The sequence below is a fragment of the Cydia splendana genome, chromosome Z, assembly GCF_910591565.1.
Source record: "Cydia splendana chromosome Z, ilCydSple1.2, whole genome shotgun sequence".
Taxonomy (NCBI): Eukaryota; Metazoa; Arthropoda; class Insecta; order Lepidoptera; family Tortricidae; genus Cydia; species Cydia splendana.
In genome coordinates, this window is record NC_085987.1 from 14143897 (window position 1) to 14432254 (window position 288358).

At 37.5% G+C, this 288358-nt stretch overlaps 8 protein-coding genes and 2 long non-coding RNA genes across 12 annotated transcripts; 5 read left to right on the forward strand and 5 right to left on the reverse strand.

Annotated features, from left to right (window-relative positions):
• The first annotated feature begins 10224 nt into the window (after positions 1-10224).
• LOC134805252 (dynein regulatory complex protein 9-like) lies at positions 10225-34704 on the forward strand. The gene is made up of 8 exons (XM_063778566.1): positions 10225-10345; positions 22924-22994; positions 29068-29152; positions 30211-30357; positions 31112-31217; positions 32733-32903; positions 33909-34040; positions 34486-34704. The coding sequence occupies exons 1-8, from the start codon at positions 10329-10331 to the stop codon at positions 34687-34689; spliced, it is 933 nt and encodes a 310-aa protein (XP_063634636.1). The 5' UTR covers positions 10225-10328; the 3' UTR covers positions 34690-34704.
• Positions 34705-38126: 3422 nt separating this feature from the next.
• LOC134804423 (uncharacterized) lies at positions 38127-96016 on the forward strand. Its single transcript, XM_063777464.1, has 10 exons — positions 38127-38313; positions 58200-58414; positions 75168-75349; positions 76658-76753; positions 76984-77092; positions 79339-79472; positions 82730-82912; positions 90828-90968; positions 91536-91681; positions 95816-96016. The coding sequence occupies exons 2-10, from the start codon at positions 58212-58214 to the stop codon at positions 95999-96001; spliced, it is 1380 nt and encodes a 459-aa protein (XP_063633534.1). The 5' UTR covers positions 38127-38313; positions 58200-58211; the 3' UTR covers positions 96002-96016.
• Positions 39019-42958, forward strand: LOC134805007 (uncharacterized). The gene is made up of 3 exons (XR_010146233.1): positions 39019-39472; positions 39556-39723; positions 41787-42958. It is a non-coding gene; the product is annotated as an uncharacterized LOC134805007 (long non-coding RNA).
• On the reverse strand, positions 45082-47138 carry LOC134804027 (uncharacterized). The gene is made up of 3 exons (XR_010146064.1): positions 46604-47138; positions 45572-45788; positions 45082-45196 (listed from the first exon to the last, which is right to left on the reverse strand). It is a non-coding gene; the product is annotated as an uncharacterized LOC134804027 (long non-coding RNA).
• Positions 96017-105926: 9910 nt separating the features above from the next.
• LOC134804416 (ATP-binding cassette sub-family C member 4-like) lies at positions 105927-164498 on the reverse strand. Of its 2 annotated transcripts, XM_063777451.1 has the most exons (27): positions 164094-164498; positions 163839-163925; positions 160375-160460; positions 158926-159082; positions 135415-135625; positions 132940-133162; positions 129909-130065; positions 128075-128277; positions 127357-127614; positions 126596-126755; positions 125907-126049; positions 125369-125521; positions 124303-124496; positions 123676-123870; positions 122572-122780; positions 121418-121560; positions 120603-120829; positions 116300-116450; positions 115632-115758; positions 113553-113656; positions 113041-113164; positions 112535-112774; positions 112039-112225; positions 109628-109800; positions 107888-107987; positions 107220-107360; positions 105927-107082 (listed from the first exon to the last, which is right to left on the reverse strand). In XM_063777451.1, the coding sequence occupies exons 2-27, from the start codon at positions 163913-163915 to the stop codon at positions 107035-107037; spliced, it is 4191 nt and encodes a 1396-aa protein (XP_063633521.1). In that variant the 5' UTR covers positions 163916-163925; positions 164094-164498; the 3' UTR covers positions 105927-107034. The 2 variants fall into 2 exon arrangements, with proteins under 2 accessions (XP_063633521.1, XP_063633522.1); XM_063777452.1 differs by lacking the exons at positions 158926-159082; positions 160375-160460; positions 163839-163925; positions 164094-164498 and adding an exon at positions 137844-137918.
• An 11033-nt stretch (positions 164499-175531) lies between these two features.
• LOC134804428 (beta-1,3-galactosyltransferase 6) lies at positions 175532-178759 on the forward strand. The gene is made up of 3 exons (XM_063777468.1): positions 175532-176313; positions 177085-177275; positions 177427-178759. The coding sequence occupies exons 1-3, from the start codon at positions 175669-175671 to the stop codon at positions 177755-177757; spliced, it is 1167 nt and encodes a 388-aa protein (XP_063633538.1). The 5' UTR covers positions 175532-175668; the 3' UTR covers positions 177758-178759.
• A 119-nt stretch (positions 178760-178878) lies between these two features.
• LOC134804424 (UDP-glucuronic acid decarboxylase 1) lies at positions 178879-183540 on the reverse strand. The gene is made up of 9 exons (XM_063777465.1): positions 183317-183540; positions 182846-183165; positions 182240-182419; positions 182032-182137; positions 181834-181947; positions 181412-181599; positions 180341-180473; positions 179613-179749; positions 178879-179131 (listed from the first exon to the last, which is right to left on the reverse strand). The coding sequence occupies exons 1-9, from the start codon at positions 183375-183377 to the stop codon at positions 179015-179017; spliced, it is 1356 nt and encodes a 451-aa protein (XP_063633535.1). The 5' UTR covers positions 183378-183540; the 3' UTR covers positions 178879-179014.
• A 961-nt stretch (positions 183541-184501) lies between these two features.
• On the reverse strand, positions 184502-201386 carry LOC134804430 (uncharacterized). Of its 2 annotated transcripts, none has more exons than XM_063777471.1 (2): positions 201319-201386; positions 184502-187401 (listed from the first exon to the last, which is right to left on the reverse strand). In XM_063777471.1, the coding sequence occupies exon 2, from the start codon at positions 187389-187391 to the stop codon at positions 186264-186266; it is 1128 nt and encodes a 375-aa protein (XP_063633541.1). In that variant the 5' UTR covers positions 187392-187401; positions 201319-201386; the 3' UTR covers positions 184502-186263. The 2 variants fall into 2 exon arrangements, with proteins under 2 accessions (XP_063633541.1, XP_063633542.1); XM_063777472.1 differs by lacking the exon at positions 201319-201386 and adding an exon at positions 188997-189136.
• Positions 201387-203259: 1873 nt separating this feature from the next.
• Positions 203260-208249, forward strand: LOC134804439 (uncharacterized). Its single transcript, XM_063777478.1, has 2 exons — positions 203260-204468; positions 206283-208249. Exon 1 carries the CDS (start codon positions 203561-203563, stop codon positions 204461-204463), a length of 903 nt encoding a protein of 300 aa, XP_063633548.1. The 5' UTR covers positions 203260-203560; the 3' UTR covers positions 204464-204468; positions 206283-208249.
• Positions 208250-244527: 36278 nt separating this feature from the next.
• LOC134804427 (zinc finger protein ZIC 4) lies at positions 244528-273852 on the reverse strand. The gene is made up of 3 exons (XM_063777467.1): positions 272844-273852; positions 260157-260990; positions 244528-246369 (listed from the first exon to the last, which is right to left on the reverse strand). The coding sequence occupies exons 2-3, from the start codon at positions 260857-260859 to the stop codon at positions 245735-245737; spliced, it is 1338 nt and encodes a 445-aa protein (XP_063633537.1). The 5' UTR covers positions 260860-260990; positions 272844-273852; the 3' UTR covers positions 244528-245734.
• Positions 273853-288358: the final 14506 nt, after the last annotated feature.

The window sequence follows — 288358 nt, forward strand, 5'->3', positions numbered from 1 at the left end:
TGTCGCCACCTAGCGGCCATATCTGTCCAGATCGTAACAGACGCGCTTTGTTAGAGAGTGAGTTTTCTGTACCTAGTACTATTATTTATTCTGTGGAAACAGCCAATTTTTTTCGCAATTTCGGGTTTGGTCCCATAGTAAAAGTTGCTCAGTATACCTAATCCCAAAACCTCCCTGGCAACAGGAATGCAGTTATTTTTTAGCCACTCTGTAGAATATTATAGTGCCATTTCATTCTTCAAGGTATTAAACTAACTTATATATGTATGTAAAATTAGAAACAATAAATAATATTACACCCATGTTTAGTTTTATTGAATCACACCTGCCGGGCTAGCACATGGTTGGCGCGACAGTATCTCGCGGAGAGATAGACTACCCGTCCCTCTTTTAATAACATAGTTATTAGAAAAAAGGGGTAGTCTATCTCGCCGCGAGATACTGTCGCGCCAATCATGTGCTAGGCCTACTGGCATGACACATTTCCATACCGAAGTTAAACTTTGATCTATAAAATTATCGAAGATTGTCGTGTCGTATGTGATAATATAATATACATATAACAATTAAATGTCAGTAAATTAGTAACTACGCGCTAATACCTAATCTATAAAGCTAAAGTTAAATATTATATGGCTTAACTACCTTAACTGATGACAGTGATGACTGATGACCATGAGTGATGATTTGCGGTCCATTCAAAAATCCAAGACCTGTTATGCTAACGGGTCGGATAGGGAGCTATTCAATCTTTTACGAGTAATAAATTGTATATAACTAGATTTATAAACATATTTATTAATTTTATTATGCCTGTGTTGTAGAGATCCAACGGTGCGGACTAGCCCCTTATTCATACAATTTTACCAGCTTCAATTAGTTATTTTATGTTCTCACAAATACATATAAATCAAAATGACAGATTATTAAGACAAACGTTTAATATCTAATTGAGATTAACAATGACTATTAAATAAAATAAATATTATAAACAACCTAAATTCAATAATACTCGATAGATATATCAAATAATATTGTACGTACTAAATAGATATTTGTTTTCAATTGGCTGTGCGTCAGCAAAGACCGGATTACGTTTTTCAGCATATTTTACCTACTAGGTAGTCAGTATCGAAATTTGTACTCACTAATGCTCTAGTTTCCTAGGATAGCGATGCCGTCATATAGCGGCCGTCTCCATACAAATACTACGACATCCATATTTAGCCATATTATTTTGTATGGAGACGGCCGCTATATGACGGCACCGCTATCCTAGGAAAACCTATCTTAAAGGCGTCTACCCACCTTGCAACAAAACCTGATACATTTTAATCGTCCAATTCGTTGAACCTACCTACTTAGCCGGCAATGTATATGAAAAACACATGTAATTTGTTGCAAGGTTTGTAGAGGCTTTAAAGGTATGTACGTACTGTACATAAACAATAAACCAAAGAGTTAACTTTACATGGAAGTTAATAATCAACATCTACATACATGGTGTAGCACGCAAAACCGCATACTTTATTATTGCTATTGCCAACATGAAAGAAAAGTTACTAAAGTCATATTTGTAAAGTGCCTAAATAGTAGGGTGACTGCTATAGTTACTGGCCACTACATAGTAATGGGCCGCTCCTAAGAAATCAGAAAGAAACAAGCCAATAGAAGTATTACTGTTAAAAGTGGCCAATTACTATGTAGTGGCTATAGCAGTCACCCTAGTAAGTAGGTGTATACGTCGTCAACGCAATTTCGCTTTTAAAAGTAGACATTGAAAAGTAATGAATAAGTATATTTTCACATAAACCTCCAACTCTCCTAGCTGCCTGGCAAGAAACATGGCAATGTAATTGTAGCTTATTGAAATTTCCACAATGAAATTTCAATTAAACGGTAGGGAAACGTAGCTCTTCATAATACTGAACTGGTTGAAACGACGGCCTCTTTTGTACGAACTGATTACTTCTTGCTAATGAGGAGCTACTCACGTGTCGTCAATATTTACAATTTTGATCCGAATACGAAATAACTTTTTGAGTAGGTACATAGATTCATAATTATTTCTAAAATAAACCATTATTTATCTGCAGCGAAGAACATAACAAGATAAATACTTATTCTTAGTGAGCATAAATACGCCTCAGTTCAGTTTGGATACATATTTATAATTTTTATAAACAATAGGTGGCCACTTTGCAATTCATACTTAATTAGCCATATCAATTTCTGATCTACTTTATACTCATATATATAGGTATATAAGTAAGGTTTACTCGGGTAATTCTGAATGTCGAAAACTGTCGGATAATTCCGAAAGAGACTTTTATTATGATGGAATTAAGGGTGATTTTCATCTGAATTTCGGAATTATCCGACATTCGGTAATACCCGAATACACCTTAAATATTAATATCGCTGATTGGGTAGGTACCTTACTACTATTTATAGATAGCTTGCTATTACTGCAATGATATCAATGCTGTAGGTGTAGTCAGTGATAAGTCGTCGTGTGTAGGTATATTATAATTAATATCTTCGAATATGATTTATCTCTGGCTTGCGCCAAAATAATTATCTTTTGTTTCAACAGCTGCACTGACTCACTGTTCTCACTAAAGTACATAATATTAGAATCTAATATATAAACGAGCAACTCTTGATTATTTATATATATATTTCGGAGATCTCGGAAACAGCTCTAACGATTTCGATGAAATTTGCTATATGGGGGTTTTCGGGGGCGATAAATCGATCTAGCTAGGTATCTCTGGGAGAACGCGCATTTTTGAGTCTTTATATGTTTTCCGAGCAAAGCTAAGTTCTTACGCGACAACATAAACATTATTCATCATTTTCATCAAGCCAAAATATAAGTGTGGAGTATTTAAATACTTTGTTTATTTCAGCATTAGCAAAAGGGTGAACAACCTTGAGGTGTCTTTTTATTAAAAATGCTTTAAATAATTGTAACTATTACTTCAGAAAACCAAATGAACGTAAATGACCTTAATGTTTTATAATTAATTGTTATATAATTGCTGAGACGATTTTTTTCAAAAGTGTTATAATAAGTCACGTCACGATCGCTTACCTTCTTTCTAATACTGAAATAAACCAAGTATACAGTTTCATCAACCCTTATTCATATTTTTCTTAATTATATAGGACTTTCTGAGCAACGTTTACCTACTATGGGATCAACTGAAAAATTTTTTTTGATAGATCCAAAGCCTTTTAAGTGGCGCCACCGAAAACGCGAAAAGTAGTCAAGTGGCGGGGCCCCGGTGGGTGGTCAGCGCAGATTAAGAACATTTTACAAAATCGTCGATTTAAGCTTTTCTATGTTTGAAAGTACAGTGAGACCTGGATAAGTGAAACTTTAAGGGACGAGCAGATTTGTCTCACTTAAAGAGGTATTCCACTTACCCAGGCTCTCAGTTAGCCAGGCACAAATAAATTTCTGTCTCATTTACAGAGGGTCCCATTAATAGAGGTGAAAATACAGGATATTTCAGTTATAGAGGTGGTTAATAAAGTATTTTGTAATTATCTTTAAAAATAAATAAGGTAAAATAATCCTTGTCCCTAAATTTTTTTAGTCCTTTAATTATTTCTTTAAATTTATTTCGAATGATTCTATTTTCAAATGATAGATTTTTTCAATTAAATTTGATACGGACTTCGTGCCTCTTAGAAAATTATTAAATGATAATGTGTTTATTCGTGTTACTTATCAAAATTTCAGCTTTCGTTTCGATAGTTTTAACTTATAAAATTCTAAAAAAACAATTAGGAAAATGTATACTTATAAAATATAGTCTCAGTAAAAGAGGTAAAATACACTCTCCGTCTCAATTATAGAGGTAAATCTGACTATAAAATCACAACAACTAATCCCAGTTATAGAGGTTCGTTTTATCTCACTAACAGAGGTAATTCAGTGTTAAAGTGTCGGGACCGCACCAATAGTCCCAGCTATAGAGGTGTCTCACTTATCCAGGTCCCACTTAACCAGGTTTCACTGTATATTAAATCACATATTGTTAGAATCGGCGTTTTATAGGCTATTTGAATATAGCAATTAAATTATTCTAATGCTTATACATTTGGCCAGACGTAATCAAACTCCGGAAAATGACAGTTTTCCAGCTTCCTTGTTAAAAATGACTACCACCATAAAACGAATTGATTATTGGAGGTAATTGCTATTTAATTATCAAAGGAAGACTTTTATCTTTAAGATTAAATCAATAAAAGGGACCTAAGATACAATGTCTCTTACAAAACAACCTCTTAAAAAACGAGACTGACCTCGGACTAGGCGGTTGCTCCCGAATCAATGGTCCTCACCAACAAATTTTATACCAAGTTTTTTTGTGTTTCTTATGGTATGCTATCCTTCTCTAACTCGCTACCTAATTTTGGGCGCTAGAAGAGCGTAACTAGACTTAAATGCCTTCAATTTCACCTCTAAATATGTCAACACCTCACTAACCACTCACTGTTGGATGACAGTTTACTGGTTTTCGCATCGACCATTCACGGATTGACCGCCACTTGAAGGGATAGACAAATATGTCAATCTGAATGAAGCAGATAAATTCTATTTCGGGATTTCGGGGTTAGTCCTATAAAAGTTGCTCAGTATGATCCCGAAAATACTCATCCCGAAAATTTGGCTAAAGGTATGGGCTAAAACACCGTTACTTAATAATCAAACCAAATAAAATGTCTAGTAGTACGTATTTTTTATTTAGACAATTTTGTTTTATTCAATTTGCTCATTCTTAAAAAACAAAAAGATAAAAATGAATAAGATGGACGTGTTACAGTCATAGACAGCTGAATAGGAAACGCTGATTGGTGTCACCCTGTAATATACCACCCTATACAAGTAGCCTTATTATGAACTTTTTATTTTGTAAGCAGGAATAGTATTAAATTTTCAGTGTGTGAATAGCTTACTGCATGTGGCAGCTATAATTTGACGACGCATTTACGCTGTAGTATTAATGACGTAGGCACTAAGATCACTGCAGCTGCCATTTACGCGAAGCTACACCAAAAATTAACAGTTGCAACTAAATATTTTTCAAGCAAATCTACATTTAGCAGGTGACGATAAACCAGGAGGCTCCTTTTAACAACATCATTTTAAATTACCTAACTAGAAAGATAACAACTTAAAGAAAAAATCTCTAAACTGACTAGTGTAGGTACTCGTACTATGTGGTTAATCGCAATTAAAATATTGTCATGTCACAGAGGGCGATCGGCAGTGGTGAACGGCGCTCGCGACCAAAGCGCAAGATGCCGTCACTGTCAATCAACAACCCGATGGAAGTGTTGCGGCAGCGGCTCATGCTGGAGGTGGCCCGCAAGCAGATGCGCGAAGCCAGCCAGCGGCAGGCCGTGGCCAACCGACTCTTCCTGCAGAATGTCGGCAAACGCGGTACGTCCCACTTGCTACATTAATGATGGTATGCCTAATCAGGCCCATCAAGCAGACAGCGAATGTCCACTTCAGACAGTCAGTAGTAGGGAATGCTCTCGGTACTGGATTTGCATGACGAGAAAGAGTTTGTTGTATCGAGAAAGAGTTTGTGGTAGAAAGTAGCCAGTACCGGTAGGAAGGATTCTGCCCAATTCATGTTTGAAAGTTTTAGATCTGTAAATTTTTTGGGAACAAATGTCTATTGTTTTTATACTTATCATAGATATTTTTGTCATAAAGTTAACTGTTGAAGCATTATGTCAAAAAGAACAAATTTTGGCCCCTTCATTTTAAGATGGCGGCTAACGCTCTGACCCCTCGAGGTCAATACTAAAAATTTTCATGACTAGCCTATACTTAAGCAATACAAATTAAAACATTTTCTACATCACCTTTTGTAGAGCAAGCCTCTTTTTGTCTCCACTAATTGGATTATATGTTAGTTTGAATTAGACCAAGAAAAGTCCGCAACGATTTTGATAGTACACGCAATGTAAGTGATAATATGTGTGTAGATAAAATAGTGTATGTAAATGTACAGAAATACGCATGAAACACTCGTGTGATCCTTTTATGAAACTCACTTCCTTTGTTTTATAAACCCGCGCTCGTATTTTAATGCCTTTAATTATGTAGCAGTCACATAAACTACTATTGGATGTTAATTACAAGAAAATTATTAACTTTTTAATGGATAAATTGTGAACAGGATTTTGGGCGAACTCTGGTCCGGCTCCCTTCGACAACTAGAGCAACCGGCGCCCACGCTCCATCCTCGCCGCCGCCGGGAGCCCTCCGTCTACGATACAAGCTCTATGATAAGTACCCACGTTACCTACTCTTCGCCGGCACATGTATTTCATTTATAGATTTATTTTATTAATGTACCTACTATATATGTACCGCGAAGTGGCTGTTGCAGCTACCGATGTATATTTAGCCGAGATGCTATTTTAGCTTTCGGTTCAGCTTGTGTTCGTTTGACAAGGTAGTGTCACACACTGCGACCGCCCGGGCCCGTGCCATCCAGCTCGGCACGCGCGCCTGTGATCGCTCCTTACTCATTTTCTACGGATAAACACAATACCTACCTGAAACCATACTCATATTATTTTACATTCAGTTTGCTTTAATTTATGCATTTCATAGTTGATCGAGATTCCTATGAATAAAATTAAACGTATGTCCATACTTAATTAGAGGAAATAATTACGTACGTAGGTATATTAGATACCAGACCTGTTAGTTTAGTTCCATTTGTTATGATTATTATAATATAATATTATAAATAATAATGTCACGACTGTACAGTCCAGCTGCTATTTTGTGAATAATAATTTATTTACATTAATATTAAGTTCATTAAAATATATTATATATTGTTAGCTAATGAAAAGTAGTATATTGTAACACTTCTTATAGTGTCTATTACGTTCAGTAAAACGTTAAATTATTGATGTGTGTCTTACTTCTTCTTTTGCGAGTTCACCCGCGGCAGTGAACGCTTAGCGCCTATTAGTTAATTCGCCAAATGTACAAGGCTCTACACGCCTTATATGAAACCTTTTGTGAATGATGTATTTATGTAGTAGACGCCTTTGACGTCGTGTCGGCAGGAAATCGATATTGCGGCACTGGAGGCGACTATAATTGAATCCATGCTCGACGTGGAGCGGAGCAGCAGCAGCATAGCGAGCCAAACGGCCGCGCGGTGTCCGGTTCTCCGCACCGCCGCCGCGGTGTCCGGTTCTCCGCACCGCCGCCGCGGTGCCCGGTTCTCCGCACCGCGCGCGCGCTTCAGTCCGATTTCTCGTTAAATTGAAATGCTATAAATAAAGAACCCAATCAACTTTCCTACTGCCGCGACCTCCCTTTTGATGACATTAATTAGACTTTATTTTTGCGAAATCAAGAGTTTCTTACACTTCGGACTTTCGGTACAAAGATGCCTGATAACTGGATGCTGGAGTAATTTGTTAGAAAGTTGTATGTTAATTTTTAGTTGTTGAAAAGACTCAAGATCTCAAGTGCCGCAATAATGTGACCTTTAGTAACATATTATTATGAATATTCAAGGCATGTAGAATAGATAGCACGGTTGAATTCAAGCTTGTTTAGCATAGGTACTCTATTAAGTAGCTGATGGCCCTGTGGCTAAGCCAACCATTATTAGGTTTTCTCTTCTACATATTTAAAGTTATAATGTAACCGTAGCCCAAAGAATAAAGCATAAATGTGTCCATAGAGCAAGTAATAATTTATTTATTTATTATTGATATTACACTGTTTCTTTAGTCTTGTTTTTAATTCCACCTGCTTATCATGCCTTACACAAGTTACACAACTGCGCAGCGTCGGATTACTTACTTGAAGTAGAGAGTGAAGCTTGGTAAAAGTAAATAGACTCTACCACCACCTCGAAAAATCGAAAATCATTATCTGCTTCTCCGTCCCTCAAATATGCAAGAGCGATAGACATAACCTAAAACGGTTTTCAATTTTTCATTGTTGGTGGTGGGTCTCAGGTACTCGTATGGATGCATGACGTAATCAAGGAGGATCAGAGGCGGCCCCAGCGTCTACGATGCTGGCAGCGGCGGTGCGCGGCGGCGGCGCGATGAGGGCGTCTGCGACGTATAATTACGAGTGATTTAATTTAAAGAGGCGCCTCGAGAGCCACGTGATTTCATTATCCCCTACACGTTTCCATCGCCAGGCGAGATCGGGGCGCTTGCCTCAGGCGCACCCACCCTCGATTACGACATAATTAATTCCTACTTATAATTATGCAAACCTGGTCCACTATACATCGCTAAATCTTAAATAAAAATAAAAATTACTAACCTTGTAAAAGTTTCATGCTAATAATATAGGTAAGTAAATTATTTATAGGTTAGGTTACGTTACAATCAAAACCATTTTTAAGAAGAAAAATTGCATTGATGTAAATATTAGCTTTTATGGGTACAATACAATTAACACAAGTGGCAAGTTAACCCCCTCCCTTCGTTTTCGTTTCCCCCTATTTATTCTGCCCGTGAAAGTTTTATGATTTCTGCTACGACCGAATTAAAGCTACGAAACCGTACTAATAAAGTTGAACAGGATGAGCGGTTTTCCGCAAACGGGGGATTACTTAGTCTTAGCACAATCACGGGAAAGGCTTTACGTATTTGTTGCAATTGGAGTTCAACCACTCATTGTTGACTTGAAACAATTATGAAAAATATTACGTTTAACAATTCGAAACATTATACAAGATACGACGTATTTCTACTTTACTGTACTTAAGCGTTTAAATATTACGCTGGTATTTTTTGTATTTGTCTACTTTATCTTAAATTTCCACGGTCAAGGTACTTTTTATCGTAACAATAACTGTATGCAGATTTGCAGACGCTATTAACTAGATTGACGTAGACCATGACTTCCACCGCACTTCTTGCCGTCTACCGACGGCAAATTAAGACGATAGCGGACGACCGCTTCTCCATACAAACGTACCCCCATTTTCCTCATATCTCCCTGGATATTGACATTATGGAAAATATATTTATACAATTTATTAACCTTAGTCAGGCTCCTTCGTTCGAATTTTATTATAAGGGCTAGGAGCGAAAACAAAGTCCTTACAAATTTTTGAAAGCTCCGTCCTAACTCTTATAAAAAATCGTTAAAATTAAAAGATGGGGCATAGCTGTGGTTAATATACATCAAATTGCGTAAACATATTTTCTACAATGTTAATATTCAGATAGAAAAATGGGGACTACGTTTGTATGGAGAAACGCTCATGTGACGTCATTCCCTTTGCTCTTAAAGCATAACTCTAAGCTTAAGGTTTAACTGACGTATTTTAGGTCACTCGCCATGTCGTGTTTCGGAGAGCCTAGGTCTCCATTTTAAAGCACTAACAGTTTACGATGCACGCCGTGTTGCGCGCAGGGGGGCGATTTTTGAATTTCGATTGCTCGATTTCGACACTCGAAAATCGGTGGAAAACGGTGAAATGTTAATTTTTGAAATACGAGCGATAGAAATTTGGAATCAATTGGTATTGACCACTCGTTATCAATTCTATTAGTAGAATTTAAATGCCTAGTAGTGGAGATATTATTGAACGAAATACACGAAATCGAGCACTCGAAATTCAAAAATCGCCCCGCTGGGCGCGCGATTAGTTAACCGGTTGGGAGAGGTCTTCCACTGTCGTTGTAGGCGGGCGTGGTAGTGGGTTTGGGTCACCCAGCACTTGTAGCGACTAACAGTATCACTATGTCAACTACACTGTCATAAGACTCAATAGCATTCTGCTAAAGGATAACAGGCTTCCATGATGGCGGCACAGCCGATTGAAATTAGGGCGCCGCCCAATCTCGTCTCGACGCCATAGCGACACGCGGCCACCGTGAACGCTACTCGTGCTTGAAAGTAGAGACCTAGGCTCTCCGAAACATGTCGCGTGTGTGACTGAAAATTCGTGACTTAAACCGTAATTAGCTTAGTGTTAGTATAAGTTACGACTACAATATAAATCCGATTTAAATATACCTGACATTACACACATACATACATTTAAGTGTCTTTTTTATTTTTATAGTGACAGTAAAACATGGTGACGTCGCAGTGGATCCCCGATATAATATAATTTATGTAATATATGTAAATCCTACCTATTAGTATTTTTACCAAAGCTAACCATTTAAGCATTATCGAACCAACTATACCTCGTTGCTAACGGATAGTGCAGAGGGCAACCAGAAGGGATTTAGTTTAGCCGTGTTGCAACCGAAGATTTGGGATAAGTGATTCGAAAAATATTACTAAAATGGATAAAAGCGAGCGGTAAGTAATTCGAAATATTTGAATGTAAGATAATTTTATAGTTTTAATAGCACTGAGTGAGCGAGTTAACCAATGTTAATACTTAATCGGAAAAAATATACACTCTACGTACATTGTGGCTGAATCCCCAGTATCTAATGAAAAGACAAAATAAAACGAATAACTGTTGCGGACTGAAAAACTGATATCTTGGAAAAGTAACATGCAGCGAACTTATAGCAAGTGTTTCTGACTGACGAAATTGGCTTAAAATGATGTAAAACGACACTGCAAAGCAAAAGGTCGCTTTTAACTTTAACTGATAGTAAGCCAGAAGTCGGGTCGCACTCAGTTTGCTGTATACGCTGTATGAAAGCTTAAAGGTCGAAGGTCGAAGAAAAATTCGACAGCTAAGCTAACAATAGCGATAACGTTTTTTTTTTGGTTGATTAATTTCCTTATCTTACAAAGCATTCATTTATATTATGAGCTTTAATATACCGTTTACAAGACCTACGATAATAAAATAAGTGTTTATTATTTTAACATAAGTAATAAAATTAAGAAAATATCTAATAAATATAATAAATGGGAAAAGCGGTGTATAATTCTTAACTCTACAAGAGTTGCATTTGTTAAATAAAAATATATTACGTACATATACGAAATATCTGGAGTACCTACTAAATGACTCACATGCTCTTGATAATATCGATCCTATATGCATGGACTTAGCCATTTCATAAGCAGCGAAGCAAAAAGTATTTATCGCCCGATACCTGACAGGTGTCCGGAATGATCTCCAAAACTTCTGTGTTGGTCCCGATATTTGATATGATGGGACATCTAAAGAGAATATTAGGTACCAGCAGAAAACATTTTCTTTACCTAGACATCTTTTTCCGGATGGGTAAAAATACAAAGCACAAGAAAAATTCACAGGTTTCGTGCCTCACACGAACTATCGAGCACATTGGAAATTAATCTACGGAATTCGAAAAAATATTGTCGCTGAGCGACGAGAAAGTCTGGATAAGGAAAAAGTTACAAAATAAAACTACAATGTGGAATGATAATTATTTTATTCTTAGATTAACACAAGTATCCTGGACATAACGAATGTGAACAAACAAATTTCAAAATTTCCACACGCGTATCGAAGTTTGAATAATTGTCGCCGTGGCGCATAAGTATAGGCACATATTTCATTTTTCGATTAATAAGCAGGATATATTAATGTTCAAAGTACAAGAAAATTATTACACGGCAAATCCGTAGTCAACTCGAGAAGTGGTAGCCACATCGCCGTTATCGTCACTCGAGTCTTTGATCGGCAGCGGCCCATTTGCTGCAAGATATGAAATTTTCTTGACAGCAGTTTGACGCAACGAGAGATGACCATAACAGCGTTTGTCTATGTTGCACCAAACCTGAGTTCCAATAGGTACTACCTGGGTTCAGCATCAGCTATCTTGGGTAATGCTCTACCATGTGATCATCATGACGAATCGGATGTCCAAAACAGCGCGTGCCTATGTTGCACCAAACCTGAGTTCCGCTAGGTACAACCAGGGTTCAGCATCAGCTCTATCTTGGGTACTACTCTCCTAAGTGCTCATCAAGACGAGTCGGATGACCAAAACAGCGTGTGCCTATGTTGCAACAAACCTGAGTTCCTTTAGGTACAGCCAGGGTTCAGCATCAGCTCTATCTTGGGTACTACTTTCCTAAGTGCTCATCGAGACGAGCTCGATGACCAAAACAGCCAAAACTGCCAGGGTTCAGCATCAGCTATCTGCTAGCAGCCGCCAGCAACATGCTGAGGTGAGACCATTTCGTAGCACTTTCTCTTTTTTATGTTTCTCTGTATAAGTTTTTATTTTGTATTTGTGCTCACGAATAAAATTATTTCTATTTCTACCTCTACCTCTACCTCTACCCCTACCTCTACCTCCACCTCCACCTCCACCTCTAAATCTGCAGTGATTTTGATAGCCCACGCAGTGCAAGTGTTATTCTGCTGTCATAATCCCGATAATTCACAACAAACACCGATAACGAACTCTGCGAAACATGAAGTCATAAATGTCATGTGAAAAATGTCGTTCCGACTTTTTGACTATTTTAAGGTTTTAGGCTCAAATTGTAGCTGACTAAATTGTCCAGAGCCGTTTTTCTCAAATTTTTGATATCATTCTTCGTTTCCAAATTATCGAGCACCAAAATCAAAAATTCGGAAAAAATTGAATTTTATTTTCAGTATTTCGACCGTAACTTTTTTCGTTTTTGACTTTCTCGAATAATTATTTTTGCACCTTACAGCTCTCGTGATTATGCGTCTTTTGAGCCTTTTTTAAAATATCATATCTTCACAACTTTCCGAGATATAAGGGGATCGCACTTTTTCGTGAAATCGGACCCTATACTGGAGCGAACGAAAAGACATTTCCAATGTCAAAAAAGATTGAACCTATTGCATTTCATGATCATTAGGCAAACTCTAGATATTAAATATTAATAGTTATTTGTTTTACAAGAGGGCAAAATTGTTGTTAACCTCTCGTGCTAATATTGATACACGAGCAAGCGAAAGATTCCAAAATTGAACCACAAGCGTAGCGGGTTGTTCGAAAAATGGAATCTTGGGCGTTGCGAGGGTTTCAAGGCACGAGGGTTGAACAAATTTTGACACCGAGTGAAAACAAAATGTTTCACCACACCAACACAAGGAAAATACTAACTGTAAAATATCAAACAAAATCAAAGTAAATCGATTAAAAATCAAAGTTATTAAATATTTATTATTCAAAACCATCATTTAAAAGTCAATTTTACCAGCAAAGATAAGAAAACAACCCAAAATCATTTTATTTGATTACTTTGCCTCACAGGTGAATAAAATGCATTTTTTTTTATCAGTTTTCGGACCATCAAGGGAGCCTTTATCAGCTGGTGTGGTGAAATAGTACATTACGATACAAGTGTGAATTACCTTTTCGCACGTGTATTGTACAACGTTTACAGTACATATGGCCTTTTAAATTGTCGATATAGGCACGTATTGTCCTTAATCCCGCCCTAGGGCAGCATATGTACTGTAAATTATATTGCTTGCGCCTGCCCTGCATTGTAAATATAACCTCGTACCGTACTGCATGCCCAGCTGCCAAGCGAAAGATCCTGGTACCATTAGCTTGTGTCGCTATAATATAATATACATTATTTGATAACTTGTCTAACTGTCTAACTGTGTAATCCTCGAAATTTCAATAATTTATGGTTTATTCTTAGTCAAATATATGATTTATATTAGAGATGCCCCGAATAGTGAATTTGGCCGAATACCGAATACCGAATATTCGGCCCCTCTCTCGGCCGAATACCGAATATTCGGCATGACATGCGAACATTTTGAGTCATAATTATTATGAAAACTGTTGGTCATCAAAGCACAACGTTTGCTATGATATATTTTTATGTTGAACAGAATTAATGAATGTATATAGAGTCAATCAAATCAGACCCATGATAAAAATAATATATTATATAATCAACAAATGCTCAAAAATGTGCCTTCGTATTTAACTACTTTCCAAGAATACATTTTAAACATTAGGTACATATACCTAGTTTTTGGTTATTTTTTTGTGTAATTTTTCTTTTTAGGTAGGTGCATCAGATATTCGGTGTTCGGCCGAATAGTAGGCAACATTCGGCCGAATACCGAATATTCGGCAAAGTGGCCGAATAGGCCAAATACCGAATAGTTGCCGAATATTCGTGGCATCTCTAATTTATATGACAGGAGGATTCGCCATACTGTCCGTCTGTCTGTCTGAGTGTCAGCGACTTTGCGCCGTGATCGCTAGTGCTAGAAAGCTGCAATATTTAAAATGACATTTAAATTTAAATTCAATTAAGCTAAAAAGTGGTAAAAAAATTATAATTGGTAGGTATATATGCCCTACAAATTAGGTGCATGGTTTTTTTTCCTTTAACCTTTTTTAAATGTTTCGAATTTCACGTAGGTTGTTGGTGATATTCATGTTCGTTCATATGCATTATTTGTGTTGGTGGTTTGAGTAGGAGAAGGTAAAGAGGAAAGGATCCGCCACATAAAGGGATTATGAGTATACTCACAAAACATAGCTAAGCTAATACTTGTTTAGGCTATCGGTAAATTTTATGGATACAATGTTTGTTATAAAATTGTTTGGCATATACCATTTAAAAAACGAGGAAGAGGGTGTTTGCTATTATAATTCTTTATGATTGGTGATTTTATTTATTTTTGTAACTATTTTTTTTCTTTTTTGGTGTTCTATAAAACGTATAAATTATATGTAAGTACCTACCTACATAATTCTAACTTCTATTTATTATGTGCAATAACATATTTTTTATATTTTTTATTAATAATATATTTGTCACTTACATACTCGTATTACAATTTAAAAATAACCATTAAAATATAATTTCAACCGTCCTACTTTATTTGACGCATACCTATATGATAAATACAAGTATGTATAATATTTGACAAGGATCCTGGAATTCTAATTGGTTTTACGGTTACCGGTTGGTTAGCGAAGAAATTCAAAGGTGTGTGTGAAGTCCCCAATCCGCATTGGGCTAGCGTGGGGACTATAGCCCAAGCCCTCTCGCGCATGAGAGGAGACCTGTGCCCAGCAGTGGGACGTATATAGGCTGAATTATTATTATTATTTACGGTTACCGTCATAGAGCCATTGCCCTAGGGCTCCGCAGAGCACACTTTGAGAATGGCTGTTATAGAGAACTGTTGGCTCTATTTTATTAAATATAACATTAAGCATATGTTGAATATAACATTAAGCCTTCCAAATAAAAAATAATTGATCAAAACTCTCTTTTCCCCTCGGGTTGGCCACGTGTAAGTTATCATTAATCAATATTATATTTCGCCAACTTTCACTTCGATAGCATAACCAGTCTGATTTGGCTGAATCCTTTGGGAATCATATGAAACTAGTGAGAAAGTAGTGGTCGCACTGGTAGTACCTGCCTACTAAAAGTAAAAACATACCTACTTAGGTATTTACTGTCACGTGTACCTATAGGTAGTTATAGAAACTCAGGAATCAAAACAAAACAGTTTTTCCTGCTCACTTAATGTTTTTTTTTAAAGAATGTTATTGAGTATAAAAGGGTCAAAAACATTCTGTGTTCGCGTCTTTCCTGTAGACATACACAAGAGTTAAGGGCTATAAAGGTTAATTTTCTTATTTAACCCTTATCCACGTGACAAGGTCCTCCTTTTATTTAGAGAACTGTGATAAAATCATTACTTACATGCCCACAAGCTGTTAACTATTGCCCACAGAAGAGAAAAATGTACAGTTCGCGCGAACACACTAGTTTTCTCTCCTGTGGGCAATAGTTAACAGCTTGTGGGCATGTAAGTAATGATTTTATCATAGTTCTCTAAATAAAAGGAGGACCTTGTCACGTGGATAAGGGTTAAATAAGAAAATTAACCTTTATAGCCCTTAACTCTTGTGTATGTCTACAGGAAAGACGCGAACACAGAATGTTTTTGACCCAAAACTATGAAATATAAGTAGCCAATTTTACGACAATATTTTTATGTTAACTTCATGAAAATATTTGTAACTTTCATTTTACTATTATATCCTTCGAGCAACACCGGCTTCCGACACACGAAGACCTTTTTTTTTATTAAAGCATGAAACTTGGCACAGTTGTTCCTTATATTAAAATAAGCCGATTTAGATCGGTAGCCCGCAGGAGCCCCCCCTCTGGGGCCCGAGAGGAGGGGTCAAAGTACCGCTCCGCCCGGCTTCATTCTAAAAATTCTAACAGGCTCCGTTTGGCTAATAGGTCATATTTGGTGTCAATTTCGGATAAATCAATAACGTAGAATTCATTTCTGGTATTAACAAATTTGCAATTTGTAGAAGAAAAAAAAAATCTAATTTTTGAAGTGTAATTTTTTTTTTATTTATTGTCAAAATTAAACTGCCTGGTTTTTCTACATACAAAAAATATGACGATAAAGCCTTTTTAATGCAGATTTTAAAAACATAACTTTTACTTACGTTTATTATTATAAAAAAAACTTATATCGTCTCGCGCCGGTGAATATCTTTTTACCGACATCGGTATCGATATAGACAACATCCGAAGTACACACTCTGATGACCGGTTAAATGTATTGTTTATTGTTGTAGATCCTATTATAAAGATAGAAAAGCGTACAATTTTTTTAATGTGTCGTTCAGTGAAAATAGGGACCTTGGAAAAATTATGACAGAGCCTCGCGTTTGTATAGAAGCATACTCGTATTTAGTTAGTGCCAACCACTCCATGGACTCCATGGTCCCTGTTCTCAATTAATAAGAAGTAAACTGTAAGTATTATTTAATCTACTTATTTATTTTACACTATACAACACTTTAATTTTGCGTCGTGTGTATTGTGTATTAATACAGTTCCTTCCCCCGACACAGGAATTGGGTACATTTCATCATTCACGTATATATGTCAGTTTCAACCATATTCTGGCCACAGCAGGGTTGTCAGAACAGTTTGGAAACAGTCGTCTGCTCCTTGCTTCCATTCCCAAGAAGATCGACGGACTGGGCAATTTTAAAGAGGAACTAAAGTCTGACCTCAAACATATACCTAATCCTATCCTGATAAGGATGCTTCTGTTTCACTAGTTGATTCATGTAAAGATATATTTCGGGCATTTTTTAATTATTTAGCAACGGCTTTATCTGTAAGGTATTCACTTTACTTTACAAGGCTATTTCATAATATAAAGTTATAATAAACTTTTGGCGAATGTTATTTATTTACTGCAGTTATGCATCGCTGCCATACATGACCCAAATTTTTTTTATTAAGCTATGAGCTTCATCACATATGATCTTTGAGTAATTCTAAGCATTTCTAGCCTGGGAGGCAATAAGAAGCGTGCGTCTAGTCGGGGAGGGCGGGGAACAAAGATGGCCGCCACCCGTCATCTTTAAAAAAAATCTTTTCTGGTCGTGGTGGCTACTAGGGCAAGTTTGGTATCATTTTCGCATAAACCGAAGACCTAGAATTCATTGCTGTTATTTGTTTTTTTTTTTCAGTTCATAGTAATGTTACAAGAAAAACGTGTAAAAACGCGAAAATTTTGGTTGGAGATTTTTGCTTTGAGAGCTAATAACTTTTGTATAGTGGCCAAAAATATCATACAAAAAATACTATAATAAAGCGCAATTCATGCAGATTTTAAAAATATACTCGTTTAATATTACTGGAAAGAGATGGTGAAAAAATTATTAAATGACCGCAGCGCGGGTAGTTGATCGGCGAACTAGGCGGCGTTTATCTTACAAAATGGTCGATTACGAATTACGAGGTACGAGTATCTGCTTATGCTTACATTGTTAAATTTTTTGATATTTAATTACACAAACTGGTCTACCGCGATATAATTTCATTGTTTTTATCTTAAATTCCGTCGTTTCAGTCGTTTGTATAATTAAATATGTGTATATTTTATGATGCCAGAATAAAATACTTTGTATATATTTTTATAAAACAATTTAATGTCCGCAGTTTCCGGTACACGGACAAAACTCTGTGGACTTTAATTTTCATTTAATGCAGTTGCAACGATTTTTGCAACCTGTCGTGCACCTGCAATGAGTGAGTTCCATGCGCACACTTGCGACACCGGGTAAATCTGACCAAACAGGTGTCCATTCACTGTCTTCCATTCTCCAGCCCTAAGAAGAAGGACTCGGAAGCTTTTGGAGAGACACTAATGTTTGTTCCCAGACATTGACTCCTTGATATATTGCCCGAAGTGTGTGTTGGTGAAGAGCGGCTTTCGTTGGAGGGATATTTTCTAGCTGTGTGTGATGTCTGTCCCTCTTCCTAGATTGATATTTTCTGCATTCGTTGACTGTTGCACAAGGGCTTGAGCAGAAAAATAAAATCTTGGAGTCATTCTTATGTGATTTGCTACAAAATAGACTGTAACTATGTTATTTTAAAATAGGTACCTACGCTGAATTGTATCAAACTAGTTTATACTTACCGGTCGTACATTGTTATAATAAATTTCTGAATAAAAGTGTCCGCTTCTGCCAATTTTCCGTCCAACAATGCCTTAAATCCGCAAGTTGCTTCAGGGGAGGCATTACATGCATCAAAGGCACTCTTTTTTACCTCTCCCATTAAAAGAAGACACCGTGTCGCATCCTGTTAAGGCATGGAAAATTAGCAGTACTTCAGCTCTTTCTGGTCCGGTAATATGTAGGAATACATTACTTAGTATACATTTACTGCGGAAATTTACACGTTTACATTACTAAGGGCATGGCAAACAGGTACCGAGTGTATTGGCAATAGAGTGGCATGGAATATAAGACTGGTTTTGAGTAGATTCAGTTTTGAGTAAATTCAGTCGGGACAGAAGAATGATTGAGCCATGCCACTAACCACGAAGAGGCCGATACTAGAATGGTAAATCATGTTGCTGACGCTGTGGACCGAGGACGACGAGGACAACACAAGTTATGATTCGTACTGTAGATACAGATGTGATGGTCGTAGCAGTCTAGTGTATTCAAAAGCTGCCGGAATTAGATGAGATGTAGATCCACATGGGTACAGGCAAAAACCATACTTGTATTCCATGCCACTCTCTTGCCCATGCACTCGGTACCTGTTTGCCATGCCCTTAGTAAAGAAAACGTGTAAATTTCCGCAGTAAATGCATACTAACCAATGTATTCCTACATTTTACAGGACCAGAAAGAGCCGAAGTACTGCCAATTTTCCATGCCTTGACAGGATGCGACACTGTGTCAATGGGAGAGGTAAAAAGAGTGCATTTGATGCCTGGAATGCCTACCCTGATGCAACTTGCGGATTCAAGGCATTGTTGAACGCAAAATTAGGAGAAGCGGACACTTTTATTCAGAAATTTATTCTAACAATGTACGACCGGTAAGTATAAACTAGTTTGATACGAATTCAGTGTATCTATTTTAATATAAAATAGTTACAATCTATTTTGTAGCGAATGACGTAAGAATGACTCCATGATTTTATTTTTCAGCTCAATCCCTTGTACAACAGTCAACGAATGCAGACTATATATATTTACGAAGAGGGATAGACAGCTAAAAATATCCCTCCAACGGAAGCCGCTCTTCGCCAGCACACGCTTCGGGCAATATTTAAAGGAGTCCATGTCTGGGGACAAGCCTTAGTGCCTCTCCAAAAGCTTCAGAGTCCTTCTTCTTGAGGCTGGAGAATGGAAGACAGTGAATGAACTCCTGTTTGGTCAGATTTACCCGATGTCGCAAGTGTGTGCCTGGAGCTCACTCGTTGTAGGTGAAAGACAGGTTGCAAAACACGATGCAACTGCATTAAAAGAAAATTAAAGTACACAAAATTATGTATGTGTACCGGATACTGCGGTCATTAAATTGTTTTATAAAAATATATAGAAAGTATTGTATTTGAAACCATAAAATTTAACAAAGTAAACATAAGCAGATATTCATACTCGACCATTTTGTAAGATAAACGCCGCCTTGCGCAAGTCCAGCTACCCGCGCTGCGGTCATTTAATATATTTATTCACCATCTTTTTGCATTATGATATGATTAGACGTGTACAGTTTTAGAATCTGCATAAATTGCGCTTTATTATAGTATTTTTTGTATGATATTTTTGGTCACTATAAAAAAGTTCATAGCTCTCAAAGCAAAAATCTCCAACCAAAATTTTCACCTTTTGACGTTTTTCTTGTAAAATTACTATGAAACTGAAAAAAATCTAATACAGGCAATGAATTCAACGTCTTCGGTTTATACGAAAATGATACCAAACTTACCCTAGTGGCCACCAGAACCTGAATAGATTTTTTTTAAAGATAACGGGTGGCGGCCATCTTTGTACCCCGCCCTCCCCGACTAGACACACATTTGTTATTGCCTTCGAGGCTTGAAATGCTTAGAATTACTCAAGGAACATATATGGTGAAGCTCATGACTTAATAAAAAATTTTTGGGTGAACTTCATAACTGCTTCCACTATCCACCCTGTAGGAGCTTGAATCCTTGTATCGGCCAGGCTAAAAAGGGTCCATGCATAGATCTCACTTTTATACACCTTATATTAAATGGGGAACCCGGGTTCAAATCCTAGCAGGCATTTATTTGTGTGTTTATCGTGAATACTTGTTCCTGAATTACCTATGGATGTTTTGAGTGTATGTATCAAATATATATGATATATATCATCTAGTACCCACATCACAAGCCTTATTGAGCTTACAGTATTACAAGGTCGATCGAGATAATGCTTGGAATACAAGTACGACTCCTGGTTTTTCAGGGCCCGATAGAAATAAATTAGAGTTTAATTTACCATGACGGTAAGCTTCACTTATAACCACTGATCTTTTAGTGGAACTCATTTTTTTACCACTAGGTAGGTAAATCATTTTGAGACACTATATTGACAAAACTTCGAAGAGTTAAAAGTCCTTATTTATGCCAACGCGAAATTGTGTAGAGAAACATGTCACAAGTGAGATTACTCGTGAGATTTCGAATACTCCAAGAACCATGAAGAGTCCGATTCATTTAATATGATGGCCCTAGTTGCAGATGCTGTAAAACAGTCTTTGCAAGGTATTTATACGCACAGTAGACACAGACGTTGTAGTCATAGCTAAACTAGATTCATGCGTACGAATATTTCCCCAACTACAGGAATTGTGGGCTCACGTTGACAGTGGAAAACACAATTATATCACATGACTCTCCATTGCATCCACAATAGGCCAGGGAATTCTATTTTAAGCCAATAAAATTATCTATTCTGTAAGCTAACTAAACTATCTTTTATTTACCCTAAAAGAGCGGAAGTCTTACCCCTGTTTCGAGCATTCAATGGAAAGGATAGAAAAAGTGAGTTCGAAGCATGGAACCTGTTCAGAGTTCAGCCAAGCCACTACAAGCTCTTACAAGATGGAGTAATAGCAGTGGCTAAAAGCATTCCCCTAAAATACTAAAATGTGTTATTATAATGATCGCTAATAAGTGCAATATTGAAGAAGGCAAGTTACACCGGGATATTGAAATGAAGAGTTGTACTCGTATAAGAGATTGAGATGTCTATGAGATTAAGTCGTTGCTAAGTTTTTTATTATTCTTCTAACAAAAGGGAGCCGTATAAATGCCTTATTACGCGCAGTGTACCGAGGGGTTGATGTTTGGGATCAGACGTTAGTTCGTCGTCAAACTTGCTCAGTCCGTCTTCTTGGAAATAGAAGCAAGAAGCAGACGCCGGGTTCCACACTGGTCTGACAACCCTGCTTTGGCCAGAATATGGTTAAAACTGACCAGAAGCAAATGCAAACCGGAATAAAAAACGTCTGGGGAAGGAACTGTAATAATACACAAGACGCAAAATTAAACTGTGGTATAATGTAATAAGTATGTAGATTAAATAATACTTACAGTTTAGTTCTTATTCATTGAGAATAGGGACCTTGGAGTCCATCGGAGTGGTTGGAACTAACTATGCTTCTATACAAACGTGAGGCTCTGGGATAATTTTTTCCAAGGTCCCTTTTTTCACTGAACGACACATTTTTTTTCTAATCTAATATTATGTACGCTTTTCTATCTTTGTTATATGATCTACAAAAATAAACAACACATTTAGTCGGTCTCCAGAGTGTGTACTTCGGATGTTGTCTATGTATATCGATGCCGATGTCGGTAAAAAGATATTCACCGGTGCGAGACGATATATGTTTTTTTTAAGCAATTTTCTTTTCATAAAGGTAAGTATAAGTTATGTTTTTAAATCTGCATTAAATAGGCTTTATCGTCATATTTTTTGTATGTAGAAAAAACAGGCAGTTTAATTTTGACAATAAATAAAAAACAAAAATTATACTTGAAAAATTTGTTTTTTTGTCTTTTTTTTTAATAATTCCTACATTTTGCATTTTTTTATACCAGAAATAAATTTTACGTTATTAATTTATCCAAAATTGACACCAAATATGACCTATTAGCTAAACGGGGCCTGTTAGAATTTTTAGAATGAAGCCGTGCGGAGCGGTACTTTGACCCCGCCTCTCGGGCCGCAGAGGGGGGGCTCCTGCGGGCTACCGATCTAAATCGGCTTGTTTTCATATAAGGCACAACTGTGCCAAGTTTCATGCTTTAATCAAGAAAAAAAAGGTTCTTGCACTTAACACCCTCACTATAAGACCCAAGGTCCTACCTATAGTACTTATTCAGTTCGATGAAATTTAAATCGTATTCAATTGGAACAGAGTCGCATTTGTTTAGTTTCGTTCGATTTTCAAACAAAACCAAAATCAACTCTATTCCTTGCACTAAAGGTTCAAATTTCAGTGTCAAATTCTGGATTTTTTATTTGTATGGCTGGGCCTTAGGAGGATATAAATGTCGCTATATTATTCTTAACATTCATTCATACGGTAATACCTACTTAAAAACAATACACGTTATACTTAAGTACATTTAAATGGTATTTTGTCCAGGATTAGTAATATGGACGCACTGCTGTTTGCTCTGGCGCTGGAAGTGACTCTGTTGCAGCTTCGGATACAAGGTTAGTAGTGCCTTTGTCACGTGCAGAGTAGCAAGTTCGGCCTGGCCAGCCACATTAGGGCTCACGCCTGACAACGTCCATGTTTATTTGGGGTCGCCGTTATCACTGATATTATTGTCGGATAGGTACAATAGGATAAAGGCTATCGTGGCGTAGGCGCCTCGGCTATGACGAGAGCCAGGAGATGGCTAAAGGTTTTTTTTATACTACATCGATGGGAAACAAACTAGCATATGGCCCGCCTGATGGTAAGCAGTCACCGTAGACTCTGGACGCTTGCAACTCTAGATGTCTCACATGCGCGTTGCCGACCCTAAAACTCCGCACCCTCGTTGAGCTCTGGTAAAATAAACCATATTTATGGTATGGTACGCGCTGCTTGTGGTTTAATGTTGGCATCTTAATTTCGCTTACTCGGGTATCAATAAGTATTAGTATGATTGGTTAGCTTGTAAACGTTGTACTCAGAAGGTCTACTTAATCACATAATTACTCGTATGTATGCCTTTATTAATATAACAAATGATTATTAAAAGGACCGTAAATACGGGAGGACCTGCAAAAGTTTTTAACAATTAACACCACTTAATTTATGTCACCAATTAGCTAATGAAACGAGATCAAAGTTGCAAACATGCATTACAAAATGAAAAACTATGACATGACACAAGTTACGTTTCCAGTTTATTATGGCATAGTAGTAAAATGTTGAGCACAGTCGTAGTAAAAATACGTAGCTACAGCGTACTTAGGTACCTACCAGGTATCTAGCTGTAAGAAGTGGGTTGAATGAATGAATGAATGAAATGAATGAATGAATGAATGAATGAATGAATGAAAACATTTATTTTCAGGCAACTATTGGCCCATAGATAAATACCTTAAAACTAGCATACATATTATTACAAAATATATCTTAAAACTAAAAACACAATTATGGCTGCGATGCAGTTCGCAACCCCGCAGTGTCAGGGAGCCGGCCGCGGAACCGCCGGAACTTGACACCCTTCGGCCAAAACTCCTCCTTGGTGAAGGTCGCTAGATGTTCAGTCGGAACGCTCAGCACAAAAGAATTAAAATTCACACTGTGTCGAGATTCCAACTTCACGACCCTCAGGATGAATCCGGACTTGGCTCGTACATACTTCACGATCTCCTCGACCTTCGTAAGGTAGTGTAATCGGGACACATACAGCAGCGTCGTCGGTGTTGCAGGACGCAGCAAATGGTTAGGTCCAGTCGGTGCGGTACCGCACTGATTCGGACGAGCTGACTTCTTTCTCCTCTCCACCTTTTTGAAGCCATCTCTGTCGCATCCCGACTCTTTTAGAGTCAGCTGTGACCGATCCTTGTGAACAGGTTCACGAAGGCTCTGCACCCTTTTCTTCGGCCGCTGCTTAGACTTGGACACATCAGGCGGCTTAGCGGCAGTGGCAGCGTAGGAACGTTGTGGGGTCAACGTACTCTTGCGTGACGTGCGCGTCTCCGGTGACGTAGACGGGCGGGCGGCGGGGCGCGGGTCGGCGGTCGCCTGCTCAGCAATCGCCGACGCATCCAAATTCGCGGACTCGAAACCGCCGATGGACGCATTCCGCGCAACGTGACACACGGCTATGCTAGAGTTATCTGACCTACATTCCGAACTAGCACTTCGTATTAACGCTAATTCAGAACGTAGTTCACTGATGGTATTATTCGATACCTCCAACTTAGCCTGCATTTCAGCCAGACTGTCCTTCAGGAAAATGATATCCTTTAGCAGCCTGGAAACGTCAACATGGTCCAACGAGACGACAGGTAGCCGATGTAGGTCCTTCGCCACGAAAGAGGGCATGTTTGATGAATCGGTCCCCTTGAACACCGAGATGATGTCCCGTAGACTCTTCACGCCTCCATCTCTTCGTCGTGATGGCATTTCGTCGGCTTTGCCGAGCGTCTGGTAGAGCAGCGCCTTGCCACTACATATGTCCTCCTCCTGGAAGCTGGACTTGCAGATCTGCACGATGCTGGTCTCATCCAAAGTCACGGTGGCATTTTGAATAAATGCCAACAACTCGTTGACTACGACTTGTGATGAAGTCATAGCGGGTAAGCAGGCAGCGGCTATTGCCGCGCGGTTCGCGAATTTTAAAATTCGTGCAGTGCACTACAGCACGACCGCTTCCGGCCGCGCATTGCAACGCACTGAGGGTTGAGCCATGGTATAATAATATACTCCGCCTGGTACTCCATTCCCGTCTTTTCTAGGTCACCTAACTGACACGGGCCTACGTCATCATGCGACAGCGCTATATGATAATATGCGATAGCGCTATATATAGCGGCCATGTTGTTGTGACGTAGGCCCGTGTCACTCTGGGAATGGAAGACCATGTTTTATTAGACTATGGGTTGAGCAAGTCATAACAAATAACTAAAAGCCGATAGGTAACTACTAGTGGAATAGCTCTCTTTTTGTTTCAATTGGTACTTATCATTAACATTAGTTACGTATATCGAGCGACTGATACAGATCACATACCTAATGTTTGGCACAGTTATAATTAAACAGGAAAACATCGTGAGGAAACCGGACCAATCTCAATAAGGCCGGAGTAAACTAGTGCCGGTGCCAATTATTGGTTTTTGGTTACCACGCGGACTCTATACTCCCTAAACGAGCCGTGGTAATTAAATGCTGGTGGGTACAACGCTAGGAAAATGATAGTGATAAATAATAAACATAGGTAATGTAATAGTAATAAACTAGTGTATATTTCACTATGTATAGATGTATTCAGCCATCCTGCCCCGAACCAGTTTCTGACAGCCCAGAGTAGTCTGATTACGTCGAGATGGAAAACAGATATCTCAATTTGACGAGTTAATTACACTAACCCTCCCCTCCCCGCCATCCTTGCTGGCTTCATCGTGTTTTTTCAATTCAATTTCAGGATAACTTCAGGCCAGGCCTAATACGACATTTCATTTCACACGCCATAGGTACCTACCTATCTACTTGAGTACTTCTAGCTAAGCAATTAATTGCATAGTCAAACAAGCGTTTTCAATGCCTTTGTCGAGATATTTGTTCTAGGCATTTTGACGAATACGAGTAATTTAATGTTTTTGCAAGCTTTGGAATGCATTTTGAATGGAATGCAATGAGATAAATTACAAATAGGGTGATAAAGTGGGACTCCTAGGTAAAATATTAAAGTTTTCTTCGACGACAATCTACGTACCTACTACCAAAGAGAATAGATAGTATAGAGGGGTTCTGTCATAGTAAATTTTGTAGTCACAGTAAATTTACTGCCATCTATCGACACACGACAAACTAAATGAAAACGTATAAAATTATCAAAAAATGTATATATGGATAAATGATTTTATTATTTTTATAATATTTTGACCCATGATCATTCACTGATATCTATGTGTTAAAATTGTTAAATATGAAACGGTGTCGTCACGCCATCTAGCCGAGCATAGGCCAAAGGTGTGTGCGCCATCTATCCGAGAATGACTTTTTCTTGATTTCCGAGGCACGTTTTTTCCTTAGACTGTATTCATCTTATACGAAGTTACATATGTCTTGGTCAAACATCACGCTAATATTTATTCCATAGGAGAAAGACAGTAGACAAACAAATAAATAACTTATGAACTATATACATCTATAAATAATACTAAATTAAAACTAAAACCCTAAATATCTATAGTGTGTCTAATATGTCTTTGCTACTACTAAGAACGTTTTCACATTGTCTGATCCGATATCGGATGTCGGAAGACCTTTGAAGAAAACAGCTGCCAGAAAATGCCCTATGGCACCAATAAGTCCTCTTATTTTTGCATTAACGCTTCTTTTGGGCAACAAGCAATAATTAAATTAAAACAATAAATAAAAAGGCACTTACTTCTTTAGTTAGGATTAGTTTTATATTCATGTTATAAAACTTTATTATACCTATGTATAATAAATTAATGAATGTCTTCGTAGCCTTTGTAGTCGTAACCTATATCCATGTCTGAACGGACAATATGAAGTGAAAACGCTCTATGGCCAATTCACTGACGGCATGATGCAACGAGGAACGACGGTTCCAATTTCAATGCCCCCTAGGTATGCTTCTGCATTCTTATGTGTTTTTAGGTACAGTTAGCGTCGTTTAGTAGGTAGGTATGCTACCTACTATATGACGCTGACTGTACTAGGAACAGATATAGTGCATTAATTCTTTTCCGTCGTATTTTCTCGGAAACGTTCGTATTTGTCTTGCAACTTCCGTCAACCTTAGCACTTTTTGTACCAAGACTGATATAGCAAGAGACGTTCGTACGTTTCCGTGGAAATACGATGGAAAATAATTATGCACTACATCTGTACTATAATGCAACTGTACATGTACATGGATATAGACCCGTGATACCTGCTAATGCTAAGAATTGGTTTGCACCATGCTTGCTTTTTTACTTTAATTTTTATTTTAAATAATCCATGCAAGTGCGTGTCGGACCAAGCATAATAAAGGTAACAAATCTTGAGCTTTTAACGGATAGATGAACCCACGGATATTACGAAACCCTAAACAGAATAATAATGAGATGGCAACAAACTTGTTGTTCCTGCGCGGAATTCAAATAGAGAGTGGTTTAAAAAATAAAGTAGTATGTCTGGGCTTAGGCTGTCCACGTGACAAATTTTCCAAAATTAGTTTAGTAAGTAATTAATTTTAAGATGAAAAGAGGTCTAGTTTTTTTATTGATGTTGAAATGAATCTAATTTTGCTTACTTAATATTAATTATTTATTAAGAATGTAAGTTATGTGAGTTATGTCTTACAGAATCTACGCCGAGAAGTTTAAATTATTCAGAGAGTCTTCTTTCCAAAATATATATTCAACTGATCGCCTGATATGATATCTGCAGACTTTTACCTAAGGTGCAGTGGGGCAATTTAGACTGCGGGATGATAAAATTTAAACTAATCGAAATATCTTCCATGTTTTACATTATTAACTAGAGTGCCATATATGTCCAGATAGCGAAAAACATACATGTGTTGTGTGTGACAGTACTTAATAATGTAAAACATGGAAGATATTTCGATTAGTTTAAATTACCCCGCCGCAGTCTAAATTGTCCATTGTCCCCCTGCATCTTAATAGGTATTAAGTACTACAGTTGTACAGACGAGGAAATAATCTTATTATAAAAAAGTGTCTTTTAGCGGGCGGTACTGAGGGCCTACCGCGAACCACGTTCGACGTGTTGCCTCTCTGTCGCACTTGTAAATTCGTACGTAAGTGTGACAGGGAGGCAACACGTCGAATGTGGTTTGCGGTATAGGCCCTCTGGCTTGTACTAATTTCGTGAATAGGTACCTGTACATTTTGAGACCACAAGTAAATTAGCCTCTCATACATACAAGAAAGGTTGCAAAGTCCGGAATCCTCTATTTTGGCTAGTTCGACCCGCACCCTTCCAGTTTTTCGATACACCCATTTATTTCTGATTCTGAATATTAATGTATAGAAATGGTTGTGCCAGAGTATTAATATAATTTACAGTAGGTAGGTACATATGGTGCTACTTTACCGCACTAGTGCGGTAATTAGCACAATAGGTGCCTATTTCGAAATATTAAATATATATTGTAAAACGTTGTACAATAGGTACACGTGCGAAAAGGTAATTCACAACTCGTGGCGATTTAAAACACTCCCTTCGGTCGTGTTTCAATTTATCGCCACTCGTTGCTAATTTCCTACATTTCACACTTATATAATATTATATTATATTTTATTCTATAAGATGGTTATTCTATCACACAAAAACAGCTGAACCGATTTAATTTCTAATCTCATTGTTAAATTTGCTAAGAACATTTCAGTTACAATTTTTAACCGTTACGCTAATCTGGATCAACAGCGACATCTACGTAAAATGTCCGGACCACTCGGACCAGAGGGCGTACCGCGAACCACATTCGACGTGTTGCCTCTCTGTCGCACTTGTAAATTCGTACGTAAGTGTAACGGGGAGGCCCCCAGAATCTCTTAGCGCCATCTGACGGTCTGTTTCCAGAGGGCAGCTCCGAGCTTCGCAGTCGGTACTGGAGCTACAGCGGCGAGCGTGAGAAGGCGCAACACAACAAGCTCGTTATAGATCGGTCAGTCACCCGCATGTGCTGGTAGATGGCTCTGAATACATAACAGTCTTACTTACAATGTTTTTCAAGGTATTTAACCGACGGAGGAGGTTCTCAATTCGTCGGTATCTTTGTGTTTTGTATGTTCCCCGATTTCTTGTATCCAGCCTATTTCCAAAATAATATTTTACATTTTTTAAGTAGTTGATTCCATTACATTGCCTTGCCGTTATTGTCAGGTCAAAATCTAAAGATGGGATTCTCGAAAATTTGAGGGATACAGGGCATAACTATAATGATTTGCGCTTTTCATAGGTAATAATAGGTATCTCTTGCCTTTTCCCTCGGAAAGCAAATTACCGACCATACCTACTTAAATGTTTATAATGGAATATTGTCTTGGGTGACGGTTCTTTTGTTGTTAAAAGTTACTTATTGAATGCATTCACAAATGGATTATGTATCACATTGGAGGTTAGGCTAGTTAACTATAATCTGGCGGTTTCTTAATGGAGGCTGCACTAATTCCTCATTTAATGATAGTCGGCTGAAACACCTACAGAAAATTATAAATAACTAATGGGGATTTAAAAAATACCTCGATTTGTAACGATGTAACGGAGGGGCCGTTACAATAACAGTAGGTAGGTAAACCCGAATTTACGACAACAAACCTACTTTCAAATCATGACTAATAAATATATATTTATCCATTATTATTTATACGTTTGTAGTAGGTACCGAATAGTTATTTGAGAATTGAGATGCAAGTGTGGAAATTAATTAAGTAATTAAAAACGAGTAAATATTTACAACGCCACAAGTTACAAATTTAATTACCTCTAATTCTAGTAAATATGTAGTGCTTAATTGTTTTCCATCGTATTTACTCCGAAAATTTCGTATTTTTCATGCTATTCAGTCAACCTCAGTACGTTTTGCACCGAGACTGACTGAAATAGCAAGACACGTTCGTACGTTTCCGTGAAAATGCGATGGAAAATAGTGATTGCACTACATCTGTAGGTAGCAGTCAACATTTAATCTTGGATTAATCGCTTTCTTCTCTCTGAATAAAGTGAGGTGATGAGGGAAATGGTAACGGAGGGTCTGGTGGAGCTGGTGGAGGCCGGGCGGTGCCGGGCGCTGCGGCGCGCCGTGCAGGCGCTCTGCCGGCGGGGTGACGCGGCCGCCGCCGCGAGCCTGGCGAACGACGGGCTGCGACAGTAAGCCCTGGCATTACATTTAGTGAGGGGTGAAAGACACGGTAATGGAGGGCCTGGTGGAGCTGGTGGAGGCCGGGCGCTGCGGCGCGCCGGACAGGCGCTGCGCCTGCCGGGTGACGCGGCCGCCACCCGCGAGGCTGCCGCACGACAGGCTGCGACAGTAAGCCTTGGAGTACATATGTGACGTTCCACGGGTAAAGGTACCTTGTGGCGGTCGGTGCTCGCCGTGGAACGTCACATATAGTGAGGGCTGAGAGACTTCGTAATAAAAATGACATAATCTGGTAGAGTAAAATATGTAATGAATTAAAAAAAGTGGGTATTTATTTTTCATTTCATTAAGTTTAAATGATTGGTAACAAAGTTCTAACATTCCGTGAAACAGAAAACCGGCCTCCTAAAAAGTGTAAAAAGGATAGGCACATACAAGTACAAAATGTATTTATTTTCCAAATTGATATAAAACATCAGTAATTAACACTAAACTTGCAAAATATGTACAACAGTTAAGTATGTACATACCTATATATGTAGAGCGAATAGTAGCCCTCTCACTAAATATGTAGAGCATGTGTAGAGAGACACGAAGCGATTCGATGGCGAAGCGCAAGCGATGGTCACCTTGGCTAGGCCGCCATCGTGCTGAGTGCGACGCATTGACGTCAAAATCATATAGTTAAGCCGAACGTTTCCGTTTCATGGGCGCAGGTCTTTAATGAACAGCTCAGTGTAACGCATTCATATTTCTTCCCAGAAAAAGAGAAACCATTACCGGGGAACTGAAATCGATGGGAAACCAATTTGTGCAAGAACTTCGTAGCGCGGCTCGCAAAGTTGCATTACTCCGAGACAAATTGAAAGTAAGATTACATTTATAACAAGAAAATCTGGGGCCTTATTCGACATGCCACTTTTGACGTCGCATGTTGAACTTCCGTTGAATCGAATCATTACTTGTCAAAATTTGACATTAGCAATCCACAGTTAGGTGACAACCAAACCAAACCATTATAAACCTTAAAGTAATAATAAAACAAAGTTGTATTTTGTTAAATTATTGGTTGTGAACAAATGAACTATCCGCACTTGATGAACTTCAACTGTTGAATTGAAGTTGACGCGAAATCCGACAGTTGTACAGTATGTCGAATAGGGGCCCTGTTAAAAATAAGCGTACACTGCCAGTCTACGTCGAGAATCTTCTCGACTTCTTTCAAGGATCTCCTTGATATACATATTTAAGTAGACAAGTCATATCGTCGCCTTATTAGTTATTAGGTACCCGACTACGGCAACGCAAAAGGAGGGTTATGATTTTGACCGGTATGTATTTTTATTATATGTATTACAATGAACCCACGTTTATTTTTATCATATAATATCTTCTTATATCACTACACCTTATGAAACTTCTGGCCGAAGGGTGTGGTGTTTCGGCGGTTCCGGGGCAACCTGCCGAACCCTACGCCGCGTCAGTTGGGCTACCGCGAAAATCGAAGTTCGCAAATTGCGGGCATTTTTCTCTGTCACTCTTATTAAGCCTTCATTGGATTAAAAGAGAAAGATCCCCGCAATTTGCGAATTTCGGTTTTCGCGGTAGCCGCTCAGACGACGCTACGGAGCCACGCTGTTACGTCGTCGCCCAAATCTAATGTTTAGTTAATTTCATTTTTATGTGTATTGTTTTTCTTTCATTTTGTAGTTTCACAGTGCCTTGGTTTTATACTGTAATGCTGTGTTACTTATTTGATCAATAAATAAATAAATAAGTACGTTGTGTTTGAATATTTTTAATTATATAAATATTTTTAAAGTGTTTGAATTTTCCGACCAAAGCTCGGTCTCCCAGATATTATGTATTATATATGTATATGTGGGAATTTATTTATGTTTATGTGAGAATGGTATGTATTTAGTAGATATGTAATCTTATGTATGATGTGTATTGTATGCATTGCACGAAATTATTATAATTTTTTAATTCATTTTGTTTCTCCAATGCACCGCCTACAATCTTTTCTGCTTTGCCCTAAGGTTGACTGGTAGAAGAAAATGGGGCCTACGATTGTATGGAGAACCGGTTTTTATCTTTCCTCTTGAGACGCAAAATTGTACATATTAAGTTGACCGCCGTCGTTGTTCCCAATACCTTCACTAAATTGCTTTAGTAAATCTGTCTAATCAATGTTTGTAGTCTTGCCTTGGCACTCTTTTCAGTGGAATATGTCACCGCCATACTTGACATACTTGGGAGTCTACTTAGCGTGTACTTTAAGTTACAACTTAATTACTGAAAAGACAATGCAAACTAGTATTTGTACATAAATGACCCCATTCCGAAAATTTTAACATATAGTTTTTTTTCATGACTTCAGGATGATCTTCTCAACGCGAGCACACGACTGCGCTACGCCGATAAATGGCTGAGCGCGCGCGCCGAGGCGGCGGAGACGCGGTGGCAGCGACCGCTCGCGCCGGCGCCGAGCCCCAGCCACGAGGAGCGCGTGCACTCCGAGCTGGTCAAGGCGTATCTTTTGCAAATAAAGGTTGGATTTGGATTGGAACACACTTACCTCACCTCCTCGCCGTCAACCAGCCGTCGTATTATGGATGGCTTTATCCATCTTTATCCACGTGATAAAATAACTATCACTTTTTAACACCGTGGGATAGAAAGTAACAGACACCGTTTTATCACGCTGTCACGTGATAAAACGGTATCCGTCACTTTCTATCGCGCTCTGTTAAAAAGTGACGGATATTTAGTCGCGTGGATAAAGCCATCCATAATAGGCTTGCTGGTGTCAATATATTATACGCTAACACGGAACGGCTCAACACCTCGGAGATGTAGAACGCCTCTGGGTGACAACACGCTTACGGTTTGGCAAAAGCGTGTTTGCGTCTCGCTAACGACAGCCAGATATACAGAGTTGTCTACGCTGCCCACCACCACATATAGGGCTGCCAGATGGTCGGGATTTGGCGGGATTCTCCCGATTTTTAGCATGTGTTCCCGATTCCCGACAAAGTGAAAACTGTCCCGAAAAACAGCTTCACATTATAAAACAATAATTTTAAGTTCCGAACTGTCACTTTTTGCCGCCATGATTTTTTTTTATTTGATCATGTTCTCAAATAATTTATACTATTTTTATATAAAAACCTCTATGGGCTAATGGGCAGAGCAGCTGACGTAGTGCCAATAATGTAAAATATTGTTTGTTTTTAATACAATTACTTAAATTTGAATGTTTTTTTTTCCGACTTAAGTCCCAAAATCCCGAAAAATAGATACTATTTCCCGATAATACTGCCTTTCGATCAGGCAACCCTAAGTCCACATAGCGTGTGCCGAGACCGATTGCCGATAAATGTGCGTTACAGAATAGTTACTTACAAAAAATATTGACACATCGAGTTAAGGCGCCATCTATTAAAATAAAAAGTGAAGATCTAATTGCTACAGTTTTCCCTAGTCTAAAAACTTTCAGTTTGCCCCTCGTATAGAGTCCATAGCTAAATAATTAACTCTTCTATTTCTATTACAGGAACTTGAAGAGGTGTCTGATTATTGGCGAATCCGATATTCTGATGATTTAGCCATAATAAATGAAAAGATAGCAAACATACGAGATGTGTACATGGAGGCTATTAAGTGCAGGGAACAACTACAAAATTTAGTAAGTAAATTGTTATTTCTTATCGATAACGGCGATTTCAAATACCTCTTTAAATAAAGTGGCATACAGGCATACCATCTCAAATGATGGTGAGCGGTTCCCATAGCTTATGGAAACTTTGTAATATCGGAAGTAGGTAATAGTCACAATTGCACTAGTCAAGTACGTGTAGTGTAGCCTGTGTTCAGTGTGTTCCATTAATAGTATTTCTACATATGGTTCTGTATTTCAAATTTTCAATCTATCGTCTGTTTTACTTTTAAATCAAATATCAAAGATTAATCTTTAGAAAATGTGGTTTGGCACCGACAACCTACCCGCTTAACAAACGTAATAGGTACCTTTTTAAAGTTGCTGTGTCTTTTCAAAAGGGCTTACTTTTGTATGGTTTTCATAGACATATAAACACGTGTCTTACTTACCAGTCTTTGGTACCTGCTTGCAGTACGACCTTCACGAGGGCGAGATGCGCGGCTGGCTGACGTTCAAGCGCGAGCGCGCGGCCCGGCTTGCGCGCGAGGTGCGCCTGCGGCGTGCCGCCACTCGCGCGCAGGCGTGGTGGCGCGGCGTCATGGTGCGCCGAGCGCTCGGACCTTTCAAACATTTGAAGAACGCCAAGAAACAGACACCGAAGACCAAGAAGAAGTAACAATGTAATCACATTGTAATGTTTCTATTGTCATACCTACTCATATATATTTCAGTAACGTAGAGGCTTATTCGAACTTTAGATTTAGATATAAGGCCCATTCGAACGTATATCTTGACATCAAAATGATATCTAAATTATTAGCTCGAATTTGTCATAGGCTACATGTATTAGCGTGAGTGAGACGCAGCCAAGGGCGAATGAGAACAATATGACATCTTTTTCATGTCAAAATGTAAGGTTGAATTGATCTCATGCACATATTAAATAGAAATTGATTTTGAAATCAATGTACGTTTTAATGGCTGGAAATTCGACAGCCCACTGCATAACTTTACCAAAAATAGTCTTTAAGATATTTAGCTTAAATAGGTATCGCGTACTTAAATTATATTCACTTGTTCATTCATTTACTATTGTACATGTACAAGGTACGTACAAGGAGTACCTACTTTAAATAAGTAGGTACCTAGTTGAGTGCCATGTTTACCTCAACTCTCCTGCTGACACCTAGGTATATCTCATTTTTATTGTAGAGTTTGTAAAATCTTGATAAATTGTTTAGACTTGATAAATATTGTATTAAAATTTAAATGATTTACCTAAATCACATCGACTAATAAAATGCAAACTACGAGTAAATAAGAGGCATTGTCTCCTATCTATTAAAAACAACTTTGCCCCCTTATAAAACAAATAACTATTCTACAATTTTGACTAGGCATGGATTCATATTAAGGGTCTTTTTAGGCTTCAGAATCTTCAGATATAGCTAAGTACATCTCTTCTTCTTCCTCGCATTGTCTCGGTATTTTTGCCACGGCTCATGGGAGCCTGGGGTCCGCTTGGCAACTAATCCCAAGAATTGGCGTAGGCATTAGTCTTTACGAAAGCGACTGCCATCTAACCTTCCAACCCAGAGGGTAAACTAGGCCTTATTGGGATTAGTCCGGTTACATTACGATGTTTTCCTTCGCCGAAAAGCGACTGGTAAATATCAAATGATATTTCGTTCGAACCCGCGACCTCCAGATTGAAAGTCACACGCTCTTACCGCTAGGCCACCAGCGCAGCGCTCAAGCTCTGAAGCTCCAGCGCTTAAGATTTATGTGGAATATGTACTATAGCTAAGTACATATTCAACATAAATCTTTAGATAAAATTATAAAAACCTCTTAATTTTTCAATATTTTTTAGGGTTCCGTACCTCAAAAGGAAAAAACGGAATCCTTATAGGATTACTCGTGCGTCTGTCTGTCTGTCCGTTTGTCCACAGCCCATTTTCTCCAAAAGTACTGGACCAATTAAGTTGAAATTTGGTACACATATGTAAGTTCGTGACCCTAAGACGGACATCTTACGTGAACTAATGAATTTTAAACATGGAGGCCACTTATAAGTAGGTACCTAAATAAGAAAATTAAAAAACAATGTTTTTTAAACTATATCGTGTTACATATTGAAAGAGCTCATTTTGAGAATCTCAAATATATTATTTTTGTAATTTTAAAATAAATATTTTAGAAGTTATTTAAGAAAATAGCCAAAAAATTACCATTCCCCCTTTATCTCCGAAACTACTAGGTCTAAAATTTTGAAAAAATTATACAAAATAGTTCTTTACCTATAGATGACAGGAAAAACAATTGGAAATATACAGTCAAGCGTGAGTCGGACTAATTACTTAGTATTTGATCCGACCCCTACAGGTTTTTTAAAGGCATTATACTCGCGTTTCACATAATTATAAAAAATACATTGTAAAAATTTGATAATGTATGGAAACCTTGGAACGCGAGTCCGATCGCACTTGGCCCGTTTTTATTCAATAACGTCGAAAATTTAATTGATACCTATGAATCCGCTCTGCAACTGGAAAAGCTAGTTTGTTAGGTACTAGTAAATCTGTAGTCAAGTCAAGAGACTAGCTTTTTCAATTGCTTGTTTTTAGCGAATCGTGAATTCTGGCAAATATTAGTATTTTTCATTTAATTATCTAACCTTTTTCTTTAATAGTGTATTCTTTCCTAGGAATATTTTTGTTAAATATTCAATACAACATCAAAATTAAAAATTGTTAAGGAGCGTCTGTTTTCCATGACACGTGACAGCCATGTCACATTCTGTCACTTCCCCGAGTCAAATTGGGCCTCAGACCAGTTATTTACAACGTATTATCTTTGCCATTTAACCACAATAAGTAGGGTCCTTAGCATCAAAAATAACCGATCAGACTACGTCAAAAGTAACTACCATAAGCCAATAGCTTAAAAAAAGATGCAAGTCTCTGTATGTAGTAAAATTAGACTGTGTAAGATACTTTAGAACGCAAACTGAAGAGAGGAGACACCACTATATCTAATCTATCTAACTAATCTAATACCTTTAAACGAGCAATTCTTGTATATTTATTTATATATAATTATATATTTCGGGGATCTCGGAAACTGCTCTAACGATTTCGATAAAATTTGCTATATGGGGGTTTTCGGGGGCAATAAATCGATCTAGCTAAGCTTAGCTCTGGGAAAACGGGCATTTTTGAGTTTTTATGTTTTCCGAGCAAAGCTCCGTCTCCCAGATATTGGAAAATAATTCCAGGATGGCAGATACTTTTGGAGGGTTGTTTTATGCGCTACTATTGATGCTGAATGTACAAGCCTGACTTACCGAATTTGCCGCGAATGCAGAAGATCGACCCGAGCATTCCCAGCATTCCCAGCCCTGGGCACTAAATTAAAGGCATGTGCCACCTTTTCTTTTGTTTATGTATGACATCTAGATTTCAGTTTACTGAACTTCGTTTATATCTACAATTTGATAGCTCCTAGCAGTTAGGAGTAAAAGGTAATAAAATAAATCCTGCTTTTGTACGATAATGACAGTTAGGTCGGAGAAATACGAGCAATCGAACTGTCACTTTAGTTTAAGGGATATACTCGTAGGTATTTTTACATGTTCATGTGATCAACTGACGGTCTTTCCACCGCTATACAACCGACTGACGGTTTTTTTATTAATAATAACATCTAAACTCATTAACATGTTCAATAAATATTTAATTTAGTAACCATTTTGATAAATTTATACAAAAGGTTAATGGTATATAAAAAATCATACAAAAATAACTTAAATACATCTAAACTGTCTTCTGACAATGTATCAAATGGGAGGCTGTGACAAAATTTATTTTTGTACATGTTTCGGTGGCTGCCATTCCTCAACCCACCAACGGAGCGGCAGCTGACGTCCATGAAGGATCATCATACATAGCCGTTAACCAATATAGGTCCTACGAGTTATCGCCCGGGAGGCGATTGGTCATGGAAATCTGTTCGTGGCTCGCGGTCTATGACGTCAAACAGCGAGTAATGGCTTAAGTTTGAGTCACAGTCGCAGAGTCGAGCGTCAAGTGCGAGTGTCGAGTCACTAGTCAGTCCAGTTCCGCTCTCGGTGCTAATATGACGCGCCGGTTGCACGGACGCCGGTCAAGTTGCACATCAAATTAGACTGTTGGTTCTGTGTATTCACAAGATATTGTTATCTGCATTGACTGTGTACAAACATTTTGGACTAAACCCGTGTTCGTCTTTAGAAATCAACATTCTTAGAAGTCAGAGAGAGGTAAGTTGAAAACTTTAACTGGCACGGTTATTTGCAGACTGACTGCTGATTCTTAACTAGATAATATAATAAATATTAGTTCTGACTCCTCTAATATTACCTACCCAATTTAGTGTTTTTGCTTTTTTATCTAGCAAAATGTATCTTTTAACAAATTTTACCTTGGTATGGATTAGTTTTTAGAGCACCGTACAAAACTTTGTTCACGGTGCTCTTATGGGATCACTTCGGTCTTGTTTATTATTATTGTCAACTACCTAATTCACAACGAGTTTAATAAATAAAATAAAATATGCTTACCTTATTAAAGCCGGTTGGATTTGGAAAGGTAGGGACTCAACTTTTAGCTAGTTAGTTAACTACTTACTTAACATTAATTTTCAAATGCAACTTATGTTATTTCAAAATTCTTAAAAAACATTTTGAGAATTTGAATTAACTGTACCTACGCGTATATAGATTAAACTTGTTCTAACTTGTCTCACCTAATGGCATTTTTTGCCGATGACAACAATCAGTCGGGCCTAGGGTTGCCAGATCGAAAGGCGCTATTATCGGGAAACAATATCAATTTTTCGGGATTTTGGGGCTTAAGTCGGGAAAAGAAAATACATTCAAATTAAAGTAATTGTATTAAAAACAACGATGTTTTACATTATTGGCACTACATCAGCGGGCTTAGCAAGGTTATATCATATTGCGCGTGGAATCTACTGTCGTCTTTTAACGATAGTCGTATTTTTATCGTTTTGCTGAACATGGTTACGGGCTACGATAAGAATACCACGTCGATATCGTATAAAGTTATCCACTATCATTCGTAAGTGACCACGATTGTCTATGCCTAGAGTTTATGAAAAATCCATTTAATGCCTGGCTTTATTAAAATGTCGGACGTGTGTCGGACGATGTTTGAAAACGAATAGTTAGTTTTATTACTACACTTCCAAATTGAAAAATGTTTAAATGAGTGACAGCTTTATACAAATTGACTTACATTATAACATGCACGGATAATCGTGTTTTCTCAACTGACAATTCACTTGACATTGACAAGCATCGCGTACGCGCATGATTCAGTGAATTTAGTGAAAATACAAACCAAGTCGAAGAAAAATACTGATTTGCTGTGTAAACTAAAGGAAATGCCACCCAAAATGTAAGTTTCTCTAATTTATTTATAGAAAAATTTCGTTTCGTTTGATCATTAACTGGTTTTGTCATGAATATGTTTAATTTCAGTCGATGCTTCGGCGCACAAGAAAATGCTAGCCAAATATATAACTCAGCATCCCCTGTTCGCCTACACCTACAGGGAGATTCATGAGCCTCTCGGAACCCAGAGATACAAAATGCAATGGTGCAGCATGTGCACACAAGTTCTAAGATCTAGAAGAAAGGATTGAAGATGTAAGTACACCTTTCTTAAACTAAAATCATGAAAAGTTTCTGGTGCCTTTTAATATTATTGACACTTAATATCTATTTCTTCTCATTCTATCTATTATGTTCTACTAAGTGACAAAAGTTTGTTAAAAACCTGTTCTATCACTACTATAATTGCAGGAAGTTGATTTGGCAACAATGATGGGTTAAGAGTTACACTACAACACTACCTATGCATACATTTATTCACACTGCATAAAAAGTGCATACTTAAGGGTTCTAACAAATATTAAAATCTTTGAAACCCGTAGACCTCACTTTAAAAACTTATATATTTTTTTACTCTGTTTGTATATTCTAGAAGCTGGTTTTGTAGCAAGAATAAAAGTTTATTGAAAAAGAAAAAGACACACTTTATGCCATAAATCTAAGACATAAAGATAAAATATTATTAATAAGTATTTAGTTTTTATGCCCGTTCCGGATGTGAACTCACGCTCACTTAAACTGTAAGTCCTTCCTCTTCATAACCGTTTTATGTATGATTGTTTTGCCGTTCAGGCAACCTATCTATGGAATGCACTCCCTCTACCTGTAAGACAAGCCCCAAGAAAATTTGTTTTTTATCTGCTAAATGTCTCGTCTAGTGTCTATCATCCCATATACATATTAGTACATTTATTTTTATAACATATATGTATGTTTATGTTAGTATGTTAGTATGTATGTGTTTTGCACCAACCTTTAGTGTTTATATGTGACGTCCCACGGGTAAAGGTACCTTATGGCGGTTGGCGCTTACGCTATTAACTATTAACGCCGCTCCAATATTATTGCGGCGCTATGCGACGTAAGCGCCAGCTGCCATAAGGTACCTTTTGCCGTGGAACGTCACATATTTGTTTCTATGGTTGACTAGTAGGTGATAGATAATGCCTTTTGGCATTAAGTTCGCCATTTTTACGTAATTCTGTATTTTTGTGCAATAAAGTTTATAAATTAAATAAATAAAGTAGCCATACCCACAAGTAACTTACAAATTCCCTGCAAGAGTTAGGCCGGCGCCCCACTGCTGCGCACGCTATGTACACGACCCACGTTCCTATACAAAATTTCGTGGGCTTGCCCACGGTTTGTATTAAAACGTGGGCCGTGGATGTAGCGTGCGCAGCAGTGGGGCGCCGGCCTTATTCAATACAAATAAATTGTATTAGTACCTATTCTACTAAGATTATAAAATAATATAATACCTACTCGTACAATATTCTTACTTATAACATGTAGGTAATATAGGAATACTAGGAACAGTTATGTTAGCACTAAAGCTGGCCATATACATTTGACAGCTAAGTTTGACCCACTTCCCGATTTCCGATTGAGCTGAAATTTTGCATACATAACAATATGTAAATCGGATGACAATTGCAATATTATGATGACATGGAGCTGATCTGATGATGGAGACATGAGGTGGCCATGGGAACACTGTGATAAAACAACGCAAACTAATTGTGCTTGGTGTTGTTAGAATGGACTCATGGAGTATTAGTTGCCTGTTGAAAGAAAAGTACAGTCAGCGATAAAAGCTTGTACCAAAAATTATATTTTTGCCAAAAACTTATTTATATCGTTAGGGCTTGGGAGTAGAAGCTGGTTTCTTTACTGCTGGCAGCTGGAATATTTTTTTTGTGTTTGGTAAAGTGGTCTATTGTACCTATACCTGACTATGGGAATGATTTTAGCAGCCTATGTATGTGTGTGGGTATGTTTGTGTCGTATATTACCCTAGCATAGAATATCTGAGATACATTTTGATAAATAAGGTGTTCGTTGGTTTGTTTTATGACGCAAGTGGTACAGAACTACACTTGATACATAATACAACTTTAATAACGGATAAATAATTACTAGAACAAAATTCAATTTATTTTCAATCGATAATTTGGACAACTGTAACAAAAAAATCCCCCTGGCTTAAAAACGAGAGCTTTCTAAAAGTGACATTAATTTCACATAATTTGCCAATGAACCGCTGTAAGTACTAGCCTGCGCCTGACCTCATCTAATATAATTTGTTTCTGTTTCAGTCATAACATATTGGAGGCTTGAAAGTGCACATACCCATAGATTGGACGTTAAGCTCAACGAGACCATGCGATGCATCTCAGGCACTATCCGATCTACAACCGCCACTGGCTGCCGGCATTGAGTCACATTGCCCCTCCTCACATCCGACGACTCAAGGCGTTGAAGAGGGAGGCTGAGAATATCACGAATAACCCCACAATGCCTGTCCACGAGGAATTCTGCCGCCCGACTGCCCGCCGACCCTGTGCTACAGCTGGGAGCCTGAGCAGCTTTAATATTTCGGATAGGTGGATAGCGGAATGGTCAGCTTCGGCAGCTCGGAGTTGCTGTATATCTGACCCAACTAAAAAACCAAAAGGGTTTGACCTTCCTCGGAAAATCTGGTGCCGCCTGAGAACCGGACATGGCCGCTGCAATTCAGCCACACAAATGGAGATAGACGGCTTTCCCACTTTGCGAATGCAGAATGCAGACCACTTAGCATATCTTCCAACGCTGCCCACTCCACTCCTCCTCCACTCCTGGGCCTGTTGAGGACCTGAAGACCGTGACACCTGACTTGGTTGCTTGGCTTGGCAACCTCAAGGCTACACTCTGAATGCCCTCATCAGTTTATGATATGAAATGAAATCACTTTATTGGAGCATTCCACGAGCTGTCCCGTACAAACGCATTTTAATTCCTGTGTTGCGACTTTTTTTTTCGCCATTTAAAGCAAGCGATTAATTTTCCGTGCATGTTTGACCATTTGTCATAGAAAAGGAAACTCTTATACCTGCAAATCTCCAGAAAATCTGCATTTCTACGGGACAAACGGTAGACAATTGCATGGAATGCTCCATTGCCAAAACATGATAAGTTGATGGTAGAAAAAATATTAGGAATACAAACCATATACCTACATATAAATTCTATGTTAAGTATGTACTAAGTTATTCTAGGTTAAGTACTAACTTATTGTCTACTCTATACATAGGTAATTACATTTAGCAAGACATGTTGGCCGTGGGTACCAAGCTCAGCATGTGCTAGACTAGCGTCCAGCGCTGGTTTTCAGTTTGGCCCCTTTTTGTTGGAGGTCTGAGAGGAATGTTGATCTTTTCTGCGCCGTTAAGCATTCTATTTATATTGGAAACGAAACTTATAGATGAGCAGTTATGAAATAGCAATAATACAATAATATGGATATTAAATAAAAGCTAGTGAGAAGACCATTCCAAAAATATATATATGTGTCATACCTATCCACAAATAAAACAACAAACAACCTTTTCAGTTCATTAGTATTATCATTAAGCGTTTTACAACGTAAGTTAGGCCGTCGAATCAGACAGAATGGTAAGGGCCCCCGCTCAGTGGCGAAACTGGGGGGGGGGTGGGGGGGGTTGGAGGGGGCACGTGCCCCGGGCGCCGTCCAAGGGGGGGCGCCAAAATGAGCTAAAGACTACCTCTCCGCCTTGCCAAAGGCAGCAGGGAAACTTTTGTCAGTCGTATTTACCACCACTGTGAAGTGTGAAATGCGGATGGTAATCTGGCCCACAGCGCAAAAGAGAAAGACGATCTTTTAGGAACTCTTTTTGCATCGAACTCGACCTTGAAAGACGACGGTAGCGCCCTACCGCCCACCATCCCGTAGTGTGAATACTCTATGCCAGAAACTTCTATCAAGCAGAGGGATATTCGGCGGGAGTTGCTATGCTTTCGTTTTATAAGGCGAGCGGGCCAAGTGCTTCAGAGTTGTGTCCAGTGTTAGCGCGTCTTACGTTAGGGGTCTCCTGTCGAAGTTACCATCTTATGGACTGTCCAATAGACTACCTATTATGCAAGTGGATCGCTAGCCCTTTGTCCGGCAGGCGCATATGAGCCGTAGTTGACGGAACCTGCTTCAATAGCTGCTGCTGCATATCTGTGACATGTTGTCTATCGACGACATTCATCGATATGTGGACTACTGAGGCTTCCTATACAGGATGGCTAAAAAATAACTACATTCCCGTTGCCAGGGAGGTTTTGGGATTATACTGAGTAACTTTTGCTACGGGACCAACCTCGAAATCGCGAAAAAAATAGTTTACCCTCCCATAGAAATTGGACCAGCCAAAATGTATGAAACAGCCAAATTTTTTTTCGCGACTTAGGGGTTGGTCCCATTTCGTTTCGGAGTGGGGGGGGGGGGAGGCGCAAATTTGGTGCCTGCCCCGGGCGCCATATGACGTTCCTGGTACAAAAGCTGTTCATACTTCATAGTAATCCAGCGATAAAGCTGCTGGCATGATGGGCACTTTCACACCGGGTACGGCAGCCAATGATTTGTTTGTACACCTACATTTAATGTATAAATAAACTTTGTTTAATTAATTGGCAATAGTTGTTTTATTTACCCATTTATAATATTCTCTCTAGCACAGAGCCGAAATTGTTAACTTATCTATAGAGTTTAGTAAACAAAAAAGACTTGACAACACCACAAGTGACGAGAATTGTCATTCTTGTATCTACCTAAATGGAATTTAACATAGTTTTTAATATTCAACATTAGTTATTGGCGTATTAAGTCTGACCGCAGTTATAGTCACTAAAGTAGACTTATTAGCATAATAGAGCATTTAGGAATATTCTTATTTGACCTTTTCACCGCCAGACTCACTAGACGCGTCGTTAAGACGCGTCTTTTCATACAAACGTAGTCCACATTTTTCTCTCTGGATAATAACATTAAATATTTTGATACAATTTGTTGTATATCATATCAACATCAACTACAGCCATGCCCCTACGTTTGTTCTTTTTTTTTAATTTTTAATTATTATAAGAGTTAGAAGCATTTAAAAATTTGTATGTAATCTGTCTTCCGCTCCTAATTTTTACAATAATCAAAAATTCGAACGTAGGGGCATAGCTATATGGTTAATATACATTAAATTATGTAAAAATATTTTCCATAATGTCAATATCCAGAGAGGAAAATGAGGACTACGTTTGTATGGAGAAGCGGAAGCGGCCATCTCCCTTTCCTCTTAAGTAAGAACGTGCCTAAAATGTTTTTATTACCTATGCTTTCATTGTACTATACTGCATATGAGTCGGATTTTACATTTAGAAGCTATAATATCACAAATTTTGTACGCATAAGGCTAAAATGAAAAATAAGAATAAGTGACACCTACATTGAAGCATGCCCGGGAATGGTGTTCTGTGTGAAGATTATCCGTCTTGAATGTTTACTAGTCTCTACTTGTATAGAAATATAGGTAAATTAGGTAGGTATTTGTGTGATAGTAAAACATAGTAATAGGCGAAATATGTATTTATTAAGCTTATTAAGAGCCGGTTTTGTGCATGCTTGCATGCTTAGGAAGTTTTTTAGGAGCGTCTTCTCTAATTTTTCCCTTGATCCACGAGAAGTTTTCTGGAAGAAAAAGAAGGAAATAAGTAAAAGTAGGTTCATGTGGCAGCGATGGAGTAAGTATTTTCACATGAGTGCAGTCTAGTTCACTCAAGATATATACTAAACAATCGCCAGGAATAATATCCATTAAACAAGGCAGCACATTAGAACTAGGTGCCTTAGTTAAACCTAATAAGTATTGCATTCCCAGATTATATATCCCAGAGATAACTACTTATCATACATAACTATCAAACAATGGGTAGGTACATATCTCAATGCATAATACAGCCGCACTCATACTTATTCAAAAAAGGAAAAGTTACTAAGACAGTCCTTGTAGAAAGTCACAGTTTTTTATGTCTAATACTTAATTCAGTGCTCAAAAGAACTTACCTTCTGTTTACAGCATCTACAAACTGCTCGAGGTTCAGGCTTACAGTAGTGTGGCCAATCCAGTCAGTAGTGCTCCAATGGACAAGCCATGATCTTGACTAGTCCCACGTTGGTAGTTAATTGCCATCAGCTAGCAGGTGTAACTGTTACACACCAGCAGCTGCTGCTGCTGCTGGTGGTGTAGGTGTGCTGCTGGTGTGGTGTATACTGTTAGAACCTAAAACAAATAAGTACCTAATTACAGTACCGGCCAATAATATATCACCTCCATGCTTTTACGGTATAACTTTTTTTTATATTTGTGAGTGACTTCCACAGCTTTAGGTAGTTTAGTAGTATTCCTTGTCCAGTGATGAGAAAAATTGGTCTATGTAATGATTTTTTCATAGAGGTTTTTTGTTTTAATGTATGGTCAACTTCATTATTTTTAAAGAGCTTTTTTAGTAATATGCTGAGTCTCTTATTGTAGTTCACAGTATTTCAGTATTCATAATATCTTATACCTTTAAACGAGCAATTCTTGTATATTTATTTATTTATATGTATATATATTTCGGGGATATCGGAAACGGCTCCAACGATTTCGATGAAATTTGCTATATGGGGGTTTTCGGGGGCGAAAAATCAATCTAGCTAGGTCTCATCTCTGGAAAAACATGCATATTTATATAAAATGACTAGTAAAATATGAAATCTACAAACTAACCTACTACAAGTTCATACAAAAACACACAAAGGTGATATGTTATTGACCGGTACTGTAAATCTAATTTTGTCAAGTAGATTTTCCCCCTGGAGGTTAGGATATGAATGTTGAAGTAAATAGTAGCTTAAGTAACCTCTGTTAGTAGGTTAGTAGCATAAGTAAGACAGTACATATAATAATGAGGCCGGTACCTAGTATTGAAGAGTTTAGTAGCATTGTCATTAAGACGTCTGTTTTACATAGAATCAATGATTTCAAATATAATAGGGTCTATGCATAGAATACATATTAACTTTATAAGAAACACTGCAATTTTATAGCTTTACCTTTGAGATGTTTTGGTAGGTAACCCATCACCGTTTTGAAGCTCGGCGTTAAATTCGGCACATAAGTAAATGCACTGCACACTCCTTACGCACTCTGTAAATATGCCGAAACTCTTCGTCCGTCATATTAAATGGGCTGCAAGTGTTTCTTAAAGCTGTTTACGATATTTTTCTTCAACAGCAGCCGCGAGTAGGAATAATAAAATTTGACTTCCCTGCGAAGAAAATATTGACAATATTATATACAGCGGAACATTGTAACTAATAACTCTCAATATAATCATAGAAAAACTGATATTTACCTGTAATTTATACCTTAAAATATGATTATTCACTACTTTTGCTTTCACGACAAGGCTTATCGTCATCTAAGAAGCACGTAGTTAAAATTAACTAAGTTGAACTGTCAAAATGGGACAATCTGTCAAATTATCCACATCTTATCCAACGACCATGTTATGCAAATTGTCTTCTATCATCTACCGCTGTCAAATGTGGATAACTCCATATATCGTCTGCAACCATAGTATGGATGATAAAACCGACGATAACGGCCGTTTTATCCACACCTATTGCGTGATAACTACCTTGTCGTACAACCTTGCTAAGCCCGCAGCTCGTTCGCTCGACGACAGTTCGGAACATGAAATTATTGTTTTATAACGGCATATTAACGGCCTCCTAGCCTAGTCGGTAGTGACACTGCCTACGAAGCAGAGGTCCCGGGTTCGAATCCTGGTAAGGGCATTTATTTGTGTGTTTATCACAAGTATTTGTTCCTGAGTTATGGATGTTTTCTATGTATATAAGTATTTATATATAATTATGTATTATATATATCGTCGTCTAGTACCCACAACACAAGCCTTATTGAGCTTACCGTGGGACTAGATTGATCTGTGTAAAATTGTCCTATAATATTTATTTATTATTTATTTATAACGTGAAGCTGTTTTTCGGGACAGTTTTCACTTTGTCGGGAATCGGGAACACATGCTAAAAATCGGGAGAATCCCGCCAAATCCCGACCATCTGGCAACCCTATCGGGCCACAGGGCGCCCCTTCTCTCATTGTAATTTAGTGCTTGTTATTTCTTGCGAGGACCTACACAGCCTACACAGGGAAGTGTAGGAATGTGAAGTGGAAAGTTGGCTCGACGCAACGTGCCAATGTAAAAAGAATAAAATGTAGCTATGTAGGATACCTACCTACATTTTTTTGCCAATATTTATATGAGAAAAATATAAGTAGAATCATGAATGAAGGTTACTTTAATTCATAACATTATAATTTATAACGCGTCGCAATCATGTTGACCAGTCTCATCACTAGACTGTACCTACCACGCTTCATGCGGACCAAAATGTGTAACGATTAGGGATGCACCGACTAGTCGGGAAAGCCGACTATCCGGCCTCATTTGTAGTCGGCGACTAGTCGGCAAAAATGGCCGATTAGTCGGCACCTTATAAGTGACAGAAAAACAGGACAAAAAGAAATAAACAACAAATATTTACCTAAGCTTTTCACCTATTTTACCCAAATTCCTATTTAGGGTGCTTACGGAAATTTTGTTCGAATTATTGACAGTGTGGTCGCTTTCTTATGTCCGATTGTCCGGTTGTCGTATGAAATATAGACTTATGTTTATTTTTATTATTTAGTTTTACCACCTTTTTTGCCTTTAAGTAGGTAGATGAATAGCGCGACGATATGAGTAAAACGATTGTTTTTAAGTGCATCTGAACCGAACTTAGACGAAACTAATGATCTGGCCGACTATTAGTCGGCCGATTAATCGGCCATCCGAGCGCCGATTAGTCGGCTAGTCGGCCAAATCAATAGTCGGTACATCACTAGTAACGATCTCTTATTCTGTCTTTTTCGTAGTACCTACCTAAATTATGGGTCACTTTTGGCTCATAGGTATTAGACTCGAAAGTGTCCTAGTCATTATTTTTCCGCCGACCGAATTAATTAACTATCTGTCTAATTCAAGCACTCTGATTTAACTAGAGTTGTGTGCGCTGGTAAATCGTATTTTTCTTGACTTAGCGAGGGCACTCCCGTGCCCCTGGATATAGGTATTCTGGTACAGTCGAGTTAATAGGTACAGGTACGTAATAAGTATACATGATGTCTTCACCTAATCGATTGCAATAAGATGAAAAATGAATACATATTTACGAACTCAACTGTAATGAAAACATTAACCTACTTACAGTAGGTAGGCACTTACTGTAATTCTGTCTTGCAATCGCCATCAGATATAGGTATGATAGGTATCGAAGCGGCCGAGGTGTTCTAAGCACGCACTCTGATGCCTTGACAATAAATAGAGGCAATGTGTAGATATTTGTCAGCACCATAGTCTAATAAAACATGGTCTTCTCTTCCCAGAGTGACACAAGCCTACGTCACAATAACATTGCGACTGTATATAGCGCTATCGCATATTATCATATAGCGCTGTCGCATGATGACGTATAGTTCATTTTTTTTAGCATTAGAAAGAACTTGAAAGAAGGTAAGCGATTTTGACATGTCTTTTAATTGAAAAACGCTTTTTAAAAATCAATAACTAGTACTTATGAAAGCAGAAGAACATAAATGATTGTATTAGATGCATAATTGTTACATATTTGCCGTAACTTATTTTTAAAACGTGTTTTTCAATTAAAAGACACATCAAGATTGTTTACCTTATTTCTAATGCTAAAAAAAACGAACTATAGGCTTGGGTCAGTCACGTGACCACGAAAAGACGGGAAGAGAGTACCAGGCGGAGTATATTATTATACCATGTCAGCACCCTGGCCGCTTACACATCTTATCTGATGGCGACTGTACCACACGCATGACAAATGTAACAGTTATTGAAAAACGCATTCTATTTTTAAACTAGGTACCTTCTGTATACCTACTCAAGCAAATAGTTGTGGGTTGTAAAAAATTAAGATAACTTTATTGTTTCTAATATTTCATCTTTTTCGACAAGGGGTGATAAATGATAATCCATCCATTGTATGAAGGCCGGATTATCACGACTTGCAAACGAAAACTGCCACTGACTTCCAAAATGAAGTCTAGTGCGACGTGTTAAAATTAACATTAACTACAACTAAAAAGAACTATTATAAATGCGTGTCCTAACTGACTCATCAACGAAACTACAAAAGCTAGAAAGTTGAAATTTGGCACACCAAGTTACATTTATAATGTGTAGTGTGTACAGTCAACTGTAAAGATATGGGTGCACAAATCATCACAAAAATATGTCCCATAGCTCTTATGTCAGCGAATTAAGAACTATGGGACATATTTTTGAATAAGTTGGCTACACCCATATTTTTACAGTTGACTGTACAAGGATAAGAAGCGGTTTTGAGAAATTCAACCCCTAAGAGGGTTAAAAAGGGGATGAAAGTTTGTACGGAGTTCAATTTTTATTTTAAGCTAGAATTTTGAAACATTGTAGAATAAGAATAAAGAATAAGAATAAATTTATTATCAAAAGAACACATAACAGAGTATGGCAGGGGTCTCCGCACTAGGCTACGCCTGTATCGCGGGGAACCAGTTACAGTTTAAATAAGAGATCTTAGTTACACAATCAAGTCCAGTAATATCTTAGGTATGTTTTTGATATAATATAACAGACTTAAAATGAGAACTTATAACATACTTATAAGTAAGAAAAAGATATACATTTCTATGGCAAAACATGAAAAATAAACCTAAATTATTTTAACTAAAATATCTTCTGTCTCGGCATAGTTAAGTGATTGTAAAAAAATAAATAGGAGTTTCTTTGCTTCGACGATGGTGCAGTCTTTAAGGTTGCAGTGTTTAATCATGGCGTTGTACGTTATTGTAAAAACGTAGGTATTTTATTAAAAAATACTTTTAAACTTCTTAGAAAAGGATAATGTAAGATTACAAAAAAAGTTAATTCAACGTTATAGATATTTCAAAAACGGGGGTTAAAAACTTTTATATGTGGTAAAAGTTTCTAAACTGAAGTCTTTTAAACTAGGAACTTGAAGCTTGGTAAAGGTAGGTATCTTAAAATAGCTAGACTGAAACTGATTTCAACGTTTTTGGAAATTCTAAATTAAATCCTAAATTGATGAAAAAAGGGTTGAAAGATTGCATCGCAAACAAACATTTTGTAAATTATGAACTATACAGGGTGTCCCATAAGTGACACGTCACAGTGACACTGGAGGTAGACCAAGCCAAGAGGACCCAAACCAACTTAACATGACCCCAGTAAAAGTGGCACGGTTTTCGAGTTATTGCCAAATTAAGGTTTTTCATGAATTTTGACCGTTTTTAACATTGTTAGTGCCAGTGTGCACTCGGAAAGGTCTCGAAGTTAGTTTTTTTTATGTGTACGGCATCATGAATAGCTAATTAAGATAACAGAATAGGTATTTTATCGATAAACAATGTAAAATGCAAAAAAGTACTGGTTTAATCTTGAATTAAATTCACAGCGAAACATTAATTTCGATTTTGACCACCTATATTTTATTGCAGGAAGGTACATGTGTTATACCATTTTTGAATCTGCATAACATGCAGACGTCATTTGCTTATTACTTTTCTAGTATTTTTTTTTCACGACAGGTGGTCAAAGTCGAAATTAATGTTTCGCTGTGAATTTAATTCAAGATTAAATCAGTAATTTTTTGCATTTTACATTGTTTATCGATAAAATACCTATTCTGTCTATCTTAATTAACTATTCATGATGCCGTACACATAAAAAAAACTGACTTCGAGACCTTTCCGAGTGCACACTGGCCCTAACAATGTTAAAAACGGTCAAAATTCATGAAAAACCTTAATTTGGCAATAACTCGAAAACCGTGCCACTTTTACTGGGGTCATGTTAAGTTGGTTTGGTTCCTCTTGGCCTGGTCTACCTCCAGTGTCACTGTGACGTGTCACTTATGGGACACCCTGTATAGGTATCTATTGCTGCATAATGTTCTATGCTCATGTAGAATATACATATAACCAACAACAGTACAAAGCTTTCAGTATTGGATGCAATAAGGCCACTTATTTTAAATATTGCAGTTCTGCAGCATTTCTTTTTCGTACTTTATTCCCGCTGCGCCCGACGTCAGCGGCAGGGGAGTTGGGTCAGTGCCCGCGCGGGATGTCGCTTTTTTCGGGCTGTTATGGTACCTTTGTAGGTACTAACAGCAACACTACGAACTCGTAATTGAATCTCGTTGAGCCTTTGTTTATGCAACCAGTAAAGTAGTAAAAGCGAATAGAACAACACGCCAAAATCTGCCACCCGCTAATTGCTATTTTGCGTTTTGCTATCAAATCACTGTCTCGCCCCCAGCGCCGAACTTTGTTAGGGTCAAACTCCCTGGTAAAACATACCAAGCTTGAGCAATTTACTCAATAAAATATACTTAGTAACAGGTTTGACTCTCTGACTAAAATTGGAAATTTGTTGACTTAACTAGTAAGAGATAAAACTGCTTGAGATTCATTATTTGCGATAATAAACTGCAATAAAATAATAAAACTACCGTTTATGAAATAATAAATCTAACATTTATTTTTTTATTACACCGAAAATTTTAAGAAAAGTTCATTTAGAATCATTTAATAAGAGCCCGTCAATGTATCGCACAAGAAGGGCGTCACTTCGAGCAACTACTGTAAACAAAAAATGTACTTCCTTAAAAAATAAATGTTATTTTTATTATTTCATAAACGGTAAATTTATTATTTTATCACTGTTTATTATCGCAAATAATGAATCTGAAGCAGTTTTATCTCTTACGACACCGACGTTCTTTGAGGGGTGAGTCGTCGTACTAAATGTATGGGAGGGTTTGAAGTTAATGTTTGGGATATTTCTGCTTTTATTTAAAAAAGTTATTAATGTAATTTTACTCATTGGGTACCTACTAACGCACTTTCGATATCAATTTGAAGTTTTCTGATATCTGCATGTTATATTTACGGAATTATCGCCTGGCTACACATAACGATTACACCCTGTATATATAGATATCCTAGCGACCCGCCCCGGCTTCGAACGGGTTACACAAAACCTAAACACCCTATTTATAGGTGAAACCGCATGAAAATCCGTTCAGTAGTTTTCCACGAACATGACATATACATACAGACAGACTACGAGTATCTACGGTTTGCGGTTAATTTTTTCTGCCGCAAACGAATGAATTAACATACCTATAGATATATTTGATCTGTTTCTGTGATGCCATTAGAGAACAGTACGTCTACCATCAGTTTTTACATTGACATACATATACGCTCACGTCTACGTAACTTACTTTCTATGCATCTCGCTCGTACTCGCATATTAGTGCAAGCGAGATGTACAGAAAGTAAATTACGTAGACGTGAGCGTTATGTCAATGTCAAAACTGATGGTAGAGGCTCAGGACTACTCTACTATTGATGTGTCTGTACCATAGGTACTTACCTTAACCTAGGGTTTAAAATAATAGGTTGAAGGTTCTGTGACCCCATGTTTAAAAAGAATTTACACATCCAGCTAGCTGGTCTGTTACCGTGGACGCGGGTTATTTATACATATAGTCAAATACGAAATGTGAACATGGCAGTGTCCAGATTCCTTGGGTTCTTGTATGTTTGCCTGTTTGGCTTCCGCTGGGCAGAATCGATAATCGTTGGCACCAGGGATGTTGCGAACATCCGCATCCGCATCCGCAACCGCGGAACTTCCGCATTATTTTCAACATCCGCATCTGCATCCGCATCCGCATAAAATCGATGCGGAGCTTATGCGGATGCGGATGTCGAACAAGTCGGTACAGGAACATCTTAGCGCCGGCTTAAGTGGTAATTTCGTCATTACCTATAACGAAATCGTCTAGATCCAGAAAAGTCGGCCAATTTACTGTTTATTAAATATAACGCACCTATATTCTTGCTCAAATACTAAAAGTTTCGTTTTTTTTTAATAAAAAAATACTAAAAGTGTAATATTTGACGTTTTCTAAGTACCTAATCTTGACATCCGCATCCGCATCCGCATCCGCGGATGTGAGCCATTAAATATCCGCATCCGCATCCGCGGATGTCAAAAAATCTACATCCGCAACATCCCTGGTTGGCACGTTGGCAAATAGCGAATGTCCCATCGCCTAGGGCCTGTAGATATAACTTTAACATATACCTAGGCATTGAACCCGCGTTGGGTATACAGGATCGGGGCAATAACAAATATCCACATGACTTTTACTGTATTATCTCTGTGTTATGTACTTGTTTTGTGCAATAAAGTGTTTACTACTACTATTACTAAATACTACTTTTCGTTCCCGTTATCATTCCGATACATTTTTACTTTTCTGTTGGCATTAGGGTTGCCAACCGTACTATATTATATAGTATTGTACTATATTTTGGCTCTCTGTACTATATACTTTGGAAAAATATATAGTACGCTAAAATACTATATTTCCGATTAAACGTATATTACACTCATGTTTAGTATTTTATCTAAAAGTACTATATTTTTTTTAAATGTACTATATTTTTGATGCCATATTCTGGAAAATACTATATTCCACCAAAAAAAAGTTGGCAACCCTAGTTGGCATTAAGAGGGCAGGGGAGCTGATTTGAGAATTTTAGGTGATTTCCTTCGTGCTAACGAGGGCGACTAGTAAAATTAGTGTGATAAGGACAGGACAACTGCAACTTAGGCGAAAATCCCGCGTAAAAATCTTATAAATCGTGGTTGTGTACAATTCGTACTCGACTGTTTCGTATCGTAACGATTTTTTAATGTATGTAAGTAAATGTTTATTAAATCAAATTAAATTATATGTATCGAACTGTTTTGTTTTATTGGGCTAAATTATACTTACCAGTTTATTCTTTTCGTTGGGGCCTAGTCAACTAGGCCGTTTTTCCTATGTTTGATTGAAGTGCTCTAGCTCTAAAAAAACAAAAATATTAAAGCAATCCGAAACAGACATTGATAATATTAATTTGTGTTGAAAAAATCATAGCTCTAGGGTCAAAAACCTCGGAGGAGAGTCGAGTACCTAAGTTTCTAGGGAGAAATTACCGCTCCCCTATCCTCTGTCACCTTGGCTACGCCAACAGAGCTGGCTACCCTAAGAAAAAAATAAGCTCACTGTCTAAAGATATTTTAGACAGTGAGCCGTAATTAAGGGCCAGCTTCAAAACTAACGACTATCGTGGCGGCCTTAAACCTAAAGGGGTCCACTGATTAACAGTCCGCCGGACGATAACGGCCTGTCAGTTGTTCGGAACTGTCAAAATTTTGTTCTAACTGACAGGCCGATACCGTCCGGCGGACTGTTAATCAGTGGGCCCCTTAAGACACACGGTCCAGCTTGAAGTCTTTCAAGAGTAGGATGGAAATGCAGCTAAAAGCTAAAGTGAGGAAGTAATATAGATATTAAAGTAATAGATAGGTACTATATTCCATTAATATTGATATACATATATGACCACATAACTCTAGTGCTACGAGGCGCACTTGCGGTTGATGCAATTGCAGCTTCGCTTCCGAGAAGGCAATCAGCGCTCGCAGGGCAACTGCAATATGTGGTCAGATACCTACTGTGTGCCGTCTGTCGGTCGGTCATTGCAAAAATTGCGCAGGCTGTCGCGGAACACGATCAGTTCTTGTTTTAGAACCCGTTTAGGTCATGCTTGTTTATGTCGTCGAACCTACTCTTATGTATCTACCTAAATAACCCACCTACCTTACCGTGGGGCGATTTTTGAATTTCTATCGCTCGATTTCGTCACTCGAAAATCGGTGGAACCCGACGAAATGCTAATTTTTTAAATACGAGCGATAGAAATTTGGAATCGAGTGATATTGACCACTCGTTTTCAATTCTATTAGTAGAATTTGAATGCCTAGTAGTGGAGATATTATTGAACGAAATACACGAAATCGAGCGGTCGAAATTCAAAAATCGGCCCCCTGTTTTAAAATGTAGTTCACAAATAAAAAATACAAAAACACTGCAGCTATGCAATCACGACATTTTGTCGTGAGGGTAGTAGGACGTAAATTGTATTTGGTCAAGAATTCAAGATATAAATTACATACATATTACCAAACTTAGCGTTATTTTCGTTGCTTGCAACACACCTATTGCTGTTTATTGTTTCATACTGTATGGCATTCAGTCGCGTACCTACCTATATTATCCACCGATATATTTATTGTAAATTTAAATTTGAAATGTAAAGATAATGTTTTTGATATATTTTACTAAATCGTAATTCTTGTGAATGTTATTTAATAGATTTTAGGACATAGTATTAGCCTACGAAGGTTATTTATTTGCATAAAAACGGAACCGAAACGTACACATAGGTAATACCTATTAAATAACCTGGAGGCGATTTTTGAATTTCGATCGCTTGATTTCGTCACTCGAAAATCGGTGGAAAACGGCGAAATGCTAATTTTTGAAAAACGAATGACATAAATTTGGAATCGATTGGTACTGACCACTCGTTTTCAATTATATCAGTAGAATTTATTATTGAACTTGTATTGAACGAAATACACGAAATCGAGCGGTCGAAATTCAAAAATCGGCCCCCTGTAGGTACTGAAATGACTAAAGGGAATCGTTTAGAGTCTTTAGTATAAATACCGATGGATAGATGAAATTCAAAGACAAGTCAGTAGAAACATTTCAGTGCATATATACAGTACCTTCAGAAATGCTCTGGAAATGATCCAAAACCCAAGCTTCTCTGGCTTGATTAAAAACCTCGTCGAATAATATTTTTAGTAATATTAATTCCATGAATTAATTTATTCTATTTGATCTAAATACGCTTATGCCGTATTTAAATGGAACAACTCATTTCTAGGAGTGTATTGGTCAATAACTCTCATATTTCAGTTCTTAATTAAATGTCAAGTTAAATTAATAATTGTAATTTGTAGTGCCCTTACAGGGTTTCATAGCTATCCAATATACACATTTAACACCTAATGTTACCTTACCTATGAAAGCAATAAATGATTACTGATTAATGATTACTGATACCAATGCATAGTTTCGGTTTTCCCTACCTGTTCCCACAAGTGACACTGATTGTTGCACGAGGTTAGGTTTAGGACTTAGGACTCGCAACATCCTGGGGCCTTACCAAATTAAGGACCAAGTTTAGGTCCTAAACAGAATCGCAATAAGAACATCATGGAAAGGCCCCTGTTATCGTAACATTCGTAACAAGCAAAATCACAGAGCCACTGCTAAGAATTGTTCATACTCGTACGAGTATGACACCTGGGTGCGTACTGTATGAATAACTAAATATTACCTATTCATTCATGGCTAAGTACGTTACAGAGTTCATGTGGGTTAAACCGCAACTAGTCATTGTTCGGTCAGCAAGTATAGAAATAAATATGTGTCCCGATATATTATGTGGCCACTTTGACCGTCACTATCTATCTATATGATGCTGACTATATAATGCCTATACATGTAATGTATGTATATTCAACCTACATATAACCCGTGTAGAAGACTTTTTTCTTATAAGAGTCGCATCATTTGATCAATCGGTAACGTCCACTTCTGGACAAAGGCCTCCGTCGAGGATTTTAACAACGGTCGGTTGTGTGCATCCCTCATCCAACGGTTACTTGCTATACCTACTGTAATTAGACCAGATTGTCTTGTATTATTTGTGCCTTTCCCAATGCCTTTCCGCATTGCTGTTCCCGATAGGAACTTATATGGGCTCTGAAGTGTTATATTTGGAATACAAGTATTTTAATAAAACAAATGTATGTAGGTACCTATTTGCTGTTTCGTGTACTCGTAAATTCAAGTGTCAAGGTACTGGTAGATTATCGCCTCGGACTCGCTTAACGGTGTGTTTTTATTGCGCTGATGTCATTATTTTAACAGTAATCTGGTAATCCTTATCAATCAAAAAAATATCTCATTCGCGCGAAGTGATGTGGTTGTAGAGCGTACCTTGGACGGAGAGGTGTGACATAGTATTTTGTGAAATTCCATGGGAACGGGAATCACGCAGGAAAATCTGAGTAATAAGCCTTATTAACTTCCTTTGTTACTTAAGTACATAGGTACCTCATACTTTTTAACCTCAGTGTGTGTGTGTGTGTGTGTGTGTGTGTGTTTGTGCCTCCCGGGTGAACCGATTTGGATGCGGTAGGTTTTCTAGCAATGGTTCTTATCTTAGACATTTTATTTAGGTAAGGTGCAGGGGGGCAATTTAGACTGCGGGCTAATTTAATCTAATCGAAATATCTTCCATGTTTTACATTATTAACTAGAATCACACACAACAAATATTTTTCGCTATCTGGACATATATGGCACTCTAGTTAATAATGTACGAAGATATTTCGATTACTTTAAATTATCCCGCAGTGTAATGTGGCCCCCTTCATTATATTATTTGATCATTGTTTATTTTTGCAATAAACTTTAAAAGGAAGTGGATGCACCTTCGACTTTTAGGTCAATTGATTTCAAACACAGATACCTATGTACTAATAATCGCTCCTGTTTCGTGCAGGTGTCCGGTGGCATGCTGCTGCTGGTGGTGGTGGCGGCGGTGGTGGCGGGTTGCGCGCGCGCCGCCGCCGCCGCGGACCTCTGCTCGCTGCACCTCATCCCCTCCAACACCACCTACATGCAGTTCACCAAGGAACCGGTCCCGCTCGAGTACGGCTTCCAGGGCCAGTTTAAAAGCATCCACTGCTGCGTTAAAGGATACCGAAGCATTGAATGGTGAGCACTTGCTTGTAATTTTTTATTATTTATTATATTTATTTCCTTTGATTTCACGGGCCTTTAAATCCCGGTCTTTTGATAGGCTTGCGTGGGGATATACATCCAACACGTAGAGGCCCTTTGGAGAGCTTTAATGTCATGTGGAACGCCTGCTGGAACCCGTTCACAGGCGCAACAATAGACACCCATGAACCGGTCGCAGCAGGCATTGGGACTATTGTACATTATTATTATTATTTTACATATATTAGCTAGTATATCCTCGTATATATTGCATGTATGGATGGCAACAACGTTGTGGGCATAATTAATAAATAATTATTTCGATAATAACATCAATTTCGCCCATGGACTGTTAAGTGAGCGTTTTCCAAAAAAAGTGTACATTTCATTCATGTCTTCAAAATATTGACTACTTGGGCTCATTTTACTCAGACTCATTTGTACATTCACGCCTCATACATGAAAAAATGTGGCCAAAAATTTTGTATGAAAATTTTTTTTTCCAGTGCACACGTTCATACAAATAAAAAAAATTCATACAAGAATGTGACGATCTGGAATGGAAATCTTTGGACACATTTTTTCATGTATGAGGCGTGAATGTACAAATGATTCTGAGTAAAATGAGCCCAAGAAGTCAATATTTTGAAGACATGAATGAAATGTACACTTTTTTTGGAAAACGCGCAAGTAGGTACCTTCTGGGTATCGATAGTATCCATTTATACAATGCAAACTCGATTTTGTAAACAAAGTAAACGCAAACTATTTGGGTCATATAGGTACCTACATTGTATACTATGGTTAACTCATTCACGTCTTTCCTGTAGACATCGCAAAGTTAAGAGAAACAAAAGCAACATTTTAGTAAGTACCCAGGTCGTTAAGACTGATTCTCAAGAAAGTGGCATCGACTGGTGAAAGATAATGAAATTTATTTTTTTATTTTTTTTACTTTTAAGAATGAAAAATATGTTTTACTACTTCAAGTACCCCAAATTTTCAAAAGGGAACGGAAAATGAAGAAGTTATTTTCAAGACTTACAATAACCTATACATTGAACACAGGTTAAAGTTAAGCAGGTTACAGTGAAAAATACATTCATTTTTATTTTTTCCCTTGAACTGATAATAATACGAATGTCTCACTTTCAGCATAGATGAATATACCCTCATACAATATAAAAATGATATTATTACATTAGGCCCCATACCAAATACTTAAAATAATCGAGACAAGTTAAAGTTAACATTCCGTTATAAAATCCCAGATGTCTGCCTTTAACCACTTGTCTCTACGAAATTACGACACTTGGGTCATGATGGTACCCTACGGTGGTTAGCTTGATACTTATCTAATATTTTGCCATAGTTATGATCTAAATCAATTTTTCTGTGTATGAGTCAGATGCAATACCGCGCATGTACAGGTTGGTACAGGTTAACAGTGAAAATATCCTCGGACAAACTTCGTGCGTGAATATTGTTGTAAAAAAATATATATAAGGCCTGTGCAAAGTACATTTTAAAAGGTATTGTTTATGTTATTATATAGCATGATACTTACTTTATTTACATAAATTGATGCTTATAAAATCTAAAGAACCAAAACTGGAAGAACGATGCTTTTGGACAAGACGGGTTACAGTGAAAAGTGCTACTTTTTATTTTTTATAAATATAAGTATTAAATTTAAATAAAAATAATGACTTGGCCTCGATAAACATTGTTTTAGTTTATCTAGATACATTTTTGTTTCATATGAAAAAGAGCAAATAAAGATACATTCAATTCAAAAACTCGATGACAGGTTAAGATGCCACTATTTTGAGAATGACTTTTGATGTTTTGTCCACAGACGGGGCATTTTTCTAAAATGATTTTGACCCATTTATATTTTAACGAAATGAATACATCTAACGCAAAATCGTCGTTTCCCAACATAAAGGCAAAATATAGGATGACTCACGCTAGACCGGGCCATGCGCAGGCGGAGGCGTAGGGGAGGTAGGGGACCATTGGACAGTCGGGAGGCTCGGGCACCCCCTTGGAAATCGTCCAAATTTAGAAGGGGGTGCCCGAGCCTCCCGACTGCCCAATGGTCCCCTAATTCCCCTACTCCGACATGTCATTTTCTATGACGGGTGATCGGTGATCACGTGGTGCTTTCCACAGCACAAAACGAAGCGCCGGAAGCTTCGGCCCGGCCCCGGCCCGGTCTAGCGTGGATAATCCTTAAAGGTACAGCCCAATACTAAATATGTACTCTCCCAAACGAGAATAGAAGAAACAAATTTTTGTTCTGCGTGTGAAAGTAATAGTTAAGTACCTACCTAATTGTGTATGACCCGATGTAAGTTGGATACCTACTAAAAAGTCGCGAACTTTGATTAGGTTAACCTCAATTTAAGCATTGTAAGTGGTATGTATTGTTACAAACCAATCTCTACTGGTAGAGATTAGTGATGTTGTATTAGAGTAATTAACTAGAGTATTTATACTATTTATTTGATAACAGTCTTTTTATTAGGGTTCTGTACGCAAAGGGTAAAAACAAGACCCCTATTAAATACTAAGACTCCACTGTCCGTCTGTCTGTCACCAGGCTGTATCTCATGGACCGTGATAGCTAGTTAGTTGAAATTTTCCCAAATGATGTATTTCTGTTGCCGCTATAACAACAAATACTAAAGAGTATGGAACCCTCGATGGGCGAGTCTGACTCGCACTTGTCCGGTTTTTTTTTATAAATGGCCATGTACATATAGCCTTACCAGCGTGTTTTATTTTCATTATCTGCAACGTTAGACTTGCGGAGAGCCATTCCGATGATTAGATATGACGTATTCGGCAGATGTATGGCGCGGTAATAAGTGCGAGCAGTTCTCGGAAGGAGCCCGCTGCGAGCGCCGCCGCGCCCGTCATATCCACATACTTGTATACCTACTTGTAGGTAGCTACCGATAATAATCCGCAGATGTATTTATTATGCACATTCCCGTACGTAGTGTCCGGGCTGACCCACGTTTTGTTTTCTACATACGTAGAATATAGTAATAAATATATATTTTCTACATCTACAGGCTGATTCATGAGACGTGAGCAGAACTAATCCTGCGCACTCAGTAACTGATAATTGATCGATCACCGGCGTATTTAGGTGAAACAACCACATTTTTTCCTATTTTTTAACTTTTTGGTGAGGGCAAATTTAATTCTCTACAATCATGGTCACCCTACAAGACCTAATTAATAAACAGTGATCGTACATTTTCCAGCGTTTTTGGTGCACGAAGTGTTGTTAACGGAATTGGTATAAATAATTTCAACCCTAATGATTAATTAGCGTTTATTACGTTGATATTAACCTTAATTTACCATTTCAATTGAAATTATCTATACCAATTCCGTTAACACCACGCGAATCGATTTGGTGCAGCGGAGTGGTGTTAACGGAATTGGTATAAATAATTTCAACCCTAATGATTAATTAGCGTTAATTACGTTAATATTAACCTTAATTTACCATTTCAGTTGAAATTATCTATACCAATTCCGTTAACGCCACTCTGCTGCACCAAAAATGCTGGAAAATGTACGATCACTGTTAATAAACACGCGGCGCGCTCATTCTTTCTTCCGTGTTAATAAACATAAAACCTCTGTAACCGTAATGGCAGCGTTTTGATTACGAAGAAAATAAACTGTCAAACTTGAGTGAGATACGAGTTTTCAAAAGTAACCAGACCGTGATGACAGTGATGACAGTATTCTTATTCTAGGGTGACCATGCATGTCGTAAATAAATTAATAACTTTTTTTTTCAACTCGACTAGAAAATTAACGTTTACCTCACTAATACTGATACGAAGCAGTTGCTTATAATTTACGAAATGCGCAGTGTTAGTCCTGCTCACGTCTCCTGAATCACCCTGTATAAATATAGTAGCTAGCTTCTGCCCGCGACTTCGTCTGTGTAGAGTAGAGTGATTCATTTAATTTCATTTATTTCAGCATATATAAGCATTAGTGTTATACCATAGCGCTTACATACGTGACTAGTATCAAATCAAATCATCAAATAACATTAAACATCGTAAAATTTATAAACACACCAAATTAATTCAATAGAAATTCCATAATAATGTCTACTATAAAATCTAGCATAATAATAAATTGTGATGATGATGATGGATGTGTCCTAATAGTTATAGGTACAGATAACAAAAAAATCTGTATAAATTCCAGGGAGTTTTGCTATTCTTATAAATGTACATACCTACATGTATTTATATATGTACAGTAAGCACGTTGGCTACCCCCCATACTACTACATCCACAGTATTGCTCCCACCCCCAATAGAAATTTAAGTGAGCTTTTGGTACCACCGGTGATGCTCATGGCAGGCAACGTGTTAAGTACTGCAAACGCTGTTGAACTTTACAATAAAATAAAACAAATAATAGACACAACATTTAACATTATATATAATACTGGTGACCCGCCCTGGCTTCGCACGGGTTACACAAAACCTTAACAAATTATACACTTAAACCTTCCTCAAGCATCACTCTATTGATAGGTGAAAACCGCACGAAAATCTAGTAGTTTTTGAGTTTATCGCGCACATACATACACACAAACAGACAGACGCGGCGGGGGACTTTGTTTTACAAGGTGTAGTGATTTCTTTACATCCAGCAGTTTCGTAGGATACCACCTCTCTACCTACTCTAGACAAGTAGACACAAGGGCGCATGTGATATCAGTAGCAGCCCGCCGCCGCCTCCACGTCAACAGATTATCACTACACCTTATAAAATCAAGTCCCCCGCCGCGTCTGTCTGTTTGTGTGTGTTGTATGTTCGCGATAAAGTCAAAAACGACCGAACGGATTTTCATGCGGTTTTCACCTATCGATAGAGTGATTCTTGAGCAAGGTTTAAGGGTATAATTTGTTAACCCGTGCGAAGCCGGGGCGGATAGCTAGTATATGTATATTATTGAGTACCGTAAAATCACCAGGCTTTTTGGATGTCATAGTTGAATTTTCATAGTAGAGACCGAGTTCAGGGAATATAACCAATTAACTGGAACGCCAATCAAACAAGGCAGCTCAATACGATAGGCGAGGCAGTTTTTTATCCTGCCGTAAAATGTACAAAATGCATACCTACTTATTAATATAGATATTCGGTGCACAATACACACCGAACATGACGCGCCCAATGCTAGGCCTGAGGGCGGAAATAGCAAATGCTCGTTCCATGACAGCATATGGTGGTAAAATATTTTATGCGAGCCTCGTCGCTAACCGAGCGATTGCAGTCGTTCATCAGCGTACGTGGTATAATATATATTTTACCTATAGTTATACAGGACATAGCCATCAATATTTAACAGGCCAGAATGCGTCCGTAAAGCAAAACAGTCGCTAACTACTCGATAACATTCGCCAATCGATTAAACGCCATCAGATGTATCGAGCGGCCAAGAGGCTCAAAAATATTTTCACATGCATTCTTCCGCCTTGACAATAGTGATGGTTACACATTTGTGAGCATCTGGGTTACTATTTATATAAGTACCTAAGTATTATGCTGTAGTAAGTGACTTAACTACGAGTACCTTAACTTCAAACGTTTACGCATGTCATAATAGTTAATAGTAGTAACTTATACTCGCGTTCGTTGCGTTACGTTATCGAATGAAATTTATACTAAAGGTTAAGGTTATAGCACGATGTAGTCGGTGGGCCGAGCGGTTGACAAAAGATGGTCGTGGCGCGGTACCGGTACCTGGCCGCGCCGGTATCTGCCAAGGTATCGCACGTCGCCGCGAACCTGTATTATGCCGGTTCCAGGAAGGCGCTTTGTTCGTCGCCGCTGCCCTTCCCTTCCTCCATGTTCCATTCGCCCCGACTCGCTACAATGAACCGGCTGCTGTGAGAACAATGAGAGTTATTACACGACGATGATGAACAGCCGTGTCAGTTTATACATATTGTGATTTACAAGCACACATATACATACATGTAGTAGCATTTAAATAAGTATGCCTGACCTGAAATCATGCATGGAAATCTGACTGTAACTCCTGATTTTTCTAGAACGTGTTTCGTATATTACACTCGTATTAATTTACTAATATTAAAATGACAGTCGTGTATATTGTGTATATGGCGACACCGTTTGATATTTAACTATTTTAATATATATCAGTGAAAGAACATGATTCAAAGTCATATGGCGTTCCAAAAATATACATGTAGGCTCAGCATGTAGGTACGAGTAATACGAGTATAGGTACGTATATATATATATTTTAATTTTTTTTCATTTTAAGGTTTAATCCTGTGTCGAAACATGGCAGTAAATTTACTGTGACTAGTAAATTTACTATGACAATAACCTTTATATACTCTATTCTCTTTGACAGAGCTTTGACACTATCGATACGTGCGCCGCACTGCCCGCACTGCACTTAGGTCGCGGTGCGGTACTGCCGTGTCACGCCAAACTCCGTTAACTCGAATTACATGAGTTACGGATAACCAGTCTAAATCGTATTAACCCTTAAATGCATGATTTTTCTTTTTGGCCGAAATTAATATATGTATCACATAATTGTTTGCCGATTCTAGTAAAAAAAATTATAACTTCGATTTTCACTGCGATATCAGTGTTAGAAGTTGAATTGGCTAAATCATATTTATGTAAATATGTAATTTTCAGTAAAAGATTTATGATTTTTTTACTACCATTAGAAAGGTACACTATTTGTGATATACCTATGATAAAGTTTTTAAATATAAAATAATTACAAACCCCGAAAACACCGTTCAAAATCATATACTTACTAAAAATTATCAACTTCTGGATTTTTCCAAGCTTTCCGACTTTTCGTCTTAAAACGAATGTAATTTCTATAAATTAAAAATATTGCGTCAATTTAACCCTTAAATCATCACCCTACTACTTGACGTTTGGTATAAAGGTGCGTTCAAGAACGTAAGCCTTTTTTTTTAATCTGTGAGCTGTCTAATGCTTTGTAGACATTTGGCAACAATATGCATTTAAGGGTTAAACACCATTAAATATATATCTTCTAAAAGAAAATTTTGAAAATCTTCATTATTTACTGAGAAAAGCATATGACTAACTCATGTAACTTCATTTTTTTGCCGATGGCGTCAGGCACAACTCAGTTAACTTGAGTTACATGACTGACACAACCAAAATATCACTATCGTTTCTTAAGTTACCGGAGTTAGGCATGACCGGCCGAGCGCTTGGTTTATACGACAACAATATTGGTAAAGTAATACGTGTTACGTCTGATCACGCGTCGGTCATGTAACTTGACTTACATGACTTCGTGTGCCCACTATAGTATGGAAGAGTTGATCATGCGGAACCATTTAATTCGAGTAAAATGAAAACTATTCAACGATAACAGCATTTGAATCTTTAAAACTTTAAACGTAATTATCAGAACGTGTCCGAGGCAGAACGGGCGCGCGCAGATGGAACAAGATAGGATATCAGGGGCCCTATTTGTCTCTGAAAGTGATAGTAGGAGCGAATACGAGAGTCGAAGTGAAGTCCTATATACTTGACACGAGAAATTAAGCCTCCCATTAAGACAAACCAGGTGTTTTAGCTTTAATTGCATGCTTTTATATGTATGATTTCATATCCTTAGATAAAAATTTAATACCTTTGCGTCGCTGAATACCTAACCCATAATATGTGGTCGTGGTTGAAACGTGAGAAACGTGGATTGGATGATGCGATCTCGATTATAACTAATTTGTATGGAATTCGGCGGCGGACCCAGAATGCGTTCAGGCGTTGTGTTGTGCCCGAGGGATTTCTCGAAATCCGGACAGAAAAAAGACTTTCAACTCATTCTTCAGCATAAAATACAAAATAAGCTATGTTATTTGGGATTCCTTAAATTTCCTTGCCTATAAGACTTATATATCTATCAGGTCTATAGTACCTCATACGCTTCAATAGTGTCAGTCCATTAGATAGGCTACTTATTATTTTATATCTCTTGTCCTTTTCTTTGTTGTCTCGTACACAACAACAAAGGCAGTTATAAGAGTACTGTTTACCTATTTCAAGACTCCTAACCTCCTTTTTTTATGGACCTTTGTTGTAGACTGTGTTCAGGCTTAAGCAATGCTCTTAAACCGTCCATCTTTGCCGTGGGGGTTAAATTAAAAGATAGCATGGACACAAAATAAAATAACGACAGAAAGCAGCCTTAGGATATTAATTAGTGACGGGTTTACTATCTAACTACCTACTAACGGTCCCTACGGACGTAATCCCTTTTTACTCTTGATACACGTTTTATGGGTGGCTACACTTCACAAATGAAAATAATTACATATATATTTTTATATACACACACATAATAAGACGCTAATAGAGAAAACATAAACACTATGCGATTTCGAAGGTACCTACATAGTTTAAAGTGTTTTTATTGCAAATTATTAGATACTCGCGATAGATATATGCATATAAAATCATATACACCTTTTTATTTTCATTTAGTATCCATCATATTCCGTCGCCGATAAGTAAGTAGGTACGTAGCTTGTTTTAATATCGGTACCTATATACCTATATAAAAATCGAATAAAAATTTTACAAAAAAAAAGAAAACCGACTTCAAAAAGGATAAAATAAAATATTATCCGTTTTTAAGTATATGCGTTACCAACTGATATGTTTGAAGTCGGTGCCACTCATTTTCAATTATATTCGTAGAATGCTTAATAAATAACTTAATAAGTGGAGGTATATTGAAGGGAGCCACACAAAATCAAGCGATCGAAATTTAATAAGAAATCGGCCCCCTGACCTAAAAATAGTGGTACCTATTATTTTGAACATATGAATCTATAACTCTATAACAAATAAGTAGGTAAAGCAATTAAAAAATATGTCGAATGCCGTCATCGTCCTACCTGAACAGGAACATCTATAAAGGAGCTCATTATTAATCGGTGTTGGGACATGGCGTTTTTTATTAAGTCCTCAGATTGACGTTTTGTATATTTTATGGCCACCTTGTTATTTGTTAAATGCCGTTGTCAAAGTCATGAACGGATTGATGATACCAAATTCTAGTAAAAAAAAAGAAAACTGACATCCCCCATTACCATTTGTTAATGTTGTAGATGACATTAAATAGTATTTTTCCATTTTAAATATTTGCGTATGATAACTACTACTGCTGTTTATAGTTTCCTAACGTAAAATTGGACATGATCAGTCATTTAAAAATTTAAAAATAATAGGTACCTTTTTTAAGAATAGAAATCAAAAAGTATAAAATATTATCTTTTTATATGCGCTGGAAACTGATATGTCTAAAGTCGGTGCCAAGCTAAATCTTAAAAGCGTCAACACACGCTTATATTTGTGGTCTATAATATGTATAGGTATGTAAATTGCTGTCTTAATCCCAAAACCGAATCAATCTAGTAATTTTTCAACTAGATGTAGATGTAGATGTGCATTTACAAAAGCTAATACTAAGAACTAAAGAGGTAATATTTACTTACCTACATCTTCTGAGGATTCTCTGAATTCCAGTAGCGTTGAGCAACGGTACCTATTAACTTCGAGTGATTCAGTTAGTACGGCGAAGACCACCGAGCCAGGCTATATCAGACTTTAGCGAATGCAACTCGATCCTTACCCAGACTCCAAAAGTATCATCAACTATATTAAACCACTTGGGCGTTTGGTAACTAATTAGAGTAATTAGATACTTTATTAGGTATGATCCACGGCCTCATTGACAACGGAACACGATAAACCATCGCCTCATTATATCTGGCCCAACACGTATCTAAGTTACCTATTCAGCTATACAGACAGCCATTCGAATTGTCATTACAATACAATACTATTTATTGCACACCTCGCACAGATTACAATACACATATGTATGGAGGAAGTTTGTAAAAAGGACTATAAAACGTTTATTAATTAGCTAAGAAAGAAATAAAAACTGTTTATGTATTTTTGCCCAAATTTGAGCACAAACCGCTGAACTGAATGAGATGATATTTGGTATGGAGATAGATTGAGGTCCGGGTCCACGTAGATGAATTCGTGGACAGAAGCAATAAAAAATTTGATTAGATAAAAGAAAACGATTTCGCAATAAGTACATAGGTATAACAATATTTTTAAATTATTACGATACTTTGCTAACGCTACGGCCCGTTTATGAAGTCGTATGAATAAGAATAATAAAACGTTTATTTAACCTTACAGTAGCTACTAGTAAGTACGTAACAATCATCGAGTCATCGACCACCGAGATCAATGTGCAGAGCATATCAAAACGACATGTCCATTGTGGTTGAAACTTATCACAAAGCGCATCACCATGCCGTGCCGTCGCATTACATAGTGGGGACGGAATCGATTTTGAGAACCGGCGAGTTGCAGTGTCTGGGCACGTCGTAATGGTCCTCATCGTGAATATGAACACGGACCTGTGTCCGTGTCCGCGTGCGCTCGCCCACGACTTTAAACCAATATTTAATCATCTTTCCGAGACCTCCGCGACAGTGAAGCATTCTCGCCGTGTAGGTACCGCACGTTCACAAACTATTCCACAATTTTTTAACTAATTTACTACGTAGCATAACGTGAAACTACTTATAAATAAATATTGGAACCTAAAATAATGTTTAACACAGAAGGAACTAAATATTGACTAATCCAATAACCAAATTTAAAAAAAAACCGGGCAAGTGCGAGTCGGACACAACGGCAAAAAAAAAACGGTCACCCATCCAAGTACTGACCCCGCCCGACGTTGCTTAACTTCGGTCAAAAATCACGTTTGTTGTATGGGAGCCCCACTTAAATCTTTATTTTATTGTGTTTTTAGTATTTGTTGTTATAGCGGCAACAGAAATACATCATCTGTGAAAATTTCAACTGCCTACCTCTCACGGTTCATGAGATACAGCCTGGTGACAGACGGACGGACGGACGGACGGACGGACGGACGGACGGACAGCGGCGTCTTAGTAATAGGGTCCCGTTTTTACCCTTTGGGTACGGAACCCTAAAAATGGACAATTCAAGGTACCCTTCATTCTAGTACCTATATTACAGTTTAGAACTACATACTAGGCTAATGACCAAGAAAATACTCCACTTGCGATTAACGTGGCATGTAAATCTGTTGAAACGTAAGACATAAACGGTACAATTATATACTTACTTCAGTTATTTAATAATGACAATGCCGTTGTTTGCAATTTACATGAGCTTTTTGTCGGTGCCGTCATTGTTCATTATAATAAGTGGTCGTCTCTGGCGGGCGGTGCACGGGAGTTATCCTAATTCAAGGCTACATGCAACCGTTTCCTTTGCTTCGGGTAACTACTACAACACTACACGCTTCGACGAAACAATAAAAGTATGATCTCCGAATACCTGTAATTTTTATGAACGCCGATGGCACACTTAAACTGGATTACGCGAATCGAGTGCTGAGTGCTGAATAAGCGATTGGATCAACTAAGACAGGTAAGTTGACATGCAATTTTCTTGCCTAATCGCCGTATAGAAAATCTAGCTCATGACATGTATTCTGAACAATAATGATTGAGTAGGTACTATCACTCGTTTTTCATATTTCATGAACGCTAAATGATGCTGGTACAGCGTACAGTACATTGTACAGAAATTCCCATGGGCACCTAGAAGGTATCGCACTGAAATGTCTCGTCATGTACGCTTTTAATATGATGAATGATATTTTTGGTCTCTACATATTTTAACTCGATTCGAGGATTCGTTATTCCGATAGCCCAGCCATACTCTAAGTGTGTTCCGCGGAACCCTAGGGTTCCGCGAAACCCCTGCAGGGGTTCCGCATGAATTATTTAGAACACTATGCTTTAGTCGCCTCGAAAAATTTTACTATGCCGCCACCGTCATTGTAGGGTTCCATCAAGTATTTCGCTTTCCAAAAGGGTTCCGTCAAAAAAAAAGATTGAGAACCGCTGCGATAGCCGATATCAATAGCAATTTTTAGAGTGTTTTTCTCACTTTTTTGCATACAACAAAAAATAAGCGATGCGATAGTTTTCAAGACCATGAGCCGTACTGATTTATAACCCTGAAAAGCAATCAATAAATCATCATTCAAATATATTAATAACTGTAACAACGTCCATCAACTTTATACAGAATCAAAGTATGTAAAATAGTGGAACACAGAAATGTAAGTAATAAGTAATACCTATATTAAAATGTTTAAAAATATATAATTCGCTGGGTATAACTAACATGGTAAATCGTATGATTACACTACTAACGCAGCAATTAGTAGCTCTGGGAAGCTTAATTGCAGTTGCTGTCGATATATGGATCGATTAGCGGGAAGATATCCATGTCTCAGATCTGACCGCGGACCGGCTCCGCGCAGTGTGCGTAGCGGACACGCACACGCGCTCCGACTTCACTATAATACACGAGACCCAAAACATCCTAGTTGTACCTACACAGCGTGTATTTAGTTAGAAATTAACTCTACATACAACGGATTGATTCCCAGAAATTAGCGCGGAATTTCTATTGATATTGACAGTTCAGCAAAAATGTGGAGTCTGCTCTCATACTCGTAAATACATAAACAACAGGCTAGCGCAACTACAACAACGCTCTTTGGTCAGCTCTATTCAGCAAAAATATCTTGGAAACATAGAACGTTTCTAGCGGTTATTTAGTGGTTACTATATTGTTTTTGCTAGATACCGAATTTTAAGCACATACTCGTACACGACAGACAGCAGTTGCGGTTTGCTGCCTCGCTCAGCGTCCCTCGCTCACATTTAGTATGCATCGCATGATATGATAAGGCATATATACCTACATATAATACTTACATTCTTCTGCACTTGCAATTTCACGTAGTGCCAACAATTGGCGGCGATCGAACAACGAATGTCAATTGAGTAGGTATTGTTATTCACACTGTCAGTAGTCTGGTAGCACCTAGCAACAGCAGTTAGAGGGCATTTTTAATAAATATGACGTTTTCAACCACAATGTACCATATTGTCGGTTGTTGGTCGTTGATTTCAAATTAAGCCTATTTGGCAATAGCGCCTTATTGACAACCGACAATAAGTACCCTTTTGGTTGAAAATGGCACAAATATTGAGATTATCGTTATAAATTTGAACGGGAAAGTACATTTCACGATAATGAACACGCGGCAATGGATATTCATATTATACACAATAAACGTGACCAGTCACGTGCCCACCCGCAGGACCTGCAGCCCCCGTACATTGACCTTTTACGTAAATAGTTTTTTAGATCATATTTCCGCGCATACTTTTCAGAATAGCTGTAAGTATATGTATCGGCAGGAATGGGATAAATTTAAATATAAATTACTTATAGTTTAGTGCAGCGGTCGGCAACCAGCGGCCCGCGAGCCTCCCTGGCTATTTTGTAGGTATGTAATATTGTCAAATGACAATGTCTGATAAAGTCATAAATATTACCAAAGTGCGGTCCGCGTCCACTTCGTTAACTGCTATATGGCCCTTGGTTGCTAAAAGGTTCCCGACCGCTGGTTTAGTGCATCAATATAGGACTATAGGTAGGTACCGTAAAACTTTGCTATACTTAATAGCAAAGATTACCACTCTAAGGAAAATTTGAATAGGTATTTCTTAAACTAATTACTTATTCTTTTTTTTTTTAATATTCTGATGAATTGATATTGAGAAGAACGTCTTATGTACATAACATATTTTTATCGGTAAAGCAACGTTATGAAATGTTGTTTTATTATGTTATGGACCAAGTGATAAATGGGGCATTTTTCATAATGCCCCATTATGAAAAATGCCCCATGGCTTCGCGCGCTGTTTGGTCACGGTTAGCCTAACACGTTCTTGCTCGCTTCGCTCGTCGTCGCATCTTTTTTTCCACTCAAGCAGAATACCGTGAAAGTTTTAATAACATATTTTTTTAGTAATTAGTAAAACTACCCCTAGTTTACTCCAAGCGACTTTGCGAAAACTATGTTTAACTAAAAGATCCCAGTTAAAACTAGTTTTTACTAAGACCTGGCAGAAAACCAGTAGTAAATACCGAAAAAGCGTTTTCTCTGAGGCGATACGGAAAACTAGTTTTAAATAGGGAAAACGCTTTTCACTTAAAACGGTCTATACTTATATGTATTTACTTATACGCTTGAGTTATCTAGTACGAATGATCACTGACCGCGGACGGACAGACATACATGGCAAAACTACAAGAGCTCCTAGTTGATAACGGAACCCTAAAAATGAGAATACAATTTAGCCACGTCGAATGTGCTCCTAAATATCACTTTCAATTCCCTCAACATGTCAACACGTATTACGCACATTATTAGCTTGTACCTATTCAATAGCTTGACGCGGTAATCGGCTTAGACCACAACCAAATTCACACCTAGGCCAGATTGCTGTTGGGCTGCGCTGGATACTATTAGCTTGTATTCTATTATGCAATAGGGCCCTGGTATTTACTAAGAAATTTATACTCGGTGTCGCTTTCAGTAATCTGTACGAGATTAAATGCTCATCATGCAAAGCTCAATGATTGATTTTAAGTGAAATTGTATATTGTGAGATAAATAAATCATATCATCATATCATTGATTATGATTTCTCCGAAGCCATTAATTTTCGCTGAAATAATGTGGATCAAATCGGTAGCTTTTAACTCTTTTAAGGTCCTCGGCATAGGCCTTCGTTTGATCCGTACTGAAAGCGACATAATTACAAACATATTATAATTATTAACATATTCGTACCTAATACGTGGATAGTCGTGGACTTTTAGCAATAGACCATCTATAGACTACCTTTTACCCTTAACTTGCCTCACCCTTTCAAATCAGTTGAGAAAAATGTGGATTGGAAAACCGTTATCAAGTAGGTACATATTTAGAATCAGGTTTTACAGATGTCGGCTGGCGCTGCGAACTGGGCGATGACGGGTTCCCAAGCCGCATCGCGGGATTCTTTGCCCATAATAGCGAGGCGCACCTGGGTGTTCCGGGACGCGCCGCGCGGGCCTGCGCTGTGTACCTACACCTCTCTTTGAACACAATGTGCACTCATGTTTGCTTTTCTATTTTCACTTATAATTTGTGTTATTTATCGAAACAGAACTTGGGAAAACGTTAAATTATGTTTTTCTATCTTTCAATATTCTTAAGTCCGCGCGTCTGAGGTAACTCTGCACCGACTTTGACGTGACAAAGTGTGGAAATGTTACTGATGAACGATAACATTGATAAGTAATTAAAGAGATAATCGTTATTAGAATCAAGTTATGCTACCTACCACTATTAGATTAGCTCACTAATAGTATCAATCTTATACCTTTTATGCATCAAAGTTATATACCGTAAAATGGTCCTACTCTTAAACTAATAAATCTATGGGTCCTACTTTGCTCCAACATTTGCTCCACTTTAAGGAATTTTTTATAATATTATTATATATATTTTTATATATATTAATAAGAAGAACATCTTATGTACTTAACCTATTTTATGGGTAAATCAACTATGAACCGTTGTTTTAATAGTTATATCTGAAGCTATGAATAAGTACCTAAGGAGCATAAGATACCCATTGTTTGGAGTATTTTTGCTCCTAAGTCCTACCTATGAAACTGACTTATTTTGCGTTGAGTATAAAAATAAATTGTTAAATACATATCATCAACCAGATACTCCGTATTCCCTCTGTGCTTTTGCGCTTTGTAGTGTCATTTAAAAAAAATACTCTTCAGCCAGTCGCCTAGCCAGACCAGACTAACGTTTAGCAAGAATAGCGGCAGTGCAGTCCGGTGGGCCCTCGTTATGTGGGTCAAAGACCGATTCGCGTCATTTCGGGGATCCAAGCAGGCGGCGGCGGCAGTATAACTGGTCACAGGATGACTTCATAGCTCTCTTTGTTGTTTAATTAACGGGCTACATATAAAGTTACTCAATTATTAAATATGCTAGTAAAACGCAAGTTCTGGATGTAGCTCAAGCTTCAGATGTCCGTCTTTTTCTAATTACACCGGGTGGGTCGTTGACAGATTTTAATAGCATGTTAGGTACATTATGCAATAAGCGAGGTATTGTAAAAGTTGTTAACAAGAGTCAATAGAAGTCAAAATGTTTTTATGAGCTCGTGTTTACATTAGGTACATACAAAGTTTTTTATCACACTTGCGAAGAAAAATTACAGATATTGTTCGGCATTGACTTAAACAGTGGCGTAGCTAGGCGTGGGCGAAGTGGGCTATCGCCCACGGCCTCGCGCCCCGGTCATGCCTTTAAGTCAACAATAAACAAAATGCTGAATTCGGCATGGCGCCACGGTTGAAAATTGTGTAATAATCTTTCTTTCTCCACACACCAGCTTGTAAAGGTACTCTTTACTTGCGTCGTCAAATCCCGAAGCTCCGTCCCACATGTCTAATCAAACCTCAGCTTTGACAAGCGGTTTTAGGAAATGTTTGACTTTTGTGTTATTGCAGTATGTAATTGAGACAATCAATCGAGGTTGGATTGGGGTATGAAAACCTGTCAGTTGATGTAATTCGTTGATATGAAGAAATAATTTTAACGATTATGAAATTATATTACCTATTTAATAATATGTATTTTTATGTTGTCGTTTAGGTTCAAAGACGGCATACCGTACCCATGGCCGGCGGGGTTGTCCAACCTCATCTTGTACCCCGAGGCGGGCAACCAGACGCTGTACGTGCGGCGCGCGTCGCGCTCCGACTCCGGCGAGTACGTCTGCCGCGTGTCCAACCAGACCCACACGCAGGACCATCTCATCACCCTGCAGATCTTCAGTAAGTACGGCATACGGTACTTGTGAGGTTCAGGTCCGACCGCATCCTGTTTCCACTTTAAAACAAACGCAAACTAAACTCCGCGTGTAGTAATATGAAGTATAAATTTTATTCGTCTGCTAAGATAAGAAAATGTACATAAATAACTATTCGTCTCGCTTTTTAACACATTGTATACTACATATTTGGTAATGCTCGTAAATCGATGGTTACCTATAAAGGTATTTGGTTTTATTTTTCATGCTATCCTTATCACTGTAGCGACCCGTAAGTACCTGTTTATAAGTATTGTTGGCGCAACATAACATAAGTACTCGTACGAAGACCGGTTGACGACACATGACGTCACACACATACGTCACGGCTCCCCGTTCCGCTTACCTACATTATTAGACTGCACCTTACAGCCGAAGCTGCTACACATATTTTATATAGATATTCAAAAACCTAAACGTTACTTGTACCTAGCTATTAAGTTAATAAATAAAGAAGAAGTACTATCCTGGAGTTTCTTCATTACCACAAGAGCTTAAATTGAGGAGTACATCGTAACTATTGAAAAGAGAAAGAGGACAAAAAAGTAGGTTCCATTTAGGGACGTTCATATACCTACTTACAAAATAAGTTATTGGTTTTAAAAATAAGCGTACCTACCTACATTTTATGAAATTGATATATAACTACCTATGAAACTAGAGTTAGACCAAGAAAAGTCTGCAGTGATTTTGATAGCCCACGCAGTGCAAGTGTTATTTTAACGTCAAACTTCTATGAAATTATGACGTATAAATAACACTTGCACTGCGTGGGCTATCAAAATCGCTGCAGACTTTTCTTTGTCTAACTTTATTAACAAGAATCCAATCCACTGACTTCGTAAATGACAGGAATTTCTTATGACTCAGATCTCTGCGGTTTATAATTGCTTATGTACATGTCACCTCATTAAACATTATGTCGTTGTTTGGTGTTCAATTTAATTATACGAACGTTTATTGAAGTGAGTGTTCGTCTATGAATACCTATCAATATTCATCCACGATGAACATCCTGCATGCATACATATTGAAAACATTGAAATTTGGCGTTGCTTTGACGTGGACCCGATGTTTTCCGTTATAAATAAATATATTCTACTTAGGGCATACTGAAAATTCCTGGAACTGGCCACTTAGAAAATCGTCTCATTTATCAGAATCCAGAAACTTTCAGTATGGCCCACGTATAATATTTTTACACAAATTGTTATTAAAGCCCGAGTAATCCGTTGCGTATTTAAGATATCTAATGTTTTGTTTTCATCCATAGGTAAAGTTACCAATGCTCCAAGAACAATGTATGTGAGCCAAGATCAGTCGGTTGAAGAGGGCGCACCTCTTCGCCTGTTCTGTGAGGCTTTGATTGGTAAGTATCACCCCGTTTTCAGCACTTGGTTGGCTACCAAAACTGAAGGTATTAATCGCCCATCGGGTGTCTAAATACTTCTACTGACTTTAAATAATGCAAATGCCATTTCAGCAAAAACATCGGTGAAATCCCACGAAAATGATGTGTACGGACCATTAGGTCCCTAATACTTATTTATAGAAATACATTAAATACATATATGTACTTACAAAAAATTTAAATCGCAGAAAGGACTCATCTGGCCGATGCAGTCAGCGATTTGAAATGGAAAAGAGTTTGGCCGAATGGGACCGAAGGGGACTTGCTGCCCACTCAAAAAGAAATAAACACATCTCGGTAAGTATGATTACGAATTGCGTCATAGCCTCAGACAATTATTAAAAACTAAGCTTAGCGAATTTACACTTAGTCTGTTGTTACTTTTCTAGAATGAAATGCAACAAAACACAATCAAATGCTCATAAACGAGATAGGTACTTACAGTAAGTACATGTAGTTATTAAATAAAGGAAATGACAGCATTTATTAGTAGAAACATCCCAATTAGTTGCTGCTGATGCGATGCTGTGAGGTGCATTCATATTGAAGCTATTCTGGTATTGCGAAACACTACAATTATTAGTACTAGCGGTTGACCAAAATCAGCTGCAAATGGTGATAAAGGTATGAAAATCGGCACGATTAATCTTTAGGCCATTTGAATCAATTTGACCCGTAGCACCAAAACAAAACAACAAACGGAAAGGAGTTATGACGTCATCTTTTTTTTGTATGGAAAATAAAAAAAAATGTTCAGAAACCTATCGTGTGTGATATTAAATGAAAGGGCATTTTGAACCGGTTTTAAAAATATATCACATTATTATATTTCCGTCACTTGCATTCAATTAAAATAAAAATAATTTTCAAAACATACCAAGTTTGGGCTCCTCCAGATACGAAACCGTTGAATTATTTTTTGTAAAATATACCTCAAGTAATACCCAATATCCTCATATCTAACCCCAAGAAATTAATTTCGAAAATATTTGTTTTAGTGTTTTTTTTTTAATTTTTTATTATTACAAATTGTGATCTATCAATCTATCAATGAAACGGCCTCCTAGCCTAGTCGATAGTGACCCTGCCTATGAAGCAGGAGGTCCCAGGTTCGAATCCTGGTAAGGGCATATATGTTGTGGGTACTAGACGACGATATATATAATATACACACATATATACAAGCCCTGGTAAGGGCATTTATTTGTGTGATGATGATGATGAACACACAAATAAGGCCGTTTCATTGATAGATTGATAGATCACAATTTGTAATAATAAAAAATTAAACGAAAATACTAAAACTAAATATTTTCGAAATTAATTTCATGGGGTTAGATATGAGGTATTACTTGAGGTATATTTTACAAAAAATAATTCAACGGTTTCGTATCTGGAGGAGCCCAAACTTGGTATATTAAGAAAATTATTTTTATTTTAATTGAATGCAAGTGACGGAAATATGATAATGTGATATATTTTTAGAACCGGCTCAAAATGCCTTTTCATTTAATACCACACACGACAGGTTTCTGAACAATTTTTTTAATTTTCCATACAAAAAAAAGATGACGTCATAACTCCTTTCCGTTTGTTGTTTTTTTTTGGTGCTATGGGTCAAATTGATTCAAATGGCCTAACGATTAATCGTGCCGATTTTCATACCTTTAACACCATTTGCAGCTGATTCCCGAATTTCAGGCTGTACCGGTATCACTAAATTTGTATCGAGTATCGAGTCAATTTGCATCGTTAAATCATTTGTCGGTCCCGGCAGCGTGCAGCGTTTCAATAGTGTATTTCACAATAAAATGATGGAGGCGATATTTGAATTCTGATCGCTCGATTTCTTCACACGAAAATCAGTGGAAAACGGCGAAATGCTAATTTTAGAAATACGAGCGATAGAAATTGGGAATCTAGTGGTATTGACCACTCGTTTTCAATTCTATTTAATAGAATTTAAATGCTTAGTAGTGGAGATATTATTGAACGAAATACTCGAAATCGAGCGGTCGAATTTCAAAAATCGGCCCCCAGTAAGCTTATACTTAGGTACTCATTTTAATAAACAGCACAAGCGAAGCGAGAAATACCGGATTTTGTATCCGACGAATAATGTAGTTTTGATTGGTTTAATTTAAGCCAATTTTTTATTTGTTGTCGAATTTTTTTATTCCTTAGATTTTGATAATATTTGGTAGATAGATAGTGATAGTGTTTTCTATTCTGTACAACATTAGTCCTATATCACCGTATGTCCTACAGAAAAATATCTGAGTTACGAAAACGTATGGTATTGTCGTAACTCAGTGGATAATAACATAAGATAATAAATTTTTTTAAGGGAACGCATTGGAATTTCGTATTTATTCCGCTCGGAATGAGGAGCTAGCTCTTCAAGCATATAAGGATATTAGGGGTTAAGCTATTCACAAAAGACATTAAAATTAATAGATATTTTTATTTTTAAAATACTATATCTGGTTCCTCGTGCAGGTATATTTTAATCATATTGTACAAATAAAGTATGTTTGTGTCAGGGAGGACGTGCCGAACATCTACGGATCGTACTTGCTGGTGGACCGCCTCTCGCCGGCCGACTACGGCAAATTCGTGTGCGTCGCGCACAGCAACAACGTGCCGGTGCGCTCATTCGTCGTCGTCAGCCCTCCCCGTAAGCACGCCTGCTCATCTTGACGCTTTTCCACTTGAGAAAAAATAACGTAGGTTTAGTAACTATTACTTACGCGTCATCACAAGGCCACACGCTTAAGGGCCGTTTTTAACCGCCTTCATTAATCGCGGTGAACGCTACATATATTTTCGAATTTTGTAAGTTTAGTACAATAGACAAAGTGGTAGAATACAAACATTTGAATTTCACGGAAAGTAGAATCGATTGACATGTTCCAAAAAAATCATGCATGTTCCCAACTGACATAAGCTGCCGTGTTCTTCTTTCTGTCATTACAAACTGAGATGGGATGGAAGGAATGGTTGTGTTTCCGTCTTCCAAAATCTAGATAAGATAATATTTTCTAGGGGGCAACTAAGTTAAACGTACCTACTGGTGCCCGACGCGGTCCCTCCGGAATCTTAAGTCATTATCAATAGAGGTGACAGCAAGGTGTCATCTATTGGGCATTAGCATGTCGAGCACTAGCACGTTTACCTTATTTAGTAGAAGTGTACGTAGGTATTATTATAATGGCTTACAGCGTGGAAAAATTTGCCTATGTGTCCTAGGTACCTACTACTAGGTAATTATTAAAACAAGACACCTAGGCAGGTACTGTCTTAAGAATAACTAGTTAGATATATTATGAAAATAGATATACTGGAAGCGGAGTGGGTAGGTCATAGTGAAAGTGGCACTCTAGATCTATAATATTCATTTACCCCATAGCTCAGTTCTTAGTCCATCGCTTTCACCCAATAACCTAGTTCATTTTAGATTCCATCAACTCTCAATAGTCCTTACACCCTGGCGGGTGCTGCCTCTGCGTGCGTCCCATGACACGGGCAAGGGCAGCCTCCGCTCGGTGTACCCCTTACATTTCATTAAAGTGTCAAAAGGGCCTCTACGTGTTGGCTACGGCTCCGCGCACGCCTCCCAAAGGTCCGGAACACCATTGTTCCGTGATGGGAAAGACATAATATTCATTTTATTATTAAGTTACAGCAATTCAGCGAATTAATCATTTGTAATGCATTGCGAATTTATGTTCTTGTTACTTTTCAACATTTTGCCGTGCGAATATTTAAGCTAAGTAGGTATACGAGTAGGCTGTTATTACTCTGAAGCATAATATCCTGATATTGCGTTTTTAATAATTATGTACTTACGTCAAAAGGGTCAAAGTGAAACCAAATACGCAATGAAATCGTATTCCGCTTTATTAATGTAAAAAATAAAACGAATCACGATTTCATTGCGTGTTTTTATATTAATAATTAAATACTTATAATCAACTTACAAGGCACAGATGAACTGCATAGTTATTTGCCATCGTATTTTCACCGTGTTTTGCTATGTCAGTCAGTTTCGGTACCAAAAGTACTGAGGTTGACTGAAGCTGAAGTAGCGTGACAAATACGAACATTTCCGAGAAATTGTTATGAAAAACAATTATGCACTACATCTGCAAGCGCTTCAATTTTAGAACGCCTGTAACGTATCGTGAGTTATAATACTTATAATAAATGATTGATTCCGACAAGGTTTACGACACGTGCCACACACGATAGGGGATGGCGTTCAAAGGGTCAACATTAAAGTGACTCACGCTAGACCGGGCCGGGGCCGGGCCGGAGCTTCCGGCGCTTCGTTTTCTATGGAAAGCACCACGTAATCACCGATCAGCCGTCATAGAAAATGTCATGTCGGACGCCTCGGCACGGCTCGATCTATAGCGTGAGTCATCCAGGTCATCCTTTACACGGAAAATAATAGTGTTGCGAGTTTAAGTGGTATAAAAATTAATAAAAAGACACCTTAGCCATATAGGGGAAAATTAAAAGCTAAAATATTACAATCAGCATTAAAAAATTCCAATTTACTAGCCAGCGTGGAAAACCAACTCGGGATGTGCGTCACTACCACTCTTTAGTTAGAGGGTAAAATCAAATACATCCAAGTAATACTATCTAATTTAATATGTTCATGTTCAGTCTGACGGGAGCGCTGGTGGCCTAGCGGTAAGAGCGTGCGACTTTCAATCCGGAGGTCGCGGGTTCAAACCCCGGCTCGTACCAATGAGTTTTTCGGAACTTAATATGTACGAAATATTATTTCCTATTTGCCAGTCGCTTTTCGGTGAAGGAAAACATCGTGAGGAAACCGAACTAATCCCAATAAGGCCTAGTTTCCCCTCTGGGTTGGAAGGTCAGATGGCAGTCGCTTTCGTAAAAACTAGTGCCTACGTCAAATCATGGGATTAGTTGTCAAGCGGACCCCCAGGCTCTAATGAGCCGTGGCAAAATGCCGGGATAACGCGAGGAAGAAGAAGATGTTCAGTCTGACGGGTGCGGTAATTTTTTTTCTAGAACACATGAAGGTATACAGGATGTAATGAAAAAAGTGGGGATCCGTTTAAGGGCATAGTCGGTAACGTGTTCTGATTAGGAAAAGTAGAAGAACAATTGTTTTAACGCGAATATTTTTTGTTCTTTGTATGGAGGGTAAGCCAACTTAAAAAAAGACGTGTCAAAAAACTTCCTCTTCTATTTTTTTCTAATCAGAACACGATACCTACCGAACTGAATATGGCTTAACTTAAACGGATCCCCACTATTTTTGTTACAGCCATTTACGTTAAAATTAATATCAAATTACCTACTGGCTACCGTCCCTTATAGCAAGATCATTACAAAACCAGGGGGCCGATTTTTGAAATTCGACCGCTCGATTTCGTGTATTTCGGTCAATAATATCTCCACTACTAGGCATTTAAATTCTACTAATAGAATTGATAACGAGTGGTTAATACCACTAGATTCCAAATTTCTATCGCTCGTATTTCAAAAATTAGTATATCGCTATTTTCCACCGATTTCCGAGTGTCGAAATCGAGCGATCGAATTTCAATAATCGTCCCCCAGTCCAGCGCACATTGAACCACGTATGATGATGATGATGATGGAGGTTTACGGTGTACCTTCACAGTCTTCGTATCATGCAAAAAATCATAAAAAATAAACTCAGTAAGTCAGTAATGTCTCAACCGTTTTCGTGAAAACGAGTGACTGAAAAACATGAAATTAGACAAGAAAGAATGTCTAAGTAGCACAGTTCTAGTTCAATATGTTTGATCGCGCGTTCGTACGAGTAGGTACAATTCGCGCGTACTTGCGATAATTGCGTAGTCGCGTTGTATTAGGACGACCCCATACAGATGTGCCTAGGTATACTTACAACGAGTATTGTTGCAGTGCCGCCGGACGAGCCGTGGCACGTAGACTCAGTACCGTGGCGCGCGCTGGCGCTGGGCGGCGGCGCGCTGGCGTGCGTGGCGCTGGCCGCGGCCGTGCTGCACCGCCGTTGCACGCCGCGCCTGCGGCTGCTGGCACGCCGCGCACGCGCTCTAGCCACCACGCCGGCTCAGAGAGCGCGAGGTAATTCTTATACCAATTCTTTTCATACGATTGTATATCTATTCCATGAAAAACGTATAGTCTAACGCAGGTAACGTATAGAAGTCAATTTGACAGAAATTGACCCGTATATGTACGACACTAACGCTAAGGGTCAAAATTCAAAATTCAAAATGTTTATTGCAAATCACATTACACATTATTAGGTGGAGCTTATAAGTAGGTGGGTTTACATGTGGCACCCTGCAAGGGCACAGCAATACTTAAGACTAACATGCATATAGATTAACATTATTAATCGTGTTTATCGTTAAAAAAATCATTCACATTGTAATAACATTTGTCGACTAAGAATTTTTTAAAGTGTTTATTAAATATCTGCTGTTTATGAATATTTTTTAGGGAGTTCGGTAGGTGGTTGTATATTTTAATTAGCATGTAGTGAGGGCTGGATGCGACTATTTTTAGTGTTGAGAGGGGTAATTGAAGTTTATTTAAGTTTCGATTGTTTCTTTTGATTATTGGTGCTGTCGGAGTAAACAACTCTGTATGTTTCCTAACAAATTTACTTGACTCGAGGATGTACATTGACGGTAGAGTAAGTATTTGGAGCTTCTTAAAGAGAGGTCAATTCATAACTGTTAAAATTGTTAACATACAGCGACTGACCAACATTCATATGTCAACGGAACACCTGCTTTTTAAAGGATTTTTCTAACCGGAAAACTAGGATTTTACCTCTCGCACCCTTAACAAACACGTAAACATGTGTCAGATCGGCATGGCGCTGGTGTTGACTTACAAAAAGGCTGATGAGTACTTCATGTAGGTACTTGTTCAATTATGTAAAGCTTTCCAAATAGTATTGAACCAGCTCTTTCTAATTTACTATCGCAGAAAAATAAACGTAAATCCATTATCTTTACATGACTCTCACTTCCTTGATGTCTTGGGTTCAGTTCCGGGTGAGACCACAGAAGTACACCTAAAGCGGAAGCAAGTAAAGCTAGGTACTATGGGTATGGGTACTTTTTTGCCAATCTAAATTGAACAATATCATTTACTGAAATCCCAAAAGAAAGCATCATACCCATGTATCACACAAGTTACCATAATACATATTTACTTGTTGACACGTTGACGACCTATCATGACGACGTCTTTGGCTGCGGTCTGCTTGACCACTCTCCCGTCCGCAGCGGGCGACTGATTGTAGGTAAATAATAGAGCTGATTATCAAATAAAAATGGGCTACGGGCTACGCAATAATCTTAGTGCAATCGAATACTGTTTGGATTCGTATGATACGTGGCAGTCGCCCGCTGCGGACGGCGTGTGGCAAAGCACCCGCGGCGGGCAGCCTGTCAGTCGCCTGTCGTGACGTCACGACACCCTATCCGTTGTAAGGGGTGTTTTAATTTAAGTAGACCGTAGCCTTAGACATACTTTTTTGGTCGTAGTGCTTTGTCCGCTTTAGGTATAAGTTCGTTGGCAGGTATATAAAACTAAATTCTATTGTTGATGTGTGTTTGTTTGATGGAGCTGTTGCATAAGTAGGTACTAACACTGTTGTGTTGGTTTCAAAATAATAGTACATTGTGTATTAAGGGCGGGAAATAAGAAATTACGAACGAGTGTCAATTTTAAGCCCGACGCGAAGCGAGGGCTTAAAATGTTCACGAGTTCGGAATTTCTTTACCGCCCGTGGCACACACAATGTTTTTCATCACACTTGTAAGGAAAAAAAGGAGAATTAATAAAAACAAACTTCTGTATAAAACACTTTTCCGCCCTAGGGCGAAAATTTCAATTTCCCGCCCGCAAGCCCTACGTGTAAATAAGTGTTTTTCATCACACTTGCTCGGAAAAGATTTTTTCCGCCCTAGGGCGAAAAATTCAATTTCCCGCCCGCAAGCCCTACGTGTAAATACATCTTTTCCGAGCAAGTGTGATGAAAAATATATTTATATAGTGCAAAATTAATATACCTAGTCTAGTTATTCATTTATTTTAGTAATACCACTGGATATATCTTGTTTGTAAATAATGATTGTTCACCATTATAGTCTAGATAGATAACGTTATTTAAGTACCCTCATATTTTAATGCCATAAATCTGTTTTGAAATTCAAAATGGTTATGCAGTAATGTATTATATTTTTTTGAATCCGCACCCCCCAATACAAACAAAAGAAAATGAATGCCATAAAGATATTTTCACCACACCAGCTCGGAAAGGCTTACTTTGCACTTCAAAAACGGATAGCAAAGTTGCACTTTGCTATCAGTAATTCACATGTGAGGCAAAGTAATCAAATGCAAACTTTGAGTTGTTTTCTTATGTTTGCTGGTAGAATTGACTTTTAAATGATGATTTTAGATGATAAATATTTAATAACATTCATTTGAATTTGATTTGGTTTGATTTTGTTTGATATTTTACATTTAATATTTGCTTCGGGTTGGTGTGGTGAAAATTTTGTGTTTCACTCGGGGGCAAATTTTGTTTAACCCTCGTGCTTTGAAACCCTCGCAACGCTCAAGATTCCATTTTTCGAACCACTCGCTACGCTCGTGGTTCAATTTTGGAATCTTTCGCTTGCTCGGGTGTCAATATTAGCACGAGCGGTTAAACATCAACTTTGCCCCCTTGTAAAACAAATAACTATTACATTATTCAACGAAAACTTTTACTTTATGTGATTTGCAATATGAGTGTAATTAAATAAACTAAGTTATTTTTTGTCGTCGCTAGTAGTAATGCACGCTTTTCTAAGATCAAGTACCTATACCTACGCCATAGCAAAGAGAATAGATAGTATTATAGAGGGGTTCTGTCATAGTAAATTTGGTAGTCACAGAAATTTACTGCCATCTATCGACACACGACTAAAACTCAAAACGAAAACGTATAAAATTATCAAAAAATGTATATATATGTATATGGATAAATGATTTTATTATTTTTATATAATGTGTTAAAATTGTTAAATATGAAACGGTGTCGTCACGCCATCTAGCCGAGCATAGGCCAAAGGTGTGTGCGCCATCTATCCGAGAATGACTTTTTCTTGATTTCCGAGGCACGTTTTTTCCTTAGACTTTATTTTTCCACTGTTCTTGCAGCCTACAATTATATCCAAACAGTCGTAGAATACTTGAGAAATAAAAAACATGCAGTGGGACTACTGTTAGATATGTCGAAGGCATATGACAAGAGTTTCACATACAATCTTACTAAATACATAAGTTAAATGCAATCGGCATACGCGGTAGGGCACATAAATGGATGAAATCTTATCTTACAACAAGACAGCAATATGTCGAAACAGAACATATAAATAACAAATCTGGAAAACTAGAACGTGTAAAATCCAATATACTAAATGTGGACAACTCAATACCTCAGGGAAGTGTGCTAGGATGCGTGTTGTTTCTGATCTACATAAACGACCTTCCAAAACTCACAACTCACAAGATAATAATAATTGCCGATGACATATCTCTATTATTTCAATGTCCAGACAATAACTGCAACTCTTATATAGAACAAAGATTTAATTCAGTAACGCATTGGCTCCAGGACCACAACCTACTAACTAACAACGACAAATCCAAAATAATTCAATTCCGACCTAGACAGAAACAACCCCTAAACCTACATTCTGTGTCAACAAATCTAAACATCGAAGAGGTTACTGATTGCAGTCTATTGGGCATCACATTGGATAGTCATTTAAATTGGAAAGGTCAGATAGAAAAATTAAAAAACAAACTGTCGCGGTTTACCTATGCCTTGAGCATATTAAAAAGCAGTACCAGCTTCGAATGCGCGTTAGCAGTGTACCATTCACAGGCAGTTGCATGGCTGCGTTATGGTATCCTATTATAGGGCCATAGCACCGATATTCAGATATAAAATAATGATAAATTACATTGCTGTCGTTTCCGGATGACGTGATTGACATGAGCGACCCCGACCACGTCAATGCTGCAGCATTCATGCTGCAGCAGTTGCAAACCGAATGTAACAAACTTATACCTTAGGGTGGTATTCCATCTGACCAATATCTTGGTCCAATGTGAATTGCATCTCACTCTCTCTTTAAGCAAAATGTGAGACGCAAATACACAGTGGACCAATAAATTGAACAGGTTGTATATCAGTACCACCCTAACAGAGCGCGAAGTTCAGTAAATTATAAATCTTTTTTTTTTCTTAATTGTTTATTCCTCAGCAATTTAAAATGAACAGCCTTATATTATATTTATAGTGCAAAATCTTTAATGCGAGCCGGAGGAGAACAGATGATAATTAAAAGCTCATTAACAACGTCTAAGGTGTAGGACGTTCTCGGAAGCGCTCCGGCGGCCGCTGGCCGGAACATACACAGACACTTCAATAACAATTGAGCTATAAAATTAACTGCCATGTTCCCATAACGAAGGGATTCTATCTACCTGCCTTTAGAAATGTTGAGCACTAAAATAGGTTTTGTTTTAACCGACGAAGAGAGGGTGGTAAATGATTATCGATATACTCTAACTTATAGTGTAACACATAGTGTGTATATTGTGTTTTCTTGGTAGGTGCGAAGGTTAGACTAGACTAGACTAGAAGTTGCAAAGGTACATAGTAGTTAGGCTTTTTTGCGTCGGTTAATTATACCTACATAGGTAGTCAAGTAAATGTATAAAACTAGTTTTTTTTCTAAATTATGGTATATTCAGAGTAGGTACATACGTGGTAAAATTATGTAAATATATGATAAAACTGTTGAATTCTCGTAGTTAAACTGCTTCACGATAAGCCGCATACAAGGAAAAAAGGTATACAAATGAGTTTCTTAGAACTAGTCCGACGTAAACGGTAAACGGCATTTGAGATGCGCAAAACGCTTCACTGAGCTGAAAAGATTGATTCATATCTTTCGCTCGCGGTGATATATATCACTAATTTCGTTCATTTCGCTCAGTGGATCTGTAGACTATTAATACTATTATTGACTTAACGAGTGAGTGGAGAGAGATGTCAATCAATCAGATACACACAGCCATAAGCGCGACCAAGATGGCGAAACACGCACTACGATTCGCTATGTTTTTCCGACACCCTCCGAATTCTTCCGGACCGCTCCGAAACCTATTCACATCTTCTCATTCGCTCACTCGCTCGTCACGCTCGGCCGGCTCATTCGAATCATGAGTGGGAAAGAGCGAGCAAGGAACACTGAGCGACTGAGTTACTGAGCGAGTTAAATCATCAGTGAGTTGAAGAGTGAGTGAGTTCAATCAAAAGATATAGTTCATTTAAATCACTCACTCCACTCGTGAACGTCACATGTCTAAACGGCATCCCTATAAATCCTATAATATAAAGAATGCAACCTTGGCGAACCTTTCACGACTAAGTGTTTGTAGTAGGTAAATGTTTTAGTTAAATACTTTATCTATTTATTTATTTATTTTACGAATCATCCTTTGCTTTCGGGCAATGTCCTTTCCCTAAAATAAATATATAACCAACTCTATGCATGTGGTTTATGGGCATTTTCACTTAACTGTGTACCTACCATTAACGGCCGGTTAGCAATCGTAACAAAAGTGACGGTCAATGTCAAACCCCATACATTTTGTCAGGAATGTGACGGTTAAACGTTACTGCTTTAAAGTACAAGTTAAAATGAAATTGCCCTTATGATTCGGTTAAATTGTGTTCTAATGTATGGGGAAGACAAACTAATTATAGCCAGCCTTTTATGAATGTAGTATGATACCTTAGCGTATGGAGCTTTACGCACACTAGCGTCCCTTCCCGAAATATGTCCCGGTTCAGTTTTTTACATTTTTTGAGGAAAGTATACATTTTAAGAAAAAAGTGTAAATGAAAGAAATAATCCTTAATAAATTCTTAATAAAAAAGGTCATATTCATTTTTTTATATGATGCACCATATTCATGTATTAGCTTGTTAAAATTCGAAATAACATAGTTTTTACTTACGATTCGAAACTCATTTATTATACACGGTGTAACACGAGGAAACCGAATAATTTTAACAACGTATTCCTGATCATATTTAGAGACAAAAATGTCCTATAAACTTTTTTGGAATTCGGCTAGTTTCAGAGTTAATACCAATAAATAAAATAAAACAAGTTTTTATTGTTACATAGTGCAAAACGCCTTTTTGATGGCGATGTTACTACTATGGGACGTAGTCTAAATATCCTTATTGATAGATGTCAAAAAGTGACGAGTAACACTTTGCAAAAACTAAGTTTTACGAAAAAAAAAGTAAAAATCCATTTTAACTGACAAGTTTACCAATAACATTTACTTTTTATGTACAAATATATTCAAAAAAAAAAAAAAAAAAAACAAGAAATTTTTTTTGGCGAAATTGACTTAAACTCATATTACATTTTTTCCTTCTTTTGACCTCAGAAATAAAATCTTTCGCATTTCTTGAGAACACCTTGTATAATAAGTTAATAAGTGCTATAAAATGAATATAACCTTTTTTATTAAGAATTTAATAAGGGATTATTTCTTTCATTGACACTTTTTTCCTAAAATGATGTCAAAAAAAGGAACAGATGTAATATGAGTTTAGGTCAATTTCGCCAAAAAAAATATTTTGTTTGGTGTTTTTTTTTTTTGAATGTATTTGTACATAAAAAGTAAATGCTATTGGTAAACTTGTCACTTAAAATAGATTTTTACTTTTTTTTTTCGTAAAACTTAGTTTTTGCAAAGTGTTACTTGTCACTTTTTGACATCTATCAATAAGGATATTTAGACTAAATCCCATAGTAGCAACATCGCCATCAAAAAGGCGTTTTGCACTATGTAACAATAATAACTTGTTTTTTTTATTTATTGGTATTAACTCTTCATGCAAAAAGGAGGGGTTGCGTCAGGGGGGGGGGGGGGGGTGGGAAGGGACGCTAGTGTGCGTAAAGCACCATACCCTAAGGTATCATACTACATTCATAAAAGGCTGGCTATAATTAGTTTTTCAAAAAACACAATTTGACCGAATCATTATGCATGGGTAAAGTTAAAGTTAAATTAAATGTTAAAATACTCAAGCAAAACGTACTACTTTGTAGGTTGGTTAAAGGTATCTACTTACTATTGAAATTGTGCTATTTTTAAACCTTTTTTTTTTTTATTATGCTATAGTCATGTAAAAAAGGTTTTATAAATCGAACTTGTTGAAAACTGTTACTCCCTGTTCACATACTCTTTTGAGTGGCAAGGCAAATTATAATAGCGTACGCGATTATATGAAATGTAGAATAAATATTATAAACTGCGAAAATTTCGAATCGAATAAGGTCCTCGACATTGAAAATTAACACGGTGGAAGGTACTTTTTGCTTGAAATTGACATATTTGGTGTTATCAAAGTAATTTTAAACGTTGTGTGTTGTCATTTATAAATATCGTTGTGTGTCGATATGCCAATGTGTTTGTTTGTGTACCATACATACTATTAGTGATAAATGTTATAATCTGATATAATATTATTATAGAGAAATAAATACAGTATACCGGGGTGACGGTATGTACACTTAGAGTGCTCACTCCATTACATGTCTATCCTTACTTAAGTAAAGTTGTACTTACTAGTTTATGGGAGGTATGGTAAAACTTACAGTATTTCCTCGGAAACGTTCGTATTTGTCATGCTACTTCAGTCAACGTCAGTACTTTTTTCGTAAGTTTCCGTGAAAATACGAAGGAAAATAATTATGCACTAGGTACATCAGTACCTTAATTAGGTACATATTTAGTATTAAACTCATTTAAAACTTAATACGCATTTTAACCTTTCTATGGAGTGAGCTGCCGCCACTGAACTGCCTATCTATGTAGGTATAAGATGCAAGTTATTTTACGTTTATATAAAAATTAAAAATGTGTACAGTGCTGGGCAAGGAGTTCGACGTGCTGGTGTGCTGGACGCCCGTGGACCGGGAGCTGGTGCGCGGCGCGCTGCTGCCAACGCTCCAGCACAAGTATAAGTACCGCGTGCATGGCGTGCAAGTGCCCACCGAGCCTGATAATTGTAAGTTTCGCTCACCGTACAACGGACCAGCAATATCATCATCTTCCTCGCGTTGTCCCGGCATTTTGCCACGGCTCATGGGAGCTTGGGGTCCGCTTGGCAACTAATCCCAAAAATTGGCGTAGGCACTAGTTTTTACGAAAGGGACTGCCATCTGACCTTCCAACCCAGAGGGTAAGCTAGGCCTTATTGAGATTAATTATTGAGGTTTCCTCACGATGTTTTCCTTCACGGACCAGCAATATACCTAATATATACTTATTGACTTTCACAACTTATGTAGATCAGTACCTAGGTAGCAAATACTGATGAGATTTCTATTTACATAAATTAGATCAAGTTTAGACAGTTTTAATCATTATTAGTTCGTCCAAATTACGTTAAAACCAGTTTGTTGGACGCAACTCGAAAGCAGGACGTCTCATGCGTTATTTATTTGAAACTATACATCAAGTACATACCCACTTTTATTCACCATTCTCAAAATATTCGGCCGGCCGATCGTATAATCCGCCCGATCATAAGACAACCTGGTTGGTTTCTAGTAAAATAGCATGTTGAATTAAGGGTACCATGAGCTAGAGGGCGGGTGCGCGCGCTGCCGGGCGCTGGTCGCCGTGCTGTCGCCCGCGCAGTACTCGCCCGCGCAGCTGCTCACGTCGCTGCGCCAGCTGCGTGCGCTGCCCACGCCCCCTGTCGTCGTGCTGCTCCAGGTATGCTCAGTGGAGTGGAGGCCCGGTTACCACTTTGAAACGGATCCGTTTTACATATTTTATTGCCCTAATTATCCTTGTGTCATAACGAGAAACTAAAATGTAGGTATGTAAATAACGAAAAAATAGTTTTTCACGATTCTGTCCTGATTTTGGCGCAGCCGCACTGGCCGCGCGCTTTTTATATCGGGCGTTTTTAGTTTTACTCGCGGTACGCGTGCCACATTATATATTTTGCATTTTGGAAGGTTTCTGTGGAACAATAAATAAGATACTGGCAGGTTTATTAGAAACATTTTATACTCACGGGAAGTAAAATCGATTGACTTCTTCCAAAAAAATTATGCATATCGCTCCTTGAGAAACATAACGTCATTATCCAAAAAATGGGGTTTTTGAGTTAGTAACGCCATCTAGCTCATATAATCGTAACGCACGCAATACGAAGACACCTATCGCCCTAGCTCTATTAGAACCACCAGAGGGCGCTAATGTCGTTATGGCGAATAGAGGGAATAGGCGCCTGCCTCATGGGAACAATGTCATTAAAGGGAAGTAAGTTGTAATTTTTTGGTTAGTGACGGTTATCTATGATATTCAATGGTAAGTACGTCAATTTTCATAAGAAATAGTGTATCTATACGTACTATGTCACTTTGAACTTATAATATGGTATCAAAATCAAAACTCAATTTAAAGCAATATTGTACTTTTCCCTTTAAGAACACTTGTACTTTTGCATTTTTTAACGTTTTGAGATAAGTAAAGTGACATTATATCTATAATGACGGTTTTGCTTAAAACTCGAAGCCATAGTGCTGACTAAAAATAAAAACGTACTGTTCTTTTACTTTAAGTGACATTGTGATTTTAAGAAGCTGACAGGAGTTTTAGCAGGTCAATCGTCATTATCTGTGTAGTGTCAATTTCCTAGCTTAGTTTACCCTAGCGACACTTGGCGTACTTAAATGAAAAATGACATTTTAAGCTTAAAGCCACTACAACGGGTACAGAACGCTTATAACGGTGTGGTTAATGAATGTCACTAGTTGTTTAATGTCACTGTGTTGTATTTGTTCAATAAGGTTCATAATGGACTTGTATTATGGATACCTACTAGATGACTATTTATAATTAGATAGATATAGCCACATTAGGAGCCCTATTGAACTAACTGTGGAAATAGGTTGGTATGTGTAACATTCCCGTTACAGTAGAAAATGTCTCAATGCAATTCAATACAACAAAGTTTAAAGCTATTTTAATAAAGTTAATACTACTCTTTTAGTAGGTAGTAAAGTTAATACTGATGATAACGAAGAATTCGTACCTTGTTCGTACCCCCATCAGAAGAGCTAGTTCTATATACATTCAATAATGTAATGTGTCGCTTGTGAGTTTTTTATTGTTTTTCCGAGTTGGTTTAATTTTGCTACTGGCTGTTTCTAAACTATGTATTTATAATGTTGTTATTTTGAATTTGAATTTCTGAATGTGTATTTGTGGTGTCTTCTTGCAAGGTGTCAAAATTACTTCGTAATTCAAAGTTAAACTGATCGTGGATACAAATAAGAGTGTGCCTCTGTTTAGGTGTTTTACCTATTTATGAATTAATTTTGCTTACGGTGGATTTAAGTCTTAAACTTTATTTCTGCTCTCACGGGTCTGTGATCGGAACTAAATTTAAACCGATTGATTGTACGTAATACCTACCTAAATAAATCCCTAATTAAACTTTTGTCTGACGAAAATATATAAGTAGTCAATTTCGTGTGTCATATTCCGCCAGGACTTCACGTCCAGATCCAGCGACTTTGAGGTTTTGTGAGAAAGAAGGAATTAGTTACGCTCAAGTTTTGACCAAAGGCAAATGGAATAGGCCGAGAACTACGGTCGTTTCTGCTGCCAAGGCCATATGTGGTCCAACTATGTCGGCATTATTCAATCTGTGCTGGATCTGACTTTAGCATTGAAATCACCAAGAACAATGGTCCATGTTTCCTGCTTTTCGTCGTTAGATTTATTTAGGGGGTAATAATCTCGTAATATTCTTCAATCTTATCATCGTAATGTGATGATGTCGATGCCTAGGTTTTGATTGGGCTTAATGTACCTGGTCTATATGACTTTGGCTTTGGGATATACTTAACGTCAACACAGCCACCTTGTAGGAGTAATTTGATAATCCGACAATGTTGTCCTTCCACTTCTTTGTGACGACAAAGCCTACTCCATATTGTCCGCAGGCTGTTCCAAAATGGTAAACGATTCACGCCTTCTCGTTATAGGCGTACCCACGGTGGGGCAAGGTGGGGCAGTTGCCCCACCCTGGTCTCTGACCATAAGCTAAGAATTTCCGTTTCAACCGCACCCTGCTACAACGTACCCAGCCTCCCCTACTTCTGCCCCACCCCTTAAAAAATGCTGCGTACGCCCATTCTTCTCGTCGAACTTCTGACAACCCCATTAATTTCTTTTACGCCGTGTTTCAGATCAGTGAGACGCTCTTCGTTAATCAAAGGGCGGCCTTTATAGGTGTTGGAGTTCTTTTTTCTTGCATGGGCCATTAAAATCTTTTTGTGGGTATCTTCCGCCCGGGGATTCTTAGCACCACTTTTACAGGGCACTTAGCGCCGTACCGAGGAGTCGTAGATGTCAAATGAGATTGGACCATAAGCCCACCATGCTGGTCCAGTGCGGGTTGTTGGATCGCCAGAGGCTCGTTTGTTATTCAACAGGGTGACTACGAGCAGGAGAGGCTGGTTTGGGATCCGTAACATGGCATTTGGGCCCCTTACACAGGGCCGTCTTAAACTATGCTGGGACCCCTGGGCACATAAGAATTTGGGGCCCTTTTGGAAAGTAAAGAAAGCTAATTAAGTAAACTAACATTTTTCTGCTATGATCTTCTATTTATTATGGGTAATTAAATATACTGTTACTGTCTGTCCTTCGGGGCCCCCTGAGGATGGGGGCCCTGGGCACGGGCCCCGTGTGCCCTTATGGTAAAGACGGTACTGCAGCCTTACATCCCATCCCTCAATTATTATCCTCCCCTTTGTTTATTTACTTTGGTAATTTTAGATCGTAAAAATTTGGCCAAACAAAACAAGCTAAGAATATTCTAGTTTTAAAGAAAAAATAGTCTAATTTGCTAATTTTTGAGATTGAAAGTCGCTTACTTTAATAAATATTAATTGACATCAATGTAAAATGGTGCTATTTGCGCTTTTTCATTGAAATAAAGGTTAAGTTATTTCAAATAACTGGATATAGTGTCACTTTTCCAGAAATTGAATCAATATTGCGAAGACGTCAAGTGACATTAAACAAAAATAAACGGAAAAGTGACATTACAATTTTCTTTTAATTCAATTATCTTAGAAATTAAACAAAACAAACACAATTTACTCTAATGGCTAACAAGCTTAGTTAAAAATCTAACAAAACATAGCAAAAAAAACTTACTTCTATCACTAGTACGGCATTTTTAGACGTTTGAAGATTTCGAAATTTTCAAATCTCTGTACCCAAAAAACACGTTTTTCGCTTAATGACACTGTGTTTCTCAAGGAGCGATATGTACATACATAGCTGATTGGCCCAGTGTCAATTCTGTATAAAACGCGGGTTCAGACCGAACGCGTTGCTAGAGCGTCATTTGCGAAATGGTCGTTAAAACAGGCCCTTATCCAAGACAAATCGATAGGAATACGGACCATTTACGGTCGCTTGTTAGGACCCAGGTATATTATTGGCCAAGTCAAGACGTAATGACTACTAACGACATACATATGTACTTTACATATTTTACACTATTGTCTTAGGACTCTTAGGTTAACCTGTAAAATTAGCTGTAACTGTGGAAAATAAATAAATAGAATACTTTAAATATGAACTCTTTTATACATTTTAGCTGAAAACTTTTCCTCTCTATATCAAAGATGACGATGATTTATACTGTCGCAATCGAAAGTAGGTATACATACATATATTGTAAAGTCGAAGACTAAGATATCAATAAAACCAATTTGCTAGTAATTTTACCAATTTAATATGTAATTTATAATTAATTCAGTTTATTATAATAAATAGGAATTAAAAATAAAATATTCTCAAACATTACATTAACAGGATCTGCCGGACCTGAAACGCGAAGCCAAAGATTCAGGAGAAACTTTGGTGAATATCTTGCGACGCACGCGGCTGATCCCCTGGCGCAGCCTGCAGGACCGCGAGTTCTGGACCCAGCTGCGGCTCGCGCTGCCCCTGCCGCCGCCCACCTCCCCGCAACACGTCAGTATTTACACGTCTCAATAACAACATTAAAAAATCCTACGACTTGTTGGCATTGCGGCTTCCCCACCAGCCTGTCACGACGCCATTGGCGAACGGAAACTAATTGACGAAGCGAATGCGAATTAAAACGACCACTGCTGTTTGATTTTTATGTTTTTATTAACATTCTACAGACTGGCCAGAATCTGACCCCGGCTGAAACTGACGACAATACGAATTCCCGATCCGGTAGTCTTACAGCTCTCGTGGTGTAAACTAACGGATTCCCAGCAAGCTTCGAGTTGGGTTGGCTTCGACCTTCGAAACTACCGCTATACTTAATTAACACAATTTAGTGACTGTAAGCTTGTAATTAAATATAAATAATCATATAAAATAGTCACAAATACATTCATGAGCAAAAACGGGTAATTACAGAATGTCCAATACAAGGTGACCCATATTTATTGCTCGTGAATGTACCTAATTGTAAAATAATTTAAAATGTCAAGCCCTTTAGTTACTTACGTATAAGATGATAACGCATCTCTGCTTTCTGAAAGTTATTTGTGTTGCGTTTGAGGTAAGTATTTAAGTAATTAAGAAGTAAGTATTTAAGTAATTAATTTATTGTTTAATTAATCAAACCGTCTTAATATTATATCCTAAAGTATAGCTGCTGATAAGCCATGCGCGGCTAGAGCCTTCCTATGTTCATTGTAGCAATTGTAGGTACCTAAGTGCAAAAATTCCATTTAATCCAGTTTATCTTTCTGTAGTGTTTGCAAACTAATAATACAGTACCTTAATACAGTTGAAATGAGCTCCACTTTCTCGGTCAGATTATAATTATAGTAAGTAGACAGTTTTCAAAGATCTCTAAGTAATCTTAATGTTAATTTAACTTTTTCGCCGCCATTGACTTGATATAAAGCAGTACCTAATACATATTTACATTTCGTGCCCCACACGCCACGACCTGATATTTGTTATACGGGTTGTCTACGACCTACGTGCAATTTTTGACATAGCGTTGATGACACTTTATGGCGGTGAAAAGATTAAACGCTTGTGTATATGATTCGTAATTCGTTAGCGATATAATATAATAGAAATGTTGTAATGTGCCAAAATATTTCGAGTTTTTACATTATTAATTACCTATCTATTCGATATATATTCGATATATGTACAACGAATAAGTATGAAATTTTACGATGTTTTCATTATTTCTAAGAACTGTGCCACGCGATTTAGAACTTAATAAAAGACTGAATTTGAGCTATCACAGGGTAATATTCAGTGGCCCGTTCACTATTTACACAATTGTAATGCAACGAAACGATCTTAGGACGTTTTCCTTTGTTTTATTTATAGTCGGTATTAACCCTCGGATTGGGGCCTGTGATAATAATAAATTTAAACTAATTTACGCTGTAACAAGTATACGTACAATACGTAGTGTATTGCTCGAAACTATTCAGTTGTGTTGAATTCCTTTGCACAGTCAGATCATTGATCTATTTTATATCTCCTAAAAAAACGAGTTCAATTGTACCTACTGTAAGACGTTATTTTTGTTTATTGTTATTTAAATTAGATAGGTTACGTGTATGTAGCTATACTAACCGAAGCGAAGTATTACGTATTGTTTTTTTTGACACATTTGTTAACAGGTGGCTGATGTCCATATTGGGTATAATGATTAATGCCTAATCATTACCTATCCACTTTATACCGGGTGTGGCCTGTAACACGAGCAAATAATTAAAACATAGATTGTACTCCTCAAACGGTGACACTTTTGTTCGACAACTTTTAAAAATTATTAAGTATTTAGACTCCCTATTTTTCATACAACATAAATATTATCTTCAATGGACGCCATCGCCACGCCATATCATTGTGATTGACGTTGATTGTCACAGTTGTCACGCCTTAAACATAACAAAATTCGCATTACATTGCGTCTTAGAATAAACTTTAAAGTGTATTAAAAATCATCACAAGTAATTTTTAAAATTCGCTGAACAAATGTTGGTCAGTATGAGAAGTACAGTCTACAGTTTAATTTTTTGCTCATATTACAGGCCACACTCGGTATAATATACTAACTATATAGGTACAATTAGGATTGCTATTTTACCTATTAATTGTAATTTCGGTAATAGATACCTAACATGTATACTTGATGTTAGATCTTTAAGGATTTTTCAGCTACTTAGGTGGCAGGCGGTTTTAGACTACGAAAGAAGCACATAGCTATAGTTCGTTTTTTTAGCATTAGAAAGAACTTCGCAGAAGTACCTAAGCTTGTGGTTCCAAATCCGGCACTTTTAGCGGTAATAATTTGAAGTAAATTATATGTATTGACCATGCTACATTAGATAATTCAATAATTATTAACAATTAAATAGCCTGATAAAAACTGCACGCTTGCTTCTGTGGAGGTATTTCTAATGCTAAAAAAAACGAACTATATTGTTTACTACGATAATTCGTAAATGGTCGTTTTGCAAAATAATACTCAAATAACTCCTTAGAGTCATTACATTCTAAACACAAATCCCAATACAATGAATTTCATGTGTATCGGTGCTTGTCCCCTTCTAACGAGCAAGAGGTGGGTAAACACGGAAAAATGAAATACCGGGTGTTAACTTTCGGAATAACTAAGTTGCAATGGTTCTACTACCATTTATTTATACCTAAGTCCCCCGTGGCCAACGCGGATTTATGTACTGGAAACGTCCAAGCACTAATTTTAATTGGATTAATAGGTAGGTATGTAAAAAACAGGAACTTCAAACTTCTATGAGATTATAACGTTTAAATAACACTTGCATCGCCTGGGCTATCAACTATCATAATCGCTGCCAACTTAGCTTGGTCTAACTCCAGCACAGCTCGAACTCGTTATAGGTACCTTAATTGTTAGGTTCGACAGGGTAAATTAAATAGTACATTATTGTCGAGGCTCGGAAGTAGCTACTTGCAGGCTGAGGATTCGTTTTAAACGGACGACCTTGGGAGTCCGTTTAATTGAATCCGAAGCCAGCAAGTAGCCTTCCAGCCGAGTCATATATAGTGCTTTTCTCAAAAATGGTGCAAGAAATATAAATATCATAGAAATATTTTACAAAAGCAACTTTCTTACGTATATATTTTCACAGAAAAAAGTAGAAACAATTGAAAAAATTAGCTTTGCCGCCTTTTTATTTTTTTAATAAAAAAATTTGAGACAGCTAAATAGTCGCGGTACTAATCATCTGTTTGGCTGTTTAATGGGCCTGTGCCTTCATTTGATATGGCCATTTCAACTTTTAAAAAGTTTGGAACTCGACAAATAATGGAATTTGTATGCAACATTGCAGTCCCAAAATCGAGACTGCAATGTTTTTAACTTTTTAATTTTTGACTGACCATAAACTACGCGCTTCGCAACCTATTTTTTAAACGGCAAAGTCGACTTTGCCGTCCATTTTTGAGAAAAAGTAATATATAATAGGAGTATTATAATCAAAATCAAATCAGGAAAGGTAAGTATTCAAAGGAAAAATCAATTCGTTCCCCGTGGTGGAGAAATAGTAGGTAATGAAATTATTATCATAATATGTCGGTACCCGGCCATAATGCTTCGGTTTATTTTTTTCCAATTTGTTTCCGCCTCATGCTCTTCAGGACTGATATAACTATACCGAATCAATGTATTAAATATCAGTATTTCACAAATAAAGATGTCAAAATATTCATGAAAATGGTGTTTTATTTTCATTGTTTCACCAAAAAAATACCAAGTTACAGACATACATTTTATTCCGACTCGTGAGCTCTAAGAACAGTCCCGCCCGGAAGAAAGCATAGAACTTGGCGTGCATGTGCCTTGCTTGTGTATGTAAGAAAAAAAATGAAGGGGAAGCAACTTGTCAAGAAGGTATTTCCCACTCTATGTCCTACGCTTGTATCCCATTTTCCAGTTTTTCTCTATTTTGTAAAAAATATTTTTTTATTCTAGTTGCGTTAGACTGCAGTGGCTCGCATGGGTACGCACGACGCGATTTGCACACCAATTTACTGGCCCACTTAGTATCGCCTGTACCTAAATTATATGAAAATGTTATGTAACTTGCCCTAGTATCTAAGAGTAGAAAGAAATTTAGCATAAATATGACCTGGGGAGCCAAGCCCCTCCACCCCTCCCCCTTTGGGGGATAGGCACATAATTTAAGATTAAGTATCTTGGCTACTTACACAAGGTTGCGTGCATTGTCGCAATATACTTGATGCTAGATCAGATCCTTGTTAAGTACCTACATTAACTTTATGGATACTAATTCAAACATAGGAACGTTTGTGTACATTGATTTCAATAATCTAATATAATATTTGTCTAGATCACTCGGCGCCGCTCGTAGTAGACGGTCGTTGCTTTTTACTATAAGACTGTAACAAAGAAATAAAATAATAAGCATGTTATCAGCAATATGGTGTTCAGTCATTACCAGATTGAGTGTAATATATACAAGATGCTAACTAAAGCATAAGTATGCACAAGTATGTGGACAAGCAGTGTAACTCATTGCCAAGTCTTACATATATGCCGACTACCTCAGCTGCTTTAACTGAATAAACGGGATCATTTATTTCGGTTACAGATCCCTGTAATAAAGTAAGTTGTAGTTTTACAGATTACCCAAACACCACACAAGTAGTGTTTCCGCAGAGTATGAAGTCACAAATAGGCGCAATTCTAAAATGCTACACCTCGAACATCGCTGCTGCATTTTAAACTACAACAGCCCTTGTTCTCCCTAACAACAACTCCATATCTGTAGTCTGTAGTTAATTATATATACAGATTGTGAGTAAACTAAATTAGCTCAGGAATACCTGTACACACAGGTACCGTACTGTACCGCGAGTTGTCTTAAGCTCTGGTTTCCTAGGATAGCCGCGCCGTCATAAAAATAATGTTCATTCAATGAAGAGCTTTACACTGTAACTTGCCTGTTCAGCGATCCTGGCTAGCGTGTCGGCCATGGCGCGCCCCGTCTGGTCGACCATGCCGCGCAGCACGCCGGTCGGGCGCCCCAGTAGCACGTGCGGATGGTCGAACTCCACCATCTGACCCGCGTCCATCACCAGTGGCGTAACTAGGGGGGGGGTTGGAGGGGGCACGTGCCCCGGGCGCCGTCCAAGGGGGGGCGCCAAAATGGGCAAAAGACTACCTCTCCGCCTTGCCAAAGGCAGCAGGGAAACTTTTGTCAGTCGTATATTTACCACCACTGTGAAGTGTGAAATGCGGATGGCCCACAGCGCAAAAGAGAAAGCCGATCTTTTAGGTACCCTTTTTGCCTCGAACTCGACCTTGAAAGACGACGGTAGCGCCCTACCGCCCACCATCCCGCAGTACGATTACTCTATGCCAGAAACTTCTATCAAGCAGAGGGATATTCGGCGGGAGTTTATCTTATACTATGCTTTCGTTTTATAAGGCGAGCGGGCCGAGTGCTTCAGAGTTGTGTCCCGTGTTAGCGCGTCTTTTCCGTTAGGGGTCTCCTGTCGAAGTTACCATCTTATGGACTGTCCAAGAGACTAATGCAAATGGATCGCTAGCCCTTTGTCCGGCAGGCGCATATGAGCCGTAGTAGACGGAACCTACTCCGATAGCTGCTGCTGCATATCTGTGACATGTTGTCTATCGACAACATTCATCGATATGCGGACGACAGTACTGGGGATTCCTATACAGGGTGGCTAAAAAATAACTACATTCCCGTTGCCAGGAAGGTTGTGGGATTATACTGAGCAACTTTTACTGCGGGACCAAGCTCGAAATCGCGAAAAAAAAAGTTTACGTTCCCATAGAAGATGGACTAGCCAAAATGTATGAAACAGCCAAATTTTTTTCGCGACTTAGGGGTTGGTCCTATCGTAAAAGTTGCTCAGTATAATCCTATAACCTCCCTGGCAACGGGAATGCAGTTATTTTTTAGCCACCCTGTATACAGGCTGGTCCAAACCTTGACGTCCAAAAAATTTTTTTAGAATCCTCTCGTCGTGGGTTATCAGAATATACCCCATGTATGTTAGCCGATTTTTCGTAGTTTTCGAGTTATGAACTTATGAATTTTTTAATTTTTGTTAAGAAATTCCGGGGTGAAGGTTTGCTTTGCTTTTATGCCTTCTAATAATTGTTCGTGGTATTTGCACTGATAACATGAAATAGCGATGGGAAAGTGACCCCATAAAACAATAGTAGAAATAAAAAAAGAGGATTTTTTATGAATTACTAATTTGGAAGCTTTCCACCTCAGTTCCTCTGACCGGCGTCTCTGACAAATTATGACTATTAAGTATCACTTTTTTGACCTTTTAAAAAACTTAGGGTCTAGCAGTTTCTAAAATAACCAAAAAGTCCTTGAAATCGCTTGTATTTTTTATTTATTTAGGTAAGGGCAACATCTAAGCTTGACATGCTTGAACGTATAACTTTGTATTTTTTTCCCAACTCAGCCAAGTGAGGATGCTATTACATTACAAAAAGAAACATTCAAAAAAGTTCAATAGTTTTTTTTAATAAATTAATTGCTTCACCCTGGAATCTCTTAACAAAAGTTAAAAAATCATGACTCGAAAACTACGAAAAGTCGGCTACATACATATTCTGATAACCCACAGCGTGAGGAATCTAAAAAAAATTTTGGACCTCAAGGTTTGGACCAACCTGTATAACACATGCCGTGCCAACATCCCTCGTTCTATGATACTAGAATGTCGTGAAAAACCTGTGTCAGGTATCGAGAGCATTCTATACAGAGTTTCGGTGTAGGATCGGGACAATTTAGTCCAATTCAATCCCACTAAGACTCAATTTTGCGCGTTTACCGCTAAGAAAACCCCATTTTCAAGGCACAGAGAGTATTGGGAGCCTCGGTGTTGACATCTCCATCAGTGACGTCCAATAATTTCGTAGCCACCTTGCTGGGGAGGCTGCGCTCGTATCCAAAAAAAACTCGGTGTGCTCAATAAAGGGAGGCGATACTTTACTCTGGGGTAGACTGCTATATGTATTAAATTTTATGTAAGTCGCAAGTTAGATCCCATATATTGAGTACTGCTGTCACCTTTGGGCAGGTGCGCCTAGATATTCTAGATGCCACCTTGGACCCTTCGAATCAGTCCAAAGGCGCGCTGTACCTATGAATAGTCTACGATCCCAAACTTACAAGCGATATTGAACCTTTAAGTCTAAGGAGACTGCCTCCTTGTCTGTGTTCTCTACCGCTCGTAGATACAATGAGCTGTTGTCTGAAGAATTGTTTGACATGCTGCCTAGTTGCCAATGATGACAGCTTGCCATCACTGCACCGCTCGCCGTAGGCAGAGTGTTAATCCTCACACCCTAGAACCTAAATGGTCGGCGCGCACTGTGCGGTTTAAGAGGAATTTGGAGGAGGCCAGTAGCGGGCGGGAGGAAATTCGTCGAAAAATGGGAGCTCATTCTTACATCTCGTGCGCTTTTGAATCCCTTACTACGCTCAAGATTCTAAATTAGATTCACTCGCTACGCTCGTGAATCTATTATAGAATCTTTCGCTTGCACGGGACTCAAAATAAGCACTCGAAGAAATATCAAACTTTGATCTCTTGTTGTACAAATAACTATTTCACCTCAGCAGCTCGAACAAGGGTACTTTGCTTCTTAAAAACAGTGAGCAAAATGCGATTTTGCTCACTGAGTAATTTTGTCTCACTAAGTGAGCAAAATCGCATTTTGCTCACTGAGTGAGACAAAATGACATTCTAGTGACCTTTATAGTCAAATGTAATTTCAACATGCGGGGTCTAATACAAGTTCGATATACTTGGGTTCTATTATCTCTGTCGCTCTAGGTATGTTCTCACTGCTTAGGGTGAAAAATTTTGTGTACTACACGAGATCAACGTTATTTACATCTCGTGCGCTTTTGAATCCCTTACTACGCTCAAGATTCTAAATTAGATTCACGAGCGTAGCGAGTTAGATTCTAATTCTATTATAGAACCTTTCGCTTGCACGGGACTCAAAATAAGCACTCGAAGAAATATCAAACTTTGATCTCTTGTTGTACAAATAACTATTCTCGAGATACTACAGTATCTATAGATCTCCAAAAAAGATGTGTATAAGTTTTAAAATGGTCGGCAACGCGCATGTAACACCCCTGGAGTGTAGACATCCATAGGATGCGGTGACCACTTACCATCAGGTGGCTCGTAAGCTTTAGTTCATTTCGTCAAATTTGGTGCTTGCCCCGGGCGCCACATCCTCTAGCTACGCCACTGTCCATCACCAAAACCTGCGCACGTCAACACTACATTACAACACACGTTAAGAAATATGTGGCTTGACGATACAGACGAAAACGTATTTTAATTACGTATAAAATGGGTAATAAGAGAAAATAAAATAAAATCACACCTGGAATCGTTACCGGTATTACTAAATATCAAAATATCGCTCTACATACGCAATATTTATATGATATTTTTAACATGTATTTAAGTAAGGACAGAACGAAGTATCAGATTAGCCAAACAATCCTAAAAATTACATTAACAAACGAGATATCAAAACTAAACACCAATTAATCCTTATAAAAAGAATCTGAATCCCTGATTTATGCCCAAGTTACTCACTCTAGCAAGATTAAAGTGCCTTTGGCATTACTGCTAAGTAAATCAAAAAGTATTTACTTTACATTACTCTATTACTGCTGTTAAGATCCTACCTTATCAGAGTCCATAACTGTATGTAATCTATGGGCAATGGTAAGTACAGTCCAATCGGCGAATTTGTTTCTTATTGTAGTTTGGATCAGCGCATCCGTCCTGAAAAAAGATATAGGTATTAATCACTAATTACGTGCCGGTACGATCTCGTAGCTACCGGGCCAAATCAGCTTTGTTTGACCTTGGGACATTCGTACCAAGCGGCATCGCCTGAGACAAAAGTGCATACTCACTGCACTCACGACAAAGTTCGAAAAAATTACACATTTTGAAAGGCTTTATCTCGGAAACAATTAGATTAACGAGAGACAATTCTGGTCTGAATTTAGTCTAGGTACCTACTTCAAAAACGTCTTGAGAAGGTATTATCAAAAACTGTTATAATCGCCCAAATCTAAAAAAAAAAACTAAACGAATTTTCGTGGTTTTCTCGATTTTGGTCAAAGTTGCGTTCGGCGCTCGAGGTCACAAACTTGAATTATTCATTGAGCAAACATCAGAAACAAGTCTACAAAAAATTAGAACTACCAGATTTGACGCAAATGAACCACGTTACAAAAGTCTACAAAGTTACTGGAACAACTTTTTTTCCCTCGAATGCCGGAACTCGGATCTGTACGAGGAAACAATGAGAAAAAAAAGTTCCGGCACACAAGAGGTCATCCCAAGTTACTCTAGACAGCAAAGTTCAAGTTTTTGTCAAAAATTTCATTTTTGGTACAAGCTTTTATCGCTGACTGTACTTTTCTTACGACAGACAACTAATACTCATCGAGACAATTCTAAAAACCCCTAACACAATTAGGTTGCGTTGTTTCATCATAGAGTTCTCCTGTCTCCATCATCAGATCAGCTCGATGGTACCATAATATTGCATTGTCATCCGATTTATACATGCATGCAAAATTTCAGCTCAATCGGAAACCGGGAAGTCAAATTCAACTTCATCATCAAATTTAACTTGCAAGATTTGATAACAGACAGACAGACAACGGGACAGGTGAAAGTAAATAAAAGCTTGTAAAATAGGATAATTTTGTATGGTGACCCTTACGAGGAAATTTCTGTGGAAAGGTAGTAAGGTGTATTGCGATTATTCCGATAGGTTTTTGGGTGAGTTAAGATTTATGTTCGTGATTGGACAAGACTCTCACAATTTAGATTTATTCAGGATAAAATGAAAGAATATGTATTGGTACATAAGAACTGTATTTAATTCACATACAATAACTATTATATAACATAATAATTATAACAGGCACAGATTTTCACATAATTTCATTATCATTTAAGAACCAGGAAAAAAAATGTTTATTTTATATTATCACTGACTTTAGCATTAGTGTAAAAATATTAAGATCAAAAATGGGCACCATTTATGGCATTTACACCAAATATTGCATATGACATACTTTGTATGTTCTATTTTGACATCGTTATCAAGTACACTTGTGAGCAATTAGGCGTGAAACGGCAACCGTATAATCCGTCGCGACACCATTACTACCAACATCACAATACAAATTTACTTATACATTAAGTACATAGAAAGTATAATAGCACCTCAACTATAAACACTACATAAAGTTCCGTAAGTTAGCTCATAATTCTAAATGTCATACACACCCTTATAAGTAATATAATAATTCCCTGCTCTCCTTCCAGACAGATCTTTCAATATTCGATTCCGTTTAATATAGTAAATTCATTCACTTGTACAGTTTTACCATGAAAATAAGTTAAATACATACGAGATAATTTGGTAGAAGAACTGATTGATTAAGTATTGAAATTGAAAACAAAATGTAACGAATGAGGTAGTAAAATAAATCGATAAATTAAATTTGCTATGTACAAAACTCGGCTTAGTATTTGTTAAAATCTCTTCGCGCTTTCAGCGCGCGTGTCTACCGCAATAGTACTTATTCATATGGTAAACCTGTTTAAACAATATATAACACAGAATTGATACCTACTTAATTATTTGGTATTAAATAGGATGAATCATGTCGATTATAAAATTAACAAATACACACTAATCAATTAAACTATTCTTAAACATAGTTCTTGAGATATATAAAAATAACTGGCTTCATACATTATGGACGTAGTTGAGAATCTGTGATAATTTAAGATTAAGTATCTTGGCTACTTACACAAGGTTGCGTGCATTGTCGCAATATACTTGATGCTAGATCAGATCCTTGTTAAGTACCTACATTAACTTTATGGATACTAATTCAAACATAGGAACGTTTGTGTACATTGATTTCAATAATCTAATATAATATTTGTCTAGATCACTCGGCGCCGCTCGTAGTAGACGGTCGTTGCTTTTTACTATAAGACTGTAACAAAGAAATAAAATAATAAGCATGTTATCAGCAATATGGTGTTCAGTCATTACCAGATTGACTGTAATATATTAGCGGTGCCGTCATAAAAAAAATGTTCATTCATTGAAGAGCTTTACACTGTAACTTGCCTGTTCAGCGATCCTGGCTAGCGTGTCGGCCATGGCGCGCCCCGTCTGGTCGACCATGCCGCGCAGCACGCCGGTCGGGCGCCCCAGTAGCACGTGCGGATGGTCGAACTCCACCATCTGACCCGCGTCCATCACCAAAACCTGCGCACGTCAACACTACATTACAACACACGTTAAGAAATATGTGGCTCGACGATACACACGAAAACGTATTTTAATTACGTATAAAATGGGTAATTAGAGTTATCACACGGAATCGTTACCGGTATTACTAAATATCAAAATATCGCTCTACATACGCAATATTTATATGATATTTTTAACATGTATTTAAGTAAGAAGTATCAGATTAGCCAAACAATCCTAAAAATTACATTAACAAACGAGATATCAAGACTAAACACCAATTAATAAAAAGAATGCGAATCCCTGATTTATGCTTAAGTTAGGGTGGTGTTCCATCTGTCCAATTTCTTTGTCCAATGTGTATTGCGTCTCACATTTTGCTTAATGTGAGAGTGAGACGCAACGACATTTGACCAAAAAATTTAACAGATTGAATAACACACTAGCAAGATTAAAGTGGCTTTGGCATTACAGCCATTACTGCTAAGTAAATCAAATATAAATTACTTTACATTATTCTATTACTGCTGTTAAGATCCTACCTTATCAGAGTCCATAACTGTATGTAATCGATGGGCAATGGTAAGTACAGTGCAATCGGCGAATTTGTTTCTTATTGTAGTTTGGATCAGCGCATCCGTCCTGAAAAAAGATATAGGTATTAATCACTAATACATTTTTATCTACTAACATGTAAAAAAACTTTGCGCATGTTTGTCACTATTAGGTTTTAACTTTAGTGGCTCCTGGGATAGACCGAAACGTCTCATAAGTTTCGAATAATGCCTAAAATCACTAACTTGTGTGACCTGAGGTGTGCTGACTAGGCAAACCTAGGAAACGTGTTTGAAAAACACTATAAGAATACGACAGAATATAATAGTAGCAAATAGTAGTAAATTCTCGGTCTCCAGCCAACGTCATACGGCTGGAGCGTCGGATTGAATACGAGAGCAACATCACAGATTAATAAATAGTTACTACGTAACAGATACTTCATTCCCAAACAAAAGCAAAAATACCTACGCTATAATAGCCTACAGAACCTTAATAATAATACCTGCTGCTCAGGACAAGAAGAAATGTACCATAATTACGCGCACAAAGAGTCGAGACTGTGTTGCCCGCCGTTCGAGTCACGTGCCAACGCGTCATCGTAAGAATGCGCTAGGGTTGTAGCTACCCTACCTATGATGATTATTGTAATAAAACCAATGTTGCGAATCAAATATGTTTTAGTTTTAATATAATGATTTATAATTTTTTCACTTCTCGGAATTCTCTGTTATTACAATTTTATAAGTAGTTGAAAATATCCTAAATCGCGTAAATAATTTTAATAAATATTCAGGAGCAAAGCAACGGACAATCAACGGTTTTTAAAAGTTGTAATACGGTGCTACCAGGCCGATTAATTATTACGTCGTCAAAGTTATTTAACCCTTGGGACGCCTAGTGCCATATCCGTACCAGTCCTGTCAACTGCCGGAGGGTCTTCAATTTTTGTACCCGTCAACTGCCTAGTCCCAGATCTGTACAAAGTGTCTCAACTGCCTTGTGCCTTATCAGTCACCAAATTTATTGTATTATATTTTTACAATTTTGAGATCTAAACACTTACAAATAGAGTTTTATATCATTTGCACAATATCACTTTTTTTTGATCGCGGCAGTTGACGGGTACAAAAATTGAAGACCCTCCGGCAGTTGAGGGGGATGGGACGGATCCGGCACTAGGCATCTGACGGGTACAAGTACGTTTGTCGGTTCGGCGTTCCAGGGGTTAATAATACTTTTTCTAACCCTTCAATATAATTATTAAACTTTCAGGTGGGACCTTTAGCCCGCCATAAAAAGATGAATTTTTATTATAGGCTTTTTCCTTTGTTTTTTTGACTTTTTCACCCATCTACTGCACAATAATTACGTGGTTTCCGCATTTCGAAGCATAAGCGCGGGAAACGCGCGGTGCAATGCGGTGCGAGCGCTGAGGCGGGCGTTCGGCGGCCCTCTGTCGGTTGTATCGTCGACGATACGCCGAGCGGTAGGCATATAGCGCGTGGCCTTGAGCGTGTGACGGAGGCCTGGCAACATGTCTGCTGATGTCATAATTATGGACACCTCGCTCGGTTTAAAATCAATATGTGGCTAGTGGTATTCCATCTGTCCAATATCTTTGTCCAATGTGTATTGCGTCTCCCATTTTGTTTTAATAAGAGAGTGAGACGCAATGACATTGGGCATTAGGCAAGAAATGAATCGCAGTGCGTTTTGAGCCTTACTGCGGGTCGACGTTGGCGGTGGCCTCGTCGAGCACTAGCAGGCGGTTGCGGCGCACGACGGCGCGCGCCAGGCACACGAGCTGCCGCTGCCCCACGGAGAAGTTGCCGCCGCCCTCCGACATGTGCGAGCTGAGCCCCGCCGCGAGCTCCATCACCGCTTCTTTCATCTCCACCTGGACAATGCAATAACACTTTAAAGGCTATCTCTAGATTGCCAATCTCGAACCAAGATTGGCAATTCAAGATCTCGCACGAAAAATCTGAATCGAGATAGTGCATTTACAGATTAGGCTATCAATTCCGATAGCTTTGTTGTAGCAATAACAAATATAAATATCTTTAATCACTGTAGCCACTTAGTTAATCCTTGATTGTCCCCCGATTTGTATGAAAAAGGCATTTAGCACTGCGTTACCATCTTTTTACATTAATCAAAATTAATCTATGAATTTTGTCCAACAAATTCATATAGGGACCGTGCGCGTTGGAGGGTATGCCATTGTACACATGTACATTGTCAAAGCAAGTGCTGCCATCTATCGTTCTCGTGCATAGAGGGTTCTGCCATCTTATGGAACATTGGAAAATCTCGCGCCAAAAATCTGACGGCTATTGTGCTGCCCCTTATAGTTCATGCACCCTCCCTATTATTTGGTTCAGGTACATTTTCAGAATACAATTTTTATATATGAATTCAATATCTATCATGTATTTTTTTATGGTACTAGATTAATTTTAATGGTCATGAATAAATATGTGACGTTCCACGGGAAAAGGTACCTTATGAGGGTTTCTAGTTTCGGAGATATGAAATGTTTTGTAAAGAGGTGAAAAAATGCTCAATTTTTTTTTATTGTGTGATCTGAAACCTTAATGCGTAACGTTTGTTTACCTGTTTTTATTTTTGTTATAAGTTAGTAATAAGCCTAGTAATGTCGTCTCAGAGTTTAGTAGTAGTAGAAAAGGTACCTTATGGAAAAAAGATTGAAAATTCCCAAAAAACTAGTCAATACGGGAAAAGAAGTTTGGTAGAGAACTGTATTAGCATTCTGCAAAACTAATTTGATAATTTCAGTTCTGGTCGGGGGGCCCAGCAAATATTATAACCGTACATCGACCGACATCACAAATCCAAGTAGCCTGCTATTATACCAAAGTTACTCTCGTCAAGTCTTTCTTAACTAGAATAATCTTCATTTGGTTTGGTCGCATGCAGTAAATCAGCCATTGGTTTGCTGAAAAATGCCAATACCCGACGCATTACCTTATGGAATATCGAGGTCATTGAACCTCAATGCCGCTATCTTCAATAGCAACCGAAATATATTATTGATAAGAAATAGACGATTTATACCATTACCAAAATATTATTAGTTTATCCTAACTGTTCCATCATCATCATCATGCCTCATCATGTAACTTAATCACAAGGTACCTTTTCATTATATACAAATTATTGGTTTTTTTTGAGATTATTATGACGAAGAACTAATTAAATTTGGGGCAGTTTAATGTAAATTAATATTTTCTATTCATAAAAGATAAACTGTAATATGATTGATATTTTGTAGTGATGTATTATTAGATTTATTTCCATAAGGTACCTTTTCGTAAATGTATGGAGCAAATACTGTTATTGTTATGTAAGTTTAAAGTGGCATAAGGGGTTAAATATAGTATTTAGTTGGGGTTTTAGGATTTATTTCATTTGAATGACAGAATTTCTTTCATATGTGCTCAGAAAAATTGATTGTGTGTCACATTAAAAGTAAAAATATTCAATTTTGTGATTTTATATGAAAAAGTCAGAAAATACATTTTCACCTCTAAATCGGTATTGTTTTTTGCTTAAACTGTCTGTCAGTGTCGTTTTCTAATAGATAAAATTTAAATCTTGAGAGCTCATTGCAATCAATCGTGAAAATGAAATAAAACTTTATTTTCAAGAGATTGGTTAGTATACACATAAATCAGTTGATATCAAAAGTTTCTATTTGCATTACAGAACAAGTCGCAATATTTTTTTAATCTCAGATATATAAGGTATTATTATTTGTAGTCAACTATGTAACTTACTTCAGGAACATAGTTTTTTAGGCGGCTAAACTTAAAACTTCTCTATCGTAAAGTTGCTCATTTCACAACATTATTTTCAAAAAATCATATCTCTGTAACTACGCAACCTAGAAGGTTGATCTTTTGTGTTATCGATAGCTTATTTATTGTAGATTACTGGGAGATGCATAACTCCATACCCGCCATAAGGTACCTTTGACCGTGGGACGTCACATATAATGAACCATATGATAAAAGTGATGAGTTTTATAATGTGCATATGTGGGTACAGGTCGTGTTGTTCACCATGAGTGCGAGTGTCAACGAAGACTACATGTGAATACTCGCTCGCGTACCTCCTCTAGAGCGCGCCACAGCACGTGGTCGGGGTACTCGTCGAAGGGGTCGAGGTTGTGGCGCATGGTGCCGGAGAACAACACCGGCTCCTGTGGGATGATGGAGATGCGGCTCCGCAGCTCGTGCAGACCCAGGGCGGACGTCTCGCGGCCGTCGATTATGATCTCGCCTTCTATCGTCGCCAGCCTGTAGCGATTTGAAAATATCATAGACTAAACAGACACTGTATTTGGAGACACGCTTCGCAAGGGTAAACCTTAACAAATTATACACCTAAACCTTTCTCATGAAAATCCGTTCAGTAGTTTTTGTGTTTATCAACAGACAGACGTGGTGGGGGACTTTGTTTTATATAGTGATTTATGAGCGCAAGGATACTACATAAGTACTAACACCATGTAACAAAAAAAGTTGAAAGGTTGTTAACCCGTTGAACGCTTTGAGATTGGTTTGTCTGCTAATGAGTTAGGCCTTGTTTTAAAGAGGGAGTGTTACCTGAAGAGAGCGTTGATGAGTGAGGACTTGCCGGCGCCGGTGCGGCCGACGATGCCGACCTTCTCGCGCGGCTGGATGGTGAGAGTGAGGTCGCGCAACACGGGCGGCTCGCCGGGCGTGTAGTACAGGAACATGTGCCGGAACTCCACGCGCCCCTCCTCGGGCCACGACGGCGGCGGCTTGCGGCTACCCTCCGACACCAGCGGCGGCTCCGACTCAATCTTTGAGTACTCGTCCACTCTACACAAATAGCAATGTTTTGCTCAAACCACTTATTCTTGTTGCCATGACGACGTCTCTGTCTCAGTATAAGATTAGAAAGCCTATCACCAAATCATTTGTTCGTCTCCTTGCCTTTTAATTTATTGCTCTTACATATTTTATTGAGGCAAATAGATGAACGAACAAACGAATTGGTTCCCGGTTATAACATATCAACACAACCAACGTATTTATTTAATTAAAGACACTTCATATATTTAAGCAGATGTTAGATGTACATTTACCTTTCTACACTGGTCATTTGATTTTCCAATTCCGTAGATTGCCTCATACCCCATTGGAACATACCAGTCAAGCTTATAGCTTGCGTTATAGCGAGACCTACGTCACCACCGCTAAACTGGCCAACTGTGTACAAAACAGAATAAGTTTTAATGAATACACATTGCTTATATGTGACGTTATCTATGAAAAGGGACCTAATTGTCGATGGCGCTTACGCCATTATGAACTATGCTCCGATATAAATACAATGCCGCGCGACGCGGTACGGCGTAAGCGCCATCGACAATAAGGTCCCTTTTCATAGATAATGCCCCATATTTTTTACGAACTTTCGCCAGGTGCTGAAATTCAGCCAGTGCCTTAAACGCATACGTTCATTCAAGCGTTCGCTTGACTTGCAAACAGTGTCTGAATAGCATAATATGATTTATAGTGTAATGTACAACCCCTGGGCGAAGTTCTTAAATGATAATGTATGCGTTAATCAGCGCAAACATTGTAAACATACTACCTGAATTAAGTACGAGGAAGCTGAGAGTAACGATGGCGATGTATACGACACACACAAGGTCCAGCCAGAATCCAAACGCACGGGATGTTGCGATGAATAAGTACCTGCAAAATAAGCAGATAGCACTCACTAAGTAGTATAAACATGCTTAAGGTGGCTCCTTGTCCGAATTTCATACAATTGTATTTACAGATTTTCTCTTAATAAGTTGACTTCCCGCACTTTAAACCTTGATATTTAGGTAATATGGATCGTTTGTTTTAGCAAAGTGGTAAATAATTACCAGTTATTCAATAATATTATTTAAAAATTCATTCACTTTAACATAGGTGACCTAACTTAAGTAGTGCCTAATTTGCTCGATAGATGGTAATAACGTAAGGATATCTAATTCAGAAAATATAGTGTTTAGCTTATTATAAACCATTTCAAGGAATCTTTGTTAATATGTTACCAGTTCAAAAAGTAAGGAATGGTGGTCGGTAATAATAATCGCAAAATTAAAATTAAGTATTTATAAATTTTTAAACATTTTCATTGGTTCTCGTACATTATAACATTTATACTTTTAACATTATCACTAACCCCGCCAGAGTAACCTCTAAACGGGATACTTGTACTCTTATTATTAATTTGAAGATAATAGTTGAAAAGCCGTAGCGCTTTTTTAGATCACACAATACGGTTGTCCAAAAGAACCGTGTCCCGATTTGGGCCATGGTGCGTCCATTAATGAATCGCATACTAACGGATAGGGGTTTACGAGTACATTCACGGAAAAATAGTTTCATTGTTAATTGAAGTGGGCATATGATTATAGGCAACCCAATACTGGTGGCTTAATTGCCGTTTATATATCTGAAGATTCTTCATGGATACTGTCAAATCTTATAAAATATGTCTCACATTTCTGTTCATGGAGGTTTTATTGGTTATGTTAGATGCCTTGCATACCCTTATTACCAAATAATATGCTGATTTGGACCGGTAGCAACGAGATCGTGCCGTGTACCAAAAAGAAGGGAAGAGGGGATATGGTCGGCTCCCCATGTCCAATCTATGCTATATATCTTCATGCTGTTAGCAACTAGTGTCTGAAAATATCAGTTGGTTCTAAGTGCCTTGTCAAAGTCTCAATCGTTGCTCAATCCGCTTCGCCCTCTAGGTGACTTTACTGTAACATTACGAATCTGCTGACATTTGACACTGACTTTAAGGTGACTTTAAGTACGTAAGCAAATAGAATAGATAGTATAGAGGGGTCCTGTCATAGTAAATTTTGTAGTCACAGTAAATTTACTGCCATCTATCGAAAAACGACTAAAACTCAAAATGAAAACGTATAAAACTATTTAAAAAATGTATATACTCGTATATGGATAAATGATTGTATTATTTTTATATCATTTTCACCCATGTTCATTCACTGATACCTATGTGTTAAAATTGTTAAATATGAAACGGTGTCGTCACCGCCATCTAGCCGAGCATAGGCCAAAGGTGTGTGCGCCATCTATCCGAGAATGACTTTTTCTTGATTTCCGAGGCATGTTTTTTCCTTAGACTTTATTCATCTTATACGGAGTTACATATGTCTTTGACGTAAGTGTGCGTGAATGCAAGACATTGCAATATTTTACAGTTTTTACAAATTTTTGATGAAATTTACAGACTGTTGAGTGTAAATATATTTAGATTTAAACGTCATATTTTTTGTTGTCGACGCATGATATCAACACGTCTTAAAAATGTTTGAGTTTTGGAAATGATAGTGATAATTCGAAAATTGTGCACAGTCACGCCATCTTTTGGTGGTTAGTCGGCAGGACAGCCCTAGACATCCACCTTAAGCTTGGAAAAGTGCAAGCATTAGGTTTCGCTGCTTTATTTTATTTAAAAAGAATGGCCGAGATGACTCAAAACCGGGAGGAATGGAAAAAAAGGGGAGAGGCCTTTACCCAGCAGTGGAACACAACAGGCTCTCAATAATAATAAAAAAAATATTGCACGTACACCCATACCCATACACGGCCCATACACGATATTACAACTGAAGCGCCGCATTGAGTAGGTACTAACCAGGCGGAACTGTGCAGGTCCTGGTGGTTGTCGAATTCGCGCACGAGCGCTTCTTGCGCGCCGAAAGCGCGTATGGTGGTGATGCCCTGGAGCGACGCGTTGAGGTGCGAGAACACCGGACTTCGAGCTGGGGAGAAATGCTACTGTAGAATGTTCGCGCGTTACCAAACTACGTACGATAGTTTTTTGCGGACTCGTTGCTTAATAATATGAGTAAAGAAATATAAGAAAAGGTTGAAAATAGCGGTCTTCAGGTTTCAAATATAAGTAGTTTGGCTATCGAAGCCGTTCTCGTTCATGTTACGACAGAAGCGTATTGAAATAATACCATGAAGTCCATGAACATCAAGAAATTTAGAGAATCGTTAACGTAATGGTATTCGTCTGCGATTACGTTAAGTTGCCGTGTTATCGGATTCACAACTACACATCACATGGCTATTCGATATTTTGGCCCGTATTTCACCATTCCAACAATGACAGTTCACTGGCAATTACAATTAAATTACTTTGCTGGTCCAACAAGTAAACATTGAAGCTAGGTACCGTCATTACTCACCGGCTTAGAAATGTACAGTAAATTGTCAAGTTAGTGAAATAGGTGCATGTACTTTGATGTTCCACATTAACACAGTATAGTAATGAGCGGCGTCTCAGAGATGACTCACTCACACCCTCGAGGCGCTTGATGCTGCGCGAGGAGGCGATGTAGACGATGCGCAGCCCGTAGAACACGAGCCCGATCACCAGCGTCGGCAGCAGCAGCCAGTAGTTCACCACGGCCACCACAACCACTATACCGATCAGGGACAGCCCAATCTACACAAATAAGAAAATAATTGAGAATGAAAAGAAACAAACGGAACGACAAAACAGGTAAACAAAAACTAACGTTATTATTTGTGTCTGCAGAATCAAATAGACATCGTAAAAATAGCGTTTTCCTAAAGTGACCCGTAAATTCACAAAATATATCGACATAACGGGCAGTCGGAGAACTAATAGCTAGATTTTTTAAATATTTATATTTAATTAGCTATCTCAATCATAAGTCATATAATTATTTATTCGCATAAGCGTAGTTTATTCGCAATACCCTGCTAACACGCAGTTAACCCATTCAGGGCCAGCGACTCAGCGTATGGGTCATGCTCAAACAGTTCCGCAGGGCCAGTGACTCACATGTGAGTCTTGAATAAATTCTGATTTAAACTTAAACGAAACGTAATTTGATGTAATAACGTAAGTATCATATAAGCTAACAACCATTTCTATACGGTATATTAGGTAAAAAAATTATAAACACGTATTTTTTAATGAAAACAGGGTCTAGAATATTCAAGTTTGGTTTACTATCAGTGCAATATAGTAAATATACTGAAATTCTAGATACATGTGCGATGCAAGCAAACAGAAAAATCCATATTTAAAAAACACAAAATATATATATATATTTCAGAAGTTATTGACATGGCTCAAGGTATGGGTCACCGTGGCCTGGCGCTACTTGTAAAAACTACTAATGTTTCCGTAGCAGGCTAAAATAAACGTTATTGGCTGGTTTTAAAGCTTATTTCATGTTGAAGCTGTTTGATATTGTACCATTTTACAACCGATTACTGTTTGGATGATGGTAAGCCACATTTTGTAGGAACCAAACCGTAGTATAATAATATTTTGTTTTGTATGAGGGGTAAGGCAACTAGGATTTTCTCCCACTGTACTATGTCATAATATTTGGTGATCGTTGTATTGTATCTTAGGCACATACCTACTAACAATGATGTTAAGGTTCATTTTTTTTCGTTTCAATATAAAACAAGGCGGTTGAAACAGTCATCACTAACTAATATGTATTGTATTACAAACAGTTTGTGACAAATATTTACAAGTTCTTTAAAACATCGTGGTTTCTACGGCAGATTAGAAAGTAAGTACTATAATACATTTTAAGTTCTCTATTATTACTAATATAATGGCGTTTACCAAAACAAAGATAAATGACCGACCAGGTGTAAGCTTATCGGACACACTTGGACAATAAACAAGGAATGCATCCGAGCGGCGGCGGCGGTATTATCGTTCATGTGGTATTTGTCACAAGAGTTCAAGAAGTGATTCATCCCATCCCCCCTATTAGAGATGTATTTTGGAGTGACATGGGAAATATTATTTAGTCACGATTTATTCGTGGGCGACTTTATACTCCTCCTGTGCTGTTTAGTGATTTCGTATTTTGTGACCATGGCTATGGATTACCGGAATTTGAACCCGCCTAACCAAACTGCAACAAGTAATTAGTTTTTTTTTGATAGGCACAGAAAAACGGTGGTTAGTAAAAATGTTGCATAATGCTGTTCAACTGGCCGGCTTCATAAGCGGCGATTTATTTACCGTGCGCGCCAGGCTCGAGACCCATAAGCTGAGTCATACGTTTTAGCTAAAAACGGTTTGTATGGTGGCCCGGCGTATTGTGTACACTCAACGGTTCGTGGCCATGAATGGGTTAAGAAAGTCGAATACTTTTAAATTTCTTAAACTGGCTTTATATTCTCTTTTAGCGATCACTGTAAAATCCATCCACTGTCCATCCACCGCTTACATAAACAGTGATCACCACCTAGTTGTCGCCAAAATCAAACTTAAAGTGGCAAGCATCCAGCAGAGCTTTAAGTCAGCAAATCGCAGGTTCAATATCGAGGAGCTCCAAAAATCCCCCACAAGGTTACGTTTTCAAAACGAACTCCGCGCGCGTGGCGAGAATATAAGTGAAACTCAGGTTGCCCTGGAAGAACATTGGAACTCCGTTAGAGACGCTTTTCGGAAAAGTTGCGAGGTTGTGCTCGGATACGAGCGAAAGCCAAAGAAGCAGTGGATCTCAGGAACCACTTGGGATATGATCCAGGCAAGGCACGAAAAGAAACAACGAATTAACTCCGCGCAGTCCGTAGAAATTAAGGAAGAGCTAGCGTACGAGTACTACTTATGCGAGTCAAAAATCAAGCGCAACCTCAAAAAAGACAAACGTACTTGGACGGAAGCGATAGCACAAAAGGCGGAGCTGGCTGCGTACTCAGGAAATATGGGGGAGTTGTATAAGTCTGCAAGGACTCTCTGCAATAAGCCTATCGCTGACAAACCACTGAAGGACGCAGCCGGAAAGTTACAGGTAACTCTGGAGCAGCAGCTTTGTACATGGCGAGAGCATTTCGCTGAGGTGTTTAGGGCCCCGACTTCTTTGGAGACTACAGTCGTACATAGCCAGATTCTGCCCGATATTGATGAAGACCCTCCGAGCATAAGCGAGATCATCAAAGCAGTTACTACGTTAAAATCTGGCAAGGCACCCGGTAACGATGGGATCACGGCGGAAGCTCTGAAAGTGGATGTAAATCTCACCGGTGAAATTCTCGAGCCACTACTGACGCGCATTTGGGAGCAAGAGCAGGTACCAACATCATGGAAGGAAGGCATTATTATAAAACTACCCAAAAAAGGAGACCTATCCCAATGCTCTAACTGGAGGGGTATAAATCTGCTACCCATTTGCTCTAAAGTGCTGTGCAAGATCTTACTCTCGAGGGTGGCAAAAGTGATTGACAGCAAGCTCAGAGAAGAACAGGCAGGATTTAGGCCGGGGCGTTCATGTGCGGACCAGATCAACCTCTTGCGAATGGTCCTAGAACAATGTCAGGAGATGCAGTGTGAGGTTTTTACCCTATTCGTGGACTTTGAAAAAGCATTCGATAGGGTAAAATGGGCAAGCATATGGAGGGTTCTGAAGCTTAACGGTGTGCCAGATAAGCTGATCAACATTATCAAAGCACTCTACCATGGATCGTCGTGTAGAGTGCTCCACAAGGGTAAACTCACTGAGAGTATAGATGTCACAGCAGGCGTCAAACAGGGTTGTTTGCTCTCCCCACTGCTATTTTTGATGGTGCTCGACGACGTGATGTGCAGGGTTACCAGCAAAGGTCGAAGAGGCTTGCCTTGGACATCTGGAAAAGACCTCGAGGATATCGACTTTGCAGATGACCTCTGTCTTATAGCAACCACGCGTGAGCAACTCCAAGACAAGGCGGAAGATCTAGCAGAGGAGGCTGAAAAGGAAGGATTGCGCACTAACTACAAGAAAACAAAGGAAATGCGCCAGAATACCACCGATTCAACTCCGCTGCTGATTAAGGGAAACCAGATCGAACAAGTGGCGAGCTTTTGCTATTTGGGCAGTATTGTCGACCAAAGTGGAGGAACGGAAGCTGACATTGAAACTCGAATAAACAAAGCCCGAGCTGCATTCAGCCAGCTTAAACCTGTGTGGAACTCCTCTATCCTAACGAGAAGAACTAAAGTGAGGATCTTCAACTCGAATGTAAAGGCCGTGCTACTGTACGGGTGCGAAACCTGGTTTGTCCGCAAAGACCTAATGACAAAACTCCAAGTGTTTGTGAACAAATGCTTAAGGCAAATCCTACGTATCTTTTGGCCTAACTGGATCACAAACGCTCACTTATGGAGAATAACCGGACAAGCACCCGTACACAAGGAGATCCAGACGCGGAAATGGCATTGGGTTGGGCATATCCTCAGGAAACCTGACACCCACCTATCCAAAGTGGCCCTGACCTGGAAGATGCCCGGCAAACGGAAACATGGTCGCCCTAAATCTACTTGGCGCCGTTCTGTGGAGCAAGAGCTGGGTGTATTGGGGATGGGGTGGGAGGAGGCTACCCAAGCTGCCCAGGACCGGAGTCAGTGGAAGAAAAAGATTCGAGCCCTACACCCCAGCAGGGGGTAACAGGATGGAAAGAAGAAGAAGAAGAAGTCCATCCACCGCAAAACATAAAACAAAGCAATAAGAGCTGTAGGCCGCCCTTACTGGAAGCGAGAACTTAAAAAGAAGACGGAAAAAATCCATGTGTATCAAATACAGCCTTACAAAAAATAATGTTGGTAAATGAAACCCACCTGAAGAACGTCTAGCAACGCAGCGGGCAGCACCTCGTCCACGGCGCCCATGTCCTTAGAGAACCGGTTGAGGATCCTGCCCGAGGGGTTGACGTGGAAGAAGCGCATGGGCGCGCGCGTGATGGCCGAGAACATCTTGTTGTGCAGCCGGGTGGACGCGCGCATCGCCATCGAGAAGAACATGAACGAGCGGAGCAGCGATATCACCACCAACGCGACCACCATACCTGAAATTAACTCCATTATATATTATCATTGTAGGCGGTTATTACACTGCCGCCGCTATTCGTTGCGCAGTGCAAATTGACGAATCCACGTGCGGCGACGATGGTACGTTGACGGTGGTGCGATTTGCTTCGTATCTTCGTCCGGAGCTGCGGTGCGCGACTAATCGCGACTTGTACAAAAATACATGTATACTTGTGCTACGGAGCTCGGTGTGTCATACGCTGCGGCTCGCACCGTATCTCCGTCCGAAAGCACGAATCGTCGTGCCATGCGCACCTTCGCACGGATTCTTCACAGGTGAATCCATGCGGATTATGCATACAAATCATGAATCTACAGTACAAAGTTAAAAAACGCAGCATCGGACGTCGCTTCGAAGTGAGAAGCAGTGTGACAACTGCCATAGTTTTTATTATGTATCTATCATGATCATTCCACGCACGCTATACTTTATATCCATCATCATCATAAATAAGAGTATCGGCTATCTGATATTGCCGATCGTTTTTTAATAAAAAAAACATCTTGACACAATTTTACGTGTATGACTATTTTAGAATATATTTCAGTGATTTTAGGAAACTTACCAGTGTAGATATAGATACAATTGTATCGACTGAGCGGCCCGTCCCCAAACAGGACATTGTCGACCAGCCCCATCCGCTCGAGGGTGGTGTTGGTTGCTGCAAGCTGTAAGCCGGGGTTCCCCTCCAGTTCCTCCATTTTAACCCTGAACACACGTCAAGTTATTATAAAACTATACGACTAAAAACATGTAGTTTTACCTATACTCTAAATCATAATTAGATTCCAAAAAAAGTAAGACAATGTTGTCACTTTTTACTAACGCGTCTTGTATTTATGTAAAAATAAGTAAATAAAAGTACTTTTTTAAATCGTAGGAGTAAAATTACCAATAAATAAATTATCTTAGCGTATTTATTTATAAAAAGGAATTTACTATTTTACAAACAAATTATTGCAGTGGCAACATTGTCTTACTTTTGTTGGAATCTAATTATGATTTAGAGTTTAGCTGAATGCTCAATACTTATCATCGTATTTTATTCAAATAAATACACCACAGTTCATTAACACATTCACTGCCCCCGAAGCACATGTGCGTCCACCGTCATACAAGTTTGTTCCTAGGCCACGCCCCCTGGCAGTGAATGCGTTAAACATACTTAAGCTTAGGACGCCCTTTGACTAGATAAGGTGTTTTGCTCAAGAGGCAGACTAAAAGAACACGCTTTACAGTGATGATGAAAATCAGGAACAAGGAAAGGATTCACAAGTTGCTGTTGTAAGTGGGCGGCAAGCGTACGGCGCCCGCACCTTCCCCGCCGCCCTTAGTCGAGGACTCATTTAAGCGGTTGGTCTATACCAATTATGTACCATTTCATTTAAACCAGTTTACAGATTTATGCAGTAGGTTTATAGAATCATATCTATTCAGTTAATATTCGACTTGCCTTAGGGTGGTATTCCACCTGTCCAATTTCTTTGTCCAATGTCAATGCGTTTCACTCTCTCATTATGGAAAATCTGAGACGCAATACACATTGGACAAAGAAATAGGATAGGATACCAATCTTATGTATATTTGGTGTAGATTAAGTTACCAGACAGGCTCTGGACAGGGACGCGTGGAGGAATATGGGAGAGGCCTATGCCAAGGGCAACCAGACAAAACGTCTGCGGAGAAAGGCTAGCAGTAAGCAGTAAGTAAGTAAGTTACCAGTAGCTGGTCCACCAATCGGAGCCGGAGCCGAACAGCTGCGCAAGCACCGCCACGAACACCATGAGCGCGACGACGAGCGCGTGCCCGCTCGCGCCCAGGTACGCGCCGTACACCTTCGCCGACACAGCGCCTGCCGACCGCATCTCTGCTTCCTCGCGCCCGCCCTCCGGCGGCGCTGTCGCTGTCAGATTATCCACGGAGCTTACCTACAACAATAACGAGTTTATTGGAGTTTATTCCTTGACAATCGATTTTCAAATATAAGCCCGGGTATGAAAATTTATGGGAGGTAAATCATGTCACACGTTACTTACACGTTACAGGCTACTTTATGTTTCGTGCGCAACTTATCTTTCGCATCCACCAGCAACGGCTGTATGGAAACACTTTATTTATTCAATGTCAACAACAAAGAGTAAACTCCAGTCGTGCGTCGGAGCTGACACACACACTTTTTTATGATATAGGAGGCAAATGAGCAGACAGACTGCCTGATGTTAACCGATTACCATTGCCCGTGGACAATTGGACACCCGCAACCCGTCAGGGGTTGAAGTGCGTTGACGACCTTTAAGATCGGAGTACGCTCTTTTCTCAAAGATTTGAAGGTCGTAAGGTCGTAACGGTCCGAAAATACCGCAGGCGACAGCTCGACGGAACGTGCGAGCATTTGTTTCAAGAATATTGAGAAAAAAATGTTTGTTTATTTACGTACCATTTAAATTTCAATTCAATGTCACTTTATTTATGTTTCCTAATTTAACTTTGTAGAATAATAAACAATTTTTAATTTTAAGTATTTAAACACCTTTTAAAATACAGTTCGTCAGCAGACACTCTGACCGCGGTAATTTTGCCGCACTTGAAGAGTAACGATGGTATTCCACCTTCCACCTATCCAATTTCTTTGTCCAATATCATTGCGTCTCACTCTCTCATTATCTCATTAAGCAAAATGTGAGATGCAAATACACATTGGACCAAGATATTGGACAGATGGAATATCATCCTAACCAATGCATTCATAACACGTAGGAGCACTTAGCGTACACGTAGTAGCGTAGCGTAGTACTTAGCGTGGTAGGACTCTGGTAAACTTACGGAGTGTATGCTCATCTGCCGCTTACGGAAGCTGCCGTGCGGCGAGTCCTCGATGTCGAGCGCGGACGCGGGCTCCGGCGCGGGCCGCTCCTCCTCCTCGCCGCGCGCCAGCAGCGTCGCGAAGTCCAGCCCCGACGCGCTCAGCGTCTCGAAGCTGCCCGCCGCGGCGATGGCGCCGTTCTTCAATATTATTATCTGGAAACATTCATGTAAATTTAATAGCAGCTAATTAAGAATAATTATCATTTTATTAATCTAGAAACATGCTATCATCACACAGCAGTATCAAAAGAGTACTAAACTAGGCTGAGCCTATATCTTTAAGACGCATCGAGTAATTTAACAACGTGCGTATAGAACCGGCGAATACGCCGCTACAACGCCATTTAGCTAGCGCATTATAGGCGAGTTGCACATCTTACAAAGTAACCCAGACTTACAATACAGTTTGCCTTAATTTCGTTAACATGTGCATTCGCGGCACTTTAGTCAGGTCTAGGTGCAACATAAGAAGTGGAATCCGCTTCCAACGTCAATATTCCTCGCTGGCAAATATAAATTAGTCATCAAAAAAACTAAATGATCAGACGTAATGGGTCTTTAGATGGTCAATTATTTCACTATTACCTGATCGACGTCTCTGAGAAACATCAGTTGGTGTGTGACAAGCACGCGCGTGGTGTGTCGCAGATAGCCAACGAGGCAGGACTCGAACAGATGTCGTCCCACGTGCGCGTCCACCGCCGACAGCGGGTCGTCCAGCAGGTAGATGTCGGCGCGCTTGTATACGGCGCGCGCTAAGGAGATACGCGCACGCTGGCCTGTAACAAGCCTAGGATTAATTTGTGGGGTTACATATTTTGGTTAAGAATTATTTTTTCACATCACCTATTCGGAAAAAGGCTTTTTCACATCATCTAATAAGAAAATGGATTTTTCTTCCCTGCTAGGAGGGATCAAAGTGGCACTTTTCTGTTCAAGGACATTTCATTGCCAGTATAAAATATTAATATAATTAACTATGAAGAAATGCTACAAGAACTTTTTTGTCAGGCTGTACATACGATGGTATGTACAGCCTGACAAAAAAGAGTAGAAATGAAAAAGTGGCAACACTTGTAGTGTCAACACTGAGTTTTTTTTATTTTCCTCATAGTTGATGTGAAAAGCAGTATATGTCACACGGTATCAAAATTATTCCGTCTTGGGCGTTAACTCTTGAATCCCTCATTACGCTCAGGATTCTCCTTTAGAATCCTTCACTACGTTCGGGATTCTATTGTAGAATCCATCGTTTCATTCAGGATTCAATGTACGCCCTTGACGGAAATATATCATTTTGATCCCTGTAACACAAACTACTATTTCTTCCCTGCTAGGAGGGATCAAAGTAACAATTTTCTGTTCTAGCACACTATTTTTACATTTTTTTGCACATTATTTTTTTAGCTTAAATAATCTATTTAAGCATCAGATTGTGTCAATAGTTGATGTGAAAAGCAGTATGTGTCACACGGTATCAAAATTATTTCGTCTTGGGCGTTAACACTTGAATCCCTCATTACGCTCAGGATTCTACTTTAAAATCCATCGCTTAATTCAGGATTCAATGTACGCCCTTGACGGAAATATGTATATCATTTTGATCCCTTGTAACACAAACTACTATGGATTAAAAAGGGTTAAGACCGACCTCCGCTGAGGCTGACGCCGCGCTCGCCCACGACGGTCTTGTCGCCGTGCGGCAGCAGCGAGAAGTCGCGGTCGAGCGCGCAGCGCCGCACCACCGTGTTGTACCGCGGCCGGTCCATCGGCTGCCCGAACAGGATGTTTTGTCTTACGCTGCCTAACAACAACAATTATTACAATAAATTAATTATGACTCTTCTCTGCATATCTTTTATTTTTCATGTTTGCAATGTCTGCGTTCATCCAGTTCCAATTACTTAAAATGACGCTCTAAACTCTTCACAGCGCAAAACTGGCCCACGTTGGCCCGTCGTGCAATCTTTAGCTGGGTTGGAATTTGATACTAATTTTATACTTGGAATCACGATTTCCTCGTATTAATCGATTAAAAAAGTGCCTCCTAATTTTCAAGGATATCATTTTTATCACAGTCATATAAGGAATTATTTGCTCGTATTAGTATCAGAACACCACACAATTCTGAGTAAAAATAATATAAAAAATGCCAACCAAAAGTTGTAGTGTAATTTAGAAATAGTTACCAGCGAACAGCCATGGCTCCTGGCCCGCGTAGGACACGGAGCCGCCGATGTGCACGGAGCCGGACACGAGCGGCAGCTCGCGCAGCAGAACGTGCAGCAAGGACGACTTGCCCGCGCCCACCGGCCCGATCACCGCGATCAGTCTGAAACAAGCCATCGATTTGATATGCTATCTTCAACTATACTATCTCACAGGTAGATCAACAACTAAATAGACGTGGCGCGCATTTGGGGATCCGTTTAAGGGCATATTCAGTATCGTGTGTTGATTAGGAATGAGTAAAAAAAAATTGACTCGAAAAATGTTTGGCCTTTGTATGAAGGGTTACTGACTTGGACGACCTGCCCCGTAGAAAAAAAATCGTATTAAGGTCAATGTGGCTGATTCCGCCATTTGCTTTGGATTCCTGAAACTAAAGCAATCGCTGCTTTGTCGACGATATTATTTATGTTGTTCGAAAAATCGCTAGTAGACGGGACTGGCCCTATGACGGAATTAGTCACATTGACCTTAATTTTTTTTTTTCTTCTACTTTTTTCCAATTAAAACACGATACCAAATATGCCCTTATACGGATCCCTACTATTTTTGGTTGCATCCCGTATAAGCATTTTTGCAGGATAGGGCGAGCTCCGCGGTTATAAAGGTCCGGTAATAAAAAAGTGCATTAATTCTCCATGCCACATACTTGCCGGGCTTGATGGTGAGGCTGAGGTCGGTGAGCGTGTTTTCGTGGTGAGCGGCGACCCACTTGGCCGTCGCGTGCTGCAGCCGCACGCCCGCGCCCTGCGAGCGCTCCAGCTCCGAATCCTCCTCCTCGCCCGACTCCAGCGGGGCCGCCGACCGCCCTGTCCGACCAAACAAACATTTTATTACTATCAAATTTGTTGCATTATTTCCCTTCGACGTTTAGCACTAAGAAGACCATTACAGCTTGTCACAAAGTCAGTTAATATCAGTACAACGTATTGAGAATTTACTGAGTCTCATAACGTTTCAAACCAAAGCACATTTTTCCAATGATCGAACAATACATTAAACACTAGTTTTATAGTATGAATTTTCTCAAATGATTTTTACGCCTGTGATCCTAATCTTTTAAACAAAAGCCTTTGTTTCTTTTATGGAGCAAACCAACCATATCGGCGTAAATTTCATTTGAGAAAAATCATACTACACCCAACTTTGTATTTGGAAGTTGAAACACATTGAAATAAACAAATCAATAGAGGTCATATTCGTCATATAAAGAAAGTGGGCGAGCTTGACCGCTGGGTACTGTTTTGATATAGTAATCAGTTTCGGCTGCTATGCAACTCAATGTTTTGATGATGCGTTATCTAGGATATTTGGATACTTGAATAGCTAAAGTTTATTTAATTAAACTGATACCCACGGTAGTCTCACTCGTATTGATATTAAATATTGATAACACATCTTTTTGCTTACCGTTGCCTTTGGCTTCATCTGGCTTTTTTGTTTCTTTGGCAGCGCTCGACTCGTCAGAGGGTTTATCTTGTGACGTATCTAACGTAGATTTAGTCGGAGTGGTTGGTGTTTCCTTTGGCTCATCCAGCACTTTGATTTTAGGTTTTGTTGAAGTTTGTATGTCACTCAGAGTAGGGACTGGTTTGCTCGTATCCTCATAGAGCATAAAATTTTGAAGTCTTTTAATTGACACAACTGCTTCTGCTACTTGAGCGATACCTACAGCATAAAAAATAATACAATTATACAATTTTGGACCGAATATTAAGTGGGTCACTAACATTATTGTATTGTCGGTTAATTAATTATTCGTATTTGTTTTTCGTAAATGACATTTCATGACTGGTATAGCTACTTTTTCTAATGCCCAAATTGTAGAAAAGTTAAGTAACATTTAGACACCTTACAAAATGCATGGTAACGTAAATAGTTCGCGTCTCGTTATACATGGTGCTCACGAGGAATGCGAAAGATTTTAACCACGCATTGCTGAGGTCAATAGAATGAAAATAAAAATGAGTTTAGATCAATTTCGCCAAAAAAAATTTTTTTCGTTTAGTTTTTTTTTTCAATTTTTTGAATGTATTTGTACATTAAAAGTAAATGTTATTGGTAAACTTGTCACTTAAAATTGAGGTTTACTTTTTTTTTTTTCGTAAAACCTAGTTGTGTTGTCTACCTTGCGGGAAGAACACGGTCATGGTCTGCCGCAGGATGTTGTAGAAGCTGCTGACGACGAACACCTGCTTGGCGGAGATGACGTTGTTCTCCAGCACGAAGGCCAGGATCGAGCAGAACAGGCAGATGCGGGTGGTGAACATCGTGAACGAGGTCAGCACGCCGCGGATGTAGGAGGTGGCGCGGATCTGTTTTATCTCCTGCCTGCGGCAAACACCAAATATTAAAATATAAAACAGTTTGCCCTGTACACTTAACATCTGTTTAATGGGAGCCGCATTTCAGCAAATGTTATCAATAAAAAAATAATGTTAATGTGGAAAATATATCCTATCCCGTACATAAATAATAAGAGAATCTGAATTCACAGCTCACAGTGCAAGTGAAAATATATCTCCCTAAGTTCCTAAGAAGTTGTTGATGAAAGACGCGCACCGACCAGAAAACCTAGATTTGATGTTAGTTTCAGTGTATAAAACAAGATCCTAGTATAAAATTGGAATGCGCCTATTCCAATTTTATACTAGGATCTTACATACGAGGATCTTGATTTTATTATTCGTCTCGCTAGTATTTTATACACTGACACTAACATCAAAATCTAGTTTTTATTCCTAAGAACGAAAAATTGTCACGAGGATTTGTTTTATCTCCTGCCCCGCTTCCAACAGCATTCATTAACGAACAACCATATAAAGCACGTTCACAGAGATTATGAAAACAGTGCAGCTAAGTTATCTTTACGAGAAAACTAAATTGAAGTCGGTTTCAACGTTTAAATTAGAAAACTTATGTGCAATCTATTTCGCTTTGCAGGTAGGTGTTAATTTATTTAATATTATTGTTTAAAAATGGACGAACTATAACCGATAAAAAAAGGTTCGTTATCTATTACAAATTACATTCTTGGAAAGTCGTAATGATAGCGAATACTTTTTAGAAAAGATTTCAAAAACATTTTTGTGAGCATTAAATGTAAAATACCACGTGCTTCCTCCCATTGTGCGATTAGTGGATAGTCCAAACAAAAACCTTTGGGTAGGTCCGGCATATAATAGAACAAAGAAATTTACCTGTCTGTGAGCTTATAATTCTACCGATAAAATAGAGATTGTATTTTTCTGAATAGTTTTGTCGTAAATTTAGAAAAATAATTATGTAGCAATATCGAATAGGGTTCTTACACTGATGTACCAGCCAAATTATATACCTTCTTGACTTGTGAGCACACCCAAATTATACATATTCGCTACAGATCATGGAAACCCAGATGGAACAATTGGTCTTATGACTTTCCTTCGTTATCATGAGTCATGAGTTAACCTGGATATGATTACGCACACAATAGGTTACTTTAGAAAAAATACAACCTGTCATCTGACATTACAATGAATCTACATAATTTATGCGAATTTTTGCTTGATACCAACATAATTGAAAGACTAAATTCACGATGTACCAACCTATTTTTACTTATTTGGGGGATTTAGTAAGATTTAAATCGTGGCTTGTTCGCAACCAAACCCCTGAAGGCGGGATTCCACCAGTGTGCGGCACTGTGCGGCACAAGCTTATTCACTACAAAAACGCTAATGCCGCAAACTGGTGGAATCCCGCCCTAAAAACACTTAATTATAGTGCGTCGCCCATCCACTTGTACGAGTATGTGATGTGCCGCTGGACAGTTTTCAAAAACACGAAATTTAAACAAAGGAAAATTTCGGGAACTTCATTATATAATTTTCGTTAATCTTTTCCAAAAATGTCAAATTTTTTGTATATATTCCCCAACTTGCAGATATGGCCTTTAGCCTTGTGTGCTGTAATGTACGTACTTCCTGGCCTTAGCGACGAGGTCCGCGAAGGGCTTCTCCCATGTGTACATCTTGATGACCTGGATGCCGGAGAGGATCTCGTTCATAAGGCGCACGCGCTCGTCCGTGCGCAGCGCCGTTTTAAGCCGAAGCACCGACGTCCTCTGGCCCAGCCATGCTACAATAAACGCGACTTATTAATCATCACATTTAAATTATTTGACACTTCCATACCAGAGATATTCATTGAACGCCACGCCTGTTATAACGCGCCGTTATAAACCTTATGAGAATTGATGAAGGTTAATATAAAACTGTACAAGTGCGCGTATGTGGCCTTCCTCGGCGGTCAAAGGGTGTCGTGATTCATGAAAATTGCAAGTTATTATCAAACGTTCGCTGGTTTATTGACGACATACACTTGGGTGAAATGTATGTATGTATGTATAAACTCTTTATTGTACAAAACACAAAACACAAATTTATTGTACAGGATAGGCAGTACAAAGGCGAACTTATCCCTTTAAGGGATTTCTTCCAGTTAACCTTAAGCGACTATCTCACCGAAATACTGTTGAATTTTGCTATGCGAAATGCACAGAAAACTGTAAGTCAACGGATGGAATATGTTACAAATGATGTCGCATTGCCACTAACACTACTTATAAGTATAACAGGCGTCTCCTTTTTGAGTGATTTTGCTTAACTCAACACATGCTTAAGATCAAACTCAGTTTCATAAAAATTAAAGATTACAGTAGCACTGAATAATATTGATGCGAATGAGTACATTTAAGATTTAAGCTTGTTTAAGATATCATGAAAAGCCAAAAAATTGTAAATAGTGATAATATAACACTAGGTATAGGATATTTTCTTACACATTTCATTAGTTTACAATTTTGCACATATTGATAATAACGAGAACTCTCATGGAACATCTTAGCGAACGTTACAAGAACTTGAGCTCTGTTTCTTTACATCTCAGACACTAATTACAGTTAAATTGGGCAATCGAACTGTATTATATTAAATAAGTAGTAAGTATTTGGATATATTTATGTACTTAGAAATGAATTAATATTTCTGTATAAGTAAAGCAGCTCAGCCTGGCGTATGTATATAAACTCGTGTGAACATGGACAAGTATGCCCAGACATAATGTCGTTGCCGAGAAATAATGCCAACGTATTATGTTAACATAATACCACTACGTTTACGAATGCAAGGCTGCAATGTCACACCATTCACCTATATAAACATGTTCTACATTTAGTTTGATGTTTCGGATGGGTTAAACGATGTTTAAATACGTTTATGACAAAAAAAATAGATATTGGATATACTTTTTAAATTTTCACTTTTTTAAGCCATTGTGATTCAGTAGTATCTCCGTTAAAAATATTGCGAATATATGTGTAATTTGCATTCATGTTGCCGATCATTATAAATCTTCTTTTATTAAAGTCATAGGAAAAATCAAAAATGTTAGGGCACTTTTTTCCTCATTGGGATCGAAAGTAGCATACCAACTAGATATTATTCTTGTTATTCTCTCCCGTCAGCCAGGCGACAATAGTAGCACAATTTGTAATAAGAACTCTTGTACTACGTTATATTATCGTTCTCGGTAGATGGCCCATTGTGGAAAGGGCGTACAACTCAATGCATGAATGCATGTTTGGTTATTTAAATGCCAAGTGATCCAGGCGACCGTAACCATGGCAACGAGTGACAAGAAAAAGTTGATTTACTCATATAGGTATGTATTTCGACCCGATCAAAATCAGTTCTAATATTATCTCTCATTTTCCCAATCCAACGCACGTTGTTAATCTGGCGAAATAACACGTTAAGTAATAAGACTAATTATATAAAAAAACGACGTATATAATCTTAGGCGGTCCTACAATCTAAATACAACAGAAGTCTCGATAACAATCTGAACTTCGATATTATTTTTAATTTTAGATAAGTAAAACAAATAGCATTAGCAATGACATCAATAAAAAATTCGCTGCAGGTGACAAATTTCTTATATTTGGCCAAGCTTCTAAGATCTAATGAATAGAAGAAAAAAATAGGTCGTTAATGAAACCATAGTAGTTTTATGTGCCTGCTACATAATATCTGATTATGTAGAGATACATTTTGTACAGTTAGATTGTTTTATTAAACACATATTATAAATCTCACTATGATGCGTTCAGGAACCGCATGTCGCGGACATCAGTGCCCTCAGTGCCCTGTTTATCAAAACCTTGTAACTTGTAATACAAGCGGGAGTCCCTTTATGACAGCTTTTGTTACAAAGGGACTTCCACTTGTATAACAAGTTACAAGCTTTTGATAAACAGAGCCTCTACCATCAGTTTTAACATTGACATAACGCTCACGTCTACGTAATTTACTTTCTGTACATCTCGCTTCCACTATTGCTCGCATATGCGAGTACGAGCGAGATGCATTGAAAGTAAGTTACTTAAACGTGAGCGTCATGTCAATGTCAAAACTGGTGGTAGCCGTACAGGGCACAGGTGGCGTTTCTGAAATATCTTGATCGCTCATTTTACACGAAAGTAGTGCTTAAGTTAATTTATAAACAACAAAAAAAAATACTAAAGAATTATAAGATAAACTTAACGTCAAATGTAAACGGTTAATAAAAACTTTTTCACGCATGTGTAGTTTTTTATTTAATTCAGAGAAAAACTAGAGTCGGCTCCAACTGCCATATCGTTCGATATTAAGTAACATTCGACATTTTACTAATTTATCTTTTAGTAAGATAAGAGAAACTAAAACATGACAAGAAATAACAGAACGCGACAATCGCCATAAGCAGATGATCCAAATATTGACTGATAAAGTAGTATGTGTCACGTGTTTCGCTGTAAGACGCTCACACGATACTATAGGCTGAGTAAACAATTAAACATACTTGTTCTATAATTTTACATTCATTCCTTTTTCTGCTATTATTAACTCAACTAGGACAGGTATGTATGTATCATTTCACAGAGTTCAAATAAAATAGTAATAAATGTATTACCTTGCAGTGGTATGAATGCCAACATGAACCCGACGCCGACGACCGCCGCCCAGCTGATCTCCTGCCACATAAGGTAGGTGATGATGACCGTGGCCAGCGGCCCTATCCACAGATAGTGCAAGAATATCACGGCCACGTCGAAGCGGTTCACGTCGTTCGAGAGCAGATTCACTACTTGGCCGACCGTCGTTTCGCCGAGAGCCGTCTTTGACAGTCTGAGCGACTGAAACAACATACACCTAGTTGTAATAAACTTCTAATATTTAAAAAGCGAACACTTCAAATGTTGTGGTATTCCTCGAGTGCAGCAAAACCGATAAGATTTAAATTTTATTATTTCATGTTACGGAGTTGATGAATAAAGTGCCATAGGATACATTTTAAACAAATTCTACCCGATACTATAGAAAAAGCTGTAGTCATGTTAGTTTTTCAAACTTGAGATTTTTGTCTTATAGTTTTCTTTTTTTATTCAACCTGCCGATGCATGATTGCTATTTTAAGTTAATTTACGAGTAAAAAAAGACGACGAGCTAGTTTTGACAAAATATGTGTGTACTTAATATAATATAAGTTTATAGCGATTAAAAATTGGGAAAAAAATGTAATGATTTTGTTATACTACTAGGCAATCTATAACTAATTGATTTTTGCTAAACAATCTAAAATATCAAAATAAACTCATTAACACAACTTAAGGGTCGGTTGCACCCAAACTGTTCGTATCGTTAAAGAGTTCGCTAAATTTTTTTTCACCTCAGCAGCTCGAACAAGGGTACTTTGCTTCTTAAAAACAGTGAGCAAAATGCGATTTTGCTCACTGAGTCATTTTGTCTCACTCAGTGAGCAAAATCGCATTTTGCTCACTGATTGAGTTCCACTCAGTGAGCAAAATGCGATTTTGCTCACTGAGTGAGACAAAATGACATTCAAGTGACCTTTATAGTCATTTCAACATGCGGGGTCTAATACAAGTTCGATATACTTGGGTTCTATTATCTCTGTCCCTCTAGGTATGTTCTCACTGCTTAGGGTGAAAAATTTTGTGTACTACACGAGATCAAAGTTATTTACATCTCGTGCGCTTTTGAATCCCTTACTACGCTCAAGATTCTAAATTAGATTCACTCGCTACGCTCGTGAATCTATTATAGAATCTTTCGCTTGCACGGGACTCAAAATAAGCACTCGAAGAAATATCAAACTTTGATCTCTTGTTGTACAAATAACTAATGTATGCAAAGTTTCATAGTAAAGCGCCGGGGCGCGCCGGCTGACGTTGATCAGTCTGTCAAATGTGGTTGGTGCAACTGGCCCTAAGTGATATTAATTTTAAAAACCGGACAAGTGCGAGTTGGACGCGCCCACCGAGGGTTCCGTACTTTTTAGTATTTGTTGTTATAGCGGCAACAGAAATACATCATCTGTGAAAATTTCAATCACGGTTCGTGAGATACAGCCTGGTGACAGACGGACGGACGGACGGACAGACGGACAGCGGAGTCTTAGTAATAGGGTCCCGTTTTACCCTTTGGGTACGAAACCCTAAAAAACCGTCAATCTAATATTTCTATTGAATGACGCATAGACAAGAATGCCTTTGCTAAATAAGTAACACATGGCTGCTGACACCGCGGCGTTAAGGAAAACCCGCGTCTAATAAGTAATAACACTAATAACTTAAGTAAATTTACAAAGGGAGCACTTAACTGATCATTAGACTTTATTTCGGTGCACAAAAGGTTTACAAACGGCCAACGTGTCGATTGATTTCAACGAGATGTTAGAGATAAATGTAAACTTGAAATTTTAAAAATAAAGGATAAATTGGAAAATTCTCCGTTTCGGACAAGACTCGAACTTGCAACCTTTTGGAACACCGGTCCAATCCGGTTCCGGTCAGTTGGTAGATGTCGCGAAAAGGAAGGAACGGATAAATTCGCACGCTTCTGGTAAGCTTCGGTGTCTCAGTTAGTTAAGAGTGATTTGTCGCTTCGCAAATCGCTTTTAGAATTCGCTCGAATCTTGCCCGAAGCGGTTAATTCCATTTTTATTTTTATTTAAAATTTGTAGTATCGCTGCAGGCGTAACTGCTTAATAAAAAATAGTTTACATAAAATTTCGAACTGGAAGCTGTGATTGTCACGTTAGGATACTTATGTGTAATTTTCACCTTCGTGAGTATTGTCGGTGATTATGCGAATAGAAGACTTGACTCGAAGGTCATTACAAACTTAACATTAAAAGTTATTTACATTTGGTAACAAACAAAACCTGTGAAAATTATATAATCCGTTTACAATGAATATCTCAGTGTTACATAGACTATTAAATTGCGTTTAAACTATACCTGACGCCACAACCATATTAAATATAAGGAATGAACTTATCGCGCGTGTATTCGCAATTTTAGCTAAATATTATGCAAGTGTGAATTAACATAAAAGAACGTTGACCTCAAACGCATCACCTTACCTTTCGATATATGAGAGAGCAACAGGCAACCCGGAACTTCATGCCCATATGCAATATGGCCATCATGTAGGAGTGCACGACGAGCACGTTGAGCGCCGAGCACAGCACCACGGCCCCGGCGTACCAGTACGCCTCGTCGAGCGACACGGGCTGGTCCGTCCTCACCGAGTAGAAGTCCACTAGCTTGCCGAGGAACACCGGCTGCGCGAGCCTGCCAAAAGCGACGGCTTCAACAAAACATTGCCGCACGTTTTACAACACACCCCCCAAAACAAAATGGCTCCATGTTTTAAGCAAAATGGGATTTTACAGTTGAGTTTATAGACTTAAAATTCCATAGACTTATTTTTTCAAATATCAGATTCTGAAGACATCTAAGTGAAAATTTTGATGGTTCAGAAATTGTAAAAGCATTACAGTACATGATCGGCAGTTTACAGAATCTGTACGGTTAACTCATCACAAAAATATCTTAACAGTATTGAGTGTACAAAAAATTTGTTGACCCAACTGTGTACCTACTAACCCTGTTACTATTTTAGGCCAATAGATCTCATAGTAATTGGTAAATTGCATTGCACTTTTTTATTACACTAAGTTAACTCATTCAATGCAAAACGCTACCCAGGGCCCGCTGGACGGTTACAGTTCGATACAGTTAGAAGCTTTCTAGAATAATAGTACATTATTGTCGAGGTCGGAAGTAGCTACTTGCAGGCTGAGGATTCGTTTTAAACGGACGACCTTGGGAGTCCGTTTAATTGAATCCGAAGCCAGCAAGTAGCCTTCCAGCCGAGTCATATATAGTGCTTTTCTCAAAAATGGTGCAAGAAATATAAATATCATAGAAATATTTTACAAAAGCAACGTTCTTACGTATATATTTTCACAGAAAAAAGTAGAAACAATTGAAAAAATTAGCTTTGCCGCCTTTTTATTTTTTTAATAAAAAAATAGAAGTGTATTTTTCTGCCGAAAATACGCCAACCTATTTGAGACAGCTAAATAGTCGCGGTACTAATCATCTGTTTGGCTGTTTAATGGGCCTGTGCCTTCATTTGATATGGCCATTTCAACTTTCAAAAGTTTGGAACTCGACAAATAATGGAATTTGTATGCAACATTGCAGTCCCAAAATCGAGAGTGCAATGTTTTTAACTTTTTAATTTTTGACTGACCATAAACTACGCGCTTCGCGACCTATTTTTTAAACGGCAAAGTCGACTTTGCCGTCCAATTTTGAGAAATAGTACATTATTGTCGAGGCTCGGAAGTAGCTACTTGCAGGCTGAGGATTCGTATTAAACGGACGACCTTGGGAGTCCGTTTAATTGAATCCGAAGCCAGCAAGTAGCCTTCCAGCCGAGTCATATATAGTGCTTTTCTCAAAAATGGTGCAAGAAATATAAATATAATAGAAATATTTTACAAAAGCAACGTTCTTACGTATATATTTTCACAGATAAAAGTAGAAACAATTGAAAAAGTTTGCTTGCCGCCTTTTCATTTTTTTTATTAAAAAATAGAAGTGTATTTTTCTGCCGAAAATACGCCAACCTATTTGAGACAGCTAAATAGTCGCGGTACCAACATTATAATTATAAGTACTAATTATCTGTTTGGCTGTTTAATGGGCCTGTGCCTTCATTTGATATGGCCATTTCAACTTTTAAAAAGTTTGGAACACGACAAATAATGGAATTTGTATGCAACATTGCAGTCCCAAAATCAAGACTGCAATGTTCTTAACTTTTTAATTTTTGACTGACCATAAACTACGCGCTTCGCGACCAATTTTTTCAACGGCAAAGTCGACTTTGCCATCCATTTTTGAGAAAAATATGTTTAATAGTTCACGGACGAGAACTTGATATTAAGAAAATAACGAAAAATCGTCGTAGCGTCAAAAAATGTGCAAAAGATTAGAGAAAAGCAGGAGAAAAGGCATAAACATCTAAATCATGTTTATAAATAGTAAAATTAAAACTTTAAAGGTACTGTAATAGTGAGGAGCGATTACAACAATGAAATGATTATCAACATTCATCAAATTAATCTACTTATATAATGTAATAGTAACGCATGCATTTTCGTGCGTAATTATCTTAGTTTCTAATACAAAATGAAATATCATACATGAAATGAAATACTAAAACCTAATAATTAGGCTCATTCATAAAGAATACACATCAAATGTTTTATCTGTAATCGAGTAACTTTACCGCTTCAGCAAACAAAATGGGTAAAACTTTCATGGTGTGACATATACTCGCCGTGATATTATGTTAATGTAAATGTGATTTAATGGTATATTTATACAAGAACTAACTTCAAATACTTTTTCAAAATCTAACATGCAAATAACCATTATACCCTACATACTAAACGTAGTTGAAATCTGTGTCTAATATATTGATCTACCGAAGTACCTAATGTGTGCTCACTTCTCGGAACGGTCTGACATAGTACGAGGACGCTCTTGCTCATAGAAGCTCAGAAGTCCGTGCAGCATCAACGGCTGCTGCACCCTACCATCAAATTAAAGGCATTGCATCATCGTGGATGGATATTATGATCATGTTTGTGTAGTGAATCGATTGTGGATCAATTAATGAAAGCATTTAGTTCTAGGAACTAAAAATGATTAGTCGAGTAACGTATATAATTCCCATCTGACCAATTATATGTACAATGTATTATAAATAATAATAATATAAATAGGTACGCAATGTATGAAATAAAATAATTAAGTTCCAATTAATTGCCTCAGGCAAGACTCGAACAAGCTACTCTGTGATTCCAGTCCACCATCACCTTCAGTATTAGTTATACACATTTTAGTAGGCGCCTACAAATGTGGTGATTTAATTATCTTAGCGATATTCAAATATTTTTTACATGAATGTATGCATGCATATCAAGAAAGGGCTGCTATTTAACTGATCACCAGATTTAGTAAAATTTAATACCAAAAAAATCTACTTTACCACCCTAAAATAATAAATGATCACCAAAATTATAACACCATTTTAATGTAAAATGATTACCAATTATATTACATTTTACTATCCTATTAAAGGAAATGACACCAAACTAATCATTATTAACCCAAAAATTGTAAATGATTACCAAATTTCAAACCCCATTTTAATGTGAAATGATAACCAAATTTTTACATCTTGCTATCCTATTAAATAAAATGACACCAAAATAATCATTGTAAACCCAAAAATAGTAAACGACCACCAAAATTAGAACTCCATTTTAATGTAAAATTATAACCAAATTTTTAAGTCTTGCTATCCTATCTAACTATTGCTATCAAAAATAGTAAATAACCACCAAAATTGTAACCACATTTTAATTAAAAATGTGCAAATATTTAATATATCGTTATCCTATTAAATCAATGAATCCACTTCGTCACCTTTTTCTAACCTAACCTAACCCACTTTTCTAGTAGAATTTCGTTTCTGTATGGGTCGCAGTTCAAACCTAACCTAACCCACTTTTCTAGTAGCATTTCTTTTCTGTAAGGGTCGCAGTTCAAACCTAACCTAACCCACTTTTCTAGTAGCATTTCTTTTCTGTAAGGGTCGCAGTTCAAACCTAACCTAACCCACTTTCCTAGTAGCATTTCTTTTCTGTAAGGGTCGCAGTTCAAACCTAACCTAACCCACTTTTCTAGTAGCATATCTTTTCTGTAAGGGTCGCAGTTCAAACCTAACCTAACCCACTTTTCTAGTAGCATTTCTTTTCTGTAAGGGTCGCAGTTCAAACCTAACCTAACCCACTTTTCTAGTAGTATTTCGTTTCTGTAAGGGTCGCAGTGCTAACCTAGCCCACTTAACTGGTAGCAGTTCAAACCTAACCTAACCTACTTTTCTAGTAGTATTTCAGTATGCTACTAGAAAAGTAGGTTAGGTTAGGTAGGTTGCGGTGCGGGGTACGGGGGGTTGAGCGGGAGGGGCTAGTAATTTTGGCATCATTTTATTTTATTTGGTGATATGTATACATTTTTTGGTAATCATAGTGGTTTAATTAGGTGAAAATATCACATTAATTTGGTCTTCAAGATTTGGTGATCATTAATGATTTTTGGTGATCATTCAATATATTTGGTATTCGAATACAATTTGAAGTGCAGTCATAATTAAAACGGTGGTACTTCTGTAATTATAGGCCTTATTTTTTTGGTGTTCAGTATTTTTTTTTGGTAAGCATGTTTTTTTTATTTAGGGTACCAAAGTATTTTTTGGTGGTCATTATATTTGTAGCCTTAAGAAAGCGAATGTACCAACTCGTATTCCTTTTTTTTGCATAATTACCAGGGTGACGCAGTGTTCGATAAATACTGCATTATAAAATAAATAAATAGTAGTTTGTGTTACAAGGGATCAAAATGATATATTTCCGTCAAGGGCGTACATTGAATCCTGAATGAAGCGATGGATTCTAAAGTAGAATCCTGAGCGTAATGAGGGATTCAAGTGTTAACGCCCAAGACGAAATAATTTTGATACCGTGTGACACATACTGCTTTTCACATCAACTATGAGGAAAATAAAAAAATCTTAGTGTTGACACAATCTGATGTTTAAACAGATTATTTAAGCTAAAAAAATTATGTGCAAAAAAATTTAAAAATAGTGTGCTAGAACAGAAAAGTGTTACTTTGATCCCTCCTAGCAGGGAAGAAAAAGCCCTTTTCCGAATAGGTGATGTGAAAAATATTTTCTTGAATGAAAAGATGTTCGCTTCTCCGAGCATCAACATTAGCGTAAATGTACTTGCTCGTTGCCTTTCAATTAATTCTGGTAAATTACAGTTACTTAAAAAATACGTCGCCGAGCATGACGCGTATTCAATCAAGTCTGTAGTTGTGTATTACACCTGAAGGTCGCTGCTTCTTGACCGATAATAAGTCACCTGAGTATGTCATAATAATAGATCACCCCTAACCGGTGATAACCAGTGACCGACTACTCAAGTAGGTTTAAATGCTTGTTATATTAGCGTATTAGATCCCCTTATCACTTAACACTGTAATGTAGACATTGATTGATCTGTTTTTAATACTCCTGGTTTTTTATCCTATATTAGAGTTCTATATATACAAAGAAAATTGCATTTATTTAGATGTATTTCACGGAAATAATTAATATACGCTCACTTTCCCGGACACGGAACGATGGTGTTATGGGCGTTAATTGAGAGGCAGACGTGGAGTGGCAGCCAACACGTACGTACGTAATAATTTTATTATAATATAATATATAATAATATAAGGGGTACCTATAACTAACCAGATATAAGGACCCGACACCCGACAAGGCAGAAGGGCAATTGAGAATTAATGGAATCTAAAATCTACTGGGATAGTGGGTAAACTACTTATTATATCATTCTTAATTACATTTTTAATACGAAGGTAGATCATCAATTAAAAAATGTTACAAGTGTAAAATCATTATTTTAATACCTACCGTCATAATATTACATAATTAGTCATAAGTACATATCTTGTCAATAAGGCTCAGATTGATTGAAAAAGTGAAAATAGCTCTAGCAGCACTTCACTCAGACAATTGTTGAGATACTTGCGCGATAGGTTTCTAGAAATTTAGTATAAGTAATAGTACTGCTTAATAATTATCTCTTTTTACGTACTAAACATATTAATTACTTCAGTCAAACGCAATCAAAATTTCAAATGTAATAACATCTCGTAACTGATTTGACCGATAGACCTATAATCCCGGAATTACCTACTGCTACTAGATATGTGTTGTGTACCCTGTAGTCTGCCCATACCTAGTTGACAATGGCCTGGTTTGCAACGGTTAGCCTAACCTTGAGCTAGTGAGATTTCCAAGAGCCTGTTCGAAATTGATTTGGCGTTTCACAGTAGTATGTAAGAGTGTTGTATACTCATATACAATACAACAATACATACTTACAATATTTAAGTATTATAATATGACAAAGAGTGCGGAATGAAAAAATATTTACTCACACAAGATCAAAGTCTGAGCTGATGCTGACACAGATAACATAAGTTATTCTCGATTCATCTGTTGAGCTGCACGTGTGATCCAGTATTAATCATGCTGCTTTATAATATCAATGATACAAGAAGTACGTAGTTTTAAACATTGTGACTGGTAAAGTTTTTGTCATATACTCAGTTATAGTAGTTACAATATGAATGATAGCTACTTCTGAAAGTCAAATGGACCAGATAAAGAGTCGCTATATCGAAGGATATTATTTAAAATAAAAAGCGTATGTAGGTACATCGTGCCTTTCTGCAGCCCGTCCTTCGGCCTGAAGGGCATGTGTGATAGGTTGTCAATTGTTATTGGTTAGATAACACCGTAAATCTATAACAAAAATACAGCTAAGAAGACGTACTACACAGTGGCAATGTCATCGCTGAGAAAAAGTACCAAATTCTTGACTAACAAAAAATAAGGTTCTCGAGTTGCAAGCGTCCGGTAATTTTATATTTAGGCAGGTCGTGGTATGCCCATTTCTCACTAAGTATGCTCAAAAAGATGACTAAGCTACATGTTCGAATTTTCAATTTTAACATTACCGAAAACTATAAGGTAAGTACCTAGATAAATTGTAAAGCATAGAAACTGTGAAGTGTATAATTGCAATTGTCATGACCGTGACACATTTGTGAGTTTTGGTACTCTCAAACAGCGATTACGTAAAACTGAAACTGTTGACCATCGTCGTCAAGAACTATAGATATATGTGGACATGAATCTTACTTTTGAAGCTAGGGCATTAAGAGTAAGAGTCGATTTGTCATACAAAATTACCCATTCGTGTAATTCGTGTATTATAAAATATATATGCACTAGAATGGGAAAAGGTTTGCTTGAAGCCGGTGGTCTAAATTTGAACCCAAGAACTCTATAATTATAGTTTCGAAGTTGCACTTATTACTCACCTTCTAGTGGTTCCCTCGTCATTTTCAGGGTACCTCAAAAGGAAAATACGGAACCTCTTTAGAATCACTGATGCGTCTGTCTGTACGTCAGTTATTTGTCTGAAACTACTGGACCAATTAAGTTGTGATTTGGTCCACATATTAAGTCTATGTTCATGAAAATAAATGAGTTTTAAACAATGGGGACACTTTTGGGAGATGACTGACTCCACAAGACAGGCATAGCCTAATGTGGCAGTCACAGGTTAAGAAAAACTTGTAGGCACACTTTTTGGCTAACATAATTTTATTTAATAAGAAAATTTTAAAAAGCTTTGCACTGCACTTTATATGGGTAACATAAAATGAAAAGGCTCATTGTGAGTACCTATCTTATTTTTTTTATAATTTTAAGATAATATAAATATGTTAGAAGTTATTGAAGAAAATAGGCAATAGTACATTATTGTTGAGGCTCGGAAGTAGCTATACTTGCAGGCTGAGGATTCGTTTTAAACGGACGACCTTGGGAGTCCGTTTAATTGAATCCGAGGCCAGCAAGTAGCCTTCCAGCCGAGTCATATATATAGTGCTTTTCTCAAAAATGGTGCAAGAAATATAAATATCATAGAAATATTTTACAAAAGCAACATTCTTACGTATATATTTTCACAGAAAAAAGCCCTTGCCGCCTTTTTAATTTTTTTTTATAAAAAATGGAAGTGTATTTTTATGCCGAAAATACGCCAACCTATTTGAGACAGCTAAATAGTCGCGGTACTAATCATCTGTTTGGCTGTTTAATGGGCCTGTGCCTTCATTTGATATGGCCATTTGAACTTAAAAGTTTGGAACTCGACAAATAATGGAATTTGTATGCAACATTGCAGTCCCAAAATCGAGACTGCAATGTTTTTAACTTTTTAATTTTTGACTGACCATAAACTACGCGCTTCGCGACCTATTTTTTAGACAGCAAAGTCGACTTTGCCGTCCATTTTTGAGAAATATAAGTTTTTGGCAACAATTTCATTTTTGGTACAAGCTTTTATCGCTGACTGTACTTTTCTTACGACAGACAACTAATATTCACAGAGACAATTCTAAAAACCCCTAACACAATTACGTTGCGTTGTTTCATCACAGAGTTCCTATGGCCACCTCCTGTCTCCATCATCAGATCAGTTCGACAGTACCATATTATTGTATTGTCGTCAGAACTACATACAGCTGCCAATTTTCATGATGCTACGATCCTTGGAAGATGGTTAAATTAGTTACCTTAGATTCCATTACATAGTTAGTTACATACAGGTCGAGAGTTCCTATGGCCACCTCCTATCTCCATCATCAGATCAGTTCGACAGTACCATATTATTGTATTGTCATCAAAACTACATACAGCTGCCAATTTTCATGACGCTACGATCCGTGGAAGATGGTTAAATTAGTTACCTTAGATTCCATTACATAGTTAGTTACATATAGAGATGGGTCGCGGGTATTTACCCAATTTACCCACCCAGGTAAATACTCGGTAAATACCCATCTACCCGGTATTTACCCGTATCTACCCAAATGGACGGGTAGATTCATTTCTTGTTGCACATGTCGATTTGTGTTAAAGTGGAGATATAAACCGAGTTAATGGCTGTAATTATTGTGTGTCATTTAAAAAGAAATGGTTTAGTTGCAGTTGCAGTTGTAACTAAGGAATTTTTAGTACAATTTTAATAAATATTAAAAAAGGCCGTCATAAGAGTATTTTTATTAGACTTGAGTAAATTATCGTACTTATACGTTGATAATACACATTCCAACTTCGGTCGGCGGGGGGTGCGGTTGGGGGGAGGGGGGAAAAAGTGAACTTTTTCATATTTCTTGGAATCTGTCATTAATATCGAAAAGTGTTGTATGTACAAACTAAAGTAGACATAATTTTCTACAAAAAAGGTTATATACATTTTTGTCCTAAAACTAACTGTGTTTGACTTATAAGCTTCACAAGTTGGGATACTGCACAATTTTTTTTTATTATCATTCATAAGTATTCTTTATTTTCATCTTTGTAATGTATATTAAAAGCATTTTAAAACATTTCCGGAAGCCAGGGAATGATTTTACACGATTTTCATAATTGGACTGATATGTTAAAATCGAACTTCACCTCATAGCAACCTTTTCGTAATTAGTTTGAACATACATTTTATGTAACATTGTAAAAAAATACTTAAATTAATCTTATTTATACTCACATACCATTAAACACATCAAATTTAGAAGAAAAACGAAAATACCCGCGTATTTACCCGCGGGTAGGTAAATATCGGGTATTTACCGGGTAAATACCCGCTCTCGGGTATTTACCCGGGTAGTTACCCATCTCTAGTTACATACAGGTCGACCTAATAAAAACTTGTTAAAAATAACCACTCCCCTCTCCCATCTCCTCTTATCTCCGAAACTACAGAGCCTAAAATTTGGGAAAAAATGCAGTAAATAGTTCTTCGACTGTATTAGTTCATTACCTTCAAGAAAACTTATAAGAAGTCTGCAGTCAAGGTTAAGTAGTAGGTACTTCAGAAAAAAAAACTGTAAAAAAATGTGCACGAACGATGCACGGAACCCTTGGGCCGCAAGTTCGACTCGCACTTGCCGGTTTTTTTGTATCCTTTTGATTTTGGACATAGATAAGTTAGGTACTTTATGGCGCTTATTAGATTGCAGAGTGAATCCACTTTAGAAAACTATATGTTGTCTCAACAAATCGAGAGTGCAGTTTCTCGGTAAAAACAAGACATGACCGTAGCATTACCTAAAACTAAGTAGGTACTCATTATGAGTAGCTATCTGGTGTGTACTAAGTAAACCTACGGCAGATTAAAGTTTCGCAATAGTTTCACCTTCGCTATATGTCCGTTCAGGGGACAATAACACTAGCGCAAACTATCAATAACATTGTTTTTCGATACTTTATTTAGGCAATATGAGCAGTTCGTCGATTAAATGAACAATTATCAATCAATGAACTTGTATTTTCGCATACATAAAAACCGCTTGTCTAGTCTAGACGTCGCCGATATCAAAATGATGTCTAGTATAAACTGGTATTCAAAATTTTAAAATTTGGTAAAGCAAAATAAGTAAGATTTTCTAATTCATGTTTTAACCCTTTTCCAGGCTGCACCAATGTAGACGTCACAAAAAGTAAGACATATTCTAAATAGTTACGTATTGGTGATAAAAGTGGTAATTTTTTTGCGAAGGCCAATTTAATTTAAACATTAATTGGATACTTAGGTAGGTATTTATGCCTTACTATGCTCGTAAAAACCGTCTATTGACAATTTACTGTAGAAAATTTTGAGTAGCGCGTACGGTACGACTCAGGTGCACCTGCAGTATGCGACCTCGGGATGTGTAACGCGCACGTAATCGAAGAATCACTCTTCCGGTTGGCCAGAGCTATAACTCCGTTTTTCCTTCTTAGGGTCGGTTGCACCAAACCGACTGTCACCGTTAAAGCGTTCGCAAATTTTTATTGTAAGTATGGGAAGTTTCATAGATCACTGCTGCGTGACGTTGACAACTGGCCCTTATATAGTCTAAGAGTATCTATTCTTCAAGTGACAGATCCCATAACCTGAACGCTTGCGCTATTATAAATCCCATACTACGGGTAATGCGCAAGGCTCTTTCACGGTGCACGTGCTCGATGACTATAATGAATAGTAACGAGCCAGAGATCAGTGATTGTGCTCCTATTCGTCTTGATAAAGCTTATTGGCAATCTGTGAGATAACTAATTACAGTCAATTGAGAAACAATAATTTATATTTGTTCGTGGGATGTGCTCTATCACATCAATATAATAATTATCGAGCAATACAAGTAAGTAGGTACCTAACTTGTCGCATGATAGGTACGCCTTAGTTGGTACAGTCGCCTTCAGATCTGATACATCTAGTGGCAGCTGTCCCCTTACTGAGTTTGGGAGTACGTCGTGTAACATTAATTTATAATGAAGGTAACCACCCACTAACATTTTAGTTGTAGGTAGACGGACCTAATAAGTTGACAGTTGATTATTCGATATTGAGGGTGGATTGAAGAATGAACGGGCATCGGACTTGAAACGAGTTCAGTCGTATGACGGTTTGGAATCCTAACGGTCGATTGTAAAATATACTGGATTTTCAATATAGTTGTGAACTGTTCAAACATCGTTTTATTTCATTCCGTGTAACACACACCAACAAGAGTGCGGCGTCGTTTCAACTTCAGAAGACGGGATAAAAACACAGGCCCACGAAAAGGTAAATTACCGTTAATTCGGTTAGATTTTTTTTCTTTTCCGCTTGGGTGACAAATGGTCATAATCAAAGGTATTTAGTGGTTTCACGACAGTAAATATTAAAATATTAGTCCATAAAGATGATTTGATAATAATTGATAGATACCTTTGTTCCTTCAAATGAAATGAATTCCGTAATTTATAACGGCTATACAAAAATATGTAACTTCACTGGGAAATTAGATTTGTTAAACTTAGAATTATGAAGAATTATTATAGAGATTTATAAAACATAGTCTATCTAGTATGTCGAGAATAGAACGTGATTACCGACAATTTTCAAATGTTGTAGTAAGATAATGATAATGATAACCATATTAAAACAAAACAAAAGTGAGTTAATTGCGATTTTACTGTATGCGGGTTTAATTATATTTCATATCTGTTGTTCATTTAGTTTTAAATTTGACTTGGTGAACTGTTATTGGAATTCAAACCTGCCAAATCATTTTGTATGGCTATAAATGGATTTGGAATAGAACAATGTCAATTTAATGCACAGCCAAATCATAAAAAAAAAGAGACCGAATTATGCGATCGTGGTGTACCAGTAAGGGTGCATGTCACTTCCTACCTTATTCCCGAAGACGTAGGCTTGCATTGCAACCGACGTATATCAAATTATTAAAAAAAAAATACTCATTCTACTGTGGAGTACCTACATAAGACTTGACACTTTATTTGCCTAATCGTGATTGAAACGCAGTAGTATTAGGCTACTTACTTATTACAAAATATTGTTAATAAAATGTTATATTCCTTGGTGCCACCAGCGTTCTGTTCTTACTGTAATAAAGATGAAGGCATTGACCATGGCAGGACCTACGAAATATTTTTAAATGGTTGATCTTTATCTATATACCTACGGTGTTAAAACTAAACACAGTCATTACTTAGTTTTAGTTACATGTTTGTAGGTCACTGCTTCAACCTTACATCTATGGCACTTTAACCTACCGAAATACATTTCTTTAGTAAGTAATGGTATACAAGTGCTTTTAGCAAGTATCCTACAATTGACCCTTCAGTTGACGAGACACATGTTTGCATTAAAATAATTGTCAAAATGTTATGTAGGTTATAATGTTGAATGATCCCATGTTAAGATAAAGTGAACATTTACATGTTTGACCCTCCAGTAATAGTCAATATTATGCATTATACTTTTATGAACCTATGAACATTGAGTCATTAAATTATAACTTATTTGTCTAAAGAAACTATTCTAGTTTTCTTAGTTCTAACAAGGCTATGATAACATATACAAGTGTGTTTATTGCAAGTTTCAGACAAAATTAAATAATGGAGGATGATGATGACAATGGGCAGCCAGCTCCAAGCAGCCCTGTGCTACAAAGACCAAGGACTACTATTTCTGCACACCGTGTGCCAAATGCCGGTCACCGAGAAGAGATAAGGTCAGAGAGAATCTTATCCACTCCTAGGCAGAGTCGTCACCGTAGCCGTACTGGTAGTGTTCGAACGGCTAGGAGTCGCAGTCGAACTCGAAACCCTAGTGTTGGCTCAATCGTCAGCAGGCACAGTCGGAGTCGTAGTCGTATGTTTAACGACGAACAAAATTACCTTCACAATCGGAGACATGATCAAACGCGAAGTCGTACTCGTAGTCGTAGTTCTCTGCGCAACGATAGGCTACGGGAGGAGCTGGAGCTCGAGAGACAGCGCTTACGTGTTTTAGAAAGTCAATTGAGGAACGAGCGTGATCGACAGGAACTTCAGGAACGCGCGCGTCATAGAGATTCGGAGCTACGCAGTTCTAGACGGAGCCCTGAAGAAGGTGAGAGGACCAGGAGGTTCACAGAGCTTGTTATTCGGCTTTGTTATTCGGAGACGAACACCGGACAGGGACATCAGCGTGGAGACCGGGAGGTCCATGGAGCTCCGAAATCGGAGACGGAGCCCTGCAAGGGACAATGAGAGTACCGGGAGGTACTTGGAGCTTCGTGATCGAAGACTGAGCCCTGGAAGGGACGACGAGGTCAGGTATGATTCAACATCTCGTTTCTTTGAAGAGTTTTTAAAGGTTATGAACAGTGATCGGAATAGGTAGTGCCATTTCACGGGAACTCGGTGCGTAAGCTTAGTATGGACATAGCTTTTAACCCCGGGATTTCATATGAAAAATTTTAAGTTTATGTTTAGTTCAGAAATGTTGTGTGATTTTTTTTTTGGTTACTATAGAATATGGCATCGACAAAATATGAAGTAGATACACTAACTTTGACATCCATGCAAACAAAGAAAATAAGCACGTCTTATCAGTTATCTTTTTGCATTTGCATGTTGTTTTTCTAAGTGCATTCTTAAATTATCTTTACCTGGTTCGACCTTGAGATAACTTTCTATTGTTTACCTCTATGAAGAGCTCGGGGCAGGGTGGGACAGTAGCAACAGATGCCAATATTTGTCATGCTATCTCTTTTTAGTTGAAAGATAATGTTTTAAACAAGGCAAGTATTTTAAGATTACTTATGTTCTTCTGTTCGTTAAGTTCGCACGTATTACTCATGGTTGGTTCAATTCGACTTTGGCTTGTTTACCGGACTTTGTGATCGATCATCTTATTGTGACGACGTTGGCTATCCCTAATTGGACTCTGATTTACTTGTGATTGGACTAAGTGGAACTTCTTATCTAGCTAAACATGCCTCGGCGAGCTAAGGAAGAAACTATTCTGAGTTGGATTGAATCCTATCCCGACTTAGAGTTTGATTCAACAAGACATTTAATACATTGTACTAAATGTGACGTTAATATTGGATGCAGAAAGAGTACAGTGAAGCGACACATCGAAGGACCTGTACACAAAGGATTACATCACCAACCAAATGAAAGTTTTTACTTTGATCTGATCGAGTTCCTCATACTTTGCAATATCCCATGGGTTCAAATCGAAAATCCAGCATTCACAACCTTCTTCCAGAAGTATTTTTGCTGCACTTGTACAAATCAGCCTCTACGTACTCTACCCAGTGAATCGACAATAAGAAAAGTATACCTGGACAAGTTTTATCAAGCCAGAATAGCAGCTATACGCAGTGAAGTGGCAAATAAAAAATTTTGGATTTCGTTAGATGAAACGACAGACTTTCTAGGCAGATACGTGGTCCATTTCTTGGTGAAACCTTTGGATGCAACCGTTTCTCATAAAACTTATTTAAGACTATTGCTAAGTTTGTTACAGACTGCTTAGAAAAAATGTGGGGAGAAGGCTATGAAAATCAACTCGATAATGTGCTTCTCTTATGTACTGACAGCGTTGCGTATATGTTGAAGGCGGGGCGAATTTTAAAAAGTGTGTTACCGAATATGAAACACGTTACATGCTTAGCTCATGCTCTGCATCGTGTGGCAGAGCAAATAAGATGTCAATATCCGGACGTAGACACCCTGATACCTAACATGAAAAAAGTATTTTTAAAGTCTCCTAGTAGAGTGCAACTGTTAAAGGAAATGTATCCAAATTTGCCTTTACCTCCTAAGCCAGTAATTACAAGGTGGGGTACTTGGCTCGCTGCAGTATCTTACTACGTGAAGTATTTCACTGAAATAAATACGGTTTTGTCAAGATTAAGAACATCAGATGCTGTTTCAATTAAAAAGGCTAAAAGAGTGCTTGAAAAACCCAACATAAAAAAAAAATTAGATTATATCCACGAAAATTTTAATATAATAGAGGTGGCCTTAACTCGTTTACAGGAACGAAATATGTCAATGGTCGATGCCTTAATCGATTTTGATCAAGTTAGGATGGTAATCAATTGGTCTAATAGTTTACCCATAGAAAACAAATTTGAAGGGGTTATGGCTCGAAACCCGGATTTAGATACTATAAGAGAATACGCAGGAGATATTTCAAAAGAAACCGCATCTGAACATATTTCCTTTTACAAATTTGCCCCGCTGACATCAGTAGAGGTTGAAAGATCGTTTTCCACATATAAATGGATATTAGACGTCAAGAGAAATAGACTGACAGTTGAGAACATTGAAAAAATAATCGTTTGCTATTACAATTTTAAAGAAAGCAAGGAATAAACGATGTAAAATAAAATCTGTAAAGTTTGACTGGAATAGATCACTTATAGGTGATAAGACGCTTATTCTTTACCTCTATTTTTGTGTATAATTTGTTGTATTGTATAATTTTAATTTGTATAGTAAAAAATAACGAATGTTTTAATAACGTTGATTTAATACATATGTGTACTAATGTTGATGTTTGACGATTTATTTTATGATTGTAATTTGTAACTGTTAAAAGTTATGTTGAATAAATAATTGACGTATTTATAATGACAATTTTTTATTATTTTGCATCTTCTTAATTTAGGTCAATAATATTCACTGTGAAAAAATACGAGTCCCGAAATCCCAAGGCTTATCCATGTTATGTTTAATGTTTAAGGTCATTCACCCGAAATGGCACTACCTATTCCGATCACTGGTTATGAAGAAACAGAATAATGAGCAAAATAACAGTTTTCCTGTCTTAAACAATGTTATTCCGGACTTTGACCCATTGAGTAGGGAGCAACCAATTACTGTTTGGCTAAGCAAAGTGGATGAATGTGCCGAAATGTATAAATGGAAATACAGACAAACTATCCACTATGCTTTGCCTAAGCTAACTGGTCATGCTAAGTTATGGTACCAAGGGTTACCATCCCTGAAACGAACTTGGCCCGAATGGAAAGTTCTTCTAGCGGAATCATTCCCTGCAACCGAGAATTATGCAGATTTATTAACAGAGATGCTAGCTAAGAGGGCTCGTTTCGGCGAATCCTTAGAATTGTACTATTTCTCGAAAATAAATTTATTAAATCGCTGCAATATTTTCGGTAGGGTAGCTATAGATTGCATTATACATGGTGTAGACGACAGAGGGGTCAGGGTAGGCGCTCAAGCGGCACATTTTGAGAAAACAGAACAAGTTTTGCAATTCTTTAAAACCATTAAAGTTCAGAATAAAGAAAACAGCACAGACCTGAAGAAAGATAGAAAAGTTTCTAATAATAATAACACGTTTAGTAAACAAAGTTACAGAACTAGCAGTAGCGACGCAACCCCTCTTAAACCACGGCAAAGTTCAGATAGTGTGGTGTGTTTTAATTGCAAAGAGAAGGGACACGCGTGTTCTAAATGCCCAAAACCCATTGTTAAATGCTCGTATTGCCATTTTATAGGTCATGCTATTAGTGACTGTCCCAAAAAGGCAACTAAACCTGAAGTAAAGGATAAAAGCGTTATGAGAGTTATCCATGTGAACAAAGATGACAAGAATCTGCATGACTCATCAAATGACAATACCAGCAGTAAATATAAGATGGTAATTGAAATTAATGGCAAACCGATAGCTAGTCTCGTAGATTTGGGTTCTGAGACTACTCTTATCCGTGGACAGCAGTTAATGGTACTGTTTTGAAGGGACTAGGTTTAATACCATACATTCCGTTGGGGCATACCCAAGCCATAATTGATGTTCAGGGCGTCACTGAAAAGGGAGTAGAGATTTATATAGTTGACGACCATCTTATTAACTGTTCATTGCTATTAGGACACTCCTATACAGAACGACCAAATGTTTGCATTATCAAAACATCATCGGAATTGAGATTTGTGAGAGTAGATGAAGACAATGACACGAAACTGTTACTTAAAGCGGAAAAAGACGTAACAATGAGTGCAGGCTCAATGAGTGCAGTTCGTGTCATTGCGGACAAACAATTCAGCGGAATTGTCTACGTTAGTGGCTCGGTTAGGGGGGGTGTTGGTAGTGAATATTATCTTTTGCCGGGTGAGTATGAAATCAATTTAGGCACTTGTTTGCTACTCGTACAGAATTTAGGTGCAAAGCCTTTAACCATTCTTAAGGGTTCACTCGTTACTCGCGCCAGATATTTGAATGCGGTGAAGCATGTGCAGAATGTGTCAGTTACAGCTGAACAGAAGGACATTTCAGATGAATCGATTAGATGTGGAGACAATCTGCCTTCCGATGTAAATCATAAGCTGAATAGATTACTGGATAAATATGAAACCTGTTTCTCAACTGGTTTACGTGATTTAGGGTTCACAACCGAAGCTGAAATGGTTATCCAGCTTAAAGACTCGGAACCTGTGGTTTATAGACCATATAGGATGTCACATTCAGAACGGCAACTTGTCCAGGGTATGGTAGATGACATGGTTGAGTGCGGGATAGTTCGGGAGTCCAAGTCACCCTATGCCAGTCCAATTGTTTTGGTACACAAGAAATCTGGTGAAAAGAGACTCTGCGTCGACTATCGCGCACTCAACAATAAAACTAAACGCGATCACTACCCCCTGCCTCGGATTGAAGATTTGCTGGACCAGTTATCTGGACAGACGGTGTTCACAACGCTCGATCTCGCGTCAGGGTACCACCAAATACCCATTGCAGAAGAATCCATAGAGAAGACTGCCTTTGTCACGCCGGATGGGCAGTACGAGTATACCCGGATGCCATTCGGCCTGGCAAACGCACCAGCAGTATTTCAGAGGGTAATCCATAAGGTCCTGGCCAAGATCAAATATGTTGTTATGTACATGGACGATATTTTGATCCCAGCGGCCTCATTTGAGGAGGGGTTGACTCGGCTGGAAGAAGTTCTTAGTGTACTGCAGCAAAGTGGTCTTACTCTTAAGAAGCAAAAATGTAACTTCTTCCAACAGAGTATTGAATTTTTGGGATTTGAAATAAGTAAAGAGGGTGTCAAGCCTGGGCTGCAAAAAGTGCAAGCCGTTTCAAAATTCTCTGTTCCGACAAACCAGCATGACGTTCGAAGGTTTCTGGGTTTGGCAAGCTTCTTTAGAAGATTCGTCAAGGATTTCGCATTAATAGCTAGGCCGTTGACGAGTCTTTTGAAGAAGGACACCCCTTGGAGATGGACTTCAATCGAGGCTAATGCATTTGAGAGCCTACAAAAACGTCTCGTCGAAAGGCCTGTACTTGCTCTGTATGATCATACTGCTGAAACGCAGCTCCATACAGACGCAAGCAAAATGGGCTTAGCTGGCATCTTGCTGCAGCGTTCAGGTTCCGACCCTTGGCGCCCCGTAGCATACTATAGTCGACAAACGACTATCGATGAATAAAAGCTACATTCCTTTGAGCTTGAAACATTGGCTGTCGTAAGCTCACTTATGAAATTTAGGGTATACCTGCTCGGGGTCAAGTTCACAATCGTCACCGACTGTAATGCCCTACGTTCAACATTCACAAAGAGGTAGGGCATGCACCCGGGAATTCCCGGTTCTCAAATTCCCGGGAATTCCCGGGAATTTTATAGTGTCAAAAGAACCGGTACTGAAGACCCGGTACCGGTACTTCCCGGTTCTCATCCTATGGCTATTTATTCCCATTTCAATAGTAGTAATGTTTTAATACTTTAGCTCGGGACATTAAATAACATTTAATAATGGTGCTATTTCATAATAGCACTCCACCAGGACCCAAATAACCCGACAAACTAACCTGGTAAAGTAGGCATTTCAATATTTCCAACCGATATTACGGATAATGGTAAATTGTAAAATTTCACCTAATTTATCTATTTCAATTTTATCTGAAACATTGCTCAGTACTTTTATGCCGGTTACATAGACGGACGTTGTTATTTATTAGCAATCTATCCGTTCTCGGGTCGAAATTTTAATTTATGTATGCCGTGCCGTCATAGTGCTGAGTGCATCGACTACGCTACGGCCGTGTGGCTCGGCCCAGGCGGAGGCAGTGTGCGGTTAATTTAGTAAAATAGGTTGGAACGCCAATTAAAATCTTTTTTTTTTTATAAAATAAGTCATTTATTAATAGTTATGCAATTATTTATATGAAAATAAGTCTATCATGAAGATTGTACGCTAACACAAACAATTTCTTAAAAATAATCATATGATGCCTTGAGAACCGGGAAGAACCGGGAATCCCGGTTCCGGCCATGCCCAGAACCGGGAAATGAAATTCTTGGTACCGGGATCGGTACTGCATGCCCTACAAAGAGGGATCTTGTTCCTCGTATCTCAAGATGGTGGATACAGTTTTTAGAGTACGATTGTGAAGTTGAATATCGAGCAGGAGAGAAAATGGCGCACGTTGATGCGCTTAGCCGCAGTCCCATCAACGACAATGAGGAACCACCACACGTACTCGACGTCCTTTCAGTGAACCTTGAAGACTGGATCACGACTGTCCAATCTAGTGATACGGAAATAAAACATATTAAAGATATTCTACAAGACCCTTCAACTACAAAAATTGTAAATATACATAAAGAATATAAATTGAAAAACGGTCGAGTGTATCGTATCATTGATGAGAACACGATGCGTTGGGTGGTTCCTAGAGGCGTCCGTTGGCAAATATTGAAAGCCAACCACGATGACGTGGGTCATTTCGGCTTCGAAAAAAACCTTGCAGCGGCTAAAATCACACTATTGGTTCCCCAAGATGCGTCGGTTTACCAAAAACTATGTGTCGGCTTGTTTAGAATGCGCCCACCACAAAATTCCGGCTGGGGCTAAAGAAGAACTTCACCCGATTCCAAAAGTCGAAGTGCCATTTCACACGGTACATGCAGATCATTTAGGACCGTTCGTACGAAGTAAGCGCAAAAATTCGTACCTACTTATGATTGTGGACGCGTTTACCAAATACGTCAATCTAACTGCTGTCCGTAGCACTAAGTCGAAGGAAAGTATAAAGGTCTTCAAAAATTACTTTAGCTATTTCAAACCCCCTACGCGATTAGTGACAGACCGAGGTACAAGTTTTACGAGTAAAAAGTTTAAAACGTTTACCCAAAAGTTAGGAATCAAACATATATTGAACGCAGTGGCCACGCCACGTGCCAATGGCCAGGTGGAGCGCTATAATCGCACCATCTTGTCTGCCCTTAGCACAATGTCTCACGGCCAAAGCCCTGATAAATGGGATGAATATGTCCAAGACGTTCAAATTGGAATTAATTCTACGGTGCATGAGGTAACGAAGAAGTCACCGAACGAGTTACTTTTTGGCATGAAAGCGACCAACGCTTCTCAGGGAATTTTAAGCGAGGTGATAGAGGAAATAGATAGAGATGTAGTAGAACCAAACCTAGAAGAAATTAGGGAACAGGCAAGAGATTCCATAGAGAAAAACCAAGAAAAGAATAAAGATAGATTTGATAGGAGTATAAAGAAGGGTACTCAGTATAAAGAAGGAGATCTAGTTAGGGTAGTTAGAGCTATAGTTGGAGGAACAGGTCAGTCGAAGAAACTTGAATCCAAGTGTCAAGGGCCCTATAGAATCAAATAAGTCTTGCCCCATGACCGCTTTGTAATTGAAGTCACACCCCTTACGAAGAAAGGTAGACGTTATGAAGGTATAGTCTCGCTTGATAAGATATTCCCGTGGATGAGTTATGATAATGGTCCTACTAGCAAATCTTCTACTGATGACAGTTCCTCGGAAGAGTAGATTGCTTACGTTAGACAGATTCAGATTTATTACCTTTAGGATGAGATGTTGAATCATACCGGTAATCGTTTGGAGCATGATTAAGGTTATCATGACTGAACATAGCTCAAAATGAGTTATGTCTGAATGTTAAAGACGGATCTTTGACATCTTAGCTTTAAGACTGATTTATATTCAGGATGTTAAATGTTGTTTCCTTTTGTTATTTATCTTAGATTAAAATCATGTAGATTTAATATAATATCGTAAATGAAAAAGTAACATGATCTGTGTTTGCTCAAATATTATGTCATGAAAAAATATATATATATGAAGATTCTAAATGAAGTATAGTTGAGTGAAATCTGTTCAATGAGTTATCTCTTAAACGAAGGGACTCGTTTTAAAATCGGATGGCCGACTGTAACATTAATTTATAATGAAGGTAACCACCCACTAACATTTTAGTTGTAGGTAGACGGACCTAATTAGTTGACAGTTGATTATTCGATATTGAGGGTGGATTGAAGAATGAACGGGCATCGGACTTGAAACGAGTTCAGTCGTATGACGGTTTGGAATCCTAACGGTCGATTGTAAAATATACTGGATTTTCAATATAGTTGTGAACTGTTCAAACATCGTTTTATTTCATTCCGTGAAATACACACCAACAAGAGTGCGGCGTCGTTTCAGTCGGTTTGAGAAATATTGTCCCCGAACTGGCCCGAACATTTATTTACTTGTTAAAGAAATAAATTGAAGTAATGTTAGTATTTAAGTAATAAAAAAATGTAAGTATTAAATTTTAAAGATCTGTATTCAGGATCTGATTGATAACGAGTTGCATGTATCGCTATAGTTTAATTAGTGTTTTAAGGTTTAATTTATAATCTTACCTAAATTGTGTAAGTCTAGTTTGAGCAACAAAAATGTTATTATTCTATAAGTGGAAACTGTTATGGCTTATGTGTTTTCTGTATTTGTTTAAACATATGTATATATTTTTTCGCTGTTTGTTTCCCAATAATAAATAAAAAATAAAAATTCGTTATAGTATATTCCTGAGAGGGAGGAACAGGCAGGAGAAAGATCTTAGCTTAGACAAAGCCATTACCTTCTCGAGTTCCAGATCGATACATCGAACATTAGTAACACGATTCCTCAAATAAGTGCAGGCAAAGGCAGGCTAAAAATAATTATTGTATCTTAGCCTCTGTCTGACACTTTGACCGAGTAAGAGTCGCCAAACATAATCGAATTTTGAATCGGATTCGCTGTCAACGAGCACCGATATCGGTGCTTTGAAATGGTGACATACAGACAAAGACAGTGCGTATAACCGTAAAATTATACAATCATCTGACATAATCTTCGGACGTGATAAAATAAGATGTTTTCTTTGAGACCTGTAGAGTAAGGTGATCAATTGTCTGGAATTAGCAATTCACTGACAGCTTGATATAATTATGCATAGTACCTATATAAAGGATTTGTTCAGTGCCACAAGTGTTCCGATTAATCTAACCGATCCTATTAATAACTGTAGGAAAAACACGAAAATATGGGAGACTTAATAAATTTTACTAGATTTTACAAGTTCGACCATAGGTACTAAAAAATATCCTTATTACATAATTCACGACACGAGACCCAGTGAATAAAAGCCTTTTGTTTTCCGTCTGTTGAATTGACGTCAAATAGCTGTCGGTTTCTACGTAACCAAACGCTCAGATCACCTGCAGGTACTGAGCACGGAGCAACTCGAGCGATTTATCGATTTCAGGATGTCTGGCTAGGGTTGTAAAATTGGAATACCCGGTTCGAATGCCGCGCCAAAAAAAAATCACTACACCTTATAAAACAAAGTGTACCGCCGCGTCTGTCTGTTTGTGTCTATGTATGTTCGTGATAAACTAAAAAAAAAAAAAAATCTTAGCCTATTTGAGCGTCCCACTGCTGGGCAAAGGCCACGACAGAAATTTCCACGACTCCCGATTTGGTGCTTCCTCCGGCCAGTTGTTCAGGAAGCTGTCCAGGTCATCTCGCCATCTCCGTTTGGGCCTACCGCGGCCACGTCCCAAACCAAACTCAAAAATTATTGAACGATATTCATGCGGTTTTCACCAATCAATAGAGTGATTCTACTGTTTCTTGAGGAAGGTTTAGGTTTTAGGAATGTAAATTAAACGATTAACGAATGTAAATTAAAATATTCAGAAAGAATAGAACGGAGGGCGGCTGGCGACTTGGTATTTCACAAGTGAATAAGTTCCTATCTGATGAACGCGAGTTTTCGCAATGGCTACATAATGCCGAATAGCGGATTCTGTGGGAAATTGTCTGTGGGGAATCTAAATGTCTTCATTGCAACCGTTACACTACATGTGGAAAAAAATCCAGCGTATCGTGTTTGTTGTTCAACATTTGTTTAAGTACCTTAAAATAATATTATTTAAACTTTAGATACAGTCGAAAGTTTTAATTTATGACCCATTTTGTACCTTGTCACAGTGACAATAGTATGTGGTCTCTCTAGCGACTTTCATATTGATTGTCACTGTGACAAGGTACGAAATGGGTCATAAATTACCCTACACCTATAACCTACAATTATACTTTCAACCCACAGTTTCAACCGTACATGTGAATTGACTGAAAACCTTATTTAAACAGGAGAGAGTAAGATGCAGGATAAAATAAATTCGTCAAACTGAAATATAAATAACTTACCGTATGCCACATTCCATGAAAAGCAGCACCAACCCGTACATCATGCACCTCACGGCGTATGCTCTCAGTATGACTCGGAGGAGGCTCGGCGTGCGCTTGGTGCCGGCGCGAGCCACCTCCTCGTCCCAAAGGCGTGCAAATTTGTCGCCAAGGGGACCTAGAAACGGTCAAATCATTAATACATGTTATGTCGGCTGTACACACTCGTCGAGAACCTCTCGCCGAGTCTCGACACCGCTCCGATCCAATCGGAGAAGCGCGAGACGAGACAAGGAAGAGCAAAACGAGAAGCGAGGCAGCTGCATCTACATACTCGTTCTCGGACTGTCTTGGGGTCTCTCGACGAGTGTGTACAGCCCGCATTACACATTTAAGTTCAATAAAATTGGACTATGAAACTGTTCAAAACACGGGCAAGCCAAAGGAGGTGAATACTATGAGATTGTCATAGGTGATGGTAATACCTATTGTTGCTGTTTTTGACCAAATTAGTGATAATTGTGACGTTCTCAATCAGAAGGTACCAGTTTGCCGCTTTCCATAAGGACTCTCCAGATATATTTGTATAAAGATACAAGCAAATTTCGTCTTTATGGTAAGCAACAAAGGGGCTATTCATAAATTACGTCATTTCAAATTAGAGGGGGGGGGGGTCTCGACATCAGATGATGGTAGCATGACGTAGGAGGAAACGGGGTCATTCGAAGCATGATTTTTGGATGATTTTAGGGGGGAGGGGGTCAAAAATCGATGACGTAATTTATGAACAGCCCCAAAGTGGTATTATGATTGAGAATGTCACATATGGCTGTAGGTATATCGTGTTTTCTACACCATTAGAACATACTCAGAGATGTGATATTCAATACCAATTTTATGTATGCTACGCATTAATACCACATAATAGTACATAAGAGTATTGATTATAGGGTCATTGTGTCAGTTCACCATCCAGTGCCTGTTTCCGTCCACTTGGCGGAGTTGGCACAAAGAATTGTGTATAATTTTAATATATACCTATATATTGAAATTATACGCAACTCTTGAATTCTTGAAATTATACACAATTCTCTGTGGCAACTACGCCAAGTGGACGAAACAGGCACTGGACGGTGAAATGACACAATGACCCTATTATATAGTTTCTATCATATTTTACTTCTCTGAACAGGCACTCATATAATTTGCCATGGACATTGAAATCCATATCCCGATTTAAAGCATGTAAAGTCTAAGCCTTAGAACCTTAATTTAACATGGAACAAACATCAAATAAGGCTGCTGAGGACAAAAATATCAGGACTGATTTCAAAGTATGATAGTAGATAGTCCAACAGTTACCCTCATTGTTGTACTTTATGTGTCTATCAAATACAATAAGCAGGAACTTTATATATCAGTCTGAAAAGATTAAAATATTCATGATAAATAATGGACATAATGTGGTACCTGATGCATGTTCTTTTAAGGGTTCATATAGTTGTTCCTCTTCCATTTCCTGTTTCAAGCCCCTCCAAAAAATAGGTAGTGTCCATCTAAAAACAGTCATTACATAATTATAATATACATACTATATAAATATAACAAATTTAATACCGTAGAACTTGCTTACAGCTTTAATTAGTTTTGTTAAATTTTTTTAAGGAATTTTTTTTATGGTTAAGAGCGCTCTTACAAGAAAAGTCGAAATAATGCAAAATTGATGATACTAGTCGACGAAATTCAGGACTTTGCGCTCATTATTAGAAACAATGAGTACTTGTTCCAGTAAAAGCGTCTTCTTATCTTTATAAATGTCGTTGTAAATATTAGAAAAAGGACTTATTAAATTAGTAATGATTTTTTTTCTGATGGTCGTTTCCGAAAAACCCCGTGAAGCACTGAATGGCGAGCTCTTATTTGGAAATGTTGAGAATTTTACTCTGCTAAACCTGGCTATTTTGTATTACTAATACCCTGTACTTTAGGCATATCAAACTATATTTTTCCTACATACCTTTGAGAAAGAGAAAATCAAAGTAAAACGAACTCGATTTTCTCTCCGAAACAAGTGTCAATTCCTACGAAAATCTACTTAATATCGAAGTCATTTTCATACTCAAGCAATCTGCAACGTTTGCTTATACTGTTGGTATACATTAGTGTTTATGAAATTCTACTATAATTTTTTGGCAATTTTTTGAAAACTACTCTATATTACCGATGACGCGCGCTGCGCCAGCTCAGTGCCGCGGCAGAGCTTGTAGAGGCAGGACGTGTGTCGGTCGGCTCCGCACATTTTCAACGGCGACGACGAGGTTTTTTATCATTGTGTGCGGCGGGCGCCGTGTAAAACGCTATACTGTGTGCGTGTAAACCGCAACGAGAGACTTTGATCCTAGCACCGTTTTTATAGTATTATAATTTATAATGGTACAGTTTAATAAACTACCGGACAGGATTAAAAATATTTGAAACGACCTGACATTCTATATGTATTTATTTGACTCAAGATAGTACTCAGGGTCTGATGATGGAGCCGGAAGGTGGGCACCGGTACCAATCAACCATGCAACTAAACCACTTCGTGTTTAGGCTCGTTTGATTCGCCTCAACAAAATCTTTGACACAAGATAGTACTCAGGGTCTGATGATGGAGCCGGCAGGTGGTCACCGGTACCAATCAACCATGCCACTAAACCACTTCGTGTTTAGGCTCGTTTTATTCGTTTCTATAAGATCTTTGACACAAGATAGTACTCAGGGTCTGATGTTGGAGCCGGAAGGTGGTCACCGGTACCAATCAACCATGCAACTAAACCACTTCGTGTTTAGGCTCGTTTGATTCGTCTCAACAAGACCTTGGACACAAGATAGTACTCAGGATCTGATGATGGAGCTGGAAGGTGGCCACGGGTACCAGTCTACCATGTAACTGAACCACTTCGTGTTTGGGCTCGTTTGATTTGTCGCAACAAGATCTTTGACACAAGTTAGTACTCAGGGTCTGATGATGGAGCTGGACTGTGGCCACGGGTACCAGTCTACCATGTAACTGAACCACTTCGTGTTTGGGCTCGTTTGATTTGTCGCAACAAGATCTTTGACACAAGGTAGTACTGAGGGTCTGATGATGGATCCGGAAGGTGGTCACCGGTACCAATCAACCATGCAACTAAACCACTTCGTGTTTGGCTTCGTTCGATTCGTCGCAACAAGATCTTTGACACAAGTTAGTACTCAGGGTCTGATGATGGAGCTGGACTGTGGCCACGGGTACCAGTCTACCATGTAACTGAACCACTTCGTGTTTGGGCTCATTTGATTCGTCGCAATAAGATGTTTGACACAAGATACTACTCAGGGTCTGATGATGGAGCTGATGATGATAGACAGGTACCCGTCGCCACCTTCGCGCTCCATCATCAGACCCTGAGTACTACCTTGTGTCAAAGATCTTGTTGAGATGAATAAAACGTGCCTAAACACGAAATGGTTTAGTTGCATGGTTGATTGGTACCGGTGACCACCTTCCGGCTCCAACATCAGACCCTGAGTACTATCTTGTGTCAAAGATCTTGTTGAAACGAATAAAACGAGCCTAAACACGAAGTGGTTTAGTTGCATGGTTGATTGGTACCGGTGACCACCTTCCAGCTCCATCATCAGACTCTGAGTATCACCTAGTGTCAAAGATCTTGTTGAGACGAATCAAACGATCCTAAACACGATGTGGTTTAGTTGCATGGTTGATTGGTAATGGTACCTTCCAGCTCCATCATCAGACCCTGAGTACTGTCTTGTGTCAAAGATCTTGTTGAGACGAATCAAACGAGCCCAAACACGAAGTTGTTTAGTTACATGATAGACTGGTACCCGTGGCCACCTTCCAGCTCCATCATCAGACCCTGTGTATCTTCAGTGTCAAAGATCTTGTTGAGACGAATCAAACGAGCCTAATCATGTTACTACATGGTTGATTGGTATCCGTGACCACCTTAATCATCATCAGATCCTCAGTACCAGTTCGTTTTTAAACCCTCGTTGATACAAACTTTACAACCTATAGGTACCAAATGCAATGACGAAACATGTAAATAAGCGAGTAGGTACCTATAATTTCTTTCGAGTAATATACCTTCATAAGTACAAGTATGGGGCTATTCATAAATTACGTCGTTTCAAATGGGAGGAGTGGGGGGGGGTCTGGACATCGGATGATGGTAACATGACGTAGGAGGAAACAGATTCATCCGAAGCTTGATTTTTGGATGATTTGAGGGGTGGGGGGGGTCAAAAATCGTCAAAAATAGATGACGTAATTTATGAACAGCCCCTATGTACATTTGCACTGCATTTAGTATTTTCGTACTTACCAAATAACAGTTTTAGAACTTTAAAAGTTAAGTACAGTTAGTGTTGTTATGGTTGATTTCAATATGCTTCGCGAAGGATCAAGAATGTTTAATCCATCATTGTAGTGCGAGTGTGGTAGAAGGGATCGGCGTACTGAGCTCGCACGGCCTGCCGCAGCGCGTAAAATACCTAAACTCGCTCAACGCCGAAATGTAATAGCGCTCTTAAGGGGCTAATACAACATTTTAGGTTTTATGTTGAATGTTTACACATTTTAATTAAAAGTGCCTATTACTTGTTACAAAGTATACAAACATTGTCTACAGTTTTATCTTTGCCAAAGAAATATTAGGATATGAGCACAAAATCACCAAATATTTGTAAAAACTTGTGATAATTAAACAATCTTTCAATTAAACAATTCTTGTATAAAGTTGTAATGGTTATGTAGCTTTATTATTTTGAAGCCAATGCACAAGCATGAAATGAAGTATCTCCTATGCACTGAAATTCACAATAAAATAGTAAATTAGTAAATATTTTGCATAACTACAATTTAATGAAATCAAAACACTTACCCAAATGTGAGAGCTGATAGTGGATTCGCATGTGCCCTGGGGTGTGCAGGACGACCCTTTTTCTTTGTTGATTCCATGTTTACTTGCCTAAATATAATACACGAAATAGGTATTACTGTGTGATGAAACATTACTTCAGAATAAACAATTATATAATGCAATCACAAACTATATAATTTAACAGCTAAAATCGTTAAGTTATTAATATTATAGTAGTAAGTATGCAATGCATGTTTGAAACTTATAAATACTTACTGAACGTTGTTCGTCAGCTGATACTAGAAACATGAGCTGTATAGCTTCAGTATTGTAGAACAGACATAGCTGCGATTAAATGCTACTATATAACTAGCATTAAATAATAAGTCACAAATTAGGAGTAATTATGAACAACAACTACCTACAGGACACCCCAAAAATAAACTGTTAAATATTGTGATATAATTATAAATGAGATATACCCGTACTCTTGGTTTATTATAAAGACAAGGTTTTTTAGGTGGGAACTGAAAATTAATCACAGGAAATAAAAGATAAACAGTAATAAAATAAAATAATACTAAGCGCAAAAGATCATCACCGACAATTTTTGACGTGACGGCTGAACGCTGAACACTGACAGAAAAATAACCACTACACACGACACAACGCCAATGAAGGAGACAGGAAAGTAGATCTAGATAAATAGACACGATACGTTGTTGTAGCCACCGGCGACCGACCAGCAAGGTAAGGACCGGCATTTGTGAATGAATGAATGAAAGAAAAGATTGAATGGGCATGGACGGATAGTGGCACAGACTATGATATTTTATATGTAGATAAGCCATACACTAACATATCAAGCGAAAAAAATGATGCCAACCAATGCTGCCAACGACACGGCAGCATTAGTTACAATTTGTTTACAACTTCATACGCAAATGCGTAAAAGAGACGGCACAATTAAAAGAATACCTAACCAAAAAAGAGACGGCTAGTGTTTGTCACTTGCGCGTGAATTTGGTAAATCAGTGATACCACCATAACACGACGGCAAACAGTGAATAAGGCGCGAAGCGTAAAACTTATTAAGACAAAAAAATATCAAAGACTAAGATGTTTGACAGAAGGTGCAAATCATTTTAATGCAGTTGTATGTAGTAATGTACTCGCTACCGAAGTAAAAAGTTTTCATATTTAGTTATGTAAATAAAAGATATTATATTATACTCTTTATTCATCATTTTTCTTATACTATAGAAACATTTTGACAAAAAGCAAACTCAATAACAACAAAATCCTTTATTTTACTAACAATTTTATGTTATTAATAATTGTTACTGTGTGAGAAAATGAAATGCCTGACAATAAATACTAATTTTGTAGTAATCTTTGTATAAACAGCAATATACCTATTTACTTAATTGACGCGACCCGGACAATAATATGGCAGTAAAAAACTTCAATATTAAAATTGAAATTTAAGTATATTTCTTTTATTTGTACGACAAGCACCAAACAACGAATGCAACTTACCATGACGCGTCTGCTATGATAATCTATGTACGCAGTTGGTGCGTCCTTGTCATTCTCGCTGATGAGAGATAAACTTATCTCGTTCTGTCAGCCGGCGAAAATGGCGGCTGTGTTTATTTAATTCAAGATTAAACCGAAGAAAAACGGGTTATTTCAGCTTTTACTTACCAATGATATGTGACGCCGTCAATTTTTTTGCGCTTCCGCGGATAATTTGAGCATTTCAACATAACGCAGGTCAGCATTTTGTTGCTTAATACACGTTATTTGTGGAAAAGTATTAACCGGTGTACACCTTCGCGCTTGCGTCAGGCAGACTGAGACAAACTCGTACACATGACACGAGGTGAGTGCTTCAATTTTGGAACGTGTATAACACATCTACATATAAAATATCATAGGATTCATAGGGCACAGATAATACTAGCCCAATAGCCATAACCATGCCATAACACACTACCGCACCGCTCCGCGACCTTGGTGCACCACACCCATAAGTGAGCGAGAAAGAGTTGCTCATTTTTGGGTGCGGCCTTAGAGGATATAACCAACGGAGACGCCATGTCTATAATTTTCGGTACAAAATAGTCTGCCGTTTTTGCGGGGGAGGGGCACATCAAATGTATACGTAACGTAATCATAGCCATGTCAGATAAACGTCACTCCATACATGTGGTTGACATGTCGTTGACCATTGGCCGCCTATTTTCGACAGCGGGGAACAAAGAGAATATAATCACTACGATTTAAGAGACGGGACTTCGATACTAGCGAATTGATTGGTCTGTGTATATGTTTGGTTATCCAATCATTACCAACATGTACGACAAAGAACTGTCAAAGAACAATAGTACCAACATAACATACTTAAATAGTGTAGTATGCTACTCGCTTGCGAATTTTATCGATATCGATAAATTGGGGAGGGTTGAAACATGGGCCCCTGTCAACAAATTTCGTACTCGAAATTAGGTTAGAATCGAGTCCACATTTAAGTCGTATGTTATATATAGTGTTCTTTGAGTGGACTAATACATGGTTGGACTTAAATGTGAACATGACTTTTATTTGTTAAAATAAAAATATGTAAAATGTTTTTTTTTATAATTTAATATAATTAATTTAAAATACATCCCGACGGTTCGACGGTCCTCAGGTAACAGAGGCAAATGTGTGTTCACCTGATTAAATGATTTTTTTTTATATATTATATTCTTGGATAATAAAATTAAGTCTTCCTTTACAACTTATTTGACCCACTGCCTGCATCTGAAAACATTTAATAATTAAAACAGACACACATACATTCTTAGAGTTTAGGTTAAAATCTTAAATAATAGGGTATATTACGCAAAACTCTGCGTAGGTAGCGCCACTACCACTATCTGTCACAATCTGGGGGTCTACCGCGAAACAAGAAAATCGAAATTTCGTTATCTAACCTCTCTATCACTCTTGCATATTCGAGCGATAAAGAGGCAGATAACTAAATTTCGATTTTCACGTTTACCGGTAGGCCCTTGTTAACAAACCGCCTTGATGCATCAATGTCATAATTTATAGTCTGTGAAAACTTGTCAAAAAACAGTTTAAAGCCAAGCGCGCACCACGATTTTAATTTTTGCGACACGATTTTAGAATCGCGCTGTAATATATCGCAGAAAATTCACTGCGCGCACTGCGATGAAAAAGTCGACGATTTGTTCATTCTCAACATGGATTTCGTACCAGTCGTTTGTCATGAAACGTGTCTTTAATATGCGATCGCCGTATAACTTTGAGTATTTATACCACAAAGGTGATCTCCTTCTATTTCCATAATTAAATGGTCAACATCTAGCGTCTCATCTTGAGACTCCATCGGAGAAGCAGGTTCCGACATGTTGAGGCTTGGAGAGCGAAGTGCCGACTGAGGTCCGGGGTGCGATTTTATTATCGCAGTGCGCGCAGGGCCATACAACTCCGTATGCTGCAATTCACTTTGCGACAATCGCGTCGCGAGCAGTCGCGGAAAAATGTGACAAATCACAATTTTAAAATCGCTGCGATTTTTTTGTCGCATATGCGCGCACTGCCATATAAACACATACGTTACATTTCTGCGACTAAATTATCGCGCGACAAAAAGTCGTGGTGCGCGCTTGGCCTAAGGCAGAGTATGTATAAGTTAGTCTATGAATTTTCTAGAGTCGGTAGTGCTGCACTCTGGCGGCAGAACATTGCAGTAATATCCCCTATTACTAGATTCCAAAAATATATAGTATAATGTCCATTCCATTAATACACAGATGATAGATAATTTTCCACTAAAAATATTCGGAGAAATAATTATAGTCATGTTGTACATATGCAAGTTATCTGGAAATTCACTCATTTTATTTTATTTACTATTTACATTGATAAAAAATTTGGCTGCAGTCGATACCGATACTTCGTATGGATACTTGTAGTACATCCCTAGTTCACAATGAAAGTGGATATGAAATATCTAAGTTTCGATGTGTTTATAGCCTGCTACACCAAAATAAGGCTAAAAGTATCTAAAGCAATACTTACCGGTCTTCATCTAATGGAAATTTCGCCATAAACTTCCTTTTTTGCGATTTTCGCGAGTGTATCTGTTTCCACATATTTCGCACTGAAACAACTTAGTTTTCGGTGGCATTTAAACAAAATCTATAGACTCACTGTATGTTCTTGTCACGTTTGACTGTTTTGGAAAATAACGAAGGCTTTTAAAAAAGAAATTGCAAGAAATACGTAAGTAAAAAAACCTACCTTTAAAACCTACGAACCGCCATGACAAGCAACAAAGCAATGTGGCTGACAGTTGACATGACAGATGAATAGCACTGACGTTTTATTTTGTTTTTTTGGCTACGGCTAGGTCACTATAGTCCATACAAAACATTTTTTGGTTCCTAGTTGCGTCAGCCTGGCGGGGAACGCCTGGTAATGACCACTCCGTTTGGTTATATTCTCTAAGGGTGCGGCGCACCATGGTCGCGGTGCTGCGGTAGTCTGTTGCGGCTCGATCGTGGCCGGCGTCGGCACCGAAGTCACGCCCGAGCAAGATCGTTTTACGAAATATAAGAACACCGTTTACAGTATTTGACATAATTATAAATAAGTTTTTGGCAAACATTTTCATTTTTGGTACAAGCTATTATCGCTGACTGTACTTTTCTTACGACAGACAACTAATACTCATCGAGACAATTCTAAAAACCCCTAACACAATTAGGTTGCGTTGTTTCATCACAGAGTTCCTATGGCCACCTCCTGTCTCCATCATCAGATCAGTTCGACAGTACCATATTATTGTATTGTATTGTCATCAGAACTACATACAGCTGCCAATTTTCATGACGCTACGATCCTTGGAAGATGGTTAAATTAGTTACCTTAGATTCCATTACAGTCAGTTACATACAGGTCGACCTAATAAAAGCTTGTTAAAAATACTTTATCTCGAATTGCCAAAAATGTTTAATTTATGTTTTTTGCAGTTGAACTTATTTTTTTTTCAACGAGAAGTATTGTAAACTATAGATGGTCAAGCAAATCCTGTCAGTAGAAAAAGGCGCTAAATTCAAATTTTCTATGAGACGATATCCCTTCGCGCCTACATTTTTCAAATTTGCCGTCTTTTTCTACTGACAAGATCTGCTTGACCAACTATATGTGCTAATATTTCGTGTAACGGAAAACGATCCTTACACCCGATATCGGGCCCGACGTCGCGGCCGATCGTTCGCCGTATGGAGTGTAGAAGTAAAGTAAAGTAAGTACACTCTACCTTCCATAGTTCGCCGTCTGAAGGCAGGATAAGTGTAATAAGCCCTATAAGCCCTAAATACTTGTGCGCATTAAATGGAACGTAAGCGCAATTCTGTCAAACTATAGGCGGTCAAACAACTTTGTCAGTAGAAAAAGACACGAAATTCAAATTTTCTATGGAACAGTAACCCTTCCCACCTATTTTTTTTTTAATTTACTCCTTTTTTCTACTGAAGGAAATGGCTTGGCGGACTATAACAGTTGTTTCAAATCAAACGGAAAAATTTGAGAAAAAAATTAATAAATAGTAAAATATGGCTTTAATCCGATAAATAAAAAGCGACCTCTAGCCATAGAAGGTAGGATCGTATAGAAGTGGTATACGCGTGCCTCCGTGAGGGACAAAACATACGCAAATGCGACACTGTGATTGGTAGAATTCATTTGTTGCCCACCATTATCCATACTAAAAAAAGGTGGGGAACAAATAAAATGTGAGACTGTGACAAGGACAAACAATAATAGCTCTTTCGCTGCTACTCCCACTGAAAGATACATAAGACTATCCCGTTCTGTCAGTTACCCCCACCACTCATGCCAGATCCAGGTAGATTCATGCCTCTAGCATAGCCAAAATACCATGAAAGGCATAGATATAATATATTTAAAGATTACGTCTAAGCGAGCTGTCACTGTAACCAAGGAGAATATATTCCATACTAGCGATTTGATCGGTCTGTGTATGTTTGGTTCTCCAATCATTACCAACGTGTACGACAAAGAACTCTGCCGTGCAATACTTAAACAACAGTAAGTGCAAAAAGTGAGTTTCGAGTAAAACGCAAAAAACCCTTACAAACCGTTTTTTTTGTGGTCTCGATGATTATTTACAAATGCTTGAATGTCAAAATATAGCATGGAATACATGAAATACGAATACGTGAACACTTTTATATTTTAACAATTATTACTACTTTTTAAAATTTTACAGTTTTACTGTACCCTCGGAAAGAAGTAAAAACACAATAAATGCAGAATAAAGTGCAGTAAAAAAGCGGATTACTGTAAACAACCCTCGTACACTAATAACTACTTGAATGAATTGCAAGCTAAAGTACAGTATTCATAACTATTTACTGTATTTTACTTAGTACATATATTGATTTAGTTCTTTGAGATACCAACACGTCGTGGTACAAATAAGGTATGTTTATAAAAATACACGAATGTATATTTAAAAAAATCACATCAATCATAAATAAGTATCTTTTACTATGTAGTTGGAATTAGTAGTAGTAACCCGTAGAGTACCTATCATAAAAATCAGACTTTTTCCATGGCACTCAATCTTTATAACCAATTCCTACAGATTAATATAATCTAACTTGTGCCTATGTCACATACAAATTCAATAAAAATGAGATCTTTATCTTCTCATCTACATGCTTGTAGTCTTACCACGAAACTGACACTGACGTGACACTGACATATTCGCTAGCCTGTGCATAACTTTCTAACAATACATCTCGTTCATACCTCCGATGTTGTATAGAAAGTAAGTTACGCAGACGTTAGCGAATATGTCAGTGTCAAAGACGTGGTAAGGCTACTGAATAAAAATACTAGTAATAAAAAGCTTTCACATACATTTATACAAGAATATCCATTATTACAAAAAAAAAAATTGAACGACTCTGTTTCAATTGAATATGATTTAAATTTCATCGAACTGAATAAGTGTTATAGGTAGGGCCTTGGGCCTTAAGAGGATAGGGGATTATTAAGGACCGTGTTTGACAACTGTAGGACGATCGACAGCACCGCATTCAATGGTATGGTATCGATATTATTTAACATTTGTCCTACAATGTGGTTAATCAATCTAAATGAAACGACACTTGAAAGCTAGTTAAATCTCTTAGGTATCAGGCAGTAAATACATTTGAAAATAGCGAAACCACAGTTTAAATCACAGTAAGTGAGCTTAGTTTACTGCATTTTAATTAGTAATTATGCTGCAAAATCAAAAACATTTCAAACACAGTACAAATATTTTAGAACATTTATATTGTACTGCATTTTAAACAGTTTTTGGCGTAAGTATTAACTTCTCTTTACTTGTTAATATAGGATTAACGTGAGACATTTACTGTATTTTAATCAGTAAAGTCTCAAAATTCACAGCCGACAACTTTATTACTGCAGTTTAGTTAGTTTTACCGCAATAATTTACTAAATTCTTCTGATTTACTGTACATGGATGCTTCGATTTTTATATGTTCCCATTATCATAATCGCATGTGGACTATATACATGTGTGCGTCTTGACATGGTGGTCCAAGATCAAGAAAAAACAAAAAATCGCAAAAGTAGCACTTACTGTTGTTTAAGTACTGCACGGCAGAACTGTCAAAGAACAATAGTACCAACATAACAGACTTAAATAGTGTAGTATGCTACACGCTTGCGTATTTTATCGATATCAATAAATTGGGGAGAATTGAAACATGGGTCCCTGGCAACAAATTTCGTACTCGAAATCAGGTTAGAATCGAGTCCACATTTAAGTCGTATGTTATATATAGTGTTCTTTGAGTGGACTAATACATGGTTGGACTTTAATGTGAAAACGGTTTTTATTTGTTAAAATAAAAATATGTAAAATGTTTTTTTTTTTTTTAATTTAATACAATTAATTTAAAATACATCCCGACGGTTCGACGGTCCACAGGTAACAGAAGAAAATGTGTGTTCACCTGATTAAATGTATTCTTTCCTATATATTATATTCTAGAATAATAAAATTAAGTCTTCCTTTACAACTTATTTGACCCACTGCCTGCATCTGAAAACATTTAATAATTAAAACAGACACACATACATTTTATTATATTTTAGGTTAAAATCTTAAATAATAGGGAATATTACGCAAAACTCTGCGTAGGTAGCGCCACTGCCACTATCTGTCACAATCTGGGGGTCTACCGCAAAACAAGAAAATCGAAATTTCACTCGATATCTCTCTATCACTTGCATATTCGAGCGATAAAGAGGCAGATAACTAAATTTCAATTATCGCGTTTACCGGTAGGCCCTTGTTAACAAACCGCCTTGATGCATCAATGTCATAATTTATCGTTGTGAAAACTTGTCAAAAAACAGTTAAAGGCAGAGTATGAATAAGTTAGTCTATGAATTTACTAGAGTCGGTAGTGCTGCACTCTGGCGGCAGAACATTGCAGTAATATCCCCTATTACTAGATTCTATAAATATATAATATAATGTCCATTCCATTAATACACAGATGATAGATAATTTTCCACTAAAAATATTCGGAGAAATAATTATAGTCATGTTGCATGCAAGTTATCAGGAAATTCACACATTTTATTTATTTACTATTTACATTGATAAAAAATTAGGCTGCAGTTATCGATACTTGTATTTTTTTAGTACATCCCTAGTTCACAATGAAAGTGGATATGAAATAATTAATTTTCGATGTGTTAATAGCCTGCTACACCAAAATAAGGCTAAAAGTATCTGAAGCAATACTTACCGGTCTTCATCTAATGGAAATTTAGCCATAAATTTCCTTTTTTGCGATTTTCGCGAGCGTATCAATTGCCACATATTTCGCACTTAAACAACTTAGTTTTCAGTGGAATTTAAACAAAATATATTAACTCACTGTATGTTCTTTTGGAAAATAACGAAGGCTTTTAAAAAAGAAATTGCAAGATATACGTAAGTAAAACATGCGAACCGCCATGACAAGCAACAAAGCAATGTGGATGACAGTTGACTTGACAGATAAATAGCACTGACGTTTTATTTTGTTTTTTTGGCTATGGCTAGGTCACCAAATTCCATACAAACGCTTTTTTTGTTCCTAGTTGCTTCAGCCTGACTGTAACCTCTTTTGTTTAGTGTAGGTGTACGATTAACAATGTAACTCCACCTTGCTGTAGCCATGTCGATAAAGTCATATCGATAAACTATCGACATTTCTTGCAATTTTAATTTTACTTCAAAGGTTTAACGATACCTAAAATGAACAAAAACGCCTTTATTCTTGATTGTGGTTATCAGATCACAATTTTATCGTCACGCCCCAGCAGGGAACGAAGGGAAAGTTCAGATATTTAATTAATATACATAAATACCTACTAAAATATGTGTTCCGCAATAATTGAATTATTTTATTATATTCTAATATATTCATTATCAATTAGCATTTCAATTATGTTTATGTTTAACGAAGATATTGAAGCTTCAATTAATAGCTATTTCGTTCCGCTGTGCAGCGTTTATCGATATATAACATGATTAAAATCGATTTTCACATCCCTAAAATAGCACACATACACGTTTCTACGCACACATACACATCCTGGATGCTTCAAGAAGTTACGATACGGATAATTTAAAGATATTTGTAAGATAGATATTTGATTTGACGTTTCCGCGATTCTGGAGGTCCTCTTGAACGATTTCGACAAGTTATAACTTAGACATCCAAGTCACATCTAGTCGATATCAAATGTAGATCTAGTTGATCTCTAAATCGTCTCAAGATCTTGTGATTATCTCGAAATCCGAATAGGCCTGCTAGTTCAAATATCCTTATTGATAGAATGTAAAAAAGTGACAAGTAGGTACACTTTGCAAAAACTAGGTTTTACAAAAAAAGTTAAAATTATTTTTGAGTGATAGTTTTACAAATAGCATTTATATTTTATGTACAAATACGTACAAAAAATCGAAATAAGAATTTGACGTACTCTTTTAATATTTTTTCCTTCTTTTGGCCTCGGAAATGCGTGGTTAAAATCTCTCGGGTTCCTCGTGGGCACCTGGTATGTAACAATAATATGTTAGCGCCTCGTAGGGTTTTTTTTTATTCAGGACCATTGTAAAGGTTTTTTCCTTAAATTATGTGATTATTTCTGTACCTAATTGACAAAAAAAAGTTAAAATTATTTTTAGGTGACAGTTTTACAAATTATAGCATTTACATTTTATGTACAAATACGTACTTACAAAAAATGGAAACACAATTTTTTTTTGGCGAAATTGACAATTGACGAAACTCTTTTACTATTTTTTCCTTATTTTGGCCTCAGAAATGCGTGGTTAAAATCTCTCGGGTTCCTCGTGGGCACCTGGTATGGAACAATAATATGTTGGCGCCTCATAGGGTTTTTTTATTCATAGAAAGGTTTTTTTTATTATGTGATTATTTCTGTAATTGAGAATCTTTGTCACTGTTTCTAATTGGGTGACTCTGGACTATTTGAAATTCATTGTGATATGGGATTTTACAGAATCTCTTCCAAATCTCGCACTTTGCAAAAAAAGTTTTCAATTTTTTATAACATAAATTATTTGTATATCTTTCACGGGACAATGATGATTCGGACCTTTGGGAGGCGTGCGCGGAGCCCAAGCCAACACGTAGATGCCCTTTTGACACTTATGAAATGTGGATTACACCGAGCGGTTGTCCTTGCCTGTGTCATAGAACGCGCGCAGAGGCAACACGCGCTAGGGTGTGCACTATTACTATAGTTATATAGGGAGAGTTCATGGAGTCTAAAATGAAAGCGATGGAGTAAACTGTGAGCTATGGAATATGAAACATAAATTACTATTACTTTTTTAAATATGTAATTCTATTTTACAATTGTGATTGATTTTTGGGGTGACATCCACAATTTCCGCCCCGGGTGCCACCCATGCTAGCTACACCACTGGTTGCATGGTTGTCCTTTTTTGACATAGAGGAACAATAACATAGAGATGACACGGGGGGAGGGGCCAAACGACCGAACGAGATGCACTTATGGAAATTTCAGTAGGAGTAGCAGAGAAAGCGGTATTATTGCTTGTCCTTGTCACAGTCTCACTTTTTGTTTGTTCCCCACCAAAAATTTAGTCTGGTTAAATGGTGGGCAACAAATAACCCGACCGAATTACGTAGATTGTTTTTGGTATGTTGTCAGGAATGTGAAAACGTGTTTTTAATATTGTCGCTTTGCTTGTGTTTTGTCCCTCACGGAGGCACGCGTATAGCTCATCTATGTAATACTAGGTCTATGTTTTTTGACAAAGGGCATTTTTAAAAGAGCGAGGAGAGAGAAGTGATACTAGTTGCTGCGCCGTCAAAGTGAACAGAGAACGTTGGGGCCTTGATGAAAGGCCTCAAATTATTTCGCATTAAAATCGTTATATTTCCTCGGTTCAATACTACTAGTTCAATCCCTAATTGCCAGATGTCGCTGTTGATAGTTTTGGCTTAGCGCTCTTCCTTATATTGTATTACCTTATCTGTATTATTTGACATGACACTAGTGACAGCAGTGACATTGACATTATTCGTGACAGTGGGATCTCGTATCAACACCAACAGACAGAGCGACGAGATATTTTGAGTTGAAATTGGGATGTTTTCATTTGATATACACCTTGTCTTGATAAAGATAATAAATATTTTTGGTTGAGCATCAACTATATTGAACAATTATTATAATGGTGGCAATATTTATCAAAAGGCATAAGAGTATGATACGCGTTAGTATATTTTTCTTTTGTATTGGTTGTGGAATAGCATTGTGTTTTTTGAGAATTGACTGTGCTAATGCTGTGAATACTGTAACCAGTGTAACCCCAGTGTCTGCACTGCAAGTTGCGACTAGTGGTATAGAGTACGCGGTGCTTGTTCTAACCAGCCCTTTGAACGAGGAACGGCGTAATGTTATTCGTAGCACCTGGGCAAACTTTGTGTCCAATATATTTTTAGAAAATGGAGAAAGATTATACAAGTGGAACCACAGTTGGACTGGAAAGCGAAGCAACCATGATTTCATCAAAGTGTACTTTGTAGTTGGCACTAAAGGATTAAGCACTGAAAAATTAAGCATGTTAAAAACAGAAAGTATCAGAAGCAATGATATGGTTTTGTTGGATAACCTGACTGACAAATATGAAAATTTGGCTATGAAAATGAAACTATCTTTTGTATGGTTCCATGAAAATGTAAAGAATCTAAAGTATATTATTAAATGTGACGACGACTCCTTTGTTAGAGTAGACCTAATTGTTAAAGATTTAGAAGCTTTTGCTCCTCAGATGAATTCATATACTCTCAATACATATATCTCCAGCCAAGTCAAGGTAAGAAGAAGATTGACTGTTATTTAAATAAGATTTCACTGTACAGGTTTACCCTTAATAAAGATTGCCCCTTTATTGTCATGCCTTGTTGAGTTTGGGGTTCTTATTTTTCAGGAACTCATTGGGTGTGTAGAAAATGGAATGACATAATTATATGAAACTGGAAAATTAAACAGCTGTTCCATTTGAAGATTTGTTAACCACTTGATTAGAATACAATCCAAAATTACAAATTATTTAGCCACCAAGGTATCAAAAATAAATATTGATTAATTTGAAAATAATACCTGTATTCTATCACTGGTTATAACTTTGAGCTTGTCATATTTTGCAGTTAAGTAATGCTGCAAATAGACTTTCAAGGAATAGATGTGAATATCAGGAGAATGGTTGTTTTACAAAAGGTTTCTGGGTACAAGGTACCTTTTATTAACAGATAGATTTTGGGAGTGGGCCATTACCAGTGGTGATGCCTAACCATGGGTAAAGTCGCATCCGCAAGGCCCTTTTCTTTCAATGTGCCCAAACGGCCTTCACGTGAGGTCTCTTTGGGCGCGAGGACGCTTCACCCACGCCTAGCTATGCCACTGGTCATTACTGATTATTTTACATAACAGCCACAAATTTTGATAAAAAACCAAGTTGTCACTATGAGCAGTCATGTCTATTGATTAGAAATATTCAAGTTAACAAGGCTGACAGAAATAAAACCCTTTGTAATCACCCCCTGCCAACCAACTAAATGATACTAATGAAATCTTCTTTCCTCAGCCTAGTGTGACCCAATATCAAGGCCTGTATTGGGGATACTTCAATGGGCATGCTCGCGTCCAACTAAAAGGCAAATGGCAGGAACAAGACTGGTTCTTGTGTGACAACTATCTGCCATATGCACTTGGTGGTGGTTATGTTATTTCACGCAACATCATAGACTTTATTGCCAAAAATGCAGAAATTCTCAGGTAAATAAAGATGCATAGATACTAGATAGTAAATACTAAATAGTTAATTAAGAACTTAGTTATTTGTAATACCTAACTAAAATTGTCTCTATTTCTATTTTAAAAACCAGAAAAATAATTGGTACTAATCCCATCAAATTGCCTTTTTCAGTTCATATCGATCAGAAGATATATCAATGGGTGTTTGGACAGCTCCATTGGATGGAATCAACAGAGTTCATGATGTCAGATTTGACACTGAATGGATTTCACGAGGATGCCATAATCATATGTTAGTAAGACATAAACAGACTACTCGAGATATGTTTCAGATGTACAAAGCTTTGGTGGACTCAAAAGGAGAAAACCTGTGCAAAACTGAAACCATAGAAAGAGGAGCCTATGAATATAAGTGGAACTCACGCCCTAGTCAATGTTGTAATTCACTTCATCATTTATTTAGCAGGAACAAAGAAAATAGTCCTGGCAACATGAAAACGTGAAGGATCAACTAGTCAAATATTTCTTAGTAATTAAGTTCCTGAGAAGATTCAAAAAAGTCTGAACAAAGGTATAGTTTTTTACTAATCCAATTGATACTGATAAATATTCAATAAGAAGGATATGCACTTGCAACCAATTTACTAAAGGAATTCTTAGCTTTGTTATATCTGCCCGTCCGAGGCATAGTTATATTGGGTTGACAAGTACTATTATAAATCTGTAATTTGATATGGATGTACATATCAGACCGTTTAATGATAAAATATTGTTTAAACAAAAATTTCTTTTAGGGACTTCCTTTACACTTTAAGAAGGGAAAGTAGGGAATTACAACAATTTTTTTTGTTTTGTATTCACCCTTAAAACAATTGGTATAGGTATGTATAGCTTGCTATAGTACCTATAGCTGTTTGATTCATTGGCCTCCTAAGATTATTCTTATCACTTAGCTTTAGCAGCAACTCTTGCATGTTACGACTGTTATGAGTGATGGCGAAATCACAATATTCACAATGTGGTGTTGTATGTTTAAACAGCAAAAGGCAGTTGCATGCACATAACACATGCCATCGTTCGCAGAAAAACACATGCGAATAGAGGCTTACGTATAGTGATTCAGGTTCCAGTGTTTTTTCTGTTCCCAAAACATTAAGAAGCCGGCTTTGAACCACATAAATATATCATAACTGGAAATTAAGCTAGAGTTTTTCATTGATAATAGGATAGAATTTGTTATTAAACTGAATCACTGCCATATAATATGAAATGCTCATTGCAATTATGTCATTTCTTATTTGCATCATTTGCAATATCCGTAAATTTCGTTTTAGTTAGGTACTGAATTTCTAAATCAATTTTAATAGAAAAATGCTGTGTCTCCTCTCCTTGGACAGATTTTCTTTTATTTCAATATTTCGCGTGCGAGCATTCTCCCCGTTAAATAATCTTGCCCCAGCTTCCGCCCGGTACAAGGATTCAGCGTATACCCCACTCCCTTAGCCCCAAAATTCCTCTGGGGCTTTCGGCTTCGGGAAGCGCGCCGGAACATAACTTCTAGTCAATATTAACCTACAACTATACTTATTTATGAGAAAGAATTGGAAACAATAAAACGATCGTAAACCATATGATATTTTGTATTTATTGAATAATAAAAAAACAACATGTGAAACATTGTACAGTCAATAGTTTAATATCACATTTACAAAAATCCATAACTACATAAATCCATTCCATATACTTAATGTACCTATGTCTTAATGAGAACCTTTAATTTTTGTGTCCATATATGTTTGATTGTTATAAAATGTTGTTCTCGACAATTCTTCTCTAAAATAGTCGATTGTTCTCTGTAATCCTTCCTCTAGGGAAACCTGTAAAATTAAGAATGTGTCACCCCTAAATCAGTGTTTTCCTTCCCAATATTGACCTTACAAACACTTCAATATTGTTACCCCTGTGACCTATTCGAGAAACAAAGCACTTGTACTTCTTAAACAAATGAAATCTAAATAATTAAAATAATAGGTAATAGAAAACTTTTACGTACGCAGCAAAATAAGGCTCGGGGAGAGGTGGTGGTTGAACTCGATAAAATGTATGAACGGCCGTTCGTCGGCCCGGTGCTGTTGATAATCGTTTGTCCCTATCCGTCCTTTTGACATTTCCGTGTGTTAGAAAGAGACAATATTTAATAGAGGTTTGTAAGAGGTCGCTAAGTAAGGGGTATGACACTTCACTGCGTATATATACGCGGCATCAACTTAAAGTCAGGTTGGTCATAAGTAGTTACACATCATCATCAGGCAGCAGAACCTTGTGGTTTCTTATTGTGTGATAATTGAGTGTACGAACCTTAGGAGACCAATTAAGCTGCATTTCAGCGAGGGTAATGTCAGGTCGCCGTCGCTGTGGATCGTCCTCCACAGCCGCTCCTGTTGACACCGTGCTACGGCACCCAGGCACTATGTTCTTTATGATCATCGCGAATTCTAGAACATAAATAATAATCACTTGCGGAGGCCTACACGATACGTTACGAGTTTCTACTGCACACTGGAGGCTTAGGACAGGAGCGCCGCGACAGTATCTCGCCCGCGAGATGACTACCCGTCTATCTCACGGGCGAGATATTGTCGCCGTGCTCCTGTGCTAATTAAGCTTACAGATATAAATATTTCAAATTTTCTTTGTATGACAGAATTTAATTTACCCAGGCGCTTTTAAATACCATTAAATTATCTAGCCACACGGGTCTCAAACTAGGACAATAATGGAAAATAGCATATTCGCAGCCTAATTTCTAATTAAATAAAAGCTCTAGAAAATATATCATGTTTGTGGCGAAAGTCGCGATACAATTCAAAGCAGGTTTCTATTAAACAAAGTGCACTTAGGGGCCGTTTGCCTGCGTGTCATAAAAAAACGTATTGCTACTCATACATTGACTTACAGATACAGGCTAAGAAAATATGAGACAACCTTCCATCTTGGCTAGGCCCCCGTGGTTAACTTGCGTTTTCTCTTTAGCCACCTTTCAAGTGAGCCATTGGCTGGTTAGAACCACACTGAAATAAAATTACCTTCTATTGTATGCTCCACGGGATTTCCTATATTAACAGGCAGAGTATAACTCGATGCCATTAGTGACAGTAGACCATTTACAAGATCCGAGACATAGCAGAATGATCTGGTTTGCTTCCCATTGCCATATACCTGAAATATATTTCGTACACAGACTAAGTGGGAATATAAAAAAGCTGACCAGATTTTATATGTGAAATCACTAATTGAATTTGCTTGTATTTTATTATGAAATAGGCCCCTGATGTTTCAATGTGATTGTGATCAAACAATTTGATGTTTTGTATGGCTGCCTTTTCTTTATGCCTTCCAACTAATGTTGTGAATTTAAGCTTCGAGGCGTAAACTCACCGTAAACTACAAGACTCGAGTCGTGACTTCTGAGTCTAGAAGCCTCGACCATATAAGCCTCAACTTGATAAGTTCGCGTTGCTGCTTACGAGCACAGAAACCTCGAGTCTTTAGGCCTCAAGCTTTGAAGCCTCCTAAGCTTTGAAGGTTTAAGTCTATAAGGTTTGTAGCATTTAAGTCTTAAAAGCTTAAGACACAGCCTGGTGACGTGACGGACGGACGGACGGACAGCAGAGTCTTAGTAATAGAGTCCCGGTTTACCCTTTGGGTACGGAACCCTAAAAACTAGGTAGACCGCCACACCGGACACCGTCAAATTAAGGGTTAAAAATAAATACACAATAATACTTTCTGCCTATAATGCTCATTGTTTGAGCTCTTAACGCTTGACTCAGGCCTTCGAGGTTCGGGGGCTTGAGCTTTCAATAGGCCCGAGTTTATAAAGCTTGAGCTCTCTATTAAGCCCGAGTCTTAAAGACTTACTCTTAGAGCTCATAAAAAGCTTGAGTCGTTAAGGTTCTGAACCATTTCTGAGCTCAAACCTTTAACGCTTGAGTCTTCAATGCTTGAACCTTCAAGGTTTGAAAGTCTTTAAGGTTTAAGTCTTCAAGACTAGTCTTTTAACAACACTACTTCCAACCACTTCCTCTGGTCTATTATTGTGCAGCCAAAAAAATAAAATGGATTGTCGGTATGCACCCACTAATTTGATAACTTACTGTGATAGTTAAGTTCTGTAATGCTTGCATGATAAAATTAGACACCACACGCCCATCTGACACATGCATTCTTGGTCCATAGGTGTTAAAGATTCTGGCAACTCTGACAGATACATTTTCCTGCTTTGCATATGAATATGCTAATGTTTCTGCAACCCTTTTGCCTTCATCATAACACGCTCTTGGCCCTAAAACGGAGTCGTTATTAGAAATTATTCTCTTAAATTACCAAACAATACATATTTAGTATACTCAACAACAATAAAAACATAATAGGTTGTTTGTATCGAATGTTACAAAATATACCTGTACTCATTTTACCAACTTTAAGTGTATACATGTGGCTGATACATATATAATGATTATTTTTGAGTTGTTGTAATTAGAGGGTATAGAAATGTTATGGATTTTAATATAATTACCTATTGGATTGACATGGCCCCAATATGACTCTGGTTGAGGATGAACCATTGGGTCACCATACACTTCAGAAGTACTGGCTATTAAAATTTTTGCTCCAACTCTGCGTGCTAGCCCTGTAATAACAAATAAAAATTATTAACAAATTAGTCATGCAGTAGATATAAGTTCTATGAGTAAATATATTTCTTGACACCCACCTAACATATTAATAGTCCCTAATGTATTAGTTTTAATTGTCTTCACAGGATTTTGCATATAGTGAGGTGGACTAGCAGGACTAGCCAAGTGGTATATTTCATCAGCCTAAAATAAAAGAACAATTATAAAAACAACAGTTGTATTAAGATGGATTTAGTACATCAAACTGATTTGATTTGCTACTGCCTAAGTGTTTAGAATAAATACCTCGACATATAGCGGGTTGATTATGTCATGGTGAATCATTTCAAAGTTACGATGGCCAAACCAATGCTCAACATTGCGCTTGCGACCAGTGAAAAAATTGTCAACAACTATTACTTCATGGCCTTGCATCATAAGAACATCTACCAGGTGGGACCCTACAAAACCAGCTCCACCTGTTACCTGAAATGAAAATGCAGTGAGATGTCAAATAGTGAATAAATATTAAATTATTTTAATATTCACACACACACACACACACACACACACACACACACACACACACACACACACACACACACACACACACACACATATATCCTTAACATACAGACAAAGCCACAGTATACAGATAAAGTAATTTGTTAGTCGGTCTAAACTCTAAGCTAACTTTGCATGAACTTGAATAGAACAAAGTGAGAGTGTCATTATAAATGTCATATTTTCATAGAAATTTGACATCAATGATGAGTTGTCACACTTTGTCATCACAAATGCCATGCAGTTAGCTTCGTCAGACTCTATATACATGCAAGTTAACAAATGTTTTTTCTCCCTAAAGCCATTATCGAGGAGTGCATCCAAGCTCTGTCCACCGTTTTAACTTACCAAAATGCGCCTTCTCTCTTTGTAACCCAAGTATTTTACTTCAGGATATTTTTGTGGTACCCTTCCCTCTAATATAGCAATTTTCTTCTCTAATTGTTCTATTCTAGCCTGCGCATCCTGCAGCTGACGCTTTGTACTATCCACTGCCTCATTAGATTGTATTGGTTTAGGATTCTCCATGTTTGTATTCTCAAACCTAACTGGTATTCTTTTTATCTGGTCATAGGTTATTTCTGGTGAATTGACAATTAGTCTTTGGTTATCTTTGTGTGTCCCTTCTTCATATTTATCTTTCGTAAGTATTAGAAATAGTAAAAACACTGAAAAAGACGTGGTCTGTGATACTGAGCATATATTTATATCTAATTACAAGATACAAAACAGGTGGTTAATACCCGTAGAATAGAATCTTCTAGTATTACAGCTAGTGCAACATCGCACCTTATCATAGAAAAAAACATGTGTACTTACGTAAAGACAAGATACATGTTATGGTTATTGTCTTTCTGAATTTTAAAGATTGCCTTAACATATCTGAAAGGAATATTCTATAATTCTTAGTGCTCACATTTCGGCAAAATGTTTAAAAACAAATACTGAATGCCAAAAAGCTTATAATCACTACGTTCTACTGAATTCACATCAGCAAATGTTCAGCAAACAGTGAGTAGATTGAAATAGAAACGTCACACACTTTACAATACGTTATTAGTATTTTTACTATATTTTTACGATAATGATGTTTGTCAAACTGACTGATGACTGATTGAAGTGAATTGACTGATGATACGAATGAACGGAATGAACGTGGAATGAACTGAAGTTAACTGAACACCGAAACCGAACGGCTGTAACCGCGATAATCGAAGTTCGCAAATTGCGGGCATTTTTCTCTTTTACTCCAATGAAGGCGTAATAAGAGTGACAGAGAAAAATGCCCGCAATTGACGATTTTCGGTATTGGCGGTAGCCCTACTGATCAAGACAAGACTCCACCAAAGAGAATAGTAGTCAAACATTTCCTTTTTTCGCTCATTCAATGTTGCCATTGCGGACAAATATGTAAAGGTATTCATTCACTCTCAGTCATTATTTAGCCATCGCCCAATCGCCATCGCTATACTTTGTGCATAAAGAGAGCAAACAAAATAGACCCACGACCGAACGAAGTGATTCTCTGTGGTGTTTCCGCGTTGTAAACTAAAAAAATGAATGGCTTCAGTGGTGACATCTTTATTTTATTTCTAGTAACTGTTGTACAAGCTAAAAGCAAGCATAGAAGACACTATTCGAAAGGTGGCGCGGTGGCGCTGGTGTTGGGTAACTATCTCATAGATTTAAATTTTGGATGATTTAGTTAATCCACACATTCATAATTTTACAAGCTTTTACTTGCAATGTACCTATGTAAGTATGTAACTGTTTGTACGGGTCAAATCATGCAAGTTAAATTTGACCTGCGTTTGGGGCAAGTTTGGGGTTTTTAGAATTGTCTCGATGATTATAAGTTGACTGTGGAAAGAAAAGTACAGTCAGCTATAAAAGCGTGTACCAAAATGAGTTTGAACTACAATGGTACCATTGGTATGGTTATACCATCACGGTAGCATTGTGGTCGGGCGGGGCGGGGGTTGGTAAAACTTATTAAAAACGACCTTTTCACCACACCAGCTCGGAAAGGCTTACTTTGCACTTCAAAAACTGATAGCAAAGTTGCATTTTATTCACATGTGAGGCAAAGTAATCAAATGCAAATTTTGAGTTGTTTTCTTATGTTTGCTGGTAGAATTGACTTTTAAATGATGATTTTGGATGATAAATATTTAAAAACATTTATTTGGATTTGATTTGGTTTGATATTTTACATTAAATATTTGCTTCGGGTTGGTGTGGTGAAAAATGTTGTGTTTCACTCGGAGGCAAATTTTGTTTAACCCTCGTGCTTTGAAACCCTCGCAACGCTCAAGATTACATTTTCGAACCACTCGCTACGCTCGTGGTTCAACTTTGGGATCTTTCGCTTGCTCGGGTATCAATATTAGCACGAGCGGTTAAACAACAACTTTGCCCCCTTGTAAAACAAATAACTATTAAATAATAACTTATTTGATTGTTTTATACTTAATACTTTCAACACATTCATTCAATTTCATGACTTTCATATACAATTTAAGGTACTCATCTTTAATTAGTTTAATTACGTACCTACATAATTATAACAATGTGTATCTTAATAATCCTACCTAGGTACTTACAATTTACGCTCAACCGAAATTGAGATACCTAAGGTAATTAACCGTAACATGTACATTTTATATAGTATGCTCTCGTTCGCGTCTTACAAGATACAAGATATTTATTCATAAACAATGTCAATTGTGTTTGAATACATAGAGTAGAAGCATAAATAATATTCTGAAATAAATTATTTGAATTTGAATTATAACACTAAATAAATCATGAAATACAATGTCCATTTAACTACAACAAAATAAAACATTAATTAAATAAAGGAGAGAATTTGCCATTATATATGGATGATAAAAACAGACTCTTCAGAGTCTTTCCTGTAGACATCGCAAGCTTAGGAAATCTGAAGCGATTTTTTTACCCCTCACTTTTATAGGGTGGAGATACATTTTTCCAGTAGTTGAGAGTCAAATAAGAGAAACGGGAGAGTTGTTAAATTTAACCGTATTGTCCACAGAAGTGACCATTTTCTAAAATGTGTTTGACCCGTATAGAATGTATATATTTTTTTTCATAGGTAGGTACATGCCGTACTTACATGTGTGACGCATCTGAAACTAGGAAGCTAGGAACTCAACTGGGCTTTTTTATAGGGGTATAGATACCGCGTGGATCCTATAACACGAGCAACTAATTAAAACATAAATATGTATTGTACTCCTCAAAAGATAAAACTTTTGTTTAACAACTTGTACAAAATGTACGCTATCGTCATTGAAATTGACGTTGGTTGTCCCACTGTACCAATAACTAAATTTACAATACATTACGTCTTAGAATAAACTTTTAAGTAAATATTATTATAGGACTTCATCTGCGTGGAATGATGATGATGATTGACTATATCCTATGTCCTTCCCCGGATACCTAACTATGTATTTCCATTCCAAATTTCATCATGTAAGTCGCTTTCAGGGGCTTATGCGTGAAGTGGTAACAAACAGAGTTACTTTCGCATTTATCATATTAAGTAGGGATATACATATCTACACAAAATGAAAGTATTCCAATCTTTTTTTTAATACTAATTTCTTTTGTGTCAATTTCCTTGTCCTTGCCAATAATGGAGTGATAGAGATCGCTGTACCCCCCTGATCTTTTACCTACAGTGAAATACCAAGTTTGCATGTCCATATTATTATCCATATCCTACTCTATGAAATAGCTTTTAAAGACATGGTCCCCGCAAACGAACGGGTATGTCAGGCTGGTCAGCAAAAAGACCGTCTATACCTGCCGCCAGAAAAGCGCTAACCTCTCCCGTAAAGTTACCAATAGCTGAGTCAGATTGTTCGCTGCTACGAAACTCAGCTGGCAGAAAAGGATTTTCAGCACGAAACGTGTAAGGATGCACCTTCAAACCTGCCGCATGGGCGTCAGCCACGAACGTAGTCGGGGTACCAAGGTTGTCGTTTTCGTCGCGTGGAATGATGTAACTCTTGTCGGGGCCGACTGCATATGCGTACGACGCTACATCTTTTAGTCCTTCTGCTGTAGCCATTGCGCCATATGTGAGATTGGTACCTAGTGTAGCATGATCAAAAGGTTGAGAAGATGTGTCGCTGCTGTAAAGCTGAAGAAGCCGGAGGTCCGTAATCTTTTTAAGCTCCTTCAAGTTATTAACTTCAAATGATTGGATATATATAGGAGCATCACGTCCTTCATACCCATTGTTGTGTAGAAGTTGCACAAGAGGTGCTTCCATTGCTAGTCCCAGACGCTGGAAGTGAGTGCTGTGCTTGATTTCAGGATAAATACCGATGGTTCGGTGTTGACTTATTTCCAAGCTTTTCACTAAGTCAATAATTTCCTGGACAGTAGGAATGTCAAACGAACGATCCATTCGTGCATTGCCAGGTCGGTTCTGAGGTATACGTTCAATAGCTCGCAATGTCTTAAGTTCATCAAGGGTAAAGTCTTCGGTAAACCAGCCTGTCAATTCACTTCCATCTACATTTTGAGTTCGATGACGGTCGGCAAACTCAGAGCGCTGACTGACATCTGTAGTTAGACCCAGTTCATTGTCATGCCTAGCCACCATGTGTCCATCTTTGGTCATGACGACGTCGGGTTCGACGTAGTCAGCACCCATCATGATGGCTAGGCCGTAGGCGGCGAGTGTGTGTTCGGGCACGTAGCCGCTAGCTCCTCGGTGGGCGATCACCAGAGGGTGGCATGAGTCTGGGCTACGCTTCGCGTTAGTGACTGATTTCATTAATCCCGCAGCCGTGACGCAGAGCGTTACGATGAGCAGGACGGTTATCACCACCAGTATTTTGCCACCAGTCGCTATCATCCTGGCCGATCTGTTGGAAAATAAATAATTGTAATAATTCGATGGTAATAAAGATTATCGTAAAATAACTCAATCAAATAATTAAAGAAAACAATAGTTATTTGTTTTACAAGGGGGCAAAGTTGTTGTTTAACCAGTCGTGCTAATATTTTTTTTTTCAAAGGTTTAAGGGCTTTTTAAGGGTTTCAAAGCACGAGGGTTAAACAAATTTGCCCCCGAGTGAAACACAACATTTTTCACCACACCAACCCGAAGAAAATATTAACTGATTAGATTAGATGATTTATTTCTTGAAAGACAATTACATAATAAGTTTGCATTGATGTCAAAAATATAACAATTTCTATCATGATCGTCAAAGTAAAATAAGATAAAAATGAAAATAATAACAATAATAATGAAATAATATTATAGCTCCAATAAGGATTGTCAACACAATTAGAATAAAAGTAAGTAGGTAAATACTTACAAATTCAAAATATAAATTCACAGACAAAATACAAATAATATCTCCCAATAAGAATCGTCAACACAACAATATAAAAAACAATAACATATGTAGTACCTATCTCCCAATAAGGATCGTCTTTATGATAAAGAAAACAATGTCAATAAGAAACAATAACAATAAAACAATTCCTGAATCAAAATGTCATTTCCATGAACTCCTTTACTGAGTACATGGGGTTTTCCAACATAAGGTTTCTCAATTTACGCCTGAAAGTGCTCGAAATAAGTAGGTCCGATAGGCCCACTAATCGGGTTCCTTTTTAGGGTTCCGTACCCAAAGGGTAAAACGGGACCCTATTACTAAGACTTCGCTGTCCGTCCGTCCGTCCGTCCGTCCGTCCGTCCGTCCGTCCGTCTGTCACCAGGCTGTATCTCACGAACCGTGATAGCTAGACAGTTGAAATTTTCACAGATGATGTATTTCTGTTGCCGCTATAACAACAAATACTAAAAACAGAATAAAATAAAGATTTAAATGGGGCTCCCATACAACAAACGTGATTTTTGACCAAAGTTAAGCAACGTCGGGAGTGGTCAGTACTTGGATGGGTGACCGTTTTTTTTTTGCTTTTTTTTTCGTTTTTTTTTTTTTGCATTATGGTACGGAACCCTTCGTGCGCGAGTCCGACTCGCACTTGCCCGGTTTTTTTGAAAGCACCAAGCGACGAGGAACTGTCCTAAGACGACCCGTGTTACGCAGTTGTTTACCTGGACAATCTACACGAGAAAATTGAGCAATATTATTTCTGACATATATTATTACGTCAAACAGGTGTTGTGAGTAGTGAGTCATTATGCGTTCCGAAATAAAAAGTTCTTTACATGGGTGTCTCTGTTTTACTCCAGCAAGTGTACGAATTGCTCTCTTCTGAACTATCAGGACTCTTTTGGCATCAGTGGAGTTACCCCAAATGAGCGAGCCGTACGACATAATAGAATGGAAGTGAGCAAACTACACCAGCTTTAGAGCTTCCTTCGAGATAAGTGGCTTCATCTTTCGCAACGCAAAGACTGCACTACCTAATCTGTCACAGACGCTGTCAACATGGTGCTTCCAGTTAAGGTTACTGTCAACTATAAACCCGAGGAACCTACTCTCATTCTACGTCTAGTCAGACCATTTTTTGAGGTTCTTGTGTTTGTACAAAAATATATTAGTTTAAAAATCACTAATATTTAATGCTTATACTAATGTAGTTTAATTTTATATGGTAATATTCTTCAATAACTAAATCCAAATACAAGAAATACCCTTTGTACTGAAAGAAAAAAAAACGATTATTTATTTTTTATTTGACGGGCAATAAAAGTCTCATGCAATTTTATTATACGATCAAAATAAACTAGATTAAACATTACTATTATGGTTCCCATTACTGGGTCATTTTATGTTCACATGTGTAAAATTTATTAGAATAAACAAATTTTTTGTGTGGAACTAGACGAACTACATAATATACATCGGGGCTCGTAGGTAATAAGAAAATAAACAGTGTAAGGGTACCTAAGATTTGATGAACCTATTACAATATTTCAATAAATAAATTTAGAATTTATTATTTCCGTACAACTAAGCTGATTTAACTAGATAATGTCGCTTATACAGGGTGGTCCAAACCTTGACGTCCAAAATTTTTTTTTTAGATTCCTCACGTCGTGGGCTAATAGAATATACCCCATGTATGTTAGCCGATTTTTCGTACTTTTCGAGTTATGATTTTTTAAACTTTTGACTTTTGTTATGTAATTCAGGGGTTCCCATACAGGGTGGCTAAAAAATAACTGCATTCCTGTTGCCAGGGAGGTTTTGGGATTATACTGAGCAACTTTTACTATGGGACCAACCCTTAAATCGCGAAAAAAAAAAAATTTACCCTTCCATAGAAAATGGACCAGCCAAAATGTATGAAACAGCCAAATTTTTTTTCGCGATATAGAGGTTGTTCCCATAGTAAAAGTTGCTCAGTATAATCCTAAAACCTCCCTGGCAACAGGAATGCAGTTATTTTTTAGCCACCCTGATGGGAACCCCGGAATTACATAACAAAAGTCAAAAGTTTAAAAAATCATAACTCGAAAACTACGAAAAATCGGCTAACATACATGGGGTATATTCTGATAGCCCACGACGTGAGGAATCTAAAAAAATTTTTGGACGTCAAGGTTTGGACCACTCTGTATCTAAGGTTTACCGCTTAAAACTGCTTAGATTATTATATACCTACATAAATATATAATTGGAATCTAAACTATCTATCCAAGACACATTTAAAAACTGTTAAAAATAGCAGTATTTTAGGTACTATGAGAGGTGAATATATGTAGGTCATAATGAACAACTTATATCTACTTAGGTCAGGTATATACATAATGTAGGTACATATGGGGGGGCCAACCACACAAAACGTAAAGAGTTGTGTTTTTTCGATTTTGGCGATTATCCGTTAATTAAATACAGTAGAACCCGTTTAATACGCCCATGTTTAATTCTTATCCGGACTGTCACTGTAGGTACATATATGTTAAGTTCAACATATGTAAGTAGAACGAAAAAAGAACGTCATGGCAACGGATCAACATGTCTAAGCTATTGCTCTCACATATATTTTAATAAAATAATCATATATGCTTTAATTTTAAAGCCTGACAACAGTTTATTTAACCCTGAGATAGTGTCGCTGCAAACAGCTTACGTATGGCAATAATGTGCGTACGTCATGTATAGTCGGGGTAGTGGGCATTGGCTTCATGTTGATACTCGTATAATGTCAGAAACATTGCTTACAGAGAATTCGGAGAAAGACGGTTCTTTCAATTTACCTATTCGTCAAAATCTGATTCTAAATATTCAATATTAATATATTCTTCGTTTTCTGACTCTGATTAAGTCTGATTTTCATCAGATGTTGTGTCGCTTTCAGGACCACCAACCTCGATTATAAAACGTTCAGTCTCCAATTCGATTATAGAATTTTTATCGTCGATCTACATAAACCTTAAATGAAATATTAAAGTTTAAACCAAACAACTAACCAGTTCAAAAAACCGCACTATAAAATGTCAATACCGGTCATGTCAACAACCAACTTGAAAACATTGTTTATTGGAATGGTATGTAATCCTTCGTCTTTTTTAAGCTGTAAGTATTTGATTGCATTCACTACAATTTTTTCGCATCTTTGGTAAATATTTTTGGGATTTTTGTAATAAAACCGTTTATATTTGAATATATTCGTAGATATTTTCCGTTTGTTTACATCAGTGACATTCGATGACATCCAACGTTCGTTGTCAAAGAGTACTTGTTGCCAGTAAAAGAAATTAGTACCATTGAAAATCCGCAAAATGGCGAGGGTCAAATAAACTTGTTGTCAGGCTTTACAAATATCTCTCAAGATTCGATTCGCAATAGACAAGCGGCATCGCGACACAGTCTCTGCGGAGACCGCAGCGCGGGCCTGCGGCGCCTGCGGATATCTTTACGTTTGACATTTAGTGTCATGAGTGAAAATTGAAATGTTTACAAATAAATTTGCTGCTAATTATTCAAGATTACAATACATTAGCATTAAATAGTGCGAATGCAAAATACGGTGAATCAGTGCATCTATTTACTTACAAGTTTTTTCATATCACGGTCCTTTACCTACAGTATCTGTAGTACGGTAGAACGGGGTGACTTTCAAATGCAGCGGCGACTTTAAAATTGTAGTTTTTAAGCCATAATATACATTTATGCGAGATTTTTTACAGTAGGTGAATATGAATATATAGTAATCTAACTAGTTACAGGAACATTTTCAGTAAATAATGAATATTGGTAATTCTATGGCCGTTTTAAATCTATCAAAGTAACCCCAAAATTTCCAAAATCACCCCGGTCTACGGTAGTGTGCTCTTTTCCGGAAATTTTGTACAAAATATACATTGGAGTGGCGGTGTTTTATATTCCTTTTAAGGGTTCCGTACCCAAAGGATAAAACGGGACCCTATTACTAAGACTCCGCTGTCCGTCCGTCCGTCCGTCCGTCCATCCGTCTGTCTGTCACCAGGCTGTATCTCACGAACCGTGATAGCTAGACAGTTGAAATTTTCACAGATGATGTATTTCTGTTGCCGCTATAACAACAAATACTAAAAAGTACGGAACCCTCGGTGGGCGAGTCCGACTCGCACTTGTCCGGTTTTTATATATTTTTATTTCTTACTGTCCTTTAGAAATATCATTTAGTTTAGTGTGTAGTAGTTAGTGAATGCTCCTCAGCCCATGTCGCAGACTCCATCCTCATCCGCCCACCAAAATGTCTCCCACAACAGCGTCACTGGAACTCTCGTACAGTGCCCGCTTTGCCCCCAGTCCCGCCCATACAAAGGAAGCAAGGGTCTGAACATCCATATCACGCGCATCCACCAGACTCAGACACAATGCGCAAATGCAGGGCTATGACCTACCCATATCCCAGTAAACCTTAACACACCTGACTTAGAGACAACAGATAATTTTCTATCCTGGCTAGGCGAACAAAAAAATGCTATCCGCCATCGTCAGAAGAATTCCAAAAGGAGCACGCATCTCCGTGGCAAACGCTTTGAGCCAAAAAATCTCAAAAACTGTTAACGAAAATACTATCGATTGTTGGATCCAGCTTTTCTCTTTCTGTTTCCAAATTCTGCACACCACCGACAGTAAGGACAATATACTCTCACACAAAAAATTAAATCGAATTGCATCCACCCCACAGATCCAGCTCCTCGCCCTCAACCAAATCGCGGGCCGAAAGACGAATCAAAATTATTTAAAGTAGTCGAGCAAAAAATTATTGACGGGAACATTAAGGGAGCCGCTCAAATGCTTTTTTCCAGCGACGTTGTTGCTCCAGACTGCCCCGACACCGTCGCAGCATTAACGTCAAAGCATCCACTTCCAGCAGCATCCCTCCGCCTGCCTGAACCCCCGGAGCCCGATGCACCACACCTGATTGCTAATAAGAAAGATGTGTCTCTTAGACTCCTTGGTGCCCCTATCTTCCCGGAATCCATAGAACCTATCATTAGCGAACATTTAAATACTCACAAAGCTTATTCGGACCGCCTTCTAAAAATCAGCGCACACATGGCGTTAGTAATCATTAAATTTTGTCTTATTGTGCCCAAATTCACATACATACTTAGATGCAGCCCCGTCTGGAAATACCCTCATCTCATCGAACCCCTAGATTCCGTCCTTAAACTCACACTTTCATCAATCATCAATATCAACCTGGACAACCGTGCCTGGACCCAGGCGTCTTTGCCAATCCGTCATGGCGGCCTGGGCATCCGGCAAGTTGTCAGCGTTGCCCTCCCAGCTTTTTTGTCCCCTTTCCACAGCACGCAAGATCTCGCCAATTAAATTTTTTCCCTCCCGCCGACAATATCTGCATCCAAATACAGATCGAGGCCAAAAATGCTTGGACGCAAGCCTGCCCGGAAAATCCAATCCCAGCCTTCGTTCATTCCCAAAAACTTTGGGATAAGCCCCTCTGCAGAGCCACCCTATAAGCTCTTATTGATAATGCTCAAAGCCCTGCAGAGCGCGCTCGTCTCCTAGCCGTATCGGAGCCAGAGTCGGGGCTCTGGCTCCATGCATTGCCATCCCCCAACATAGGCACCCTCCTAGAGAGAACGACCACACTCGCTACCAGTCTGCGATTGGGAGTCAAAACCAATGAGCCTCACCGCTGTCGCTGTGGCTCCATTGTTGACGAGCTGGGCCACCACGGCTTGTCCTGCCAGAGAAGCGCGGGCCGCATCTCTCGCCACGCCTCCCTGAATGATGTCATCCGGAGGGCGCTTGCTTCCGTTAGCGTGCCGGCTATCCTAGAGCCGAACGGTATCGCACGCGACGACGGCAAGCGGCCCGACGGAATGACACTTATTCCGTGGAGGCTGGGAAGGACGCTTGTATGGGACGCCACCTGCGTTGACACGCTCGCGCCGTCCTACCTACAGGCGATCTCCGTTAAGGCGGGAGCGGCGGCTACAACCGCTGAGCAGAACAAGCGGCGCAAATATGCTGTCCTCGGCGAGGGCTACATATTTAGAGTGTATTAATCATAATAATGTAACTGTTACTGACCCAGCTAAAATGGCAGAGACATTTAATAATTACTTTATTGAAACTACTAATAAATTAAATTATAAAACGGAGAATACACTTGGTGGGAATAAAATTAGCAATTCTATATTTCTTAAACCTTTTTGTGGAGAAGAAATAAATAAGATCATAACCTCGCTCAAAAATACCAACGCAGAAGGATATGATGAACTGGCAACGTACGTAATTAAAAAATGTTACCTAGAACTAGTTCCTATTCTAACATATCTAATCAATCGTTCATTACAGACAGGTATTTTTCCTAATCAATTAAAAAAGTCCATTGTAATACCCATCTACAAAAAAGGAGCGAAACAGGACATTGGAAATTATCGCCCTATTACGATTATACCAATATTATCCAAAATATTCGAGAAGGCAATGTATTTGCGGCTTAGTGAGTTCTTTAACAAATTCAATGTCATTACACCGGAACAACATGGTTTCTTGAGATCTAAATCTACCACCCTTGCCGTTTTCAACTTGATACGCGAAGCAACTACTCAGTACGATAATTATCGATATACAACCGCTCTGTTCTTCGACATGTCCAAAGCGTTTGACTTCGTTGTTCATGACCTGCTCTTGTATAAACTAAAATGTTATGGTGTCAGAGGTCCTGCTTTGAAATGGCTAACATCATATTTGGATAATAGACAACAGTGTGTTGAAATTAAGAGCTTGCAAAGCACTCAGATAGCGAAAGTGCACAGATCTAATTATAAAAATAACAATTATGGAGTCCCACAAGGAAGCGTCTTAGGCCCATTGCTATTCTTAATCTATATTAATGATTTACCGATGGTTACCCCTCATAAATGTATTTTGTTTGCCGATGACATAAGTATTATTGTAACGAATAATAAGACGGAACATATAATTGATCACGAAATTAATGTAAATAATACAATAGCTGCAGTAATTACCTGGCTCCAACATAATAATATGCAAGTTAACTTATCAAAAACGACTTTTATGAATTTTAATAAATCAAACCTGACATTAAACATTAATTATAATGGACATAACCTGAATAATGCTAATCTTATTAAATTCCTGGGACTTAATGTTGATAATGATTTAAAATGGAATAGTCACGTCGAATATGTATGTAATAAAATAAATAGATTTGTTTTTGTTTTGAATAAATAAAAATAAATAAAGCGTTTATATTGACATGTGGGTAGATGAGAAGATCTGCGGGTACCCCCAGTTCGGTTCCAGCTAGCAAGCCAGCACACGTACGTAACATTCTGGCGACGGGATTTAATTCGGGAATACGCTAAAAGTGCTTTAAACATAGTGTTTGAATGTTTAAAAGTGTGATTTAAGTGTGATGAATAAAATGTCGGTAAAATTTAGTGAATTTCATATGGACAAAGACAATTGGAAAAATTACGTGAATAGGTTCGAATATTGTTTGCTCGCGAATAGTATTCAAACGGACGAGTTAAAAAAAGCGAATTTCTTTGCAGTTTGTGGTCGTGATTTATATGATCTAGTTGAGTCGTTAATTTCACCGAAAAAGATCGCAGACATAACCTATACAACTGTAAAGTCCGCGTTAGACGATCATTTTAATCCAAAACAAAATGAAATAGTGCAATCGTATAAGTTTCATATGAGGTGTCAATCGAGCAGTGAAAATATAAAGAGTACGTGGCTAGTTTGCGTAAATTGGCTATAGAGTGCAATTTTACCGATTTGGATCGCACGTTGCGCGACCGGTTAGTATGTGGTATTCGTGATAAAGAGATGCAAAAACAATTGTTGCAGCAGACAACATTAACTTTTGATCAAGCGGTAAAATTGGCGTTAACGGCTGAAACGGCGGACGCCGGAGTGATAGTCATGACGACGCCAGCGACGGTAGCGACCTCTAGCGTGGCGCCTGCTGGTACAGGCGGTGACGAGCCAATGGAGGTTAATAAAATTAAAGCGAAACCGTTGGAACCGAGCAAGGATTGTTGGCGGTGTGGCAAAAGGCACGGAAATTTCTGTAGGTTCAGATATAGTCGGTGCTATGTGTGTAAAAAACAGGGCCATATTGCAGAGGTATGTTCGGATACACGAGACAAAAGTAAGTCAAAAGAATCAAGTCGGTTGAATGGATTGTATGAGGATGTTTTGTGTAATTTAGTGTCGAACAAGGTGGATCCTTTTTATGCAAATGTGGAATTAAATGGTCGACTAGTCAAGTTGGAAGTCGATTGTGGAGCGGCATTTACTATGTTGAGAGAAAGTACAGCGAGAAAAATTTGGAATGGGAACTTGCCAAGGTTGGATGCGTCAAGAGTTAGGTTAACAACCTGGACTAAGAGCCAGGTGGAGTTGTTAGGAGAAGCGGCAGTTGATGTAAGGTTTAAAAATATACATAAAAAATTAAACTTGCTGATCGCGAGAGGTAACGGGCCAGATTTGTTGGGCCGTGATTGGTTTCCAGAGTTAAATATAGATATTCAGGGAATATATAACATGAAATTGGAGGATGAAGATATAGATACTTTATTGGAAAAATATAAAGAAGTTTTTCAGTCTGGTTTAGGAAAGTACACCGGCCCAGTAGTAACCATACCTTTGAAACCCGAGGCGAAACCAAAGTTTTTGAAGTGTAGGCCTGTGGCGTTTGCAATTAAAGAGAGAGTGTTACAAGAGATTGACAGATTAGTTGCAGAAGATGTTTTGGAACCTGTCAGTCATTCTGAGTTTGCCAGTCCTATAGTACCTATCATTAAGAAGAATGGGAAAGTCAGGCTTTGTGGGGATTACAGGGCCACAGTGAATATGGCTACTGAGACTGATACTTACCCTCTGCCAACCTTAAATGAAGCTTTTGCGGTTTTGCAAGGAGGAGTTATTTTCAGTAAGATAGATTTAGAGCAAGCTTACACCCAGGTTGTAGTTGATGAACAAACTTCAAAATTACTTACTTTAAATACTCCTAAAGGATTATTTCGGTGTAAAAGATTAGCATTTGGGGTTAAAGCCTGTCCTGGAATTTTTCAGCGCATGATGAGCAACTTATTGGCAGGCGTATCAGGAGCAGCGGTACTGCTGGATGATATTGTGGTCACCGGATGCACAATACAAGAACACAGTGACAGACTTCAACACATCTTACAGATCCTTAAGGAAGCCGGGCTTAGAGTCAACAAGGAGAAGTGCAAATTTGGGAAGGCAAGCGTGGAGTTTCTAGGCCATGTGATTGATGCCAATGGGCTGCATCCTTGTGGAGACAAGATCAAGGCTATAATGGAGACGCCAGCACCAAAAAATGTAAAGGAGTTGCAGGTTTTTCTTGGTTTATTGAATTTTTATGACAGATTTATAGCACAGAAAGCAACTGTAGCAGAACCACTGTACAAGTTATTGTTGAAAGGAGCCAAATGGGTATGGACACCAAATTGCCAACAAGCTTTTAGTCTCTTAGAAAGAATGTTGACTACAGGGAACACATTAGTACATTATGGTTTAAAGAAACCAGTGGTTATTACATGTGATGCTTCGCAGTACGGTCTTGGTGCGGTTCTGGAACACAGGATGGAGGACGGTTCTTTGAAACCAATCATGTTTGCTTCCAGGACAATGAGCTCTCATGAACGAAATTATTCGCAGATTGATAAAGAGGCTGCTGCCATTATTTTTGCAGTACAGAAATTTTACTCATATATTTTTGGCCGTAAGATAGTCATTCAGACGGACCATAAACCACTTTTGGGTATATTTGACCCAAAGAAGCCAATACCTAATGTGATATCACCCAGGATGTTAAGATGGGCTTTATTGTTAAACTCGTACGATTACGAGTTACAATATGTTGAAGGGAAAAAAATTGGGAATGCTGATGCCCTAAGTAGATGGCCTGGTCCTGAAAGCAGTGGAATAGAAGAAGAGCTGCAAGAGGTGAATGTTTTGTTGCTCAATGAGACACCAGTTGAGTTACAGATGACGGCTAAGGATGTGGCTAAATTGAGTAAGACCGATGGTATATTAGCAAAGGTGATGTTCTGGATTAGGAATGGTTGGCCAAGTACAGTAGAAGATAAATATAGAGATTATTATGTAAGACGGGATGAATTAACAGAATATAATGACTGTATATTGTGGGGAGGTAGAGTAATTGTGCCTCTGAAGCTACGTGAAAGCGTTCTTAAAGAGCTCCATAGCAATCATGATGGTATAGTCATCACTAAAGCAATAGCAAGGAGTTACTTTTGGTGGCCTGGTCTCGACAGAGATATAGAGAGCTTGATACATAATTGCCAAACTTGTAGAGAAGTAAGGAATATGCCAGCCAAAGTGACTCACAGATGGATTACCCCACCAAAGGCTTGGTCCCGGCTGCATATTGATTTTGCAGGGCCTTTCATGGGCAAAGTTTTCTTAATATTAATTGACTCATACTCAAAATGGCCGGAGGTCAAAATAGTTAATGAGCAAAGTTCAAGTATGGTAATTAATAAGTTAGATGAGATATTTGCTGAACAAGGGCTGCCAGACACCATAGTGAGCGATAACGGAAAAGCGTTTGCGTCAGAAGAGATAAGTCAATATTTTAAACAGAATGGTATTAGACATATACTGGTACCCCATATCATCCTGCGTCCAATGGACAGGCGGAGAGAACGGTACAGACAATAAAATTGAAGTTAAAAAAAATGTCACATCTCCCATGGTCAACCAGACTGCAAAAGATATTGTATGGGTTGCGGACAACACCTAGTTCTATCACCGGTAAGACACCCGCGGAACTCCTGAACAATAGACGTTTCCGAACTAAATTTGATAGGCTTCACCCCCTTTCAATTCAAGAAAAGGAGACAGAAGATATCCAGGAAAATGAAACAAAACGTGTGAGAGAATTTAGAGTGGGAGAGACAGTTTGTTTCAGGAACTATAGAACTGGGCCTAGATGGTTAGAAGGAACAATAGTCAAAAGGATTGGAGTGTTAAGATATAAAATTAAACAAGGAAATAAATTATTTATTAGACATGTAAATCAGATGCTTGGTTTTAGTAGAAGTGGCACAGAAGAAGAAACACAAGTTGAAATCAAGGCAAGACCATCAAGTAATAGTAAAGAAGTTCAACAAGGGGAAGAAGAAAGAGAAGATGAGGGTTTTGGCACAATAAGAATCCCTCCACCGAGTCAGTGGGCAGAGATGATTGGTGTGAAAGGCCCAGAAGAGTGTTTAGTACGGGATTCGGATGATACAGTGCCTAGAAATGAACCGAACAGTAACAAGCGATCCCGGTCGAGTGAAAGCCCACCATCCAACAGACCATCCTTGAAAAAGATAGCTCTCCAAGAATATGGTAGTTCAGACATTGAGTCTGATAGTGGAGATGATGAACATTATAGTGCAGATAGCCAATAGTTAAATAGTTATTAAATAATAATAAAAGACTATGAAAGCATGTTAGGGTATAAGTGAACAATATAGTTTAAGTGCATAAACAGTGTAGTACAAATCTGACTTTAAATATTGGATTCTAAAATGTAGTGAAGTGTCATCTATCCAGAGGGAAAGGCAAAAAAAGTGCATTCGCGCTATATGTGGAGTATGCCCATTAACTTCTTGTAAGCCCTTATTTCCTAAATTAAATGTCCTTCCACTACCCTGCCTGTATATATTTGAAGTGTGTAAGTTTGTTAAATTAAATATAGACCTGTTTAAAACAGACAACGAAGTATTTCTAAGAAATACTAGGAACACTAACAGGCTGGTCATAAATAAAATGCAAAGAACTGCCACTTTTAAGAAAAACTGTTATGCGATGTGTGTCAATTTATTTAATAAGCTACCGAACAATATCAGAGAATTGCCTAATAATAAATTTAAAAGAGCACTTTTTCAATGGCTGCTGTCTTCGACATTTTATTCTATTAATGAATACCTTGTTAATCAACAATTTATTTAAATTATGTTAATTGAAGTGGTTTTGTTTGAGATACATACATGATATATTATTATTTCATATTTGACAGTATTGACATTATTTTTATTTCTATTGTTGTTCATGTTTAATTTGTAGAAAACTAGTTTAAGTAGGTTAAGTTAGGTATATATTACACTAAAATTTGCATGCTGCATAGTCAGTTAAGAAAGATGAGATTTGAAAATGTATAATTTTACAGAAACAACTTGTATATAACCTTTCTTATCGCAAATAAATGATTATGATTATGATATTTACGCCGTTTGGCGTAGAGACTCTGGGACCGTGGGGGCCTAGTGCAAAAAGCCTTTTTAAGGAAATATCACAGCGCCTCATTGACACCTCAGGTGACCGGAGGGCTGGCAGCTACCTCGGCCAGAGGATAAGCCTGGCCATCCAAAAAGGTAACGCTGCCAGCCTTCTGAGCACCATAACGCATGAAGGTGACCTGGGGAGCATTTTTACTTATAAGTTTAGTTTAAGATTTGTTTTATTTAAGTTTTAATTTTAACGTTTAGTTTCTTATGTTCATTTTGGTTGTTATTAATAAATTTATTTTTGTAAGTAGGTATACATTTTTTGCAGTCTCGACTTAGCCTCGTAGTTAAAGTGGTTCAGTAGCAGTACCTACATACATATTCACACAGGTTTGGACAGGTGTTTAGAGAATTACCTAGGTACTATGTATGTGCAGAAGATGGAGTAGGTACCTACTGCGAACAATTTAATTTTATTACTTTGTTTCGTTATTTATTTTATTATTCTATTGTTAATAGCTAACTATACGTGTCGTCGTCACATCTGAGTTTGTTTAAATAGGTAGTATTTCAATGCAAAAATATATTTTTATATTACTTACTAGCCACAGTGTCTTTTCAACAAGTCGACAGTTATCGTAACAGGACAACCCAAAACTAGTATAAATTGAATATTATCATTATCGTCATAAAACTGACAGCGATGAACTTTTCTTAACAACTCGCGCTAATTCGGTGCACTATTTTCTGAAAACTGCCTATAAGTATTCACCATTTTCAAATTATCCTGATGGGCACATTCGATAAGTTAACGATTATGTTTCACTTGTTTCTAATTCTTCTTTTCGTGTCTTGAAATGAAGGTTAATTGCAAGGGCCACTGTTTTTTGTACAGACACTAAACACAATACCACGGACTAACCTCAGACTACTTATTTACTCGGATATTTAATAAAACCATTTGCTATTTGTGGACAAGTTACTATAGTACTAATTATGCAGGAGTGTGTAATTATTGTTAGATAGGAAACTAGTTTCCGAATTAATGAACATGACAGAGGCACTTGCGCAATTAAGTACTTACTGCACGTATGTAGTTGAAGTGTCTCACTGGCCGCGACTGTTTGGGACACGAGCAGATAGCGATTGATCACTATGCTGGGCTGTTCTACAATATGAAACGTACATTCAATGTCACAACTGTTATAATTGAAATTTAAGCACAGTAAGTATAAGTATTGGTATTGGAATATGGACCTTGCTGTCTGATATAAATTTAAATAAATAATAGGTACCGAACTGATGTTTTCATTCGTGTCTATCATTATTAATAATTTTATTTTGTACAATACATTTGATAACGTTAGTAAATTAACGCAAATACGGCCACTAAATTATACACGCTTTAAATGCACTCTGCATACTTACTTATTTTAGCAATTATTTTAGAACTATATCATCCCAATTAATAGGTACCACAAATTTTAATTAAATTTTGATCCATTTAGGAGTTGATTTTGCATAATAACTTACGGTATTATTAAATAATAGTTAGGTAGGTATGGTAAAATAATAGATTTAAAGTTTCTACTGCTTTCGAAGATTTTTTTGGCAATCATAATGAATATTTCTTCTGCCGTTTATGAGGGCTTATAACTTTTTTATACATTATATTTAATGAAAGGTTTAGTCATTTGTTATCAATCAATCAATCAATCACTTTATTTGCAATAAAACATACTTAAATGCATTTATATACAATTATATGGTGCACAATAAATTCAACAAAAAGTATAATGAAACAATCACAACAATAGTAATTACAGATTAATAGAATGTCAGAAGAGAATGTCAAAGAGTATAATAATATGTCAGAGTCAGAATTACACGTAAGTACAGTCACCTGCAATAATATGTTACTCTTCGAAGGCCGCAAAAACATGTAACACCCTCTTCCCAAGTAGCATTGCAAGCTGTATATAAGCTGTATTACAGTTTATTTGTATACTATAAGCTGTACAGTTAGGCTGTACAAAGGCTGTATAAGCGCTTATACAGCCCATATAAGTAAAAAAAGGGCCCAAATTATACAGCCTTTGGCGTTATTAGAGCTGTAGAGTAGCTGTATAAGCAATACATAAGCTGCATATTAGCTGCATTACAGCTATATTTCGGTGTAACAGGAAACCTTATTAACACTACAGATAATCTCTTATAAGTACGATATAAGAATATAAGTTTTAAATGAGTTATACTACGACGTTACATCCTCAAGATTTATTGTCACTCTGTAGTTCACTCTCAATGTATCAGGCATTGCACATTAGTTTAAAGCTAGAAAATAGAATAAAAAGTACTAAAATGACTACCTTTCCCCACTCCTGCCTCACCGTCACCCGGTTCTTGCGCCCGAGTTCGTGTCATTCTCTTTCTTTGTGCGGGCATTGCAACATCGTGTTACGTAACTTAGTCATTCCGAAATATCGTATCCTTTTCTTTGGATCGCACAAAGCAGTTATAATGGGAAAACGTAAACGTAAGGATAAAAATCGTCATTTAAAAGAAAAGATTAGGCGATTAGAAGATCGACTCAACCGTTGTTCATCATCAGACTCGGCAACAGACGAAGGTTAGTGTCTTTTTTTGTTTAAATAGAACAATAGTAAGTACCTAATGTATTCAAACTATCATGCATTAAATGTCACTACGACAAAATACTGTGGAATGCGTAATAAATTGAATCTACCCTCTTAAATCGGAGAAAAACTTAATGCTTCGATTCAAACTCGAACGGATCTATATAAACAAAGATTCTTTTTTTTATGTCCTTTGTACTGTTACCGGATTATCAATGTTCGTTGTTTACTTTATTAAAAATTACATTTTAGGTAGTAATGGTTCTGTAACCGAAAGATTTTCATCGTATAACATGGACATTAGATAATAAATAGTTTAATGTCATAACATAAACTTGTTAAAAGTATTAAAAGGTTACTCGAGCCATTTTAAGCCTAGATATGCCAACTAACAGTCCCGCGTCATAGCGTGCCTATGCCCAGTGACTCAAAAGTTTCAGTCCAGCGATATAGCGAGCCTATACCCAGTGACTTAAAAACACTAGTCCAGCGGCATAGCGAGCCTATGTTCAGAGACTTAAAATTGTTTTTTATCGTCTTTACAGAATACAATGATTATGATGGGTACTCTGGGTAGTCCCAGAACCGTACGATTACCCTCACAATCCAGGTAATGAAGACGAAGTGCCCCTAATACCGTGGTCTGATTCGGAACACTCGATTCCTGATACAACGCCTAAATCGGTGGTCATGCAACCTACACCGATAGCGGACCCAGCTCTTAATGCTGGCGTACCCAGTAACGTCAATGAAACGGTATCGGCTGATCCCGGTATCACCACCGAGACCGATACATCACAAACATTGCCGTCTGATATATTAGAGGCCCTCGGGGACCCGAAGGGAAAGGAAGAAATATATGGGCCAAAAATACCTGATGAAATCTCTAAACGTTGGGGCCGGGTACTCGTTGATGGCCTAGAGAAAGATGCAAAGCAAAAACTGCCTGAAAAGCACCTGATACCGGATAACTTTCGTTTGGCCAAAGCTCCTATTTTAAATCCTGAGATTATATCGGTGCTTAACGAATCAGTCAGATATCGTGACAAATTATTAGAAAAAGAGCAAAACCAACTGGGCCTAGGCATTTCTGAGCTCACAAATCTAGCTTCAGCGGTAATCAAAGAAAACTTAGATAAAGTCGAAATACTAAAGAAACTTTCTGAAGCTAGCCAGATTTTCCTAGACCTTCATCACGATCAGACCACTAGGAGAAGAAAACTCATAACCACAACTCTTGACAAAAAGTTTGTCAACATTATATCGAACGTAAAAAGGGATACCTACCTGTTTGGTGAAAACCTAGGGGAAAAAATAAAAGCCACAAAAACAGCGGAAACATCAGGGCTGCAAGTGAAGCGTAAAGAGGTCAACGCTATCGCGTCTACGTCTAGGAAATTACCCAACCAGGGAAACTGGAGGGGCCCACCCCGAACATACTACCAATACCAATTTCAACATTATCAACGAGCACCCAGACAGGGTGGGCCGAGACCGCGCTACCCTCACCAGCAATACCGGTACCGTCCGCCAGTTCCCGATCGTCAAGCCCAATCGACGCGCAAGCCGCCCAACAAGACCCCAAAAGCCTAATAGAGGTAAATGTACCCCATGCGGGTAGACTGAAATATTTCTATAATGAATGGCGTAATATTACTGACGATCAGGTAGTTTTGAGCTATGTGAAAGGACTAGTCATACCTTTCAATAGCCCAGTCACGCAAAATGTGTTTCCAGCAAATAACAATTTTAGCTTTCTAGAAATTGAGCAAATCAATTGCGAGATTAATCAATTAAAGGACTTAGGCGCGTTGATAGAGTGTAAAGATATACCTGGACAGTTTTTATCTAGTATCTTTCTTACTCCAAAACCAGATGGCTCTAATCGTTTCATACTTAATCTTAAAAACCTAAATAAACACATTGCACATCAACATTTTAAAATGGAAGATGTGCGAACGGTGACAAAGCTTATGACAAAAAACAGTTTTATGTCCACCATAGACCTAAAAGACGCATATTTTTTGATCCCAATTAATACTAAGAGCAAAAAGTTTCTGAGGTTCAAATTTCAGGGAAATACCTTTGAATTTCAGTGTTTACCTTTCGGCCTCTCCTTGGCGCCATATATATTTACCAAGTTACTCAAACCAGTGACGGCGGTTCTAAGAAGCAAAGGCTACGTACTAGCTATTTACCTAGATGATATTATATGTTTAGGCGGTACTTATGATGAATGCCTAACTTGCGCTACGGAAACCGTTAATACACTAAAAAATCTAGGTTTTGTAATAAACCAGACTAAGAGTAAATTAATACCTAGTCAAGTTCAGACTTATCTCGGTTTTGAGTTAGACTCTGTTAATATGCGTCTAGGCTTACCAAATAAGAAAAGACAAAAAATTGTAGACTGCCTCAAATATATCCACAATAAAAAATCAATCACTATACGTGATTTCGCTAAGCTTTTAGGTCAATTATGCTCAGCCTGTCCAGCGATTGCTTATGGGTGGGTTTACACCAAACCCTTAGAGCGTGAAAAATTTCTTGCTTTACAAAAATCGGGAGACAACTATGATAGCCTTATTAGTATTGGGGTTCACCTTAATCCTGACTTTATATGGTGGAAAAATAAAATTTTAACTTCATATAACCAAATCCGAGAAGGCAAATTTATTTTAGAAATTTTCTCAGACGCATCCTTGACAGGCTGGGGAGCATATTGTAACGGTGAAAGAACCGGAGGTTTTTGGAGCCCACAGGAGGCTAAAAGACACATAAATTTTCTCGAGCTGCTTGCAGCTTTTAATGGATTAAAATGTTTTGCTCGGAATCTTAACAACGTAGAAATATTACTACGCATTGACAATACCACTGCCATATCATACATAAACAAATTTGGCGGAGTACAGTATATTCATCTAAATAATATTACTCGTAAGATATGGCAGTGGTGCGAGTCCCGCCAGTTATACATATATGCGTCATACATTAAATCCAAAGACAACGTTGAGGCAGACGAAGAATCTCGTCATCGCAATATTGATACCGAATGGAGTTTATCTCCCTTAGCATTTCAAAAAATTACACGTTACTTTGGATTTCCTGAAATTGACCTGTTTGCGTCCAGATTAAATAATAAATGCCTCAAGTACATTTCATGGAAACGCGACCCTGAGGCATTTGATATTGACGCATTTACGCAAAACTGGGCTAACTTTTTCTTTTATGCTTTTCCGCCTTTCTCGCTTATTCTCAAAAGTCTGAGGAAAATCATAAATGAAAAAGCTACAGGTGTAATGGTCGTTCCGGACTGGCCCAGTCAACTCTGGTACCCAATTTTCATGAAGCTCTCCAAACATAAACCGATATATTTCAATCCCGAGCCTGAGTTGCTTCTTTCTCCTTTCAGGAAGAGACACCCTCTCTGGAGTCGCCTTTCCCTGGTGGCATCACTATTATCCGGGAAGCATTTAGAAGACAAAATCTAAATCTAGACACAATTGATATTTTAATATCATCTTTATCAAAAAACTCTTTAAATCAGTATAATAGTGGATACAAAAAGTGGTGGACGTTTTGTTCAAAAAATAACATAAGTATCTACTCCACCAATATTCCTGATATTCTTGCGTTTTTTACGGCTGAATATAACGCAGGTGCAAGTTACTCCACTTTAAATACAGTTCGTTCTGCACTTTCCTTGATATTGGGCAAAAAGTTCAGTAATGATGAAAGGGTCGCTAGGTTCATAAAAGGTGTTTTTAAAACAAAACCTGCGTTACCAAAATATCAGTCAACCTGGGACCCTAATCTAGTTTTAGACCAAGTCTGTAATTGGCATCCTAATGAGGACTTGCCTTTAGAGAGAATTACAAAAAAGTTGGTAGCTCTTCTTGCATTGTCTACAGGACAACGTATGCAGACGCTAGCCCTTATTAGCTTATCCAATATCAAGGTAAATGAAAAGAATATTGAAATTGTAATTAATGACCTAATTAAAACTTCAGCTCCGGGTAGATCTATGCCCCGGCTAATTATTCCATTTTTTCCTCATAAGGTCGAGTTATGTCCCGCTAGCGGTGGTAGCCGAGTGGATATGACGTCCGACTTTCAATCCGGAGGTCGCGGGTTCAAATCCTGGCTCGTACCAATGAGTTTTTCGGAACTTATGTACGAAATATCATTTGATATTTACCACTAGCTTTTCGGTGAAGGAAAACATCGTGAGGAAACCTGCATACATCTGCGAAGAAATTCAAAGGTGTATGTGAAGTCCCCAATCCGCATTGGGCTAGCGTGGGGACTATAGCCCAAGCCCTCTCGCGTATGAGAGGAGGCCTGTGCCCAGCAGTGGGACGTATATAGGCTGAAATGATGATGAATGATGATGTCCCGCTAAATGCCTAATTGCATATATGGAAAAGACCACTCAATTTAGACATTTAACCAAAACAGACAAGTTAACAACAAAAAGTCCAGTCCACAACGCGAGCCCTTCAACCATTAGCCGTTGGATAAAGTCTGTATTGGCAGCAAGCGGAATAGATACTTCAGTTTTTTCAGCCTACAGTTGTCGTCATGCGTCTACATCAGCAGCCAGTCGAAAAGGGGTATCTGTAGACCTTATCAAAAAGTCAGCTGGCTGGTCAAAGAATTCTCTGGTATTCGCAAAATTTTATAATAGGCCGGTAATTGAAGAAGATAGCAACATTTTTGCAGAGGCTGTATGTAATGGGGACAATGATTAAAATAGCATTTAAATACTGTAGTACAAGTCGTTGATTAGTAAATACCTAGTATTAGTTTACTATAATAGGCACTGTATGTAATTTAACGAATTAAGGCTAAATTCGAAAATACAAATTTGATTACACATATACATTTATTTTATTCGGTCTTGCTACTTTCCCTTAAGTGCCAGTTTTTGCTCGGCGCTAAACATCTACAGAGTGACAATAAATCTTGAGGATGTAACGTCGTAGTATAATTTAAGGTTAAACAAACTTACCTGAAGTGAAGTTTGACCATAATTATACGAGACGTTACATCCGAAAAGATTTATCACCCGCCCTGCCCTGCAATTTTTTTCTCCGAGGCTCAAAAAATGATACCCAAAACTGTCGCAAAATGGCACTTAAGTATCTCTAAAACAATGACACGAACTCGGGCGCAAGAACCGGGTGACGGTGAGGCAGGAGTGGGGAAAGGTAGTCATTTTAGTACTTTTTATTCTATTTTCTAGCTTTAAACTAATGTGCAATGCCTGATACATTGAGAGTGAACTACAGAGTGACAATAAATCTTTTCGGATGTAACGTCTCGTATAATTATGGTCAAACTTCACTTCAGGTAAGTTTGTTTAACCTTAAATTATAAGAAATAATTACAAGAGAATAATAATCATTTAAGAAACTAAAATGTCTTAATCTTGTTCATTCGTAATATAGTAATGGCGACAATAAAGTGTTATAGTGGATGGTAAAAGTAAAAGTAAATATTATACAGGACTTGAATGGAATATTACATTATTGGTAAGTGCGGATTATTATTTATTGTGAACCTGTGTATCTTTTCTGGCAAAATATTTACGCGCCTGCAAAATAACAAAGAGAAACCATAAGGAAAATATCAAAAATCGGTAAAGTTACTGTTTGTTTTTAAGGTTAGAGTATCAAAAATATTTATAAATATTAATTCTAAGGCTAAACAATTTATTTTAGCTGGTAATCATAACACGGCGTTAGTCTGCTAAATATTTGCAAGTATTTCTTTAATTATATTTACAAATACGTTTTTTTTTAATTGTAAAATGGCGACAATTTTTAGTATAGTATTTCGGTTCTCCGTTCATAAGTTATAATTCTCTTTAGAGATCCGTATAACAAATAAAAAACCTGTACTGTAACTATCATATATTCCTTTAGTTTTATAATACACTTATTTTCAGAAATCATTACACTACTATACTTATACGAGTGTAAAATTACGCCAAAAGATTGTTATAAGCGACTCTATCAGTAATACAGAAAAAAGCTGTACTATAGCTGCCATTTATTCATTTGGTTTTATAATACCCTTACAGAAAGTAGTTATACAACTACTAATCTTATAGGAGAGTAAGATTACGCCATAAGAAATAGCTTTAAAACGGGGTTGACAGATACATTTGTACAGCTACAAGTGCCAAGTGATACTACAATACAGCCTGTATACAGCTTTTACGATAAAATTAGCTTGTAGTGTTTCACAACACTTAATGTTTTAAAACCGAGTTGACAGATACTTTTGTACAGCTAACAGTGCCAAGTGTTACTACAATACAGCCTGTATACAGCTTTTACGATAGAATTAGCATGTAGTCTCTCACAACACTTTTAGTTTTATAGTAGAATTTTTATATTCTGATAAAGCACCCCATGCTTCCGCAGAATCCTTTATAATGATTTTATACAGCTTGAGTTGTATAATGTCTGTAAAGTACCTTTTATACAGCTTAAATCTTTTCTGACACTCTTATATGTCCCTTAAATCACTCTAAGTTCTTAATTGGCTGCTATATTGATGTTGCCGACACTTCCATGCTACTTGGGTTATGGCTCTACAAATAAGATCGTGTCAGATATTTTTGCGGCCTATATATTATTGCAGGTGACTGTACAGTATCGATGTCAACTAAGTATTCTTATTACAAATCATACATTTTAATCTAAAGCATTTGCAAAATATTCTTTAATAGAATAATAAGGTTTATAAAGTAGTCTTTTAATTTAATTTCTAATGTCCTTTGATCCTTACATGATTTTATGTTAATGTCCAATTTATTGAATACTTTAATTGCGGTGTTGTGTAAACTTTTATCAACATGTTGAAAATTACTTTTAGTGGTCAAAAATTCATTCTTAGTTCTCAAGTTTCTGGAGGTATTTTGTCTACTTAGTTGGAATCGGTCTTTGTTTTTGAAAACATATATACAAATACAGTAAAGATAAAGAGATATCACAGTTAATATTTTGTGCTCTATAAACAAATCTCTATGAGTAACAGGCACACGTTTACACCCTGCAAGATATCGCAGGGCTTTTTTCTGTTTAAGGAACACTGCATTTGTATTTACACTATTTCCCCAGACTTCAATACAATACTTCATCACATTCTCAAAATAAGCAAAGTATACTGTTCTTAGTGTCTCCTTGTCTTCTGTACTAGAAAGGGTTTTTAACGCATAGCAGGCACTACTAAGCTTGTTTGTGACTTGGTCTACTTGCTTATGCCATCTTAAAAATGAATCTAGCTCTACGCCTAAAAATTTTATACAATCGGATTTGACGATAGGTTTATTGCAGACAGGGTCAGGGCTATTGAAACCACGGCGAAAGATCATATAAAAACTCTTGGTAGAATTAATTCTTAAGCCATTTGATAAAAACCAGGTACATAATTTAGACCAACAGTCTTGCATTTTTGAATTGAAATCCATTTCTGTATTAGCTTTTATGACAATACTGGTATCATCGGCATAGAGATACGGCGTTCCACCAGTTAGATATTGTGGTAAATCATTGATAAATATAATGAAAAGCAGTGGGCCCAGTACAGAACCTTGTGGAACGCCGTATCTTATGACCCTTTCTCTCGAATGAATTGCATCTTCAGTTCCTCCAATCTCAACATATTGAGATCTCTCGCTCAGATATGACTTTAGCAGATTCCAGGCAGTTCCACGTACGCCATAGTACTCCAATTTGCTGAGGAGTATTCCATGATCAACGCAATCGAAAGCCTTGGTTAGATCACAAAACACTCCCCCACAAAAGAGCCCGTCATTGAGACAACATAACTTCAGTGACTAAGTCAATTACAGCATTAGAGGTATTCTTAATACTTCTGAAACCGTACTGATGTCGAGAAAAAAGGTCATTTTTAATAAAGTGCTTTTCCAACCTGATGGTGTACAAACACTTTTCAAAGATTTTTGATAGAATTGACAGTATTGATATGGGACGATAGTTATTTATGTCTAACGTGCATCCTTTTTTATGTACAGCAATAACTTTTGCACGCTTGAGGAGGGGCGGAAAGGTACCTTCCAGTATACACTCATTAAAAATAATACAAAGTGGTATACAAAGTATATTAATATGTTTTTTTATCATTTCTGTAGATAATTCGTCATGCCCACGAGAATGACTGTTTTTAAGACCCATGATTGGACATTATGATTTTGAACTTCTCTTTAAATGATATACCTATATTTAGCTAGTTTCAGTGTTCTTTATGACATAACGTAGGTACCTAACAAACAACATGTTTTACAAAACCAATTAGATGACTATTAAATAATTACAAAAACCGGTTTTTACAGATCGTTCACAACAGTTTCCCAGAATGTATGTAAGTATGAGATTTTTTCCTATAGGTAAGTATGTATTTAGTTAAATCATAGCTGTTCCCGCTAGTACCTAGATGTATTTCAGTAGGTAACTAGGTGTAGTGGAAATTTTCTAAGATTGATCACATATTTGACAATTATGTATTTGCTCTTACATACATAATTATGTACCTACATATATTATGTGAAGTTAAAACTTACTGTTTAACTACTAGCTTTAAGGACATAGATACTCAAGACAACAAACAACACTCAAGATCGATGATAACAAAAGTCCTTGTATGTGTACATTTCTATACAATACCTACAAATAACCTGGTTCCTTCACTTAATTGTACTGTTATTTCTATCGTGTTTTGCTCAGTGCTCAGGACACTATTAGGTATATAAATTTTTGTTTACATCACTTGCATCGTCTCTAACGTGTAGATAACACACGTGATTCCCTTTCAGCTCTCGCCTCGGCCACGAAACGCACGCTCAGAGTGAGCACGGTCGCGCGGAAGCCACGTGTGTTTCCACCATACATTGGCTAAGGGCGGTATTCCATCTGTCCAATTTCTTTGTTCAATGTGTATTTTGTTTCACATTTTGCTTAATGAGAGAGTAAGACGCAATGACTGTGGACCAAGATATTGGACAGATGGAATACCACCCTAAAACAATGTTTTTTATTTTCTGTGGTGGCGGTAGGTAGGTAGCTAATACTCTGGCCGGATAACCCCATTGTCACCGGGTCTTAGTCACAGCTAAACTTGCTTCCGCTGCAGAAGGATAGATCTCACAGACAATTAAGGGGAAAGGGAACAAAGTCACGTGGCTGCTTCTTCATTCAAACTTAGTCCCCGTTTTCCTCTCTGGATATTTCCATTATAAAAAATATTTTTACGCAATTTGATGAACGTCAAGCTTTTAAATTTCGATAGTGGACGACCGTCTCTCCATACAAACGTATTCCCAATTTTCCAATTTTCCTTCCTTGACACTGGAATGATAGAAAACACTTTTTCGCCACACCAGCTTAGAAATACTTACTTTGCACTTCAAAAACTGATAGCAAAGTTGCATTTTATTCACACGTGAGGCAAAGTAATCAAATGCAAATTTTGAGTTGTTTTCTTATGTTTGCTGGTAGAATTGACTTTTAAATGATGATTTTGGATGATAAATATTTAATAACATTCATTTGAATTTGATTTGGTTTGATTTTGTTTGATATTTTACATTTCATATTTGCTTCGGGTTGGTGTGGTGAAAAATGTTGTGTTTCACTCGGGGGCAAATTTTGTTTAACCCTCGTGCTTTGAAACCCTCGCAACGCTCAAAATTCCATTTTTCGAAACTCTCGCTACGCTCGTGGTTCATTTTTGGAATATTTCGCTTGCTCGGGTATCAATATTAGCACGAGCGGTTAAACAACAACTTTGCCCCCTTGTAAAACAAATAACTATTACACAATTTATTGTATATTGATCATAGCTATGCTAGCTAGCCTCGTTTTACTTTTTGTTTATTATAAAAAGTATGAGCGGAAAACTAATTTCATACAATTTTTTAAAAACTTCTATTATATATATATAAAATATATATAAAATATATATAATAGAAGTTTTTAAAAATTAGTTTTAGATTAGTTTATAAAATATATATATAATAGAAGTATATTTCTAAAATCATATAAATAATTTAATAATTAACAATTGTAACTTCCCTATTTATGTAGCTAAATATAATAAATAGAGATGGCGTTTCTGGTTTTTAAGACTTTTGAGCCAAACTGTACCTACATGCGATAAGCGTTTATGAGTTTACTAAGTAATCTAACTATTGACATATATTATACTTGATTATACTTGATAATACGTATCATTTTTGACATTTTCAAGTAGCTTGTCAGCTGTGTTGATAGTAGCTCATTTTGATAGTAGGGAGACTTTATCCTTTTATTTGCTTTCTTGCGATATTGTTGTTCTTTATGAATCCTCCGTACGAGTTGAAACATAATTTAGTGGAATTATTTATGTAATTTGGCACGAACAAAAGCGAGTCTAATTTAAATGTCTACTATCAACATTTTATAACTTTGGGGGCATGAGCCAAATCGCTTGCATCGGGTTGCAGGCGGAAAACAGTTTTATGCACATCATTAAGCACATAATAATGGTTAATCGAGATAGTGCCCGTAGCGCGGTTTTCGGTAAAACCGTTACATATTTTAATTGTGTGTACAAATAGTTATTTACGATACAAGTGCGGAAAGTAGGAAATTAGCAACGAGTGGTGATAAATTAAAAGACGACCGAATGGAGTATTTTAAATCGACACGAGTTGAGAATTACCTATTCGCACGTGTATCGTACAACGTTTTACAGTAGGTAGGTACATATGGCGCTTTAAATTTTCGACATAGCTACGGAAAGTGCTTGTTCCCGCGCACTAGTGCGGGAAAGCAGCACCATATGTACTGTAAATTATTATTACAGTACATATGGTCCTATTTTTCCGCACTAGTGCGTAAAATAACACTTTTCGTGCGTATGGCAAAAGTTTAAAGGGCCATATATACTGTAAAACGTTGTACGATACACGTGCGAATAGGTAATTCGCAACTCGTGTCGATTTAAAACACTCCCTTCGGTCGTGTTTTAATTTATCGCCACTCGTTTCGGATTGCCTCTTTTCCACACTTGTATCGTAAATAACTATTCCAGGTTTATCAGGTTTTTATCAGTTACTGTCAGTTAAGTACCTACCTATATGTACCTAAGTACCTATATCACTCTCTACGGCACAACGACCCACAACACAAGCATTTATTGAGCTTAAAGTTGTACCAGGTCGATTTGTGTAAGCATGTCGCATGATGTTTATTTATTGTAAGGTTAAGACTGATTACTTTGTAGAACATATAATGAATAGGGGCATGGCGGTGACGTCGCGTGTGTGCGTGGTCGGAGAGTGACGATCACTGATCACATTATTGTTAAATAAAAGCGTTTATTAAAAATAAACGCATCCCTCGAGGCAGTCTCATACCCCTGTTTGTTGACACAAGACTTTTACCCGCAGGGGTGTCAACTATTCATATACTAGCTTTTACCCGCGACTTCGTCTGCGTGGAATTAGTATATTTTTTTTTTTTTTTTGATTCCATTTCAATTCTGCAAGCTGTCTATCTTTGACATTTAGCTGGAAATTAAGTATTTTTAATAGTCGTGCGTGGTGCGATATCCTTTGATACGCCCATCAATTTCATAAAATCTTATATTTATTTTATAAGATCTTGGGGTGCTCTTCTCTTCAGCCTTGTAAAAGTAGTGTTAGGTGGTTCCTTCATCAGGTTTCTCGCGAGTAAGTTTGGATGTTTCTCCATTCGTTTGCGATATTTGTCTAAGGTGTCGGACACTTCCTGATTTATTGTTTTGATTTTGAGATCTCGATGCAAATTCTCGTTTTTGATGTACCACGGGGCTTTAGTAATAATACGTAGTAAGGTAAAGGGCCCCTGTTTCGGCAGGTTAAGGCTCTTGAGAATTTGTATATTTTTTTAAATATTACTAAGCATATCATTACCTTGAAAGCTTTTGAATAAGTTATATTAGTTCTTTGTTGATAATTTAATGTATAAACTGTAGGGTTTTAGTTGAAACTTTATTTTATATGAATTTTGTCGTGAACCTCTTATTTGGCTCCCATTTCGTGATACAAATTTAGGTCAGCTCCTAAGTTCGTGAATTCGTGTCCCCTGTTTCGGCATAAAGTTTTCTTAGAGTAATTGGTGACAATTTGCTGATAATCATTTATATTTAACGGTCTTACCTACTTACGAATAATTGTATGGTCAAATTAAAAATAATATTTAAAAAAATAATTATTTGAGAGCTAGCTTAAAGTTTTTTGTACTCGTCGTCTTTAATGGTTGAATTAAGACTTTGTAAACCATATGGGTACTTTAATACGTGATTAAGAGCCAATCTATTTAAATAAATAAAATAAAAATTAAAATTAAAATAAATTAAAAAATTAAAATTATTTACAAAAAATAATTTACTATCTTATACGTTAAATATAAACATACACAAAAATAAATCAAATAAATTGAATAATAAATAAAATTGTGCTAGTAGTTAATATGAGAATATACGTGGAATATACCTTAAAATTTTTAACTCGGGTCACATTCAAACTCGTTTTATGAGAATTCTAGTGAAAAAAACATATACCGAATAAGAAACTTCATGAAATACATTAATTGTTTACTAATTTTTTTTTAATTATCTTCGTTGTTATATTTAAAAACAAGCACTCAAAATGTATCTAGAAAATCCTTGATTCGTTAGTGGCACGAAATAGGAGACACACGAAAAATAAAATGACCGCTATTTCGTGAGTCGATTTATTGCAATTTTAAGTTATTTCTATGCATATATTCAATCTTTTTTCTTATCAAATCAATTACTAAGGAACCCACAGAAACACTCCCAAAAACTTTTATTCGAATGGGTTTAGCTTTTCCTTCCTATAAGCTTAACAAGTGAGAGCGCGCACCTTACGCCTAAAAAAAGTGCACGCATACAACACAGCTGTTCGCGGCCCTCTGACAGTTTCGACCGTCGTATTACTCTCAGTTTAATTACTAAAATATTGGTTATTACTTTATTGAAGAGATTAAATAATACAGATTTTTTTCATATGTATAATTAGAATAAAAAATAATTGAATTCCTTATTATTTGCGCCAGAAACAAAACTAACGAAATAACGTACTAACACGAACTTGGGGCCGTTTACCTTATTTTTGATTGGAAGCGTTGTAGTATTCCTAGATTGGATTTTGAGGCTGTTCCCCACAGCTGGATCCCATAAGTCCATATTGGTTTTAGTATGCACTTGTAAAGTAGTAGTTTGTTGTTTAGGATGAGTTGAGATTTGCGTTCTAAAAGCCAGTACATCTTTCGCAGCTGCTGTCCGAGGGCTTTTCGTTTTGTAAAGATGTGTTTCGTCCAAGTTAGTCTCCTGTCCAAGTAGATTCCTAGGTATCGAACGTGGTCTGATTGGGGTATACATATGTTGTTAAGTTTTACTCCCGGGCACGTTTCACGTCTTAGCGCAAATGTTACTTGCACCGATTTTGTCTCATTCGCTTTAATTTTCCAGTCTTTAAGCCATTTCGATATATCGTCGAGACTGTTTTGAAGTTTTCCTGATGCACCGGCGGGAGTGTCGGCTACTGCTAGTATAGCAGTGTCATCGGCGAAAGTTCCTGTCAGAACATTTTCGGCACTTGGGAGATCCGAGGTATATATGAGGTAGAGTAATGGGCCCATGACACTTCCTTGCGGCACACCGGCTTCTATCCCATGTAGGTTTGTCGTGCTACTGCCATAGCTTACATAGAAGTGTCGTTCGTTAAGGTACGAAGTGATCAATTTATAATAATTGATAGGAAGGTTTTTTTAATATTTTGAATAAGAGTCCTTCATGCCAAACCCGGTCGAAAGCTTGGGATATGTCCAAAAACGCTGATGACACATAAAGTTTTTGTTCAAACGCAAGGTTTATTTGCTCCACTAGCCTGTGAACCTGTTCCACAGTACCATGTCCTTGCCGGAATCCGAATTGGTGTAACGGGATCAAATCAGTCTTCGTAACTTCTGCTTTTATTCGTTTCATGAACAATATTTCTAAAACTTTTGAAGGTATTGGTAGCAGGCTAATCGGACGGTACGATTTTACTTCTGTGGGTTCTTTGCCAGGTTTTGGGATTAGAATTATTTCAGCAACTTTCCATTGTGGAGGGACAAAATTTCTCCAGAGCGCGGCATTGTAGATGTGAGTTAGGAATTTGATTCCAATGTGCGGTAGTTCTGTGAGGATTTTTGCAGTAATGAGATCATATCCTGGAGCCTTATGTATGTTGAGGCTTTTGATCGCACCGATGACTTCTGTGTAAGTAATTTTTTTAATGGGTAAGTCTAATTGGTGAGGCTGGTTTAGTGTTTTTGTTATGTCTTCCAATTTTGTTGTATCAAGATCGTCATTTGGCGTAAAAACTGTGGATAAGTGTCTCGCGAATACCTCTGCTTTGTCGGAATCTCTTTTTGCCCAGCTGCCATCTTCATTTCTGATCGGGGGTTGATGGGCAATGGGCCTTTTCAGGTTTTTTGTGGCCTTCCAGAGTGAATAATCAGTGGCTTTTGTCGCATCAAGATTTTGTAGGTATATTTCTGTTTCCCTATTTCTGTGTCTTGCAAGGGCTTCCTTGAGTTTAGATGCGAGGTAGTTAAATTTCTTTTTATGGCCTGGGAACTTGGTTGATTGCCACAGTTTCCTGGCCTGCCGTTTTTGTTTTAGTAGCTCGAAAATATGTTTAGGGTATAGATGCAGTTCTTTGTTTTTATCCTTTGGGGTAGAAGTTGCAGCCCAAGCAGCTTGTTGTACGGCAGTATTAAATAATTCGACAGCTTGGGTGATATCGTCGTCTGATTTTAGAGGGATTTGGCAGTCCAGTGATTGCTGGATTAGTTCCCGAAAGTATGGCCAGTTCGTACCTTTCGTGTGCAATTTACACTTTTTCGGAATAGGTGAGATTTCGCAATTTACTAGTAATATAATTGGAGAATGGTCTGAGGACAAGTCCAAGTTTGATTTGCATTTCAGAGAAGAGTCATGAAATCCCTTAGTAACTATGAAGTCTATCAAGTCCGGTTTCTTGTTTAAATCCGAAGGCCAGTAAGTGGGTTCACCGGTTGACGCTATACCGAGTTGGAGGGACTCAATTGACTTTAAGAGCTCTCGGCCTTTTGGTGTAGTTAGCCTTGAGCCCCATCTGGTGTGTTTGGCGTTATAGTCTCCTCCAGCTATAAATCGATGTACTTCGTCTGCGTGGAATTAGTAATTTGGGTACCATAATTTCTTAACAGATCTGCTTTTTAGGGTTCCGTACCCAAAGGGTAAAACGGGACCCTATTACTAAGACTCCGCTGTCCGTCCGTCCGTCCGTCCGTCTGTCACCAGGCTGTATCTCACGAACCGTAATAGCTAGACAGCTGAAATTTTCACAGATGATGTATTTCTGTTGCCGCTATAACTACAAATACTAAAAAGTACGGAACCCTCGGTGGGCGAGTCCGACATGCCCTTGTCCGGTTTTTATTACATCTTTCTTTTCACCCCCAAAATGGATGACTAATTAGTCAAAAATGCGAACTTTCTTTATTTGTAACGAAACGTCGTTTGAGCCCTTTTTAATTTAAGATATTATTTTCTTTTATTTATTTATTAATGTTGACGTGATAAACGTCTTATAAATCGATGAACACCGGTAGCACGAAAAAGTGTCACGTTGTGGAGCAATCTCCATGGTAACGTTGTGGACAGATCTCCATGGTAACGTTACGTAATGTAATGGTCATGTTTTCTTATGACGTTATCACGCAAAATTATCGTCCGACTTTACAGACAACCATATTTTTGTATCTTAACATCACTTCCACCTCCACTCCAACTTGGAGGTTCGAGAAGTTGAAGAAGTTGATAAAATTGGAGAAGTTGAAGTTGGAGAAGTTAAAGTTAGAGAAGTTGGAGAAGTTGAAAAAGTTCGAGTTGGAGAAGTTGAAGAAGTAGGAGTAGAAGAAGTTGAAAAGGTTGGAGTAGTTGAAGTTGAAGAAGTAGGAGAAGTTGAAGTTAGAGAAGTAGAAGTTGAGGAAGTTGAAAAGGTTGAAGAAGTTGAAGTTGACTAAGATGAAGAAGTTGCAGATGTCGAAGAAGGTTAGGAAGATAAAGAAGTTGGAGTTGTTGAAGAAGTTGGAGAAGTTGAGGATGTTGAAGTTGAAGAAGTTGAAACTGAAGAAGTTGAAAAGGTTGGAGAAGATAAAGTTGAAGAAGTAGGAGAAGTTGAAGTTGAAGAAGTAGGAGAAGTTGAAGTTGAAGAAGTAGGAGTAGTTGAAGTTATGGTTGGCTATGGTTGACTGGTAGAGAATGCCTTTAGGCATTAAGTCCGCCATTTGTACATTTTATTTGTATTTTGTGCAATAATGTTTAAATAACACAAAAATTTTACCTGGTGAGGTGTCGGGTCTCGGAGGCGAGACATTTCTAGAACAGTCCAGAACGTTCGAGAGTAGTCGAGAGCGTTCCACAGCATTTCAGAACATTCTGGAATGTTGTCGAATATTCGAAAACATTCTAGATCATTGTGGAATATTTCAGAACACTTTCGAATGTTGTCGAGTATTCCAGAATACTTTCGAATGTTGTCGAATATTCTGGAACATTCGAAGCCGTCTCGGGTCTCGGTGGCTTGACATTTCTAGAATAGTCCAGACCATTCGAGAGTATTCGAGAGCATTCCACAGCATTTCTGAATATTCTGGAATGTTGTCGAATATTTGAGAACATTCTAGATCATTGTGGAACTTTCCAGAACACTTTCCAATGTTCTAATATATTCTATATCCTTCCCCGGGACTCAAACTATCTGGATACCAAACTTCAACCGAACCGGTTCAGCGGTTATTGATTCCCCATACAAACTTCCACCCACTTTTTCATCCCCTTAAAGAGGGATTTCTGGGATAAAAGCTACCCTATGTCCTTCCCCGGGACTCAAACTATCTCTATACCAAACTTCATCACAATCGGTTCAGCGGTTTAAGCGTGAAGAGGTAACAGACAGACAGACAGACAGACAGACACACTTTCGCATTTATAATATTAGTATGGATTAGTATGGATGTAATATAGAGGTCTCTTTTACTTAGGTGTTTACATAAAAACCGCAACTATGAGAATTTGATCTCAAAAATTGTATTTTAAAGTTTAATGGCAAAGTTCTAATTTAAGTAATTACTTTATGTCATGATTGATTATTTATCAATGTAAGTGTGTATTGTGATGGATTACTTTAGATAAAGCGGATAATCGGAAACAATAATTAATTAATAAATACTAATTTTATCATGTAGTTATCATATTTGCTACAAATAACAGGTACACTTAGGTACTTACAGTAAGTAACGCTTATCTCCTATCTAATACACTACACCGGTATTTTATGCTAGGTAAATATATTGTAATCGCCTAGATGTAAAAACGATTAATTCTAAACAACGGCTAATTTTATTTAGCAGATAATTATGTAATTCCATGCCAATTTGTATTCACATGTAGGTAAATGTAATAGGTAATGAATGATATTAGTACACATACTACTCGTAGTCAAACAATACATTAATCATTCAACTGTATTTAATATCACTCGTTCCCTTGCTTGTTGATTTCCGCAATTTGCATTCCATGTCGCAAGTAACAACATAATTATGTAGGTATACCTATTTAAGTATTCTATTTACAAGCAGCAAGCATTTAGGTCCCAAACTTAGTGGTATACGAGGTAGGTGGGTCAAAAGCTAAAGTACCTACGTATAAGTTATAGTTACGTTACCTCCAGGGGGCCGATTTTTGAATTTGGATCGTTCGATTTTGTCAATCGAAAATCGGTGGAAAACGGCGAAATGCTAATTTTTGAAATACGAGCGATAGAAATTGGGAATATAGTGGTATTGACCTCTCGTTTTCAATTCTATTAGTAGAATTTAAATGCCTAGTAGTGGAGATATTATTGAACGAAATACACGAAATCGAGCGGTCGAATTTCAAAAATCGGCCCCCTGATCGCGCCAATGTTTATTACATACCTATTAAACATTGGGACATTGAAGTTCTAAAAAATGTATACCTGGTATAGGTAAAAATGTATAACATGTAAAAATATTACCTATATACCTATTACTTAATAATAAAATAAAAAAAAAGGTATTTTCGCTTGTTAGTGATTTTGTGAATATTTGTATTTATTTATGAATAGGTAGTAAAACACAATACCTGTACTAATGTACAAAATGTAACATTGCGTAATCTAGTTATTTTTACGGCAGGTAAGTAAAATAATAAAATGCTAGTTAGGCAACCCTAGCTGAGAGTGAGGTCGGCAAGCGCCCCGGCGAGGTATCCCTTGCAAAATGCGTTTGTTTTTTCCGCCTACCCTTCACCACTGTGTGAGCCTCTAATCCTAGTAGATCGAATTAATAAAGCTTGTCGTTAATCATTATTGTAAGCTGCGAATACTGAATTAGACATTGATTACTGCAAGGGTGAACAGATAAGCCGACTTTATTGGGAGTAAAGATTTACTGTCACATAAATTCTATATTTTTTAATCAAGACGACTTTATTTAAAATTGTACAAACAAAAGAGAAGTTAATTGTTTTATTTTTAAAACGTGGGCCAAGTTAACTTTATGGTTATTTAAATTTGGCAAACACGGTGTTGTTATATTGGTTAGAAAAAATGTTTCAAGTTTAGACTTTTAGAGTCTGATAAGTTTTTTTTATCCCCAAAGAGACAGAGACGTATATGAATTTAGAGAAAGAGGCTTTTTGATTTTAGTGATTTTATTTGGTTTTATGATTCTTAGATAAGTTTTGACTCAATAGCCGGCACTGTGGTGTGTGTTAGTAGAATATTTATTAACTCAGTTAATAAAAAAGCTAGATATAGGTACTGTCTTTTCCAAAGACTATCAATGCCATCGACATGAGATGAGATAACATTGTTATGATTTTAGTTGCTATTAATACAATTTGTACCTAATATTTGCCGAATTTAACCACTGGCAGCTTGACTGATATGTACCAGTCACTAGTGTATTTTCCCTATGTGTATATTCGATTAATTAGCAACAGTTTTGTCCTAAATACGTCATCATCGTAGTTTCACTTACTTATTGAACAAATGTCTCCCAAGAGACATCACATTCGCGAAGCAGGGGCCTGTAACTTGATTAGGGTGGTTACAATTTGTGTTCTCACACAGAACGAGGAAAACAATCCTGCAAACAATCCTGTTTCCCACCCCTTTTTAAAACTTTATTCAATTACATCAAATAACAATATTTATTTGTCTCTCGACAGTTGTAGGCTTAGTTTTTAGCTTGGCTTGCGCCACGCCATGGGGACGGGCCTGGCGTTGATTATCGTCATCATTTGCGTGCAGTTTTAAAACTGATAAATTTGTGATTTTTTAAGCCTCTTTTTGTTTTTAATTTGCTATGGTGCCAATTAATATTAGGAGTTGCACACAGAAGTGATAGGACTAAGTGGATAATGAGTGGGTCGGAGCGCCGGGGCGGGGCAGCGCCGCCTACTCACATGGAATTCCTTTTTATTTTCTACGAAAACTGAAAAAGGACAGGGACTGACCACTTCATTTAAATCAAACAACGCAAGGTAATTTTTTTTTATAATTGTTTAGTCGTACAAATAAACCCTTTTCAAAATAGTGAGGTAAGTAGGTGTGGCATAGCAGTGTCGTCAATCCGAATTTTAGTTGGCTGTTTGAGATCAGAGTACTTATGAATATGGCCTACTCCCAAAATGTCTTGTGTGTTTTTAATCTTTTCTCTGCTATAATTGGTATATTTAAAATCTTGTAGAATTGATTTCGGACAATGGCCAAATTGATTCACAATCGATCCGATCAACACGCCACTCCAACAACAACAAACGGCAATTGACGAAATACCATAAATAGAAAAAGACAACGTGTTCTCAAGCGAGAGCGTATCGATTCAAATTAAAATCACGCCTAATGGCATTAGAGCCGTGAATTATTAATTTGTGCAGCATTGTCCTGCGCGGCGCATTGTGGCGGCAAACGAGCGATTGTATCGCGGTGTTCCTAGCTCCACCTATTTCTACAACAAGCCCAATTGCTTTCAAATACAATCACTTTGGCTTATAATTTATCCATCAGTTACGAGATAGTTCTTCTCTCATTGATTTATTAGGTAAGAAACCTAATAAACAAGATTCCAATTACCTATTTAATACAAAATAGGTTCACTTTGGATAAGTAGGTATTAAAAATACAATTGTCATCGATAGCTTTCTCTTTCAATATTTTCTTACATAGCTACAGGTACCTAATCCTAATACCTACCTAAAAGTTAACCTAATCAAGTCATCGTCAAAGTAAAATGATTATAAATAATAAGAATCCGATTTGTTACCAAACACAGTAAAATATTCATTAAAAACTCTTTACCTAACTAACGACAATCATTTTAAAACCCAAAAGGCAAGGCTCGGGCTCCTAAAACACTTCATTATCCGTGACATTCGACTATCAATCATCCCGAAGTTCGCAAAACAATAATCACATTATCATTCTCCCATAATAACAAATGTAGTCCCGAAATGCATAAAGAACCCGCTTTGTGTTTTTTTACATAATAAGAAATTTTGAAAAATATCGTCTCAAAGCCGCGTCTGGCTCGAAATCGAACAATGTAAACTTATGAGTGAAAACAAGAAAAAAGTGGGTAAGAAACGGCTTGACATATTGTTAAAGGTCCTTATAAAATTATTTGCTATCACGCCATCCGAGGCTTGTAACGAAGAAGCAACAGAACTTTAAAATGAAATAAGCGTATTGCATGGGCAACATTTATGAAGAGTATTGTCTGAGCAATAAAACAAGGAGGTGGGTAACCAAAACATTACAATCGAGTGGGCTGACGTGAAGCATTTTGTAGAGCCGTGGTAGGGCGTAGGGCCCGCGCGGTTAACGTGCGAACGCGACCCGGCTTGTCGGGTGCTGTAATTAAAAATGCTTTGTCTATCTCCCAACCTTAGAATCTCTGTCTTCTCATTTTAATAATCACATGGAACCTACTTCAAGCACGCTATTAATAATGGTTTAAATGATTTTTTCGAATTCCTTAATGTCATCCAGCTTATTAACCGGCTTCATTTTTTGTTTAAGTTTTATTTGTTTTGGACACAGCGTTTTGGTTTTGGCGCGGTCAATCCGACCTTTCGTTTTTTGTCTCGCGTCATGCAATCCCGGCAGATGAAATATTACCAAAAGTTAATTAGTTACTAATAAAGCCTTTTTTTTCTATTCAACTTTATTTAATATTTAGATATCGTCTGCATATTAAGCAATAAACAAATGATAGCCGTAGCTTACATTGATATTATACGTTATAATAAAGGCGATTTTCTCATAATCACTCAATATGATAATAATGTTCTTAAAATAAATGTTCTCAATTATTCATCACCAGTCCACGTCAAACATCCGCAAAAAGGTACAACTTCGATAATTTCCGATTACAATGCACATGATCGATAGACTCGTAGATCAGATCTATAGATCATATCGGTCTCGAAAATGGAATGCATGAGTAAGACAAAATATAATTAATATTCATTCTTCGAATTCGAGCCGTTTTTAGTGCAGACATGTTGGCGTCGTCGCAATAAACAAAAGGCAAAAACTTGAGTTCAGTTTTTGTCGTTTTTTATTCGTATATGTAAAATTTAATAGTTGTGTACAATTAATCATTCGTGGGTGCATTGTTGCATCTGTCGCTTCGGCGCTTAGAAGTGGAGTGAGGCTATTGTTGGAGATGGACCTTTATGCCTGTGCTTTTGTAAAATGCAAAACACCCGTTGCGCCACCTGTGCTGTGCCTTCAGATAACGGTTTGATTATAACATCATTTTAGGTTAGACTGTTCTAATGAATTCAGTATCTACCCAACTCTTACCGCTCACAAGCCTTAGGTCCACGATTTCCACAAAAAATACTACACAGTAGCGTAATGGATCATCGCGAAACTCTCAAATGGTAACTTTACTTTTCGGCTTTAAATATTAAGTCGGTCTCGATAAACAATTTTTATATTTTGGTTTAAGACCTAGGTCCAGTTTCCAGCTCTCTAATAATTCCAAAGATCATTAAATTCCCATCGGCAAAATATAGGTACGATATAGGTAGCTACGAGTAACCTTATTATAATAGACGACTTACACAAACACATGCATTATGGTTCTGGCTTAGGTATATGAATATGTGTAAAATATGTACCTATATGATAATAACCAGTAGAATTTCCTTTTTCTTGTTTGTTATATATTGGTATAAAATCACTTCACCGTCTAAAAAAGACGAAAATAGATATTGGTGTCAGATATTGACGGACATACAGCGATCCGTCACGCCGCCGCCGTGTCGAGGCGCCTCCTTGTGGGTCGTGGGAATCATATTTATAGGTAACATTCAGTAACACATATATTGATTTTGTAATTATCTACTTCATAATTTATTTACTAACCTGATCAAGTGCCTATATAAAGGCAGTAACCGAATTTGCCTGCTAGTAAGCTAGTAACGAGAAAAAGTCAATTAAAAATTAGTTATTAGAAAATACTTCTACTTACGTTACTTACTTACTACGTACTTCTATCCATAACCGTGAATTCAAAGGACATCGCCTTATAGAAAAATTGGTAGAAGATAACTCGGCAAAGAAGTGCCAATATAACGCATGATCGTATATCGTATACCATTTAATTATTAGTGCATAGCATCATTACCTATTACTGTTCTGTTCTTGCTATCGACGTTCGAACGCTAGGTGAATCTATTTATCATAATTACTACCACGACCGATCTCTTGTGAATTATGATAGTTCTTCTTAGAATAACCTCATCTTTTTAATATAATCCGGACCACTAGCTCGGGTTAACTCGGGAAAAAAAGAAACAAATGTGCGACCGGTTTTTTTTCATCTGACAACACCCGGCATGAGTTTTTGTTTGCGTACGCTATTTCGAAAATTAAATTATAGGGTATAATTCTAATATGATAGGTGTGTAATATATGTCTATCTAAGGAATGTGTTTTAGAGATATTTATCTTTAGTAATATTTATATTTATAGACCTGCATAATGTGTACTAATTAAGGTAGGTATTTCGTTTACCTACACGAAACCTACTTAAATGGGGCTATTCATATTTAGTACTACTAAACTAGATAAATACTTTTTTACTTTTTCACTGTATACGGCCTCCTAGCCTAGTCGGTAGTGACCCTGCCTACGAAGCAGGAGGTCCCAGGTTCGAATCCCGGTATGGGCATTTATTTGTGTGTTCATCACAAATATTTGTTCCTGAGTTATGGATGTTTTCTATGTATACATATATATATATATATATATATATATATATAATATATATCGTCGTCTAGAACCCATAACACAAGCCTTATTGAGCTTACTGTGGGACTAGGTCGATCTGTGTAAAATTGTCCTATATATTTATTTATTTATCTAATAGACAAATATTATATGTACAGAGCGTACACAGACTTTACTTATACCTACCTACTTTTCAACTTAACGTGTTCATTTTAACGACATTAAGTTTGCAGTTACCTAAAAGAAAAGATAATGTAAAACGTTTAGATATTACCTATTACCTACCTAACCCGTACCTACTTATATAATTATAACTGTGGCCCTGCTAGAATAAAAATTCTTTTAACTTTAAATTTTTAAAGACCTCTACAAACAACAGAAAAACTAATAACAACTTCTAATACGAAGTGATAACCATAACTCACCGGCGACCAATAGTGCTTGCAGATCAAAGAGTAGGCGAGCTATAAAGATGGGATCTACAAAGAAATCCGCGCGCATTACGATCTAGCAGAACAGTGCAATCAACGGCTCCCTTTAACCACCAACATTGTTTTTTGGGGCGCTAAAAAACAGCGGCTCCTGCGACAAAAGACGATCGTCACAGAGATGGCTCTAAAGATATAAAACGAACATAAATAACTGCGTGTGGGTTTCCGAGGCAAAAAAACAAATGAAGTGTAGAATATTTTATTTGCAACAAAATAACCGAAATCAAGATAAATCAGTAATCTATGAAATAAATGTAGCCCTAAAAACGAATAAGTCCTAATTCTTCAATTCTATACATTCATAGGTATCCCAGGTATCCCTACATGAAAGTTCTAAGAGAATCCAGTAAATCAATAGGTACCTAATTATAATTAATTAATCCACGTGTATGATCTAAAAAAAATGCATTTTGTTGTCATTTTCTTAATCAAAAGACTTCGCTAATATTGTTTACTTAACCTTTTAAAGATGTTACTACATCGCTCTTCAGACTAAATCTCAGGCAAACCAGTTTAGGTTTGATCTACAGGTCTGTAAGAACCTATATGATTTGAATCTCAAATTAAACTGGTTCATATGAGACAATGTGCTTGGAGAGTGACGGAACTGACCGCCCAGACGAGAATGTTAGACGTATAGCGGAGGTAGCAGTACTCCGCCGCCTCAGTCTGCCACAGCCAGAGCGCTCTTTATTAACTCCAGCTTACAATTTACAGGCTGCCTTCCTCAAATTAAGTTCCGCCCCTTGCCATTTTGTCCCTCGCTCATACTATAAGTATACCTAACACAAATTTTAAAAAGTGTCCATGTGTCACTTGCAGAATTATAAGAGTAACCGTTTAATGATTTTCTAAGTTTAATGAAATAAGAGTCATGGAGAACCAGGGGAGAGGCCTTTGCCCAGCAGTGGGACACACACATAGGCTAAGAAAAAAAAAATGAAATAAGCTATTTCTGTATTGTTTTACGGAAGCAACATTTAAATAAATTTTACAGGTAGATAAGAAATTAAACTATAAAATTTAAACACATATACTCGTTTCGAACTCGCTAACTCCGACAAGGGAACAAATCAAATCATTTTATGAAATATTTTTCTCGCAGCCGGTGCTTGGCTTTAACACCTCAAGGCGTTCGGGCTCTACAGCGTGCCACATAAATAGACGTAGGTTTAAACATCAAGTTACCTATATTGACACCCAGAAAATATATTGTTATATTTTTCCACCTTGGACACTCCATCAGATTAAACCACCAATCCACGAATAAATGTAGAGAGAAGTCGCGTATTACGTTTTTTTTTATTTTCATAGCTCACCTTCGCAACCACACGTACAGGAATTTTATACATAATTTAAATATTGCGCAAAAAAGAATAACTCGATTATGTCCATTTGGTTTAGTTTTTTCAAACACTGATACGCTGTGAGCGGCAGTATCACTGAAAATCGGTCTGGGCGCAAGACATTTGTCGGAAGGGCGGGCGGAGGTAGCGTGTCGGTTGCTAGGCAACCGCCCAGCGGGTGGGCGTGGCAATCGATACCACCCTCTCCCACTTTTCTCACGTGACAGCCCTTTTGCTTTCATCCCAACTTAGTTACTAGATCACGTAACCCTGGTGCCGTTTGGACCTTGGAACTGCACGTCCCGTTCCTAACTTTACACCTTTAGTGAACTTGATCCTTCTTCTTCTTCCTCGCGTTATCCCGGCATTTTGCCACGACTCATGGGAGCCTGGGGTCCGCTTGACAACTAATCCCATGATTTGACGTAGGCACTAGTTTTTACGAAAGCGACTGCCATCTGACCTTCCAACCCAGAGGGTTAACTAGGCCTTATTGGGATTAGCCCGGTTTCCTCACGATGTTTTCCTTCACCGAAAAGCGACTGGTAAATATCAAATTATATTTCGTACATAAGTTCCGAAAAACTCATTGGTACGAGCCAGGGTTTGAACCCGCGACCTCCAGATTGCAAGTCGCACGCTCTTACGGCTAGGCCACCAGCGCTTCCTAGGCCACCAGCGCTTCTTTTAGTGAACTTGATCGGCAGGTTCAATTTAGTAACCAGCTGCGAGACAACAAAGTGTATAAGGTAAGGTGGGGTAAGACTAATGTTGGTAGTCTTACCTTACCTTAGCTCAATTGATACAGTGCAGTTTCAAGATTGAACTTGACAGCTGATTTTAGTTACATATATTGTAAGCTATGGAAGTTAGAGGTATTGTAAGCGTTGTAGCATAGAGAAACAAATATAAGTAAGCTTAGAGTGCTCACTCCATACATCAGTTTCCTTATTTAATAATAAGTTGTATGGGAGATAGCGTAAAACGTATCCATACTTCCATACTACCATACCGTTACCGTTACCTACCGTTTGGAGAAAATTAGGTATGGAGATATCCCGAGAAAGGACGTAGGGTAGTTTTTATTAATCAACATCAGTCCACGCAGACGAAGTCGCGGGCAGAAGCTATATAAACTTAGATTTGCTATATTTAGAATTGCTACGTTAGCCATAAAATAATCTTTCTTTTTTGGCGGGGTCTATTAATTTGGAGCACAATGGGGTAACTTTGCGCCCCTAAGTAAAGTTAAGGTAAGAGCAAAAATACCCCTATGAATGGATATATGTATTTTGCTCCTTATTCATAGCTTCAGATACATATATAAAATAAAATTCATAACGTCGAATTACCGATAAAAATAAAGTTAAATAAGATGTTCTGCTTGATATCAATTCAAAAATCAAAATTTCCTAAAAGTAGAGTAAATATTGGAGCAAAGTTGCACCATTTTACGGCTTGTTGTTGTTTATCACGTGTGCTAAACTTATTCAACAAACAATGGAATGGAATCAAGCGTCTACTTTACCCAAGTACCCGATAGGGTGAACAAGCAAATTATCATGTACATTGAGTGGACTAGTTTTCTAGGCAAGTGAATAAATAATGTACCTACTTACACATTTTCGAGCAGACGAAGAAAGCTTATTTGTGACGTCCCACGGCAAAAGGTACCTTATGGCGGTTGGCGCTTACGCTGTTATTAACGCCGTTCCAATATTATTGCGGCGCTATGCGACGTAAGCGCCAGCCGCCATAAGGTACCTTTTCTCGTGGAACGTCACATTTATTTACTCGAAGCTTGGGAGTTAGAAAACAAGAACGTTACCTGTGTTTGTCCTAGGAACACGTATAATGTAAGACGTCTTGTCTGTCGAAAACTACTCTACGTTCAATCAAGAGCAATGAAAATGGATCACATTATATGGAAATTTTCATATAGTGTGACCCATTTTCATTGCACTTAACTGTAGCAATCTTATTGAGATGGGGAAACTACTATAAGAAAATAATTAAACAAGTTTCCTTCCCATTCCTATATTACGGCTGTTGTAGACAGCTTTTAACGTGTCAGTACTTACCATTTAAGGTACAAAGGTCGCCTGTCGAGTTCACACACGCGGTGATTGCAGGCTGCAGGGCGGAGATCCCGAATTATAAGTTGTCAGGCGCAGCCCTCGGCGGCTACCTGACGTCGATGCCATGCAAGCGCTACCACACCTCCTTTTAGAACGAATTTCATCGTTCTGCTCATCTTTACATTTGATAATGTAGTGTTGAATTGATTGATGGGCTTGAATTGTCGTATCTAAATACCCGTACCTACTTACAGCTAAACCAAATTAATTATGAAAATTAGCTTATAAGTCCAACCAGTCGCAGAAATAAATATTCGTGACATAATTATAGGAATAGGTACAATTAATGCGAGTAACACTTGATTTGAAAGTGGCTTGATATAGTTTTCAAGAAGAAAGCATTTAATCACAAAGTACCTACTTATGTAAATTATTTAGGTACGTTGATGTAATCGTGACGTAAATTAAAAGATTAGAAACTTGTTACCCATCTACGAATAGGTATACATGTTTGTTGAAGATGACTGAGGGCAATATTGGATTGAAACGAATAGTTTTGGCGTCCCAGCCTGTTAATTAATACAAATCGCCTAACTCCTCGCCTGGCCGGCTCCGTCGCGCCTCTCGGCTGACGGTCCGTCCATCCCAGATATTATATGGACCATAAAACGACGATCACGTTTTATAAACACTACATTTATAACTACTTTATGATTGTATTATTTATTTTAAGTAATATATTATTTTGTGGTGGATATTTTGATTTTTTTCTAAACTGTATAATGCTTTCAAATATTTAAAATACAGTACACTCCATTAATTTATAGTATTCGGCCGTGTTGGCTAAATATGGAACGTGTTTAGGTCTAAATGGTCAACGCAACGTGAAAAGTGGGCGTTTATAATGGATTTTACAAAACATAAACAGTTTAGTTAATGATTTACAACAAAAATAGCACTCTTTAGCAGAAGTCTTTTGTTTTCAATTTGGTTTCATAATGCGATGAAAAAAAAATTGTGATGGCAAAGAATAAGTAGTAATTGACATTTTTACGAATGATTTTATTACATTCTTGTAAAGTTAATCAAATTAGAGATTTGCAGACGCAAGTGAAGAGTCGGTCTCCATAGCAGCGCGCCCCACGCCGCCGTGGCCGGCCGGCCAGCCCGGCGAACGCCGGTCGGGCGCGAGCGGGACTCGCTCGCACTAAATTTAAATATTTTAATCCTTAATTTAAATTTTTGACATTTTTATTTTATGTTGGTATTCGTGTAGTTTCATTTTTAATGTTATTTGTCATATTGTGGAACTGGAGACGCTTTGAATGTAGGTAGGTAACCTTCAACTCATGAGTGGCGCCATTTATACCCTAATTTTTGAGCGTACCATTTGATTAGGCCCGATCTACACATTGATAAGTGTTAAGTGCTAGTTCATACATTTACTACTTGCGTTTAGTAGCATATGTATGAACTCGCACTCAACACTAATCAATTTGTGTAATTCGGGCCTTAGAATAAGTTAATTGAATATTACAAGCAAAGCCATGTAGTTTTGTTTGTCATGTACCTATTATAATCTTATTTAGAGGAACCTTAGGTACCTAAATTTCGACGTAAATTTAGATACTCTCAAAACTTTACCCACCGTGCCTCGTCAGCAAGATATTAGTTACTACACTTACTACCCACTACAAGAAACTTAGCTTGACTGTTCAAATATCCATTAAAACTCTTAGCTTGTCTTCGGTATGATTTAAAAAAGCATGGGCTTGTAAATTTAGGAGACGCAGGCGCATGGCGGGACGGATAAATGAGGCATGTAGATCATTATAATACTACATCATTAGTCATCCATCGCGGCGCCGAGGTTAAATAAGAGGCATGGGATAGGGAAATGTGATGTTTGTTTAGTGCCGTCAGTTTAAAATGCTTTTGATTTCGATGCACTTGCATAATCTTACTAATTCCATCACTAAAACGTAAATTAACCTACTTACATTATAACGTGTCTATTTAAGCTCTAATAGCTTAGGTATTGTAAGGCTGTTAATCCAGTCCCCGGCTAGGTATAGGTTTAGTATTAACGATAAAACTAGAGTAGCAAAGATATTCTTATCCAATGACAAAGGTAACAAATTTCAGAATATTTAATTATCAGAATTATCTGTACCTACCTACGTACTAATTTAATAAAATAATTTAAAAACTGCCTAATACTTCATTGTCCAGCGACGATCAATAGTGACGATTTGTTTTTCAACAAATTTACAACATGTAATTTTCCCAAAGCAGGATATGAGTACTCTGTTTTATCAATTTAAAAAGGATTATTTTAAATATTTTTACAATGTTTGCTGTATTAAATAAATATCCTGCTTAAGTGCTTAGGTAATCGCTAGAAATCGGATGCGTAAATAAGGTAAAGGGCCCCTGTTTCGGCAGGTTAAGGCTCTTGAGAGTGAGTTGAGAGTTTGTATATTTTTTTAAATATTACTAAGCATATCATTACCTTGAAAGCTTTTGAATAAGTTATATTAGTTCTTTGTTGATAATTTAATGTATAAACTGTAGGGTTTTAGTTGAAACTTTATTTTATATGAATTTTGTCGTGAACCTCTTATTTGGCTCCCATTTCGTGATACAAATTTAGGTCAGCTCCTAAGTTCGTGAATTCGTGTCCCCTGTTTCGGCATAAAGTTTTCTTAGAGTAATTGGTGATAATTTGCTGATAATCATTTATATTTAACGGTCTTACCTACTTACGAATAATTGTATGGTCAAATTAAAAATAATATTAAAAAAAAAAATAATTTGAGAGCTAGCTTAAAGTTATTTGTACTCGTCGTCTTTAATGGTTGAATTAAGACTTTGTAAACCATATGGGTACTTTAATACGTGATTAAGAGCCAAACTATTTAAATAATTAAATAAAAATTAAAATTAAAATAAATTAAAAAATTAAAATATTTACAAAAAATAATTTACTATCTTATACGTTAAATATAAACATATACAAAAATAAATCAAATAAATTGAATAATAAATAAAATTGTGCTAGTAGTTAATATGAGAATATACGTGGAATATACCTTAAAAATTTTAACTCGGGTCACATTCAAACTCGTTTTATGAGAATTCTAGTGAAAAAAACATATACCGAATTTCGCTCATACGAAACTTCATGAAATACATTAATTGTTTACTAATTTATTTTTTTAATTATCTTCGTTGTTATATTTAGAAACAAGCACTCAAAATGTATCTAGAAAATCCTTGATTCGTTAGTGGCACGAAATAGGAGACACACGAAAAATAAAATGACCGCTATTTCGTGAGTCGATTTATTGCAATTTTAAGTTATTTCTATGCATATATTCAATCTTTTTTCTTATCAAATCAATTACTAAGGAACCCACAGAAACACTCCCAAAAACTTTTATTCGAATGGGTTTAGCTTTTCCTTCCTATAAGCTTAACAAGTGAGAGCGCGCACCTTACGCCTAAAAAAAGTGCACGCATACAACACAGCTGTTCGCGGCCCTCTGACAGTTTCGACCGTCGTATTACTCTCAGTTTAATTACTAAAATATTGGTTATTACTTTATTGAAGAGATTAAATAATACAGATTTTTTTCATATGTATAATTAGAATAAAAAATAATTGTATTCCTTATTATTTGCGCCAGAAACAAAACTAACGAAATAACGTACTAACACGAACTTGGGGCCGTTTACCTTATTACTAATGGTTTCGCGACGTAATATTGCAGCCTCGTGGCTCGTAAGTCGGGTCATCAGTGTGATAACACTGATAACGGTATCGGGGTCAGAGCTTCGAAACTACGACGACTCGAATTCTGTCCCGCTAAGCATACCCCCCAATAAACGTAACTGACATTTGAAAACTCATTCAATTGTTTACCGTATTGTTGCGCAATAAATTTCAAATTTAATCTGATTTTCCAGTGTCACTTACGGTAATACATGGTTGGGCAAATAAGTTCTAATGTTAGTGTATAATGCGTTACAGTTCTACTCCAAAAAAGTTTTGAAGCGTACTTAATGTTAAATCAAGTTGGTTATTTTAGTCAGTACCTACACCTACCGGTGGGTCCGGAGGTGGTCACATAAAGGATGACTCACGTTAGACCGGGCCGTGTCCGGGGCCGGAGCTTCCGGCGCTTACTTTTCTATGACTTGACAGGCGATCACGTGACGCTTTCCATAGAAAACGATGCGCCGGAAGCTCCGGCCCGGACACGGCCCGGTCTAACGTGAGTCATCCTTAACTCGATTTCCATTAACTTGCCTATTTTAAAACCATGTCATTATTAGATATCTTTATCTTTTTAATTACATATAATAAATTGGCCACATAATAAGAATAATAGTCAACTATTTAAAATAATCTTAATTGAACATAGCGCAAGCCCTAATGACATGCAGTTTGAGCAAAACACATAAGAAGCGTTGTGTGCGGGTAAGGGCCAGCATAGTGTTTAGTTTTTAAGTTTATAAAATATATATGTATGTTAGTCGGTAAGGTATTTATAATATGGGCCTTGTTGCCTGACTTAAATTTTAAATAAAATAAATAATAAATAAACACAAAATTACAGGAGGTGGAAAATACTCTGAATGGCTTTGAGAAAAGGATGGTACAGCCGTGCCTCTTTGTTTTGCTTGACTTGACGGGGTACTGTCGTGTCCCCAGATAAGGCCAGGTTTCCTGTTTTTATTTGAATGTGAGCTGTCGACTGGTTACTTTAAAACTAGTGTTAAAATAATTATATTGCAACAATTATTTTAAAAGGAGCCATCTTTGTTAATTATCGCACGATGTTAGAAGGGACATATGCTATATCTTGTCATTAATGATGCGAAAGGTAAGCATAATGATGATGCACCTTCAAAAATTACCTACTTAAATAAAAATATATTTTACTTAATTGGGAACGTTAACATTACCTACCTTAAAACTTATCTAAAAAAATGGCTACAGAGCAACGGTCAATAAACTAGTTTTATCTTTATACGAATAGGAAATAAAACACCCTCGTATTACGCTCCCGTCTCATTGCGCCGACCATTAAATCATTTTCCATCGAATAAGTTTTTACTTACACTTGGCTTAACCAATGTTTACATATGGTGACTGTGACTGTGGGGTTAGCGCAGCGTAGGGGGCTCCAAATGTATTTATTTAGATCTAAAATCGTACGCGTATATGAATAAACTAAACGAGTTTAATAATGTTTCGGATATGGATAGGGGAGCATGAGTTATAATTAACAGAGGCCAGAATGAACAATACATTATTTTGATATTAATAAACTTTAGTTAATTGTTTTACGTAACCACAGGTCATAGGGCCCTTTAATTCTATTATTTTTATACCACGGCTGTGACAATTTCTACATACAGTACATACACCATAAACGAACTCTATATTTACTTACCTTAAAATTAAATATGCTTGCAACATAGGCTCGTTGTCTACCCCTTCCTTGTATGTATTGGCATAATTATGTCAGGTTCAAAGAAAGATAAATGAAGATCATCTTTAACTCAATGTATGTATCCTTGGAAACTTAGGCAACCCTATAAGTACTTGCCTTGTAGAGTTACTATGGTTATGTCTTTATTGCAGCCCGCCGTTTTTGTGTCAATACCTCAATGGTACCTATTCCGTAAGGTGGAGGAAGGTACTGCCTTGCATGACACATGTTATTACAACACCTTGACTCCCTGTTAGATCGTTCCTTTACAGAAACCTGCCAAAGCAGATGCTTATGTATTACTTTCTTATTTAATGTATAGGATACAATTAATTTTCACATTCGCTCGCATTTTACACACACTTTTTCCTCTATTTATGACAAGGATTTATTGCTCTTGCTCCTATCCACGATTTTTGAGTCCTGTTGTTGAGGGATCCTGTGTATGCGCTGATAATGTCGTAAACAGTGTAAGTAAGTAACATTAAAACTTTACACCAGTTATTCGCATTTTTTGACCGGCAGATCTAAATAGCATAAAGTTAGATGTAGTTTTTATGCATTTTGTCTGGTTTTATCCTAGGTATTAAATTTCGTCTCCCCGAATGAATCATAATTATCATTCTCAGGTAAGGTACTAGTTTACTGAAATTGACCCGTTATAATACTACTTTAAATATTCTCTTTGTATGTCGTACTTAAAACGTATAGACTGAGGTAATTGGGATGTTAAACACAGTTCATTCCCCAGGATCGGTCAATTTTAATGTCATGCGTTGCGTATGGAATAGACAGTATGGACTATTAAATTACATAATTGTGCGTTATTGATTTAACATGACTTAGTTTCCTTAAGAATTGTAGGTAAAGACTGCACTGTATATTTGTACCTACAAGTCTAGGTGTTATAATTGTACATTTTATTTAAGTAGTCCAATATAGTTCTTTGCTTTATCCGAGACAAGACGAGATATTCGTTGAGGGCTAAAGGTTGTATGTCCCACAGCTCCCATTTATCTTCAAAACTGATTAACTGATTTAAATATTTACAATTTTGTGTATCAGCGATGCTTCTTATAATTATGTGTAGGTATACGTTTTTACTTGCTATTAGAAGGCCTTGTTAAATATTACTAGAGAATTCTTAATGTGGTAAACTGGGCATTGAACGTTTTACACATTGGTAGCTCAATATTTTTAGACACTAGGTACTTTATGATAAGTGGTTGAACGGATATCGTTCTTATGGGCAAATAATAATTAAAATGTGGCATCGGGGCTGGGAGGCACGTGCTGGCGCCGAGCCACGTGCCGACTCCTCGCATTGTTGCCGGGGTTATTTATGAATATTGTTCATTGCAGAAGTACGTTTCCAACCCCGAATCGTGTCGACATGCACTTTTGAACACTTAGTGTGGTAACGCTGATGATAGCTGGCGTCGGTGCATATTGAGGTGTCGAAGTCAGCGTTAAAACTGTACATCTTCCCTTTTGTTTTGAATATGGAGGACCTTATCTTCACATGTTTCATTGGCCAACAAACTGGTAACAGTTTATCGATAATATTATTTTTGTTTGTCAGCATATACCTTTTGTATAAATACTATACTTCTAAAAAAACGTCATGTGTTGTAGAATTTGAAACTTTTATTAATAACACATAATCTAAACATAAAATAATTCTGCGCCTGTGAACCTAAATATTTCTAATTTGAGCGATGAGACATGGTAAGACGAACTTTTTCCTCTGATGCATAGGTACCTGCAGGATAGTTTATGTTTGGTAAAGATGTCCAATCAATAAGCTCCATAGTTACGAAATATTTAGCACTACATTGGTTTGGTCTTCGTACGCAACGTGGCAAACAGAAAGTTTTGTTATCGAAACATTTAGAAGGCGTGCACGTTAAGTGTTGAATAATCAGAAGGACTCACAACAGCACCCTCGCGCGTGAGAGGTTTCCAATAGGTTTGAGTTTGTCACTAAATTATGAAATAGTAGAGCAGTGTGATAGTCGTCGGCCGGCGATTGGTATCGGAAGCGGGGCGGGCTGACGGGAGGGGTGACTTCCTCGTTCCGGCTGCTGCTCGCGGTCGTAACTCATCATCAGGGCCCCGCGGGAGGCGAGAACACTCTCCCTCACGTGAACACAAAGAAAAATAAAGATTTGTGTGAATTATACCCCCTACGCAAGCGAAAAGCGCCCCCTACATCGCGAGATCTAAAAAACGGAGTACGGATGCGCGAACTCTATGAGTACCCATTTGTTTACTAGCAAAAAGTACAGAACGTAATTCGTCATACTAGCAATTCCTTTTGGGAAGCGCATGTCAATCTATACAAATAGAACATTAACAAAAAACTTACACTACCATTTCCCAAAGCCGACCCTTTCCCCCGTTTTTGGGGGGTAGGCACGGTACGGCACGGTATCTCATGGCTGCCGGGCCAAATCAGCTTTGACAGCAACAATCGGGCAAAGCGGCATCGCCTAATAGTCAAAAGTGCATATATACTCACTACTATGATAATACTATTACTTATTCTGTATCACTTAGCATACGATATCAAATACGAAAAAAATATAAATTTTGAAAAGCTTTATCTCATAAACTATTAGATCTACAGAGATAATTCTATTCTCGTATTGTGGCAAATTTAGTCTACTTTAAAAACGTCTTATGAAGGTACTATCAAAAACTAGTCCTATAGGGTTATAATCGCCCAAATCTAAAAAACCGGCCAAGTGCGAGTAGGACTCGCGATCCAAGGGTTCCGTACATTAAGTCCGACTCACGCTTGACTGCACAGTTCTAATAGGTTTTCTTATCTATAGATAAAAAACTATTGTGTCTTTTTTTCAAAATTTTAGACCGAGTAGTTTCGGAGATAAGGGAGGGGGGAATGGTCATTTTATGGCTATTTTCTTAAATAACTCCTAAACTATTAATTTTAAAATTAATAAAATATATATTTAAAATTCTCAAAATTAGCTTTTTCATTTGATATATAAATGTTATAGGACATTATAGGACATTCTTACCCAGATTGACTAAGTCCCACAGTAAGCTCAAGAAGGCTTGTGTTGTGGGTACTCAGACAACGATATATATAATATATAAATACTTAAATACTTACATAGAAAACAACCATGACTCAGGAACAAATATCTGTGTCATCACACAAATAAACGCCCTTACTGGGATTCGAACCCAGGACCATCGGCTTCACAGGCAGGGTCACTACCCACTAGGCCAGACCGGTCGTCATAACATGATAGAGTTTGAAAAACTTTATTTTTTATCTTTCTCATTTATCTCCCAAAAATCCCCCATGTTTAAAATTCATTTATTTACGTTACATGTCCGTTTTTGGGTCACTATTTACATATGTGTACCAAATTTCAATTTAATTGGTCCAGTAGTTTCCGAGAAAATAGACTGTGTCAGACGGACAGACAGACAGACAGACAGACGCACGAGTGATCCTGTAAGGGTTCCTTTTTTCCTTTTGAGGTATGGAACCCTAAAAACCGAAATTTTCGTAGATTTTTCGATTTTTGACTAAGTTGCGTTCGGCGCTCGAGGTCAGAAACTTGGATTATAATTCATTGAGTCAACATCATAAACAAGTATGTAATAAATAAGAAGTACTTACCGGATTTGACGCAAATGAACCACGTTACAAAAGTCGACAAAGTTAATGGATTATTATATTATTTGTCTTTTCTATTGAACTCCGTTTTAGATGGGAAGGTTGTTGAGACCCCGTTGATTGGTCTGACACTTACGCGTATTCTTTTACAATAGCCGATTATCGTGCTTCCGCTCCTAAACATTTAAATTCTGAACACGATCGACATATATGCATTTTGGTGCCAGTGTTAAGAATGGAAATTAGTAAAACTACAAGATAAGATATAGCACAGGTACCGTTATACTGTCACAAATTACCTACTTACTTTGCAAATAACTGAAAACCCGTAATATCGATGTTTAATTTAAGGTTATAGGGAGACCTACCTGAGCTGAGGTATAGGGAAGAATACATGTATTTCATTGATCAGTTTCGGAAGGCACAAATACTAAGTTATGCAAATGAACCATCCGTTATAATTCGATTTTCTGCTTTATAGCTGCGTAATAAACATTCTAGTTGTCCGATTTAGACATTTTTTGTCGCCTGCCAATAACAATACGATGGGCATAAAACGCTCCACTTTTATATTTTCTCATTCTAATAAATAAAGATTTCAGACCTTACAGATCGGGCTCACTCTAAAAACGACCGCCCGGGTGGGTGTATTAGAATTTCCAACTCTATTGTGTTTTATCATACATTCTTTTTTGCACCTCGTCAATGTTCATTTGCAATTTTCATTCTGGCGATGGCATAGATTAAGTTTTTACGTAGCGTTGATTGTGTCTACATTAATTCGGAAGGCGCTTGATTGATTACACCATAACTTAACATATTTCATTACTTTTCTATTTTTCCTACCTGTTTACAATAGATAGTATAAAAACAAAACGTGGCTTGTTTTTTTTTTGAATTAGGTAATACTTAAGTAAATTATATTATGGGACAATATACACAAATCTATTTAGTTCCACAGTAAGCTCAATACGAAATGTATAGTGGGGTTGGATGACGTTGAATATAAACATATTATCAGGTGATATATAGGAGACAATGAAATACCTATCCATGTAAATGCGTCTGACTGTATATATCTCATTAATAAATACATAAATTTAAGGGTTTTCCAACATTCGCGGAACACTAGGTGCGTTTATTTTATTAATGAAAACATATTAAGTAGTTTAAATGGCGGACCGAATGTGTTATATTAAGACATCATCTACCATTTTTTATACTATAAGATGAATAAGAAGTAAAGGCAGGTGTAGTGCTACTTATTTTTGTTATTATCATCTTAGCTATCTGCAATGTGTCTGAAAAGTTTGCATAGGTACAACAACTATTTTTTTTATATTTATGTATTACATACTTGTAGTATACGTAGGGGAGACCGAGTTGAGTTGTGACAGAGGAGAGTTGTGACATTGTCGATTTTTTGGAATCTATTAACTAAAAACTAGGTCGCAATAGCGCGCGTTTGTTAGTTCAAGTTGCGAGCTAACAAACGCACACTTTTGCGAGCTCACTAACAGTTAATAGATTCCTAAAAATCGACAATGTCACAACTCTCCTCTGTCACAACTCGCCTCGGTCTCCCCTACCTACTATACTTACGGGTGACGGAGGCTGTAGCAGGCGTGGCTCACTCCGCGATTTCGTCGTTTTGCTACAGGTAGCTAAAAGTACATCCGTTCCACACCAATATTGGGGAAAGCCATAAAAGCCGCGCGTGGCGCTGTCGCCACCTAGCGGCCATATCTGTGCTGATCGTAATAGACGCGTTTTGTTAGAGAGTGAGTCTTCTGTACCTAGTACTATTATTTATTCTGTGCCTGTAGCCTTTATAAATAATCGGCCAGGAGCATGTCGGGCCATGCTCAGTGTAGGGTTTCGTAGTTACCATTCTATCAAAATAGTCCAAACGGGGGCTATTAGTAAGTATCATAAGGGAGTACCTTTGCAGCACTTTTGTACTTACGTCTTTTTACTAAGATAAGAAGATTTTTTTCAATAACTTAAAAACGACTAGACAGAACTTGTTCGCTATAGTTTTCGTTGAAAGTATTTATTAAGCTCTTAATATTTCTCGATTTTTTTCATATTTTTTGGACCCGTGGTTCTAAAGTTAGAGGGGAGGTGGGGATACATTTTTTTTATATCAATAAATGGTTTTAGAAGACCCTTATTCGTTTTGAAAGACCTAGCCAACGATACCCCACACTATCGGAAAAACGCAAACTAAAAAATTAAAAGAAAAACTTTTTGTATGGGAGGTGCCCTAAAAAAAACTTTTTTTATAAATTTTATCTTACCGTTCTGTTGCAATGCATGATTTATGTAGCCATGTCAAATTGCAGCTTTCTAGCACAAACGATCACGGAGCAAAGCCTCGGACAGACAGACAGACAGACATGGCGAAACTATAAGGGTCTCTAGGTGACTACAAACCCTAAAAAGTGGGGAGCCGAGTTGCCCGATTTATTGGCTTTAAATTTTTTCTCCAAGTTTATAAGTTAGAGATCCGAGTGCTCGTCACTTTCCCAGTACATACTTGTACATGTCATCTTTAAACTCGCATCAGTGTGTAAGTAGAGGTGACAGCCATTAATGGTGTCATCTATTAATATACCTACAGCGTGACTTCAAAATTATAATACAAAATCATGGCTCAGCTAATGACTAATAATGTATTATATTAAATCAGTTGTTAAAATTAGCCTTATTTAACTATAGTTAAATTTCTACATTCTTTCATGGCATGTCTATCTGACATACCTATCACTCAAAATTATCATTCAACATACGTTTTTTTTTTCATAAATAATGTGTCAGATCGGCAACAAATGAGAAAAGTGTTAACTTGAACATTTTAAAACTCTTTTCATTTAAACGCAGTGTTAGGACTACATGTATTATTTTAGGTAGTTATTGAATGTGTTAAGTCGAAATTTGTTTATTTTTTACATTTATTTTGGCAGTCAATATTCTGAAAATAGGTACATGATATCGTTTAAATACCGTTTGCTCGATTTTGTTTTGGCTCGCTCTCTAGGTGTATTAAGAGCTTATTATGTAGTAGACAGTAGGTAAGTAGGTACTACTTGTACATTTTGAGACGTCGACGTGTAAACAAAAAGGGTCCCTGTCGAGGGTTGCAATGGGCGGAGTCAGGTGTCACTGGCAGGCTGCAGATCTTATCTGCCGGGGGAGGCACGCCGACCTACGATCATACTTTGCCGTCGCCGTCGCTTCTAAAACGGCGGCAAAGTATGATCTTTAAAAAAAAATTAGCCCCAACCGAATACAGAACCTCCTCCTTCTATGAAATTGAAGTCGGTTAGTAAACTAAATGTTGACTGATGCCTAAATCACATAACGCAAACACAACAAAGTCGATGTAAACAGGTCGCCCAACAATAAGATTATAGTTCGTTTTATTTTGCATTAGAAAAAAGGTAAACAATCTTGTCATATCTTTTTATTGAAAAACACTTTTGAAAAATAAGTCACGGCAAATATGTAACAATTATGAATCATATACGATTATTTACATTATTTTGCTTTCGGATTTCAGTTAAAAGACGCGTCAAGATTGCGTAGTCTTTTTCTAATGCTAAAAAAAATCGAACTATAACTATTGTTATCTATTGATATACATACCTACATACAATATATTGATGATTGTACTGTATAGACTCCATCTGTGGTCAACTATCGACTACTTTCTATTTTTTTAAAGAATTCCATGCAATTTTTATCTAGGTATTTTATAGCTTTTACTTTGTTCGTTTTTCGGCTTCCTTCAGTGTAGTATCGGTCTCTATCATCAGATTAGCTTGGTGGTGTCGAACAGGTTTGTTTTGAGGATCATATGTCTATTTGGGATCCATTGCATTAAAGCAATACAAAAGTCAAAGTCTGACAATCGCAAATATGGCAATACATTGTGACGTCACTATTGCTTAGAAGCCGTTTTGACGAGATATGGAAAATAAGGAAATTGCGTTTTTGTCGGTGAAATATTGTTTTTATGTATATGTATAGTTGCCATACATTTTTTTAAATAAATGGTAAGAATCGAGTGGTACCATTATTATTATTATTTTTTGGATGTTTAAAAAACTGAAATTTTGATTTGTATTTTCTTATTATTCCCATATATTTTTTAAGTTTCTAATTATTGTCATGAATTGCTCATTTTCTATATATTCAACTAAATTTAGTACAAAAATTCAACATGTGTCAACATCCCTATACTTAGTGGGAGATATAAATACCGATGATTTTAGTACCTAAAATGATAATGTAGACAAAGCTTGTGGTCGTTGAAGGCAGGCACGGCGAGCGCGGGCGCAGCTCGGCTCCGCGACGAAAGCTCCACGTTCCACGCAATATGTTAACATATTTTTTAATTTCTGCCTCAGACATTTAAAGAGGCAATTGCAAAGTACATGCGCCGGAGTGAGATTTATAATAAGAAAAAGCTCCTACCGCGCTTGCACCATAAGGATCTATAAATCTTTTAAGTACTGAATCGGCCAATCCCTGTTGAGAAACTATAAATCATCTCCGCGGACAGTAAAGTCGATTCGAATATGACGTCTCGCTCGCACTCGCCCCTTCTTATACGCTTCACATCATTTATCATTTTCTTCTCTCATTCCTTCTCAATGATAAATTCAATTCTCTTTTGGAATATGATTGTTCATCGTTTTGTAACGGTGGTGTTTTATTGTGAGTATCGTCACGGAGTTAGGTTTTTTGATCGGAATCCGATCGAAATCATCGCGAGAATTGGATTTCCATTTTAGATTTCGTATCCCGAATGATCAATCTTATAATACTTTAAAGTCAGGTATGGTAGGTACTACGTACCTACGTATACCTATAGTTCCGACACGATGTTTTTAGCAATAGCAAGCGAACGCAAAATTCTTCATAACAATGACGTAACTATTTACTCGTATTATTTGCAGACTCAGGAAAATTAGACGATTCTCACTTTTGCACTTTGCAGCGAATATTAGGTGTCTTTCTGTTGGTTTTATATTTTTGATATTTAAATAGGTATAGGTACTTACTGATAAATACAGGGCGTAAACCTCGGGTATTTTTAAAAGTATGTCAAGATAAAAGGTAAAAAGTAAAAATTACCTTCTAGAATTCAAATACGATTTTTTATTACTTTTAAAAGTCTGCTATTTACACGGCTGTAGAAAAGGCATTCAACAATATCCTCTTAAAATAACTTAGAATACATGGTGCTCTTTCAGTCATTTATATGCAATATAAATAGGTTTTGCCTTTTTATAATATGTCAGTATGTGAAAAAATAGATACATCAATATTTTTATATAAGTATAGCTATAATCGTAAAGTTCAGAAGTGGATAGCACAATTCAATAGCAAAGACACTGATAACTTATTTTAAAATCAATTGCTTATACCTATTATCACTGGGCATTCATCTTAATCTATATATTTTACATGACGCTATAACCTAAAGTAAAAAATGTACACAAATTTTAAATAATACAAATCGTAGTCTTAATGGACTTGGGTGCTTTGGCCTCGCTGCTCAAATTGTCTCATTTCATATTTCTTAAATTACGAGTCCCCTGAAAATCTGTAGATACGTTACCGAAAACACATTTTTGTATTTAACAATCAATAAAGTCATTTATTCATAGAATTAATAACAGAACAGTTTGTACATTGCTTCTTATTTCTCTAAAAGGCTGTATCAAATCACGGTCAAAGAGGCAGTTGAGTAATTTGCAGTTTGTGTTATTGAAACTAGTATTTTTATATAAAGCCTCCTGTACTGCCAGAGGGACGCGAGCAGAAAATGTCAGCAATGGACATATGGTGCTCACAAATTAAGATTTGAAAACGTGATATAAGACATTAAATTACAGTGTTCACCGTAATAATTCTAATTCGTTGTTTTAAAACAAACAACCGATTATTACAATTTTCTAATAGCTCTTCAATCCCCATATTTTATATACGCCCTTCACGGGCAATAGGAAATTGTAGCGCAAGTAGCGCAACCAGCAAAGATAGTGCAAATATAAAGATTTTTTAGAATAAGTGTTACAGCGGTCAGACTAATACAATTAATATAAGCGTAGAGTGCACTACAATTAAAACATCTATTAAGGCGCCTTAGGAAACTTTTCATTCCACGTTAATAAATAAATTATTTAATATTGACTCAACATAGCATAAATGGATCAATTAATCGTCGTGTGGCAATCGAAAGTGTCTTTAAGTAAGATTTCCTATAATTTTTATTTTGATGCCCGCCATAGAAGAGTGCGTGAGTTTATCGTCGAGTGAAGAGTTCCCTAAGTGCGATGCTGTCAGTAGGCAGCGGCAGCACCTGAGTGATGCATTAAGTGGTGGTGGTGGTAGGTCTCCTGTGTGGGACACCACCAGTCAGGTACTCCATGCGGCATTGCGGGAGCCGGTTGCTGAAATTGGCTCCAGTGCCCACCAAAACCGAGTTTATTGTCCATTACGCCGTTGCCTCCGATATTAGTGAGATGTGGGGCTTGATTGTGGTGAGGCGGTGCGGGTGGTCGTTCGTAAGGTTTCTGATCGTGAGGATTGAGGTACTTATTGTTGAGGCTCTCGAGTTTATCTGCTATCGAAGCGTGGTGGGGCGGGTGGTGCGGCGGCATCGGCGCGGGCGCAGTTGCGGGCGGAGGCGGCAGTGGCGCTGGGGGGCTGCTGGCCCCGGCCGTGACGCTGACGCTGCCCGCGGACGAGGAGTCGTCGCCGTCGCTGTCGTAGCGCGGGGACGCGTCTCCGGCCGCGCCGTGGACCTTCATGTGCTTGCGCAGGGACGACGGGTGTGTGTAGGACTTGTCGCAGCCGTGCACACGACAGTTGTAAGGTTTGTCAGACGTATGCACGTGAGAATGCTTTTTTCTGTCGGAAGAGTTTGCGAATCGACGATCGCAACCAGCGTATTCACATTTGAACGGCTTTTCACCTGTTGACAAAGAAAAATAGGTGTTATATTTTGGAGTTACCTACCTACGTGATTCATCAGAAATTTATTTTGATATAAATTTAGATTAACGTTACACAGCGTAAAATGTTTCTTTATTCGAACTATTATTATTCGAGCCAGTTTCGCTTCTTATAACTTAAGAGTAGCCTTCTGTGCAAATGTCTAATCACGCCATAAATAACTAGATTAGCGCGTTTTTGTAGACTAAATAAACATTTGACAACAATTTCTTGAAACTACTTAACGTTGCTATAAATCATGTTGTACACAAAAGCCAGAGTTAATGGGAGAGACAGTAAAAAAAAGTACGAAATTGAACCTCGCTGTCTAAGAAAGGGTATCAATTTAGTATTTTTCACCTAGATAGAATAGTGATTTTTTTTTCGCTACGGTTTAGTTATCTCAAATACACTTCGTAGGTAATTAATCCAACAGGTGAGTAGATAAAAGTCCGGGGAGTGCCTCAATTTCAACTGTTAGTTTCAGATACCTTCAGTATTATTATGTAAAACTAGGTATAGTACCTAAAATGTGCTATGGAATAAGATAGCGATAAATTGTAACAGAAATCGTCTTTTGAAAATAATATAATAGCCCTCTATTTATATGGATCTATTAGAAAAGCACGGATGACAGCTTTCCGCGCATGCTCATTGATAAATAACATTAGAAATGAGCTCACCGAATCGTATGAGAGCTACATTCTATAAACACGAATGCGCACAGCTCGATTAGTGTGACCGCACTATGCAACAATGCCCGTAGTTTTCTTTGTCATGTTTACAAATAAGCCTCTTCGGTTGTAATCCTCGGCATTGTGTTTGAAACTCGAAGATCGCGTTGAGGAGGCACAGATGCTAATCTCAAGTGTCTGTTAACGCACCGATAATAGGACTTTTTAGACCTGCCCTTACCGCAATATTAGTAACAGTTCGTATACGTATTCATTGAATTGATCTCACATTCGACAACTTTTGTGAATGGATTGATACTTCCTTTCTTTCATTCAGCACATCGTCTCAAAATATTTTTGTATTGTAAAACCGAATCTTAAATTCAAGCTGAAATTTTGATTCCTTTTTTTTATATTCCCTCCAACAGATTGGATAATTTTGTAGCTCAAACAAAAAGTGGTATAATGATCTCATTTGGGTTCAAAACAAAACAAGCCCAATACAAAACATTAATGAGTTAAATACCGCGATAAAAGAGGCCAAAACATGTGTCACCCGTCTAATTACTAATCGGGCGTCTTATCTCGAGGATGACAAGAAAAAAAGGATGCACGACAAATCCTATTAGAGTGAGATGGCTTATCATCGGCGCACGCGCCACCGACCGTGCGAGATGGTTTTTGACCAACACACTTATCATTGTATGTTAAGTTATATTTACCTACCATAACTATTTGTAGGTTTTTTGGGATATTAAAATATATTGCGGTTCGATTGTACCGTATAAATCAGTCTTACAAATACTAAGATCTTACACCTATCAGATGGTGCATCTATAAAGTGGCAAAATAAAAACAGAAGACACACGAAGGGAATGCGCGTCGTGAATTCGTTGCGTGCCATGTCGGGACACGGGTTTTAAGGTCAGATGTTTATCTTAAACGGCTGTATCACCCACAGGAGACACTTTTTGTAACATTATTATCGAATTCGAAGTATTATTATTCATACTTTTACAATAAAACACATGATTATTTAAGAAAAAAAGATAGGTGTGTACATTATGTAATCTAGATACAATTAACTTCTTAGCATCTATACTTTTACAAAATTCAGGAGTAGGTACCTATTTACGTAATAAAATAACAGTTGGCACATTGCCTAGCCAAAATTACTCCGTGGTGTTGGATTACAAATCGCTACTTAAGAGCGCTCTGCTGAGAAAACAAGCTTTTTAGAAATAGCACGGGCAAAGGAAATCCGAGACATTCGGCCTTTGCACCCAAATTGTGGTAAATGGCTTGAGGTGAGTGTAAACAAAAACAATCGCGTGTTATTGGGTATCAAGTTCTGTGGCTGCTACTTGATCCACACTAACTGCTGTTAAGTATTTGTATCTAAAGGTACCTATACTAATAATTAAATCGGACGCAACGCCTATGATCGATGTTCGCCGATATTCTGCTTTATGGCTGTGAATAGAAACTGAAAAAAAAGTTAAGAAATGCGAGTCCTAAGAGCATTTGACAAATCCTAACCTAGTAAGATGAAATATGTTTTAACTGAAATATTAATAGTTATTAGTTTTACAAGGGGGCAAAGTTGTTACTTAACCCATCGTGTTAATACCTATTGATACCCGAGCAAGTGAAAGATTCCAAAATTAAACCACGAGCGTAGCGAGGAAAATACTAAATGTAAAACATTACAAACCAAACGTTATTTAATATTGATCATTCAAAATCATCATTAAATGAATTCCAACAAGAGGAAACAATTTAAAAATTGCATCAAATTACTTTGCCACACTTGTGGATAAAATGCAACTTTCTCATCATTTTTTTAAGAATAAAGAGAAAAGCTGTTGTGGTGAAAAAATTACCTCCATAAAGTCTCTTCAAATTTATGATTTAAATTGCAGACAGAGATAAGACCACTTTTGATCTTTATACGTGCATAATTACGGAGTAATTAGGTTGAATGGTGTTCTTTGTGTATTTCCATTTACTATTGAACCATGGTTTATGTAGAGGTCGAATATATAATTAGACAGCGGCCGAAAGGAAAAAGGCTAACGTAGCCATCGACGATTACACTGACGAATTTAATAATTTATCTGAATTGGAATATAATAAGTATTGTTTTATCAGTTATTTGATAGCACATAATGGAGCATATCCGAGTTAATTCAATATCTAATAGACAGGCGGCTAATGAGCAGACAATGACTGGTCGTTTGCGGACAGTGGACCCCTTCGAGCAGACATGGCCGCGCTGACAACGGCGCGCCGCGGCGCGGGCGGTGCGGCGTGCCGTGGACGGCCACTTTGTACTCGCAATAGGTTTCATTGTTTATCGATTTACAACCCTGCACCAAGTGCACCACTCCGCACCGATTTGTCAAGTCAAGTGCAGGAACGAGGACGCTTCTCAGAAAAGTGAGTTCTCATTGCATATTTAAAAGATATTTCGTACTGCCTAATGATTTATGATCTTCCTTTTATCCGAAACGTATTTCGAATTAGAAAGATATATTAATATCTTCATTTTTTCCACTTCTCAGAGAATAAGGGCCCTCGTCCTGAGAATACAAAAAGAATACGCGGGGTCGGGCCGGCGCATTCGGCGCCCAACGACCGTGTGACAAGGTGCTTTATGCGGACGATTATGAGCAGACCGAATAATGTTCCGATACCCGATAAATATCTGCCAACTCATACAAAAGCATCCCAATAAAAATATAATAGTAAATGTACCAACAACAACGCAGCCCGCAAACTGCTCAGTCATATCAGGCTGATAAATATAAATTAAAATGAAAACGTACTACGTACGAAGGACGGCGGCCGTTCCTTCCTTATATGAAAAACCAATTAAAATCCGTACAACTAAAACTTTGGGGTATTATCATTCTTTTTGATTTTCGAGTCGTATTACGAGGCAGAAGAAGCTGGCTAGAGACCGGATAGGTAGGTGGATTTCCTTTTCAGTCACAGCACACGGCGCGGCCCGGGCTGATTCACGGAGAGTGCGCCGTGTGACCCGCGCTGTTCACATCGCAAATCACAACACTAACGCTTACAGATCACTTCTGCCACGGCGCACCAGTAGAACTCTGTCCTTCTTGATTATACAGTTACTACGTGTCCGCGGTTCAAGTTATAGAAACCGGTTAGTTGCCTAAAACGGTTTTGATCAACTCAAACACCATCTTTTAAAAAAATCATATTATTCTATAGCAGATTTTTTATCAGACGAGCAATATTCGTGTTTGCACTTAGAAACTTGTCTCCAATGTTGAAATAAAAATTTTAATGTTTCATATTATTGTGATAGGGATTTATTTAGTTATTTTTAAGTTGCCTGACATTTGACTGGAGACTGGCATTTGTAATTATTTTCTAGTGACTAATTTTTAATTTGGATGTGTGCAGTGAATTTTTATTCTAATAATATTGTAATAACTGTTGACATTTGTAATTGTAATTCTGTAATTTTATATACTCCAGTATATATTTTATTCTTTGATAACAATGTACATAATTTTAATTAGGTATTAAGCAATTCAGTGTTCGACACAATAATTATTGTTCAGAATAAAGAAATAAAGAAATAAAGAAATGATAATTCTGCAAATGTTTGTACGTAAGTCTACTATATTTTTACTCGTTCATTTGTTTTAACTTATTTATATTCCCAAATAATCGAAAACTGACTGCTTAAATCCCTTTTGTGTCTCTGTATAATTTTGTTTGGTAGATAAACAATATTGTACGAGGCACCTGCGAGAATAAGTACAAAACATCTCTAAAATTCTGGCATGCTCGTCAATCCGCCGTCAAGCGTTCTGACAGGCCTAACCGCCATCATCGAGGCTCTCACGGGGAAAAAATATCACAAATAATAATACAATTAGGTATCGTATATTTATAATAACAAATAACTTGTTGAATTTATTCTATTACTAATAGATCACGTTTTTTGGGTGACTGTTTCTGTGTAGGTACCTATTTTTGTCTACCTACCAACCAACTGTCACCCACCTCTACGAAAATTCGTGGGAAGGCCCCTTCCATACGTCACTCCAATGACAGGTTCTTTGACGACATAAAACAACCGCAAAATATTCGTCGAAACATACCTGCAGCTGACATTATTAAATATATTGGTATTGTGAGTAGTTATCTTAAAAAATGCTAAGTTGGTCATATTTGTTTTAACTTTGGAAAAGGCAAATTATTTTCTACTTCAACTAATTTACTGTACAACTCTCATTTAACCTACCTCTTTTAATTTTTTTTCTGTTAGACTACTTAACTAGATTGAACTCGCACTAGGAATTACCAGTGAATTTGCAATGCTAAACATGTTAGAAAAGCAAAGCAAAGCTTGTGGTACCGAGCACGGAGTAGATGGAGGGGTCAGAGAGGCGCCCAGAGCGGCGGCGGCTGCGTGTCGCGAGATCTTCGATAGCTTATCTCGGTGTTGGCATCTACGTCGAAGACGAACGGGCACGTTCGCCGATCAGGCCCAACCCAGCTACACACATAATACGAGTATGTGACTAACAACAATCCCTAGTTATTCTGCTTATTTATTACGATGTAACGGTTTCCCATAAGGTATGTAGTTTACAGGTGACATTTATCACTTCTTAAGACGTAAAAATCTCTTTTATGTACCTAGTCCTACTGTAAAAATTGTTTAAGAATGCGTTAATTTCATGAATTATACAGAATTATATATTTTAATAGGCACAAAGTTTTCATGATGGTAAATCGGTGTGTACCTATCAAGTTTCCTGGCAAACAGGACCCATGTCTCTAGATACACTACGGGCGAGATGGATTAACGGCTATCCATAAAGTGGACACGATTTTAATTACTGGTCATGGGTTAGGTACTACTCGATCATTTTAAGTTTCAAGGCGAATTAATGCGAAAAATTATGCCTCATTTATGGACAATATAATTTACTCGTAATATTCATAAATTACAAAGGAAATAAGTATTACGTTTGACTTATTTGGGCTAATAAATTGTCCCAGTGATACAACAATTTGGCCGCGACCGGCGGCGTGTCCTCTCTGCTCCCACGCGGGCTCGAGTTTCAGCCCCCAGGCGCATTTTTGGGACAAACCAATATTTCTAACGAATATTAATAGCAGGTTTTGTTTTTTTTTTAATTTGCTTTATTTGGTTGTCATTTCGTGAGGCGCGCCCGGCATTCTTGACATAACTTAAATGTTTCGGACATTATGCGTTCAACTTCGACACTATCATTTAATTAGGTGTGGATTCGTTTCACAATAATTTGTACTTATCATTATTATTTATTATAGTACAATGTGTAATAACAGGTAGGGCGATTTATTTGTTCTTAATGTGTATAATTACATGTTTAAAAAAAGAATATATTGTTCCAAAAATAGATTTTGTGATACATTTTATACGAGTTTGACAAAATAGGTACAAGATGTTTTGTGTTGAATGTAAATGTTTGTTTTCTTATTGCTCTCTGTTTAAGCATTCGATTCGATTCTTATCCATTTCTTGTCACTACGATCAGAAGTTTTTGGGATGTGGTGTAAATGTGAAGAATTCTCATTCCGAGTGTTTTGAACACAATGGTGGTCGATCGATGGGTTGGCGGTCTCTGCATGTGTTGTATATCACACATACCTAATACCTCAGTAACATAAGATAGTTACAAGTAGGTACTAAATATGCAGGTCTCAGGTTTAAAGATACCTACCTAGATAGCAAGATACAGTAGAACAGATAAAACGGTGTTCTTTGTAACAGTAAAGGCATGGCATATTATGAAATATGTATATTAATGCATCCTTAGAAATAGTGTGCTATTTTACAGTGATTTATAATTATATTGAAAATGTTAACTAACATCCTGCATAATAAATAATTGCCTACAAGAATGTAACTACATATTACGTAAACAGTGATTTATTTTTTCAATTTTTGCCGCCTTTGCGTGTTTAAAAAACGCATGAATTAACTGGGGTATATTCCCTATTTATTATCCCTACGAGTTGCAAATGGCCAAGACGGTACAGCAATCTGTACATGATTCCTGCAGTAGAATATTTAGTTGAATATTGCAACTATTCTGATGCATGAAAAGAAGCCGCTACAAGGTCTAGGTATTAAGGTGAGCGCTAGCCGTGTTCCTAGTGCGTGTTCGGAGCGTAGCGAACTAAGTATGGCGCGCAGATTAGTCAGGCCAGGACGTACGGCTGTCTGTCGGCAACATCACTCACTTCCATACATATTGATAGCGACAAGGTGTTGGCTAAAAAACGCATGAATGATGCAGTGAGACCCTCCGCCGTTGCCCTACAAGACGAAAGAATTTCGCACAGTTAGGAACCTCAAAGAGCAAAGTTTTTCTTGATGCATTGAAAACGGCTGATAGCTCATTTAATTTAATGATGAAACTAAATAACAGTAGGTAAGGAAACTTCCAACACCGCCATAAGTATTTTCGTGCACAGCGTACACTCAAACTGCAATAAGTATGCTTTAAATTTAAAGGAACGAAAATAGTATTTGCAATAACTGACATTAGAATAAATTTAGCGTAGGCATGGTCTTTCTCAATCATCTTCAAATACGAACATAGGTAGTAAAGTGTCTAAAGAAATGTTAGTAATAAGTAATAAGATAGAAAGGGCGAAGCAGCGTAGGAAGCATGGGCCGTTCGGTGCATCCCGCGGTTTTGAAAGCATTGTTAGATTGCAACCTCGAACAATTTATGTAGTGCCCGTACAGGGTTGTCGTGCGGGGCTCGAGCCTTGCAGCAAATACACTTTTCATCACACTTGTTCGTAAAGGATGTTATTCAACGCAGGCGTAAAGGGAGTAACGTTATAGCTGACTCCTAAAGGAAGTAACGGATATTTTAAATCAAATCAAATTTGTTACAAGCCAGGCATTAATTGTAAATCAAATCACTACACCTTATAAAACAAAGTCCCCCACCGCGTCTGTGTTTTTGTGTGTTTGTATGTTTGTTCGCGATAAACTCAAAAACTACTGAACGGATTTTCATGCGGTTTTCACCTGCAAATAGAGTGATCTTTGAGGAAGGTTTAGGTGTATAATTTGTTAACCCGTGCGATGCCGGGGCGGATCACTAGTTAAATATATAAAAGAAACAGTTTTTTTTACCCATAGTCAGGTAAATAGTTAATAAGTTTTACTATAGTTTCAAATATTTTTTTAATTAAGTACTTTAAAAATGTACATATATGTTTCCTCGCTAGATTTGAAAGATACTGTGTGTAACACACTCCAAGATCCCTTAACAATTTTGGCTTATACATATTGTGTTTTATTTTCTTTTTAGAAATTCGTAATAGAGATGGTGGCCTGTTAATAAAGTATAAAAATAAGCTATTAAACCAAGCGGTTCTGAGATAGGTAGGTAGGTATACCTCGCGCAGATACTCCATTTAAAAACAGTGTTTAATTCGTCTCATCAAGTACTCGGGGATTAACTGATTTACGATTCATAAGTCTTAGTTCGATGCGGGTGGCAATCGCAAGAACATCCAGCAAGTAGAAGGTAGCCTGAGATGGGCAAGCAAGAAATGGTTACAGCAACTCGTCAAGCCCACATATAGACAGGGATATAAGTAGATTTAATTATTAATCAAAATGGTCCTATGACCAGATTAATCAGATGTAGTTATGCAATTCATCGTAACGTAGACTGACAGTGGAGTTTTTCATGAAATTGTAAGTTTTTACCTACACGACTTTGTAATTTACTAATTGCTCGAATCACATTAGTGATGCAAGATTCGTATCCTATCCAATGGTATGCGATGCTCGCCGATGTGAGACAGCTTTGGATCGATCGCGAGCTCCGACTGCGCCGCCTTTAGCATCACGCCGGAGACGTTTTTACGCGCGCTCCGCAGCGCTGTTCGCACCATCTCTTTGACATTTAGCGAATTTCTTAAAAGAAACAAAAATGTTTTTCAAGTCTGCTGAAACAGGAATGTTGTTACATTTCTGAAACTTGTTCGTCTGCTTAAACACGTTTCTTAGTAAGGTGTAAATTTAACATATCAAAGCTATGAATGACACACTGTACTTTTTATTATTAATTTATAAAGTATTATATAATTAGGTACCCATTACTATTTTAAAAAACAGACGTTAATGCAATTCTCACTGAGTACGAAGGATACCTTATTTAAATCATGACGATCTTTAAATGCTTTGTCGTAGTCGGGAAAAAATAAAGCGCTTAACGCATTTATTGTCTGGTATTGTGTGTTTTGGGGTAGCAAGTGATCAGTGTGTGCAATGTGCATGTGTAAGGTTCGTGTGCATGTGTGCTGCCAGTGTGAGGCAATTGTCGTAAGCATGTGTGCTGAGGGTTGAAATGTTGTTGCTGACGGGTGACGGCCAACCACGCCCATGAGATAATCGCTTGTTTTTTCACGGGCACTTATACATTTTTTGGTAAGATAAGGTTTAATATATTTTCGTTACAAATTAGGTGCGATCAACCGTTTACATTGCACGTCAATAGTTCACTGAAGCTTAAGAAAATTATTGGAATAATAAATATACTTACATACATACATACCATAGACAAATGAATAGTAGGACGCACAAAGTGTTATAATCAGTTGTAGGTACCTAAAGGCCTTAACTAGGAGCGGCATCGACTTTTAAAAATCTCTTTATACAACGAGGTGCGCTCTATTAAATAATAAAAATATCAAATCAAGTTCTGATTTTCAAACTTTGATTTCCGCTCTAAGTTGTCAAGCGCTAAAATTTGAGAATCCAGTTATAAATACTCCAAAACGTATGGCACCGTAAGATATCTATAGGTACCAACTATAGTTCAACTGTCAAAACAAGGCCTAGGTAGGAATAACTCCACTTTGGACATTTCACTATTAGGTTTATGAATAAATAAATCATCATCTCAGCCATAAGACGTCCACTGCTGAACATAGGCCTCCCCTTTGGGGGGTGTATGCCATAATCGCCACGTTTGGCAGGCGGGTTGGCGATCGCAGTCGAGTACACCGAATTTGAGGGCTGCCCGTCCACCGGTGGTCTTGGACGTAGTTTAAGGACATACCCGGGTCCAATAAATATGAACTGAAAAAGTATTTGTGTACGATGGTACGCGATGGTGGGCGATGGCCCACACTGTTAAATGTCCATTGGTAGGTAAACCTTATTACAAAAGGCATAAGATCCACCGATGGTCAGTTAAGAGTGTTGCTGTTTGTAGCTATAATCAAATTACATATAATATTTAATTAATCCACTCCGACCTATAATACTTTAAATTGTACGAGCGTAGTAAAAATACCTAATTTCTTTCATTCGCTGTTTTATTATTATTATGAAGTGATGAAAAATGGTGATGACATTATTGGCTAGGACTTATCCAGTGACAAAAAGGGACTCTCATACAGCGTTACGCACACATACGCGACATTATTGTACGGGAGATTTTTTATACATTTTAACAATCCGGGGCAGATGGTGGACGCACATAAACACCTTTTATTCAAGCCAACTTTATAGGGTTAGTGCATTATCATTATAATGTGCTATATTGTCGCTTAGACCTTCAATACGTGTTCAATTTTATTCCGTAACATTTTTTCAAGAAAATCTAAAGTGTGAAGGGATAAAAGTATGAACATATTTGTAATGAAATACGCATGCTAGCAGATTTTTGGTAATTCCAACACTTTATATCCAAATACGTACGTAGTCTTAATTTGAGTACTCGCTCACTTATCGATTAAATACTATATTTAATTATAAATTTTATTTATGCCATAAGGGCCAAATTTTTTTAGACATATTTTAGTTCAATTTAGTATTACAGAGTTTAAATTTAGTTTGAATGTATATGTAAGTTAGTTATTAATATGACAAATGTATTGTTATTTTTAATAAAAATATTCATGTAGGCAGCTATAATTTTTTAATTATATTTTATAATATCAATGCCAGTTTTAAGGTTTATCTATGGGTCACTAGTAGCTTGAAAATAAAGATTTTTTATTGAAGGCATGTTTAAAATCTGAATCAAAGTCGCTAAGTAGTTGCAGATTAGTATTGTCAATAGTGGTATTGGTAGAATGAACATAAGCGTGTTTAGTTAGCAATAAACGGATGTTAAGAGCTGCACTCGACGTGCGCACACAATGCACGCAACCACAGGGGCGGCCGGGAAGGGTTCCGCATTGTTTGCAAAATATTTTGAAAGCGTCATTTTATACGGCATATTAGCCAGCACTGCATTTGATAGTCGGGGGACGTCTTCGTCGAAATCATATCATCATTATGGTGTTGAACGCTCACCCTATGCGCCGTGCTAACTCGTCTCTAGCTGGTGTCTGAAGTGATCACAAGTTACAACTGTCTATGTCTATTGTGTAGTTTCTTCAACTTTGTATTCATACTTAACAGATTAATTTTATGAAGGTAATTTTAGAGTTAAGTTTTTTAACACATTTTTACATTGGACATCGCATGAAATTCAGGGCAAACTATCCTTCCTATACTTACCTATAGGTATGTCAAAAACCGATGACTATACTTAGTATAAACTCATACTTAGTAATTATGTAGTATCAAATTTACAGTGTAACGGGAATTATTAATTGCAAAGGTGTTAATAGATTTGTAACAAGCTATTAGTAAGATGAAGTAATCGGCTCCGGTGGGGTGGGCGGGCCGGGGCCGCAGCTTTGCCGGCGGCAGTTTGACACGAGCCGAGTGCTCGCGGCCTCTTTATTCCGAAACTCTAATGCATGTCTAATATTTTGTTTACTGTCGAATTATTGTATATTTTCATGAGCCATTCTTAAATACTCGACTATTTAATGAGGTAATGTTATAAGGTATAAAATAAGTCTGCTAGTTCGAGACATAGGTATAGGTACCTATTGACGCATCTGAGCCTTAAATATAAAACGAAGTAGGTATATACTTATTAAATTGTCTTAATCAATTATTCATCTCTGGTCATAAAAATGAGCATATTGTATAGAGTTCATACCAACCACGTTTAACCACGTTTAAACACAAAAAATATACGTTCGCTAGTAGCAATGAAAAGTTACGTCAAAGATACTCTACGTACCTTTGCATTTCAAGCAATGTGCCTCTCGCTTGTCTCTTGTGACTGAAGCACGCCTTTTCATGAAGATGTTTTTCGAAGTCACAGTCTTCCGGAAATATTGATAACTCTTCGCTCTATATCTACTTTCCTCCAACCTGCTCTTTACGCGGCGCGGCGTGGGTTTGGGAGAGTCTAGTTCAAGCGCATTGCCGTCTCGCACCGCGCGCCTTTCGTTTCAGCAATAGTCGTTTTTCAACACTTTCACCCTGCGACTATAAGGCGACTAAGTTTCCCCTTAAGCATGGAAGTGCAGAATTTAAGACCAATGCCTGGCAAAAAAGACAAAATTTAGTAATTCATTTCAAGGCATTATACAGTTGAAATCGAAAACAACTCGCAAAGCGGTTTTGAAACCCTTTATATAATTATGTACCAATTATTTATACTATTATGTATCATATGTAATTGTACCAATAATAGGTCACGCACAGCTTCATTACAAGTTTAAATAATCAATTAATCACTCGCCATAGCATTCACAATTTTATCAAATTAGATCGCCTAACTAATTTATAGGTACCTACTATATGTAGCATTTATGCCCGGATAGCTACTTATTTATAACACGAGATCAAAACTAGAATCACTTTAAATATTTAAAAGTTAATTAAGGGATTTGCTACTTGAAATAGGCACTAATATTTATTCATTATAAGGGGAAATTCAGAAGGTGCCCGGTTGACTCGCTACTGATTTTCGACATAAGGTATCACTTTACGGCTAAAATACGTTCCTAATAAAAGTATCAGTTACTTGAGTAGGTACGCGCACGCACACCGGTCGCGGCCGGGGCAGACGCCGGCGACGGATCCAGATATTATCCGATAACACAGATATTTGAAACATTCTTATTTGCTTTGACATTGTGATACATTTTGATGTTACGGATTAAATTATGTTTGAAACAAAACGATAAATAATAACTTTTAATTTAACCTAAGAACTTTAAAAAAACTCATATATATAAAAGTAAATTTAAACAACCCTGTTGTTTGTTGTGAAGTAATTAAGGGTATAATGACAGTAGACTTCCAGTTTACCAGCTTTAGAGCCAAATTTATGGCACAACATAAAACAATTCTTCAAAATCTCCCCACAAAAAGGTATATTCTATTCAGAGACCCGTATGAGATAATAGCGTACGGGGGCACGGGACAAAAGTCTCAACGCAACGCTGAACAACGATGACAAAAAAAAAGAATAAAACCATCTGGCCATTCAAATTCCTAGACCTATTCCTTTAAAATCGATATTTTAAAGTTAACTACCAATACCTTACAACAATACGACACTATAGTGCGCGAGAGAGACAAACGCAAGAGAACGAGTCGACGGAACTGGACATTTTAATTTATGATAGTTTTTTTTAAGTATCTTACATTACACAGTTCAGATGAATCTTTCGACTTTTGTAATGAATTGAAAAATGGTGCCTGGCTTGAACGGTTTTTGTCCTTACCGAGAAACGGACTTCACAAGTCGACGGTTCAGGCCTTACATGACGCCCGTTAGAAATGGTGTTTGCGATTAGATCGAGTTACAAGGATATTCTTTGATACGAGGTTGTTGTTTGGTGTCATTGTGTCGTCTGGAGGCATTGTGATGATGCGCTTCGTGTTCGTAACTGTCGTAACAGTGGGCGTCTGTTAGACCACGGGCGGCAATCAGCAGCCGCAGGAGGCGGATCATTATGCATTAATAAGAATCGAAATGATTCCACAGATCTATAAACACTCTGTTACGAACGTTGCTGAAGTTGGTTTTGATACGCATAATAAAATTGACCTTCGTTTTGACGAGAGATGAATAAATGATTTTTGTTATTTCCAATAATTATATAGATTAATAATTTTAGTTGCTTACGTTTACACTAGTTATTAAATCTATTTGACACTTACCGGTATGTGTCCGTTTATGTATCTTGAGATTTTCCGATCGGGCAAATACTTTTCCGCAGCCAGGGAACGGGCAAGGGAAGGGTTTCTCGCCGGTGTGCACGCGTATATGGTTCACCAACTTATATTTCGCTTTGAACGGGCGACCGTTCCTCGAGCAACCTTGCCAGAAGCAGGCGTGCGTCGTGCACTCAGGTCCACCGACATGTTCTACTGTAAGATGCGTCACGATTTCGTGCATGCTCGAGAAGAGTTTGTTGCACAACTTGCGCGGGGGTGGTTGCTCGGGGTCGAGCCACTGGCAGCGCATGTCGCGCCTCGGAGGAGCGCGCACGTAGCGCAGAAAGGCGTGTGGAGCATGGGCATGCGCGTGAGGCACGAGCGGCGGGGCGCCGCCCTGGTAATGCATGTCGCCACGCCAATCCCAGCTTTGTTCAAGCGGCTGCTGCGGAAACAGTTCGCCGCAGCCACCGTACTCGCGCAGGTAGCCAGGCTGGTAGGAATGCAGCGGGTAGGGCTGGTAGTGCGGTGGGTGGTGCGGCGGCGGGTGCGGTGCGGCAGCCCGATGCTGCGGGCCCACACCGCAAGCCGGCTGCGGTGACATCTTCAGCCCGTAGGACGCCAGGTGCGCGTGGTTCGTTTCGAGGAAGGCGTTCATGGCGGGGGTGGCCGACGCCGGCGCATAGCCCCATTCACCCGCCACCATCCACGCGGCGGGTGTTCCCCGCTGGAGCCTCGGTCTTTAACAGCGTCGGCGTCGACGCTTTTCCACTTCACTTAATTACTTTTTAGGTGTGCCTCTGTTTCGTCGCCAAATTTTCTCGTGATCTTGCTTTCCTGTTGGAGAAACATTAAAATCTGTCAATTCTATTGTAGTCTACATAGGCCTATATTTAGTAAAAATCTTAATTTAAAGTATAATTACCTATAAAGGTTTTAATATTTAAGATATAAATATTTTGGTTATTACTCATTGGATACTTTGAACTCTGTTAATGTCATACAGGTAGGTAGAGAGACGCCTAAACGGTCCGTGACCGTATCCCTCTGGCGACCACAAATCGTATTAAAAAAATAATAATGTTTTAGACACCTATAACATCGAAAACTTATAATAAAAATGTGAGGCCGGGCAGGTACTCGTGGACATTAAATTAAACTGTGGGTGAATTTATACGACACTTTTATACGTCTGAGACAAAAATTTCGATTGTGTTCGTGTATATTTAATTTTAGTTTATTTGTTAGGTCTGGCTCCAATCTCTTTTATGGCACGTTGGCATGGATAGTTTATTAATATATATAGATGAATGATTAAACCTGTTTGTGGAGTGGCACGGCATCCAAAGTGCAGTGCCTTCCTTGGCAAGGCGTATACGCATACCTGTCCTGCGCGAGTGGCGCATGTGTGCGCGCGCTCTATAGGCCAAGCTATGTATCTACGGATGATTTGTAAGCAGAGAAATTCGTACACGATCTAAACTAATTGTATAATTTTCTCCGCGTCCAGATAGTGTGAATTATCGAGGTTCATTCACATCCACACACACATCATTAATACCACAATACTTTATGGATGTTTACCATTTTGATACAAAACAATATGAATATAGTAGAATAGTAGGTAGTAATTATGGAAAGTCTAGGGAGTTCAATGTCCGATCTTTGGTAAATCTAGTTAATTAGATATTTCTGCAGTTTAAATTATTTATCATGTTGCTAATAATATTAGGTACAGTAGTAAAAGAGTATATTGTATAACTTTTGTGTTATGTAGGTACCTAACAAACAATACATTTGTAATTAAATCTTGCAAGTCGATTTCTTACTTAATACCCGTATCGTCTTGCTTTGAATGTATAGGTATAATTGGCAATAATTTAAGTGCGTTTAATTTAAGTTAATAAAGATTGTTTTATTTTAGACAGAAACCAATTACATATACATATGTCTGTTTTAGTAGTACACTTATAATCGATGAGTTGGATCATAAATAATATTTGCCGATTTTTAGAAGCACATTTCATATTTTTAGCTTTTGCGCAAAAATTGTTACAAATTGTATTTGTTTGTATAAGGTGTGTTTTAGACCTATGTTCGTGTTTTTTTTCTATCGAGTGAAAGTCAATAAATCAGGTTTCGTATCGACGATTTCTTAGAAAAAGACCTCAAATTTGCTAATTAAAAATTTGGCAACCGTAATACGTATGATCCAAAAAAGCGCTACGATTATTCATAAACTCGGCTGTCTGAACCTACTGCACCTAATAAGTGATTATTATTACACAATTCAATAACGAGTCATACATGTATGTATATTATGTTAAGTATTGGTGTACCTATTGGTGTAATAGTTGATAAATAAATAAATATTATAGGGACATTCTTACACAAATTAAACCTTAAACCTTAATTAAATAAATAAACTAAAAATTTGCGCATGCACTCTAAATATCGTCCATATACCTAAATGTAGTTTACTAATCACAACTAGTGGTGCAATGAATACGAATATTCGTAATTATAAGGTATCTATCTAATATACCTACGAATTAATTATGCTCAATTATAATAACATTAACGCCAAGAGTTGCACAATATATAATAGTTTACGACGGTTAGACTAAGTAGTGTCACTTTACTTTGGTAGCTTAGTATTTTTCACATTTTCGTCATATTGTAAACTATGTACTTATATTTGATTGCGTAGCTCCTTACTTCCCGTTATAGGGACATGTCTAAATTGTCTAAATTTATCGCAATCGATGGGTTTTCTACGCAAAGAAATCTTAAGGTGGGGCTTTTCACTTGGTACACCTACCTACCAAAATATAAAAAATTATTCTGTGATATTCTGTATTTTTTCATATTTTAAGTTATTTTCCTACAGATAACAGTTATTAAGTTCTATACAATTCCAGTTTTTAAAAGCACTAAAAAGGCAGCCAATTTGAAAATTACAATATTAAAAGTTGTTTAATTCAGACTATTTTTTTTTGGTAAGTATCTAAGTATATCATTTATGCCTTAAATGCAGTACCGTTTAAATTCTTTGTTATATAATTAAACTCCCGTTTTAAATACCGCAACAGTTCATCTCTTTGTTTATCCGCATTTTTTTCTAACGGCAAACTCTAAATCGACTTATTCCGAAATAATCTTGTTTATGCATTGTTTGAAACACTCAGCGGCGCAGGCGCAGGCATCGGCGCGGCTATACCTGGCTCGCTTAAACAATGTCACTCCTTTCAGATCTCCATCTAATCTGTACATTATCTGCGAGGCTCCCTGCCGTGTGGCCGCTTCATCACAAAGCAACGGGTTGACAGATCTTTACAGAAAGACATGCAGGAATAGGATTACTAAAAATATGACATTTGCTGACGTTTAAATCAATTCCCATGGCATTTTATACCTTATGGTCCGTTACATAAAAGATGTTTGGAACAACTTTCGGGTTTCTATTACCTAGGTGAGTAGGTACCTACTCTGCATCTGCTACACGCTTTTTATGGCTGTTTTTGAGAATTACCTTTAATCTTATTAGGATAGTCGTTTTGAGATAGATGTGCAATATTTATCAGTTTAAAAGATTTTCGCTATATAAGTTGGTTTATGTTATTGTTAATACTTTTGCATTGAAGCTTTATTCAGTTCTTTGACACTTTGAAATGTTTCTTTAAGACTAGACTTTTACCTACTTTGAAAATATGTAATATAATTATTATTACATGCAGTTTTTTTTTATTTGTAGTCGACCACCAAGGACTCTTACTATCACAAATGTTCTGATATTAACGCTGTTATTTCACATAAATTGACTGATTTTATTTTTTTCACTTTATACCAGTAGCTACATAGTATTATTTGCAGTTATGCATGTATAATATAGAGCCAGAATCTAGCAATACAAAAATACTAGCTTTTGCCCGCGACTTCGTCGGCGTGGAATTAGTCACAGCAGCTAAAGTAGGTATAGCGCCAGGATAATGCTAATAGCAATCATTCAATTCGCGCATTGCTTACTTCAATTATTAGGCAATTCCTTAACTCTTTCAATTCCACCCACCTTTGTACTCTCTTCAGGGATGATTTCCGACATAAAGACTATCCTATGTCCTTCCCCGTGCGTCAAACTATCTCTATACCAAATTTCATCTAAATCGGTTCAGCGGCTTAAGCGTGAAGAGGTAACAGACAGACAGACAGACACACTTTCGCCTTCATAATATTAGTATGGATTACTTATATTACTTACAAGGTATTCTTATTTCAGTTATTTCTCATATAGGTAGGTGTTCATACATTATTTAGAAGCATATTATCATCTGCCATGATATTATTTCCTTACCAAACATTTAACACCCTACAGTTATTAAGAATAGGTACTTATTATGATTAGGTACAAAGATAGATCTGTGTAAGATTACCTAGTACATACCTAGATAACGGATCACGCTGGCTCTCAAAATGTAGTAGATAATTAAAAAGTTTAAGCAACTTCAAAAAGGTTAAAATAAAATAGTATCCCTTTTATATGCGCTAGCAACTGATATGTTTGAAGTCGGTGCCAAGCTAAATCTTAAAAGCATTAATACACTGTCAAACTGAAGAACTCTGGTGCGGTTGCAGCTGCTAAAGAAGAGTCCCCTCAGTTCTTTATAGATGTCCCATGATCGGAACTGTATTTTGACAAAAATGAAACCAACTTGTAAGGGACCAAATTACTTTTGATAAAAAAATCCAAATCGATTTGGCCAGATAAAACACTAAACAGAGACGAATGGGAAAAGAGGGGGGAGGCCTTTGCCCAGCAGTGCGATACAGTGGGCTCTGAATAATAAATAAGAATAATAAATCGGTACAGAAATGGCGGGGTTTGAGGTAACAAACATACGAAAAACAAAACGCTCGCATTGATAAACTTCTCATTTTTTGAAGTCGGTTAAAAAGATACTGATGATGTAATTAGGTGGGTTTGTACCTAATTAGATCATAGAAGTCTTGCTAACTGTGACATAGCAGCATTTGTAGACATAAAACTGGTTATCAGTACAGTAGTATTTACAAATTTAGTAGGTACTTACGGGGAGAATCAAGAGGATTATGATTTTTCGAGTAAACGCAGATATTAATATACATAATGTTTCTCAAAATGCAACTATTTACTTGCATCTCTTTGTGGGAATTCTACATATACATATTTCCGGTTGTTCTCATCTTGCTAACGGTGAGTACTTGCACAGACATAATCTCGTAGCCAGGATTATTCACCAACAACTTGCTCTTCTATACGGCCTTGTGGACCGCGAAGTACCGTACTACAAGTACTTACCTGCGCCTGTTCTCGAGAATGGTCGTGCCACGCTCTATTGGGATCGATCTATCATCACTGACAGGACTATTGTCGCCAATAAGCCTGACATCGTGCTGATAGACCGATCGCAGCGCCGGGCAGTGCTCGCCGACGTCACCATCCCCCATGATGAGAATCTCGTGAAGGCCGAGAAGGACAAGTCCAGCAAGTACCTAGACTTAGCTCACGAGATTACCGCCATGTGGGATGTTGACTCGACGATCATTGTTCCGATAGTTGTGTCAGCGAACGGTCTCATAGCGAAGAGTCTCGACCAACACCTAGAGAGACTCTCGCTGGGTGGTTGGATCAAGGGTCAGATGCAGAAGGCGGTAATTTTGGACACGGCGCGTATAGTACGTCGGTTCCTCACTCTGCGGCCCTGACCACCGGCAGCTTGGGCCAAGCCCCGCTGCCGGCGGCACCCTAGGTTAGGTTTTTTATAATGTGTTTATATATTTTTGTTATGTTTTGTAAGTGTTTTTATATTTTACTTTTATACTCACACTGTAAAATCCTAACCTAAGACCCTAATTGAATAAAGAATAATAATAATAGTAATAACCTATATAACTCCCCAGACAACTATAATATCACCAACCATAATAAGTATAATATATAACATATTTTTATAATAAATATATTATAATATAACCAACATATCAATTTTTCCAAAGAACTAATATCTATTACTTTACGACGTCTGGCTTCAAAAATTGCGGTTAGACACATTAGATCAAAATAACAATTCCTTTTTGAACCAATACAGCTAGGTTTCGGCACGAAAGGTGGGTGCGAGGCAGCCGTCCATGCCCTAAGGACCTACCTTTCACTCGATGATTGCGAAATTGTTGTCAAAATTGACGTTAAAAATGCTTTTAATTCGGTTAGTAGAGACACCTTGCTGACAGAAGTTAAGGACAAAATTCCGGAACTATACAATTACCTTTTCTTTTGCTATTCAGACTCATCTAAATTAATGTACAAGTCACATGAATTATCTTCTGAGGTTGGCTGTCAGCAGGGTGACCCTCTCGGGCCAGCAATTTTTAGTTTGGCTATAAATCCAATTATCAAAAATTTAAAATCAAAATTCAATGTGTGGTACTTAGATGACGGAACCCTAGGAGGTGACGTGAATACTGTACTCTCTGATTTGTCTTTTATTAAGAGTAGTTTCGAAAATATTGGTTTAGAACTGAATTTCAGTAAATGCGAACTCTTTATTCAAAAATCTTCTTGTACTTTGACCAACTTACAACCCAAATTTGACGATCTGACTCCCAATATCAAATCAGTAGACAAGTATTCTCTTTGCCTCCTGGGTTCTCCTATATTCGAAGAATCTTTTCCCGATTATATTTCTAACTCCATAACTAAATTAAAAAGTCACACGGATCGCTTACTCGAAATTAGCCCTCATTATGCTCTTGTGATTCTTAAATTCTGCCTTTTTGTCCCTAAATTTACGTATGTGCTCCGCTGTTGTCCTTTCTGGATACATCAAAATTTATTGTCGCCCATAGATGATTTGATCAAAATTAGTTTAGAGACGATTCTAAACATTCAGCTAAGTGAGCCTTCCTGGTCTCAAGCGTCCCTCCCCATTCGGTTTGGAGGTTTAGGAATTCGCAAAATTTCCAGTGTGGCTTCCCCAGCCTTTTTGGCGTCCACGCATAGCACGTCTGGTCTCATAGGAAATATCTTAAGGGCTTTGCCCACAAACTGTGAGATCGCGGGCTATGAGGACGCCAAAAATGCTTTTAAAATTGCTTGCCCAGGCAAACAATTTCCAGACAACCCAAATTCACAAAGGAGTTGGGATAATGTTTACTGTGATTTAACTTACAATACTCTCCTAAACAACTGTACAGGTCCAGACCGCGCGAGGCTTTTGGCGGTCGGAGCCCGGGAAGCCGGTTACTGGCTACATGCCCATCCTTCGCCCAATACTGGTACTTTCTTGGAGCCGGCCTCCCTTAGACTGGCGACTGGTTTGCGACTCGGGGTTTCGGTGTGTACGCCACACATATGCTCTTGTGGCACGGACGTGGACCGACTGGGACACCACGGATTACCTTGTCAAAAAAGTGCAGGCCGTTTTTCGAGACATGCGTCGCTTAATATCAGAGATGATGGCAAGAGGCCCGATGGAGTGTCCTTAGTTCCTTGGAGCTTGGGACGGATGTTGATGTGGGATGCAACCTGCGTAGACACACTGGCACCGTCCCACCTCCAACGGACTACTGTAAAAGCGGGCGGAGCGGCGGAAAGCGCCGAAATTCTAAAACGTAACAAATATAAGAGCCTCGGTAGAGAGTACCATTTTGTACCATTTGGTGTTGAAACTCTAGGTCCATGGGGTCCCAGCGCGCATAAGTTGTTCGCAGAAATCACGAAGCGTCTGGTTGACGTAACTGGTGACCGAAGAGCTGGCGGCTACCTCGCACAACGTATCAGCATTGCGATACAGCGAGGAAATGCCGCCAGCATCCTTGGTACAATGCCTCAAGGGCCTATTTTAGATTTAAGCTAGTTATTAATTTCGTTTAGTAGTACCACTGTATATATATTGTATGTAAATAAAGATTTATTTAAATAAAAAAAAAAAAAAAAATATCTATTATCAACCCAACTCACTTACTAAATGGAAAGACTGTCGAAAACAGCTTTTGGCAGCATTTTAATTATGGACATTTTCCTCTTTGCCTTAAAAAAATCGTTTGTATAAATTTATAATGAAGTTTTCGCCAATATCAAAAGTGTGCTACTTAGTAGAGTATCACGTTATTCGGTATTTGCTTTTAGTAAAGTGATAGCTGGACTTTACAAATTTAATATGAGTAAAAACAATTTTCGAAACGATTTTGCTATTTTGAAGTTCAATTTTAATAAGTACCTTTTTGATTTTTTTTGTTAACTTATGCTTCTTGTAAAGCCGCATAATATAAGAGCTACTTAAATCGTGTAGGTACCTACTGCATTTAGGCTTTTAAACTTGAGATCACTTTATTTTATAATTTTTTCAGTTTATTTTTATGTAATTTTGATGGTTAAGATGAATAATGTATCGAGAATTTTGGTTATAAATTTAAAATTAAATGCACAGTACGAATACGAGTATGTGGTTTAATTTATTGCTATTAAAAATGTACCTGCTGTTTTTTCACATTTTTATTTAGCATCAACGCGTAAGTACATACTAGGCGTACCACGAGTTGACACTTGATGTTTACGTTAGCTACTGCGTATACTCGATGTAAGGTGGTGGTTCTAGTGCTCGACATGCTAATGCCCAATAGATGACACCCTGCTGTCGCCTCTATTGACAATGACTTAAGTTTCAACATGACATGTAGGTATTGGGACCGCGTCGAGCACCAGTACCACCACCTTATGTGCCTAAGAGGGAATGCTATCGAGTTCACGCACTCGCTAACGTAAATGTCACACGCTAACTCGTGGTAGCCGTGCAGTACAGGTATTAGTGCAAATCTTGTAACTTAAATTTTAACCACTTCCCGGTGTCTGATTAAGTAAAAATTTGGCATCAGTATTTTCTTATTTCCGATGACAATGCAATGATATGCTAAAATTGAGCTGATCTGATGAACACATTGAGTTTAGGCTCATTAGATGGAATGGAAGCAGAAAAGTAAAGTCGGCAATGAAAGTGTGTTTCAAATAATACTTTGGCCGGGAACTTGTTTAATTGATTGATGATTGAACTTTTTAATTGTATTATAAGGTAAACGTACTAGTGCTCGACATGCTAATGCCCAATAGATGACACCTTGCTGTCACCTCTATTGACAATGACTTAAGTTTCAAGATGACATGTACTGGGACCACGTAGAGCACCAGTACGTTTACCTTACCTATACAATATCTAGCCATTCTAATTGCTAATTATTAAATCATTAATTAGTAAACCGTAATTATACCTAACTAAACAGAAATATCTATACCAAATTTAAAAATAGAATAATAGGTACCTAAGTATAATAACCTACAGTAGTATACATATATTGTTAAATTAGTATGCATAGATTTATGCCAACAATTACTAATACTATATACAATATATCTTATTATACACGGTGTGGCCTGTAACACGAGCAAAGAATTAAAACATAGATTGTACTCCTCAAACGGTGACACATTTGTTCAACAACTTTTAAAAATTATGAAGTATTTAGACTCCCTATTTTTCATACAAAATAAATATTATCTTCAATGGACGCCATCGCCACGCCATATTAGTGTGATTGACGTTGCTTGTCACGCCTTAAACATAACAAAATTCGCAATACATTGCGTCTTAGAATAAAATAAGTGTAATAAAAATCAAACCACAAGTTATTTTTAAAAGTCGCTGAACAAATGTTGGTCAGTATGAGGAGTACAGCCTACAGTTTAATTTTTTGCTCATGTTACAGGCCACACCCGGTATACATATATTGGGATAAATAATTAATTATATCCTAGATTTTCATCAAATATTTGTTTATGCTCCATTATATATTAGTTTCAAATGAGCCCCTCTTCTATCATTAAAATTGTTGGATGCATATCCCCACCTATTAATATTATAAAATGCGAACTTAACTCTATCTGTCTGTCTGTTACCTCTTCACGCTTAAACCGCTGAACCGATGTAGATGATTAAAATGATAAACCGATTAAAATGTGTACGGATGGGTATAGTTTGCGACCCGAGGAAGCACTTAGAATAGTTTTATCAATTATCTTCATCAATTCATCATCCTAAGTGGACGAAGTCGCGGGCAGAAGCTAATATTAAATATAGATCAACCGTTGACCACAATGACCAATATTTAAAAAAAATACAAAAATCACGTTAATAACGATGGCGATGATTTGAAATAAATAGACAATTTAGTAAATTTGAATGAGACTAAAAAAACTGAATTACTAGCTTTTTTCTTTACCTACTTGTAACTTTATCTTCCTTTATTTTTTTAGAAATTGTATTTATTTACATAAGTATTTACTTCCATATGTGCTTGTAAAAACGTACGGGCAACTTTGGTAGGTAAATGAGTACTAGATTGATTGTAACATTTACGACCTGTCGGCCTACTCGGTAGTGACCCTGCCTATGAAGCCGACGGTCCCGGGTTCTAATCCTGGTAAGGGCGCATTCATTTGTGTGATGAGCACGGATGTTTGTTCCTAAGTCATGGGTGTCTTCTATGTATTTAAGTATATTACATACATATATCGTTGTCTACGTACCAACAACACAAGCCTTATTGTGCTTACTGTGGGGCTTACTTAGACAAATTGTGTAATAATGTCCTATTAATATTTATTTATTTAAGCAACTAACTATTGTATCATTTCAAATCAACATATTTAATAAAATAATTTAGTTCGTATGGACTAATGTACGAGTAGTATGTAGTAGTAACACTTACTTACTTAAATATGTTAAGTTAAATTTCATAATTGTGTGAACTAATTTGGATTTGACTCTTTTTGTTTGGTCGAAATGGTCGAATTGACGCAAGATAAATATATGTATTATTATAGCACCATAATATGTATATCCGAATCCATAATTACAAAATTCATATCAAGTTTTATTTTCTAAGATAAGTGATAAAAATAATTGCTTTTAAGGATATAACAGGTATAGGTACCTAAATTCAAAACTACTCTTTTAAATTGTATTACTTACCACATAGATTATGAAGGTTACAGTTATTTATTAACAACACAGGGAAGCCTGTATGGTTTTCATCTAAGCTATAATGTACAATTAGACAGTATTTTTATAGGTACCGATATCCGTGTGTAAAGTTCATCAATTAATGTCCAATGTAAACACGAATAACTTTAGAACAACGGAAATAGGAACTCCAATTGATATTTATTTTATTATTTATGTGTACTTATCTAACTTTAAATGTTATCCAGAGTAAAAAATTATATACCTAGGTATATAATAACGTGGTAATATTTAAAACAGAGGATTAAAGACGTAGGTAAGAATACATAAATATAAAAAAAAATAGTAAAGTTCATTACCTGATGTGTACCTACTACTTATTTATAATAAATACTTTATTTCTCGGTTAATAACTAGGTGTGAAAATATTGTGTAAATTAATCACCCGATGGTAATCATTAAACCTAAATTACCTACAAAATTCTGAATCCAGTTGCCAGAGACCTATTTAAATAATGTAACTACATACACCAGGTACCTAGCTTTGCTTTAATCATCGTCGTCTTCCTAGCGTTGTTTTGAGCCACAGCTTCCTTGGATCTTGGACATATCTTTAAAATTTAAACTAGGCAGGCGTAAACATTTCTTTAAAATGTAAACTAGGTAGACGTAAGCGCTTTGTTTTTTTCAATAAATGTTTTTTTCAAATTGAATTTCTGAGTTGTCTCTATTGTATTTAGAGGAAATAATAGTGGATTTTTTGACACTTTTTATTTACCTGCCTACTTATAAATACTTATGCACGCAGTATTTTTATAGCTACAGGGCTACAGGGTCTGGGTCATTTATTTATTTTATTAAGATCACATTATCATAAATCTATAATGAGTATAATGACAATTAATGTTCAGTCAATGTGATAATATAACAGTTTCAAAGAAACGTTTACCTACTCTCTAGCACGTGGTTAACAGCGTCCACCTACACCTACTGCACAGTTATATCTACATATATAATTATGATAAAATTTCGAGGCACATATGATATAATATATGACATTGATTTAATTTTAAATTTAAACACTAATATGGAAGTAGGTACAAAGTGAAGCACTGAGTTTATTATACATATTAGATATTTAGATAATTATTTATGATGTGGCAGGCGTTTTCTTAGATCAGTGCAATTGATATTTACAGACGGCCCAATTCTAACAATGCTTCTAAGATGTAAGATGTGATGTGATGTATGATACCGATCTGTCAGTATAAAAAGTGAAATTTCTTCTATCGTACTGCTGTGATATCTTAAGAAGCAATGCTCGAATTGGGCCGTGCTTAATGTAATATTTTGTAGGGCTGGTTGGGACACAGAATGAGGAGCTCTACCTACCCACCAATAAGTATTTAATAGTATTTATACGAAACTGACAAACCAAATAAATAGGAATCATCCCATTATTGGATTCTGTTTTAATTGTGTATAAGTTGCAATATGCCATTCCCGTACTAGGTACCTATCCCAGTAAGAAAGGAAAATATTTGCGGGAAAGACACAGCACCATGACCTCTTGAAATTTTGTGTCAACATTTAACAATGTAAAAATGTATATGTGTAAAATATATATGTTAAATCTTACTTGAATAATTTTCAGTCAGTCTTCGTTTCAACAATCACGTAAGTAAAATCACAAATAGTAGTTTGTCGGTTAGCACACGAAAATATATTCAGAGCACTTCACTGAATCTATATCTACATAGAAAATATTTTTCAGTATCTCCAAGAAATTAGAACATTGATCACAGGGTTGGTTGACGCGTTGTTATAAAAATGTTGTTTTGATTTCACAGCCACATTCCGTGATGAAATGAGGTGTAATCGGTAGCATCAGTTTGGTAGAGTGTTTGTAACCGAGCAATTTTTTTTGGTAGAGACGTAAAGCTTCGCGACGTGTGTCCACCGACTCCGCTGAGGCTCTCAGCATGACTGCGGGCTCCCGCGTCGCCGCCCCTCGGCCCAGGCGACTTACTGTTTCTAAGAAAATATTTTGTAAACGAAACGGGCCTGGCTACCCTGCACGCGGTGAGGAGGGCGGTACAGCGTAAACTTTTTCATCCAATGACGCCCGCTCCACAGTTGTAACCGGTAAGTTATAGCCGCCTCCCTCTGTTCATAGTTATACTGCGTGTGCGAAAGAGCCAGATGATCCACGTCGAGCTTATAACGATAGTGTTGAGAAGAAATTTTCTTTGTGTTTGTGTCGTAATGTGTTTGCTTTATCAGATTTACGTTGAAAGCTCCCCGTTAGCTTTCGAGGGCGCCATGTCGAGCGTTCTTTCTAGCGAAGCGCCGAAGGCTCTGGTGGGACAAAGAGAGAAGACGCCGGGAAATGCTCTGGCTAATGTATTTTCCTGTGGGAAGGAAAACACATGTTGTCGCTTTTAATTTAATCGCGTCACGCTGCGAGCGCGTGTCGCGCTTAGAGGTGGGTAGTTTTTCTCCGTGCGCCATTTTCCTACTAAATTATAGGTATTATTTTGCTACATAAATAACACCCGAAACTATGGAGAGGTTATTACTTACGGTGATTTAGTAGGTAAAAGATCGGAAAAGAGAACCCATGGGATCTAAAATAAAACCCGTGATAATTTCATGTCAAACTAGAGATTTTACTTAACACAGTCATAAACTATAACTTTTTTTACACATTTCAATTTCATAAATATTACAAGTCTACACCATAATTATCCTTAATAATAACAAAAATCAATTCCAAAAGTAATGTTTAACTTACCTGAATCGATTTTTATTGACCTTACCTACTGTTTAAATAAGACGAATCAGATTATAATGATGAGAATAAGCCAGGATAATGACGCCAGGATGAATGTTTTTACGACTACGGGGTAACCATATACTTATAGTACTTACATGTTATCTTTACACTAAAATAAGGATAATAGGAGCTATTAAATAGCAAAAATATAAAAGTAATCTGAAATATAGTCGTTATGGGTGCTTAAAAATCAATCCAAGTAATGACATTTTACGAGGATGAAAATACTTATAGGTACCGCTCGAATAGCACACCTCGTATGCAGCTTAACACTTTATAGACCAACTTCCACTTAACATTTCTGACTAAACACAACTATTGTATGTACCTACTTATTCATAATGTCTCAAAAGCGGCGTTAGAAGACGTATTCAGACTGTACGTGTGTCAAAGATACAATGGCCAACCAGCGTTTAAATAAACTAAATTTTGCACTAAAATAATGCATAATTGCACGCGAAATTTGATGTCATTTAATGATGTATAGAACTTTAATGTAATGTATAAAGATAAGAAGTTATGCTAGTTGTTTTAAAGAAAAGCGCGAGTGTGACACGACTCACAGACTTACTGCACGCAGACTTTGGATACTTTTTTCCAGCATAAGTATATGTATTTATAATCACAGTGGTATATTTAATATGCCTCGATGTATTTAAATGTGCTTTATGACTAAAAAATAGTCTATAGTATATTTATGTTACCGGTTTAGTAAAAACACGCATGTGACACCTAAAAATCTCACTTTGAAAATAGTACATCCCCACCCCACTTACCTATTTCATTTTGTCACCGAAACGGACTAAACAAAAATATACATCTTGTAAGTATCAATATTTTTGGACATTAAGGACGTCTATTTACCCATAGTAAATGAAACAATAAAAAATTTGTAAACTGCCTAGAATCCACGGTTATACGTATTCATTACATGTAAGTGAAAGACTGAAATCATAACAATAATATTTGCATTACAATAGGTTTTAAAACATCCCACGGCCAATTAACATTCTGAGCGTACTATGGCTGAATATGGCGCTCTTAAAATAATTGACGCACAATTAATTTGACATTCCGATCCTAGTTTGTAATTATTTAGTAAAAAGTGGCATTCCACGTGGTAGCGCGGGAGGGCACGCCCCCGCGCGGGCTCCATTGGACGCGCGGCGCCCGCGCCGCTCCGCTCGGCGCGAGGTGCGGCCCACTCGCGCGCAAACCTTATTTTTATTTTATTTTATCGTCCGCACGAACAGGCTCGTGATTAATTTAATATATTTTCACCGAGCCTTTATTTCGCTCACGCAATAAGTTTTTTAACAATCTCTGATTAGTGGTGGCCATGAATCCATTTTTTGTAGCAGATTATGTTTATTGATTTCTTTGCGATTAAACCGCGTGGATGTATTTAAAATGATTGAGTTATTTATGAATTAAGGTAAAATAATGGTAGGTAATCGTACCGATATCTTTTTTGTTTAATATGTACACTTTTAATATTTTTTTAAGTACAGCTAGTATCAAATAGGTAGATAGTGAAGGCAAAATTACCAAATACTTAAATATAGGTATCGTAACACACCTTTATTACCATAGAAATAAAGATGTGTTCCGATAGATTTGTCCACTTTGGCCGTGTATTTATTTGATGCTGGCTGTACCTACTTACAGAGGTACGTAAATAAATATCTTGATTCTTGAACGTAAATGATCTAACTAGAATGTTTTTATTTAATAATAAGTCGGATTCTTAATATGCATGGAGGAAGAGGAAGTCGGATTCTGGTATTCCAGGAAAAATCAAAATGACATGTCAGGGGATCTCATAAAGTTTTGGCCCCGCAGAACCAGTACCATTATTTTGAAGCACCGGAATTTTCGGTAGGCACTGGGTATAGGCACGAACCATAGCCTAAGTTTCACTTGGACTATGTGTTCAAAATATTTTCTTTTAAACAAAACAACATTACATATTTTTAAATTAACTGCATTGGTGCTAGATTATACTGACTTTTAAAGATGAAGGTGAAGGTAGGTATGTTCGATATTATTATGATATATTAATAATGCGTTTGATATGACTCCCGTGAAAATTATTGGTTCGAGCTAGAATTTGAACCTCGGTATGAATATTGCACGCCTATCTGTAACAGAATAATTTAATGATTAAATTCACTACGTACGTAGATATTTATATGTACTGAGAGTGACATATTATATTTGTAGTCCAGTCCATGGTAAGCTCTACATCTAACAAAAAAAAAACCACTATTTTACAAACTCCTTGCCATTAAGGAGTACTGTGGTTACACAATAAGATATATACTTCGTTGGATTTTTCTAATTAGTCCGAATGTTACTGTTACCTGTGTGTGTATGTGACGACCGGTCTGGCCTAGTGGGTAGTGACACTAGAGACCCTGCCTGTGAAGCCGATGGTCCTGGGTTCGAATCCCGGTAAGGGCATTCATTTGTGTGATGAACACAGATCTTTGTTCCTGAGTCATGGTTGTTTTCTATGTATTTATATGTTTTCTGAGTACCCACAACACAAACCTTCATGAGCTTACTGTGCGGTTTAGTCAATTTGTGTTAAACTGTCCTATATTATTAATTTATTTACTGTTATCCTACAATACGGACATATTAAAAAATCTAAGTACCTATAAGTGCATATACCTACCTACCTGAAATAAAATAACGATAACCATTTTTAAACATTTGTACAAAAGCTCCCTCGTCAGTTTTATGAGTTGGGGTAGGTATTTCATTAAAATAAATAACGTAATTATTTATTTGGGTGTGTTTTGGGAGTGATGCTACAAATGATCGCACACAATGCCTCCACGGGGCATCTCTGTGTTACGAGCGGTCCACCAGATGGCGCTCTGGTTCAAAGCAATATTATATTAAATTAAAAAATGCTCTACTTACCCTCCAAACCAAACATCCGTTGTATTCTAATGTAAACTCTATGTTAATCTTTCCAAGGTTGCTTTTGCGTAACAACCAAGTCAGAAATTAACCTGATTAACTAAACTTCCGATATAATTAGTTTTTTGTCTAATTTGACTCAATTATTTATTTGGCTCAGTTGGATTTGAGCTCTTGTGGTAAGTGCAGACAGCACCACACTATACCTCGATACTATTTTAGAAAACATCCATACCTAACTCAGGGACAAATATTTGTAATACCTAAACACACGAATGCTCCTACCAGGACTCGAACCCAGGACCTAGGAGATAGCGTTGATGTAAATTATAGTTATATGTGCAATAAAATCTTATTGCAAGGCCGCAAGGGTAGTTTTTGCTGCAAGTGCTGATTTTGAGTCGCGAGCAAACGAAAGATAGGAACTATAACTGCGTTTAGCTCGTGTACCTATCTTATTTTGAGTATTGCGAGGGTCACTAAGGTACCACTAAAGGTGCAAAAAACTTTGGTCTCCGGTGGCACATACAAGTTTCAGATCAGCAGTGAAAAATCATTAAAAGGAAATATGGAAGTAATTAAGTCCCTATACTTACTTACCCAAAGTTAAATAGAAAGTTGACATTTCGAGTTACAGATACCACCGATACCACCACTTATAACCCACCGCCAATTTCTCTTTTAACACCAGTCACACTCACCCCCAGTAGGTACCATTCCCACCACGACACCACCAGTTACAGTCTGTCACCACCGGACCTATTACCTCACTCACTCACAATTCTATTCTGCATATTGACTCCCACCAACACTCCCAATCAAAGTCCCGTCCACTAGCAGTCTTACCGAACAGAGTCGAAACTAAACATAATGAATCCCGCTTTGGTAGACATATCCATTCATAACAATCAAAATTTAAGGTAATTTACTTTCACACTCGCAGGAAATGTTATGCTCACTGTTTTCAAGCAGTAAAGTTTATTCTAGCTGCTGAGTTAAAAACTAAAATACAAATTAATACCTTGTCGCATTACAACAACAACCAAGGTAAATCTAACCACACGTCTTAATTATGTTAAAATCTGTCTTGTAACACATATAGAGGGTGGTAGTAGATACTATGTTTTATACTCTACGATTGATGCCGGCTGTAAATTACTTTCTTATCTTTGGCAGTAGGGCTATAGGTACCGTAAAATCAGGTAACTTTAGTCCACAACTAACAACTATTATCCAAATTAAATTACCAGTAAAATACGAGTATTTATAGGTAAGTATTTTTCAAATTATGTTGAGTAGGTATATAATATAAATTTATAAAAAGGGTATTAGTGTATCTAAACTCCAAAATAAATGTAACAAATCATAAAGGCTCGTTAAGAATCAACGTTAAAAACTGGACCATAGTTGTACTTAAGGACTATGGTTATCTGATTTTACGGTACCTAAGTACGAGTATAATGTCAGTATTCCAGGCTTATCATCCGTATCAACTTGTCATAAAGAGACGGTTGAGGATAATCGTCCCTGCAACGCTGTGATTAAGCACTCTTATTCTGCATGCTGATGAGGTTTTCTGCAAATTAACACCAGATTTAAATGACCAGTATATTTAACCGTGTGACGTGTGGTATTTTAATATAAGTTCTTAAGACATATTTAAAAAGTCTTAAACTTTGGTTGAAGGAGTGAATTTAAAGATGAGAATCAGTTAAAGCTAGTGTTGTGTTTATCGATTACAGATACGCGTAGTTCAGGTTCTTTTCATATTTGGTGCGTAGGTAGTATATTTTTTTTGTTTTTGTTTTAACAACTGTTTAAAAACAAATTGCTACTTCGAGTGTCGGAAATGCATTACGAAAATTATAAAATAATGCTTAATTTATCATCAATTGCTTATTCTGTTAAACTTCTAACGAATTAAAATATGTACCTGCCTTTTTAAAAGTAAAACTGAACGGGTTAACGGAATCTATACTTTTATCATTTACCTACCCGACACGGGCGTCCACTGCTGGGCATAGGCCTCCCTGCGATCTATAGTAGCACAGCACAACACAGCTGCAGCCGTCCATCGTTTGTGGTCGTCCGACACCAGTGTTGGCCGAAACGTTAATGCAATTGAAAATTCTTGACCATTAACCAGTACAAGTTCACCCGTCAACTGTAACCGTCCGTTACTGTTTACGGTTCAATTTGTAATGGTTAATGGTCAATTGCAATTAACGTTCGGCCAACACTGTCCGACACTGCGCTTTCTTTCCAATTCGCAGCCGTACTTGACTCTAGGACTTTTCTGCCGCAACGGCCATCGTCTCTCCGGGCTATGTAGCCTGCCCATTGCCACTTAAATTGTGAAAACCTGTCGGCTATGTTGATTACTTTCTTCTACGGATATCCACATTTCTGATTCTATCACGTAGAGACACTGCGAGCATAGTTCTTTCCATTTCATGTTGAGTGATTCTGAGCCGCCCGGTAGGTACGACCACGTTTCAGATCCGTACTCTTATCATTTGTTAAGTTTTTTTAGTATTTGTGTTAACGATTTTTTTTTCATTAATATTAAAATAGCAACGACCCGCTATTTCGTGTGGGTAACATTTTTCAGCAGATTTTTTTGTCCTCAATAATTAATTATCCACTAATAAATTACTATTACTATCATAGGACACGGGAAAGGCGTTTCTTAATATTTTGTTCTTTTTTCTTAGTATACAGTTAGATCAGTGGCCGAGAGGCGTTGACTGCTGGGCGCAGCGAACCATGTACTATCGCAGCATCACGCTCTGATTTCATCCCGGACTATTGAGTCGATCGGATCGTGCGAAACAATTATTTGGTTCATTGCCTTCGTAAAAGTTAGAAAAGTATTTAAAACGGACGATACTAAATTTGATTTTATTAGAATAGTTCTAAGTATCTTAGTAGACTATTAAGTAATAATTTTACTCAGTGTCACTGTTTTGAAAACTCGTTACCAAACTCATCTTTATCTAATAGATCCGCAGTTTAGTGATTATATTTAAGTAGGTACATGTCCTCAAATTAAGTTTGGGCAAATGCGGCCATACGTGTTGCTAACTCGGTTTCCATGTATACAAAGGTAGAGTTAGACCAAGAAAAGTCTGTAGCGATATTGATAGCCCACGTAGTGCAAGTGTCATTTTAAACGTCAAACTTCTATGAAATTATGACGTATAAATAACACTTACACTGCGTGGGCTATCAAATCCGCTGCAGACTTGTTATTAAAATCAGAATACATCTGTAAATTTTTGGTTTGAGTCCGTACTAGAGTCAGACCGTGAAAAGTCTGCAGCGATTTTGATAGCCCACGCAGTGCAAGTGTTATTTTAAACGTCAAACTTCTATGAAATTATGACGTATAAATAACACTTACACTGCGTGGGCTATCAAATCCGCTGCAGACTTTTCTTGGTGCGACTCTAGCTTTTCACAATAGCCAACCAGAGGCCGACACATTAAAGCAACTACGTCTGCTGAGACCTTTGTAATAGTGTTAATCTAGTAAAATATATACATGCACTCACTGAAAATTCCAAAACGTCATACTGAAAACAACAAGCGGCACCTTTCGGAAAAAAAAACCTTGGTACCTGTTCACCTCTGCCCCTTTCTCTAACAGGCACAATTAATTCGATCCTTAGAAAGAAATCCATCAGAGCAATCCCATGACTATTGATATCGATTCCTATGAGCTCGCCGACACAATCGAATGCGATCGATTTTTTGTTGCGATTAAAATTAGATTCGGAATCGTAGGTAACATTTCTACTGTATTATATAGGTAGAATGCGGTAGAAACGTTACTCATTCCATAGTAACATAGTAAATACAACATCTGCAAGGAAATTACGATCCTAGTCGCTTTTTTATGCAAACGATTATTTATTAGTTTGTTTAATTTTAATAAACTAGTAGTTCGCCCCGAACTGAGAACTCGCAGTTAACCAAAAATTATTATAGAGCGATTGACTTTGTTGCACCTACTTAGGTACTCGTATAGTGCGACATAAAATAGTAGAAAATAAATGAGGGCACCACTTTCTCCGTAACTGTCACATTTTTGACGTAAAATGCTTACACATGGCAACAATTTAGTATGGAAATTTTTGAGTTCCATTTTATTTAATTTCTACTATTTTATGTCGCACTATAGGCGGCAATGGATCAAAAATCGCCTGGATTGCAAGGTCTGTGGAGCCCTTGACTGATAGATTTAAGCAAAGAATAGTATGTATAATATATAGGACAAAGAGAGCCCTCTCGTGGAACATTTTTGCATCCATTTTGAAGTGCCATCTGTAATTCTTAACCATAAGGGGCATAAATAGCGTCTAAGTATGTTGCGAACGTAAAAAACTTTGACTTTGAAGAAAGGCTTCAGGATATTTATTAATACACGAAAACAGATTAGGTACTTTTAACTTGACTGTTGATGTAAATAAATTACCTATCATACACGGCTGGAATAACACACAATTGACCACGAAACACAATTACACGCAGCAGGATGTGAATCTACCTGCCATAATTTTTCTAAATTTTTTGGTAATACAGTTCTCAGCAACTGTGATGGCGTATGAAAACTTTGTTTCTTTTAGCATTGTAAAACTGAAAGTATTTTTATTTATCTGAATTATGTCGTAGTACAGACAATAAATGGGGTGTTATAATATTTTGAGTTTTATTTGACAAAGTTGTTATTTTGTGACAATCGCCTCCATGGCAACGATGGCCATAAATAATCTGTTCTAACAGATGTTTTTTTGTTTGATCCATGCCCTAAATACAAGACTTTTAAGACGTTCTGACGAAATAAAGTGAAGCCATATTAAAAAAAAGTTTAGCGTTAAGTAATATAGATGTCGCTATTTTTTCGAATAATGTGCTTTATATAAGACTGTCCCTCCCCTGGATTTAAGTCATCATAGAAATCATAGAGATTAAAATAAACTGTATCTGTGCTAAGCCGAAATATTTCCTGTCAAATGTCAAATACCTATATTATGTTTATATTATTTTATTTTTATCTTGTTAATTATTTCAAAATGGTAAATTTAAAAACGATATTATAAAAGTGCAAACCGAGCACTTTCATTTGATACTAAATTCGACCATGTTTTTTGCAAATAAAATGACCAGAATAGCTAGCTAGACCTCTCACAAACAGCTTTTTGGCCTTCTAACGTCTTCTACCTCAATAATCCCTTGATCGAGCCGGCTCATAATTTAATGACTAAAATATAATGCCCTCAACTACACGTTTACCCAAATTCATTTAAATTAGAACAAATTTACTTAAGTTCTTAAGTATCAAACTATCTTCTGACAGTTCAGCTTAAAAACATCGAAATGCCGGGACGTGCCGCTAGCCAGCCGCGTGATCCAAGTCGAATGTAAGAACTTCGCTTCGCTTCGCTCGCTCGTTCGATAATATTAAGAAATTACAATCACTGTGCTTGTTTCAGAAGTATAAATGACAAGTGAAAAATAAACCCATATTAGTTGTTTGGATAAATTCTGCCTAATAATTCATTCTGCCTCATGTAACCACCGCCAATACGTGTGTCAACTCCCGTGGTGTTTCTGGGAACGCGTACTCAAGAAGCCGGTACGTACAACGAACGTTGCCCGTGCATAAACTATACGAGTGCACGTGGGTACCGGTGCAGAGACACAGCAGCTCAGTAATACCAGCGTCCGCTGTACATGGTGAGCGATAATAATTTAATGTGCCATTTGCTCCAGACCAAATTGAGCAATTTATACACGTCGCTCGCCGCCGGCGCATGATCCACGGACCGGGCGCGCCCGTGCGTGCGCTTTAATGAAATCTTATTATTCCAATACCAGGTAGTGCGCAAAGCAATTAACATTATTAAACTTAGCTCGCTATTGATTTCCACGCTAACGAACGGTTTATAAATGTCTCTGAATTAATTTCACGATAATCTTACATTTGCGATCAATTAAGTGCGGGTACCTAATGTTAAGGTTGTTTTTTACCTAATCCACTATTAAAGATAGCTTGTAAATGAAATATTTACAATAACATATGTAAAATGTGAGTATAAATGTAGGTACTTTTATAAAAGTATTGTCTCGTTATTTGTTACTCAACTTACAGGCTATGAATTGAACGCCATTTTGTGTCGGAGAGTAGCACGGAAGAAAGAATGAGCGTGCCGCGCTCTTTGTTTTGTGGAGAGTAGAGACAGTTTTTAACCGACTTCAATTTCATAGAAGGAGGAGGTTCTGTATTCGGTTGTGACTATTTTTTTTTTCTATGTACATTCACCGATTACTCCGACATCCGTAGTCCGATTTGAGTAATTCTTTTTGCACTTGCACGTATTTAACCGGTCAACTAATTAATCGAATTTGGGTAGTTTAAAAAAATAGAAATGGGTACTAAAATTAATAGTAAGGCAGCAAAAACGGAGCATTAAAATATATCAATATGAGTTGTATTTTAATGCCGTTACAGCTTTTGATTATTTTTAGGCAGGTACCAAGTATTTATTTGGCAACTGAATTATTATATTGCAGACCATTTATGAAGCACATTTTAAAAAGAAAACGGCTATCTATTAATTCAAAAATGAAGTTCTTTTAAAATATTTTGTTTGGTCATTACACGGTCAACCTAATACGCTCCTCCTCGCTTTGCTCGTCGTCGCACCTATCTGTTGACTCTAGCAGAACACAGTGGTCACTATTGAAATTAGTAATTAAAAATTTAAAGATCTAATGGTATAATGGCCATTAGGCGTTTCATGATTAGAAATTTCGACTATAAGTATACTGACCATGACGTATTGGTAAATTAATTTGATGTGTTTTGTGTAAAAAGTGACCAATATTCATTAAATTTAACAGCTTTCTTGTTAAAGTACTCCTTAGCTGAAACGACGTGCTCAGTTATGACTATAGTTGATTACTTAGGTGTGAACAACTAGATGACAACTAAATTTTACGATCGCTTTTTACAATATTAGTTGCCAATTTATTATTTTAGTCGCCAACCTATCACTTTAAGTTCCCTATAATTTTTTTGGGTGGCTTGATTTTGCTGCCAGTTTTTTTAATAATATGATGCTTATATTTGAGGCTAATATATTTTTTTTGGCGCTAAAATATTAACGCACAGCCAAATTATATTATTATATGCCCAATGAAAGTTCCTGTTTAATATTTTAGTTGCCCGCTTAATAATAAGCCATTCTTTTTTTGTTTGAAAGGAGCTACCTCCGAGTTGGTCCCATATTAATTTGGTTCTGTGCTGATGATGGGATCCATGAGGAATTGAGGGAACTCCTCATTTTTTTCTTAAGCAACTTGAGCATTTTCTCCCGAAAACCACCAATTTGATGAAGTAGGCCTGATGATGATGATTGTTTTGATGATAATGATGATTATTTTTTAAATGTAGTATGTTCAGCGATTACTCCGGCACCTGTGATCCGATTTGAGTAATTCTTTTTTTGTTTGGAAGAAGTTACCTCCAAGGTGTTTTCGTATTATTTTTGGTTCTGGTCTGATGATGGAATCCATGAGGAATTGAGGGAACTCCTCAATTTTTAAAGGCACGTGTAAAGTGATTTCAGTGTTTTCTAAAGTAACTCGAGCATTTGCTTCCGAAAACCACTAATTTGATGTACTGCAACTGTAGCCTTATCATGAGTTTGACACTACCCCCGATCAGTAGCCTTACCACGAGTTTGACATTGACATATTAGCTATCGTCTTTGTAACTTACTTTTTATGCATCTCGCTCACTCTAATGTTAATACGAGCGAGATGCATAGAAAGTAAGTTATACACACGCTAGCGAATATATCAATGTCAAACTCGTGGTAAGCTGCATGGTACGGCTACTGATCGGGAGTTAGGGTTAGGAGTTAAGGGGTCAGGGATTAAGGGGTCGGGGAATGGCCGTTGAAGGGTTGCTGGTTTAGGGTCGAGGGGTTCCTGGATCAGGGGTTGGTGCGCTGTGAGATTGAGTGATCGGGGGGTTGAGGGATTGCGTCAGTGGCGGGGCGGAGGAGGAATTTAGTGTAGTGACATGAATTATAATTTCCCAGACGGACTCGAGAAAATTCCTGATTACATATTTACTAAAGTAATAGGTACACGAATTTAGTGTTAAACATGATCTTGTTTTTCATTCAGGCGTCGTGCTCTTAACAATGCGTTAAAACTAAATATGGAAAAATAAAAACTTTTCCAAAAAAAATTAAACTGACTTCAAAAAGGATGAAATAAAATATTATTCTTTTTTAAGTCTATGCGTTACCAACTGATATGTTTGAAGTCGGTGCCAAGCTAAGTAGTAACAATACCAGTCAAAAATAATCAGCTTTATGACTATAAATCCCATTAGAACTGTACTGATAACTATTATAAATGTGTAAGTAATTATGTCTGCCTCTTTGTCGCCTTTTCGTGGCTAAACAACTGAACCGCTATAGGTGAAATTTGGCAAGAAGGTAAATTCCTTGAATTGTTTTATATTTTGAAATGTAGTCCTCTGGATAAGGGATGGGAAATAACTCAGTCCCAATCCCACACTTGCATGCTATAGACTGTTCGAGCATTAGTAAGAAATGCTCTTTAAAAAAATACGACGGCAAAAAAATGCATTGGATTTACACTAATGTGCCGTCAAACATGGTACGGACTGCGCTAAGAAGGTTTGATCGTGTGTTCTGAGGTGTTCTCTTAGGTCCAGTCGACGTCAATGATATGTTTACCCTTTTGCACCTTACTCCTTTGTAATAAGGCGAAAAGTGTAAACATATTTTTAACGTCGACTGTACCTACAGAAAGTACATTCATTGTCGTCGTGTAAGGCAATCCAACGTAGGTACTTCCTTATCGAATCGCACCAAAATCATGGTAGGTATGCTTCAATATTTGGCTTGGCACCGACTTCAAACATATCAGTTGGTAACGCATCGACTTAAAAAAGGATAATATTTTATTTCATCCTTTTGAAGTCGGTTTAATTTTTTTTGTAAAAAGTTTTTATAAATATATGATATCATTATGTTGTTCTATTATTTAGATATTTTAATCAAATCGATCGATAGAAGTGTGTCTAGCATAAAAGAAGGTTATTAATAATAAGAGATCGAGAGCACGCCGGTGGTGCCACATGCCGCAGCAAAAACCAAATGGAAATAGACCAATTCGAAACGGGTTCCGGTGTAAAACGATGACGATTGTACTGTCCTTTTTGCTTAGATCCCAACTATTTTTAATTAATTGCAGTAGGTAGGTATTCCCATTGGATTGCAATGAAATTGAAAATAAATGTGTAGAAGTTGTTTTATTTTCGACAACAAGTGGCAATAAGTAACGCGTAAATAACCGTTAACATCACGGTAATGTTCTTTTACTAACTACGAGTACCTATCTACTTACGGCGGTTTCAGACTAGCGTTGTACGCGTACGCGCGCGTAAGCTCATATATACCAAATGTAGGGAAATGTAACGCGCGTTTAAACTCGTACCGCCGAAACGACCGTATACGCGCAGAAAAATACGCTAGTTGAAACCGCGCTTAATCGTTTGTCCCTTTCTGTAATTTTGACATTTGTGTTGGTTAGAAAGGATAAAATTTAACAGGGGTTTGCTAATTTTTACGAATAAGGTGGTTAATCGCGTGAGACCGTAATCACTCGTCTAGGCTCGATAAGCGATGTGAACTTTACAGTTCTACGCTGCGCCGTGTATTAGGTACTTGTTGGACTCCAAGGGCCTCGAGTAACATTACAATTCCTCCTCGGGTACTTACAATACAAGTAATTGAACTAGTCTGCGACCGCGGCCACGACCACGACCAATCGCGCCGCGTAACCGCCTACAAAAACCGATCAAAGTCGCCGCACCGCCACAAATCCAATGCGGCAAATTACTTCTATTTTCAAAATAGACCAATCGCTTGAAAAACGATCTTGTACTTTACTGCAGGTTTAAAAAACGGCTACTGTGACTAAAGCGACTGCTTCGGTAGGTAGGTACCTACCTACAGGCAACGTACTTACCTTACGTTCAATTTACATCGACTATGTAGGTAACTGTTACGTGGATGTTGTTACGTTCAGAACGCAATTAAGCAATTTCAATTTTTCCTTTAAGTATTTAGAAAATTGCAATTAAGTACATTAGCATACGCCTCTGAATTTTTATTAAATATCTAAACTCCTCGTCACAAGCTTGATTTGAAAGTCGTCATCTGCCTCTCTATCGCTCTTGCATATTTGAGCGACAGAGAAGCAGATAACGTTTTTCGATATTGAAGGTAGGCCCTCTGTTTTGTAAATTTTATTGATAAGTATTTCGATTTTACTAACTGGGGGGCGATTTTTGAATTTCTTTCGCTCGATTTCGTCACTCGGAAATCGGTGGAAAACGGCGAAATGCTAATATTTGAAATACGAGCGATAGAAATTTGGAATCGAGTGGTCATTAACCATTCGTTTTCAATTCTATTAGTAGAATTTAAATGCCTAGTAGTGGAGATGTTATTCAACGAACAACACGAAATCGAGCAGTCGAAATTAAAAAATCGGCCCTCTGGTTCCATTTTCCATTGTTGTTACTCTGATCAAGCTAAAGTTTGGAATACCTTACGTACTTCGATGACAATACAATTTTAGGTTACCTGACTTCGAATTGTACCTATTCTGAGGCCCTGTTGCGAAATCGCTCAAATATGCAAGAGCCATAGAGAGGCAGAACACAAAATATCGATTTTCGTTTTTTGTGCTAGGCTCTCTGATAACGAAGACGCAAGATAAGATAACCACGGGACCTCTGTAATTAAGCAACGCAACCTCAATGCAATATCCACCTAATTGTTAAGTTTTAAGTGTTTCACAGTGCACATAAAAGGACTAATTACTTAAATATACACAGGTCGCCTACCTATTTAATATATATTAAAGCGCATATCTGACATACCTCATATTTAACGATGTGTAAAATAATAATTACATAGCTTAAGTTCTTGTGAGTGTGCGTAACGCCGGTGGTTCGACGCCGTGCAATTACTTCTTGTTAGAATGTTATTGAACCTTTTAATGTGAATGATGCATAATTTTGCGAAATAATCATAATTCTGTATCAACAAAGGGCGCAATCAGAATCAAAGGTGATCAGTAAAACGTACTCCCATATACTTACTTACACAACGGTGAAGTGGCCCTGAAAGGGCTCGCTGCGCGCCTTATCAAGATCTCGTCAATCAGTGCTATTGAGCTGTTCTAGAGGGGTCCCAATATCGCACACATCTCTTGACGAATTAGATGTATATCGGAAGTATTGATTAGAAACTACATTTTAGATAATTGTC

Bases quoted from the DNA above. Each gene is read 5' to 3' on its own strand.
- LOC134805252 (XM_063778566.1), top strand. The intron at 30,358-31,111 runs GTAAGCCCTGGC...ATTTCTTCCCAG, and splicing joins GCGAACGACGGGCTGCGACA to AAAAAGAGAAACCATTACCG. The intron at 34,041-34,485 runs GTAAGTAAATTG...ACCTGCTTGCAG, and splicing joins GGGAACAACTACAAAATTTA to TACGACCTTCACGAGGGCGA.
- LOC134804423 (XM_063777464.1), top strand. From the start codon at position 58,212: ATGCTGCTGCTGGTGGTGGTGGCGGCGGTGGTGGCGGGTTGCGCGCGC. The intron at 58,415-75,167 runs GTGAGCACTTGC...GTTGTCGTTTAG, and splicing joins GGATACCGAAGCATTGAATG to GTTCAAAGACGGCATACCGT. The intron at 90,969-91,535 runs GTAAGTTTCGCT...TGTTGAATTAAG, and splicing joins GCCCACCGAGCCTGATAATT to GGTACCATGAGCTAGAGGGC.
- LOC134804416 (XM_063777451.1), bottom strand. From the start codon at position 163,915: ATGGAATCAACAAAGAAAAAGGGTCGTCCTGCACACCCCAGGGCACAT. The intron at 125,522-125,906 runs GTAACTATTTCT...TGTTGTTGTTAG, and splicing joins GGAGCCATGGCTGTTCGCTG to GCAGCGTAAGACAAAACATC. The intron at 121,561-122,571 runs GTAACTTACTTA...ACGTGTGTTCAG, and splicing joins GATTGGTGGACCAGCTACTG to GGTTAAAATGGAGGAACTGG.
- LOC134804428 (XM_063777468.1), top strand. From the start codon at position 175,669: ATGGTGGCAATATTTATCAAAAGGCATAAGAGTATGATACGCGTTAGT. The intron at 176,314-177,084 runs GTAAGAAGAAGA...TTCTTTCCTCAG, and splicing joins ATATCTCCAGCCAAGTCAAG to CCTAGTGTGACCCAATATCA. The intron at 177,276-177,426 runs GTAAATAAAGAT...TGCCTTTTTCAG, and splicing joins AAAAATGCAGAAATTCTCAG to TTCATATCGATCAGAAGATA.
- LOC134804424 (XM_063777465.1), bottom strand. From the start codon at position 183,377: ATGTTAAGGCAATCTTTAAAATTCAGAAAGACAATAACCATAACATGT. The intron at 182,420-182,845 runs GTAAGTTAAAAC...TTTTCATTTCAG, and splicing joins AAGAGAGAAGGCGCATTTTG to GTAACAGGTGGAGCTGGTTT. The intron at 179,750-180,340 runs GTAATTTTATTT...TTTATGTTCTAG, and splicing joins CGTGGAGCATACAATAGAAG to AATTCGCGATGATCATAAAG.
- LOC134804430 (XM_063777471.1), bottom strand. From the start codon at position 187,391: ATGATAGCGACTGGTGGCAAAATACTGGTGGTGATAACCGTCCTGCTC.
- LOC134804439 (XM_063777478.1), top strand. From the start codon at position 203,561: ATGCAACCTACACCGATAGCGGACCCAGCTCTTAATGCTGGCGTACCC.
- LOC134804427 (XM_063777467.1), bottom strand. From the start codon at position 260,859: ATGGTGGCGGGTGAATGGGGCTATGCGCCGGCGTCGGCCACCCCCGCC. The intron at 246,370-260,156 runs GTAAGTGTCAAA...CTTTGTCAACAG, and splicing joins ACATAAACGGACACATACCG to GTGAAAAGCCGTTCAAATGT.